Source organism: Diprion similis, chromosome 12 (assembly GCF_021155765.1).
Source record: "Diprion similis isolate iyDipSimi1 chromosome 12, iyDipSimi1.1, whole genome shotgun sequence".
NCBI classification, from domain to species: domain Eukaryota; kingdom Metazoa; phylum Arthropoda; class Insecta; order Hymenoptera; family Diprionidae; genus Diprion; species Diprion similis.
In genome coordinates, this window is record NC_060116.1 from 17,525,604 (window position 1) to 17,811,675 (window position 286,072).

General features: G+C 39.0%; 22 protein-coding genes and 3 long non-coding RNA genes across 62 annotated transcripts; 11 read left to right on the forward strand and 14 right to left on the reverse strand.

Moving 5' to 3' along the window:
- Positions 1–4,998: 4,998 nt before the first annotated feature.
- LOC124412815 lies at positions 4,999–5,927 on the reverse strand. Its single transcript, XM_046892960.1, has 2 exons — positions 5,684–5,927; positions 4,999–5,604 (listed from the first exon to the last, which is right to left on the reverse strand). Exons 1-2 carry the CDS (start codon positions 5,893–5,895, stop codon positions 5,340–5,342), a joined length of 477 nt encoding a protein of 158 aa, XP_046748916.1. The 5' UTR covers positions 5,896–5,927; the 3' UTR covers positions 4,999–5,339.
- Positions 5,928–6,112: 185 nt separating this feature from the next.
- LOC124412817 lies at positions 6,113–7,045 on the reverse strand. The gene is made up of 3 exons (XR_006929819.1): positions 6,999–7,045; positions 6,371–6,699; positions 6,113–6,286 (listed from the first exon to the last, which is right to left on the reverse strand). It is a non-coding gene; the product is annotated as an uncharacterized LOC124412817 (long non-coding RNA).
- Positions 7,046–7,507: 462 nt separating this feature from the next.
- Positions 7,508–31,268, forward strand: LOC124412811 (dendritic arbor reduction protein 1-like). The gene is made up of 4 exons (XM_046892954.1): positions 7,508–8,694; positions 12,563–13,246; positions 14,909–16,438; positions 31,258–31,268. The coding sequence occupies exons 1-3, from the start codon at positions 8,250–8,252 to the stop codon at positions 16,378–16,380; spliced, it is 2,601 nt and encodes an 866-aa protein (XP_046748910.1). The 5' UTR covers positions 7,508–8,249; the 3' UTR covers positions 16,381–16,438; positions 31,258–31,268.
- LOC124412816 lies at positions 16,644–31,569 on the reverse strand. Its single transcript, XR_006929818.1, has 3 exons — positions 31,556–31,569; positions 20,478–20,493; positions 16,644–16,894 (listed from the first exon to the last, which is right to left on the reverse strand). It is a non-coding gene; the product is annotated as an uncharacterized LOC124412816 (long non-coding RNA).
- On the reverse strand, positions 26,250–30,003 carry LOC124412812 (xaa-Pro aminopeptidase ApepP). Of its 5 annotated transcripts, none has more exons than XR_006929816.1 (7): positions 29,693–29,984; positions 28,408–29,541; positions 27,625–27,951; positions 27,376–27,506; positions 27,137–27,312; positions 26,694–26,868; positions 26,250–26,303 (listed from the first exon to the last, which is right to left on the reverse strand). XR_006929816.1 is itself a non-coding variant. In XM_046892956.1 (6 exons), exons 2-6 carry the CDS (start codon positions 29,529–29,531, stop codon positions 26,746–26,748), a joined length of 1,881 nt encoding a protein of 626 aa, XP_046748912.1. In that variant the 5' UTR covers positions 29,532–29,541; positions 29,855–30,003; the 3' UTR covers positions 26,637–26,745. The 5 variants fall into 5 exon arrangements, 3 of the variants coding, with proteins under 3 accessions (XP_046748912.1, XP_046748911.1, XP_046748913.1); XR_006929817.1 differs by lacking the exon at positions 26,250–26,303 and adding an exon at positions 26,386–26,558; XM_046892956.1 differs by lacking the exon at positions 26,250–26,303 and having other exon boundaries at positions 26,637–26,868; positions 29,855–30,003.
- A 2-nt stretch (positions 31,570–31,571) lies between the features above and the next one.
- LOC124412814 (cytochrome P450 307a1-like) lies at positions 31,572–36,673 on the reverse strand. Its single transcript, XM_046892958.1, has 2 exons — positions 35,630–36,673; positions 31,572–32,912 (listed from the first exon to the last, which is right to left on the reverse strand). The coding sequence occupies exons 1-2, from the start codon at positions 36,225–36,227 to the stop codon at positions 31,681–31,683; spliced, it is 1,830 nt and encodes a 609-aa protein (XP_046748914.1). The 5' UTR covers positions 36,228–36,673; the 3' UTR covers positions 31,572–31,680.
- Positions 36,674–44,488: 7,815 nt separating this feature from the next.
- On the forward strand, positions 44,489–46,734 carry LOC124413684 (cholesterol 7-desaturase nvd). Its single transcript, XM_046894413.1, has 5 exons — positions 44,489–44,661; positions 44,802–45,013; positions 45,121–45,287; positions 45,501–45,679; positions 45,910–46,734. The coding sequence occupies exons 1-5, from the start codon at positions 44,545–44,547 to the stop codon at positions 46,651–46,653; spliced, it is 1,419 nt and encodes a 472-aa protein (XP_046750369.1). The 5' UTR covers positions 44,489–44,544; the 3' UTR covers positions 46,654–46,734.
- A 116-nt stretch (positions 46,735–46,850) lies between these two features.
- LOC124413683 lies at positions 46,851–50,813 on the reverse strand. 2 transcript variants are annotated; one of them, XM_046894412.1, is made up of 3 exons: positions 49,388–50,813; positions 49,112–49,253; positions 46,851–48,649 (listed from the first exon to the last, which is right to left on the reverse strand). In XM_046894412.1, the coding sequence occupies exons 1-3, from the start codon at positions 50,488–50,490 to the stop codon at positions 48,365–48,367; spliced, it is 1,530 nt and encodes a 509-aa protein (XP_046750368.1). In that variant the 5' UTR covers positions 50,491–50,813; the 3' UTR covers positions 46,851–48,364. The 2 variants fall into 2 exon arrangements, with proteins under 2 accessions (XP_046750368.1, XP_046750367.1); XM_046894411.1 differs by having other exon boundaries at positions 46,851–48,751.
- Positions 50,814–54,063: 3,250 nt separating this feature from the next.
- Positions 54,064–84,093, forward strand: LOC124413682 (apoptosis-stimulating of p53 protein 1). Of its 7 annotated transcripts, none has more exons than XM_046894404.1 (11): positions 54,064–54,944; positions 57,210–57,265; positions 66,992–67,132; positions 68,904–69,030; positions 70,746–70,930; positions 71,653–73,781; positions 78,140–78,934; positions 79,214–79,380; positions 81,174–81,373; positions 82,196–82,242; positions 83,184–83,328. In XM_046894404.1, the coding sequence occupies exons 2-10, from the start codon at positions 57,233–57,235 to the stop codon at positions 82,229–82,231; spliced, it is 3,813 nt and encodes a 1,270-aa protein (XP_046750360.1). In that variant the 5' UTR covers positions 54,064–54,944; positions 57,210–57,232; the 3' UTR covers positions 82,232–82,242; positions 83,184–83,328. The 7 variants fall into 7 exon arrangements, with proteins under 7 accessions (XP_046750360.1, XP_046750365.1, XP_046750359.1 ...); XM_046894409.1 differs by lacking the exon at positions 83,184–83,328 and having other exon boundaries at positions 71,653–72,495; positions 72,601–73,781; positions 82,196–82,810; XM_046894403.1 differs by lacking the exon at positions 83,184–83,328 and having other exon boundaries at positions 82,196–82,810.
- A 1,120-nt stretch (positions 84,094–85,213) lies between these two features.
- LOC124413685 lies at positions 85,214–89,703 on the reverse strand. 3 transcript variants are annotated; one of them, XM_046894416.1, is made up of 7 exons: positions 89,527–89,703; positions 89,297–89,333; positions 88,596–88,725; positions 87,699–87,879; positions 86,771–87,242; positions 86,216–86,442; positions 85,214–85,920 (listed from the first exon to the last, which is right to left on the reverse strand). In XM_046894416.1, exons 3-7 carry the CDS (start codon positions 88,705–88,707, stop codon positions 85,833–85,835), a joined length of 1,080 nt encoding a protein of 359 aa, XP_046750372.1. In that variant the 5' UTR covers positions 88,708–88,725; positions 89,297–89,333; positions 89,527–89,703; the 3' UTR covers positions 85,214–85,832. The 3 variants fall into 3 exon arrangements, with proteins under 3 accessions (XP_046750372.1, XP_046750370.1, XP_046750371.1); XM_046894414.1 differs by having other exon boundaries at positions 89,203–89,333; XM_046894415.1 differs by lacking the exon at positions 89,297–89,333.
- A 330-nt stretch (positions 89,704–90,033) lies between these two features.
- Positions 90,034–96,365, forward strand: LOC124413066 (thyroid adenoma-associated protein homolog). Of its 3 annotated transcripts, none has more exons than XM_046893395.1 (15): positions 90,034–90,069; positions 90,438–90,623; positions 90,730–90,870; positions 90,985–91,641; positions 91,714–91,820; positions 91,893–92,217; positions 92,318–92,566; positions 92,645–93,031; positions 93,233–93,508; positions 93,644–93,841; positions 93,971–94,164; positions 94,356–94,941; positions 95,091–95,232; positions 95,341–95,603; positions 95,669–96,365. In XM_046893395.1, the coding sequence occupies exons 2-15, from the start codon at positions 90,456–90,458 to the stop codon at positions 96,002–96,004; spliced, it is 4,029 nt and encodes a 1,342-aa protein (XP_046749351.1). In that variant the 5' UTR covers positions 90,034–90,069; positions 90,438–90,455; the 3' UTR covers positions 96,005–96,365. The 3 variants fall into 3 exon arrangements, with proteins under 3 accessions (XP_046749351.1, XP_046749354.1, XP_046749353.1); XM_046893398.1 differs by having other exon boundaries at positions 90,438–90,600; XM_046893397.1 differs by lacking the exon at positions 90,034–90,069 and adding an exon at positions 90,092–90,359 and having other exon boundaries at positions 91,896–92,217.
- Positions 96,366–97,145: 780 nt separating this feature from the next.
- On the forward strand, positions 97,146–139,720 carry LOC124413709 (uncharacterized protein CG43867). Of its 10 annotated transcripts, none has more exons than XM_046894471.1 (21): positions 97,550–97,662; positions 103,479–104,588; positions 115,277–115,339; positions 125,327–125,494; positions 125,914–126,099; positions 127,030–127,232; positions 127,923–128,154; positions 128,654–128,828; positions 129,256–129,492; positions 129,621–129,912; positions 130,295–130,568; positions 130,680–131,069; positions 131,214–131,432; positions 133,586–133,878; positions 134,034–134,367; positions 134,500–134,739; positions 134,872–135,011; positions 135,638–135,767; positions 135,851–136,060; positions 136,323–136,458; positions 138,148–139,720. In XM_046894471.1, the coding sequence occupies exons 2-21, from the start codon at positions 103,752–103,754 to the stop codon at positions 138,210–138,212; spliced, it is 4,824 nt and encodes a 1,607-aa protein (XP_046750427.1). In that variant the 5' UTR covers positions 97,550–97,662; positions 103,479–103,751; the 3' UTR covers positions 138,213–139,720. The 10 variants fall into 10 exon arrangements, with proteins under 10 accessions (XP_046750433.1, XP_046750427.1, XP_046750430.1 ...); XM_046894474.1 differs by having other exon boundaries at positions 133,715–133,878; XM_046894472.1 differs by having other exon boundaries at positions 131,214–131,387.
- A 38,393-nt stretch (positions 139,721–178,113) lies between these two features.
- On the reverse strand, positions 178,114–193,033 carry LOC124412896 (interference hedgehog-like). Of its 2 annotated transcripts, none has more exons than XM_046893097.1 (7): positions 192,690–193,032; positions 184,713–184,793; positions 184,100–184,345; positions 182,908–183,903; positions 181,848–182,669; positions 181,547–181,659; positions 178,114–179,110 (listed from the first exon to the last, which is right to left on the reverse strand). In XM_046893097.1, exons 2-7 carry the CDS (start codon positions 184,783–184,785, stop codon positions 178,964–178,966), a joined length of 2,397 nt encoding a protein of 798 aa, XP_046749053.1. In that variant the 5' UTR covers positions 184,786–184,793; positions 192,690–193,032; the 3' UTR covers positions 178,114–178,963. The 2 variants fall into 2 exon arrangements, with proteins under 2 accessions (XP_046749053.1, XP_046749054.1); XM_046893098.1 differs by having other exon boundaries at positions 178,975–179,149; positions 192,690–193,033.
- On the forward strand, positions 188,937–197,396 carry LOC124412897. Its single transcript, XR_006929831.1, has 3 exons — positions 188,937–188,948; positions 193,048–193,049; positions 197,334–197,396. It is a non-coding gene; the product is annotated as an uncharacterized LOC124412897 (long non-coding RNA).
- Positions 197,397–199,906: 2,510 nt separating this feature from the next.
- Positions 199,907–205,511, reverse strand: LOC124413166 (forkhead box protein N2-like). Of its 4 annotated transcripts, none has more exons than XM_046893556.1 (6): positions 205,018–205,511; positions 202,671–203,077; positions 201,908–202,350; positions 201,281–201,584; positions 201,094–201,199; positions 199,907–200,709 (listed from the first exon to the last, which is right to left on the reverse strand). In XM_046893556.1, the coding sequence occupies exons 2-6, from the start codon at positions 203,053–203,055 to the stop codon at positions 200,424–200,426; spliced, it is 1,524 nt and encodes a 507-aa protein (XP_046749512.1). In that variant the 5' UTR covers positions 203,056–203,077; positions 205,018–205,511; the 3' UTR covers positions 199,907–200,423. The 4 variants fall into 4 exon arrangements, with proteins under 4 accessions (XP_046749512.1, XP_046749516.1, XP_046749514.1 ...); XM_046893560.1 differs by having other exon boundaries at positions 201,908–202,059; positions 205,018–205,510; XM_046893558.1 differs by lacking the exon at positions 205,018–205,511 and adding an exon at positions 204,068–204,951 and having other exon boundaries at positions 202,671–203,080.
- A 652-nt stretch (positions 205,512–206,163) lies between these two features.
- Positions 206,164–211,256, reverse strand: LOC124413027 (zinc finger FYVE domain-containing protein 1-like). 5 transcript variants are annotated; one of them, XM_046893325.1, is made up of 7 exons: positions 211,126–211,256; positions 209,596–210,078; positions 209,095–209,361; positions 208,652–209,024; positions 208,182–208,443; positions 207,654–208,101; positions 206,164–206,961 (listed from the first exon to the last, which is right to left on the reverse strand). In XM_046893325.1, the coding sequence occupies exons 2-7, from the start codon at positions 210,074–210,076 to the stop codon at positions 206,738–206,740; spliced, it is 2,055 nt and encodes a 684-aa protein (XP_046749281.1). In that variant the 5' UTR covers positions 210,077–210,078; positions 211,126–211,256; the 3' UTR covers positions 206,164–206,737. The 5 variants fall into 5 exon arrangements, with proteins under 5 accessions (XP_046749281.1, XP_046749280.1, XP_046749282.1 ...); XM_046893324.1 differs by lacking the exon at positions 211,126–211,256 and adding an exon at positions 210,799–211,008; XM_046893326.1 differs by lacking the exon at positions 211,126–211,256 and adding an exon at positions 210,389–210,708.
- A 1,230-nt stretch (positions 211,257–212,486) lies between these two features.
- Positions 212,487–214,975, forward strand: LOC124413299 (GTP-binding protein Rheb homolog). 2 transcript variants are annotated; one of them, XM_046893804.1, is made up of 5 exons: positions 212,487–213,019; positions 213,188–213,259; positions 213,428–213,635; positions 213,866–213,995; positions 214,554–214,975. In XM_046893804.1, the coding sequence occupies exons 1-5, from the start codon at positions 212,971–212,973 to the stop codon at positions 214,641–214,643; spliced, it is 549 nt and encodes a 182-aa protein (XP_046749760.1). In that variant the 5' UTR covers positions 212,487–212,970; the 3' UTR covers positions 214,644–214,975. The 2 variants fall into 2 exon arrangements, with proteins under 2 accessions (XP_046749760.1, XP_046749762.1); XM_046893806.1 differs by lacking the exon at positions 213,188–213,259.
- A 6,444-nt stretch (positions 214,976–221,419) lies between these two features.
- On the reverse strand, positions 221,420–234,747 carry LOC124413294. Its single transcript, XM_046893795.1, has 5 exons — positions 234,513–234,747; positions 231,977–232,090; positions 229,823–231,748; positions 227,738–227,903; positions 221,420–224,109 (listed from the first exon to the last, which is right to left on the reverse strand). The coding sequence occupies exons 2-5, from the start codon at positions 232,070–232,072 to the stop codon at positions 223,901–223,903; spliced, it is 2,397 nt and encodes a 798-aa protein (XP_046749751.1). The 5' UTR covers positions 232,073–232,090; positions 234,513–234,747; the 3' UTR covers positions 221,420–223,900.
- Positions 234,748–237,591: 2,844 nt separating this feature from the next.
- Positions 237,592–248,841, reverse strand: LOC124413300 (ubiquitin carboxyl-terminal hydrolase 8). The gene is given in 12 exon segments (XM_046893807.1): positions 237,592–237,922; positions 238,877–238,992; positions 239,470–239,825; positions 240,154–240,366; positions 240,467–240,571; positions 240,740–240,973; positions 243,553–243,735; positions 244,718–244,871; positions 244,981–245,156; positions 245,318–246,230; positions 247,438–247,814; positions 248,009–248,841. Coding segments are annotated over 12 exon segments (3,243 nt in total). The 5' UTR covers positions 248,288–248,841; the 3' UTR covers positions 237,592–237,785.
- Positions 248,842–249,900: 1,059 nt separating this feature from the next.
- LOC124413296 (ralA-binding protein 1) lies at positions 249,901–260,298 on the forward strand. 5 transcript variants are annotated; one of them, XM_046893798.1, is made up of 11 exons: positions 249,905–250,171; positions 250,547–250,682; positions 251,990–252,237; positions 252,328–252,444; positions 253,114–253,258; positions 253,361–253,541; positions 253,606–253,920; positions 254,141–254,396; positions 254,627–254,877; positions 256,063–256,201; positions 260,124–260,298. In XM_046893798.1, exons 1-10 carry the CDS (start codon positions 250,087–250,089, stop codon positions 256,186–256,188), a joined length of 1,860 nt encoding a protein of 619 aa, XP_046749754.1. In that variant the 5' UTR covers positions 249,905–250,086; the 3' UTR covers positions 256,189–256,201; positions 260,124–260,298. The 5 variants fall into 5 exon arrangements, with proteins under 5 accessions (XP_046749756.1, XP_046749757.1, XP_046749754.1 ...); XM_046893797.1 differs by having other exon boundaries at positions 249,918–250,171; positions 254,141–254,522; XM_046893800.1 differs by lacking the exon at positions 254,141–254,396 and having other exon boundaries at positions 249,901–250,171; positions 254,641–254,877.
- Positions 256,733–261,584, reverse strand: LOC124413293 (nucleolar complex protein 3 homolog). Its single transcript, XM_046893794.1, has 10 exons — positions 261,450–261,584; positions 260,441–260,718; positions 259,841–260,129; positions 259,379–259,670; positions 258,917–259,251; positions 258,411–258,781; positions 257,765–257,929; positions 257,311–257,668; positions 257,134–257,231; positions 256,733–256,976 (listed from the first exon to the last, which is right to left on the reverse strand). Exons 1-10 carry the CDS (start codon positions 261,453–261,455, stop codon positions 256,751–256,753), a joined length of 2,418 nt encoding a protein of 805 aa, XP_046749750.1. The 5' UTR covers positions 261,456–261,584; the 3' UTR covers positions 256,733–256,750.
- A 1,266-nt stretch (positions 261,585–262,850) lies between these two features.
- LOC124413297 (cell growth-regulating nucleolar protein) lies at positions 262,851–264,399 on the forward strand. The gene is made up of 2 exons (XM_046893802.1): positions 262,851–263,086; positions 263,210–264,399. The coding sequence occupies exons 1-2, from the start codon at positions 262,962–262,964 to the stop codon at positions 264,207–264,209; spliced, it is 1,125 nt and encodes a 374-aa protein (XP_046749758.1). The 5' UTR covers positions 262,851–262,961; the 3' UTR covers positions 264,210–264,399.
- Positions 264,400–264,563: 164 nt separating this feature from the next.
- LOC124413298 (EP300-interacting inhibitor of differentiation 3) lies at positions 264,564–266,382 on the reverse strand. The gene is made up of 7 exons (XM_046893803.1): positions 266,107–266,382; positions 265,899–265,991; positions 265,607–265,737; positions 265,412–265,526; positions 265,013–265,306; positions 264,789–264,907; positions 264,564–264,713 (listed from the first exon to the last, which is right to left on the reverse strand). The coding sequence occupies exons 1-7, from the start codon at positions 266,204–266,206 to the stop codon at positions 264,648–264,650; spliced, it is 918 nt and encodes a 305-aa protein (XP_046749759.1). The 5' UTR covers positions 266,207–266,382; the 3' UTR covers positions 264,564–264,647.
- A 720-nt stretch (positions 266,383–267,102) lies between these two features.
- On the forward strand, positions 267,103–270,972 carry LOC124413162 (U4/U6 small nuclear ribonucleoprotein Prp3). Its single transcript, XM_046893552.1, has 5 exons — positions 267,103–267,508; positions 267,734–267,945; positions 268,913–269,699; positions 270,053–270,410; positions 270,489–270,972. Exons 1-5 carry the CDS (start codon positions 267,361–267,363, stop codon positions 270,886–270,888), a joined length of 1,905 nt encoding a protein of 634 aa, XP_046749508.1. The 5' UTR covers positions 267,103–267,360; the 3' UTR covers positions 270,889–270,972.
- Positions 270,973–273,037: 2,065 nt separating this feature from the next.
- LOC124413173 (peroxidase-like) lies at positions 273,038–283,027 on the forward strand. Its single transcript, XM_046893566.1, has 8 exons — positions 273,038–273,311; positions 274,377–275,184; positions 276,696–277,123; positions 278,165–278,418; positions 279,389–279,638; positions 280,812–280,930; positions 281,048–281,207; positions 282,807–283,027. The coding sequence occupies exons 1-8, from the start codon at positions 273,271–273,273 to the stop codon at positions 282,883–282,885; spliced, it is 2,139 nt and encodes a 712-aa protein (XP_046749522.1). The 5' UTR covers positions 273,038–273,270; the 3' UTR covers positions 282,886–283,027.
- The last annotated feature ends 3,045 nt before the right edge of the window (positions 283,028–286,072 follow it).

Below are 286,072 nucleotides of genomic sequence, written 5' to 3' on the forward strand. Positions count from 1 at the left end.
CATGCAGGTATATAATATACCTGCGTTTCACGTATGATTGTGTATGCACTCGCCGCCCCACTCGTACAGCTAGATCGCAGGCAGGTACGGGTTTGGGTTCGGGTTCAGTTCGGGTTTGTCCAGTTTTCCCATGGGATATAGGTACGCATATATGCATACGTCTGTCAACCTAGGTATGTGTGCACGTATTATGCGCGCTACTGTTATACCTACGCATACGCTGTATCACCGTTATTATTTTTCATATTTACGAATATTTTCTTAAACTTTTTCATCAACAATCGCAAACACGGCGTGAAGAGGTTGGTTCGTAAATTGCGAAACAGAATCGTGTAAAATTGTATATCGCAGTTATTTATACCTATAATGAGAACGACGATCACGATTGTTCACAACAATAATAACAATACTAATGATACGGACGTGAAAACGATGATAACTATTAGCGGCTGGTACGTGGGAGTCAATCGAATCTTTAGCTTGAACCACAGCACCGTGTTATTTTGCTGCTGTTGAACGTTTATCGAATTACACACTGGGAACATTTGACGAAAGAGTCCACCAACACCAAGGAGAGGATCATCCTGCCGCTGTATTGCAGGACAGAACGGTCACCTCGACTGAGCTTCAGTAGCTATTTTCATGAAATATTCCCTCTATCTATACTCCAGTTTACACAACCACCTACTTGCAGAGGCGCGCATTCGCTGCTTCTCTCTTGTTGTCTAATGCACACGAAATATTCAGGGACCATTTATCGCAGGTAACAAGTTTCCGCTGCGTTGATCTGTGTTCAAAAAATCGTAGAGCGCCGAGATGTAAAAGGTATATTCGCAACACTCGCAAGATCTCATTACATAATTTGTTGTCTTTGTATGATTGCTCAATTTCGATTTTCCGAAGCGCGCCACGTATTCGTGGATAGAACAGGTCCATTCATCATATTCCGTATATTTGTGTGTGACGTAGTATAAGAAAGTATTCAGTCGCCAGAGTTCGACGAGGTATTATCGAGTGCACGTGCCATTGTTTACAAGTTGTTAATTCTAACATATATATACAATGTGATGCTGTTATAAGGCAGCTAGGAGCGTGAAATTTGGTTGATTGCGAGTCCCCGCCACCCTCGCGATTCTTTGCTGCAGAAGATCAGGGTCTTGGGTGACGCGGACGGGCGCGGGAGGTGATTTAAACCGATCGTGAATCGGCGGCGTCACACATACGGTTACCGCGTCGACTCCGCATCTCCGTGGGCCGGGAGATTCGAATTCCAATTGGGTGCGACGACACCGCTGCATATATGCTGTCGAGGAGTGACGAAGGCACTGTCAAGTGACGATTACGACTATGCCACAGTGACGCGGCACGCGCCTGATGTGTACCGCGGTGCAACGAGATGTATTTACGTTTCATTATGAATTTTGCTATCCGATTTGCGTGACGCCGGTGCACGGTATAATAAAATAACATTTAGGTATAAGGTAGGAGTATGCTACTTTCAATCAAGCAGTCCGCGCAGGATTTTTGTAACCATAGTATTGAGTACGTGTTCACGGAAAAAGATCGCTTACACGTATCGCTGATGACGATAACTACATTGGTTGTCGTTTATCCTGACTTATAATCAGTATATAGTTTAAGTTTCGTTCATCGGAGGTTATACTTAAACGCAACAGTCTGCCATGTCTGCTGATAAAAAAATCAGGGAGAATTTTGAAACAAAGTACGTCTTCTTAATCAGTACATGTCAAGAAATGTTATACGAGTGGTAAAGAGGACTTTTCGTACGAAAAAATAGAACATAATAAAAAAAACATATACATGTTATTCTTCTTTTCTACCCCAAACCGGTGAATTCCTGACTCATGGACATATGTAAGATCGGTAAATTATTGGGATTGTTATTATTTGATTACCCCGGGAACCAGAGAGATTCTTTGGTTCCCTGAGCATTTAAACTCTGTGTCTTTGGCCAAGCCGATAGCGAAGCCGAGCTGAGCTGGGCTCTCGAAGAGCCCGTGTATCCGCCACGGACTGAATACCCAGATGGAAAGAAAAGAGGTGTGGTCGCCCTCGCATTGTCCGCCCGTATAACGTAGCACTCCGGCAGACTGGTCCATGCAGCATCCCAATCTATCTACATACAACATACCATACATATATTATGCGTACGTACGCACGTCGTGTGAGCCTACCAACACGCAGAGAGGTCTGACCGGTATTCAGAGTTAGTGCCGGTGTGGAGCGGCGCGATGAGGAAGGAGAGGAGTGGAGTGGAGTGGAGTGGAGTGGAGTGGAGTGGAGTGGAGTGGAGCGGCGAGGAGAAGAGAGAAAAAGAGAGGAGAGAGGAGAAGAGAAGTAAGAAGAGAGGAGAGGAGAAAAGAGGAGAGGGAAGGAGAGGGACCAAGAGGGTTCGGCACGAGCCTAGCTGCAACCTCAACCCACGCGCGACGACTATCTCCTTTCCGTCCGTTCGTCTGTCGGCCGTCCTGTCCCGTCCTTATATACTCACTAACACCCGGTTACCACACCGTACATCCCTAACCATTATATACATGTGCCCCTTCTTCTTTTTCTTCTTCGTCTTCTTCTTCGTCTTCTGCTTTTTCCTCTTCTTTTTCGTCTTCTTCTTCCTCGCCTTCTTACTTTTGCTGTTCTTTTTCCTCTTCTTTTTCTTCATTTGGTCACTGTTCTCTTTTCCCTCATACTCCCCACTCTGGGATACTCGCAGAGGTATCAGCCGCGCGCTCACGTTTAACGCTCCTTATTTCTTCAATATCCGCGGAAAGAAGTTGTCGAAACAAGGAAACAGATACTATAAAAAGACGAGCAGAACTTGAACAAAGGAGCGCGCTTACGGTTTAACTGATTGAGCTCGTATTCGTATATAAACTACCACACGTCACGTCCGGCTGAAATTTATCTTCCCATCCTCCTCCCCCCTGCGCCCCATAACCCTGCAGATGAATGACAGGCGCATGCTTGGTGTAACTAAACGGAAGACCATTTCACGAACGAACGCCTTCCATGCACCAGCATCTGCAGCAGTCGCAGCTCGAACGATAAGTTTTCGTCTCGCAGGAAGATGCGTATGTTAGCACGCGTGCTCTTATTAACGCAGATATACCAAGTGGATACATAGGTATATACACCAAAGGCACGATCGCATGAATTTTAATTAAGCATAATTAGTATTCCACACTCCGGAAAGTTTCGGAAAAAATCTCAATGAGCAAAGCAGACTAAGCTTATAGCTTCTCTACGTATTTAAAAGAGAAGGGCAGACAAAATGATTTTTGTTAGTCCAAAGAAATTATGTGAACGAAAATAACGTCATTCCTGCACGGTTTAGTTTATTTTAAATTTTTATCCGATCAAGTGTATTGAATATGCTGAAAGATAATGCCTACCAAGGACCAACTGACAACTATATGCGACATTTACTCGGAAAATTGTAAATCGGTTTACATAGTGCAACTTTCTTGACGACAGATCTGAATCATCTGTATAGTATTTCCGTACTGGACTTGTCAACATACGTATACAAATGTTTCAATAGTTTAGACTCGGTGATGCTTCTATATCTGATGACTCCCGTAAAGTTTAACGTTTCAGCGTACAATGCATGACGGGATCTGTTAAATCAACAAGCGGCTCGGTTCAATCGGAATGTCCAGCCCTCAAGAGAAAAGCTATCAATAATAGAACAAAATCTATATAATCTGATGAAATGCTTGACACATTTGTATTTCGAGGTATCTCTAAATACAGAAAATTAAATTTCTCGTAAAAATTTATATTTTTAAAACTTTCAGAAATGGACCTCCATTTTTTCTTTTCTCGTGGATTGTCAGGGCTGAAAAAAAAATCAGGAATCGCATCCGACGCAAAGGGGTTATCACAATATTAGATGCCCATGGTGATGTTGGAAGACAATGCAAGAAAATATTAGGAAGTTATCCGAAATTTTATAATACAGTGAAAACATTTGAAAAACTTTCGCTAGTGATGCAGAAAGATATTACAAAGCGACGTTCCGAAAGGGTTTTTGGCAATTTTTGAAAGAAGAAAATGCAGTAGAACTAACAATTTGGTTAGTGATTCAGCCCTCGATCAGAAGTAGAGTGAAAGATTGTTCCCGTGCAATACAACAGCCGTTTACTAATATATATCAGCCCTTTTATTTTCTACATGAAAACCATGCTCGTTGGCTTATAATGGACATACGTATATAGGTAAGTACCACTGGCGCATTCTACGCAAACGAATTTATTGCGTATACATGTACGGTCTGAAACCAATGGAATATGAGACAAAGAAAGGGGGGAAAAGAGACTAGGAGGTAATGCTATGTGAAGGATTTGAATCGAGCAAGTGGGACCGGTTGAAAATCAAAGTAGGAGGAGCCAATCGGTAGTCAAATTTAATGGCGGAGTATTTCGATTCGCCAATCGCGTACGCGTAGGTACGGCAAACATCGTGGTGCTCCGAGGACCGTGTCGAGTGGTGTCAAATTGAGGACTGGCTTTAATAATATCGTTATACGCTTATCGCGACGATTGACGACGGCCAGCTGAAGAAACCCGTGGGACAGCGTGGCGCGTGCCCACCGCCCTGCTCCCCGCTCGCTCGCGTGCCGTATACCACACTAAACATCCGCTACCTGGTACCACAGCCGTAGTGCAGACCAACCCGATGTAGTACCTATACATGTAGTATTTGCGCAGTGTAGAAATAAGTGCACGACTTGTGCAGAAATAAAAGCGGCTGTGACGGCCGGAGACGGAAAAGATCACGTTTGCGTACCGGTAATTGTTTATGTGTCGAAGGGGGCCTTTCAGAATCCTTAGTCCTGGACTTGGCGTTTCTCGAACGCCTTGTGTTGCGGTATTACTTTACTGCGCGTTGTGCTTTTGATGCGTATGAAGCGGGTGGCGAGCGAGGGACGGGAAGAAGAGGGGGCCTACCAGGGGGGTGGGGGGAGGAGGAGTAGGAGCGGAGAGGAGAGGAGAGGCGAGATGGATGATTATGGTCAGGGCCCGGTCGCCGCCGTTGCAGAGAACGGGCAAGGGATAGCCGGCGGAGGGTACTCGGCACACGCCACACGCCACACGCCGTCGTAATGAAATAACGAGGCAAGAGGACGGCGGCAATCGCGTAGGCACCTCACCCGCGAGTCCGCGACTTTATATGTACGCCGCGTAAAGTAGGTACGTGCCGGACGGCTGTGCGCGTGCATTATAGGTGTGATGACGGTGGTTACGCGCGAGACTCGAGCCGGGGGGACGTCGTGTAAGATAGAACGAATTGAGCAAATCAGAGCGACATCCGCGATGAGGTCATTCTTCGCGTGCCGCGAGCCGGTCCAGCGCAAGTCTCGTTCCGAGGATGGAGACTGGATGCGGCCCGTTGCTCTTGTTGTAGTCACTGTTGCTTCTGCTTCTGCTCTTGCCGTTTGCCGTTTCCCCGGTACTTACAGCTAGGGTATCTCGTCTGGCACGGTTCTCCGCGAAGCGTTGTGCCGAGAAGATGTTCGTTGAGAGCACGTGACCCCGGGAGCCGAGAGTCAACTGACTCAAGTAGCCGGGCTCTGCCCTCTGGCCCCTAGCAATTTCAAATTATCTCAGCTATATCGAGGCAGAGAATTTTAAAATGAGATCCTAATGTATACCTACATATACACATGTGTTTTATGATATTAACGTAATGGCACTTAAAAGGTGTGCTACACGGCGGAACCGCTGCCGCGTCGTTGCGAGGCAGAGGCAGAGGCAGAGGCAGAGGCAGAGGTAGAGGTAGATCTGACGAAGGTACACGCAAAGTACGGCGCGCGGAAGGTGAGGCAAGGTGAGTTGCGTTTAGCCCACGTAAGTCAAGTCTTGCCAGATATGGCATGTGCCGCTGCTCGGTTTGAGTCAATCGCCCTCTATCCCTACTCCGTTCTTGCTTTCCGCGATACACCCCGCGCCTTAACCCCACTCCCCCGTGGCCCCTGCCCACCCTCCGAGTCCTGTATGTCTGGCGTGTCGCGTCACGTGTTGTCTTTCGCCTCTTTTCCAAACAGATAATATATATAGGTATACACATGGTGCACGGATGCAGGAGGGGGGAGAGGGTCTTTGGCTGGCGCTGCTACCTTCTATCCATTTATCTGACCACCTCTCTGTATTCGGGCATGGTATTAGCGTCAATGGTCTCACCCTCCCTCTGAAGCGGCTATAGATTCCCTTCCCCTTCCCCCTCGCCTAGCTGTATCATCTAGTACGGACGCCTACCTGCCTGCTGCCTACGTGCAAGTAAACAGATCATAGGTAAATATGTAGAGAAACGCTGCAGAGACTAGGTATACGGAGCGGTATAGACATATCACCGCGGCTGAATGACATTGTCCGCCACTGCTTACCGCCTTAACCCCTTGTGCGACCGGGCGGGTCGGCTTCGACCAGCCACCTGAGGGGCGGTCAAAACTAGCCTGTGTATAGTAACGGACTCTAGAATGGAGAAGCAGTCGCGGGTGCAGAGCCGGCGAAGAATAAGGACGGCGTGTTGTGAGGGGGTGCGCCCACGTCGAGTGACGTCACCCGGTGAACGCCACCGCTATACCCGCACACTTTCCTCCCTCTCTTTCTCCCGCCCGTCGTCTTTGGATCTTGTATCTTTTAGATCCACGCGGTCCTTCGCGCGCGCATAAAACCTCATCTGCAATGGCACACTGTAACGTAAACTTAACAGTAACGTAACCGATCGCTTAACTTTTTGACGAGTCCACGCATGACGTGCACTTGGATCATGGTACTTACATTTTAATAAACGTTGCCCTCTCTTCGAGTCATAGTATGTGAAAGTTGAGAAATAAAACGATATAATCAGCATATATAGTTTAATTACCTATAAAAATGGCAAACTTCGCGTCGATGACAAAATGCAACTGCCACGGCAACATTTAACGCCTCATCTCGATAATGGTGCTGTTCAGCGCGCACTTTGATCATACCTACGCCTACATTTTTGCCACTTGTTGTACCGAGCCAGGCTGGGGGTGGGGTAAAGTGGCAAGGGGGAGGGGGGTGAGGGGCTAAACGCAATCGCGTTACAAAATACGGTGCATGGCTCGTCAAGGGTGGGAGCTGTTACACATCATACGTCCGCGCGAGACGCCTGAATGGAGGACCTACTGCGGACGGATGCGTAGGCAGAGAAAGGACTTCGGGGCCGTCGAAGAATCGCTAGGAAGACGCGTGTCGACGCGACGCCGTCACCGGCCACCTAGAGCAGGGGTGGTTGTTGACGTCCCTTTGATGGCGTGCATATACCTCCCCCTAAGGATACCGAGTGATCCATGGCAATGGGTGTCTTCGCGTGTCTTCGCCGTCCGGGGGTCCGGGTGAGTCCGCGAGACCGTCTCCCTCCCTCCCTCCAGCCCCGCCTCCCTCCCGCGCCGGCTTGTCCGCTTGTCCGCTTACCCGTCCGTCCTCCCGCTCGCTCGCTAGCTTGCTCGCTCGCTCGCTCGCCGAGTTTGCCCGTTCACTCGCTTCCACTTTATTAGTCTCGCGTCTCGCGCGGACCACCGCGAACCCCTGCGACCACGACGCTCTCCTCAACCACTCAACAACGCCGACCGACGACCGACAACCGACAACGACGCAGCCACAATTTGCGTACCTCAACCCGGACAACTGCTTCCTAGGCCGGGACGTGTGCGGGATGAGAAGTTACCTTCGTCTTTGCTGTGCCGCCTTGACTGTCTGACTTGTGGAAGAACTGGAAGCGACGATCGAGACCGAGACCGAGACCGCGACCACGACCACTGTATTACAAAAGAAATATTGTACACCGAATACACTGAATTATCCGCGGTCCCGGTCCGTATTAGCTGGATTACTGGATTATTATACCGTTTAATCATTCCGCGTGTAATTGTGCACGTAAATGTGATTCCCATCCGTTCGATTCTACTCACGTGCGTGTGCTGAGTTGTGATCGGGGGTCGCGAAAAGTGGATGCTGATAAATGGTCCTCAGTGTCATGTGCAGTGTTCCAGTGCATCAAATAACTATTCGGTTAGCACTTCGTGCCCCGCCAGATCCTCCGCAAAGTACAAGAAAGGTTGTCCTGGTAAAGAACCAGGCGTCCAGTGTCGCCCCGTGTTCCAGACCAGCGCGTTACGGCGTGCCGGATAATACTGCGTGTATAACGAAATTCTTTGCGTCGGAAATCTCTAGGGGGAGGGCGACGAGTTGAGTAAAAAAATGCTGGCACTCGCGATGCGTCGCGAACACACCGCAGGCCGTAGTAATTACAACGATCCGAACTCCACGGCACCAAACTTTGATCAGCTCCAGCACTCGTTCGCGGTTCAGTCCGAGGGTCTTGAAGCGGTGGTCCTCAACTCGCGGCTGCGCGACAACCACCAGGGTACCGGAGGCGAGTCCGAAAGCGCCGAGGCCGAAGGTGAAGGTGAACTGCAAGAGTTTGTTGACATTGCACAGGTCCAGCAGCTCCTGCAGCAGCAACACCATCATCACCACCATCAGCAGCAACAGCAGCAGCACCAGCAACAGCAACAGCAACAGGTCCCACCAGGCTCTACTTCCTGTGTCTGGGGTGCCGTTTACCCACCGCCACCACCGGCGATAACTTTTCCTCATTCCACGCACCACCATCCCCATCATCACCATCATCATCCCACGCCAGGTGAGCAAAGAAGGATTCGTTTTGTGCCCGGCAGACTTCCTTGGGAACACTTTTCTCTTGCACCCCATACTCTCTCGCTCTTCGAAAGGACCAGTCAGTTTTCCCACTTAACCGCACCTGATTTGCGCTATCGCGAGGTTATCCGTTAACTTGCTCATTCATCATTGCTCCGAGGAAGGTTCACTGCTTCCGGTACCTGTTGCATCCCGACGCGCGTGCGCGGAAGTACTTGATAAAAGTGTCAGGTTTATGTAGTAGCAATAGTAGTTCCGTGGAACAGGGTTCTAAAAAGTGACGAGTAACGCCAGACGAGGAGTACCTGAGGCACGTGTTAGCGTTGGTATTTTCGGGGAAAAATTATCAGATCAGTAGCAGAAGAAGTAAGATTTTTCAGCTCCGAAGCTTAACTATATAAACGTCACTTTTTGCATCTATAATGCGATCAAATTATAACTCGGCAGACTAATGCATCGTCACCACGGTTATTGGCCGATTGAAAACTGAACAACCGTTAATTTTGGCCATCGTTTAACATAGATTGATTTTCCCGCGGTTTTACCCCGTACCTATACTGTTCTTCATCGAAAGGACAGAGATCTCGCAGAATATTTCTCTGAGGTGGCGCAAGGCTGCATTTAAACCAGGGTGGTCACGTATTCTCCCGCCACCTAACTATACTCTAACCTACAGTGAATTCGACGTAGTCACATCATCGAACGACACTTATTGAACTGCCGCGGCAAAACAGCAATATTCTGTGCTGCAGTATAACCTGTCGGTTTTTCTACATGCAGATATTGGATACAATGGTCAAATCAATGCAATGTTGGCCAAATCAATTTCAGCTCAATGTATAACTAAAACGAGGCTTGCTAGCTATTACAGGTAGACAAATCATTTCCGAATAATCACACTGACCCCCGTATTTGTGCAGAATTTGTTGTGTGTGGAAATCGTGAATAAATACCCCGTGGCAACCTGCGATCTGCTGCAGCTTATTCAACAGATTAAACTGACTTATACCTATAACGTGGCTGATTGCAGGAGGTTACGAGCCAGATGCAGCTATAATTTGTTTTATAGCAGATCGGTGTAGTGCGGCTGTTGACCAAAAGTAGATTTTGCGTCAATTTACGTACGGTGCAACCCGATAAGAAAAAGTGACGGTGGTATACGAACGGTGTAACTCGGTGGTTCTCTGACGTAGTTACAGACAGCGTCACATGCGCGGTTATACGCGTGGCGCAGATAACATCTACCGACTACCGATTGAACTATAAAAAATTGCGCACCGGAATAATTGCTTAAACGACACAAGGCGGCGGTGTACCTATGTTCTACCGATCATCTTTATGAATTAGAGGCAAAATTTTCGATGCCGGCGGTTGTTGTAGGTAGGTACGTATGTTTTCTTTCCTTCCTCGTTACTCTTTCTCTCCGTCCAAGCTCATACAATCGCATATACCTGTAGTTGGCAATGATCGTGTTTTAAACAGAATCGCAAGACGTCGAACGCGCTTTCGCGGTTAACGCGGCGCGGTGACTCATCCTTGATATTGGCGTGTCACGCTGGTATTTAGGGATGTTGGTCTCAGGTGGTTGCGTGGCGGCTGAAAATAGTAGCTCGCCCGCGCAAACCTAACGCGACTTGGTACACGAATAGATCGCGCCCACCAGGGTATACCTATACTCATCGTGCAGGGTAAATTTAGATTTTGTTATGCTACGCAAGCTGGACTGGACTCTCGGGCGGCGTACGTGTTATACCTACGCGGTCTGCAACGGGCGGGCCGAGTCGAGTCGAGTCGAGTTTAGACGAAACGGTGTAGACCGAACGGAACGGGACGGGACGGGCTGGACCAAGTTGCGGGCGCGTGGCGGCTGTGCGTGACGCCGAGCGTCGACTAGAGACCCTAAATAGGGCATCAGGTGGTTGCCGATGTGTCTCCTTCAACACCGCCGTGCGCGGTACCGACGCTACGCGACGCAGACGCGTATCCTTCGCGTCACCTCGCCACCGACAACCACCACCGCGGCTCTGTATCCGTATGACGCCCGCCACTCATACATCAATATCATACCTAACCTGCGCCGATGCATATCCAAATAAATATGTAGGCACCGCACACCGAGCGCGGAGAGACGTGTGTAAATTATCCATCGTGTATATCGTGTATACGCGTTATGCAGCGTTCGTACCTATATGCACGCTCAGACGGGTATGAAGACACACGGCTAGGTAGGCGCGTAGAACGCCATCAAACGAGTTGAAGGGACGCGTGGACTCGCGCGCGCGCGCGCTTGCGTATGCGTGAGTTATAAGATAAGCCCCGCAAGCCCACGCAATATAGGAGCGAGCGCGCGCCGTGGCGCTACGTCACGCGGCGCGACGTCACTGGCGAACGGTCTGCGAGCGGCGGCTGGGGGGGTTGGGGCGGGGCGGGGCGGCGCGGGGAGGTAAGGGGAAGGGGAAGCGGGGCAAGGGGTGAAACGACGCGCGGACGGCGGCGACGGCGACGGCGACGGTTCAGGCGAGAGCGCCGGGCGGTGGGTGGCAAAGGAGGGTGCGGAGGAGGCATACCGCATATACGTACATACCGATAGACGCACGCACACACAGGCAGAGATGGAGAACGGGGATTGGCTGGCGGTCGCTCGACGCTTCCAAATATGGGACAGTCTCCGCGGTCCATTCATAAAACTACGGGGCGCGCCGCGCTCTCGGCTCAGTCCGTGCGCGACCCCCACGCATCGCGCGTCCCGTATAGCAAACCCAAGACGCCCGCGTACCTTGTGTATACGCGGTGTGCTCTTCCGTATACATTACATACGAACTTATATATATACGCGCGCAGTTATACACTCATACGTGTCGTTATATATATACATGTACATATATATACATAAGAACATACATACGTACGTATATTTTAATATATCGGCAGTATACACATATGGGTTGACGCGATAAACTTCCTGGATATCCTTTACAGACTGCACTTGTTTCAAGATAAAAAAACAAAACAAAAATACGTTTTTTTTTTTTATGTTTTTAAATTTATTTCTTGTTATCACCTTCGCCTGTTGGTATATTAAACTTGTTGCGGGTACACCTACGCGATATCTTCGGTGAAACGTTTCTTCTCGCGCAAGGACGAACTTGTTGTTCCGCACGCGGGATATCCAATCAACCTACCTGCTGGTATCGGGCCGCCCAAGGGGTTGGCCCACGTTCTTTGACGTGTTGTGGGACGGCCGAGTGTCAACGACAAGAAAATAAACGTTATGCGCCTCGTGGTTGAACCAGGGAGACTGTTTTGATACAGTTTCGAATTTTCCGAATCGCAAGGAACACCAGCTCCAACGGCGCCTCTGTAAACTGTTCTCACAATCTCACCCGTGCTGTCGTCTTTGCCTGTATCAATCGCACCCCCGCTACCCGCAACTGTGACGTTCGACGGTAAATGTCTTCTGCCTCGACGAGCCGATTGTTTATACTGGCGCTTACGTTTGACAAATGAGCACCGTCAAGAGACAAAAAAAAAAAATGATTAAATAAAAAAATAAATAAATAGAAAAGGAAACGAGAAAGAGAAGGAGAAAAGAGAGAGTGCACGCCAAGTATATGCCTACATAACCATTGTCAAACAGATACGCCGCGCGTAAAAGCAAAAACCAACGGGAAACTATTATTCGGCTGAATATGCTAAATGATAACCGTGTAACGACGCGCGCGCATCAACGGTTGGTGAAGCAACTCTGTACGAATATAAACTAGAATATATACATAGAATATACATATTTTGAAGAAAACGAAGGAACGGAATTACGATAATAATAATTTCGTTAAACGTTGATACGAACACAGGAGAGGATACCTGTCCGTCTGGCGAGGATACCGCGGAGCCGTTGCAGAGGATGACGATGGACGGGATGGAAGTGGTGGGCTCGCAACCCCACGCAGCGACCAGCCCGTTCCTGCTGGCCTCGCCGCCTCTCGGTCATCACCATCACCATCACCATCACCATCACGCAACCTTCAATCTGCAGGCGGTGCAGCTAAGCTTCGACGCCTGCCTCGCATACAATACCGTGTCCTCGGGTAGCACGACGTCGACCGCGGCCACGACGTCGACGGTCTCGTCGTGTAAGCCGGTGCCTTCGCTCTCCCTCGCCTCTTGCGTCTCGCTCCAGCCCCAGCAGCCGCATCATACCACCGGTGACAACCCTGCCGACTTGCACCACCATCACCACAGGAACAACCACCACCAGCACCATCAGACTCATCAGCACCACCATACCGAGGAGCGTCTTCGGCTCACCGACACCCCGTCATCACCGTGTGAAACTGCCTCCGGTAACGAGCTCACGGAGAGACGACAACACCTCCACGACGACGAGGAGTGCGTTGGCGTTTCCAGCTGCAGGGACGACCTCGGGGACACCGCGGAAAAGGACAAGCCCGGCGACCTCAACACACCCGTTACCACGAGCAGCGACCTTCCTTCGTTCTTCGGACCCTCGGCCCTCGTTGAACCTCCTCCCATTTCAGGTACACTTATCATATATGACAAAATTAACTGACACTGTCGATAGTTTGCTGTATAGGTTTGCTGTATATTACTTCGCAACTTCGTAACTGCAACCCCGCGATATTGTGCCCACGTTGCAGGTATACCTAGGTAGCTGTTGACACGTATAATCTGCATCATCCGGCACTGTCGTCCTTCACTTTCACCGCTCGCGTATGGTAGATACACATGTTCGGTTCACAGGCTTAAGATCAGTAAGCACCTGTGTCTAATTGTAGCTGGTGAACCACCTTGACAGATCAGCTCGCGCGCGGCAGCATCGACGACACCCGGAGAACAGTGCGGTTTGGTACGATTCGAATGCCACCGATCACCGACCTGCGGTCAGAGGTTGACCGTCAACCTGTGCTTCTCACGAAACAGTTAACTCGGTACCTGGTGGTCTTTCTCTGCCGGCGACAATTGAACGTCTGTGAACCGTGCTAGATCATGCGTCCGAAACACAGACGAATAAGGCCACTCTCAATATAATATTATATACTGGCTATGCTAGGAGTCATTGTGGACTGAACGCCGCGGGTTGCGGGCTCGATTGAATCGGTGGTCATCAACCGGCCGGTGTGGGGCATCGTGTGGGGGAGTTTTCATGCATCGACGAAACAACAAGGGGGATTTCGGACATGCATTAGAAGCAAGCCGGTCGGGCGATTGTCAGTCAATCGTCCGTATTGTACCTGGGCGCGTACGGCGCGTGGATACATGGTTAGGTGAACGACGACGCAGACGCCGCGCCGGTCTTGTGACGTATTGCATAGATAGCAGAAAAGGCTCAACATATCGAGGCCTGCTCTCAACGCTCGTTCGCGGATCAATACCGACGACCCCGACATTCAACACCGACTCGTTTCCCCGCCAGCCCTCGCTCGCGCCCTACCAACCACTTCCCCGAATCACCCTCCTCCTCCCTCGCCCCCTTCGCCGACCTTCCGTTGGTTCATTCATGCTTTCGCGCACCACGAGCACCCCTGCGTCATCCTCTCACCCTCGTCCTCGTTCCTTCTGCTGCGCGCCTTTTCAACTTTCCGATTAATAAAACTTAGTGTGTACGTACGTTTACGTCACTAGCCCTCCCTCTACAGCATACTCGGTTTCCTTGCGTTTACACCCAGCTATCTCCCGTCGCAGTACACGGAACACGTGCACCGTTTGCAAATAGTAGATTCTCATTTTATACATGTATACACGATGATGCCGCAGCTCGGAATTCCGATACTAGCCTCTAATATGATTCTCGAAATTCGCAGCTACAGGGAGCTCGCGTTAGAATCAGTTTTTTATACACGCGGAGAGGCCTAGCCTGATGTAGCAGCGCGCTCGCTGCCGACGGCTGGACGATCAACGAGTAGCACGACCGGTATTTTGAAATTTCCTTGAACATAAACGTGATTTAACAGACCGATCGTGCACGCACTCATTACGGTTGGGATAGGAAGGAAGCAGTGAAGGCAGGATGCAGTTGAGTGATAGTGAGAGGGACTCGTACAGGGGCGTCTGTATAAGCTATATTCTCGTGATAAATATATGTACCAGAGCTTATATCACGATGTTTCCTGCCGGAGCAACGATAGCGCGCTGTATACAGAGAATTCGCTATAACCACGAATACATATTATATTTTCCAGGAAGCTTGGCTGGCGAAGACCTCTCTTTGGAGGAGGCAGCTGTCGAGGACGACGAGACGACAGCCGGTAATCGAGACCACCACCAGCACCACCATCAGCACCAACATCAGCAGCACCACCACCACCACCACCACCAACAACATCAACAACAACAACAACAACAACAACAGCAGCAGCAGCAGCAACATCATCACCAGCAACCGGAAAATTCGACGGGTCTGAGATGCGACTCGGACGCGACGACGGGAGGAACGACGCCGCCTCGAGGAAGTGCGACAGGTCACCACGTGGCCCAGGAGGAGGCCGAGCGTTGCAACGCGGTACTTCAGAGCGGTGTCATCCTCTACTCATCCCCGCATTCCTCGACGCCGACGGGAGCACCTGCAACGAGTCACACCCCGGCGAACATATGCAACGTACCGACTCTGACGTACCGTGGGATTTTCACAGCTACCTGTACTCAAGCCTCACCCCTGAACCCAATTCAGTCACAACAGCAAACCGTGGCCCCCGAACTCTGGGGAAGCTTACCATCGCCGACCTTGAACCTGACCGGTCAACCCTTCCTCCACCCCTCCCTCCACGCATCTCCCTACGGGGCGGAGACTGTCGAGCTACTCCAGGTCGAATCGAAACCCCCGCCACCACCCGGCTATCACGACACCTCGACGCCGACACCCGCTGGCTGGCTGACGGCCCACGAGGAAACTTACGACTCGAGCCTACTTTCCCATCACCAACATCACCATCCGCAACACCATCATCAGCAACAGCATCACCAGGAACCGACGCTGAAGCAGGAACCGTCCACAACTCCAGGCGGCTACAGTACCGGAACGGTGCAGCAGCAGCAGCAACAGCAGCAGCAGCAGCAGCAGCAGCAACAACAACAACAACAACAACAACAGCAGCAAACTGGCGGAGGAAACGGAGCGACCGGAAGCGTACAACTCGCGGAGTACAACCCAAGCACGTCGAAGGGTCATGAGATACTGTCCCAGGTCTATCAGCAGAGCGCATTACCGCTCCGCCTGGTCCCCGTAAAACCGCGAAAGTATCCAAACCGGCCGAGCAAGACGCCGGTCCACGAACGTCCCTATGCCTGTCCGGTCGACGGTTGCGACCGAAGGTTCTCCCGGAGCGACGAGCTAACCCGACACATTCGCATCCACACGGGTCAAAAGCCGTTTCAGTGCCGCATATGCATGAGATCCTTTTCACGGAGCGACCACCTAACTACCCACGTACGCACCCACACCGGTGAGAAGCCGTTCTGCTGCGACCAGTGCGGACGAAAGTTCGCGCGGAGCGACGAGAAGAAACGCCACGCGAAGGTACACCTAAAGCAAAGGCTAAAGCGCGAAGCCTCGAGCTCCGCCGGCAGTGGTTCTAACGCCGGGAGCTCGAACGCCGGTAGTAACGCGTCGCGCAATCACCCCCAAGCTCACACATCATCCCCCTGCAATCAGTAGAAAGCGCGATACATGCGTTCATCCTCAATACCCATCCCAAAAACACTTTCATTTTTAAGTCTTGTCTTCCCTGTCGTTCTCTTCTCTTCCTTTTCTTCTTATTCCCTTAAATATCGCTGTACTCTCGCTCCACCTACATACTCACGCGACTGATTTGATTTTTATTCTTCATAGTTATCATTATTATTGTTATTATTATCATTCGCATTGTCATTGTCATTATTTTTATTTTTACTATTAATATTATTATTATTATTATCATTATTAGTATTTTATTATTAGTGTTATTATTGTTATTATTACTATTATTGTTATTATTATTACTGCTATCGTCATCATTGTCATCATCATCGTTACTCTTTCATCTTTTTTATAAAAATTACATTGTCATTGCCAATCACCGTGCCCTCCCCCTACGATTACGAGGTCTTGATACAGCAAAACCGTGTTGCCGGACACGCTAAACCCGGCCTCAGTGTTCTATCGAAATCGCTCGTCTCGTCTCCTCTCATCTCTATATGATTTTTCCCCGTTTTCCCGGTGGCTGTATACCGTCCGTCCGTTCCGAGCGTGACCCTATATGTATGTATCCATGTACAGGCGACCCGCCGCACCCATTCATCTCTTATGCCTCTCGAAACCTCACCACGTGCTGTAATTACTCTCAATCGATACATACATATCTATGTATCGATACGCACACACTGTAGGTATGAAATTATATGTGTATGATATATTTACGTAGATACATCTAATATATGGTGCGTCTGTATATTATGTGTATACATACGAATATACGTTGCATAATGAGCTCTGTAAAATGTTACCCGGCATATACGTTCTCAAAATTATATATTGTTGATTATAAGAATCAAATTAATATTATGTATATGTTGATCTATTTATTAACACACGACGTACTGCTAAGGTGAAACATTAATAATAATAATTTTTACTATAGTATATATATGTAACGCAACTCGCAAAATTGCATTAAAAATTGAGGGAAAATTGTTAAAAACAAACAAAAAAAAAAAAGAGATACCGTACTGTACCTATTACTATTATAATATTACCAAGATAATTTTTTACAAATGATATTATTCTATCGTTATATATTATATATTATGTAGCTATATAGTATATAAATGAATGTAATGGTGCTCTGGAGTGCAACGGACGCGAAAAAAAACCATCTATTTGTAATATTTTGTCGCCCAATCGCTATCGTCAAAATACGGACGCCTCCACGATAATTATTAACAAGAAAAAAATACAAGTTAACAATCATTCCTCAACGTCTTTCATTGCATCCACACTTGTAAATACAGCAGAATCTCGATTGTCTGGATAGGCGGAACCAGCGCGGGTGGTACAGTCAGTCCGAAAGCACATAAATTTTTTACTGATTAAGAAAATCTGTCAACATGTTCTCACGTTTAGACTAAACGGATATTTTCAAACTCGAATGGATACTTACAGCATATTTCGAAAATCACTCATACTCGATTGTTTGGTTTGGGAAAATTTCGTAATTTCCCAAACCAAACAACATTTCTAAGATCTTACACAAACCGATAAACCAGTTTTTACTCTTCTGGCACACTCTTTACTCACGTTTCATAATGAAGCACTGGAATTGTTTCAACCAATCGTATACGTATCATTCAGCACAATATCCTCAAATACCGATAAAAAAACATGCACGTATAATCCGACGCCCAGTTAATCAATGTCTTGCAGTTAATCGGGCTTCTACTCAATTCTACTCTATTTCGATATTCGTATCTTTCGAACGGTGCGTAAAAACATCATTCATATACCTATTTTCACGGCCTAATTACAGGTATATGCAGCGCCGGCCATTCCTTACTGTCAATGGGGAAAACACGAGTGCGAATGGGAACACCTGACTTTTACCTGAATTTCACATCAATCCCTCTATCTCAAACTGGACACAGCTTGCTGCCTGCTTGTTTATTTTATCTGACCCTTGATCGATAGAGACCCGTTTACGAGCACTCCAGGTAAAATGAGATGTTCTTACTGGTAGGTAGGATTCATGTGACCCCATGTGCAGTAACGAATGGTTGGCCCTGTAATTAAATATTATAACAACAATTTCGCATTTTGCCGAATTCTCAATTCCCAATAGCCACATTGGCTACCACCTCGGAACGAATAATACCTGCACATGATCGCACGCGCCTGAGAGGTAAGTAAATATAGGTATACATAAATGGTACATGCATGCAATGGATATAAATATATGCGTTACAGGTTAAAAGCGCTGTCGGATAAAGGTATACCCTTCTACGAGTAATAGAACGCGGACGAAACTGAGGTCGCAGCAGTTGAATCTGGAATGACTACGGTAGGGTCCGAAGCGCTGCAAGATGATGCGGGATGGGAATTGTGTGATAATACATGGACCACGTATAGCATGCATACACATAACCAACCACATGTAGGTAGGTGGGTGTAGGACTCTGTGCGTCCCACCTATAAGACAAGATGCAAGAAGTGGACGAGAAGGCTGTGAGAACACGTCTATAAATAGGCCCAGGACTGGGATGAGACCTCCTCCAGAGTTCGCGGTCCCTTCTCCTTCCATCCCTCCCACGCCCACTCGACGTCCCCCCCGTCCCTCGCCTCACCGACCGGCAGCTTCCTCCGCCACGACGCGAGGCGTGCGCCTCTCACTTGCGCTCGCCTGCTCTCGCCCAAAGGCTAAGACGACGTGTGCTGTACGGGCCATCGGACTCACGCCTATCTAACAATAAGTCCCTACAATATCTGTATACGCTGCGCATCCGTATAATGCACACCGCTTATGCATGCAGCGCAACACATGGCTCGTGCCGTTTCTGGCTATTAAACTCAGATATGATCAACCTTTGGCGAATTGCTGCAATTTAGTAATATATGAGTGTGATTTGCTCGGAGACCAGTTGTGTAGGGATCATCAGAGAGACGAAGACAGTGCCACGGGGAGCCGAAGGGCGACTTTGACCATACAATTAGAGAGAAGATTGTACTTTATAGATATAGGTATGTAGGCGAGTATGCGTATATGCGCCGGTAGTATCTCGGATCACGAGAGTCGAAACCCACAGCCACACCCCGGCAGCGCGGTTAAACCTGTTGCTTCGTCACAATCGTTGTGTTCTTACCCAGCTGGTCGGTAGTTAGTCGGGGGTTGTGGAAAGTGGCCGGCCGTCCGCAATCGCGTTCCTTTGCCGTTGCATTCGGCATTTTAAAGAATTACCGAATTAAAGAATGCAACCCGGGTTTGAACCGACTAGTTTGCACACATTGTGTTACTTATTGAAACTCTGTTCGTATTTGTCTTCCGTTCCGGGACGCGTTACGCTGTCAAGTCAATCGATACAGAATATAAAAAACCCATTCATAAACGATTCCAACGACGCATGGTTGATGATCTGAAGTAGAAAAAAAGGTCCTATTTCAGGGTTGGAAATCTAAGTCCTTGAAAATGGTACACTCGCTTGTAAACTCGTAAATTGAATTAGTATAATATATTGATGAAATTAAATTTAACTAGCGAGTATGTATTGTACATTATGTATACATGTATGTGAGTGATGGGATATGAAGTACAACGAATTTGCGACTCAACGCCGTACCCGTCCGACCTAGGGTCATGAGGGAGCGGGCAGGGGGTTGCGGGGTAGGAGATTCATTCAGAACTGGCACGTGTCCGTGGTGGTATATATATTCTGCTATGCACAAGTATACGCGGGTGTCTTTCCGTATACATGCCTAGCTTGTACATGTGGATGCGCCCCAACACCTGCACGGCACGCAAGTACCCGCGATAGCAAATCCACGACGGCGTTCCTGGGGGTATAGCGAGGGTGACGGTAAGGGGTTGCTTGCTGGAGGGGGTTGTTGCCAGGCGACGATGCCCAGGGCCGCGGGTTGCCCCTGGTGACTGTTGCGTCACTGCGGCGTCGCGTGACGTCACGCGGCGCCAATGCCCTTGACCGACGGAGGGAGCAACGACGCAGCCTGCTGCTAACAACCCCAAGCTGCCACGCTCCTACTCTACCCTACCCTACCCTACCCTGCCCTACCGTACCCTATCCTACCCTACCTCACCCCGTGACATTCTGGCCTACCCTTTGGGACTCTAAATTCTAGAATGATCCACCGGCTGTTCGCAGCAGTATAGTGCATTGAGTGAACCGAGGTCACGCAATGCGTGACGAATTTGCTCTTAAGTCTAAGGGATGCATATCAATTGTGGACGTTACGAGAATCGATGGAACGCAAATAGTAAATTGCTAAAAGCTGCGGGAGAAAAATGTAAGGAATAGATAGATATACACTGCATAGCTTCCATCTCTATACTACACGAGCAGTGTGTGGATTACCAACGATAAGTGGGGATAAACGGGCTCTCGGAGAGATACTACGTTATGTATAGCTCGGAAGCCCATATTTATCAGCTCTCATTTAAATTTAAATTTCACTTAAATTTCGAGTGACGGTGACCAATACCTTCCTACTGTCTGATTATTATATGGAGTTTAATGAGCTTCATCACCTTTGCCCGCACGGTGTATGAAAGACTGCTCTCAGGGGCTCTTGCGGTCTTCCTTGGTATAGTCGCGCTGCACACCGCAGTACATATACCTGCTACGGATTATGGCACCTGGGACTGGTTAGAGGACCAACACCCCCAGCTCTAAATATCCCAATAAAAATTTTTTCCGTGCGTTAAATACACTCCGGTAGGTATACAGAATGAATGTTCCGTCTATAAATTTATTTTTATTTTTCGGATATTTATTGATGCGAGAAACCTATACCCAAAATATATTTGTTCCTGAAATGGTACGGTTTTTTGTTGGACACAATTACATTGTTTATTTTACTATAGTAGCGAATACATAGGTGCTACGGAAAACAATTTAAAACAAAAATTGTTCGACTTGAAATTTTCCACGGAACTGGTTTTATGCCTTTTTTAACGTCAATAGTTACTGAAATATTTGCGATCGAAATTTATAATTCTAGTATCCTTTAGTGCTTCACTTTGTCTGTCACACTGCCATCGAATGCTTTACAATCATTGATATTGGTAACTATATTAAAGATTTGAGACAATTATTGTCAAAAATCCAAGGACAAGAATTGTTAGTTTGTCATTCTTTTCGTTGGGCCACCATAACGGTTTAAACGATTAAAGTATTTATAACAGAAAAGGAGACCATTTGCGGAGAATATAATTCTTAGATTCAGATTACGCGTGTCGAAGTACAAGAAAAACAACTATCGAAATGACACTATTTTGTATAGGTATGTATATGAACAATCACTGATATAAATTTAAAATTTATCTCGCACGTATTTACTCTTACTTCATTCAGCACGGTTGCAGAGATACTTTTTCTGAGGCCTGCTTGGGAAGTTCCGTTTTCAAAACCTGAGGAGCGTGCGTAAATTGTGCCCCGATTCCGAACAGTGCGGTAAAACGACGTCGGCTTATGGCCACAACTGAATTGCTCGATTTTACACACTAGGGCGTTCTTTCGCGTATGAGCACCTTTGAATAACCTAATTTTGCGCGCTTTGCAAATGAGCGCAAGTTCCCGAGCACAATTTTATGAGTTGACAGTCAACTTCACTTGACAGGTGTTGGAAAGAATAGCAATACAGGTTCTCTTATTGATTTCGTATTAGAATAGACGCTAGAAAGACTCAACTGATAATAATGCCATCATGCGGTCAACCCTATTAGTGTGGAACCCCATTCGGGCTTAGCACACAAGTGTGAGTACAGGCCGCTCGCGTATGTGTTAGCTAATTCGAATTCATATCTATATTCTGCACAAACGGAAGATAGATTTTTAGCTGCCCGAGGCGTCGGGACTCACCGCACAAATTTTTTATTCTTGCTTCCCGCGGAACAGCCCCCCCCCCCCCCCCCCCCCCCCCACGCCCCAGAAGGGTACTTTGGGCAGGCGCCACGCTCGCCTACCCCTAGGTACGGCGCTGCATTCGTAATCGTATTAGACTACTAAATAGCCTGAACACAATTTCGCCTGCACAAAGACGAAATACCAAAAACGAAGAAAGTTAATATGCACGAGCGTTGTGCGGGCAAACCGTTTGTGCGCGCAAAAATGGTCGAGTCAGTACGCGGACTAAGATCTTTGACAAAAGTGGTGAACCTCCCTAATAAGGCGGGGAACACCTTGGGTCATGCAATGCAGTTTCCGCGTGGGCAGATCCGGCGGTTCGTAGATGCGAGCGTTTTCTCGCTCCATCGGTCCTTCCTTAGCTGGTTCTGTCGATCGGCCCGTTGATCGTCCGTTTGGTTCATTCATGAAACGCAGTTCAGTGCGCGCATGCGCCGCGTCATTGAAGCTCCCACTCCGTTGTTTGAAAATGTACGTACATACATTAAAATACTTACTGTGCGTATAAGTGTGAGTTGTACATGCATACTGAACACAGGTACGACAGATGGTGTGAGTAAGCAACTGTGCGATTTTGGTATGTGTTGTATACGCAGAGTCTAGAAGTATTGCTTTTGATTATGATAGGTTTCCTCGAGTTTTTCACAGGGCAAATGGGCGGGACCAAGAGCTCAGGGTACTCGAGCGATACATACGACATCATACACCTCCAAATAAGTAGACGATTTTCGTTCAATCGATTCGTTCACCCGGCCGGAATCGATGTATAAGCATGTTAGAATTTTATGCTAAAATACACGCATAACAATAATCAATCGATTGCCTACGCATGCTTGTGAAGTCGTTGTCATTCACACTTGAATCGTTCTATACATCCTGCTTGAGAAATAATATATCTATAATATGATAAATGTTGACATTTAAATGAAAATTTGAACGGTATCGATTATTCTCGTTATTGTCTGACAATGTGATTGATAAAGAAGCTGGAGTGGATATGCAACCAACATAATATTCCCGTAATGAGTATAGGATATTAAGCTTGCTTTCGGGACATACATGAAATATTTACGTATCGAAATTATTCAATTGAGGCGGTGAGCCTGCCATAATTGCGGCAACGCATTGAAAAATGCCAATGGGCGCGGAATATATTCACTATTATTTCATCTATTGATTATTAATCCCCCCAAACAACTCTGATGGCAAAGATTAGTAGGTTCCTACTGTTAAAGCACAGTCATGGTCCACTTATCAGACGGTTATGGGGTTAATCTAAATAATTATAAGTATGTTGAACGGCGGAAAATTGTATTATGATTTGTCTTTAACGGGTGTCATCAATTGTGGTTGACGGTGTATAGGTAGCGTACTTTTTACTCAGATCTCCAAATTAATTGAATTTTTTTATTTGTGGGTATTTGAGTCATCTCGATGCAGTTTGTAATCCCTCTTTCGGCATATTAATTTTCCATTTAATCTAATTCGAAATTTATATGTTCAAAAATACAAACCTGATCGATTCACTCTGCCGTACGCTTCACAATACGCAACCTGTTGACACATGATTAGTTCACGGTTTACAAGCACTGTTTAGGATGGCGCCATCAACTGGTATCGAGTAGAGAACCTAGGTAACGGGCTAGCGGAGTCCGGTCACCCTCCAAATTGGGGGAGTAAGAGACATATTCATATCGTATCGGTGATACGGACCTTAGACCACACATATACACATAAGGGAAGCATCACAATGAAGAAACTGGAAGAAACGTCTCGAGTAGACAAGTGAGAGGGATATAGTAAAACTACATGCCTCTCTTTCTACGGCAGAAGCGTACCTATTGTGATCAAATGCCCCAGGCACTAATCGTAAGTTGACATAATCCGAATAATGTATGGGGATTATGGAGGTATTGAATCTGCTTTTTCCCTGAACTTTCGAGGCTTTATGGTTCATTAATGAGTAAACGACCGCATCAAACAAAATCATTGATACAGAGGCAGTATCAGTTATTACGTGTATCGATTATTCAGGGACTGGCAATATGATGATTTCAATTAAAAAAAAAAAATTAAAATTCACACAACGATCAATGCCTAGCAAAATCTTCTATAAGATAAGGCGTATATACATACATACAAGCGATTAGTGAAGAATACAAGACACAGCGAAGCCCAGGCACCAACGCCCTATGCTACGAGCGTGATTGCGCGGAGTGCTGGCGAGACTTGACCAATCACAGCCTGCTAGACAAAGGAGGGACGTGATCTACTACTTCCTTCTCTAAAGTATGCCATGCTTCCTTCATGACTGTATTCCTCCGAGGGTACAAATCGGGTTGAGAGTCGGGTTTACTCGACTGTTTTCCCGGACCGTAGTGTAGAGCTAAGTTCAATCCCGTTCGTAGCGCCGAAGTAAGCCAACTCCACTCTTATCGTTTACACCGATTGCTTTTTTGACTCCGAGTAGAAATTTTTTAAAGTAGAGTCGGGTGAAAAGTTGGTATTTCCACCGCGACAGCGCTCACCGCCAACCCTACTCTGATCCGAGTGCTACACTCGCTGGAACGTAGTTTATGTGTATCCATCACTGATATATACTCATAGATACTGCACTGGATAGAGGATTGCCTATACTTTGCGCGCTAGCGACCATAGACATATAAGTCACGGACTATGGACGGAGCCCAAACTAGCATTTGTTGGTGCGAAGAGTTCAGTGATGCGAGGTAGTAGCCTCGCGGGGAGTAGATGAGATATTAGATCGGCCATATTGGTAGGAAGTGTTTGCGCGCCATATATAAATTACAAACTATGCGTGTTCAGTCTTGAACGACAATTCAGTTCACACGTAGACGTCATGTTTTCCCAGATATTATTAAAGAAGTATTACAACGTGTATTAAAATATTTATTCAACTACTGGTAAGTATAGAAGTGTATTTCTTATATAAGTATCCTCTCATATTTCTGACTATTATTTGAGTAGCAGGTTATGTATGTACTTCAAATTAAGAGTGACTTACCAATTACAAACGTTGCAATATTTTATTGATAAGTTTTACGATGGGTTATATTGGTTTGTTGTATGTGGCGCATAAACACTTTCTGCCAAGATGGCTGTCGTGGTTAATTTCCCTTCCGTCTTTCACCGCGCGCTGCGCAAGCCCATGTCCATCTAGCTGCGGCCGAAATTTTGGTAAATAATAATTCTAATTCTTGTCAACAGCAGCGCTGGCGCAGATAATGTTCGGATTTATAATTCGAAGTGGGGTAGGCACCGTGTTCTTTCATACCTATATGTCGATGTTTCATACACATATATATCGAGAAAAACCACGGACTTAAGAAAAACGTCGTGGACGCCACGTAGTGGCGAAAAGAAGGGTTACTATTTATTTGAGTTTCAGCATCACGTGTAGCGCAGAGTTGAGCCTCCTTCTCTCTACCCTACATAGTAAAATCAGCCAATCGCTTGCACGGTTCAAGAGAAATGTTCTAGATTCGTTTCCATGATTAGTAAGTCGCTTTTATGGTTCGCAGCAAATCAATGAGTTGTAAATATCGCTTACATGAACTTGGCTTGTACCATGTTTTTACCGACGGACTCAGGGACAGAGCGTAACGTGAGTTTATTGGAGGGAGGGGGGTATAAATTTTTTGGGGATGGATCTGTGAGTGTAAGGTTTTTTCAGATTTTAAAGGAAATTTTTATCTTGTTCCGCCGATCCGGTAGTCAAGCTTGTGGCCTCTATTCATCCACACAAACGCAAATAATTCAGTGGGTCGATTTCATAATACGTCGGTCATTATTTACCGAATATCCTATTACAGTTTTGAATAATCATAATCAGCAGTCTGGTACTCGATTAATTTGCGTTTGAATCGAGGATTTTTAAAACTCTCAGTCACAGTCACACAAATCTGGCACAGATTATCGTACTTATAGGCACTTGTCTGAGCATAAGAATATAGCCTAACGGAAAAAGAACAAGAAGCTGATTATCATACCATTAATCCTGAGGATGAAAGGGAAACTCTTTAGCGGGCAGATTAATACATGGAGATGTCGTCCTGGATGATTCGGATTTAGAACCAATATCCGTTAATCTTTCCACTGAAATTATGTTGGGGAAAAAAAGCGTCATTATCCAACGAATATGAATCTCCAATGATAATACCTGTTTTGACTTTGGCTCGTATTGATGGTCCTTGGTAGGCTTGATAATACCTAGTACATATACTTAGTGCTCCATTATTCAAAATTGACTGGGTATTGTTCAGCATTGTAAAGTTAGAATGGAAATACGTTTTGAACAGCTGATAATGAAATATAATATAGTATTTAAAAATAATTGGTATTTACATGTCATCCTTATGCCGACATTGTAAGAAGTGTAGTTTGCATGAAACAATTGTTATCTGGTTATCGGTACTGTTGCACGTTGCAGCCAAGACAGGGCTTGCTGGTTTGCTTCTCCTTGCAATAGAGGGCCCACTTTTTTCAGACACTTAGCGTGATAACAATTTAAATAGGCAATCTATAAGAATAATAATTGCAGAAGTAATTTCTGGCCCCCCCTGTCCCTCCCCTTCTTTAAAGGGCAGCGGAGGTTTGTGAACATTAAAAAAACCAATAAGAACACTGGAAGATAATGACACTGAAGCTAGGTGACGATACATATTTGCATCACAAAACTACTTAAATCAGTAGACAAATGTCAGAATTGTTAAACGTGGTTCAAGAACCTTTTGTGATGATCAGCGACTAACTTCAGTATCATTGGAAAATATGGGCTAAATACATACCTCTTGATCAGTGAGAAGAGATTTATCTAGTAAATTGCTCTGTATAGGGACCATGGTGACACACTCAAAGGTGAGAAAGCCCCGAGATTTAAAATTGTGTGGGGTAGCTGTTTCCACAATGACCTCTACATCCTCCAGGCGAATGCCAAACTTTTCATCCTCATAGTATCCTGGTTCTAAATGATGTAAGTGGCTTACATTACTTGAATTTCTTGATAAATTGATTCTAAATTTCTTACCGTTGGAGAGAAACATGCCGATCTGTAAACCAGGGTCATCGGGATGCAGACGCCATGAAATACCCATTGGTCCCTCGTGAACGTTCAAATATGCTCCAACTCCGTGTGCAGTACCATGCAAATAGTCTAGCCTGTTTTCATAACCATATATTAAATCTTGTCAATCTAATAGAATCAAAAATTCAATACGGATCATTTCTTTGCAATTTTTTTAAATTTTTTGCTTAACTGGGAGGTAAGCTACCTTACCCAACTTCCCACAGAGATTTGCGTGCCAAAATATCCAGATAGTTGCCCTTGATCATTGTAGGAAAAATAGCATTTGCCAGGGCACACTGTCCCTTGAAAACGCGTGTAAAACATTCTCGCTCAAAAGCAGTAGGTGATCCAAAATGCACAGTTCGTGTAATATCGGTAGTCCCATCAAGGTATTGGCCACCGGAATCACAGAGATAAAACTCTCGGTCATTGATAGGAGTGTCTGTTTCAGGACTAGGTGCGTAATGGATAATAGCACCGTGTGCTCCAACCGCCGAAATTGTGCAAAAGCTTGGTCCAATGAAATCTTCTTGTTCCCTATTTTGGTGAAATTTTTAGTGAATACAATTAGTATGGTTTAAAATATGTGGACAATAATAGTTTATCGTGTGACAAAAACAGAAAATAGGCAATATCCAAACTAGCATAGCTCGCAGCATGAGCCAAAGGCAAGTGTTTTAATCACACAAGGCAGATAATCGCAATCCGCACGTGTGACAATACGATATTTTCTGCAATATTTGCACGGAAAATTTTATTGAAAATGCACCGAGGGGTGCACAGCGTGTAAAATTGAGTTATTTGAAAGTGCGCATGTATCAATATTGTTTTCCGGTACTTTACATACTATCTACAGGCTTCAAAAATCAAACTTTCCAAGCACGTGTTGCATAATATATGTTGTAATTTTGGCAATGGCAACAATCCGGATATGAATGATACTTCACAAGATCATGCAGCAATAAATTTTATTAAGGGTGTACCAATACTTACGCTCTGAATTTTTCTAGTTGAGCAGCACCAGAAAGTTCAGTAACCAGTGATTCCTCGCTCTTTGACTTGACCTTTTCTTCCAGCCAGGCCAAGTATTTTACAACAGCAACACCGTCTTTCAGATGAGCTTTCTTCATTCCTTTAATTTCTACAGTGTTCTTAATGGCTTTCATTACACAAATAGGCGTGATATTGGTATGCAGTTTATTATTAATCTCTCCTGAACCACAACTAACGTGCAGCGCATAGCTGGAGCTGTTACTGATCCAAGTCTTTCCGTCACTAGCAGTACTCCTTTCTTTCAAATACATGCCAATAGTGTCATATGGATGATATTGTGGGTCCACACCCTCATCTTTAAGCTGTTGCTTTGCTTCCTGTGTAACCTTCGATTGATCAATGAAAATATGGACTTTGTCCAGCGTAATAACTACATAAGCAAAAAATACAGGATTGTAGTGAATGTCGCTTCCCCTCCAATTAAGAAGATAAGCGACTTCATCAAGAGCCGTTACAACCAGTGTAGTAACACTTTCGTCTCTCATAGCTTGGCGGCATAGCTCTACTTTTTCACCTGCTGTTTTTCCCGTATATTTCAAGGGCTGACCCACTACTTTGTTGGCTGGCATGCCTGGTTTGTCTGATCCCCAAACCAAATCTACAAAATTCTTTTCCAGTGGTAGGAAACTATGTCCAGCTGCAACGAGGCTGGCATTTATGGCTGACCACGCCATATTGCTTATCAAATTGGGATCAACAGCGACATTGGATTGTGAGGATAAATTTGAAGCAAGCCAAGAGGCCTGTGTAGGAGTGCCAACGACTCCCTCCTTCATCAGCGTCCATGCTTCAGGTGGATCCAGTTCTTTTGTAGCCTGTGCAAAATATCGCCCATCTGTCCACAGCAGAGCTTGATCTTGAGTTATAATTGCCGTTCCAGCTGAACCACTGAAACCAGAGATGAATGATCTGCGCTGATCTTTTGGTGCCAGGTACTCGGACTGATGAGAATCTTCCGATCCAACTATATAGGCGTCAATCCCTTTCTTGTTCGTACCTACAGTTGCTGTCCTCAGCAAGTCTCTCAACTTGGCCAGCTTGATTGCTCCTTTTCCGGCTACCATTTTTCCGTCTCTGTAAATTGTATTTACCTCGTTAATAATGATTGTTAGTCTTGCAGTGTTTAGTGTAACGTAAATCACAAAAAATTAGAAGACAGGTGAATGGTGAGAAAAAGTAAATTGAAATCGAGCTTGAATACTTTTCGTGATGTTCGTTTTCGTACCCGGTCATTTTTGAGGTTAGATAATCCACTATTCAGAACGCTAACGTTTATCAGTTTCAGGTTGCAGCACCTGCGGGCCGAGTCCACACGCCGATCAGGTTTTAACACGATACCTTATCAATCGTAATGTAACGTTAATCCTATTTATCATCCAAACATTACCGTTGACCGTTGTTGCAATCGCGCTGTCTGTTGTCACGCAGAGGATATTAACGTTGATGCCTGACTGACAATGGCTGACAAGCTATTTTGCCGTCAAGGTTGGCTGCGGTGTTGACTTGTAAGCTTACATGGGCTTACAAAGTCTATTGTGACTTCACACGTACAATGCTGTATGGGACATGGCCTATGAGGCTTATACATAATAGTTTGAAAGAAAATAAAATAAACAATGCTGTCTTTACGTGTAACGTCACCGACGGCTGCGCAACTCACATTGATTCCATAAAAATCCAATCACGAGTGCTGTGCTTAAATTCCAATTAAGGAATCATCTGCAATTGTTTTACTATCATGCAGTAGTACAGTATGAATGTTTACTGCAAACGCTCTGCAAAATTCGACTATAAAATTTTTTATTTCTTTTTATTCGAATTCTAAGGAATACAAATTAAAGATGAAATTTATAATCTAGAAATTCTAATTGGCTTTATATTAATAAAAGTATGCATAATAACGAAATGGTTATTTACAAAAAATTTATTCGACTGTAGCTGTGTCATGTCACTTAAGACGATCTTAGCAGATTGACGCATCATCGATAAACACGTTTTGTATAGGAGAAACAATCGCAGAGTAAATGAGCCCTGCGGATTAGTTTAATCGGCGTTTCGAAGAAAGATTTATTAGGTATAATTTGCAGATTACGAAAAATTGCAGATGGATAGATTATCAGATATTACACAATTCAAGCAAGTTGGAAATGTTATAATTTGTCGCCGTCAGACTGTTTGAAGTTTCTATGTATGTACAATACAACATCGTCCGACTAAACTGCTTTCGGTTTTCTTACAAACTTCTCGTGATAAAATCTTTGGTCTGCGATAAGCTAAATGGTGAAAATTATACAAAAAAAAGTTTACTTGAAAAAGAAAAGAAAATTTTAAAACCTACTCGACGAGGTAAATTGGCGCTCATCATCTTGTAGTAAAACTCGATAAAAGTGTAGAAATTAATCTTAGCACAAATATTAATTCATATTCCCTCGAAGTTAACTCACAATAAGTTCCTGTACAATATACGTATCTATACGTAAAAAATCTATATATAAGCACGAAACGCGGCGGCCAAAGTACGACGTACTAGCCGTTATCGTATTATTATAGCAAGATTTGATCTTACCAGACAAATCCAATACGTATGCTATGCTCACGATTACAGTTTTACAAAACATAAATCGAAATTCAGTCGAGCCGCATGGTTTGACAAAACATACCTAGACGCGCTCGACGCAAAGAAAATAGTTCTAGCTTCTAATTAACGCGATGTTCACTCTTAATCCTTTGATCGAAACATCATGGTATGATTGTGATACAATTCACAACTCATTGCTAAAATATACCCAGACATATCATCATACTATTACGATTGCTAAATGGCTGAAGGTACATTTCTATTTATTATTTTTTTTCATGTTCTTCAAATTTCATATCACACGTGTTATATTATGCCCATGATTTTTAGAATATTCGGAGTGGCACATAACATTATACCTATTGGCACCTGGCAAAAAGCGAGAAGTAATCCCCGGAGAACGTCTCCGCATGGTCCTATGACTATAGTTTTATTACGCCGAAAAGAGTTCCTATGCCTCAAAGACGTCACAAAAATGTGTCGTATTTTTGGGGAATCATAAAACCGGACATTTTTCTCGTTTTTGCTGTATGGATAGTCTAAGCCAACCGCAGCGCAGTGTTAACTATCGCGTAATATCTAAAATATTAGAATCGTTGATATGTGCCTGGCATTATTAATGGAAATCCAATTGACTAGATATAACATGTTTCGTCGGAAACCTGTAGGGTTTCCTTAAGCTTATCGCGGTACGTTAGAACAACGTGAAATGTATCTGGCGGTAGAGCGACGCAACCTGGTGTAAGATGAGCTTTTAAATTTTCGGGAGTGATCCCGTCTGCGGCTGCGACGTTGTACTTCGAAAAAATTGCAGCTACAGTGGCGAACGTAAACGCCTGAACAAGCCGCTGCCCGATGCAAGTCCTCTGGCCGGTAGAAAATGGGAGAAAGTGAGCGGGTTTGATTAACCTCCGTGAACCTCCCCCCGGATCCTTCGACTGGGCCAAGAAACGTTCAGGACAAAAATTTTCCGCCCCGAAGCCCCAGTATCCCTCTCCGAAGTTGAGCTCGTAATTGTTGACGAAAACAACGGTGTCCTTGTTTATTGCATACCCGTCGACCTCCGTATCTTGCGTAGCGACGTGAGGAACTATCGGGGAACTCGAGACCCTCAGAGTCTCGCATATAACGGCTTCCGTGTAGGGCATTTCGGGCCTGTCGCCGAGATCCGCAAGCCGGTGATTACGGCGTTGTCGAGCGGCGTCGCATTCCGCTTGAATCCTCCCCTGGACCTCAGGATGTCCGACGGCGTGAGCGAGAACCAGCATGACCAGATTGCCTATGGCCGAATGCCCGCCCAAGAAGTCCTCTAGCTCGTAGATTACGTGCTCCCAGGAGAGGCTCGTGTCCGGAGACTCGAGGTGGAGGAGTAGCGCGTCGGTGAAATCCCGGGGGACCTCGTTCTCCGGATCCAGACTCGACCGACGCACGTTTACAATCCTTTCGAGGATGAAAGAGCGGATATCCGTGCCCCAAGTCCTCAGTCGCTTCATGTGACTTTTGTAAAAAGGGCTCAACCACGGGAGAAAGTCGATCGCGTAACCCTGGTTGATTTCCCAGAATATTTTATCGAATATTCGTACCGTTCTCCGGAACTCCGGATCCGCGTAGCTGAACCAGGAGGAGCACATGTACCTCGTAAACATGTTGGCGACGGCGGCCAACAGCAACGGCTTTACAGGCTTCTCGCCCCGTCGCACCGGTAGCGCCTCGTCGGCACCGAGGACGTCGATCAAACGATTCGTCTCTATCGATGCTACTCGGTCTATATCACCCTGTTGCACACTTCCGCTACGAGGTGAACAGTAGCTGCGGGCCAATGCGCGACGGGTTTTTTGCAACTCCGACCAGTCGCACAATGCAAGCGCTGAAATGCAAAGAAGTCATCACGGTTATGTGTGATATTGGAGACAAAGAGATGTGGGGAAGTGTGGAGCAAGAAATCAAAAAGAGAAAGAAAATGTCAACAACAAAAACCTGTAGAGTGAGGTGAAACCGGCCGCTCCCAAAAAAAATTATAAGTAGATACAAATTCGTAATAGGCTGAAGAAAGTATTGAAAAATTTTAACACACTTGATGTTTTTTAAACGAAGCGGATATTAGAATATTTAAAATAAACGGAAAAATTATATGGACTGTATAAAAAAACTGCCTTCCGAGAATTCTCCGGCTTCAAAGCTAGTGGTACCACAAATCAATCCCGATATTTCTGACTCAGTTGACCGACAAATGAGTGTACTTGGGGATTAATTTTGATTTTAATCCTTAATTTATTTCTCAAGCCGGCGAATCTGTTGGTTTAATTTTTGTTTTCAAGTGAGACCTCGTGCATAAGTGAATACGAATTGCGATAAATATATCTCGATAGAAGTTTAAGGTATGGAAATTTATGTGCATAACTTGTCATAGATATTAATAATCGCTTCAGTTTTTTTCGATGAATTGCATTTGCTTGTATCAATGCTTAGTCGAAAGAAATTTTACAAGTTGCTTGATGTTCTATAAAAGGCTATATACCGTATAACTTTTCACATTTCAAATTTCCCACCATCCAAGCATTCTGATTGGTTGACTAAACTTTGCAAACCAGTCAGAATGCTTTGATGGTGGGAAACGTGAAAATGTGAAACATGAAAAGTTACATGATAGATAGCCTGTAAAAACATTCACAAATACATGTCTACGTCAATCACGTGCACTGGATAACATTGCTAACGATTTGAAATATGCAGTCATGGCTATGCCGAGTCAGTGACTAACGAACGACGGCATGTCGTTTAATTGCAACTCAAGCATTTTCTATTTTACTCTAGAAGCTCAGAAGCATATTCGTTATTTGGAAAAGGGAGAAGAACTTCGACTTGCGTACGTAAAACGCTGAAATATTTTATAGCGGGTTCAACTTGGAGTGTAAATACAGATAGCAAAATTTTAGCATTAGCGACCGGATCGCTGTTAATGAAGTTGTAAAAATCAATTCTATTTTTTAGTCAGCGAAATTATTAACGAATAGTACGAGAAAATAAGTAGCAGAAAAATATAATACCCACGAAAATTCGCAATGCACGAGTGCAAAAGTTATAATGAGACGTGCTTGCGAGAGCTTCTTGTTTTGTTTTATTATATATCTTTTCGACTTTCTTTTCTCTTTTAGGTTGAGACTAGTATAATCAAGTTGTGCCGAGTATCCTGTATCTTTCTTTTTGTTTACTTGCAATCACATTTTGTAAATCCATATGGATTCACGATTACGCATGGGTCCAAAATTGTCATGGATACAAATAAAATTTACCCGAGAATTTAATACAAATAAAAACATGTGATAGATGCTACGACGGACGTAACGTCTAGATCGTGAAAGGAAATTCTTCATTTAGATTGTGTTCTGACGTAGTAATTACATCTACATCTCCGCTTACGGAGTCGCTCGAGAAATTCGCGGAACTCTTTACGTGCAATGTCTGCCAAACTCTCCCACGTCATGTGAAATGTAAAAGCATAAGGTCAGTACATCGACAGACTAGTTGAGCATTTCTTTGAAATCAAGCCAGTATACATATATTATAATTGTTATAAGCATTTATATACGTTTGATAATCAATATTTCTCAAGCCAATGAAATTAGATGGAAGTACCAAAAATTAAGTGATTGACATTTATGGAGTTGATGTGTAATTCCCCGCCAAACTCGCCGCACACTCTCGTTACGCTCCGATTTTCAAATTCCACAAAAATTCGTGGATATGTTGCTTTTGTAGAAATACAATTTTAACGATTTTCTCAGAAACTTGGTAACGATATACTTGAACTTATGTGGAGCAGAAGAATTTGAAAGAAACCACAAACCCTTGGAGCACCTTGATCTTCAAACGATTATATGGTCGGACGTATTCACCATACAGGGTCCTGAGAGGGATCATTTCAAAGCTATATAGTGAAATTCTAAATAAACTTGGTTTTATTGTTTCGTCGAATTCTCTAATTCTCTGTACTTCCGAAAATATTGACACTAAAATTCTAAAAAGAAGGAAAATTTTATTTCGACATAAACACATTCAAGAAGTTTTCGTGACATTTGAAAATGTCGATACAAATTTTGGCCTCAAAGTGTGCGGCTTGGCATAAAACTTATACTCATTGTCAGATATGGAGTAGCTCGTGGACAGAAATCACAATTTTTAACGTGTGCGTGGGAATTTAGAGACGGCGGAATTGAATTCATGTGACAATTGCGTTTAACATGTGCTCCTATATCTCAAAGCCTAGCGTTAAAAGTGTAAACAATCTCTTTGAAAGTAAAATTTGAAAAGCCCTCCTCGTGCCCATAAGCTGCATAAGAGCGTGCGTCCCGAGATGCTAATTTATAAAACGGTATGTATAATAATTCAGAGGTCAGGTCGTATTTGAGTTCAAATTTCGCGTATCGATGAAGAGATCGGTTTTCTAACACAAAGGTGGAAAAAATAAACTGAACCGTCTTTCTTCTTCGCTATTTCTACATTACTCCTGTGTATAGGAATTCGGTTTACTACAGCATCGATTAACTGCGATATAAAAAGTGTTACATGTAGATTAAAGCTCACAGTTATTGCGGTCACCGCCAAATAACTCGTGGAAGCGAAGAAAGTCAGGTCGACCACCGAAATCTTTGCCCCTGGTGACCAAGACTTCCTTGATGAGGCGATAGCTGCTGACGACGACGCACCTGGAGGATCCCAGCTTGAGGGCGTAAATTTCGCCGTACTTCCGGCTCATCACAGCGAAAGCTTGAAAAGGTCCACCTGGTCCTCCCAGCAAGTGTAGACAACCCAGAAATGGCAGACCTGAAGGGCCGTTAAGTGTTTTTTGCTTTCGTAAGCCCATCTTCGCCCTGCTGGTTTTGAGTTTCCCAATTACCGATTCATGTGCAGTATCGACTATATTTTGAACTTTACGGGCATACTTTGACGCGGGATTTTCACCGTGACTAAAACCACTGCCCCTACTGTTGTTCCCCATGCACCTATTGAGGCAAAATTTATGATCGGCAACGATCGATTTCGAGGCCCGACGACCAGTCAGTTGTTCCGGATTTGAATAACACCCAATTCTAATTAGAATCCTCGCAATTGCCGTTCGAATCAATGTAGAAATAAAGGATAATAAGTGCCACGTCCACCTGCACAAGATTTCCCGGGCCATAGTTTAGGGTTTTGCCCTCTGTCTGACAATTAATCGGAGAATCAGTGATCGTTTGGAGTCACCTGTAGTAATTACTATATGTATATATGATAATCTACGTAGCTATCGAAAACTATGAAAGCCGCGCAACACGTTCCGAACCATCGACGCTTGCAATTTCACTGCTCCGATTATAAAAACACCGACGTCAGCCGAAGAGGTGCCGTTTACAAGCGTGTAGTGACGAATCAGCATGTACGCGGAACTCGGATCCCAATGGGGAGGCTATTCGAGGCGTGAATGCCGACGACTTCTTGTAAATCACTCTCCCGCCACCAGGGAAGAAAAGATTCTCCTTGATTTTGCTCGACTGGGAAGTAGTATCACGGTTTTTACAACTTCTTGTCTTGCTAATATTCAGACATTCGAAAAATATTTTTGACGACCAACACCTCGGCACTCCATCATACCGCTCCAAACACTCGAGTGACACTACGTTACAAACTCAGTATGCAGCATTCGTGGTGTGGAACAGAGTTGGGATTCACGGTGTTCATTGCACCAATTTTGGCCTTCCCCTCCTTCACCGTGAGATGATTATAGATACGGTTACACCGCGTGAGAAGATAAACAAACAATCTCAGTCCGTTATACCTATTGTTAGAGCAGTTTAGCACTGTCCAAGAAGACGTATGAAGCAATCTTTGTCTGGCATTACTCACAGTATTATTGCCAATGTCGACGTTTCCGTACACAGATCTAACAGGACGAAAACGATACGGTTGTATTGGAAGTACAATCCACAAATGTCAGCTGGCTACTATACCTATACATGTAGGTATGAAAACTCTGAACTTGGGACGGTGGTTTTACGTTTTCCGTGCCTGGAAGTATCCCAAACTGAATAGTAATATTATGATTTTATTTTGCATGCTTTTTTTCGGAATAGAAGACAACTACCTAAACCAATAACACGCGTGTACACTAGGGCTGTTCGGTATGGAAGATTTGATATCGATTTTTTTCAAGACTTTTTTGACCGGTGCATTCGGTATACCGAAATATCGTTTTTTCAGTAGAAAACCATAATTTTAACAATAACCAGAAATCTCCGCAAACATTTAAATTCTGATACCTAATGAACATCGATATATTAATACACGTGTCTAAACTACTAATCTTATGTCTTGACATATAGGTATTGTATATCTCACGAAGCAAAGCCACGTAAACAAAGCTCCGTTAAATTTAATGATCAGGAATTTTTGGTATGATGCAAATGCTCGTAGGGTACGGCCCATTACAAAAGCCCGCTTGAAAATAATGTCTGGGCTTTCAAGCAGACTTCTGCTGAAGAGAAATGCTCTGAAAATGTCCCTGGTAATATTCGACATTAAAAATGCGTTACAGAATCAAGAGAAATAGTGTGAAATAGTGTGAAATTCTGGTAAACTGAAGTTTCTCTCTGCAATCCGTTGCGCTCCCCCGTTCTCGCGGCACATGCACATGGCACAGACACACAGTAGCAGGGATGCGGCACGCATGGAAGAACGTCGTCGTCCTTCTCATCCCTTTCACCCCACCCTTCGATCAATCGGCCAGACCCGTGACGGATCTTAAATCGGGCAGACCTTTACAGTCTCCGGTCTTCGAGCGAGCGTAGATGTGCAACGGGGCTACCTGACACGCGGACAACACCTTGCTTATTGTTAGTAGATACGGAATGGTGTATCACCTTGCGCCGCGTTGTACACCACGACTAGCGATACATACTCGATGCATAAGTACAGGTATGATACGTTTTTATATGCATGCAAACTATACCTACCCATCTGCCCACGTCTGTTTATCATGCGTTCACTTATACCTATGCTCCGCGTCAACTTAACACTTCGCGGAATATTTATGTCAGCAAAAGATCATAGACTCGGCTCAACTACCCACCCCGCGCGCCTTTTTTGCGTCATTATCTTCCGAACTCCACCTCTGCTTGCCAATGGTAAGTAATAATTGCCTCCTACAATTATATAACCACTGATTGAAATTCTGTTAAATCTTTGCCTTGTAACGTTATTCTGGGTCTTTTTCTCCCTTATACTTCGTACATCACCGCATACGGTGACGCTTCATGCCATACGGAGAGTAAATCGTTAAAATATTTTTTCGGCTCCGCAACCCTATTTACAATGATTATCGGTATACCTACTACTTGTTCCAATTCTTTCGAAATTACTTTTGAATTTGCATTCAAATGCAATTGCAATAAAGCTCACGACTGGGAGTTCAGAGCTTGTGCACTGTATATAATTACTTATAATATGAAGAGGCTGCAAAATAACGACGATAATTGTGTGCTTGCTTTGCAAATTAGGGAAAAATGTTCTGAGGAAATCGTGATATCCGTGTTGTCGGGATTTCATCGTTAAAGCGAATGTGTGGAGCGTAACGTAGATCTCTATCATAGTACGTATTTGTGGACGCAGAAATCGTAGAAAATGGGATACGAATGATCAATATGGGTTGATAATCATTTAATGAAGCTAAAATCCAGGGGTTCGTTTACGGAATGAACCAAACCTGCTGGACGAAGGTTTTTTACACCTTTCTATATAGAGGAAATGCATACTATGCACAGTCGTATTGTACTACTCATCACTCGTTGGCGGCATTAACTTGTGTCATATTATATCATATAATGTGTGTATATAAATAAGTGCACGCCTTTACAAAAATTACTTACCCATGAAGATAGATTATATGTATAAGCGTACGACTCAAGCAATGCGTAATACCTTACCTACGCATAACGAACAATTTCGAAATTAATAAGTCTGTTTCCACGATTGCCGAACAATACTTAATTATAATAATTTTAATTTTGTTTTTATCGTCAGTTTCATAACAAAACTTCCAATAGATTTTCCAATCTACAGGTAATTACCGGATGCGTTATAGGCCAAATGGTTTTCGGTCAAAACATGCATTTGTTTTCAATCTTTTGGATGTTGATATTGTTGTCTAGAGCGATGAGCTGGATGAGCAAGAATTTCTATAAAAGATCACACTGCAGCAGCGTCAAATTTCACTACGATGTAGAGAATTTTTACCCAAAATTTCATGATCCTGATGTAATTAATTATGTTCAGTGCGTGTAATTTTCATGACAAGTTATACCATTTATATTCAATAACTAATAGTATGAACAAAGATTTTCATGAAGATTATAGTAGTATCCCATTCCAAGGGCACGTGTGTTGAAAAGGTACTATCACTGTACTCCAAGTCGTGGGAAGTCAGTATAGAAATATTTTTAGCTGAACCGTGTCTTTACTAAACTTACAGATAACTTGAACATTACACGAATGAGGTATTTTCCAAGTTTTGACAGGAAAAATATGATTCTACGTTTAAATATATGTCAAAGAGGTAAAGAATGTTATCCTTGAACTCGTTTCGTCGATGAACGTCTCTTGATACAAAACGGTTGAAGAAGCGTCGGGAATTGTGGCAACCGGTACGCCATTTGCGGGTTGGTAGGTAGAGGCATACGCCTATTAAAGGCAGAATCAGGCAAGTTCAGGGACTTCCAGTTTCTTACTCGGTCCTTCGCATTTCTCCCCACTTCCTCCGGCCCTTCTTTGTAAGCCCGTCTCTCCGTCTGCCCCCGACTCTCCACCCGCTGCCAAAAGGCGCCTGGTAATTGACTTGACGTTGATCAGCTGACATTTACCTCGCGAAACATATACTTATTCAACTAACTCATGGGAGGGTGTACGTTATCGAGCAAAACAGATAAAGGAGAAAACAAATCAACAGAACTTTTAGCAGAAACTGTTTATCACGATATTATAATATACACCATCGCGACGTATAACAGTTTGAGGTGGGCGATTTAGTGTTAAAGAGGAATCGCGTCCTGTCAAAAGGGTCGAAGGATTCGCATCAAAGTTAGCCCATAAGTTTGCGAGTCATTTTGAAGACACGCGTGTGATCTACCCGATCGTATATGAGCTAAAATATAGCGAAGGAAAGAATGTAGGGAGACACCGTATCAAGTTTCTCAAGGCATATGCTAAAAGTAAAAGCGCCCGAGGAATCCTTGGACTTGAGCAAGAGTAGTAAAGCGTTGTGGGGTTGGTGTTTTTTGTTCATTTCAGGTACAGTCGGCGAAAAGCAAGCAGTGGAAAAGAATTTCGGTTCTGACGAACATCGTCAACGACAGTAGCGAACAGCACCCGTCAAATTCGTGACAGACGCTAACGGGTGCAGTTCAAAAGATTTTCGTTTATTTTTTCATTTTCTGTTACTCTTGATTAGTTGGGGCAGAAGGTAGCGGGTGCCATATTTATTTTTGTTTTAGTTTGTTTTGATTAAGGATTTTAGCGCAATTACGCTATGAGTACCCTAAGCTAATGGTCACCGCTCACAAAGAGATCGGTCCGCAGGAGGTGATAAAATAAACGAGTTTACCATAACATTATAGCCTACTCTTTTTGTTATTTTTATTTTGTGAGGAACGGTTCATGTGGAGAAAGACGAAACGGACAGGACTAACGAATACCGACGGTAGTAGCGACGGATCACGAGGGATGATGGCAAGGGAGCGTCGAGGTTGCGGGGAGGGAACAAATCACCTCGTCAAGGAAAACCAAGCGCAGCAACTGATCGCGAAATTCGGGTAACGACGGACCAGCGACGAGGACGGACCAACAAACCCTTCTACAACGGACCTCCTAGAAGTTGCACAAACGACGATATTACGACCTAGTCGATGAACATCATCTAGAATCGATTGTCGCGAAATTTTGCAAGTAGGTACGTGATGTCACGGAAACAGGTGGCGCAAAGGGTCCGCGTTGAGGTAGTCCGTAGAAAGATTTGACATTCTTCCTTATTATATCCGTTATTGATAGTAGACAGGTCGTTAGGAAAGAGAAATTTTGCATTGTTCTCATTTTGATAGTGAGTTTGCGAGGTAGAGTACGTCACACGAGTAAATTGCGAAGAATTTGGCATAGTGTAAACGATTCCGTTGTTTTGGCTAAGAGGCGGAAAGTCAGATCGATACTTCTCGTGATGCAATTTTGCACCTATTTAATAAATCAGTTTGCGGTACCTTGAATATTCGCGCCAAACGTGGCACTACGTTACGCATACTATCAAGGCAAGTGTATAATGTAGAAAGGCGGTGCTCGTACCTAGGACAGAGGACCCAACTATTGGCACATACTCTTAGGGGGCATAGTCAAAAGAGGAGGAAGAAGAAGAGGACCCCATCCAAAAGCAGATAGAGTTGAGCGTGCTAGCGTAATACAGCATCCAAGGAACCTCTGTAGTTCAAAGTAAGTTAACACCCGTACGTTTATTATTACGAATAAAATATGTACCAGTGTTTAATTAATATACTGTGCATCAAGTTAATAATTTCCTATCTCGCCGTATAATACACGAATGACTCATAAAAATGTCAATAGAAAAACTACGGTAATATTCAGCAAGTTTTGACCGGTGGTTTTGCACCGTTATATTAAGTTTGTTTGGAGCTCCAGAATTTTGATATCGTTCTCCGACGTACGTATAGCCGTAGCCGGATTTTTATTCATGAGTTTAAATTCCGAGGATTATCATTAGTCTTTTTTTTTGTTATTATCAAGACTTAATTGTGTCTCGTATAGTTTAGGTAACCGCGCAAGCTGTGTCGTTGCGGAATTTTAAATGATATTTTTAATTTCGTTTGATTTATCTTTTGTTAGTTAACAAGTGAAATGGTGGAAGTGAGTTTACGCGATTATCAACTTGCATTACGCCTTGAGTTAGATTTTGCAAGACATCAGTTGCGCCCATTCTCTAAGTTAGCTTATTTCTCTTTTGATTTCAGTTGCTTTTCCATTACGGTAGATTTCAAGTTCTTCTGTGGTTAGTTCGACGAGTCAGTTGGTTGTGCTCGTGCTTGCGGTCAGAATACCGTAGTTTTCGTTATTTATTTTGTGAATTTTGATTGTAAATTGTTGAATTTGGAAATTTCAATTATAGCGCAAGTACGTTAAATTTATTTCCCCATTTTTTTTTTCTCAATCTCTGTTTCCCTCAACTCTTACGATTAGCCGGGGTTGTCGCGAAAGGGCAGATTAACCGGTTGCTTATTAAAAAATCATTCGCAATCAAACATTTAATCCGGGGTCATCCCGTGTGCCCAATTATAGTACGCCATAGCTAACAGCCGTCCTAGAACATTGACCCGAGATGAAATGTTGCACCCGACCAATGCTCAAGAGAGAATTAATAGTGCTTGACAACTAATTAGCATTCAGATATTCTATTAGAGCGATAAACTTACAGTCAGTGACACAGCATCATCATCTTTCTTTGCATAATTGATTGCTTTCTTGGTGAAAATATTTCTCTGAGAAACTCCGCCCGTGTCCCATGAGTATGAAAATTGCGGAGAAATATCGCAGACTTTTTCAGAGAAATACTTTCGGCAGGGTTGCAAAAGCTCATGAAACATATTCTGCGGTTAAGATACTGCAGTTACGTATAGAAACGGAAATCCTGCAACAGGACTTTACATCTACGGTGGAGCCAAACTTGCATAACTGTGTACGCAAAGTCTGGAGTTCCCTCGATTACCTAATGGTATGGCTCGCTTCGGAAGATCTTTTAATTAGTGCTATGCGTCCTTGGTACGTTATGCATTGTAAATACAAAGATATGTATAAATTGTGAGTTGTTATCCAGTGCGCGGGAAATTTTAGTCAGCGAAGGTGGGGCATGACATGACTACTCTTTAGTCGACGAATACGTGCCACGAGAGTGGGGTCCGCCGGGACGACTGGGGGTGGGGGTTCGGGACGTAGGACAGACGAGATCAAGTCTCCAGAAGTGGCCGAAGAAACGAATAAATTAGGGCTTGAGGCAGAAGATCGCAACAAAAACGAAACAGCGACATGGCAGCAACCCTACCAAAAACCAGCAGCGCGCAACATGTTGCGCGTGATATTTTTTTATTATTCATATTATATATTTCATTGTTCTCATCCGCTGTCGTACCGAAATGTCATTGCCATCGCCATTACCATCGTCATATGTCAACAAACAACTCGCACGACATCATTTTATGCTTGCGAGCTGAATATAAATTACAGGCGAGACTAGGCGGTTCGCCAAACCCCACCTGAAATTTCATTTCGACTTTAACAAGATCCCCATAGATTACCATTAACGAACTTGGGAATGGATTTTACACCAGATTCGTTACCATCCCTTATATTCCTACCATGAAAAATGCATGTTCTCACATTCACAATGCGCCTCCAAAGTCGGTCGACCGATCAAAGGACTTGTCTCTTGTCTCCGCGAGGGGATACTCAGAGTTGAAAATAATACACAGGTATATATGTATAATATAACACGCAGCGGGTAGAAAATGGTAAACTGCTACTGACGGGCAATGGATGAATCTCATTCAGTTGACGAAAGATCGATCGAGATGATAAAGAATGCCTCATGAGCTGAAGATATTCGGTTTAGGATTTTAGATCACGGATCTTGGATCTTGAATCTTGGATCTTGAATAATGGGTTCCGGATACCCGAGGACATCAGCGGTCAACAGAAGACTATGCATAGTTAATAGTGAATAGTAATGGAATAACGGTGGAACAAACAGTTGCCGGAAAGAAACACTGCACGCGGGTCCGATCGATCGTATATGTATCGATTCGTATGGTAAAAATATGCATGATCGTGGATTGTGGGGAATTACAAATGTCGTTTCAGTGAATAAAATACATTCCAATATTAGCTTGGCGTGAGAACACCCCACCATTCTGCAATCCCCACCACTTTCTCACATCCCTTTGCGGATAGGTCGAGGATAGGCCGATGGGTCTCTTAACATGCGAACAAATTTATTTTATTACCCCAAGCGCTATGCACCCTCGTATCAAATGCGGCGATCCTATTATATGCGTAAGAACTACAGGCGGGGATTATCACATTACATACAAAAAATCTGTACATAAGGTTTCGTACACTAACTCTTATACTATACTCGACATACTCTTAAAGACGCTCTATATAAAGGATGTAGCAGTGACTTAGTTTTCCAGTTATAAAGAACTGAGCACACGCCTCGGGACTGATTTCGAAGCTCCGTAAACTCCACCATTCCTAAGTTCCGTGTCACTGATTCCTCTTTTTTGTGATTTTCGCGGATCGATCGATTGATTTTACTTCCGCAGTGAACGAAATTTATATACTCTTCACTAGGCCGATGTGCGTTTGTGTTCGATTTTACTCGAGTAGCTATAATAATTGATGCTCTTTGTTGTAGAATAATGAGTGATACTACCGTCAAAGGTAATATGGCAGTCGTCTGGTGGATAGTGAGTGCCGTAACATCCGTGCTCATTCTAATTTATCTGGCGTTCTTCTGGAAGATCAATTGGATCAAGGTAAGAACTATAGAAACGACGAGTTGCTCCAAGTGCTTTGGAAAATGTTTGATCTATTATATTCGAAACAAAGTGAAGATAATTTGTTTGCGCACACGAGAGATTAACGCAAATATCTTTATTCACGACACTTCAATAAGGATTTGAGGGAAAATGACGCGAAGAGATCTTGGCTCAACAGGCGATCAGGTGACGGTAAGAGTGGAGGTGGCTCGCGGAACAAGAACAGAAAAGTAGGTCACCTACCCCCGGTGTATCCAAACGGATGGTTCGCGCTGTTGGAAAGCTCGCATTTGAAACGTGGCCAAGTCAAGCACATCGCAGCTCTTGGACAGAACTTTGCAGTTTTTAGGTAAGGAAACATTCATCCTTCATTTTGATGAAAGACCAATATGTAAGGAAATACGAGGGAAACGAACGTTACACGGGTTATCAATTAAAATATTTAATCAATCCTAGAACGCAAAAGGGAACTGTTAGTGTACTGGATGCTTATTGCCCACACCTAGGCGCCAACATGGGAGAGGGTGGCAGAGTTCGAGGAGAGTGTCTCGAATGTCCCTTTCACGGCTGGCTTTTCAGAGGAGCCGATGGTCGATGCCAGGATATACCGTACTCGGACAAAGGTATTAAATTCGCTTGCATAAACACAGCAATTGATTTTTGTAAGTCGGAGAAAAAATATAAGATCAAAAAATCATAATACCAATAGGCACTACTGCAGTAATCCCATCTCAATTTTGATGCATGTTTTGCTTCCTCACGATCTTAAAATCGATGAAAATCGTGGGTTCTTTGAAATCTCCACCCCATGACGTGTTCTTGTCAATTTTTTATAGTGCCCGAATTCGCGAAAACCAAGGCGTGGGATTGCTGCGAAGTCAACCAATTGATCTTCGTTTGGCATCACGCAGAGAACGCAAAGCCAAGCTGGCGGCTGCAACCTCTCGGAAAAATATCTGATGGGAGCTGGCGTTACCACGGAAGAAACGAGTTTATTGTCAACAGTCACATACAGGTGCGTCGCAAATTGCTCATTGAATATTACATTACAGTGACACAAACAATGCTAACTTATTGTTCTTCACGTTCATGTAACATACACTACGAAACAAAGTAAACTTCATTGCGAAATGATTTGAGCTAGGACTTGCCTTGATTTCTTGTTACCTCTGTTATCAGGCATCGAGTATTTTACATGTAACCCATAAGAATAGCAATTAATTTCCGTATTTCAACGATTGCCAGGAAATACCAGAAAACGGAGCGGACTGGGCTCACCTCAGCGCAGTTCACGGTCCTTCGATTCTACTAAGCGAACGTGTACCGTGGCTTGCACGTCACAGTTGGACGGCGGCGGAATGGACGTCGTATGTACCGCCGTCGCAGGAGCAAACGATACCAAAAGCCGAAGAAGCAGGGACGACCGAGGTTGAAAAGGAATGCGGGGCTGGTATCGATAATGTACCGGAACGCGAGCCCAGAATATCGGAAGAAAATGTAGCAGGAACGGGGGAGTTCGAAAACGGTGGTGGCAAGATTAGCAAAGATAAAACGCCGATGAGCAACAAGTCGCACAAGGCGATAATGCGGTTACGTCACAGCTTGATCCTCCTCGAACGCATCGCAATCCTGCAGCTCGACGTTCGAGCCGAGCAGATAGGACCCGGTTACGTGGAACTGCTCGTGCAAAGCAGCATGGGGCCGATGTGTATTCTGCAAACGGTCACGCCACTCGAGCCCCTGCTGCAACGCGTCATACATTTAATGTTCGCACCCCCCCTGCTTGCGCCGCTCGCTACTCTGGTACTATTTGGTGAAAGCGTCATGTTTGAGCGGGATGTTGCCGTCTGGAATCACAAGCGTTTCGAGCAGAGGCCCCTTTTGGTTCGTGAGGATCGATCGATCCTTGCCTACCGCCGGTGGTACGCGCAGTTCTATTCACCCCACAGTCCTACCTATCAGTCCACGACGCGGTCGCTGCAATGGTAAGACGTCGATAGTGATTTTTCATTTTTCGAATCACACACATATTACACACGTTGTCGACAATCATTTTTTGTCTATCAACATTCAGTCGGTTTCTCTGGACTGATATCATTGCAGCGGAGCTGATATAATTAGCCGAAGAGCCCGTAATTTTGTCCGAGTAGTAAATTCGTTGTTTTTACGAATAATGCCACAGGATACTTGTAAATGAAAACGTCTACTGTATTTGTGAATTTATGCTCTTATAAGACCAAGCTAATTCATTTGATTAACTCTGCTTGGAAATTGTCAAAGGAATCAGTGTCTTGCTTTCCATAAATATAATATTGGTTCAGCAAAATTGTCATTAATGACACTGTACATAAATAATGGTAATTCTATCGCCAAAAACTATATAAAACAGTAGAAATTCTTTAAAATAATAAATAATAATGCAGATTATTACAAAGAAATTGTGCTACATAGATTTATTTGCTGCTAACAAATATTCAACTTCCCTTTCACCGTGTGTATTATTAGTTATCACAGAACTCTTATCTTATTATTAATTCTACTGCTTAAGCCTGTTAGGGTTATTTGAAAACAGTTGTTTGCCTTTAATTACTATATTCCATCCTTCAAATCTGTTGGTTCTAGTTTATTCTTAAATGCTTTGAAGTCTGGGTACTAGAAAAATATCTAAAATAAAACGGTTCGACATACGCATGGCCGGCATGGCAGTGAGTTCTACAACTAGTAGAAAACACTGTAGAGATTATTTCCAATCACGTATGGGTGTACCAGACTAAAGAAGAACCTATTGCAACGGAGCCTGCTCAGCATAAAATGAAAGTATGATCAAGATACAATCGAAATGTTCCGAATGCGATATCGAATACAAGATGATACAAGATAATTCAATCCAAAATGGATTTGAATCTTCACTCATCCCCACAGATCTCGCTAAGGGAATTTACGACGATTTTTGTATCTCATATATCATCTTCAAATAAATGAAATGAACTGAAATTATTGAATCGAATTGTTGCCGTTGATTCAAATTAAGAATTCGCTCACTTGAATTAACTTGGAGTCAAAAGGAATGGGTAAAGGAAAGAAATGGCAAAGAATGATAAATTAATTCATAGAGCTGATCAAAATGCTTGTTTGGCAGCAGGCTTTAGGCATTAACTCTGAATGAAGAAAAAGCGTGAACCAAAATAAATCTTAAGCGATAATGTTTTGTTATCCAAGGACAGAGTAAACTACTATTGTGTGGAATTATGGCCGATGGGAGAGAGCCCTCTTTTCTGGAATAGTTCCATTCTGACATTAAACACCAAATGGACACTGAGAGGACTGAAGATTGAGTAAACTCACGCAATAAAAGAAAGCGTAGATTCCGTTCTGCTTACACAGATTTAATACTATAAATTGTCCTATTTGGTTGCCGAATATTCAGGAATGCATTTCGAGCATGTGCATTCATATAAAAATAAATATCAATTTGACATCAGTTTGATATCTGAGATTCACTAGCAATCGAACGTGATTAACGATAGCTATTGCGTTTTAGTTTGACATCGACATTAGGCATATTTACATATATTAAGGACGTAGCTGAAGTCAAATTCGCTTGTGCTGTTTACCCAAAAACAGTTACATGAATATCAGCTTGAAGGAATGTTTTCGTGTTATATTGACTTCACTACAGCCTTATAATCAATCCATTTTGTTAGTTTAGTACATAATTCTTATATCCACGATGACTACGCAAGCATTTTTTCAAGGAAGATACCAGATCAGTTGGTTGCATAACAATGGAAACGTCAAGCCCGACACCTCCAAGACGTTCTCGAGCGTCTTCTCCTTGGCCTAGTATGTTTAATGGCCGACCATTTACTTCCGTCAATGTCCAATTGACGAAAGTTCCCGCTGGCATGGTTGGATCAGCCGCAAGAGCTGCAGGTGGTAATCCAGAAGTCAATGCCATACCTCCAACCCCTATCACTTCGTTGCCCTGTAGCTCGAGCCCAAATCCTTGACTGTCAGTTTCGCGATCGCTTCCCCTAATCAAAGTCATTGTTCGACCCTGTGGGAGCCTCCTGACGATCATCTCTACCTATAAGATGGATTACATGTCAATCGAAGTGTTTGACGCAAAAATTTACAGATCAAGTTGATCGTAGTATAAAAACAAGGCTGAAGCTAGTAACGATAACGTAACAAAAGATGATGAAATAAATCGTTGTTCTAAAATATTTTAGAAGGACTTTCAAGGATTTGACTTTTCAAAATACCAACAAGTCTTTTTTGTTATATGATTCACTAGCTGAACTTCGGAGCGTCGTAAGGCTGTGAAGTAACGATTTTCCTAAACATGCATTGTTAAAGTAACCATTCTGACTTCAACCTCATGAATAAAAAAAGACAGTCAAGATTTCATTATTTACAGTGGATATTAAAAAAGTTATCAGCTTACATATGGAGTTGTGCAATTCTTGAGAATATCACGTGCAGACGTCGCACTGTGCACAGGACTTCCAGCTAAACTGAGCACCTGATCCCCAATATGTAGCACATTGTAAAGCATCGGCTGTTCACGTTGTTTCCATCCGGCGATCCTGCAAGTAAAACATATGAAACCGAAGAAACGAACATGGTAACATAAGCACATCCTTATATGTATTGCAGTCTTGAATCAAACCCGTTAACTTCTACTCTCGTATGAAAACTATATATGAGACTAAATTCTTACCAGACAGTCCCAAATGTGTCAACAAAGGCAATGTTGTCCTTACAATCTCTTCTTCTCAACTGTAATCTGACTCCAGCATGGTGGCCCATTTCTCGTTTGAGTTGAAGTACCTGTTGCTCCCTCAATGTCAGCTGTCTACCATTCTCTTCTCTCATCACAGCCCTGTGAGTTCCACTTTGTTGCAGTCGGGGAGGAGGAGCGAGACTTCTATATTCTCTCAGAGCTGCATAATGTCTGCTCTCTGGCGATTCTGGACTGTTATTGCTTTCGATCAATCTACCAGGTGTGATCGGAGAATGAGAGGATGCCAAAAACAGACTCTCGTAACTGGAGTTATTATTTTCAATATTGGAGACATTCTCACTATGTCTATCTCGGTGTCCTCCAGGTATGAATCTAGGCTGAGTGAATGGCTCCCTACCATCATGCACTGGTATATTATCAAAGGTAAAGAAATTCGGCATACTTTCAGACATCGAACCTTGATTCATGACAGCTGAGCTCTCCCCCTGATTCATCGGATTTGTCTGGTTTGCCGGCAAGCGAATAGAACCCACACGAGTGATTTCAGTCTGATTTTCTGTTACGGTTGAGACAGAATTTGTTAAAGGAACGTGAACCTGTACACCAAGTGACGGGGGTGGACGAGGTGGCAGGGGTAAGGGACTGGTCGGATCCCTAGTAGGGCGCCTCTCAGCTCCGGGTCCTTTGGAATAATAATTTTCCTTGGGACTTAGAATTTTCATCTCAGTTAATTTTCTACTAACAGTTTGTACCCAGTCGTACATATCCTGATAGGTTGGAGCTGCCAGCCGCAGGACCCTCTGGTCAGAAAAGTTGACGCAGAATTCAAAATCTTGCTGTTCGGTAGCACAAAGTGTGGGGGATAAATGTAGAATGTTTTGTAAGGATGAATTCCAAAGAAATGAATGATTGGCTGCCTGTTTTTGGTTGTTGTAACCTTCAAAATAAGGCTCAACATCGTCATGGATACAAAAAACTACCCAAAATCTCGCGGCTTCTCTTTCCGCCGTATCCGTGCGTCGCAGCCACCCATTTTTGTGGATTTCTCTAAACACAATGCTTCCATTGGCATCTTCCATTTGCAGAGCATTAATAGTGCCAAATATGCTTGCCCATAAAAAAACTATTTACATTCAATTCTAATAAATAGAAACAAGTTACTTCATAATGTACGAGTCTTATAAATATTGACTTTTTATACAATAATAACAATAGGTCTTTGCCATCCGTTTAATCATACGAGTCAGTTTTCAATTTTAAACGTTCTTATGATAAAAGTCTCGAAATAAAATTCGAAAGTAAAATTAAAATGTGAAATGACTTAACTTCTTAAACCGAGTGTATGGTCTAAGATTAACTTGCTGCATTACATACAACTTGACATTACTTGACATGCGATCATTAACGGGCTCAACTCTGCCATGAACTGTACAGTATGAAAACTCTGGTGGCGAATTTGACTTGCAGTAACGTGCGCATCGAGTGCAAATTTCTTAGTCCTCGGCCAATGGAAACGCCAGAGAACTGGGGGGTCGGCAATCAGTTGTGACGTCCTAACGGACACTTCCGGATAGATCGAAAGTCGGAATTATATCGTGAGAATGAACTAGAACGCACAGTTCATCGTTGGTTGTTGGTCGCCAAGTATCGACTAATCATTGAAATGCAGTGGGCGGTGGATGTTACACCGGCTTTCAGAAATATAGTAAGGTTAGTTTCTTTCTTTGGCTAACGCACCCGTAGAAAGATAGTAGAAAGAGAGGACATCTAGTCTCACTGCGACTCTCTCTCAGCCCCAAGTATGGAGGGTAGAGAGAAGGTCCCACTCAGCGCTTCTTACGTGAAGCTAGCTGCGGCCGAAATTTCGACAAATAATCATTTTAATTCTTGTCGACAGCAGCGCTGGCACAGATTATTCTTGGATTTGTAATTCGAAGTCGGGGTAACACTGTGTTTTTTTATACAGATATACATATCGAGAAAAAGCGTTGTAGGCGCCATGTACCGGCGAAAAGAAGAGTTACTATTTTCTTGAGGTTTGGCATGGCGCATAGCGCCGAGTTGAGCCTCCTTCTCTCTACCCTCCATATCCCCAAGCCTAACCAGGTGCACTTACCCACCGAGCAATAGTCAGAAAAATTTGCCCAGAGATAACTGTGTTTAAATTGGTTTAAATTCCTCCGTCCACGACAATTCTTTTATCAACAGATGTAGATAATTAGCTGAGCTTAACTGACATAGGTATTTTTCAACTGAAATAGCATAGTGGAATGCGATCAATACAATACGTATATGATATCTCGTATCTAATGGCATAAGGTGATAATCACCAAAAATGCGATTTTAGTGGCAAAAGGGGGCATAATTCTTTCTTTCTTAACTATTTGCTCTGATAATGATCAAAACGTACAATGCAATTGAAATCAAGTGTTTGAAAATAGAAAAGGCAAAATGTCGTATGTTAGGCAGATACAACCTGTTTCCGTTAATAACTATACATGATAAAGGAGATAAAGAAAAGAAGAACAGGTCGTAATGGCCATTTGTTTTTGTTGTAAACACTTTGAAGACTACTAAAATCATGAAAAATTGAAACTATCAAAATTATACAGTGAGGATGTCGATTTTCTGAACGTTGATTATACAAATCGTTAATTATCGCAACTATGGGAATAACGGTAATAATTTCTGGTGGTTACGCCATTATGCAATTACAATAGCATGTTCTTTTTTCAATTTTCATCAGGACCAAAAGGTTGTATCTACGAGCACATACGACGTTTTGCTTTTAGATAATTAATTGATAACTTGAGCCCAAGAAAAGCGGAAAAATTATTTTTGAATCATACAACCTGAGAGAATTAGCCGATATGGGTTTTTATCGTTGTATCAGTAGTAGAAGATTGTATCTACCAATACACACGACCTTTGGTTCTTGATTAAACTGTTTAATTAATTTCATGTTTTAAGCCAAGATACGTTCAAAATAAAATGTACGCTCTTTTGCTTGTTCAATAGTAAAAGGTCGTAAGATGGCGCTTACGATCTTAAGCCATTGCACACGCGATATATGTAGGTGATTGTATTTTCTATGATATGGGAAGAGAGAAACGTTAATTTACGGAACTTTTTTTCAAACCGTATAAAAGAAATATTTTTCATTTAACGAAGATGAGAGGTAGTGTATTTACGTGATTTTGTTATTAAATTATTTGAACATATAAGGGAAGGAATAAATTAGAAATAAAACAAAAGAAAATATGAAAATGACACCACCACTTTCTTTGTAGGTGTATAGATGTGTAAGAGCGTTTTGCCTCCTTGCAGATGCAATTTTTTTTTAAAGAAAAAACCGCGAGAAACTCTCCTACCATTTGTTTTCGCTTTTCAACATGCAAATCGGCCCGATAAAAATGTAAACGGTACCGTTGACTGAGGAATATTCTACTGTCAACGGCGGCACTTTTTTTGTTATAACAATCTGTTGAATCTCCACCGCTTTTTAACTCTTGTTGATTCCAATCTTTCCATATAAACCTAAGAAACATCTTGACCTCAAAGATTTTACGTAGGATCCTTGAAAATGTAGATCTTGTTAAAAAAAAAAAGTACCTTTCATATAAAACCTACCGTATTTTTCATTATTCCATACCAATATTATGTTATATATGGGCTCATTTGATTTTTTCAATTGCAAATATGTCAAACTTGAGCAATATCCCTTAAGTGTTCCACCTTGAGGGACCCCTTCACTCCTTGAAAACATATTTTCGCCGCAAGGGAAACAGCTTCTCTCAAGATTTTCATAGAGTATAATAGATTGAAAATTTATGAACAAAATTCTAAGGGAACACCAGAATACAATGTCATGGGACTATGCATTTCATTTGTCAAATCTACTGCGTTGCGTCTATTCGCACGCCTATGATACACAGTGCGCACGTACACCGCCCGAGGTGGATTCTGACCGATTTAAAGTCACCCATGTCGTCTGCTACGCAGGGTGGACAGATGATAGCAGACGAAATCAGTGACCATGAGTCGGTCAGAATCCATCTCTGCACAGGTGTACACCAATCGAATGATTGGAAAGATTGAAAAGACCGGCGACGAGCCGTTGTGCGTAACTGTTTTCCGTCTCCTCCTTTCGAGCTTCCTTCAAAGCTTCCCACTTCGTCCTCTCCTCCCCCTCTAGCCAGTCAGAATCCACGCGCGTACACATACACACGCACGCACTCACACACACACACAGCTCACTTGGTGCTCTCTCTCTGCCCCTCACTGCCGCTTTACTCTTCATCGCTCCGTGCCCTTGCTCTTCCTTCCTTGTCGCTTCCCTGCACCCGCGCCTCCCATCGCCGCCGCCGTCGTCGCCGCATACTCCTTTCGCTACCCCCTTACCCCACCCCCCGCCGTCGCCGCGATCAACGTCGGCTTCCCCCTCCCCCTGCCTACCTGCGCAGGTAACGTGCCAACGTCAGGGAATGGCTGCTTTACCTGTGCACCTGGCTAACCGTTCTCCAGCGGACCGAACGACCGATTGGTCAAGATTCTTTAATCTATCTACCGATTGGCTCACGGCCAGGTTCTAACAGCAGTAGGTTTTAATCTGATTTACTATAGTCCGGCAGCACTCAGTTTGTTACCTTAGCTACATAGGCAGGCAGACATTTTGTAAGCCTGTAAAGCCGAATAACGCGTTTCTGCCACATGAGCCGTGGTACTCTGTCGGAAATTGTCGAAATCGCATTGACCGAACTGCTGCTCGGCTAACGAATCGTTATGCTTGCGGTACAACGTCAAGTTTCATCTAGTTGATGATGTAGTATTGAGGAAAGGCTTCAGCGCCGTTACGCCAGCCTGTCCGTCGGTATATTACAAGTCAGCCGCTGCACTCTACAGCGCAATCGTCGGCACAAGCATTGTTATTTCCCTTGCGCTAGTCCTTCGTTCTTTCGGGCATTAATTTCAATGAAAATGGTGAGAAAATTCCCATCGTGCCGACCGCGAGTGATATGTGTACCACTGTGTCCCAGTATAATATAATTGTACACTTGGACGTGTCGAGTTTCCAAATTTATACGTGCATGTCTATAGTACCGCCCTCCTGCCGCATTTCCAAACTACCTCAAAGTATTTTCCCGCCAAGAAGTCTATTAACCGTTTAATCTATCGGAAGATTCTACCAGCTGTGGAATACAACCGGTGTATATAATCAGATAATTTTACATATAGTCAGGATGAAGTGCGGGATGTGCTACAATATTATACAGACGTAGTTGTTGCTACTGTTATTGAAATTTAGTGTGTGGCTATAATTCGAAGGTAGTACGTTGCTGTTCAGCCAGCCCGTGCATACACACGTAGCACCTATATACCTATGTATGGTGTGTATCTAATATGGTAATTACTATGAACGTGAGATTTAACAGTGAGTGAAAACTTGTGTCTCCAGCCCATACGTGAGATTACCGAAGTCTGGATTACGCCGACGAATTACGAAAAGTCAAAATTTTACCCGTTCGACAAAAAGGTACGTCAATGCACTTCTCAGGAGAACTTGGACCTTTTTTCATTGAGTCCCAAAGGCTTTATAACGCCTGGCAGTCATTATGTCTATCTAGTGTGTAACTATAACGCGACAGTCACTCTGTGAGCCGCTTTTGCGTCTGACTGCACGCACCTCAGTATAGTACGAAAAAGAAAACTTCAATTTTCGATAATTGTCTGATTGAAATCGATGAAGATAGTAAAAAAAATATCTGTTTCTCAAACATGAAGTTATAGATCTGTATTATATACGTGAAAAGAATGGCATAATACAACACGAACTGCGCCGCGCCGGGGTAAATGGCAACGCTGCTCCACAATTATCATGTAACGTTGAATACTTGTACAAGTTTATCGAATAATAATTTATAATATAGATACCAGATTCCCAAACAACAAACTGCTTTTCGTTGCTCTAATGGGTAAAAAGCCTGTGTTACTGGGTGCGCGCACACAAGGTAGAGGCATATACATATGATATATGTATGTACATGAATCTACTTAGGCACCACCACCGCACACGCACGGACGCTTATAATCTGATAGACACCACCGTGCCGAAAGTTTCTCAAGGCTTGAATACTTTCTACTAATAGCTACAAACCGACATTGAACCGTTGCCTTGCACGCCGCCATGGACCAACGGCGCAAAGGTTTCCGAAATTTCATTGCTTTTCGCTGACTATGTGCTGGTTATACGTATTCCATTCACCATTCGGGTATGTCACTATAATATATGTATAGTGTATGCAAGAGTGTCCGCTTGCAGCGTATGTGAAGGGTGTCCCATAGAATATGACGTGACCAAAATTTATATAACTTGAACACTATTAGGATCAAGCAAATTAAAATAAAATGTCTCCTAATTGTGGGTGTCAGCTATCGCTTATACTGCGAAATCCTATCCTATAAGGTTCAAAATTATATAACACAAATGCGGTCTAGCGTGCCTTCGCCGATACTTCGAAGGACATTCGTAATTGTGTCTTTTGACACAGTATTAAATACAAATTATACCAAGCATACTAAGGCCATCGAGGAGTTGAAAGACGTACATACTTAGTTAGGGACGTCGTTCGAAGTATTGGCGAAGGCACCATAGACCGCGTTTATGCTACAATTCGACGTTCTTTGTGAAGGCGAAAACGTGTAAACCACTCCGCTTACGAACGATCTTGCCTAACAACGAATATTTAACTCTCAACATTATATAGTGTTGATGCTTAGTTATGTAAATCTTACTTTTGTTTTATCCCATGGAGCACCACGTACATCACAACCTTATACATATAGTTCGGATCACTACGCGTATCACATCAGCGTAACTTGGGTGTAGCCGTTAAGCAAAATTTCGGTGGCTATTTCACGTATAATGTGTGTATGTACCACGTAGAGTACACGCGACACAAGTTAATCGTTAGCTTGTGTGACTGACTTCTACGCGCAATCGGCGTTTAAAACTTGGCCTACATCGGACTGGGGAATTCCAACTATATGGCTGGCATTTCATTTAAAAAAACTTATAAAAAAATTAACATCCCACCGACATACTTATCTTGTGTTAATAGATAATGTGGGTGCGTACAAAGCCCTAGGGTATAAAAACTCTTATAGGCAATGTTGCACACTACGTGTAAATGATTAACACTATCGATTTCAACCATACCTGTAGTATATATAACAATTACAATAGAAAATATTACATTTGAAGGGGCGCATGTATTGAAATGCATTTCAAAGGAATAGATGAGACGAGAAAGTTTGCGCTTGTGAGCTTGTAAAGCAACTTTGTAGCGTTTTACGTATCCAATGTTTTACGGTGAGCTAGGCTGCTCCACGCCATGGCAAACTCCGCGCAGGCATACCTACACCACGTGCGTGAGACTCGTTCTGGCAGTTACAAAACCGAACCTCAAGCACGTGGTTTACGCTTGGGTGAGGTTTGCACCAGTTGCGGCTGGATTCGCAGAAGACTGGGTAAACAATAGAATCTCGATTATCCGTATCTCCGTCATCCAAATCCTGTTACCCGAACCCACGGCTTATAAACTTTACCAAACGAAGGCCTAATATTTAAAAATATAGGTATATACATAATCTGTTTGGAAGAAGATTGTCGGAAAGGATCCGTTTACAATCTTATGCCGTGAAATTGACATATTCATAATAGCTTGACGCAATGGAACATGCATAACTATATGTACACGGTATATTATACGGATATACGTAAAGTCATATCTAATTACAGGTGGCCGGATAGACAGAGATGGCATGAAGGAGGGCTCTGGCAACGTAACCGAGGTGGTGAGTTTGTATTCCTCAATTCCAGTTCATCTTCAACTTTTTACAAAACTGTTTCGAACTGCACGGGGGGTGTTCTTCCCTGCCCGCCTGTCTCCGATCGTCGCGCACGTTTCGACGTGGTCAAGGAGTTGTTATTTCCCAAGTATTGTACACCTACGTGTGATACCTGCATACGTTGCAATTATGACACAGAACTTGTGCCACCCGGATGATCATAAGAAAATATTCGTGAAAATCCGATCGAAATCGGTTCGGTAGTTTTTCGCGTTTATCCTGTATGCGTACGAACAGTTTACAATTATTCTTTTTATTATGTAAGGTTGAAGTAAAACCCCCGGAGTATCCGCTGGTCGGTTCTATTCGAGTTCATCTCGATGTTATGTAAGCCTGTGTTATCCAAGCCATGGCGGTTTCTACTTACAGGAGAAGGCCCCCCAATCTGTCTATTGCGAATTTGACCGGTATATTTTTGTATATTAAAAATTAACACCGACGATTCTCCAAGCCGTTTGTCCCCAAAATAAGATTTATTTAAAATTACAGACTTCCTAAGTCAGTAATATTGTAAATTTCATTCGCACGGATTTAAATAACGAGCAAAAAATTTCTCATGCTGAAAGTCATTCAAGCTAAAATAGAAACGATAGTTAACTTTTTTTTAAATTGAAATGATGTTTTTTTTTAAATATTTTTGCTCACAATGTATATTTTTACCTGTTGGATCCTTTCGAAGCTATCGGCAATCGTTAGTTACAGCATGATTTGGTATACCAGAAGAGTTGATTCAATACAAAACGCAGTTTCAGCAGCGTAAATGGAGCTTATTTTCGGCAAGTGAACGTCGAATCTAACGCTAATCAACGTCATTAGTTTTAAATTCCTACTTAATCCCAAATGTGAAAAAAGTCTCCAACTGTTAACAAGTTTACCAAATTCTTGCACTTAACGTATTGTATAAATTTTTACAGTAAATAAAAATTGATTCTTTTTACCATGCTGACTTTAGAGATCGTTCTAGTATGAAATTTTTTACAGAGATATAGCGAGTAAAGGATATGCAATTGCCGACTTCAAAATCCTGTAACTTTTGATACCTAATTTCAATTTGCCGGCCAACGGCTTGAGGAATCGTCTAGTCTAAACTTAATATATATTTAAAAAGATATTTCACCAAAATCCGTGCTGGGAAAGCCTTCCCTTATGTTACGCCGAATCGTTCAAACTTTTCACCTGAAAATATCATTAATAACCGTATGACTGCAGTACCTAACTTAACTTAAGACTTTCCTCGAATCCCTGGGATATACGGCAGCGAGCGAAGAGGCGCTTCAAGAAAGCAGGCGGGCAAAGGGAATTCGTCGAGAGTCTTAGGGAGGCCTAGAAACTCACTGTCAGTAATATTTCAAGCACTCGGTGCTGAGACACTGCATGGCTCGAGGTGCAAGCTTCCACTTATTGTAAGGATTCAAACGACCTGTTTTCTATCACTGCGCCACGTACCTTATTCCTATATTAATTACATATACATATATGCATACATACAGTGGGTATGCATAGATATATAATTTGGGTATATGCGTGTACTAGTGAGCTCGTCTTACAAGTTGACAAACTCCTGTGATACATTTACACAAAGAGATTGCAATATTTGACTGAAATCGAGATCGTAGTTAAGGTCAACAGGTGGATTGAGCTTCCTACTGATTTCATAAAAAATTTAAAATTCTGCAAGCATGTGTATTAAATAATTGATCTTATTACTATAATTTCAGGATGATTCATTATTCACTCTCTATGCTTTTTATACCAGGATTATCCTATAAAACAGATATTACGAAAATCATTCACCAAGGCTATACGTTCCACGTATATGCAAAGGTCGAGAGTTATCAATAAGAAATGGCAATTCTGGTGAAAAAATACGAAGGGGGAAAACGTGACTAATGCCGATCCTGTAGATACGATAAAATTGCAAGGGTGGAGGCATGGTTAATTGGTGTGTCGAGAATGACACAATAATGTCATGAACACGAACAAAGCATGGGCTTACAAACTTTTTTTCCGAATTCAGGGATTAGAAGAAAAGCAGCCTCAGGCTTTCATGTATATAGCATTCCCACCTTTACCGACCGAGCAAACTCACCCTTTTCCTTTCAACATTAAATAAACAAATGAACGTTTTGTTCAACGATTTTTCATATCCGAGTAATCGACAGCAACTTTAACCTAGATGTTTTGGCTTTTTTTTATCGCACGGGTAGGAATTGTTGAAACTGTAGGCTTTGTCGATTAGTGCCGGCGGTCGATTCGGCTGGAGTCTGGATGGGCACTGACGAGAAAGCCAGTCAGCCAGTTCCATGCAAGATATATTATGTGTAACGTAAAACGCTGCTCCATTCGAAAACTAGATATACCTATATCTGGGGATCTTTTGTGAAACAGGTCAGGATAAGAACAGCGCACTAGCACCACTTGGAGCACCTATTCTTCTTACTCCGTGGCCGGATACCGAGTCCCTCCTGTGCACCCTCCGACCACGGAGATCTTTCTTCGTCAGACCGCCGCGTCGCCATGCGGCTATTAGGGTGCAGGCACCCCGTTCAGCTTATCTTTGATGATAAGAAATTTCCTGACATTAATATTAACCTCTAGTCGCTGATTCATAAATCCTTGATCAAATCTCCGCTCGGCGATTGTTACATAAGCTTTTGTACCTTGCAGATATCTATTGTGCTCTTTATGTAGTACGGTATACGTATACGTACGTCATACCTCTTTTATTTCACCCTTCATCTCGTGCAATTTTTCACCGATAACGGTATTTTTCAATTACGATACTGAATATTCTTATAATACTGTATCGCAGTTGTATATCTCCGTAGGTTTTTTCTCTGGGTATATTGTAAAATAATTTTCCGCTTTGTAGCTATTGCTGTCTTTTTGCTGTAAAATTTGCCCGCATATTGTTATCTCGGTAGCCGGTAGGTGTGAAAATAGCAGGTACATTGTGCATCAGGGGCGGAAAGAAAACGATTACGAGTGTTATCGCACGAGCGAAATCGTCTTCCGTCCGTTATGCAAACGTTTATTTTTTGAACTTCCCATTTCTCTGTTTTCAGAGAAAAAAGGAAGTTATTTTTATCGCCCCGAAAATGAAAATTTGAGTTTTCACTGTATAGGTCTCTAAGTTTTGAAGTTTAGAGAATCACCTCGAATCATTTTCAGATGGATATCTGTGTGTGTACGTGCGTGCGTGCGTGCGTGTGTGTATGTGATCAATTTTTTTGTCCAACGGTATCTCGAGAACGAGTTACCGGACTTCAATGTCTGTGAACAATGTCGAACTATTTTTCCAAAATAAGAACTGATTAAATTTTCGCTTTGATCGCTACCGTACTTTTTTAATTATTTAAATAACAAAGTTCCAAAAAATCAACTAAGAATGATGAAATTTTGAGTTTGGGTGTTTGGGGGGGTAATCACGAATCTAAAGTCAGAATTGCAAAATTTGAATTTGGCATACTTATTCAGTAAACTGAAAAAAAAAAACTAAAAACATTTGGATTTTGATGATGATCGGTGATCGTCGGTTTGTTGGGTGGTTGATCACGAATCTGAAGTCTGATTGCGAAATCTAAAATGGCGATCCAATACGGTAGATAAAAATCTCAAAATATTCCGATTTTCGTAGAAATTTGGTTTGTCGGCCAGTTTTCCAAAAGGTTCATGCAAAGAAATATATTGTTAGAAATAAATTTTACTTGTAGACGTCACCAAATGTTTCGCTGTTGGAAAAAAAAAAAAAAAAAAAAAAAAAACAACAATTATCCACAGCTGCAACATATTTTTTGGCGCCACCCGTAATGAAACATTTTGTTGAATCTGCGATTCTATTTTCTCAGTGTATGAAGAAAGATGAATATCTTCTCGCGGGACGATCCTGTCAACCAAATAGATTTCAATTATCGTGCGCATGCGGAGTCGTTGGTCCGGCCTGCTAACTTTCACCATTTCCTATCGGTATACTTGACTGTCTGGTGTAGATTGGTCCACTACTGTTGTTTTGCGGCCCCGAAGCCGCATGCACAGGGCATCGGAATTTAGGCATGTGACCAGTGTGATTCTGACACGGCGCAGCATACTACCTAGCACATGGCCCTCTCAAACATAGTGCGCGTATGCGTATAGGCATACCTACACTGCAGTGGTACCTAACTGTATATTTGTAAAATGGCTATAACCACTTTTACAGATAAGAAGTAAACTTGACTTATCACACCCATAAATGCCTGCACATACATAGGTACTTCCGCCTCCTCGGATTTTTACACGCCTGGAAATCAACGCCCAGCCAGGTTCGATTCAGATTCAAATCCGAGACGTAAAGTTCTACGATATGATCTCCTTAGGAGGTACCCTTTGGCGAGTCATTTAAAGTGTTTCAATTGTTGCTGGTAGACTAGAAATCTATTCACAATCAGTTAGTGATGTCATGAGAAGAATATCTTCTGCAGTAAATATCAATCCAGATTTCGACTACTCGATTTTTTGAAAATCAAATTTCGAAGCACTCAAGGCCGACTATTAAATACTTAGAATTGAGTGCAGCTGTACTCAAGATTTTTTTTTCATGTTAGATATTGAGTTGGATGAAAAAAAGTACAGCAACATCCCATCGAGTCTCACTCCACGTCAATAGAGTGAACTTGTATGAGATATTTTGGATCCTTAGACAAAACATTTGTACGTAACTTTCGAAAATCGTAAAATTATTGGAATAATTATATTAATAGTCAAGTGATGTATTACTTATTTTCGACTGAAACTGAAACTCCATTGGTTCAAACAATTCAAAATGCAATTCAAACAAACTGATGTTTGAACTAAAATGAACTGTTACTTTAAATGAAACAACTCATAACTTGGGTAGATCGTAAAGCAAGTGCACGGCGCTTATACTATAATATAGTACAGATCGTATTGTTCTGACTATGCACATTGTTTCTTTCCAGTCTACATATGCCTTATGCATATAGGTATATTATTGGATCGGTTGACTGTTAAATCCTTATCGCCACTGTGACTGATATACGGGGGCGTAGCATTAAATGTCTACTAATCCTCAGCGACATAATACATTTTTACTCGATTCGATGTGATTAATAATAAGACATCATATAGTTGTCGCATACGTTATAGTATATTGCGTTGCAAGATGATTGAAAAAATCGTTTTCGTTTCCGAGAGTATAATTAAATCGGCCCAGTCAAGATTCGCATCACTTCCCTCTGTACCATCGATGCCGATATTTTTACAATTTAACTGTGCCGTGTAAAATTGTCATTATATTCGGTAGCTGTAATCAATTGGAAACTTTTTGTGCTGAAATTGGAAAATTACCAGCGTCAAAGGGTATTTTGAATGTTTTCCGGTATAATTATTAATCTATCAGTAATGAAAATTCGATGGTATCGTAAGACGTGACATTGAAATTTAGGCACCTTGATCATATTATGAGATTAATGTAAAAGAGCATGCAAACAACTGCACGTGCTGTATCACGTAGTAAATTATTTGTTAAAATCTTCTTTGATTACTTCTCTGGGGCTTCGGTATATTTTATTATACTTTAAGATTGAGTTCAAAAGGTGTTGATGGCTGTCTTTTAAAAGCCGTTCTTTTGGTTTCTCATCTATTCTCAAGATTGACAAAACGCTTGCAGATATTTCGAGGTTCGGTACATTTTTAACCCACTTGATCAAGATTCTTTTGCAATTGAGGATTATGAGTATTGGAAAGAATCGACTTAATGAAAATAAGCACGAGCAGTATTAAGGTATAATGTCGAATATCTGCAAAGTACCGTAAAATGGGAGCGCAATAAATAATCAACTTTTTCCAAATTCAATCGATCTTTTCTTATTGTTAGCTCCATTGCGCGGCATACCTGCAGATATTCCATAGACACACGTACAGTATAATGCTTAAAATTTTTGCTTTTCGTATAAAATTATGCACAGAAATTGGGTGTTTCGGTAATCTCACATTATTCCTCGCAATTCGATACCTCCTAAGCTTGTCAACAAAGGATTGTTTATGGGTTTGTGTCAATAGCCCGCAGCAGCAACTTATTTAGGATATTTCGGGAAGTTGATAACGAGTGCAAATGTATGAACGAAGCGACATAAATTTCTCGCAATCTCTAAATATTGTTCCTAGTCTAGTGAGTCGAAAGTTTAAAATTTTGTTTTCGTTCCGGCCTATAAATTCTACAGTAGCTGGTTGACAGTGCAGATTTCACAGATTTCATACGCGCGCGGTAGGGAATGCAATATACATGTGGAAATGTATATGAGTCATGAATGTAGGTAGGAGTAATATAATGATGTGTATATACCGTGCTTAAACATAGAAGTAGACCAGCTCGGCGCCTGCAAGGATAGCTAACGGGAGTGACAATTTACCATCTCACAAACGAAATTGTACTCCGGTTCCTTATCTCATTTGCACCGCGCTGCTTCATTTTCACGGTTAAGCCGTGTATGTATAGCATCCTATACACACAATTATCGTACCGTATACATACTTGTGAGTGCGTCGTATGCCCTGTAAGTATGTACAGTCGAACCGTCGTTGGTTGAATGGAGAGTGTAATAGGCAGACACGAATTGAAAATTAAATTTCAAAACGCGGGGCCTGAGAAGTTTTGGTTGGTAGGTACATATATGGAGCCATACGCACCATCTATTACGTAAGCATGCATGCATAGGTGCATAGGTTACATGCGTATACATAGATATTGCGATTCGCGATTGCTCTGCGATAAACCCCCGGCACTCGGTGAAGTCCGGAGCTGCCCGGGTACCTCCGATCGTGCCCGATGTTTCGGGGTAGTATACGGTTTTATACCTACGCTCGAGGAGCCTCGGCGCTCTACTCGGCCTTCGAGAAATAGTTAAAAGCGTCGAGTCGAACGACCGACGACGATGCTTCTCAAGCCTAACGCGTAACGCCACGTACGTCGCGCCAGCTGCCGCGTAACTCCTGACGTTCTCGATCACCACGTGTTTCCTTACACAGATCATATACACACACCTAGTATATTACAAACGATACTTACCTTGATTAAATTGGTATAGCGGAAACCGTACAGTTCGGAAAACGGATGTCCGTCATACGCGGATGTTGTATCGCTGAAATGCCAATTGGTATAATAATATTATAATATGGAAGGCGTACCGGTTAAAATTCATATTCATACCACAGACGTTATTATCTGTATAACACATGAGGACTGGTATAGGTTGATGTTGTAAAAATTACCCTTGGCGCAATCTCTCCTCAAATGTTGAAAGCTACCCAAGTATTGCTCGCCTCTTGGAAATCCACACAACAAGTTACTTCAATCGGAGAGGATAGTTCCTGATCGCTATAACTTATAGATACTGCGGGATTCTTCAGTTAATAATATTGATCTGGAATTTTTCGAGGCTCTCTTCCACTTGTTGAACAATCCCTTGTCTGGACATTACCGTAAAAATGGAACTGATCACGATCTGATGAGGAAAAATGCAAGTATATTTCGTCTACAATCCAGAGTGCTGATATAGGTATAATACGCGTGCACTCTAGATATTGTAATAAGCAAATTTTATACTCGTATATCATGTATAACGCAATGTTATACATCGAATGCGAACGTTCTATGCAAACAAAATTTGTGAAGTACGCTCGCATGTATTACGTCTGCAGGTCTGATAGTATCGGTTCTGGATCTGTGATTATCGGCATTGCACAAAACTGACGAACGATCTTTCGACCAATTAGGATAACTAGTTTAACAAATAAAGCCGGTGGGTTTGAGCATGAAACAAAAGCATAAGAGTCCAAATGCATTTTTATTCCTCGTCATTCAATTGAAATAATATTTACCAACAATTTAATTCACAGTTTCATAAGGAACAACAAATACTCACGGTCTACCATGACAAATAAACGCCAGTGTGCTTTCTTTAGATTGAATTATCGTGATAGGCAGATATCAGGGGATCATAAATTTTAACAGCAGAGCCAAACTATTTTCAACGCACAGGGTTGGAAAAAAAAATCTTTCGGATGAAGATTGACAATAGCATAGCTTCAGAAACAATTTGTTGTTTACAGTGTGTATGTTAATCGTATAGGGAAATGAAAGACTAGTTTCACCAAACACTTAGGTCAGCAAAATTCTTCATAAAGCCAGAAAATTTGAGACCTTTCAAATTTAATCATTATACAATCAGTAAATCATGTAATTATCAATAAGACTTTATTCCGGGTTGAACATGTTAAGGAGATTTCGTACCATGCTGACAAAGTGAACAGATCACAGTTTCCCTTTTTCCCCCAGAATAATGAAATCACTTCAAAGTTCAGGGAATGATAGTGTTTGCAATTGCATTTATGAGGTGATTGCAGAAAGTTCAGAAAATTGATGAAAACACTGAATATATGTATAACTTACAAAAGATTCTCAGTTTCCTTAAACTTACGCTATGCTATACTGATATCCGATTGTGAATTCCATGTTTTCTGTATTTTTCCATCAATTTTTCAACTTTACATCCATTAATCTGCAAGCAGAATAGCAAACACTATCGTTGCCCAACATTTGAAACTATTTCATGACTCTGAAAAGAAATTGAATTGGAGCGTCAAGGTCCCGGAAAAATTTCACTTCTCAGCACTCGTAGCGAATATATTAGCGCGTGCGATATTACCTAAACCCCCCAACTGACGTGACTCTCTCTCATTGCCAGACTAACAATAAGTAAGCACATAATATATTTCGCTACTCGTTTACTCTTAGACTTTTTACCAAGCGATAGCCGTTAGCCAGACATCTGGGCTTCAGGTAATATCAGAGGTCGTTACTTCCATTGAAGGATCTCTACGAGCGGTAAAGCATGATTTACCCTGCAGTATAAGGTATACAGGGCATGTTTCTCGAAACGGGCCAGCCCATGCGGAGTTTGCCTCTTCTTGATCCAACTTTAGCGATTGAGAGGTGGTCAAACGTTGGTTCAGCAGTATCAACTAGTGCTGAGTAAATACTCGCTTGTCGTTTCCTCGGATCTTGTATCAACCCTTGACTTGCCGTTGGAGCCAAGGCTGGAACGACGTGAATCCCAAAGTCAGCCTACGCGTGGTTTTAAACTTCGTTTCACTCATGTCAAACAGTGCTGTGTAGATACTCGAATTGTCATTTTCCAGATCCTCATATTGAGTCTTTGAGTAAACATCGAACTTGAGACTGGTCCGTCGGAAATCCTAAGGTCCGTCCAAATGTAGCTCTGAACGTCGATTTACTGACGCCAACGTGCGCTGGGCTGATACATCTTGTAACGTAGCCCTATACTTTACAACGCACACTTCGGCGCTATCCCTTAGTCTCTATTCACAGAGAGAGAGGGAGAGAGTCCACCCTAAAGCGGTATTGAAGCTTACAGAGGCCACCTCGGCTGTCTCGAGTGGCCCGCTTCGTATATGGAATACACTGACAATGAGCATAATGTTATTGCATCTACATACGTTGTACGCATACTCATTGTCATTCGTTTTGTATAATGTATGTATATCCCCAGGCGCCCGATTGACCATATGACGATTCTCTTCACTGCAATAGAGTGCAATCGCGAACGAGTATATCAAGAGTCAGAAATTTGATGTTGGAATTTTGTTTTTCAGTTACCAGTGGGAGGTAGCGGGGCTGTGCTGGTGCTTAGCGAACTGGAGAGCATGGCGGCCAGGCAACAGAGGGAGATCGCCCAGCAGAAGCGACTCTTGGAGCAGAGGGAAACTCGCCTAGCCGTGCTCCGGGGCGCACAGGTTATAATCACGTTTTTATATTATGCACAGTAATGGAGTGGAGCGAATCAGGACTTATGATGATAGATCATTGCTAAAAAATTTCAGAATTTAATAATTTCAAGCACATTTCGAGATGATCAGTGTAATGAAAAGTACGGTCGAAATCTACACACCTTTTTACTTAAAATCTCAGCTCTGATTGTGCGTAAATTTGATCGGCGCAACCCACTCAAACTATATCATACATATACATAAAAAAGAGTCAGAATTAATTGATCTCTTCTGTCAAAGAGCTATTCACGTGCACGGTGAAAATCATAACATTCTAATGCCTATTTTAACAGGTTGCGTGCGGCGCTTGTGTTCAAGGCGTACGCTGGTCACACGGTTAAAAAAATAATGTCGAATCTGTTGTACGCCAATAAATGACTCTGATTTAGATGATTTTATCAAAGAATCACGTTTGTTCACATACACCTGCTGCTGTAAAAAATAAATAAAAAAAGAGCTGGATTGATGGAACAGCTTCAGTTTTCTCACAATGTCTACTCTATTTTCAAAAGTACAATTCTCCGTTCAAGCTATTGTTTCATTCATGCTTTCAACCACGATACGAATACAGTGAACGTAGTGGGTATCTGGAGTAATTTCGCAATTTGTTAGTATATTCCTGATACAGCTGACGTGAATAGTTTACTCTTACTTATTACGCAAAATATCTCAATTCTCGCGGCTGGAATGTCATATTCAATTTCGAACCTTCACCCTGTACTGTATGGTTGAATAAGATTATCCGCGTGGTGAAGTATGGATATAGGTACATCTTATGTGCGATTGGGTATACATTCACATGTGAATAACTCGAACACCGATGAATCACTAAGGTTGATGTAGATGGGTGAATCCAGTTCAACTCGTTTACCCTCCAGTTTGCAACAGCTTCGATTTTTTCCTCCTTCTGAGATTTCATCATACTATGTGAGAGTACCTCCCGAGATTTTTTTTTTTTAATTCCGGGTTACAGTTCCGGAGTTTTCAACACCTGAAATTAGACAATTCCTAAACTGGAATTTTGTATTTCGTATTTAAAATGGATTTGAAAATGCATTTTCTATTCTGCATCTTAAATGAAAAAATGTAAGCATTCAACTATTTGTCAAATTCCAACTCTATTAAAATGGATTTGAAACTTTTCAAAAAATTCCATGGCTAACATTCTGGAACGAAATTTTCTCACATTGCAATGGATAATGTTAGAATCGCCTGGTCTTCATACTCAATTTTTGACTTAACGAGAGTTAAATTACCAATGCATCAATTCATTCGCTCGATTGAAGCGGTGATTTTATAAATCTCTTGAATGTATCGAATTACGTAATTCAAATACGCCCACTTGTAGTCTCTCATTATATAAAAATGACCAGATGAGAGCACCTCCATAATTTTAAGTGATATTCAACAAATAAACCGCATGTCATAGCAATGTGTCCCACATGTTTGTTATTTTTTGTAAAAATATAGAAAAAAAATTCGGCCCACGTTTTCCTTAACGCGGGGTGTTTTGTGTCATTCGCTAGATTTTTGAGAATTTTTTCAGATTTAAAAAAATGGGCATTAGCAATCTACTTCAAATATTTATAAAAACTAAACGGTTTGACAAAAAAAATTTGAGAAAAATTCAGGTTGCGTTTTTACCGAGTAGAATGTTAGAAAAAGTATGAAATGATTTTGAAATGGTCAAATATATATATATATATATATATAAACGTAATCGATGATATGTTTGCAGGAGCCAGCACAGCAGGACAGACTGGCAAGGTTGAGGCATCGTCTAGATCAACAACAAAGCAAGCTCAATCGCCTCAGGCTCCTGAGGTCGCAGACGGATCAGTCAAGAGCGAACAATGCCACGCTCAGTAAGTTACACAAATTTAATGACCATCTTAACTATCTCATGATGCTTTCAATTTACTGATGACAGTTTACGCTGCAACATCCGTAGAATATATTTCATGTCACTCGGAAGTTGATTTCAGCTGTTAGTTATCGATCTTGAAGATTTTTAGAATATTGAAGGACAAAATGGTATCAGCGATTTATTTATTTTACTATGATTTTCCGATTCACCATCAGGGTGTTATTGAGTAACTCAAGCACTGACCATCGTAGTTATACAGGTTTACTGATCGTGATCTATTCGGTCAAGTTCCTGCAGAGTTTTTCTGACTATGGTGCAACGTACACCAAGGGTGATTTTTTCGTGAATCAAATCAGAAGTAGATTCAGAAAATGTCAGAAGATAAGAATTGAAAGGGTTAAAATCGGTAGCATGATGATAAATGTGGGCGAATTTGTACGTCGCGACCGTGTTTCAAGTAATTCGATTACATGCGTGTATCTGTTTGGTACATTACGCACATAGATGGTTTATTGTAGCCGATAAATATGCTGGAAATGGCCGACAGCCTTAAATGTCTCTAGTTCATCGAAATTTGTATTTCTGTATTTGACTGGTGAATGATAACGTTCAATTGTAGTAGATTGAGTGATCGAACTTGAATGACGAGGATTTAAAGAACCTACAAACGGAAAAAAGATTTTGGTTCCGACAACAATTTCAAACTTACTATTTTTATTCATTTTAACATAGAAAGTTTGAGGATCTTTCCAAGTTCGCTAATTGAGGAATCGATTCGTAACTTTTGGCACAGCCCTTGCGCCTAGCCACAGTGCGATGAAAGTATCTCCTTTAAGAGCGTCTCATCCAAGAAGCCATTGAAAGACTTCCTCAGATATTTCCGCCTTTCTACCGCTTTACCTCGCGATAATATTTCCTATGGAAATGAATATTCGCAAGTCCAAGAAAGCATTGCCCATACCGAGTATATTCGTTATACGATTATGCGTAAAAAAAAGTTTTCTCTTAGTTTTCGATAAATATCTGCTCATTACAGAGACCTATGTTAAAACCGTTCTGGATAGGTGAAATCCGAATAAAAAACCATTTGAAATATAGAAAAAGCTGTCTAGTATTAAAACTATAATTCGCAAAGAAATGAAGCGCTGGGATCTTTCGGGAAGTATCCGTTGCGAAGTTGGACCTCACTGTTGCGCAAAGAGTGTTTGAAGCAATTCTTGAAATATGAAAGTTTTGCTTGCTTAGTTTTTTTTTACTATGACTTTAAGTAATTTTACAGTCGACTTGTGCACTATATTGTCTATCAATCGAGAACCTATAGCAGATATTTGTGGACGTATGGTCGACATGTAGTCAACTATTGGTTTCCAATACGCCCTCTTCATCACTGTCCAATTGGTTGACTTCATTTTCCGCCGACAATAAGTCAAATGTGAGTCAACCATGTGCTACTTGGGTTGTAGCGCAGTTTCACCGACTGCTGTGTCTTGCTCTAGATGTTCTATACCGCGAATGCAGGATGAAAGCCGTCGAGCAATGCAATTTCTATTCCTTTATAATTATAAATCGTGTATTACGTACAATGTCACGAGAGATAATTTTCACATGTAAAACGAGTCAACTGACTTTGAACAAACAGCTATACGTTATGCAAATTATACATTTTTACTCATATTGGAAATTCATACTTGTTATATTGTTGTTAACGTTTAGCGTCTGACCTCGACTGCATCAGAGCGCTTTTCAATGAGAAGGAAAAAGAACTGTCGCTAGCGGTAGCCAAAGTGGAAGAGTTGACCCGGCAACTGGAGGAATTGAGGGGTCGACACAACAATGGGACAGAACATCTACCAACTCCCGCGAGCGCTGAACTCGAAAAACTGCGTAGAGAACTCATGGTGAATAAAAAATAAATTATTATACCCAGATATATTTATCTATGTATATATAACGTTTGTCCGTATGAAGATTAAGATGGTGAATGTAAGAGTGAGTAGGCAATTCGACACAGTTTCATTGTTAACCAGTTATTCTTATGATTTTGCATAACTCCAGGATCAAATGTCAAATCTGCAGCTTGGGCTCATTCTCTACCAGCCATCGACCAAATCGCCGTCCCTTAATCAAAATTTAGACTATTAATCGTGCCTATTGAATATTATATTGCATTGACAAAAACTTAAGGGGTACTTAAAATTCAAACTAGACATTTCCATAGTAACATTTTTAAGAGAAAAACAAAGCACATACTCGTATAGTTACTCGGGTAGTATACTACTCTCATTTGCTGTAACGATAACCAGGGTAACACATATAAACGAGGAAAATTTTTTCTCGATTATCCAATTCCTGTACAACAGTGAACGCCCTAGACCGGCCAATCAAGAAATATATTCTTTTTTATTGGGGGGCGCGGGCGGAGGACTTGGATAGTGTGACATTTCCATGAGTTGGGGTGGCGAGATGGACGTGACGTTCGGTTGTTACTTAGTATTTTGGAGGCTAACGATAGAAATTGTAGGAACGCTTGCTTGTGTCGAATGTGTCTTTGAACAATTGGCAGTTGTTTTCAGTGCACATGATTGAGTTACTATAAATTGGCATAAATTTCTGATTCCAGTACCGTAACAAAATGAACGAACAGCAAAACCAAGTTGTATCCCAACAAAGGTTGGCTTTGGTTCAACGCCAGGCGGAAATGGCATCCATAGATGCAAGGATAGCACAACTCCAGGGCCGCCTCCAACGTAAAAGAGCACTGAATCAACGATTGAGTCAACAATTGGGATCAAATCAACGCGTCAGTGTGAATCACTCGAACTTTGCCGATTCAAAACTTGAGTTTATTAGCAACAAAACAAGGCCCGCAGGTAATATCGCTGCGATAGAGCCATACTCGCACATACCCAATGATGATTTTTCATTGAACAAGAATGATCCGAAGTACCAAACATTGCCGTATAATACAAAGTTTGCCGTCAACTTCAAAATTGACGATGACGTTAACAAAAACAAAATACAACACAGCGCGAGTGCATCGCAGATAGGTCAAAGGTCGTTTCAGCAATACGGACATCAGATTGCTCACAGTCAATCGCAATCTCACATTCAAGGCCAATCCCAGCCGCTGATGTCACCGGCGATCCTCAACTTTGTGCATCCAACGAACAATAACATAACCAAAAACAACTTGAGCGTCGCCAGCGCGAGCATTACTAACACTGCATCAACCACTATCATTACTCCGACCTCTCTTACTGCTGCAACTGTCGCGGTCGCTTTTGGCGCCAACACCACTGGAAGTACCAAAGGTACTACCTCCACCACAATAAGTACGCCCACTCCTGTCACCACCATCACTACCACTACCAACAGCAACAATAACGACACAAGTAGCAACAGCAACGTTACCACCACAAATAATAATAACAGCAGTAACAGCAACAACAACACCAACAACAACAGCACCACCACCACCACCAACAACAATAACAAAAACGAGAATAACAGTAGCAGCGGCAGCAGCAGTAACAATAATAGCAACAGCAGTATCAGCAACAACAACAATAACAACGCCGTGTACAGTTTTGGCGATCAACAAAACTTGAGGATTCATAATCAAAAACAGCACGGTGACGGCAACTCCTCCTCCGGTACGAACATTGTCAGCAACGTCACTCAATCTCTTTCGCACAATCAGAACTACAGATCTATGACGTTTCATCAGAAGCCTGTATCAAGCGTGGCACCCAGTTTCCCGGTAAAATCGCCTATTTATCAGACATCTTCGACGAAGATTCATCCCGTAATGCCACAGACATTGAGCCTGATCGGCCACGGACAATTACCTGCCACGCAAGCTTACAACTCAAACGGTCAAGAGCACAACTATTTCGGTAACCAGAGACAGAACTTCGCAGCCATTAATCAAGCGCATGTATCTCAAGGTAGCGGAGTCAGCGATAGCATGTATAATAATCAATTACAAAGCTCGTCGAATCTATTGACGAACGGAACAAGTCTTACGCAATGCTCCGCGAATTTTCAAGCTAACTACTCCGGCCATCCTTTCGCTCAGAGTCAGAATCAAACTCAAATTCACTGTCAGCAGAACCAACAACTATCGCCAAGCACGATTTCTAGTAATGATGTGCAAAACGACAACATGATCAAGACAGATTCCGTAACGAAGATTGACCAGAATATAGTAAAGTACGATAATTTACAATCCCAGTTTGACGAGCGACGAGAATCTATAAAACCTTACGAACAACCGACAAGACATGATCAAACCCACGGTAAATACGACCATGCGCAAATAAAATATGAGCAGCAACAATTAAAATTTGATCACCCCGCAAAGTATAATGACAACAACCAACTCTTGGCCAAGTATGAACATGTACAATCATTGCAACAATTCAAACAAGAACAAAGTCAATCGATATTTGATAACGCAGCTGGACATATGTTACTTCAGAACTCAAAGTTCGACCACCACACGGCAAAGTATGACCACCCTACCAAATTCGAACTTTCGGGAAATAAATTGCCGGAAAAATCACACGAGCATGAACGATTAAAGTACGACTCTGACCGGAGGCTCGCAAGGGGGGATGATAAGATCAAACCAGCTCTACCACCGAAGCCGAATAAACCGAACCCACCGCCCAGATTGATTCACCACGAGAAAGTCGAAGTCAGTTCCGATATCGCCGATGGAAAGGCCTTGGTTATCGTCGGGGCGAGGTAGCTATATACACATAAATCACTTCATTTTGTACATGGGTATGAATGTGCTTTGTATTATAGTTATGTATGTATCTCTAAACGTACAATTAGGTATGTACATACGTATGTGCGTACGTGTCCACTTATAGCGTACACCTAGACACCCGAGTGAGGTCGATTCTGACCCCCCGTCGAGGTGCTGCGGAAACAAAATTTATGCACAGTACTGAAAATTTGGAATTCTGGCCATTAGAAAGCTTGAGTAAAAGTCAGGATCCAAAATGGGAAGCTCAATATACTAATATATGCACGCGAGGGAGACAATTAGTATAAAATTGAGGTAAAGTTCGAAAAAAGAGGAACGGGATCTGGAAGTTGCGCAGCTATACCTATATATGGTGCGTCAGTACAAACTGCGGGAATAGGATGAGCTTCTTTAATCAATAGTTGCCCTCCTGTAATCGTTTAGACACGTGAATAAGCAGCATCTTCACGTATTCGTCAACTCCGTCAATTGTCACCTTAGATGTACGTGTTTACGGTAAAATACATAATTACCTTAACCTTTCGGCAAATTTGTTTCCGATCCGAAACAGAATGTCAATTCAATTCTATACGAATTATGTGACAATGACTGACCATGCAACTGACGTGATAAAATGGGATACATTGTCACATAATTCGTATAGAATTGAAGTGGCATTTTGTTTTGGATCGAAACAATGTTAGCCGTAAGATCAAGTCATCTATGCATTTTACTGTACCTATGTGACACACGGCTACTCTGATACTAACGATAAAAACAATTGCACTAATGAATGATATCGAACTTGTTGTCAAATATTACTTCTATCATATGCCGACTGGTTTCTCAATACACTCCTAACGTAATTTTGTTATCAATGGAGACACCTCTCAGTTTGAACAGCTTTCTTAGAAATCAGGAACCCCAGTGACTAAACACTTCTTATTATATGTAGTTGGGGGTATTTTGCTTGTCATACGCCGCCAATATGAAATCATCGAAATTTCCCTTCTGTATCGATATTGACGTTGTTTTAATTAATGGTAATGTAGCCATCCGGTGATCACTGGTCTCATTGGCTACGGGCGGCAATTATTGATAAGCTAAGCTCCTCTTATTCTCGGATTTGTACAGGCTCATCCCGTACGTATATGTGTTATTTTTCTTTCATTTTAATCACATTTTGTACGTTGACCAACACCAATATTTTTCCAAAATCACATATATAGTGTAGTAGACTCAAAAACTTTTGTAAACTAAATCGCAACTTAACGTACGATGTTATTTAACCAAATCCTGAGAAACGATGTTATTCAATCAAATTCGGAAATACGACATTCTCGAAACAATTTCTAAGATACGACGTTGTTCTCCTCAGCCGTCGACCAGGTATAAAGCATACTTTCCTTTCATTGTTTCTCCGAAAGATTGCGAGACTCCTCTGTCATGACAACGTACTCAACATCCAAAACTAAAATGCTGACGGACCAGCAAATCCAAATCCGAATCGTCGATACGTCCCTAAATCGATACATAATCAAGGTGTGCGGAAAGCAACATCTGAGTTTACGCATTTGCTACAGAAAATTTATCTTCGAGTCTCAAAATGCCATGTCGCAAGCAATTGAAGAAAGAAGAAAAAAAAGGACACAGGCTTGAAAATACATATATGTACTGCAGGTAATACGAATGCGATGACTTGTAGACTTCGGTTTTTTCTTAACAAATTCCTTGTAATCTGACGGCAGATGAACGTTCATTAGAACAAGTATACGACTGAAAAACAATCGCTCCGGGGTAAATAATAAAAAGACACTATGCGTACGCTTCTGGAACGGTGCTAGTTATTGAAATAATCTGTCCGGAGGGGTCGAGGAAGTAGAAGAGATAGCATAGATCGATCACTTGCGGTTGCATATCTAGGTATATTTAATATTGGTTTGCGTATTTTCTTCAGTGAGAAATTACAACACGATCACCGGGTTAATTATAAATGTTAATTAGTCCGCGATCGATTTGGCGAGACGATCGTGGACTGTCGGGAATAATGCATCTCAGAATAGAATGGTTGGAATGGAGGATGGGGGGGCATTCGTGACACGCACAACAGTCGAGTCCCGGGTTCTATGCTCTCTCTTGTCTCGAATTCGATTACTCTGATTGATAGACAAGTGTGATCGAGTCTTCAGTCTCGTCGTATACGTAAGTCGGCCGTTCAAAGGGTCTCGGGTCCATCGGCGTAAAATTTCCGGTTCACCTCAGCTTCCGCATTTCATAGTGCGTCGAACGTATACCCCCCACCCTTACTCTCTCGCCTCGACAGGTGTGGAGTTTTTCTTCCAGTTTTCCATCAGTTTACTGTAAAAAAAAATTGTTTCATGATTCTCATCATCGCATCGCAGAAGAAATCGTGTGAGTTTCATTTTATGTTTTTATTCATCGAAAGTCTCGAACCACCAGTCCCGCCCGCCAGAGTAGATGAACCTTACACGTAACATTAGAAGACTTGATGTTATGATTTTTACCTACCATACGCTTTACCTAGCACATGCTTAATGAGTATAAAATTTATCAAAATGTTTGCGTTACCCTTCGCTCGATTTTGGAAATACAAAAATTGAATATTAGAGTCGCGTCAAATCATATTTAGAATATTGCGTGAACTATACATTTTGAATCTCTATGTAGAAACGGGTACTCTAGATTTTTTTTTACGTGTTTCAAAATATCCTTCTTGAAGCTGCCGATGATGAGGGATTGAATATGCTAAAAAACAACAAAACCCACTGAAGTTCCGTAAAGTGAAGGAACAGAATCTAAAACCGAAATGTCTCATCTCTCAATATTATCGACGCACGCCAATAATCCGCTGGAGTACACTGAATGTGAATTATTTTGCAATATGATCCCTGCGAAAATTTAAAACAAGCATGCGCTCTACATTGACGTTAATGACGGAAAGATAGCTTCATAACCTGTGTTTCAAGAGCTCAATGGTAGGTTCTGCCTGGTCCTCTTCGCCCTCACACACAGTCACTGGGCTTCAATATTTTGTTTTCAATGCTGCACAATTGGGGTATCTGAAGAGACCTGAGTCCTAGGGTGAAATAAATTCATTCATCTATATCTATCTTGAGTTTCCTGATATATTTTCAGTATTGAAGTTGGGAAAAATTGGCTGAGGAGATTTATCGAGGGAGAGAAATGCTTGTTTTCAAGTTTGCCACAGAAGGGATTAAGTAACATTTGCTTAATGTGCATCTATTGGGATTTCCATAGCAACTCGACCAACGGTCAACCCTGATGATTTTCGATCTCTTCCATCGTTTTTTGTTATTATGATTTTTAAGATGCAGTGGATATCGGGTACTTGTTCAGATTTTTTGCTCACATAGTTTTTAATATAAAATTTCTAATTACGACGATTTATGCTGCGGAAAATATTTTTGTAACGTCTGCGTGGGAAATTCGATTTCTTGTACTGCATGGAGTGCGCGAAGTAACCGATCGCTGAACTTCCCATCACAAGTTTGATAAAAAAATATGGTTTGTAACTAGTGTGGGAAATGAAACATTACACACTTTATGAAAAATCCTTTTTTAAATTTTAAGGTACAATATCGTCATTATAAATATGTTGTATAAGTTTTGAGTATTTTTTTTTTTTTTTGCAAAAAGTGCATTGCACTACGAAGAATTTGAACTTACAACTTTGCTCATCCAATTTAGGGTTCAGGAGTCGTAGCCAATTCAACATATTCTTCGCAGCAGTAATCAATCTCCGAATTTTCCTAAATTCCAGTAACATAGGATTTTCTATGCATTTATGTTCATTTTTGTTTCCTATCGATGTGTCATGTGGAAAATCTGAAATTCACTAAATTTCTTGTCGTCAATGGTATGTATTTGATGAAAATTTTACAGATTTCAAGACAGAAAAATTATTCTGAAAATAATCACTTTTCGTTTTGATTTCATCAAAACGTGGAACCTATCATTATAAAACCAACGCCATACTCATATTTCAAAGCAATCTTATTGTAGAAACTGTGAAATTTTCATTTTGATCGCAGTCATCGACTGTGAATTGAAATTTAATTTTATATCACAGTATTGAAAGGTGCATGACAAAAGAGTGCAATAATTTAGAAATTTTCTATTATCACCATATATCAGTGGATAATTTTTCCGCGACATAAATTTTCAGGTGAAACAAACTCTATGTTATGTACAACGTTAGAACGGTACTATAGCTTATACATGATGTATCATTACGGCCCAGCTTAGATTTGAGTAGGTAAAAGTATATAAATGAATTACATGATCGAAAGTGTGTTGTGTATCATCTCAGGGTGGAAACGGACGAAGACATTCCTCCAATCCCAACCTCGGAACCCCCGGAATCACCTACGGACGGCCAGAGTCATCAAATAATCAAGGCGCGACCGTTGGCGCTGAAGAAGGCTTCCCTCGCCGACCAACCCAAGCTCAGATACTCTAAGTCAAATGTCCACGTATCTATAAACAGACGTATTGAGATGCCCCCCGCATTCCTATTTCCTGAAACGGAAATACCTGCGGACCTCATGCAAAGTGATCAGATTGAAGTGCCGGAAAACAGTGGTATTAAACGAAGACCAGAGTCCGCGGAAAAGGTGGATCAATTAGAACAGCCAAACAATGAGCGACCGACGGAGGAATGCGACATCGTCGATGCGTTAAACGTCCTGAATGCCGACGAAAGACAACCGTTGCAAGCCGGAGGTGATAAACTTGCGTCCAAGGGTACCGCGGGTAACAACAACAACGACATGGTCGATCGGGGCAGGACGGACGGTGACCAACATCAAGACTGCTCCAAAGCTGACGTGATAAGGAGGAAAAAGGGTAATCTCAAATCTACGACGGGAAAAGCTAACGTCTCACGGAGGGTATCGTTTGATCCTCTTGCGTTGCTATTGGACGCCAGTCTCGAGGGTGAATTGGAATTAGTGAAGAAGACAGCGAAGGAGGTCGCAAACCCGAGCTCCGCAAATGACGAGGGTATAACCGCTCTCCACAATGCAATATGCGCGGGACATTTGGAGATTGTCAAGTTTCTCGTAGAGTTCGGCTGCGACGTAAACGCGCAAGATAGCGATGGTTGGTGAGTTTCTTTTCTCCACTCTACGTACATTCCCTGCAAGTATATATATATTTAATTCCTTCTCTTTCCCCTCTCTACTTGATTGCCATGCGTGAATTTAGTGTTGTAAAGATATAATATGTAATATTTCCTCGAACTCAGCTCGTTCATCTTTAAGTCCTCGCCACGTATCAACTTCTGCTCAGAAATGTGCGGCAGCGACTGACACTTTAATTTTCAATAGTCATGCGGTTTTATATTGAATTCATATAATGGAATCATGCATATTCTGCCATGTAGGACACCCCTGCATTGTGCAGCCAGCTGCAATAATCTGTCGATGGTAAGATTTCTGGTGGAGCACGGAGCATGCATATTCGCTACGACGCTCTCAGACCACGAGACCGCTGCCGAAAAGTGTGAGGAAGATGAAGAGGGTTTTGACGGCTGCTCTGAATACTTATACAGTGAGTGAAATTTTACCAGTTACATTTTGATTATCATGTACTCAGCATTGCGTACAGTATAATACAGTATACAGGTAGATATCAAACCATGGATATTGATAAAATAATAATTCGTCTACCTTATAGCTTCCATTGTGTAACACAATAATTACCAACCCAAATAATATGGTAGACGAACAGAAATTTTAGGAATAACATGACCAGATGTGATACTCGCTGGTTGCCAATCAGTGAACCAGGTGTAGGTACATATAATGCATGTGAAAGCTGATTTAAATATGTTATACATGATTGTATAATATCCAGACCTTATTAGATACTGTCTTCTAAGCAGTACTCTCATTACCAAGTTAGATTTTATCATCATTCCGTAAACGACAGATCAGGTAGTAAAATAGATATGCTACATGATCTACATGTTTACGCAGGAATTCACCATTAATAAATATCTGATAACGTTGTCGTCAATATCGTACCAGAGTGGTCATACTCTGTAAATCTAATATCTTTTCCTAAAGTAACGTCAGCGCGAAAAAACTATCGATTTTAATTGCCACACTCTAGTTTTTGAAGTAGGATATTTTCACCACCGCTCATTAAATTACCTATTATAGTTTGATATCATAAAACTAATTTTTACGTTAGGTGGAAAACAAGAATGATACCGCAGAAGGCTCTGCAGCTTTTAGTCTATCACGAATGTCAGTGTAGTTTTCCTTCAAGTTGTTCATATGAAAATTATTAGTAATTCACATTTTTCTACGGTCTCTCTGTGTTATATTCATAGTCATCCCACTTTCAAACGAATCTTAGATATCTGTGGTCTTAAGACGACGGTAAATCTTGAGCAAACTGACCAATTTGATGAGAACAGAAATACGACAGATTATACATCTCAGCTATCCGGTCACTGATTGCATTAAAATAGATTAATTAAACTTTTTCAAATCCACATTCTGAAAAAATTCTCGAATTCTTCAGTTAATCGCGTAAGGCGGGAAATATGCGACAACGTTTTCGTCGTATAGACTGTAAGATTCTCTTCGCGATAAAGAGACTGGGCCGGCTCGCTCGCGATTTCTTTTTTATCGCGATGGCGCGAGAATTTACTGTGGATCTTGATGCATTATAATACGCGTCGCGCAGCACTTAATCGTATTGTATTCTACGCACTCTTCACTTTAGGAGTAATTGAGTGCTGCGTAATATGTAAATAATTTATAATTCATTGCGTTCAAAGCAAGTGTAGCTTGCTATTGTTATCACTTACCCTCATTTCGTGGAGAACTTAATTTTCCACCAAAGTGTCTATTGAGCGAAATCCGTAGTCAAACGGTCAAAAGTTATACATACGTCTTGGCAGTGAATCTTATTTAAAAGAATTTATCTTTAAATGTTACTTACATACTTACATGCACTTACATAGTAGCTAAACGAATGACTTTATAGCAAAAACTCGATTGACAAATTGCGGCTCAATGGTTACGGTTACTCTAGAAAATTACATCTTCCCTATGTTATTAGAAAAACTTCAAACTCCGGGAGTAGATAACGTTTTAAAATTGGATTTAAGACATATTTAACTGCAAGAATTTTTTTTGTCTAAAATGGACAAGTTTTTCAGGTGGAAGCGGAAAAAAATGGTGCTTCTTTAGAAGCACCGTAATCTACAGTAAAACGGTATTTTTCTACTAGAAACGCTGGAAAAGTCAGGGAAATTCGTTTCGACCGCGGTCTGTTTCGACATTTTAGTATACACCCGAAAAATTAATAAGCTAAACCTAACGTTCTAGGCGTGCAGGAGAAACTGGGCATAATGAACAACGGACAGGTGTATGCGGTATTCGATTATGATGCGCAGCACAGCGACGAGCTCTCTTTAAAAAATGGTGACTCGCTGATTGTGGTCAGGAAAGGTGACGACAACGAGCGAGAATGGTGGTGGAGCAAGCTCGCACACCGAGAGGGATACGTGCCACGAAATTTACTCGGGGTAAGTCGGAAATTGGAAACATTATGCGATTTGCGTACCTATAATACTTACCGCACGCTCACAATAAAAAGTTGAATGTTCGTGTGTCTTTAGACGGTCAAATTCAGCGTGTTGTATTTCATCGCATGTTTATATAATGTAGGGTGTAATCAAGTATAAGAATTGCTCCGAAACAGTTGATCCCAGCATTAGACAGGCCGTTATCACAGATAGTCGAAAATATACGACATTGGGCGGTCTGACAAGTGCTTTCCGAAGGTATCTTGTGGAATCCAATACCTCACCTAATTCTTTCTGATGCGTCCCTTCATGTGATAATATCGACTCTGTCGCATATTAAAAAATAACACATTATTTAATGAAACTGAGTTGTGCAGATTGTACAAAAAAATCCCACTATACCAGTAATGATTCACGCATTATAATGTTCCAGTTAAAAATTACTCGTGCTAATAAATACTGAATCTCCATTACATTCACACGCAAACCCCAGTTTAAAAATTCATGCACTTGATATTCGTCCAGTAACCTGCCACTTAGTTTGCTTTATAAATGGATACTTGACGCGAAGTAGGCGCCTAAGCTGGGCTACATGATAATTAAAAATTCAGTTCATAATATACATTTTCAGGCATAGCAGGGCATCCAATTTTATAATTATGACGTGTACCCTACTTTTGGAATAAATATTTTTTGAGGACAGTAAATGCTTCACTCGCGCAAACAATACATGTACCCTGCAAACGAAGTATAAAAAAAGATTGTGACGACGTAAAATAATAATACAATTAATGTTTCAAACTTTTTTTTCTTTAATTCCAGCTGTACGCGCGAGTCCAACCGGCGAAGATGGACTAGAAGACATTCACATAAGACATTTTTATTATTGTACTTGTGTACTTGGTGTCTTCGCCCAGACCCACCGTAATATTAAATTGTAATCTATAATTTCAATCACCTCAGGTTTCAAACTCTATCTGTGGTTGGTCGGTAAATTCCGTGCCGCCAGACGCAAACGAGCGATTCATCTATCCCCGTAGAGCTCTCTCAACTACTCACCATCCTACTTGACTCACTGACAATGAGCGTTCAGATCATGAGCTGCCACCCGTCGTGTCCGACACCGTTTATCTTTCAGCAGCAGGCCCCTGAAGACCGTTTCATACGGGGTGAGAGTCCTACCTACCCTTACAGTTTTTTTTCCAACCAAGTATTATTTTTTATAGATGTCCCACACGAAACATTTACGCTCGACGGACGTACCATGGACATCCTGCATGTAATGGATATGCAGTATCTTTATTAGACATCGATTTCAACCGAAATGAAGCACATTAGAACTCTATTAGAGATTCAAATGTCCGCTTAATATACATCTAATGGAACTCTACTAGATATCCACACAGATGTCTATTAGAGATCTCATGGATTTTGTGGGGAAGAAATTAACGTTATTTTTATATCATCCACTCCTGTTTACCTATCATCGAAAGTATTAAAAAATTATCGTATGCACATTTTGTTATACCCTAGACAACAAGTCCAAGGCCTAGGTAATATGAAGTAGACACTCGAGGACAGCTAACATAAGTATGTTAATACTGGACGAATTTCGAAGTAAACAAAAAGGTAAAATTGCTGGGGATTTACACCATTTGGAGCTCTCTTTTACGGTGACAGAGAAGGACGAAGATTCGTCGTCTGGTGGTTGTCTATGGTACCTCCACTTATGCGCATGGATGTTCATAGAAATCCAATGCATATCCATCATCGGCTTCAATCTGACCGTACATATTGTGAATTTCTATAGATGTCTATTAGAGATACATCATGAATATGTACATACTATTTATGCAGCTATGGATCCTGTATGGACCTCTAATAGATGGCGTGTTCCGTGAGGGGTATAATGAGGTAGTATAACATTGGACCAGTGCATAGCTTTCAGAGTTGGCTAATTAACAACCTCTATTCTCAAATTTATAAGTTTTCAACGGAAACGGGCATGGCATTAGTAGTGCGACTATTTTTCAATAATTTTTTCGGTCTGGACCGGGGGAGCTCTTATTGTTATTTAAAAATTCCCATGAAAAAATTATATCAACTGATATCACGATAATGCGTACGAATTGGTTCAAATACAACCGAGGGAGACGCAATTCTGTAATTTGTCGTAAATGATCCCGTACACGTAACACGATTAGCCATTACTGAGTTCCAACAGTAAGTTCCTGCAATTTCCGTCAACCATCAGACGCCAATATCGAAACATGAATTCACGGTTAGATGGCCGACGATAGCAGCAAACGACTAATCTCTCATTGTTTGGTTTTAATAGTGATTTTTTCTTGAAAACAATTGATCCCGCCAGCTTCGTCGTTAGATGTGCATCAAAATACCCCCCTCCCAACCGCTTTACCACCACCCCCACTCAAGTACATGATTGGCAGTTGAAATACTTACATCTTGTCGACTTGTTCAGAGAATAAACTGTTATTTGGCTCGTCATGTAAAAAATTTTACTTCCGAGTATAACACCTTAGAGATTTGCTTCAACTAAATATTTTAGTTTAGTCGAAGTCAAATATTGTTTTCCTAAAAATTTTTTAGGGTTCTTCTCTCTGCAATTTTCAATATCCAGCAACGTCCTTCGAATTGGATGCATATCCCGTTGAATGAAGATGTGTAAAGACTGCTAGCCTTACGGACTTTAGCGTGTGGGTAAGGGGTTTTGAGGGGTGGGGGAGAAATTTGCAGTATTCTGCTATATGAACCTGATTTTACATTTGAATCCCATAAGACGAGCTAGCTGGTACGTGTAAACTCACCTAGATGCGTTCAACTGTTACGAAAATAATCCAGGGCGAGCAGTTTCTATGTACCTTCAGTCAACGCTGTTCCTGGCAACTGTATGCTTCAGGCTTGACAATCTATTATTACATAGTTTGTACATAAATGATGTTAAATAGGCCACAAGAATCTCTGGAGGTAAGGTTCCCTATCCATAAAGTTGGGACCAAATAACATGAGCACTACCTACTGATAACATGGATTTTGAATAGGTAATAGAAAAAGGTCATAACAATATGAAGGCGCCTTTTGCTTTCAGCTTTACGAATAGGGCACTCCACTCCGATGTTATTATAATTATAATTATTGTTATTATACAAAAAAACTCTGCTTAAGCCTTCTAGCATAAGCAAATAGAAAATCCTATTATATTGTTACAATATTATAATCACACGATTAGGAGAAGCTGGAAAAAAGAATACCTACGGTTTGTTAGCAAATAAAAAATGTGCCTTCAAAAGTAACAATTAATACGTTATTTCAAAGAATAGTGAAATGTATTATCAGAAATAAACTGTTTTTAATAATATATACAACGTGGGATTAATTTTCTACATGAGTTTGAGCGCCTGATTTTACAACTCATACATAGATTTCAGGACCTGGCGATCTTTACTCACGCACCTTCTTTTGGAACGTTCAAAATACAGCGAAGGCAGAGAGCCCATGCTTGGTTTAACCAGTAGCAGCAATTTATGTAACTCGGTGTTATGTATCTCAGACAAAATAAATTTTTTTTAAGTTTATTCAAGTTTTGTATACATCATGTGAATGTCGAATGGATGTTTATATATTCATAATAAACCGACGCTCGTTTGTACGGACTGGCAGACTAAACAAATCAGGAAACTTACTTAGTTACTTACTTAATAACATTTCATGCCAACAACTTTACGAAATCTATTAGATATCGACAAAATTCTACAACTGTCTATGCCATATACCTAAAAATAAGATTGAAGGGGAAAGTGTATCCAGTACACATGTACATTATTATAGTCAATATTTATTGAATGATTCACAACTTAAAAGAAATTAAGTAATGGTTCTATCCGGAATAATCTGTAATTATAGGCCTGTCGGACATGCTTATTGATCTACTACGTGGTCTACTGAAAATAAATAGCAGTATACTCCGCATATTACGAACTAAACTGGTACTCGTTTCTACATGAGTATGTCAATTTTCGGATAATTTAAAATAATCTTATGAATCATATAATAATAAAGTTGACCCGCTAGTGGCACTGGGAAAACAATGATGATGCCTCAAATAAAACATGATACTTCACACGCAAATAGTATAAAAATGTTTAGCTGTGTAAACCGTTAAAAGCCACGGAAAATTTGTCAACAACAATCATATAAGGCACAACATGGATTTGGGGAAACCATCCAAAGTGCAAAACTTTTGTACGATATAAAAGTTTTGCAGTATGTAATGGATTCATAAAAAAAGCCATTAAGTCAAAGGTTATAAGAGTACAGTGACAATTGGTAGGTCACCAGGAAAATTCTCTCATGTGTTTTAATCTAAGCGAGAATCACGCAGTGTGCATAACTGAATTGTCACAATACTGTTCTGTTTTAGCAAGAGCAAGTCATTAAATCATTTTTCCGCATTGGAAAGAACCTTGTCTTTAGCCACTTGAAGGCAGAGTCGTAGATCTTCACAATCTGCCGACATTCTTTCGAGTCTGGAAATGATACAACAGTTCAATTATAATCTAACGAACATGTATGTATCATACCAACAGTAATTGTTATCAACATAAAATTTTACAACAAAATATTTACTATTGAATTCCGGTAGAGCTAGTAGTTGGAATTTATCGTTTTTTAAAGTGGAACGGGCCGAATTATTTGTGTTCTATTGGTTAACCACCATCATTGGATGTGTGCAAAAGTGATAATAACAGAATCATAACAACTTGGTACCATGCGTCGAAAATTCGTTAAGTATCGCATTTGAAGAATAAATGGCCAACTTACTGGTTCATGTAAATTTCCAGTCTCTGAGGCTGAAACTTTCCTCGCTGTAAGGCTGCAGCACAAAAGCACGCCAAAGCTTTGAAGCAGCTTCGACTGACGTTTTTCAATCCATTATGTTCCCAATTTGGAATTTCTTTAGATATAGCCCAAGCAGAAAATATATATTCCATAACAGAGATCCAGTGCTGAGACTCGACAAGGAGCTTACCTTGATTTACCAGGGTAGCCTAGATCCGTTCAGAAACCAACATTTATTCACCGCATTAAGATAACCAAAATAGAAACAAATTATGGTAACTATCCTTGTAATAGAGCGAACGGCGATATTCTATTCCACAAGAGAACAACCTACGACACATACGTAGTACATTGTGCTGTCCCATCTGGACTATTTTTCTCACAAGTCAAAGTTCTCTCATGTAATGCAGTACATGAATTGTCATACAAAAGATGACACCGGGGATTCATATCCGTCCAAGAAATTTCAAATTAATATTGCAGTACTCAAACTGAATGAAAAACTTTAAATGATCAAGTATTGGTGTGCTTTCATACCTGATACGCATCGAGATGAACCGTAACATCACTGTAGTTCATCGCATCTGTGTCTGATGATAAACTTGCATGAATGTTTGTTCTTAGGCTTTTCAATCTCTCTTCTAAAGGTTTAATATCTACCATTGGGATTTGTTTTAAAATCACTTCTCGCAGAGGTCCGTCAGATGATAATGATCCACCCTCTTGCATTGATATAAGATTCATTATGATTTTCACTAATTGTTCATTACTGAGTCCCTTCAACAGATCATTCACCAAGGTAGTAACATGCCGCCTGCTGCGAATCTCACATTCCAATATTGTCGATGCAACATTACAAGATTCGGCGGGAACCTTTATTTGTTTTTCCGGGGTGCTGAGTTGCTGCTCATTGCTATCACCCAGCATGAGTCTTTTTCTTGGTGTACTCCTCAACATGATATTAGACTTAGTTGGACTTTTTACTGGGGTGCGATCTCTGGAGCTCAAGCTGTTCAAGGAATATGAGACAAGCAAAGAATGTTGGTCAAAGAATTTTAAGATAAGTTTGGTTAGTCTGTTACATGAAATAATCGGCAAAATTGAAAATGGATGAAAAACATGAAGATTGTGAAATGAGAATTTACCCGCTGTAAACAATGTATGTGCGCGTGCATGGGAGGCTGGCCCTAATGAGAGAGTTTATGACATTTTTGTGACGTAGCGCTCGCTTGACGGTAACTGGTTTACTATTCATAAGAAAGTTAACTACCTAGTCATGAAAAGATAAAGTTTCAGGCACCTCACATTTGGCGCTGTTTTCTATGATTTTCTAGTCATCAGATACCTTGGAAAAAAGTAGTGGCAATACGAAATATAGCAGTAAACCAAAAAATAAAAATTTACTGTGCACAAAACACTGGATTCAAAGTACCTATATCTGTACATTAATCAGCAATAGACTTACCTAAAAAGACTGTCTCGCTTTCGCGCTTCCACATCTGGGGACCAAACGATAGTTTTCCGACGCCGACCACGTTTTTGAATAACAAGTTCATCTGGGCTAGGTGCCGGACTCCAAGAGTCAAATCCAGGTCTACTGTTAGCAAGATTATCTATTGCATTTGCATCCAAGGTGATCACTTCACCTAAAATGAGCACAAATATTAAGTATACAATAATGATATTAAATAGTGGAGAGTAAATTGTATTTTCATTAGTCAGGTGGTCACAATGTATCACCAGATCATAAAATAAATTTGGTTTGAAATAATGAATGTTTACAATAGTTGAGGCGATGCTATAGTCAAGGAATCCAGGTAACAAAATGCATGCATATTGTGTATACAATTCATTCACGATGTGAAATGTTAAATAGTTTTAGGAATTCAAATAGCTGAGACTCAAGTCTATAACGGTGTTTGCTATTGGTCGTGGAGATGCCAATAATTCCTGCACGCCTCGTGGTTGACCGAGGAACTCATTTTAAACTCATAATTTGAAAAAGTATGTATAATAATACCCCTTTTTTCACATGCTGCGTTTAGCCGATAATTACAAAGTACCTTACTATGCACTCGCACAAGTGACATCACAGTATGTGTCCTTATGTTAGGCAGTACATTTTCGGTCAGGTTGTGGCAGAAATAAGAATACTCTTTCGTCATAGTGACTTTACGCCCATAAAATATCAAAATTTTCCCATACATGAGGCCTACTGTGACTTAAACTGCAATTCATGCATAATCCGAAAACTTGCAATCGGGCCATTGAGGAGGTTCAACACAAGTATAACATCCCTTAAGAGTCAATAGAGATTTTTTAATATACGCAATTCGGTAACCAGGATAACAATTTTGATTACCTGGTGAGACAGCGAGCCCTGCCATGTCTGGTATTACCGCCAGTGCTTGACGGGCTGATCGCCTACGAACACCGTCCGGTCTTCGGAGAAAATCTCTATTTGGTGTATTCATTTTGCATCAGCAAATCAACTAAAGTCAATAAGATTAAAAATACAATTTCACTTAGCACCGATATGAATCTTGAACTTTCAGTTACTCAAGTCGAATATCAAACTGTGCAAAATTTCATTGCTCGTTGCCTCCAAGCAACATTGAATGAGAAATGAAGCCAGGCATATAGAGTCGATCATTCCTTACTGCCACAGTGATCCACATGTGCCAATAGAAATGCTTAATTGTGTCTGAAAATTTTATAAGTGGCTATCTTTTAGAATAGGCATGTAGTTTATCACTCTACTCGCATGCTACCAGAGCAACTATAAGCAAGAAATCCGCTTATCCGGGCCGTTAAGAATATAAACTTTACTCACACGGATATACTCACTATGGGCAGTAAGGTATTATTGACTTTATACGTTATTAGAACATTGTCTATTGTGACAAACTACATTCTCTGTATACTAAATCTGAGAATGCTAACAACATTCGCTTGTGATATTCACGCACACTAGCTCTTGCCACTGTTTTCGTAGACTTGAAATATTGAAATGACGATCTTGGTATAGATATCGTAGCACAAATTGTATCAGAAATAGATTACCAAGGAAGCCAGCATTGCCTGCGGTGGGAATAAATATCTGAAAGCATGAATAGAAAGTTGAAAAATGTTGATATATAAGAAAGAGACATCAGCCTTAGCTAAATTTGTGGGATGCAGACACAAGAGTAGATTAATCTTCATCTATTTCCTTTATGCCCGACGTCATATTGGCTATCGGGATCCGAGTAGATCAATGACGGTTATTTATGTAAAATAAATAGCCTAAATACCCCACAGTCACGCCGAGCTCTCAGTGAAATGACGGTACAATCGAACGTTGAAAACACAACAGGCACACTGTCACAACGCAATGGCTGAAATTGCAGGGCTAAGGTTATGGCGCGAAGTTTACGCATTTCGCGCGCATTCCGTGTGTTTATAGCATAAGAGGTAGTGCTGGGTTCACATAGGCGTGGCGACGCGGAGCGCGGCCGAGCGGCAACCAATCAAAATACTTGAAATACATCGTTCACTAGATTTTACGTATTTTGATTGGTTTACGCTCAGCAATGCGATGGCGCCTATGTGAACCCACCAAGTCTAATTTTAAGAGTGGAACGCGCCGTGAACCGTCCCTTCCACTCTATTGTATACGGTTTCACCCCCCCCCCCCCCCCCCCCCCCCACCCGGGCAGGCGACGCAAAATTGCAGCAATTTGCAGCTCGTGGCCCTTCCAGCACTCTCAATTCATTGTTCATAAACGTTGTTAGGTTGGTTTTACCACTTTCACCCCCAATTATTGTTTGCCATTCAATACCTGCTGACATCGAATGTCAGTATGATGAATTTTCTGAACTAATTTCGCTGAGATGAGCCATGTCGAGTGATTGTAATGATTTTTATCCATTTGTTCCGTATCGTGAATAATTCTTCCTGAATACCTGTACCATGTCATCGGGTATTCCAAACCTTTTGGAAAATACTCTTCTCCGAAGACGCTGTGTGATCTATAAGCGCCTCATTGCGTGAAAGTTTTAGAAATCCATTTCAATTAACATTGTATAAGTATTTTACAACTTTCAAGAGAAGTGTATATTCCACTTTGTCAGTAACCGGCATAAGACAAGACTGATACTACTTTTGTATATCCATCTGCTTTTCATAATACAATTCATGACTTACCTAGTCATGTAATTTCAGGCTTTAAGAAATTAAAAAATGGATATCTCTGAAAGGGAGTTGCATGTGATGCTGAGAAATCTGACACTTGAGAAAAAAAGTGGTGAATTAGATACTCCAGAGAAGTTCAATAACCAAAATGAAATGTGGAGAAATGTTATTGATTATGAAATATTATCGAGATGTATAAAACATCGTTCCCACGAGGTTTGAGAATTTTTTATAAAGATAGTCTTTGTAGCGGATATCAACACCAATATCTTTGAGATATTTGAACAATGAATCTAAGTGATTTCAACATTTTATTTTATAGATCAGGCGAGATACAATGGAGCTTTTGGTGGTGTCGAAAAAAAGCACTCAGCGCTTTACAGCGGCTGAATATCAAATGATTGAAACATTCTTGACATACAATCTGGGTGAAAAAATCGAATTAGCACCATTAATCAAAAAGGTGGAAAGCTATTAATCAATGCTTCTTTATGTGATTATTTACATGCCGTGGCCGTTATCAACAGCAACTAGAAAAATTTCAACATGTTAATAATCTCAATTGTGACTTTTCCAGGCAATAAAACGTACTAGAGACAGTCTAGTTGTGCTTCGGCGAGAATTCTTAAGAACAGCAAAAGGTCAGAATTCTGAAGATAGTAGTAAATGTCGGCTGAATCAACATGAAGATATTGAAAATATAGCAAGCAACAGCGCCATAAGAATGGATGTCAAATGTTTCATACAAGAATGCGAGTCATTTTTATGTTCATTGCGGAAAATTTGTGTAGATAATTTATATCCAACAGCAAATTACGAACGCAGACGGACATGCCTACAAATATTATGCCATATGCAAGATATCCTGGATGAAGAAATTGTTTGTTTAGAATGGGATACAGGTCAAGCAAAATCTTTGTTCAACTGTTTATTGTTAGATACATATGAATCCAATAAAGAAATGGTCTACAAAATATTGAAGCTGGTGCCACCCAGACTTTTGGGATTGGATAATAAAGATACTGTGCATGAAATCATACAAACTGCAGTTGGACTGGGAAATAGCATTAGACCAATTGATTCAGCTACTGCGGCATACATGTTCAAAATATGCACCGCATCCCCGATAATTTTCGAGATTATAAACCGGCATACTGAATATCTCAGCCCTGATTGCACAAACAACATTGATGCGCACCTTTTACTGGTGATGTTTCTTATTTCGCAACTTCAGGTAATAACGTCACATCTATTTTATCCTAATTGCTAAGGTATACAGAACATCATCCGCCTTTCTCTATATTAGAAACCATTGGAAATGGCACGCGATAATATCGTAAGTGCTGCCAATAAACATTCACTGTATGGATACCTTTATTGTCTGCGAAGCTTGATAACTGATAGCGAATTACAGTGAGTAACAACATAATATTGATATTGCATTTTAGTTTAGATACTGTTATTCCACTTCCTCTCTGTCACTAGTAGGAAATTTCCAACTGACGAACGCTGGCGACAGCCCATAGCTCAAATCATCAATATTTGCTTGGATTTAAACCAGGCTGTAGGACAAATTGTGAATAATTCATCACCAGAAGGTCACTTACCAATGGATCTGAATCCATTCAACGTCCAACCTTCGTTGTTTGATCAAGAACTATCAGAGCATGAAAAAGTGACCACCCCTCAAATGGTACTACTTTGTGCTTGGCGTACTGTCAAGGAAGTCAGCTTGATTTTTGGCTATGTGACGTTTAAATTACCAATAGACGGAATGAACGAAGTGGCCGGTCTTCTAACAGAAAACCAGGTGATAATTTTCACTCATTGAAAGACCAAAATTGAATGATAGAAAATATGTTGACTAAATTTTATGAAACGTCATCAACAATTTCTTTAACAATTGTCAGGTTATTCAAATCGGAGAGCACTTTGTCACATTGTTGAGTGAAACAAAACATAGAGGGGCATTTGAACAAGCTCACGTCGGATTTGGACTATTATGCAGACGTTTGTGGCATCTGCCAAAAGAATGCGCATTGAAGCAACTTCCTAAAATATGGCTGCTAGAATTGTTGCTAGCAGTTACAGGTTTATCACCCAGGGATAGTAAACTTTGCGCAACCAGGCGAAGCGCCGGCGTACCTTTTATGGTACAGGTAAGCAAGAATGCCATCATTCTACCGTTGATTGGTGAAAGATTCAACGTATCAGAGACCAAATCCGATTATTTTCAGGCACTTCTGACCTCTGAGGAGGAGTCGCTCACAGCTGTTATAAGACATGGGGGTAGTTTTACGTTTCATTCGACCATGCGGATATTACTCGGCCTAACCAACCTGAAAAATGACTACAACATAGAAACTGAGATGTTATCTTTGATCTACAAGGATACTGTATTTACACAATTCAAAGATCAATCGTCCCCCCTCAGTCATGCTAAAAAACCTACAGGTGACACTAGCAGGGGTAAAAAAGGTTACAAACTTGCTGAGATCAAGTCTCATGTAATAAATATACTGAGAGCTCTCTTTAGGCACTGTCAGCTAGGAGACTGTGTGAAGCCTTACATCGCCGATGGTGTAATTACAGCCATTAAAAGCTACAATGGCAAAACATGGGCTGCAAGTTTTAATATAAACATATTTCTGATAATTGTGCGAAAAAATTACATGAATTATAGCTAAGATAAATAATGTATACAGATACACGATTAGGTTAATAGTGACAAAAGTGAAATATTGAAATACATGTGATTTTTTTGCGTCTGTCTGTTAGGTATTTGATAGGCTGAATATAAGTGAATGTTTCCATTTATTCTACAGGAAAGAAATGCTGCAACACTTTTGTTCAGTGCTATGGTCGTTCGGATCTTTGGAGTCCAAAGAACAAAGGACCATTTAAATTTGTCAGTTCACAACCGAATGACTGGTAAAGTGTTCTTCGAAAAATATCCTACATTACTGGAATTCATGTACAGTGAATTAGAGAAATTCGTGGAACCGGGTGATACTCTCATAAGACCAGGAGTGCAATCTGTGCTACTCCTACTATCACGACTGTACCCTGGTTGTCACGACACTGTCGATTCGAATTGGAAGGTATGGTCGCAGGGGTATAATGTATTTTTTTTATACCCACAACTATACCTACCCTCTTACGTATAATGAAAGTATTGTGTTCAATTTTCGTGATTTAATTTTTGTTACACATCTCTATACTCCACTTATTTCCAGATTGCCACGTTCATTGATATGGTATCAAAGTGTGCAAAGAGTCAGGTATATGAGACACGTGAACTGGCGGCCCGAGCCTTGGTTCCTTTATTGACACAAACAACTGCTTTAGTCATGTTTTCTAAGCTGCTTGAAAAAATTTCGACGGAATCTCAAAATTATTCCAATATTAACATGATTCACGGATATATCTTGCAGGTAAAGATTAGGGTGTGAACACGTAAACTAGATACTTAATTGGTATATGGTAGAAGTAGCATCAGCATCGTTTTTTACTGCAAATTAATAGATTTTAAACATCTTTGGAAAATTTAAATTCCATTCCAGGTATTACAAATCTCAAAGAGTTCAGATTTCAGCAGCTTCAGAGCATCGAGTGCGCAGTTAAAAATTTTCACAAAAAAATCAGCTTGGATTTTGAAAAAATTGGAGTGCCGAGAACGGGGAGCAGGGGTCAGCTTTCCACTAGCTACTGCTTACTTGGAAACTCTATTACAAATTTATCAAGCCAACAACCAATGGTACTATCATCAAAATATAGCATAATAAGCAGGGTAGTTTTTGTCTGCAAATTATATACGCTTTCATCACTGCAGCGAAAAATCGTTAAATATTTTACACACCTACTTTGTTTGTATAGATTCTATGAATACTGCTTGCTGTACTGTTTAATCATTAGTGCATCACTCTAAATTCTTTTTATGTATTACAGGTTTAGTGAATGTGTTCAAGATGAAGATGGTGATCTGTTCTTCAGAATCAAACTTCATTTGCTTCATAGTAACATTTTAAGCAATGGACCAGGTAGAGAGGTTTACGAAATTACGGCTACAAAATTTTATACATTATGGTGTCCGGTACACCACGACTGTCCTGATTCATATAGATTATCATACAGTGAGATAATAAAAAATAATTGGACACCATTGTTAAATCACAATAATATCGACGTACAGATTATCTCATGGATAAAATCTACAGAATTAGTTGAGAGTGCTGTCGACACTTCTTTCAGTGAATCACAGCTTCAAGACGTCATATGTAAAGCAAATAGAGCAGTTGAACAACTCATCATTGATCCAAACTTGGAAAAGGCAGTATTCGAATTTTTATATGTTATTCTTAGCAACACCAGTAACGATACCCTCTTTAAAGGCAAACTGTCTGCATTGTCGAACTTGCTGAAAAAGGTTTCAGTGTACTTGTTAAAAAGACTTGGCAACCGAGATTACTATGTAACTGATAGTTTTTTGAAGTTGCTGGGGGCAATTTATGGTGAAATTTCAAAACAGCCCAAGGTATGTAATTTCACAATAATGTGATTGTTCCATAAAACAGTCGTACAAATCCTTCTAATCCGAATCCTGTTCGTACATACCTCTTGCGTGTTGTATGCCACCTTGTCACTGTTTCTGACATAAATAATCAAATATTGACTTTCTCTCAGGATATTCTAACAGTTAATGATAAGAAAGCAATACACAAACTCTTTTTGAAAAATTCGTGGATGGATTCGTGTGACAATGATTGTAGACTCGCCGTCTCACAGACAATGTACAATCTATATGAGCCAGTGGTCAAAGACAATGGTAAAGCATTTTTCACACATATAATTTGTATTTATTTTCAATAATTACAGAATCTTGATATCTTCAATGTAAACAGTCCAGAAGGTACCGTATTTAATTTAATTTCAGATCATTTTGTAATGTGTTGGTGGACAATGCTTTTGAATCTTTTGGTGGACGATGACAAAGCCGTGAGACAGCATGCTGCAGCCGTACTTTGCAAAGTAAACAGTCAAACAGATGTCATATGTGACACGGGTATGAGACATAAATTTTTTGAAAGCTTCTCAAACATCGTTGGCAAGTTACGCCCAGACATAGCAATAGTGTTATTATTCTCTTGGGGCGTTGCAACATGGCGAGAGGACGGCTACGAAATGGATGATACAGATGTGAGTAGGTTTAATAAATCTCTGTAAAAAAAAGCTTTCCATCGAATGATAGTCTTGTTCTGCAGGTGTTTAATAAGTGTCGAAATTACGATACATTCGAACAACTGGAAATTTCAAACCTTTGTCTAATGTCGTTGAAAGAAGTTGGCAAACATCACTCGGTAAACACGACTCTCCCATTGACGACCATAAAATGGTTAAAGAAATTATATGATTCGAAATTTATGTTTGCAACTTTATCGGAATTTGTGAAAATGCAATGCGAATACATTCCTACACTTGGGAACAAACTCGGAGACTATTTGGATCCAACTTACGGCGACAAGCTGCCGCAAGTCTTGGCATTTAAGCAATTCACTGATTTTGTAACACAAGAAACCGACGATGGAATTTTGTTATGATAAAAGACCAATATACTTGCAAGCTGCTGTTCACACTTGGGTGAGAGGGATATATGTACAGGTAACATTAACAATTGTAACTATCGGAAATTAGTTAACAAAACCGCTTATGGGTATGGGAGGTACGAAAGAACATTCAGGTAGTCATACCTAGACTCTTGTCAGACCACCTCAATATACTTATGCTCCCATCAATTTATGGGTATTTTTCTTATTCTTAAACTATTACTCCGGATCGTGGAAAAAAAACTCTTGGATTAAAAGTACTCTTACTAATTTGTAAATTTACGCTATTCTATGTTTTACAGGAAGTTGAACCTTTTTATAAAATCAATTTAATAAATCATTGCACTGAAACCAACCTAGTACACTTTGGGGATAGTCATTATTGATGATTATCAAAAATGATGTTACCAGCAATATTGTGGTTATTCTATGCATATGCCGGTACAGTTTGTCTCTGGTTTAGTCGCAACCCTAGCAAAGGTTCTCGAGTAAATTGAAACTGTCAATAACATGCTGAAAACGTTGGGTTTGACTCTTGATAGTTTCTAGTAATAAATAAAATATCTGATGATTTTTTATTGAAGTTTATTTTTGATATAATGTAATTTTCTGTGATATAGAGTGCGAATAAGTCGAATCGATAATGTATATGGCTAACGAATGTGTAAGAATGATTTAGCTAAACATACCCATCCCATCGGTGACGGAATGGCCAATGTGAGTGGGAAATCATATGATCCTTTAAAATATGAAGTATAATAATTAAAGAAATTTATTGATGCGTGCGTGTACAGGGGTAGGAAGGATCTAATCCATGATTCAAGGCAATCGTTGGCAGTGCGACCCTGCGATTATCGCTGCCGAGAAGCTGAATAAGTAAAAAGATGCCCTCGGGACGTTTATTGCTCTGTTTCGTTGAATAATTGATTTAGAAAAATCTCGTCTACAGCCGAGGCTCGCAACGCCCCCAAGGCGACGACACCTAGCGAGTAGCGCGGTATATCAGCATACCAGTACCGATGTGGTTGGACTGTAGTGTGCTATGCATGTGTGATGTATGCATGCATGTGTACGTACGTCCGTACCTGCGTGCACACACCACTAACCAATGATTCGCCCAAAAGTAGATATTCTGGAGTCTTGACGCGACATCCCACCGCGAGCTGTCGCCACGGAGCCGAGTTTCCGCTCAAGTTTCCCATCATTTTTGTTCTCTTTCCGCGGCGAAGGAGCAACGAACGACACGAAACAAGTGAAGTACATACATATACACACGATTCCCGACCTCAATGCCCAAGGACCCGTAGCAGTTTTTCAGTTACATCTGCCCCGATGTCCGCCGAACGTGATTTACCCAATGCCATCGTTGTCCCGTAGATTGCGGTGTAATAATAAGCTGAACATGGCGTGTTCCCGGTATGGTTAAATTGCTGTTTGAATACGTGTCGGCATAGCAAAGAGACATTTTGTTCCCTGTGACACAGTGGTGTGCGTGTGCGTGCGTGTGTGTGTGCGTGCGTGCGTGCGTGTGCGCGCGCGCATGGATGTGTTTCGTGCACTGTTTTGTTAGGAATGGAGAATTATCTACTGTGCAACGAGTACGCCCGTTCGTCAACGTCAAGGGCCTCTGTTTCACTTCTCTTCTTTCCAAGGTAGGCAAACTAACGCTGAACTCAGTTACAGCTGCCCGTCTACGTTACGTACATTACTTAATCCCGTATCATCGTCAGCAATGAGCTACGTTCCCCGCCACATCCCAACGTCGTTCCCTACTTATGTGGGTACGTTGGTATATATACGTACGCACGTATGTACGTACATACATCCGCATTCGTACATACGTGCCATACGTTAGACAACGAATTGACGACGACGCCAACGACAGCGGGGATAATTCCACCCTAGAGTCTGACCTACTTAGTTTGCTCGGTATTCTCTTTCAGTGATCGTTGGAAAATCCGCATACCTTTACGGCAATATGTATTTCAAAGTAAATAATAATATTTTTCCGGAGGTGTTTCGATGTTGGACCAAACGCCGCCTATTTTCCTACAAAGGACTAGCCCTACTTCGTTTCGGAAGGCAATTATTTTTTTTTATTTTTTTTTTCCCCTCTTTTCTCTCATTTGATTTCTTTAACACACCTATGACGATGCATTGTTCTGAACACAACTTGTCGATCATACTTCCACATACGATTTGCATACCACGTTCGTCTAGCTACGGTTCATGTTCATGACTACTTATGTATGTATATATTAACACACGTACGTATGTATGTACGTACATATGACGTGATACGCTCACGATATACCTGACTAATATACCTGCAATCAGTAATGCACCTAGGTCACGCGTAATCACGTGCGGATATCAAATGATCTCACGTGTGAATTCGTTGTACAAAATGATGGCCTAACAACAAGAAGAGCGATACGGCCAATGCCTCCAGTTCGACATCGAAAACTATCACACTTTAACCCTCGTAATGCTAAACACCTTTAACTGTAAATCGAATGGAGGATATAACTATATCTCTATATGCCACAGCATACTGTACTTCATCAACGTTCCCGTGCTGTTCTACCATTATATTTATCCTATGCAAGTGTTTTCTAACCGTTTGCTGCTTTACTTTCTACGTCAGATAACACGTGTTTCGTGAAAAATAGAATTTTGTGTGAAATTATTGCTGTCTAGTAAGAAGGTACGTGTAACAAACCCTGCGGCCGTTCATGACCTGCAAAGCCCTCTAAACTTCGGTCCTGAGATTCCGCGTCCAGGGTGATTATACTCGTAAAAAGATATTTCCGGGGTCATTTTAAGTCAGTCAAGACGATGAGATTCAATTACTTATGCTAGGACTCCACTTTCGCATGCCCGGGTGCATATAGCCACGACCAGAATCACGAATTAATTGCTCGTCTAATTAGGGTTTGACGAATCGTGTATGTTTATAGTATATTTATACGAATATAGCCGCAACAGCTCGACCAATAACGAAGTAAATATATTCGTCTGACCTTTCACATCATCATAAGGTGGTGAAGTGCAAAAATCAAAATTTGGTGAAATACCTTGAACCCCAATATTTTTCTGGAATTATTATGAGGACAAAACTGATAGATCTGCATTTTTCGGTTTCCAAAATATTAACACGCTTGGTTGCTGACTCTGGCTGCTAGCTTCGGCTTGATGTTTTTCGGGAAATGAAACGTCCGCCACCTGTTCCAGCAGCATTCAGTATAGTTCCAAAGTTCCTGATACTTTAAAGAAAAAGTTCGGCCGTCATTACTAAAAAAACGAATATCAAAAAATAAGGTGTCAGGTTCCCGTGGCATCGCATTTCGAAAAATAATTCTCATGTCCTATGCTGACAGTTCTCGCAGAGTTCTATAGTGCCTGAAGCTAAAAGCAAGAGTTCTGGCATCTGCGATTTTCAAAAAAATTTCAAATATTCTGCTCAACACCTAATGAAAAAATTAAAAATATCCTGTTTGTCCGGATGAACAGTTCTGGAGGAATTATAGAGTTCCTTGGGTGATCGAGCTGCGGTTCTGTATGCTCGCAAATACTAGTTTCTGCATATAAATATAAGCTAGATACATGTATTACACATTACACTTATATATATGTACTTGATGACATTCTTACAATTGTGTTGGAAGCGAGCAACTTATACGTGTACCGTCGCACACTTATATGTATAAAAGATGACGACGCATAATCATTATTTGGATGGATACCACTCTCGTTCTGTACCGAGTCAATTTATTGAGGTGTTGTTTATTGAGTATTGGCTCGTACTAATAAATTGCTCGCCTGAAAACTCCGTGCCAAATTCAGAAGAAAATTCTCGTTGAAACGCAGGGCATGAAAAAATATTTAGAGGCCGCTACCAATTATTGAAATATTTTTTCTTCATCTTATTATGTGTATAGTATAAACAGTTTTTGTTACCAAAAGCGGAGCATTAGGTACATGACCTCAATGTCCCCACTTTGTTTCAATACCGATTTTTATAAACAATGATTAATTGAACCACGGTACGAAAAAAATAAAATTATGCATTTTATATCATTTTTTTTTTGTATAATGGTTCAATTAATCATTGTTTCCAAAAATCAGTACTGAGAACGAAATGGGGACATTAAAGTAATATGATACTCCTCTTTCGGTAGCAAAAACTGGTTATTTAAATACGAGGTATATCCAAGTCCGTAAGGTGTTGACATAAAAAAAATGCAAAATGTTTCAACAATTGGTAGCGATCTTTCAATATTTTTTGTAAGTACCCACCTTTCAGAAAAATCTTTTTTAAAGTATTTTGTAGTAATTACTTTAATGGGAAACAGAGGTAAAATTCCAGTTCTATATAAAAAATAAGAAATTGCGAAAATTAATTTATCTCTATTGATATTTAATCATCGGTAGCGACCTTCAAATAAGTTGCTTATAGCCATAGGTCTTTCTGCAGAATTTCATCCCAACTATTAGGCATAGTTGTGTCGGGTGGAAAACAAAAAAATACAATAATTTATTCGAAACGGACTACCTTTAAAACGATAATTGACTCATTTACAGCTATCATTAACATTCTTCTCTCTCTTGACCTTCGGTAGCGACCTCTACATACTTTTTTTTAATGCTCTGCGCTTCAATGAGATTTTTTTTTAAATTTGGCACCGAGTTTTCAGACAAGAGGCGAAAAAAATACAAGTTCAAAATGAGCCACCCTGATGCACCTCTTCCGCCATGCTTGAATTCAATTTTTCGTTTGAACTGCCTAAATAATGAGGACAAACGTATTTCACGGGTGAAGATGTTCGAAAGTTGAGATTAGGTGAAATTAAATGAAGTTTGAGAAAGGTTGACTGGTTCAATTTACAATGTACGAGTATAGTTGTTTACGTGGCAAGTCTCTACGTGCCCGTACCAGATACGTAATTTTTTGTACCATCTGCGTCTAAAACAAGCCGTAAGGGTGGCAGGCAGGCACTACGTGTCAGTCGTGTTTTAAGCACTAGTGCTTGAAGAACCACACTTTCAGAAGGAGGTGGTGCGAAATAGTTATTTTCGGGGTAAGTGCGCACAAAGTAGGGATTTCTCGATGAGCGACAAGTGCCATTGGCTCGTGCGAACTTATACTTGTAAGTCAAGAAGTCCGTGTACGTGCGCACATGCCGCAAATTCTATTTTCTGTGCTACCTCCTGTGAAAAACTACAAAGTAATCAAGTTGTTTATGGAGGTAGCGTAGAAAGATATTATACTGATTCAATGAACTTCCATGAGAAAAGTGAGTGTGTTCGGTAAGAGCTGTGGAAATGTATCCTGGAAAAAATCAATATTTTTGTATCGGAAAAGCTGGGAAATGTCAGAGGTAATTTGATACTATGTATAATACTACTGCCGCTAGGCACTCTGATGAACCTGTGAACCACCAACAATAAGCTGGACGTTTGCCCATTCAGAGTTCATTCTCAATTGAATTTTTTTTTTTTGTAGAAAACAAAATTCTTCACGTGGCGAAATTTAAACTATTTGATTCGGAATGTGAAAATTTGCGATTAAGAATAGAGGAAAGCTCGTCGTGCTATTTTATAAAATTTTATTAAAAATCATTGTTATCGAACTTTTCAAGCAGGTGTTGCAAGTTTACGTTTTCTCATTCAATTTCTAACCTGATTTCTTGTGATAACGAATAGAAGAAAGGAAGGAATATACGATGAGGAGGCAACAAGAAATAAAGAAGATCGCCGCGAGGAGAGTCGCGACTGCGAAGACAGTCATCGGCATCAAAGGGCCGACTGGATCTCAGTTGTCGGATGTCGGTGTTTAAAATTGGAGTCGGTGTTATTCCTAGCGAGCATTCATTTCCGGCCCGCTCCAATTTGTATAATTACTGTTTTCTCTCGTAACAACGTATAGCTATAGATACGAGGTATACATATCCAGAGGAGCTTTTGCAACCTTACTATATTCATGGCCTATTATAATACAATATGTCGACAATCACCCCTCAAATTGCACGAGAATGAACCTTGTATTTTTTAAATCGATCGAAACTGTTTACCGCAAAGTATAAGTAGTAAGCAAAGGTGTATATTTTTTGTTTTTCCCAAATGGTATTGGTTGCAAAAATTGAGATATATGCACTGATTCTGAAAAGTGAGCGCTTCGTCGAATTTGACAGATACTATCTGCACTTCTATTCGTCATACAGCGATGAACGAACGCTCGTTTTAAAACGGAGGAAAGTGAATTAGTTTTACAAAAACATAAATTGCTAAAATATCGTTGAAAGTTCGATTTTCGAAGCCTGTGGAGTGTGCATCAAGCGCTTCATATCCCAAAAATTAAGGGAAATTAACGTTGGAGCATGCGCACAATTGAAATGGTATATTTTACACATTGGGGCTCTCTCTGGCGCATATGCACTTTCGGACAAGTCAATGTTACGCATTGCTGTGCCATTGAGCGTGAATTACCCAATCACAATTTTGCCTGTCGTCAATACCGCGTTCGTTGACTCCTGTGGTGTTTTTGTCAATGAATTAGCTACGTTTAGAAACATGAAAAGTTGTTTATTATTCAAAGGTTTAAGCTTGAAATGTCCGTTTCCGCAATACCGGTTCATTATTTATCATCCCAAAGGTCAAGTTCGAGGTCTAACACTATATCTATCTAAAATCTACCTGATATTCAATTCAATCCAGCCATTGGCAAACGAACAAAACACAAAATAATTTGCTCACATTTTATCGTATTATAAACGTATTAGAGTTTAGTTCTTTATCATAGGCTCCGAGACAGTATATTCAAACAAGTATCGATGTGGTGGTAATTTCTGTATAATACATATATTATATGATATATCTAATATCTATACTTTAATTGCAAAAGAAAACTATGTTTACCTGGTCGAGCATCAGTTTCCTTACCTACCCCTTTTTATTGTCCGCCTCAAAATAAATTTTCGAGATGGTTGAGTGTGTTTTGCTCCTCGGTAGAAAGACTCGGCCGAAACACCCTGCAGTGAGTGAGAGCCCCCGAGAGTTACAGCTTCAATTCAGTCATGCAAACAGACAGTCACTTGGTCGGTTCGAGTACAGTTAATATCTTATAATTAGAGCAGGCCACGACGAAGAGGTACTTCCGTTGACTTTGGGCGAACTTGTGTTAACTATACATATACGCTAACAATGCAGAGACTTGCTTCATAAAACATACTTCTAGATAAATTATGCATGGAAGGGCGTGCGACATCAACACCGATGATAATGCCCTGCGTATTACACACATGCCGACAATTCTAAGTTGTATATGCATACTCGTCATATACGCGAATAACGCAAAACATAACTCAATAACAACTCCAAATTGATAAAAATTTTCACCAGATCGAGAGATTATTCGAATAAAAGCCGAGACGTCATGTCATATAAGAGTATAATATTTTTGTTCCAGATCGCAGTGAAACGGAGATAAAAATGCTGGCCGCCGGAGCGAAGCAGCTGGAATATAAATGTTCGGGAATAATGGGGTTTTGTGGATTACCAACGATAGTCTGTCGTGTAAAGGTTCTGCGAGGTGGAAATGTCGGGGTGTTCGATTTGGCAATTTGATTATCCGTATCCAGAAAGGAACGGTCAGCATGCTGCAGGAGAAAATTCCTTAATGAAGAAAATTGGTGCTAGGGTACGACGTTGAGAGTGTTCATCTCGGACCGATTAATTAAGTATGGAGGAAATCCGTGGTTCACAACCGGTAAGACGGCTGTCACAAATATTGGACCCGATCGCAAGACTGGCATCAGACTTTGGCTCGAATTCGGCGCCATGTAGCCCGCGTCTTGGGGCCCGACACGACTGCAGCTCGCAATCGTCGGTCGATAATAATCGAGGTGCCGCCAGCGGAGCCGAAAGTCCCCGATTACTGCCGCGACGCACCCGGCAAGGCCCAACGCCCCCGCCGAGGCCGCAAAACAGCCCTGTTCACTTGAGAGATTCGCCCTACGTCAACGTTCCAAGCTTGCTGTTCAAAAAGGACAAGAAATTTGCGGACACCGCCAAGACCGCGGGGTATGTCGAGCTGAAGGACAAGTCGAAGAGTAATCCGCTGTATAACTTGACTTCGGAGTCGAGCGGCTACGTCGAGTATACCGATAAACGTACCTTCGGGGCTCAAACCGATTTCGGGCCGACAAGTTTTGAAAACAAGGCCCACGAGATACAAAACTTGAACAGAGGTCGCTCGCCCTTTGACTCCGGGCCCTCGAGACACTTCGAAAGGACCTACTCTTTTTCCGGACGATCCGAAACCGGGGCGGCCCACCTGCAAGCGACGGCTGCGCCGCGGCTCCACTTCGCCGCGGAGAATCGTCTGTTTGCTGAACGCGCGGAGCCGAAGAAAGATAAACCAGAAGCGAGGCCTGGTTACGGGGCCTCGAAGAGCTTCGATGGGTACACCAGCGCAGCGGAGGAGCTTAACTGGCAGGAGAGATGCCTCGAGCTGCAGCTCGAACTTCACCGGAGCAGGAGCCAGGCAACCAGAGTGCGGGACATGCTCAGGGACAAGGTAAGTCAAGGGAGGCCTCTTGTGTTTTGAAATCCAATGTCTCAGCAGGAGAACGTCGTAGCGCAAATGTTAAAATTGGGACTTCGACGGGATACTATTTTAATCAAGATGGCACGAGGGGTTACACGGATCACCATTATTACGCAACTTGTGTTCAGTCAAACTTCAAATTTCAATGAACGGATTGACAATGTGGTCTTTGGGGTGGGATCCCACTTGAAAGAATGGTCGCGTGGTACCGTGCACTCTCTCAATAGCCCCCCCCCCCCCCCCGCTTTCGTACTCAGTTGCTGTACCCCTTACTCTCAGGGTCAAGTTTATCTGTAAGGTATTCTCCGTCGAAACGTACAGGAATGATAATTTAAGATTTTGAATCCATCAAAATTTTTATGGGTTATTCCACCTAGGAGAGGAGTTTTACGTCTTTTCTTTTCATTTTTTTTCGTTCGCGCGTTCTTGAGATATGAATTTTTGGATTTTTTTGCGAAGATTCGCAACTTTTTGAAAAATTAGACACAACTTTGACAAAAAAAATCTCTTGATATTTTTCATTTTCGTCTATATTTTCACGCCAAATGGACAGTGAGTTAACGTAAACATTTTTTTCGTGTTATTCTAATGCAAAAACGAAAACGCGAAAGCGGGTAGGCTCTAAATCTTATCCGATCGAGCTCAAATTTGCAGGAGATTTTTTTGTCATCACAATCAACAGTTCTACGAGGAATCCGAACTGAAAAAAAAATACTTTTTTTGGCGAACCACTTCAATATAGACATATACACAAACACACGTAGACACATAGACTCGTATTGTTAGCACGCAGACTATGGCTTCTTCCTAAACTTGAGTTACAAGAATCGGCTATCCAAGCAAGATCAACATATAATTTTAATGAGGAGCAGGGTTTCTTTGGCAAAGAAAATTGCACGTGACAGAAAAGAGAGTAGAAGGACCAATACCCCCTTATTTTATAAAAGGCTGGCAGATCGTTGTCCTCGGGGTCATACAACATAAGTTGCTCAAATTGTACATACAAATCTTATCGTTGCGGAATTCGAGGCATGTCTAAATGAAAATGCTCAGTGTTTGCCGCATGGTCTGTGACCAGTTGCTGTGTGTCCGATACGACAAATAAGTGTTCGTTATCGTTTACACGGCATGGTCACTATTTCCATAAGCAACTCTCGTTTATAAGATTTTAAAATTATTTTTTTCTTTTCAGCGTAACTAAATAGTTTCAAACTTTAAGGCCAGTCAAATAATACGGAGGAGAAAGTTTCGGGTCTTAGATCCCCTCACCCCGTAAAGGCTCGTAAGAATCATCAACTCCTCCCCGAAAAAATACTTACACCACGCCCCCTCGCGCCATTTTGCTGAAAAAGTCTCAAATCAAGACAAGTAATGAAGATTAATAAATTCTAACAATGATTTGAAAGATATTATGACGCCGCCGCTCATTCTCCCCCTCTAACGTAACGAATTATTTGAACGGCCCATGGGAAACGGTATCGCGGGACTGGTTGTGCTTGTTATTACCGCCGTTGTTGATGTTGTTGTTGTTGTTATTATATTTGTGAGTTGGCTCGAAAAAGTACGAAAAATTGACGAAATACTCAGTAACACACTTAGTACATCAGATTCTCATCCACTTAGAAGTTACAGGTACGCTACTGATATTTGAATCCCGTGTTTTTAGCGTTTTTACATCAATGTGTTCCAACTTTTTCGGGACTGTCCACAAGCACAATCACAATTACAAATACTATCATTTTCCAAACCTTGAAACGATACAATTACTCTGGAGAGAAAATAATTGTCAAATACGGTTGGCTCGATTCGTCGGCACTTCGGCCTCCCCTTAAACATCTCAAAAACATACGAGGTTAATACGCTTCTCGAGACGCTGACGGTGGCGTCAGGGACAACGCTTTCTGACGATACTCTGAGAAGCCTTGAAATAGCCTGGCTAAGTTTACTGCCTCTCTTACACCGCCTGTCACCGTCTTCCGCTCTTCCTATTCCTTGGGACAAAGAGCTGCCAAAAAGATACCGGGTCCACGGCGGCATCGCGCTTCCATGCCACGGGAATTCAAATTATTTGCATACAATCCCACAGGATATAGGAAACCTAGGTAGGATAATATGAGTCGAACGCAAAGTCAAGTCACCCGACTCGTCAGTGCATAAACTTTTGTTGAAAACTATAATAATTTATAACATTCGTTTTGACGAAGGCAGTTGGATAAGGCTACACCCTCTGCTGCAGATTTTCAAAAGAATCTAGTTCGTTTATCATGGCGTACAATAGCATTTTACAGTGATAGCAGTGGCAATTACTTCATTGGTAAATTATGATTACTTCCGCGCAAGAAAAGGCGCAAGTCGATAAGTTTGTTACTTCGTTTTCAGTTTAAAATTACAGTTTGACAATAAGTCCTGGATCGTCGATCGTGCAGGCAACAGTTTCATTTCGTCGAGCGTATCTCGGCCTTTGTGTAGTAGCTTACATACCGAGAAGAAACGGTGAAAATTAGCAGACTGATTGTGAGTGACGAAACGCGCATGCGGAAGATAATTGAACTCTATTGATCTGCGAGATTGAACCGTGGCAATATTTTCGTCCGCAAGGTAGAGAAGTCAAGCTATTCGAAACGAAGCATGAGACGTCCAGAACGCCCGCGCCAAGTATAAATTGAAATTAAGTTCTTACAACGATTCGGAGCAGTCATCAGACGGTTAACATGAAAATTTTACCTACGGGACAACTGACCCCACCTAAAAAAAAAGAAGTTTTCAAATAGGATTCAAATTTGGTCAATTTACAACCCGGTCGCATTGAAATTTGTAGTCATGAGTGTATCGTACGGTGCGGGCCACTCGGAAATCAGACACCGATGTACTGCCAAACGGTTCCGTACAGTTTAACATGAATTAGTGACGTTCTAAACTTGTTTCCCGTTGAACCTATGCATGATTTGAAAATGACTTTGACAATCTGTACTTCGCTAGTTGCATTGATTCAGCATTTCCATTACAAACCGGGAAAACATAGTACCTATACCGTAATAACAAGTCTTACAAGGAAATTTCTCAAGTGGAATTTTTATATATTGTATGGATCTTGTGAAAACCCTGCATTTGAGTATCTGTCTTCTGTTTTTCGTGCACCTGATACATTCCGCAAATGCAAAGATAGTATACTTTTATCTACAAAAAATGAATTCAGTCACTTTTTTTAAATAATCATCAGTACTACACTGTTTGCATCTACTGAATTTTTTTGGAGTTCAGTACGATATTCAATTATTTGTTGGGCCTCTCCCGCAAAGACGCCTACTCTATCCCGTTGGAATTGGAATGATTCGTGATAAACTATTCGACTCGTCAGGTAACATATACAGGAAACGAAGACCTATTCCATCTGATGATCTAATTATTAGGACAAGTAATTATTTTTCACCGAGAAAGTGTCTTTACTTATCTGCGTCGTCGAAGATGGTTGAAGAGAAAGGAATATCGATGCTAAATACCGATATTTGAGGGTCCAAAAATATCGATAGGAACAGGAGGATTTGAGTTTAATATAAATCCTCAACGGGACGATGAGCGACACTCGCAAAAATTGTGAGACGCGTTATGTCGTTCAGGCGCCGAATCTGCAAACTGAGGTTTGAACTCGGTCTGGTAACACATGTGCAAAGTTTTCTTGTCCTACGTGCGAATGCGAGTGTTTCTATCGAACATTAATGGCTGTAGATGCATAATAATAGTCATTAAGCTATCCCTGGCTTTGCTCCGCACAAGTCTAAATATCGGTTATGGCGGGTATTGACGGTGATTATTATTATTGTCATTATCATTATTCTATATTCGTCCCAAATCACTACATCAACTATTCAAAGTTTGCTTAACATGAATGAATCCGCATCACTTACATAACTTTCATAAGGTAAGTTTACCAGTTAAAAGTCAACGTAACCAGTCTTCCTGAAGAACCGACACGGCTTGTATGTACGTGCGCAGTCGGACGTTGAATCTGCTACATGGTGGCCATTGGTTGGGTAAAAGTCAGGGAAATAGAAAATAATCAGGGAAGTCAAGGAAAAGTCGAGGAACTCTTTAATTAGTCAGGGAATTTGGTGGTGGTGTAATGGAATGGACATGAATGAAGGTTTTCCCTTGAAAAATTTCTAAAAACATTTTTTGTCCACCTGCTCGGTTCCATGGCGATTAAATACTTCATAAATGTGTTTTCGAATTCCGATTGATTCGAAGCTTTATTTATTAGAACATTTTTGCTATTAGGTGAAATTTCAGTTTAGGAATAATTATAATTGGCTCCAAGAAACATGGGGAAATTTTTTCCGGCTATTTTTAGTGGGCAACATGTGCCGAGTTTCCCTGTCTTCTCTCTGTATGGTGACTATTCCCAATATTACGTGGACATGGCTATATATCCCCGCGCGTAGGTTTGTATTTGTGTGGAACAAGTATTGAAACCATTTTCACTGATTCGATGTTTTCAAGGCTGCAACCTGTTGAGTTAAATGGCGATTCGTTAAGTTCGGTGGACTTCAACCGTGATTTCGAACATGCAGGACTGTAGTCCACGTACCGTTATGTCGTATACGTAGAATACAATCAGATGAACACCTGCAACGTAAAATTCATAAATCAATATAAAAAATACTTTCTTAGCTTATATACAGTTCCCCTGCCTCTGTGAGTATTAGCTTGTCCTGAAAATTATGTATGTGGCCATTGCTTAAGCCAAGCCCCCCCCCCCCAAAAAAAAAAAAAAAAAAAACTTGCGCGGTACGTGTATATCCATATCCTAAAGCCATCTTAGTTTTTAATTTTCTGGAACAATTACTCGACTGACTTCTTCAAAGTATTCCTGTATCCGCTGCAATTGCTCGTCCTCGCGTTTATTTACCGTATAATTAGACTCGAGGTAATTTTTGCCGTTAAAAAATTAAATCTCATACATAGCAGAATTGGAATTGCCGCATTTGAGCACAGCGCAGGGCGTGTAGGCCGAGTCGTGGCATGTGCTTCGGTGTATGAGCTTGCGCGGTTTGTTAGCTTGTCGGTACGAAGTTCTACCATCATCCACCATCATAGTGTCCACAAAGAGAGATCTGAATCAGTTCGTTTGCTACCGCGGTGACAGGGGTGCAGCAGCAGTGCGACGACTGTTGTTTGTCCGTGCTCGCATCTTCATCGTCGTTCTCGATGATTAAACGGTCGGTTGTATATTCGGTTCTCACAGCGTGTCTTTCTTCCCTTTCATATTCAAGTAAATAAATACTATATGTCAATGTATGGATCAACACCTGCAGTTATAACCTATAAAAGGGTATGGTGAAGAGTCATAATAAAGTGACCTTCCTCAATTATGAATCCAATTGCGATGAATACCAGTGGAACTGAAACCCAATGGTTTTTCGTTAAAGGAGACGTTTTTATCGTGTATTATATCGTGAATATGCAACTGGTGTTAAAAGACGACGCGACTTATATATCCTATCTATAACGTCTGGTTGCATGTAAATATTATAAATTGCGACAGTAACGGCGTATTTTCCTCGAAAATTTCCGTCGTCTGCAAAGTGTCCCTTTCAGAATGTGGATGCGTGGTAATTATTAACTATGTGTTAAAACTAAGTTTCGTATCATAGGATCACTCTAACGGATAATCAAACATATTACATTAATAACTGAATAAACAAATAAAATCTGCGAAGTGCTGTATAGACCGGTGCAATAGTTAAAAATTTTCCGAGTAATATTTGAAACACTCTTGTGATACCGTCACGACGAGTAGAAATTTGTCCTTGACAGCATCGAAGTTATTCTTTCAAACGGATAGTTTCAATATTCACTATTATATACATATTAACCACTGCGCCCCTGGAGTCAGGTACCGGTAACGATACAGCGTTTCAGCGAGAAATTTCCATTTCAGCTCAGGGTAGGTTTATAGCAGTCCATAACTTTCGGATGAATAGATGGCTTCCTTCGAATTTATACTTCTCAGTTCCCTGCAGCAGGTGGGCCGATATCATTTGCACTCCTGGAGTATTTGTGCTCGCTATTATAAAATAATTTAGCTATATGATGATTTCTAAACATCATCGTCAATCCTTTCTGTTTATTGTTTCTCAATTAACAATACACCTTGCACTTGGATTGTAACTGCAGGCTAGGCATAAAGATTAAAGATATTTTCCATCAGCGTCCCAACTGCTTATAACAGAAATTCTGTTTTACCCGAGTCAAGTGCTAGTGCTGAGATTGGTACAGATACCACGTTACAAGTTGAGTATTTTTCTTTAGCCGACTGTCTCACAAAAAGTTAAGATATATTATACGTATATCTGCACGCGTATATATTTAAATTCCTGTTAATGAAATATTGTCCAGGTGAAAAATACATTCGGCGATTTTTTGAATATTAAATCTCGCTTAGCGGTTCTCTGCGGAAGAAAGTCTCTTTGCTTTTCCGTTAACATCGTATTGTTTCTCTTTGATACTTTTTAACGGAGAAGTGGAGGAGTCTACCTTAAACTGAACTTAAAAATACTTTGACCAAAAATAGTGTGCGTAGAACCGTGGAACGAGCCGAAAGTGTCGCGCTCTCCAAGTTTAACCGTGTGGCAGACTGCAAAGGCGAAGCTGAAAATTCTCGGCGGAAAGAGGGATAGAATGAAAGAAGGCTGGGAAAATATTCAAAGGCAAAGAAAATGCGCGATAGTATAATAATTTATGCTGCTGCGGATAAAATAGATTTGTACTGTCGTCTGATCGTGAACTACGCGGTGATAACACATATCTTACCATTGTTTCAAACTGCCTTTTCGAATTTACGGGCAGTTGACATGAAACTAATTCTTATCGAGCATGTATCCTCAAGCCGCTATTTCCTGACAAAGTTGAAACTTTTCGCGAGATATATTCAGAAAATGCCTTGCAGAGATACAAAGGTCACGGGTAAAGATAACGGGCAGAAAAACAGAATTACAAAATCAGTGTAACAGAAAATAAGCTGAACTTGTAATGTCATTGACAAGTTGTTTCTAAACGAAAACCAGTGGCTGTAAGTATAAACATGCGTATTTTACAAGGGTTTCAAAGAATTGGTATTCAACCGTAGATCGTCCTTACTTTTCCTCCTTTAAACTTTTAAAGAGATTTATCGATGGTTCAACCCGTTCGAAGTGAGAAAAATTACTCCGCCCTGGAAATGGAATCCTTAGAGGAGATGTTGCGAAAGGTAATTTGAATTCAGGCACTATTTGAAAATAACTGCACGGCGCAGCGTTGATAAAACATCATAAACGGAACAAGTATTTTAAAGTACGCGTTGCGAGCGCGATTGCGTAAACGAAGGGAGGGAGTTTGTGGGAGTGAGATTGAAAGAAAAATCGTTGAATGCAATGAACAAAGCTCTCTAACTGCAACTTCCGGTAACGTAGTAGTATAATACGTTGTACATCAGACTGCCGACTGATTGGGCCGCTTTAACGCATCCCACACACCAGAGATACCCCCAAGCTTGACGTTAAGGTTCGCCAATTACACTTAATTGTATTATACAAGCCGTGAAATATGACGCTGCACTAGTGTCATACGTATCGAGGGTGTAGGCACTGAACTATGGTTATATCCGCGTACTGGAACGCACACCGCTCATAAGTTACTTTAGTGGCGAAGTGCACCGAGAGAAATGCAGGTAACCTTGGTGACCATCTGTCCCTTTCTTTTGTTTCTGTCCATGCGATTTGAAGATATTAATTCTCGAACCAGTCGACTATACATACCTATACTCCTGACCGCATCGTACTTTCCAATAGGGCTGACAAAGACAGGCTGCCCCCAGGCAACGTTCTGAACTACCACGAACCTCTACCCACTTCCGCATCGGCACATCCTTTTTGCGTTCAGAAACCAATAAATGACCCTGTAGACTCGTAACGCATTCCGACAGCGTAATCTTGAAAACGCGATATATATTACTGTGATGGAAGTAATCTTTTTTTTCTGTCAGGCCTTGATATTTATTTATTGTTTCTGAAAGTGCCAATTTAACTAGAAATTTTCTCCTTTTGAAGGTAAAAGGACACTTGTCCTCACATTATAATGTAATGGGATTTATAATACTAGGTGCATCATGCATTAAGAGTGGAAAGAAGGATGTATTTACAAGTGCAGGCTTGGCTTGTGTGGTAATCACACAAGTGAAATTTCCTACCGCAAGTCGTGCACACAATTTTTTTTATCGTCCCAGTCCCTCTGATCCGCCATTGTCGTGTGTAAAGCAGGCGTTAGAAATCACAATTTTGTCCGACCACCTTTGAAACAACAGCTTTTTGTGTATGCGCAGCGGGCGCAGAGTTACCTTCTTCGTTCTTGTTTACAAAAAAATCTCCCTCGTACGTTTGAAATAAATTCAACAAAATGCAAACTGCTATGCACAGAAAGGAATAGTTTTATTACTGAAGGCCTGTAGAGCTAATGGGCTAATATTTTACCAATTGCCACATCCTATGAAGAGGAATAAGATATGTGAATAACAGGCAAATAGAATTTTCAATGCCAGCTTACTGCGTGAGAATTGACGGAATGGCGCAAGTACTGCTGTATATTTTACACATTTCGGGTTTAGACCATAAGCGACGGAGGTTCCCAATCGCAATTACGGTGTTTAAAGAGCTCTCAATTCTGGGCTATCGCATGGTTATATTTTCCATTGAGGCGGTGCTGGCTTTAGATACGTCGTATTTTTTCAATTATTCTGGATATAAAGGGACAGCATCGTGTAGCTCTTATACATCACCGGCGTATCAAGTGTGAACTCATTTTAGCTTTTGGGCTACCACCGTCGAGATGTCTGTTTCGCCCCACTCAATGTCTTCTGTATGGATATGGAGTTTTTTCCATGTAAAATCAACAAACCAAAAACCCTTGCCATCTCTATTTCAGTTGGCTTTCCTACCTTACAGGCCAAAATGTTGCCGCGATACGATCTGACTGACCAATAGAATTCCATTATCTTGCGCATGCGCAGTCGGTCGCTCAGCCTGTTGCCTTTCACCAATTCCTCTCATCGTCAGCAATTTGTGTGAGACCCCGCAGTAACTTGATCTATGAATAAGTCGCGAATACTTTATTTCAATATGCTTATATGGTTTCGTAGGAGATGTTGCAGATCAAATTCTTGTCGTATAGTTGGACTGGGTCGGTTCATACGGAATAATTATATTTAGCTGTTGACCGCAAGGATGGAATAAATTGCCCTTAAACCCGAGCCTCGACCCGTAAATTAACCTCTGTTTTAATTAACTACCCTGTAAATAATGCCCAAGTACGATTGCAACGTGTAATATAACGAATGACGGTAACGGAGGAACACGTATATATATATATGCCACTTCACACGCGTAATAGGTATCATTTACGCCTCCATATTGTATATACTTATCCTTCAGCGATAGAGTTTCGTGATCACTTGGTTATAACATGCTGTACCTACCTACCACTGCACACTCATGTGGAGGTATGGCAAGGTTACATGGATACTCATTCTGGGCAAATTGAAAGAGCTTTTCAAAATGAATTGCTACTTACTTATACATGGAAATTATTGAAAATTGAAGAATCACGTGTGCTATTTGTTCCATAACCTAGAGATAAGAATAAGACGAAGTATTTTTTCAAAAATTAGTTCATCTTATTGCGATGGTTCCAAAATCATGTCAAGTAAGTCACTTCACTCCGCATGTGGTCATACTAACTTATGTTACCTCGGTATCTCCTGTACGTTTGACGCGTTAATACGAACCTCTTTTCTTTGTGCAACAAGGCTGAAGTTAGTAACATTAACATTAACGTAACAAAATGTTGAGAAGCAAATCACTACTTTGCAACTTCCGGTTGACTTAAAAGGAGTTGAGTTTTCTAAATATATTATTCGTGTGGTATAAGTATGAGTATGACTTGATTCATTACACTTCACTGAATTTCAGACGATCTCAAAGTTGCCAGGTATAACGATGTTTCCCAAGCTGCACTATTGCAATAACATTACTAACTTCAACCTCATATTGTGCAGGGGTACACAAACGCAAACAACATACTATAGCTAGTTGTATTGCCTCACCCTCTTACTTGCATTACTTTATACTTAGTATACTATAGGGAAGGTAATGTTGCAAGTTCAGTCGATGAATGTTCTAATTTTAACCAAAAAACAAAAACCTGACCAAAGACGGGCGTCTACCGCGAAGTTTGAAAATTGCAGGCAAAGTGAGAAATTCTTTGAATTTTTTCAAAAACAACAAACATTAGAAATTTATTTGTTTACTTGCATCGGAAGAATTTTAACATCAAATTAACTATATTTTACCAGGACTAGGTTAAAGTCCTAGAAACAGTTTGATGTTCAAAGTCTCCTGATGCAAGTAAATGAATAAATTTTGTAACGCTTGTTAATTTTGAAAAAAAATCGACAAATATTTAGGGGAGTTCACCCTGCCCAGTGGGGCCCAGTTTACCTGTCTTTCCCTTACGTAGTTGTATCTTACATAGTACGAGAGTGAATTCGTACAAAGTTCGTGTGCGTGTGTATTTATGAAACTCTTAAGACGACCTTTTCTTTAATAAACATGTTTTTATGACTGTTGCAGCTTTCGGAACTTGAACAGAGGGTGCTCGAGGCAGAGGGTAGAGCGGACGAAGCGGAAGACAAGGTGAGGCAAATAATTAGTAACGACCTGACAGAGAGACAGCATACCTATCGGCCCTAAACGTGAAAACAAGCCACTTCGCCGCCTACAGATAGGCAACCGGGCGTTACCATGTCGTTCGTGAATTGGCACTGTTGAAAGCCGCGTAGCGTTTCAATGCCATTTATCGAAGAATTAGAAATTTAAAAAAAATAACTGCAAACAGGATAGAAAAAGTACTGAAGGGGTCCAAAGGTGTAACATATAAGACAGGCGAATTTGAGGAGCGAGCAAATAAAATTTGAGGAAAATCACAATTTTTTTATTACGCAAACATTCCAATATTTTATACAAAAAGTATAAATACGACTCTGTTACTGATCACTAATAAAAATAGGTCGTCAGGGTACGTTTCAAGTGGAAAACAATTTTTGTTTTCTTTAAATGCTTAAAAAACAGTTTAGATTTTTTGAGTCGTCCAATTTTTACTGACAGTATGTACAATTATGTTCTTCAAACTTCTACGGGTGGATTTTACAAGGCGTTATATATGTCAAAAGTTAGATGTACCCCTCCCTTTAAGTAAATAAATAGGGTTTAACTGCAGCTGGAGAAGCTAGAATTTTTACGACTCTTTGGAAATTTCTCCATATAATTGACAAAGCATCTGTAATAACAATACAAGTACTGCAACGTTTAAACCAAATCATCTACCTTACCGACACAGGCTCGATATTGATTTTATCAAAGATGCAAACCCTATACCACCGTAGAAAGCTCCGCAACCGGGTGAATCGCGCATGTAACACTGCACCCGGAGCATTGATTTTTGTGTAGAACTAATATGGCCGACGCGGACCTTTGCACCGTTATTTTGTTATGAAACACAGTGCATTTCCTTTGAAAATCACATTAATTTTCTCTGTAACGTGTTTTTATTATATATAGCTCGTTTAGTTTTGTCCAAAGTCCAAATTTTTCATAAAGTTTCCAACCACGACGTAACATTAATATTGCGGAAACACAGCAGTCCAAGAATGGCCCACGACAGGTGACACGAATGAAAGGTAGTAACTCATGTATCTTTATACTCATTTGCGTGTAGAATTCTTTTACGTTTTTCATACATTTTTACGTCGTGCACCAAGTAATTCTTATCGTCACATTGACTGAAAGGAAAAAGTCGTTGAATTAAAAAAAACTATTGCTTCGATCAACTAAATGCAGCGTTCACGCCGGCAAAACAAATATTTGGTTATTACAACAATTTATGAGTTGCACGAACTAAATGAAAAATATTTCTGTTAACTATATTATTATTTAACACAAATACGAGGATGTACACCGTGTACAGTCACCGAAATATAAAGTTGAACAATCTGTATTACATAGTTAATATTTGAAAATAATTTTGTTAACCTGAATATCCTACTTTTTGATCCAACAAATGTTTGATCAATGCAATATCACGTTCTGTTAGTTTAAAAAAGTCTCAGTTAACGGAACTGAACATTTAATTGGAAAAATCAAAGTCAAGCAACTGAACATTCAGTTCAGTGTAGTGTTTCAATACTTTCAATCATTAATTCAAAAACAACTTATTTTTTTACTGTAGTCTCATATCATTCAGATAAACAGATGCTCAGTTTATAGAGTAAGGTTGTTTTATTAGAATTACCGTAAATTTCGATTGACGAGACTGAATCGTGGAATGAAAAGAAGTTCTGGAATGGTTGTGATTAAAAATAAAATTGAAATTTTAAGTCTAATTACGGCGGCAGTTGGTAGATTTTTCAGTAACGCAAATAATTTATAATTATTCTCGTTTGTAGATAGATTTATTGAACTATTTAGATGGAAACAATTTTGTTGTTGTTCCGACTGATACGTTTATTCGAATCAACAAGAGTATTTGCAGTTTCTCGAATTATATTCGCTAACTTGGATCAACGTAACAAGTGGTACCTACAAGATGTAAATTTGTTTAGGCTGACAAACTTGACTTGTTTCTTTCAATCATCAAAAGTTCACGACAAATGGCACATTTAGTTCATTCAACCATACGTATTCAACAATGTATAAGTTTGAAAGGATGGGTTGAAAATCACCCAGTTCGACGAAATCAATTTGTTTACTCAATCACATGTAGAGATTGATTCAAGAGAATCAAATTTGATTTCGCAGAAGACAGAATTCTTTGTCGACGAAAAAAATATTTGGTTAAAGCAACTGCACGCATTCAACCGCAGGTATCCCCTTCTTCAACCGGATCCATGAGTTGACAAAACTAAATATTTTTCGAACCTATCAAATTTTCAATCAAATCAACCGCATAGTTCAACTAACTCGTTAGGTTGATTTCACCTGACAGAATTTATTATATTGACTACGGTATATTCATTTTCACAAAATTAATGATTGAAGCAACAATTTTTCATCAAATTAAATCGATTCAGTTGATTTAACGATTTTATCTGTCCGGGAAGGTCTTCATTACACTCAGATCAATGTTTAGTTTTAACAGCAAAAATTTTTTCACCGTGAATAAATTTTAGGGTTAATGTAGAACCCACCAAATGTAGTGTTGGCGCAACCCAAAAATATAATTGAACTATTTTGAACACGAAACAAAAATACTTTAGTCCTGTATAAGAAAAGGGTCGCTACTACAATGCTATAGGTTCTGTTGCACAGTGAAATCATTTTGTAAGGATTCAAAAATGATTGGTTTATTGTTTCAACTCAGAAAATTATTGTTTGATTGTAACTTATGCTACGTGAATCAAGTGCCACATTAAACAACGACAAAGAAACATGCTTTCGGGAATTGACAGGCTGATTCAATAGTATTAGACCACCAATAATTAAGATCAGCTAATTTTACTAGATAGATGCCAGGAGCCTGCAGTGCCACTATCGGCCGGCTGCTACGTGCTGAATATGCATTACCAATGTAACTGACTTGCGAAAATGATAGCCGTATCAGAATCCTTTTTCCCACGTGTACGTTCCACCATCAGCGTCCAACTGCTAAATTGGGATGCTGCAGTACGTACTCAGTATGCACTACAAGAATATCCAATTTTCAGTCAAATCAAAATTTTTACGTCAATCAAAACAGATTGTGGTGTCACGTGACCCTTTTAAGATCTTGTCCGACAATCCATCTGGGAACCATATTTTTTACAAACGTTATCTGAATGGGACAGAGTCACATGGTACGTAAAAAACGTAAACTTTCGAAACATTCAATAATTATGTCGTGTATACTAAATCACAGAGAAATGGCTCGACTGATTTGGGCGGAATTGTAACGATACATTGAGTATTCGTTACAGATAAGTCAGGAGACTTTTGGATTTCTAGTTTCGTTTACGTACACCCGAACAAAGTCGATTATGACTCTTCTAGTTTCAGCGAGTCAGAAATGTTGGTAGCACTGACGACGTACACACGCGGCGTCCGCGTGCCTCGACCAGAAGCGGCCATCGATGCTAACCTTCTTTCAGACGCAAGGGGGTCTACTATTCTGATATAGCTGTATGTATAATCGTGTTGAAGCTGGGGGGGGGGGGGGGGGGGGTCCAAATCGATTTTACTCGGGTATATAAATTCTGAACTGGGAACAAATTCTGAACAAACGGGTGAATCGATTCGAAAGAAATTTGGGGAGAAAATCAATTAATCTATGAACATACGATGCAATTTTTTTTCAACACCTCTCGGTTTTCAGTTACCAAATAGTGGTAGCTGAAATTTCCAAAAAAATTAATAGTTATCAGAATTTTCCTAGAATTTAGTACTTGACGTTGACCGACGACGTACATGACTTTCAGATTCCAATTTATCATAATTCAGTGTTACTTATTTTTTCTGCCTTATCATTCATCACTTGGACATTTTTTTCGTATGATTCTTGGGTTATATAAGACTATTAGGAATACGATCATTCGGTCGTGTCAATTCGCGCCCGGTCACCAAAGCTGAGCTTTTCGTTCATCCGAATAGTTTTGCTACAAAAGGTGGGTACCCCGGGAGTCTCTGGTGAAAGTGCGGACTCCGAACCACGCGGTCACCGCTGGTGCCAACACCCGCACGATGTCTACGTGAACCGAACGTACCTAGTGATCGAAAACTTGTGCATGTGCCTATTGGCACTGGCAGTTACCGCGTGCTCGGAGTCTGCACGTTTGCCAAAGACTCCCGGTAGGTAGCCTACGACGACGAAAATAAAATTTCTCACTAATTTCACTGATTCACTAAATATTGCACTGTTTCAGCAAATGTGGTTTTTGCGTATATCTATAGGGTCAATTATTCATTGGCTTTCAATGGCAATACCATTTATAAAATTGTTTCATTCCGATCTGTAAAACCACCGACGTGTGAACAGTAATGGGTTAGAACAGCGTTTCAGATTTTTCTGAGAGGTATCTTCATGATAAATGTAATTTCACCGCAAAAGCTCGAAATTTTTTCCAATATCTGATATTTCAGGCACCTGGCCAATTGACGGAAAAAATATTATAATAAACGTGAAAATGTGTGAGACAAAAAAGAAGCGTCTTAGCGAAATCTACAACTTTGGTGGAGGGATACTTCGGCGAGAATCATATATTTGTAGATATATTCGACAAAATGCATTTTTACAGCTGTTAAGACTCTTCACAAGTCGTCAAAACAGAGTTTCAAATTTGAGCTTAACATGATATGTTTTGAAGAATTATGGGTATGAACTTTGCGATATCCTCAGTATTTCTAAATTTAACGGTTCAAAAACGTCCGGATATTACGTTGATACTTCTGCGGTTTTCTGCATTGCATCAGGTGTAAAATGTTGCCCAAAAAACATAAATCATCAACCCTGTACGACATTTCTATCGCCAACGTGAAAAAACGAGCGTACCCTCTCCTTGATTAGGCTGCTCACGCTCACTCAAGAGTCAGATGTTCTATGACTTACATACAATAGGTATACGTACGGTATAGATATAATACTCCTTTTTGGTCACTGCTCTATTGTGGCAACTCTTTGTAGGTTAATCTTCATAGAAATAATAAGTGATTCGAAGACGTCCACATTCGCAGTGCAGAGCGCTTTCATACGTTATATTACTTACAGCATGTGTATATTCATGGGTATAATACGTATGTATGTACATACGTACGGAGGTATAAATAATATACTTATGAAACTTAGTTTGCATGACCCATCGGAGCGGCCCACTGCACATGCACGCACGCGCAACCCTCGGGCTCGAAACGGGTGGAAAACAACGTGACTCACTCTAGGAAACCCCAAAGCGTTACTTAGTACGTGTTAGTACGCCACTGACCCCCGAGCCGGATGCTCAAATCAATCGAGCCGCACGAGATTCTTACTCAAAAGTCATCAATCAATAAACGTTGTCATTTATCGCGTAATTGACAATTCTTTGAAGTCGACGTATCTTTGCTGCTTGAAAGGCCTAAGGAGCAAGGCCTGCAGTAACCTCCCCCGCACCACCACCACCACTACCACCACCACCACCACCACCACCACCACCACCACCACTACAGACACACGCATGCACATAAGATAAAACAGTAATCATTTCCACCATTCTGGATAATAAAAATCTCTTTTCATTCGTAATCCTGCACCCAACGGTTCTACACGATGGCTGTGGTGTTTGCCGGTAAGATGTTATACATATTATTATCGATATAAATTCATAGTAGCTATCAGAAGCCGGTACATGGTCTGTTACCTATTCATTATCATTACTTATTCATATTACCTGGGCTCGCTGTGGATACCGGTATACCTGAAGTCGCGAATGAAGCGGTTACGCACCATTGTTCAGTATACTACACTGTAGGCACATGCAATTAGATGGACTACAATCGTATCAGCGTAGTAAAATCATGAGCCATATTCTGTATACATACATTGATGAATTTGCGTTTATACTTATCGAATCGCCAATCTACGTATTATAGTGAGGATGAAGTTAGTAACGTTACTGTAAGGATGGATGTTCGAGAAAAATCGCTACTTCGCATCTTTGGAAATGTCTGAGATTTAGTAAACCATTATATACAAGATATACTTTACTTTCGAAAAGCCAACTTCTTGAAAATCATTTTTGAATTGCCCAATAATGTTGATTTTGTATGAACCTGAGGATTCGTTTAGTTAACGTTACTAACTTCAGTCTAAAATATTATAAGTATGCCTGTGTATTTTATCAAGGCATTTTTCTTGCATCGACGAAAATTGAGAACGCCCAGCGGCCGCCACTTGGGTCTCTAAAACTAGTAAAGCTAGACCCCCTACAGAATCGTTTCGATATGGGCCCAAGAACGTCATTTGGGCAACTTTTACGTCTTTCAAGACGTATATTTAATTGCAATTTAACCCTACGCGTGAACACTTGTTTTTTACACCTTTTGTCTTTATGCATTTTCAAAGTATTCTAGGCTTTCAAGAAATCGGTAAAAATTCAAGGTTCCTTCTTAAAGTGCTAACTACATTATCCAAAAGTTGGCTTAGCGCGCGAGTATCTTTTTGTATCAAGTATCGTAGTGAGTTCAAAATCGTGAATGACTCTTTCAAGTATGTAATAGCGCCTTGAAGGGCCATTAAAAATTATAAATATTATGCTTTGGCCTCTTCACGACACCATTGCATGCATACAGAGGGTCTCACTTATTCACAGTTTCCCCACCATTGAACAAATAAAAAACTACTATCGGATAATTAGAAGATAATGACGTTAGTTCAAATGATATTTGTGGTCAAACATCCACACTGTGAACATGTATAAAAATGTACAGGTTATTTATTGAACACTGGCTAGCAGACCCTTGAGCGGAAAAAACTCGCTATTCGGGCTTAGGATGAAATCGGCTGCCTTAATCGTACTCGTGGCCAGTATTCATTGATTGACCTGTAAGATAGATATGTATGTATGAACTTCGCTTTTATGTTGTGCATAGTATACGTCACAAATAATTTCATCCATATACCTACCTACGTGCATGTATGTGGCAAGTTTACACGCCATTATACAGTTTGGTATTAAAGTACGATAAAAGCAAATGATCAGAAGTGTAAACGATGTTTTGCAGAAACAACATTAATTGGGACCTCTGACAGTATATGTGCTAAAGCAGTGGTTATATTGTGAAATACTTGTAAATTCTCGCAGCCTTCGTGTTCATCACACAATTTTACTTATCACCACTTGCACGTATGACATTGTTACTCCGTGAAAGATTCGCGGGGGTAGTTGGAGGAATATACATCGCCATCGCGTATTGCATTCTAATAACGGAGTAGATATGCCTCTATCATATCGATTTTTATTTTAAATGAAAATGCGTGCACACTGTAGTGTTTACTCATGGTGGTCTTACAGCCGTTTAGCTACCCTTGGCGATATCGATTTTGGACAGCTGCAGCTATGCCATAACTGTTCCCCTACATTCGTATGTATGTACATATACATACACACATGCATATACGCATACGTACATATTACATACCTGTATATGGCGTAGTCCATCCCATTTCAATCTGCGTCCGACCCCCGGATATGGTCCACGATTTTTACATGATTATTCTCATATTAAAAGACACTAATTTTTTTTCTAGCTTTTTCCGACACGGTTTAAATTTTCTACAATTATTTAAAAATGATTTTACAGATCGACACAATTTAAAAATCTGAAAAAATTCTGATAAATCGGGCGTCAGATATCAAAATTTTCAAGCCTAGAGCCGAAGTAGGGAGATTTTTCCTTCGTAGTGTTTTTAAGCTTCATCCGAAAAAAACGTTAAATAAATTAGAAGCGGGAGTCATTTTACTATAGATGTTTACTGAAACATTTCATATGTCACACTGGATTTTTCAGCATTTTTTTATTATCACAAATTAGGTTCTTTTTGTTAATTGGTCGAGATTGAAAAAACCTTCATTAGTAAAATAAATATAAAAGAAAAAAAAACTTGCAAAAAATTTGAAGAAATTTCAAAAATCCGGTGTGGCATATGAAAATGTTTCAGCAACCGTCAATAGTGAACTGACTCTCGCTTCTAATTTTTTTAACGTTTTTTTCGGATGAAGCTTGAAAATAGCAAGAAGGAAAAATCTCCCCAGTTCGGATCTAGGCTTAAAAATTTTGATACCTGACGCCCGATTTTTCAGAATTTTTTCGGAGTTTTAAATTGTGTCGATAAATAAAATCATTTTTAAAAATTGTAGACAATTCAAGCCGAGTCGGTAAAATTAAAAAAAAAAATTAGTGCCTTTAATGTGAGAACAATCATATAAAAAATCGCGGGCAAAATGATGCGAGAGGTCATGGGTCGGACGCAGGTCGAAATGGGATAGACTGCCCTATTCATACATGTATGTACATCCCTAGGTGCGTACACCCATGTACATTGTACATACATTTATTTTCTTCACCACGAAGATCTCTTGAGGTAGTCTGGAATTATTTTTTTATACACAATTATCTCCAAAGTGGACTCTGGTACTACCCCATGAAACCCTCCATATACATACATACATTTCACCCAGCTTCGAACGGTTACCTTTTTCAATTGTTTGACTTCAGCAGTGGTATGTTACTCTCATTCTCAAACACAACCTGCGCCTGATTTTTCCCGATATTTCCCAACGTTCCGGAAGTTAGAAGTCGTCAGACCTTGAATTTTTTGCCACTCTTGAAAGTCTTGACAAATTACGAAAATTGTAAGCTCTTGCAGAAAGTGGTGTCTTTATTGGCTTAAAAGTCCTGACTTATTTACCACAGCCAAGACTCTATGTATTGTTCTAGATTCTTCAAGGTGTTTCGAAAAATCGGATCAAAATTCTAAAAAAATTTGTAAAGATTTCGAGATCCTCTCAAAAGTGGTTCCTTCATTTCTCGAAATCTTTGTAATTGTTCCGAGAATATTCTGTAATTTTTTCAGGTTTTTAAAAGTGGTCCGTAAATTGTACGGCTTCTAACTTCGGATCAGTAAGGGATGTCAAGAAAAAAAAAGTGAGTGTTGGTATTTGATAGTACTATACGATATACTCATGTCACAACAAAATTAGCAAAGTTTACCGTCCAATGCCAGGCAAAGTCACCTGGAATTTCCTCTGACTAATAATTCAACCCGAGTACATAGGCGTATATGTAGAGTAGGATGTTTAAGAAAAAAATGACGGGATTTTCCACCGTGACCCCCCCCCCCCCCCCCAAAGTTTGTTTAGGTTAAAAGAAATATTGTGTCAAAAGATGAGCATCCAACGTTATGCGGAAGACCGCGCTCATTTGATTTATTAATTTTTTTTTTTTGTACTTTTGTTTAAACTTATGAAGAAAAGGTTTATAGCATTTCTATTATTATTTTCTTATTCATTTTCTACTCAAAGATGACGATCCGTAACATAGCAATTTACGGGAATCTTAGTTTCTCGAATTAAAAGTTCATATTATATTATAACTATTTTACGAGATCAGATTAATTATACAAAAGTTGTCGATACACTTCTCAAACATCACCTGGAGACTTAATATTACAAGTGTGGGTATTTTAGGTCGTAAATTGATATGTATGTTGATTGAGGTAAGCAAAAGTAAAAAAAAAAAATTCAATATTATTCTTCACAAATTCCGAAAAAAAGTTTTAAAAAAACTGAAAAATCAAATGATCACGATCTTCCACATAACGTAGAACGCTCATCTTTTGATAGAATCTTCTTTTTAAGCTAAAAAAATTTAGGAGTTACCATAGTGGAAAATGGCAAATCATATTTTTTCGAACCACCCTAATGTAGAGGTAATTTTCGATCAAGTCGAAAAGGGTTGAGAATTTTCAGTGTAAGATTTCCCTCGATAATTTTTATCAACTTATCCTTTCCAACGTGCTGCACTATGATCTCGTCTAATCAAGTGAATCTATAATCCCTGGGATTTTCCGTCAATTGATATGCTAAGTGTCTAAAACATGCCTGCAATTGTATGTTACAGGTACGGATGATGGAGGAACGGCTGGTGAAGGGTGAATACTGCTTAAGTACTTCCAGTGTCAGTTCGCCAACACATTCGGTTCCATCAACGTCGGGTATTCAGAGTGAAAAGATAGACGATACGCACTGTGCCTGTATAACGAAGCTAGAGACACAAGTTGAAGAGCAGGTAAGACTGAAACTGTCCCTGACTTTGTTTCTCAATTGAAACATATAATGCAAAGTATCTGCTACCTGACTTCTGCAGCATTTAGGATTTATCAAAAGTACAGTCCAGTCAAAGAGCTGTAAGGACAGAAATAGATTATCCTTTACCTCGCATATCGAAACTATGACAGACATCTCGAAATAAAACCAGGCAGAGTTTCATTTGCACTTGGGCCAGTTCTACCTAACAGTTCTCAAGCATAAGTGTAATAAAACAATGTGTACTATACCTTGCAGTTATAATCGATTACTATTATTTAATAATCTCCTCGTTGTTTAAATCGTATTGATTGACACCATTCATTCAAGAATGGATGATAACTGTTGTGTTGACAAATTGAGTTGAACATTCGAGCTAAATGATTCTTTGATCATCCACAGAGACAATTACGACTACAAGACGCCCGACAGGTCGAGGCTAAGGCTGCTAGAATAAAGGAATGGGTAACGAATAAGTTGCGTGAATTGGAGCAGCAAAACCAACATTTAAGAGAGCAAAATAACAAGTGTAATCAGCAACTCGAGCTACTACGGAATCACATAACAAACATCGGATTACGGCCACCCGTAGGTTCAATCAAGAGCTGTTGTTTTTAGCTGTAATCCTGTCACAAACTTGATGATCATCGTTCGGACAATTAATGGCGCGCCGATTATTTCATGATCATCGACTTGTATGTATGTACATCAGAATGGTCCGTGATATAGTCACTCTCGAATTTTACTGTTCCCATGGGCTAAGATATTTCGAAATAAATTCTCTTCTAATGTTCATTTCTTCTTTTCGAATTTATCCAAAACCCAAGGCTCCTATCTTAACTCTAACAATAAGTTTTGCCGCTAAGCCATCAGATTTTCAAATTTGAATAACACGGGAGTCTTTAAAACTCAACATTTTTCATCAAATATACATACACAGCTATCTGTGAGGAATTTTCTAGGTCTCAGATTTTTTTATGCAAAAATCAATAGGAATAAAAATTATCTGCACTGTGCGAAAAATCCTATATTTTTCCAATAAGAAAATGCGAAGGCCTAGCGGCAGAATTTGGAATTGAAACAGGAGGCTGGAGTGTGGCAATTTAAAAAAAAATTCATTTGTAAGTATTTCAGCCCATGAAAGCAACAAGATTTGAGAATCACTGTAGTAAAGGCCATCCTAATGCACACAGAAACATGAAATCTCCTATGCAAACTAACCACGACCATGTATAAAAATTAGAGCATTGCTAAATTATTCAATATTGGAAGATTGGCAACTATGGACCTATCCGAGTTAGAATACAATATTCAGAGTCGACAAATAGATATTGGGAGTATCTTGCAGTCTCTAACAAGTGCTAATGAAACAATTTATTTCTCACTAACAGCATGAATTTGGAAAATTAGTTCGTAAATTTTGTGTATTTGTACATGCTTGTATCTATGGAGAATATAATAATGATGCAGCTTAATGTTAGACCGAGCCTTACTATTTGGTTGTCCTGCTCGATACAGGCACCAACAAGAGCATCGTTATCATTGGAAGTAGACCCTACGCTGCGCCGGCGTTCTGAAAGCTTAGACACTACTCCGCACGCTATTCAAGAAACTATACAGAACTCTATTGCTGAGCCTCAAACCAGCACAAGACATAGACGACATTTATCAGCTTGTGGTACAATTCAGCAGGGAAGCACAGCTGTCGATATGGATTCCAGGTAGGTCACGTGTTGTCTTTGCGTGGTTACAGATCAATGAGATTCGACAGTGTAACTTGACTCGAATTCCTTCATCTGCTCTCGTCAATTTATACTATATACTTGCTTTGACTGTAATATGCATATATCTACAACTTCTCTATTTCTCAGAGTTTGTCTTTCGATGATAAAGTTTGATTCTCCTTGGGAGGCCTCGTGACGTAATAGCGGCGCCCGATTTTTTTCAGTGAGGTACCCTGTAACGTCCTGGGACTTCCTACGGGGATCTGCCAACTATATAATTAATCGATTTTCAAATAACTTGATCATTCTAGTCTGTATTCATTCGTGTTGAAGGTAAAATATATTTAGTCCTAAATACCAACGTAATACTCGTTATTATCATCCTATTCTGCACATCAGTAATGTGGTTAGCAAATAAAAGAGAGAACAAAAACATGATACTCATACATTCCTTCATCGGATTTCATCTTCTTTCATGATCATTCTGAGTGCAACCACACAACACCGCTTGTACCCTATTGAGATTTTAACGAAAGCCTGTGGTGACTAAAATCAGTTGCTCCATATTAACTGTATTATACAGGAATCGCATACTTAGTAAATAAAACCATAGTGAACATAAATGATTAGGGAATTGTAGTTCAGCTTTACATTATCACGCATTTGATTATTTTTTTTTTTTTTTAGCATACTATCTGAAGAGTTGGCTGCTGCTGTGGAGAATCTAGTTATGCTACCGAATATTCCTGGTGTCTTGGAAACTAATAGAGATAGTACTGGCTCCGAGGCAGTACATGACTATGCTGAAATCTATACCCCTAGTAGGGAAGGCGTCAATTGGAGTCAGGCTGGCCAAGGTCCCCGACCGCCCACACCGCCATTGCATAGATTTCCTAGTTGGGAGGCGAAAATTTACCAGGTACGCATAGGCAAGCTTTATTTACAAAACAGTATTCATATAAAAGACGAATTCCTTTCTCGCGTCATCAAATCGCAACTGACAATAATGCTACAACAATGGTAGGAACTTGTTGAGTATGTTTTAAAAGATGTAGTCACCGGACAGAGCTAGAGCAACAGCGGGTCTACAGTTTGCAAGTAGCTGCACCCAGGGTGAAGCTAGAAAAACCTATGCTTGTCACAGCAATGAGAGTATGGGGTACGAACAAAGATGCTATCCCCCCATGCGACATTTCTAATTGCCATCTGTAGTGCTACCTATACTGTCTTGTGTATCAAAAACACCGCCATTCTGCTCATGCGTTACTCGTGCTTGCCTGAACAGTAGATTTCATATCCTTTTAGTGCTGCCAACAGCAACATAGATAGACCATATTGCTAACTGGAGAGCAAGCTCCTTAGCGTAGGCTTTATGGGCGTAGAGAAAATAGTCATATCGCTCTTGAAATTGCCCTTAGGTTGCCGACGGTGGCTTAGGCATCGGACCTCCTGCTAATGAGGAATCAGCTCCTTCAACAACTACAAACACCACTAGTTCATCTAAGCATTCTCATGCAACTGGACACAATCTGACTGCTCACAACTCACAGGGCTATTGTGATATCTCTGTACCTGTCTATGCTACTGTCAAAGGTAAGCTTGCATATTTCAAGCATATTGCATTCTGACCACTCAGACTGAAACTTTTTCGTTGAAAGGTTGTTAATATACTCAGGTTGACGAGGAATTAGGCCAGTGTTCCATAATTCAGAATATACGAAACCCGGAATGACTTTCCGTCCAGCAGTTGTCTTTAAATATTCGGGGTCAAAACTCCGAGTTTTTTGCAATTTTTTGATTCTGAACATCAAAGATTGCTCCACTTTTTTCATTGATGATGTCCAATCATGATTCATCTACATGTATATACATATACAGGCCGATTTATTCGTTGCTGAACATGATAACATCTGCATAAGTGGCTCTCTGTCATCCAAATCTTGCGTTTAGGAACGAATAAATAATCCTGTATGTATATTTTATCTCTATTACTAAGTACGTATAATCACCAATTAAACAGGTAGAGCCAGTCAGATACGATCTATGCCATTTGGGGATAGTTCAGATGACAGTTCAGAGGGAGAGGAACATCCCAATCAAACGGAAACCAATACTAGAATAACCAATAGTTCTTCGGATAACACAGATTCATCTCTAGGAAGTGGCAGTAGCCCTTCTAAGAGCGTGAAAACTACAAGTAGCTTGAGCCCAGCTAAACGAAGTTCCAGTGGCTCTCCTAGCAAAAGCGTTAAGCGCGGTAAGTTTAACTTGTATTTACAATGAACGTATCCTACACTCCGGTGTTGAAAAGAATAAATGATGTAGAGGCTCAACTTGGCAGGATTTCGAACTTGCCGAATATTTTAGACACGTCGAAATTTCCAGATACCTCCCTGGAATCAGGGCTTTCTGAAGATTATGCCATACCTCCTGATGCTCTGAGTTCAACATCTCTAGAATCTAGTATGCCGAGTTTACTAATCAGGGCATCTGGAGAAAGTCCAAAACGACTCGAATCATTGGAAAAAACTGGGCACCTTGCAAAACTAGGAGGGAAACTGAAGACATGGAGAAAACGATGGTTTGTTCTTAAGAATGGGGTGCTCACTTATTGGAAGAGCCAAAATGACGCGAATCGAAAACCACAAGGGCAAATAATTCTTGACGAGGTCTGCAGGTGCGTATGTACACATAATGTTCCAACGCTACATATGCTATGTATACTAGAATGACATGTTACGGCTCAGTAATCTATGATCTGAAACGAAAACTTGTTACCACCACCCGACTTTTCTGTTTCGAGTCAAAGAATTGCACACATACGTTTACAGTGACCCACCAAAGTTCTTCTAAGATCTATTCTGGTCTCTAAGCCTTTCGCATCTAAGCATATCCTAGTTCAAAGCAAAGAATCCCTGTATCAGAAAACGACCACGAAACTGCAAACTATAGTTAGACTTAGTCAAAGAAGGTCTCTGCATATAATATGAGTTTACAAAAACTATTTTGGGCTTCTGTACGTATACCAATGTGAAATCATGTGAAATCATACATTGTAGGATAAACCGAGCAGAAGGAGCAGCTACATTCGAAATTGCTACAGACAAAAAAACGTATTACCTGACCGCTGATTGCATAGCAACAATGGAAGATTGGATAAGGGTTTTACAAAATGTTCAAAGACGTAATGCGACAAAGTTATTGCTGAGTAAAGAGGATAACAAACCAACAATCCAAGGCTGGTTGACAAAAGTAAAAAATGGTCACGCGAAAAAGTGTTGGTGCGTTCTTATTGGAAAAATGTTCCTGTATTTCAAATGTCCCAGTGATACGGTAAGAGTTACATTACGGTGACTAAGCTATAAGTAAAAACCACGTTGTGGATATTCAACTACCTTTTCAAATTATTACTACACATTAAACTGCTTATTCACTTATTTTAAGAATCCTATTGGACAAATAAATATGAGGGATGCTCGTGTGGAAGAAGTGGAACATGTGTCCGACAGCGACAGTGAGGAAAGAGATACAGAATGCCCGCATGAGAGAACAATTGGCATTTTTCCTACTCATCAGGGTCCGACTTATCTTTTAATATCTCATAAACACGAGAAGGACAATTGGCTCTATCATTTAACTGTTGTATCGGGAGGCGGACCTAGTGCTGGCACACAGTACGAGCAATTGGTTCAAAGATTAATGGAAACTGACGGCGATCCCACCTGTGTACTATGGCGCCATCCACTCTTACTTCATACGAAGGAAAATATCGCAAGCCCCTTGACAAGTCTTACATCAGAATCTTTGCAGATGGAAGCTATCAAATTGTTTAAGGTCTGCATTTTACCAAGCAATTTGTTAGTTCTCTGCTGTGTATACTCCTGTCACAACTGATACTGTGCTTCTCGCAAGAGGCTTTCAACTATTTTAATTTTTTGGTCGGGTCGTGTTTATTATATTGTACTTGTATTATTTCAGGCTTGCCAACTTTTTATGTCAGTGGCTGTGGAACAAGCTGGAATCGATTATCACGTTGTTTTAGCACAAAATGCGTTACAGCAGTGTTTGGATCAACCAGAGCTACAGTCAGAATTCGTTAGTGCTTTGGTAAAGCAGACCAGCCGTCACACTCAACAGCGCTTGGGCGTTCAGGTAAAGAAGGCTGGCAGCCGTGTGTCACTGGGTACTGCGCGCGTTGTAAGTTCTGCTTTTTGTTTAACAACACCTGAGTCCCGTGTACCATTTTATACGATGGAATTGACGATAGTGAATCGCTGTCATTCTTCTCATAGAGATTATATGTATATCGTGGGAACAGTATTTATTATAGAGGGCAGTGCATGTTGGATATGTACTGAAAACCTGTGTTTGGTCATTCCAATCCAAGTAGTTGAAATGATCGAGATTCTTACCGCACGTACTTTGCTATAAAAAATACAGATGCATGCAGCAAATCAAGCTATCTGAGAATATTTACCGAACTCACCTTAAACAGACGAAATGAATTCTATATTACTACAGTCGATTTTTAATATTACTTGTTCGTCAATTTAGAATAATACATTTTCACACTGTTCGCGAGAACTATTCCCTCAATGCAGTGTTGATCATTTTACATTTAACTCCTATTGAAATTGCAAACGAGGAGTACACATGCATCAAAACACAACATTTAGTTATAGCTGCTGCAGTAAAATATTATATACCTATAATCCTCGGTTTTAAAATGGTACATTGGAACTATTTGGTCAAGTATATTTTATGTTTGAAATCACTAGTTTAAACCGTGACAAGGTAGTAGTTAAAAAAAATCCACTCCATACCAAAAACAAAAGTTAATCTTCGCAGACTCGCTGTAACTTACCACTTAATGTCTTGCATCATAGAACGTTGTTTCAACACTTATTATATTTGACCAAATGAGAATGAAATTCTTTTTTTTCTAACATTCATTCATTCTTCACTTTTATTTGCCGCTTTACATGTGCTAATTTTAGGTTTCAAACAATAATGGCATGCCTGTGGTTTCTAGTTACGTCTGTTAATTTATTTTGTTTCACCACCTTCATTTACTGAATCGAATTATACATCAAACGACATTGCCCAATCTCGTTACCCTCTGTGTGAGCTGAACATATTTCGACAGCGGATCATTTTCATTGAAATTGGCGTATTATTTAAAGTATCTTATCCACTATTATTATTCTAGATAATATTTAAAGGAATTTCAAGATTTTGTCTGAATACGTTTTGCATCGCACACACTTGCAGAATGGTATGTTGGTGTACATAAAATTCACATACACAGAAAGACATCTTTGAATTTAGTTTTTATGGTTAATTGATTTTTTACAGCTATAATCTCCTTTATTTGAATGCCACTTAGAGAATAGTATTTAGGTAAAGGGTAGTACAAATATTACTTACGAATTAAAGAAAAGTTAATCTCTGTAGAATGAATTGAATATCCTCAGCTAAATTTCAAAGTTATGGTGCTGCCATTGAAGACTGGGAGTTTGCAGCAGTGTTGAAATGTAGTTTATACGTTATTATGGAGCTTAGAATTCAATAAACAACACTACTTTGAACATTTCGATATCAATAATTATTCAAAGTCGATCAATAAATACGCTTCTTCTGTACGCTCATCATTTAATTCACAATGTCAATACTTAAACCATTTTATGTAATTAACATTGAAGTCTACAGTAATCACAATGCATAAATACACATCTCATGTGTGTTTGCTTATAGGCCATTTGCCCATTGCTTATACTAACATATCTGATGAATAGATGAAATCATTCTAGAAAATACTTGCATTCAGTTTTCATGATCCCAAAAAATGTTTAACAGTAGACTTGCATTAGTTTCAACCACACATTACTGTCTTTTTAATTTGAGAATGGTATATAATAAAAATTAAGAATTCGAGACGACTTTTACTGAATTAATATATTCAGAGGTGTATTTGTGACAGCATCATTAGACGCATTGGCACGCTACATCCTAGAATTTACTCTTATGAACAGATGAAATTAGCATCGCCATGTTACTTTGTAATTTCCCTTTATTGTAAATACAAATGTTCAGTGACCTAGAACTATGAAGGGATTGGTAAAAGCTTGTTTGGAAAAAAAAACAAATCTTTAAAAACAAACATTCCTGCGACAGCAAAGATATTTAATGACTGGTAATAATAACCATAGATTATCGGTGTATGAAATTAGACATCTGTATATCAAATAGAGTATATGTCTTTCAGAGATGTTGTTGAAAGAATTAGTAATTTGATAAGTTAGGTGAGGTCCAGTGAAAGACCATAGTAGTATGCCAGCATACCATTGCAGCAACTCCTCCTCTGCGCCACACAATCGCTGTTCACCTGCGATACGCAAAGTCCCACAGCCAGTGGTGGCAGTGAAAACGCAGACGCCCAATCGACGGCCTCAACTTCTCACAGTCCTCCGCTCACACAGGCCCATTCGACACCAACAATATTGGATTGTAAGACAAATCCTGCCCAGTACGTGCTTGTCCAAGGATGGCAACTCTTAGCACTTGCTGTATCACTTTTCCTACCACGCAACAACCGGCTCCTCTGGTATTTGAAGCTACACCTCAACAGAAATGCAGATTCCAAGTGAGTCTATGAGTATAATCCCGTAAAAACTTAATTCATCAGCAGATCAGATTTGGTGTACCATGGCTGTCTAGCTTGTGTCTATACGCATATCCATGTATGTGTGATATTGTAGGAAATGAATTATTCTGATAAACAATACACTTTTCTCCTAGAACTGAATGTGGCAAATATGCAGCATACTGTGAAAGAGCATTGGAAAGAACGTTGCAAAATGGGGGTAGGGAGGTTAAACCGTCTAGGATGGAAGTGTTGTCAATTTTATTAAAAAACCCATATCATCACTCCTTGCCGCATGCAATTCCGGTTCATTTTTTGAATGGGACTTATCAAGTTGTTAGTTTTGACGGCAGTACAACCATCGAAGAGTTTTTAAATACATTAAATCAAGAAATTGGCTGCCGAGACGTTCATCAATCTGGATTCACTCTTTTCAGTGATGATCCAATTGAAAAAGATTTAGAGCACTTCATCGATCTGCAAGCTAAGGTAGGCATCTACCCATTCAAACCGACTTTGAATTGTATGGTAGAATATGTGCAGTTCAGACAATGGCCTTTTATCAAATATTTAAACTGACATCTCTATCAGAATTACCAATTATAGATATGCTTTTTTCAGCTCTGCGATATTATATCCAAATGGGAAACAGCATTGAGGGAAAAAGGTTCTGGAAAATTTGAAAATACAAGAGTGATACAATTAACTTATAAATCCAGATGCTACTGGAAACATGCTGTAAAAATGGAAACTGATAGAGAAAGACTGTTACTTTGCTATCAAATCAATCAACAAGTTGTACAGGGCAAGTTTCCTGTCAATCGAGAACTCGCCTTTGAACTTGCCTCTCTCATGGCGCAGGTGAGCACTCCACGTTCGTAGTGTAATTACATTGAGCCTGTGATTGAGCCTGATGAAAAATGCTACCAATGTGAATATAAAACGTACCTCTGGATTTTGCTATAAATATGAATGTTTAAAACTGCATTTCAGATCGATTTCGGGGAGTACAGTAACGAGAAGACACGCGGTAGCAGCGGACCTGGAAACAATGCTCACTATCACGTTTTGCAGGCTCTCGACAAATTTTACCCAATCCGGTATCGGGCTAATATCACTTCTGATCAGCTAAGGTTTGTATATTACGTAAGCTGCGCGATTTTTGCTCCCCTCACAGTTGCAGTTACGTAGTACTGCTGGCTATTGAACTTACCAGAGCTCCATATGAAAATACCTAACAAAAATGAACAATGCATAGCTTATGAGGATGATTCTTATTCAACAATATTTGGAGATTTTCCTTAGATCTTTATGTAAGGAATGTTGAAAGAATAAATACTATAGAACGAATATATATAAAGGCTATAGAACGTTAATGAAGAAACAATGGGATAGTGTGACATATTGTTATTTCCTTCAAGTTATATTCAAATTATTTACATTACAGTCACATGCTAATAACTTTCTGTAAAAGGTATGTGACAGTCACAATGGTTCTCTTATAGGAAATCAGAATTTATGATAAATATGAGGTAATGATTATTGAAAATAAAAATGAGGTTGAATTACTTGTTAAAACTCTCTGAATTCAAAGAAAAGCATTTCACAAATTTAACACAACCTGAAAAATGATCCTGTAAAATTTCGTACACAAGGATCGTTACTTCTGTAATTTCTTCTATTTCTATACCTACATAAATCTACCCAAGTTCGAAAATGTATGCAATACTTGAAAGTGCATTGGCATTCATTATCACAGGGAACTACAAGAAAAGCTGCAAGAAAAGTGGATTTCCCTGAGAGGTCGCAGCATCCTGGATTGTGTCAGAATATATTTAACTTGTACCAGAAAATGGCCCTTCTTTGGCGCCACTCTATATCAAGCTAAGGTAAATAGCCCCAGCAAGTCTTGTTGCTAAATATGATACTCTCATAGAAGTGAAGTTCCTAAAAAGATCATTTTTGCAATTAGTTGAAACAAGTTGAGCCAGCAACCGTTTGGATCGCAGTTTCCGAGGACAGTGTTACGTTACTAGAGCTACAAACTATGGCAGTATTGTGCCGATACAACTATGCAAATATTATTACATTTGGTGGCTGCTTGGACGACTTCATGCTAGTTGCATGCCCAGATGAAGGAGCTGCCGAACAGAAGCTTCTATTTGCCCTTAATAAACCCAAGGTAAAAGCAGAATTCTCAATACTAATCGTTTCCAAAACTGTTTTTGCGCCAAACATGAATTGCAGCTGGCAAGACACACGCCCATAGTGCCAAATGTCACTGGGCTCGCTCAGACATTTTAATGATGAATTCACAATTGTGAACACAGATTTAGAACATTCATAATAAAATTTACTGCATCTATTAGACAATTAACCACTTCTGAAATCATTCTGTTGTACTATCAAGACGGATTGGATCTTGCAATTTAATAACTTTTTAGATCCTCGAAATAACGTTGTTAATTGCCGACTACATGAATGCCCTTGGTCACGCGTTACCTGGAACACCTCAGATGAATACCCTGACACGTAATGGTTCACATCGGTCTATAAAGTCTACCTTAAGACCTGCAACTGGTATGTAAAATTCAACAGGATTGTTTTTACGGAATTAAGCAAATTGTGAAACCTGTGGTGACCATCGTCAATTTTAATTGACTGTATCATCTTAGGTTTGGCACATTAACAGAAACTCAATGTCAAAGTATTAATCCCTTCATGAACTTTTTTTGTAAGGCGGGATTTTTATTTTTCTTTAAACAAGTTTTAAAAATAACAATCCTTTGCTATGCATATTTCATGTAACAAAGTTTAGCAGGCAAGAAAGAATAAACATTATTGGACGGCATCAGCAGAGCCTAGTTTACTATTATTGGTCGGTTGAATACCAGGTTTTATAAAGAACGTAACCACAATACCACAATGTTGGTAACACGTTCTCTTCGTAGTGTTGACAATTCGCCAACATTGTGGTTTATCCTTATAGCGTGCATTTTTCGCAGCCTAGAATCATCCTCACAGCCAATCTTATGCATACGTATTAAGTTTCTACAAAGTACTTGCCGAAATAAATGTTGATATACCTTTTTTACCTATCTTCTTGAAACCCTTTTTACCAAAGAATACAATTCGACTGTCAAGGACCCACTTGCCACTTGAAGCAAGGATTAAATTTCATTTTGGTTGTAAAACTGTTAAATAATCAAATTTTACGTTCTTTCATGAGAAATTGTCAAATGTGTATGAAATGTTGAGGGATCAAAAGAAATATTTGTTTATTGGCTTGAGACAGATTTTCAGTGGAAATAAAAATCGCACTTTCTTATTTGTATATCATTCCAAGGACAGCAGACGAGTTTCATATGTTTCCATCATATCCAAATTTATACCAAAGCTGCATTTGTATTTATGCATTGAAGTAATGAAAAGAATGGTGGTGAATCATTTAGCAGCAGAAGGAAGGAGACAACGTCCATGTGGCATCATTACTAGAAGTGTTTGCACAAAAGTCAAATAAGTCAATCACAGATACGGATCACAAAAAAATTTCCGAAAAACCGAGAAATAAAACGTAATGAAAAAATGTTTAGCTTTTTCAAAACGCATTTAGTGAAAAATGTGAATGCTCATGATTGCCCTGTGATATAGAACAACTGAAATTAGATGACTGTGAAATAGTTAAGAACAGCTTTTATGAAATTCCTTGACAGAATTCCCTGCATTTAATGTACTCTACAAAACAAATTCTCCTGAACGAATGCAAAATCCGCCAAGTTTTGAAATTCAGACACAAGAGAAACAACATAAATGTTATTAAGATTTTATTTGTAAAATCTTCATATCCCCACAACAAAATCTTTGCAATTCTTAATGTCATGGCTTTGAGTTTCTATAATTAGCCCAAATGTGAGAGAAAAAAATTTTTAATATACGTAATGGCCAGGTTCCGCGGGTAGCTTGATTTCACTAACAATGAAATAACGCAAACGTAAAGCTTAATTATGTGTAGAAGTATAAGGTGTGTAAAAATTCCTTACATCTAATGTAAAGAGAAATTGAATGCGAAATAATGTAAACCTGCTGATCGGCTTTTCACTGCACATTGAACTTTATTCGATTTATTCAAATAAACGCAACTGCGGTGACACTAAAAAGTGATTTCAAAGGTATCAAATATGTTAGAGTTATAATAAATATGCTGACGTATTGATGACGTCTAAGACAATGCATGTGAAGGATATAAAAATATTATAATTGATGTAACAGGTTCAAGCTGTCTTCCAACACAACCGGACATACTGAAGTCAACTCCAGACCACCAAAGACCCTAAAAAGACTGTATGCTATACTCTATTTTCAAGTAAAAAAGTTACCGTAACATGTCGCTGAGTATAATAGAAAAGTGTCGAGTTCTATTATGGCGCTATACCTCAATTAGAAGTAATTGGTCTCATATATGTTTACCAATCAATTGTTGCATGAGAAGCATGCAAGACTCGGTAAACAAAATTTTTCCCCATCCAATACAGCAGCTGTATCTACAATGTGTATTATATGTATACGTGCGACTACCATTTTGATTTATCAACAATTAAAAATTTGTGTTGGATATAGAAATAGCTTTTTTAATACAAATTCAACATCATGTGCCATTTTTCACAGTACTTTTCTGTCAGTGATCGACACATGTGAATGAAATTGGCATTGAGGTCATATCGCATTTCTTTACAATAACAATGAATATAATTTACATTTTACCACAGTGCGCAATATAAATATAACGATGAATTTGTCGAACACTGCCTAATATTTAAATTTGATGAAATAGTTCTGTATGAATGTCAGTAATTTGCTGGAATTTGGAAATTTTGCTACACATTTATATACCAAATTTTAATGTAAGGGAAACTATGATGTATGTATATTGTGTAATTTTAAAGATCATAGTGATCATGTCATTTGTACATAGAGGCGATAGTATAATAGATATTGAATAAGTGTGAAAGTCCATGTGAAACCAACAGATACTTTTCCTAACTTTCTTTGATCATATTGTAAGTTGATGCTCATCGAATCATAGTAGTAAAAATTCACTTACAATCTTTCCTGATATTTCCTCGTTGCTGTTTAGTTATATTGTACGGTGCAGAAAATTTGGTTAAAATCTTGTTTATCCATCCATATGTCTTCTGTTATCCGTAGAAAATTCAACATATTGTACTATGGCTGGTAGCTATTCACAATTTCAATTTCGAGTCTGTTTTTATAGCAGAAGTAATTTTTTTGCTGCATTATTTATGAAATAGTCACTTGGGAAACCCATCTTTTTACAACGGTGTTGTATACTGTCTAAATGACATAACATGTTTGTTAATAGTGAGTTGCAATTTTCCAATGAGATTATAGAAACATTGTCGAGTTGGACCAAGAAACCGGTTTTTTTTTCCATTTAATGTGGATTTGAGTGGTTATTTAGTGAAATTAGGTTTCAAGTTGAAAAGCATCTGCAGGAAATAAGGCAAGAACAATGTTCTAATTTCGTATCGACCTCTCGATGTAAGTACTGTAACAATTGGATGAAAGAAAAAAGTGAAGCAATCCAACTTTCATCTGCATATAGGCAATACAGGGCGCCGACATCATGTGTAGAACCCATACTACATACCATCAACATTAGCAACTGAAGAAAAGTTGGCATCAACAATTGAAACTCTTGAGCTACACAGAATGAAGTAAATGAAATTACCTTGAATGAAATAATAAAGTGTGAATAATTATCAAATCTAATGCAGTAATGTTTAATAATTACAATTGATTTAGAATAAAGCTGAGAATATTTAGAAGTTTGAACTAGGGTTCGTTCAAAGTGACCATTGCAGAGTTGTTGGATGAAAGCAAGTTCTTTATTGATTTTATGAAGGCGAATTTATTGGGTCAGACAACCATCTCTATTGAGAACTTCACATCTCTGCCAGAATCTCCATGGACGTGTTTAAAATCGTGATCACTTCACTGAAACTATTTTATGGAAATTTAAATCTGAATAAAACAACGGAAAATTGTGGGCTTGTAAAGGTTGAAGATCAGTTAAAGCAATGTCGAGAAACTTGAGTTTTCAAACCTTAAGTTTTACATATAAGATTCAATTCCACCATGTTTCATAAATTTTGGTACAGTGAGCGTCCGATAGATTGTTGATATTCAAAGTATATAAATATCTGCAGGATATTCACAGGTGGTTGTATTCGGAGAATCAGGATAACATATCTATTAGGTATTCAGGACTTACGATATGTCTGTGGACGCTACATACTCGATGTTGTGTTTCATACAAGGTGTTGCCTACATGTAAATGATGGTTGAATTGTGTGTTTGCAGGCGACCTTTGCCTTTTAGAGAATCGTCACAGCATATTATTAGAGTAAGGCTTTAGAAGCGTATGCGTGCATAGGAAATATCGACACAACTTAAGTTATACAACAAAAGTCAGACTCAGTGGTAACAATATTACTTTCATATATTCAAATTGTAATCAAGAAAATGAGCAATTGTCATCTCTGTTAACAACATATTGTCGGACTATTATCAAGCGCGAAGATGTATAAGAGCTGATGTCGGCTGTTGATTGCATATTTTAGTAAGCTCAGCAGGCAAGTCGAGCTACAAACACAAAACAAAATACTGTTTGCCACTTCGATAACATTTTCAATCCCAAAATATCAACTGACACATTTATTGTTATCTTGATTCTACGCAACCACGATTTGCATTTATTGTGGTCATGACTATTATGCTCGACTTTGAGTTGCAAATGCCGATTAAATTTTATTCCAAAGCAAACGTGGAACAACCACACTTGCTACGATAACAGCACACAGTCATATGACCAATTTCCTCACATCTTGTCAAAAAATTAAATATTTATTCAAATTTCAAATATTATTGCTTTAATATTATTGTTCAATAAATAATACTCACAGATGACAACGACCCTACTGCTCTGACAAAATAGTCTACAACTTTGGTATGTTTGGATTCATAAGGCTGCGATACATTGAGAAATATGGTATTACTATCTTGCCAACAAATAAAAACTAATAGTTAACATGAGGCAACTACTAAAATTAATGCAAAATTGTATATAACAATAACCTTTATCATTTTGTACATTAATTTTAATGTGCACACTTATACAAATGCCAACTATTGATCTCCACTACAGGTAGATAAGTTTATTTTCTCTGTCTCATTTCAGCTCTATCCTTAACTATAGTGAATTTACTTATATGGAATGTGCCCAGTTTGTATCTTCAACTCGAGCAGCGAAAGACTGTCGAAATTACACAAAATCGAAGGTTTTATTTTCGATTCCAAATACTGTATTGAAATAATTACCTCGACGCTTTCGTTATTAGACTGTCATATAGAATACTCGAATTTTCATCTCTGAATTTATTTTCGTTATACCGTGACTTTCTGTATTGTAAATCTCCATCTAAACTGAACAGACAGGTTTAACCTTAAAATAAATACTATAATTATGAACTCTCCCACCGAGGTAAACTAAATCTGCATTTGTTGTCTTCACAGCAATAATATCAAACCATAAGGACTCCTTGGAATAGGGCATCCACACGCCCTGTGGTCGCCAATTGACTATGATGTATATAAATCACAGGGACACCTTGAATGTTTTGAGTTAGCTCGAAATATCAAACTCTTATAGTATACACTTTGAAAAAATGACTCGTAGATGCAAATTGTCTGGCATATTATAGTCGAACAGTTCACAGGTGGTATTGTTATTTGCCAGGTGTACCGGTAACCATTAGTAGAGTAGTAAAGTAGATTTGACTCAAATATGGAACTCAATAACTCAATACTAATAATTTCAAGTCTATAATTATTGGAGTGTGTTTAAAATTTGTTAGCCAATGATCTGGGAAATTTTTAAATACTCAGTATTGATGTAGACCTCTCCAAAACGTTACACAGCGATAATGCAACAGCAACGAACTGTAGAATCCGACTTTGTGCATGACCCTGGTATAATTCTTTTAATTAATGTCCAAACGAAATGAAATATTCATCAGAGGTCGCTTCCCATCTATTTTTCACTTTTTATAAACAGGATTTCAATAGTGAATACTAGACTATTATAGAACTTAGTTAGTACAAAATGTACAATTGCATTTAAAATCCAATACTCCAATAGTGTGGTAATTTCATTTCTAAATGTGGATCATTTTCTATACGTGTGAATAATTTTAGATGAGCAATTGATTGATTTGTTGAAAAACTCTAGCAGCTATAGTTAGGTGACACAACTTTATACTTTAGGAGGGCATGATAATGATTGCTTTTGGAATACACTACAGTCTGACAAGGAAATGAAAAAGTTGTTGCTATTAAAGTTCTTGGGTTAGTAAATTATCATCCTTTATATTTAATTTTACTTTTAAATTATTGTTAAAAAAGGTATTGAATATTTTTCGTGAGATCTGTTGGGTATGCATATAAACGAAAGCGTAGGTGTACTACAATAACTCTAGGATTTTTGAATGTATACTCTACAAATGATAAAACAAATAAGATGAAATTTGGTCGACACATATTTTTGTATGCCGAATCCAAACTATATAGGTATATATTATCATTAATTACATCGACTTGAGACCTCCTTTCCTTGAGAGCAGAAAATATTCTATAATAATCTTCTACATTGATTATTTTCTATATATACATATTATTATACATAGAATGCATACGTGTATTTGTATTAGGATTATTTGAAAACTAGTATAGTATACATCGACATTACGCAATACAAGGACACAGTCCGTCATATATGTATGATATTATTTTGACATTGACTAGCCTTGATATATTGTAGTATACATATTTATTTCTGGAATACAAGTTTCCTTTTTCGAATTATTCATACTATATGCAGTCATATGTAAGTACATGACCAAATAGTTGTAAAAAGAAGTGTTCCCATCAAAATATTACTGTTGGGAATTGAATATTCATCGTAAATCAAGTATTGAGCCAGCTGAGAAGTCTTGGATCTGTTTAACAAATTTCTGTTATTATAAAATGTAACTAGTGGATTATGTCTTCCGTTATTGAATAAAAAATAAATAACTGTAGAGCTTGGAGCAATTTCAAGAGTTGTACGTTTTTATCGTAATGAAATGGAGATACACAAGGCATCAAAAAACCCCAATGTAGTCTATTTAAACTATAAACCATCAGCTAGGGGAGACTCCAAGTTAATACGATATTTTGTTTACAATTTTTATCTGTTGTCATGTTTTGTCAAAAATATTTAAAAAGTGTGTTATCGCATTTTCTAGTACTTGCACTTTCAATGACGCTGCGTGTACTCTAATACGCTGCGAGCAACTCGTGAAAAGTTATACCTGAAAACGGGAGACTTGGTTTCGTAATTCCTCTGCTGCTGGTCTTTCTTTCGGACTTTTTCTGCCGTTCGTTCTGCCCTCTTTTTGCTGCACTTTCTGTGTTTCTGGGGTCATAAAAGTGTGAAAAGGCTCGTACAAATTGATACCGAAACCAAAAGTTTTTCGCTCAAATGAAAAAGGTGAGGCTAACCACTTTGGATGTTTAGTGCAAATTTCGACAATTTTGTAAAATGTTGAAACCAAATCTTTCATGCACTATTCCGACGCAATTTTGCAAGAGAAATCGATTGAGCGCAGTCCCAATACGCTGCGAGCAGCGCCTGCAGAGTGACAGCCGAAAAACTGGAAATTTTCGTCGTTATTTTTCTGCTGTTGGTCCTACGCTCTTTTGCATGTGTTTTTTGAGTTCCTGGTGGTCGAATTACTCTAGAAAGGGTCACACTAATCAATTCCAAGACGACAACTTTTCGGCTCCGAAAATCAAGGAGGAAACTAAGGCTAACCCCTTTGGATTTTGAGCGAAAATTTCGATGATTCTGGAAAGTGCTGAAATTAATTCTTTCAGGCACTATTTCGACGTAATTTTGCGAGAGAAATCGATTAAGCGCAGTCCCAATACGCTGCGAGCAGCGCCTGCCAAGTTACAGCCAAAAAACTAGAAATTTTCGTCGTCATTTCTCTGCTGTTGGTCCTACGCTCTTTTGCATGTTTTTTTTTGAGTTCCTGGTGGTCGAATTACTATAGAAAGGGTCATACTGATCGATTCCGAGATGAAAAATTTTCGGCGCGGAAAATCAAGAAAAAAACTAAGGCTCACCCCTTTGGATTTTTGGTGAAAATTTCGACGACTTTGAAAAGTGCTGCAATTAATTCTTTAGAACACTATTCCGACGTAATCTTGCGAGAGAAACCGATTGATCGCAGTCCCAATGCGCTGCGAGCAACACCTGCAAAGTTACAGCCAGAAAACTGCAGATTTTCATCGCCATTTCTCTGCTGCTGGTCGTACGCTGTTTTTCATGTGTTTTCTGAGTTCCTGGGCGTCGAATTAGTCTAGAAAGCGTCATAATGATCGATTCCCAAACAAAAGATTTTTCGGCCAAAAAGAATCCAAGGCTAACCCCTTTGCATTTTTGGTGAAAATTTCGACGACTTTGAAAAATGCTGCAATTAATTCTTCAGAACACTATTCCGACGTAATTTTGCGAGAGAAATCGATTGATCGCAGTCCCGATGCGCTGCGAGCAACACCTGTAAAGTTACAGCCGAAAAACTGCAGATTTTCATCGCCATTTCTCTGCTGCTGGTCCTACGCTGTTTTTCATGTGTTTTCTGAGTTCCTGGGCGTCGAATTAGTCTAGGAAGAGTCATAATAATCGATTCCCAGACAAAAGATTTTTGGGCCAAAAAAAATCCAAGGCTAACCCCTTTGCATTTTTGGTGAAAATTTCAACGACTTTGAAAGGTGCTGCAATTGATTCTTTAGAACACTATTCCGACGTAATTTTGCGAGAGAAACCGATTGATCGCAGTCCCAATCCGCTGCGAGCAACACCTGTTAAGTTACAGCCGAAAAACTGCAGATTTTTATCGCCATTTCTCTGCTGCTGGTCCTACGCTGTTTTTCATGTGTTTTCTAAGTTCCTGGGCGTCGAATTAGTCTAGTAAGCGTCATAATAATCGATTCCCAGGCAAAAGATTTTTCGGCCAAAAAAAATCCAAGGCTAACCCCTTTGCATTTTTGGTGAAAATTTCAACGACTTTGAAAGGTGCTGCAATTGATTCTTTAGAACACTATTCCGACGTAATTTTGCGAGAGAAACCGATTGATCGCAGTCCCAATGCGCTGCGAGCAACACCTGTAAAGTTACAGCCAGAAAACTGCAGATTTTCATCGCTATTTCTCTGCTGCTGGTCGTACGCTGTTTTTCATGTGTTTTCTGAGTTCCTGGGCGTCGAATTAGTCTAGAAAGCGTCATAATAATCGATTCCCAGGCAAAAGATTTTTCGGCCAAAAAAAATCCAAGGCTAACCCCTTTGCATTTTTGGTGAAAATTTCAACGACTTTGAAAGGTGCTGCAATTGATTTTTTAGAACACTATTCCGACGTAATCTTGCGAGAGAAACCGATTGATCGCAGTCCCAATGCGCTGCGAGCAACACCTGTAAAGTTACCGCCAGAAAACTGCAGATTTTCATCGCCATTTCTCTGCTGCTGGTCGTACGCTGTTTTTCATGTGTTTTCTGAGTTCCTGGGCGTCGAATTAGTCTAGAAAGCGTCATAATAATCGATTCCCAGACAAAAGATTTTTCGGCCAAAAAAAATCCAAGGCTAACCCCTTTGCATTTTTGGTGAAAATTTCGACGACTTTGAAAAATGCTGCAATTGATTCTTCAGAACACTATTCCGACGTAATTTTGCGAGAGAAATCGATTGATCGCAGTCCCAATGCGCTGCGAGCAACACCTGTAAAGTTACAGCCGAAAAACTGCAGATTTTCATCGCCATTTCTCTGCTGCTGGTCCTACGCTGTTTTTCATGTGTTTTCTGAGTTCCTGGGCGTCGAATTAGTCTAGGAAGAGTCATGATAATCGATTCCCAGACGAAAGATTTTTGGGCCAAAAAAAATCCAAGGCTAACCCCTTTGCATTTTTGGTGAAAATTTCAACGACTTTGAAAGGTGCTGCAATTGATTCTTTAGAACACTATTCCGACGTAATTTTGCGAGAAAAACGGATTGATCGCAGTCCCAATCCGCTGCGAGCAACACCTGTAAAGTTACAGCCGAAAAACTGCAGATTTTCATCGCCATTTCTCTGCTGCTGGTCCTACGCTGTTTTTCATGTGTTTTCTGAGTTCCTGGGCGTCGAATTAGTCTAGAAAGCGTCATAATAATCGATTCCCAGGCAAAAGATTTTTCGGCCAAAAAAAATCCAAGGCTAACCCCTTTGCATTTTTGGTGAAAATTTCAACGACTTTGAAAGGTGCTGCAATTGATTCTTTAGAACACTATTCCGACGTAATTTTGCGAGAGAAACCAATTGATCGCAGTCCCAATGCGCTGCGAGCAACACCTGTAAAGTTACAGCCAAAAAACTGCAGATTTTCATCGCCATTTCTCTGCTGCTGGTCGTACGCTGTTTTTCATGTGTTTTCTGAGTTCCTGGGCGTCGAATTAGTCTAGAAAGCGTCATAATAATCGATTCCCAGACAAAAGATTTTTCGGCCAAAAAAAATCCAAGGCTAACCCCTTTGCATTTTTGGAGAAAATTGCAACGACTTCGAAAGGTGCTGCAATTGATTCTTTAGAACACTATTCCGACGTAATTTTGCGAGAGAAATCGATTGATCGCAGTCCCAATGCGCTGCAAGCAACACCTGTGAAGTTACAGCCGAAAAACTGCAGATTTTCATCGCCATTTCTCTGCTGCTGGTCCTACGCTGTTTTTCATGTGTTTTCTGAGTTTCTGGGCGTCGAATTAGTCTAGGAAGAGTCATAATAATCGATTCCCAGACTAAAGATTTTTGGGCCAAAAAAAATCCAAGGCTAACCCCTTTGCATTTTTGGTGAAAATTTCGACGACTTCGGAAAATGCTGCAATTAATTCTTCAGAACACTATTTCGACGTAATTTTGCGAGAGAAATCGATTGAACGCAGTCCCAATGCGCTGCGAGCAACACCTGTAAAGTTACAGCCAAAAAACTGCAGATTTTCATCGCCATTTCTCTGCTGCTGGTCCTACGCTGTTTTTCATGTGTTTTCTGAGTTCCTGGGCGTCGAAGTAGTCTAGAAAGCGTCATAATAATCGATTCCCAGGCAAAAGATTTTTCGGCCAAAAAAAATCCAAGGATAGCCCTTTGCATTTTTGGTGAAAATTTCAACGACTTTGAAAGGTGCTGCAATTGATTCTTTAGAACACTATTCCGACGAAATTTTCCGAGAAAAACCGATTGATGGCAGTCCCAATGCGCTGCGAGCAACACCTGTAAAGTTACAGCCAGAAAACTGCAGATTTTCATCGCCATTTCTCTGCTGCTGGTCGTACGCTGTTTTTCATGTGTTTTCTGAGTTCCTGGGCGTCGAATTAGTCTAGGAAGCGTCATAATAATCGATTCCCAGACAGAAGATTTTTCGGCCAAAATAAATCCAAGGCTAACCCCTTTGCATTTTTGGTGAAAATTTCGACGACTTTGAAAAATGCTGCAATTAATTCTTCAGAACACTATTCCGACGTAATTTTGCGAGAGAAATCGATTGATCGCAGTCCCAATGCGCTGCGAGCAACACCTGTAAAGTTACAGCCGAAAAACTGCAGATTTTCATCGCCATTTCTCTGCTGCTGGTCCTACGCTGTTTTTCATGTGTTTTCTGAGTTCCTGGGCGTCTAATTAGTCTAGGAAGAGTCATAATAATCGATTCCCAGACAAAAGATTTTTGGGCCAAAAAAAATCCAAGGCTAACCCCTTTGCATTTTTGGTGAAAATTTCAACGACTTTGAAAGGTGCTGCAATTGATTCTTTAGAACACTATTCCTACGTAATTTTGCGAGAGAAACCGATTGATCGCAGTCCCAATGCGCTGCGAGCAACACCTGTAAAGTGACAGCCAGAAAACTGCAGATTTTCATCGCCATTTCTCTGCTGCTGGTCGTACGCTGTTTTTCATGTGTTTTCTGAGTTCCTGGGCGTCGAATTAGTCTAGAAAGCGTCATAATAATCGATTCCCAGACAAAAGATTTTTCGGCCAAAAAAAATCCAAGGCTAACCCCTTTGCATTTTTGGTGAAAATTTCGACGACTTTGAAAAATGCTGCAATTAATTCTTCAGAACACTATTCCGACGTAATTTTGCGAGAGAAATCGATTGATCGCAGTCCCAATGCGCTGCGAGCAACACCTGTAAAGTTACAGCCGAAAAACTGCAGATTTTCATCGCTATTTCTCTGCTGCTGGTCCTACGCTGTTTTTCATGTGTTTTCTGAGTTCCTGGGCGTCGAATTAGTCTAGGAAGAGTCATAATAATCGATTCCCAGACAAAAGATTTTTGGGCCAAAAAAAATCCAAGGCTAACCCCTTTGCATTTTTGGTGAAAATTTCAACGACTTTGAAAGGTGCTGCAATTGATTCTTTAGAACACTATTCCGACGTAATTTTGCGAGAGAAACCGATTGATCGCAGTCCCAATCCGCTGCGAGCAACACCTGTAAAGTTACAGCCGAAAAACTGCAGATTTTCATCGCCATTTCTCTGCTGCTGGTCGTACGCTGTTTTTCATGTGTTTTCTGAGTTCCTGGGCGTCGAATTAGTCTAGAAAGCGTCATAATAATCGATTCCCAGACAAAAGATTTTTCGGCCAAAAAGAATCCAAGGCTAACCCCTTTGCATTTTTGGTGAAAATTTCAACGACTTTGAAAGGTGCTGCAATTGATTCTTTAGAACACTATTCCGACGTAATTTTGCGAGAGAAACCGATTGATCGCAGTCCCAATGCGCTGCGAGCAACACCTGTAAAGTTACCGCCAGAAAACTGCAGATTTTCATCGCCATTTCTCTGCTGCTGGTCCTACGCTGTTTTTCATGTGTTTTCTGAGTTCCTGGGCGTCGAATTAGTCTAGGAAGAGTCATAATAATCGATTCCCAGACAAAAGATTTTTGGGCCAAAAAAAATCCAAGGCTATCCCCTTTGCATTTTTGGTGAAAATTTCAACGACTTTGAAAGGTGCTGCAATTGATTCTTTAGAACACTATTCCGACCTAATTTTGCGAGAGAAATCGATTGATCGCAGTCCCAATGCGCTGCGAGCAACACCTGTAAAGTTACAGCCAGAAAACTGCAGATTTTCATCGCCATTTCTCTGCTGCTGGTCGTACGCTGTTTTACATGTGCTTTCTGAGTTCCTGGGCGTCGAATTAGTCTAGAAAGCGTCATAATAATCGATTCCCAGACAAAAGATTTTTCGGCCGAAAAAATCCAAGGCTAACCCCTTTGCATTTTTGGTGAAAATTTCGACGACTTTGAAAAATGCTGCAATTAATTCTTCAGAACACTATTCCGACGTAATTTTGCGAGAGAAATCGATTGATCGCAGTCCCAATGCGCTGCGAGCAACACCTGTAAAGTTACAGCCGAAAAACTGCAGATTTTCATCGCCATTTCTCTGCTGCTGGTCCGACGCTGTTTTTCATGTGTTTTCTGAGTTCCTGGGCGTCGAATTAGTCGAGAAAGCGTCATAATAATCGATTCCCAGACAAAAGATTTTTCGGCCAAAAAAAATCCAAGGCTAACCCCTTTGCATTTTTGGTGAAAATTTCGACGACTTTGAAAAATGCTGCAATTAATTCTTCAGAACACTATTCCGACGTAATTTTGCGAGAGAAATCGATTGATCGCAGTCCCAATGCGCTGCGAGCAACACCTGTAAAGTTACAGCCAGAAAACTGCAGATTTTCATCGCCATTTCTCTGCTGCTGGTCGTACGCTGTTTTTCATGTGTTTTCTGAGTTCCTGGGCGTCGAATTAGTCTAGAAAGCGTCATAATAATCGATTCCCAGACAAAAGATTTTTGGGCCAAAAAAAATCCAAGGCTAACCCCTTTGCATTTTTGGTGAAAATTTCAACGACTTTGAAAGGTGCTGCAATTGATTTTTTAGAACACTATTTCGACGTAATTTTGCGAGAGAAACCGATTGATCGCAGTCCCAATGCGCTGCGAGCAACACCTGTAAAGTTACAGCCAGAAAACTGCAGATTTTCATCGCCATTTCTCTGCTGCTGGTCGTACGCTGTTTCTCATGTGTTTTCTGAGTTCCTGGGCGTCGAATTAGTCTAGGAAGCGTCATAATAATCGATTCCCAGACAAAAGATTTTTCGGCCAAAAAGAATCCAAGGCTAACCCCTTTGCATTTTTGGTGGAAATTTCGACGACTTTGAAAAATGCTGCAATTAATTCTTCAGAACACTATTCCGACGTAATTTTGCGAGAGAAATCGATTGATCGCAGTCCCAATGCGCTGCGAGCAACACCTGTAAAGTTACAGCCAGAAAACTGCAGATTTTCATCGCCATTTCTCTGCTGCTGGTCGTACGCTGTTTTTCATGTGTTTTCTGAGTTTCTGGGCGTCGAATTAGTCTAGGAAGAGTCATAATAATCGATTCCCAGACAGAAGATTTTTGGGCCAAAAAAAATCCAAGGCTAACCCCTTTGCATTTTTGGTGAAAATTTCAACGACTTTGAAAGGTGCTGCAATTGATTCTTTAGAACACTATTCCGACGTAATTTTGCGAGAGAAACCGATTGATCGCCGTTCCAATGCGCTGCGAGCAACACCTGTAAAGTTACAGCCAGAAAACTGCAGATTTTCATCGCCATTTCTCTGCTGCTGGTCCTACGCTGTTATTCATGTGTTTTCTGAGTTCCTGGGCGTCGAATTAGTCTAGGAAGAGTCATAATAATCGATTCCCAGACAAAAGATTTTTGGGCCAAAAAAAATCCAAGGCTAACCCCTTTGCATTTTTGGTGAAAATTTCAACGCCTTTGAAAGGTGCTGCAATTGATTCTTTAGAACACTATTCCGACGTAATTTTGCGAGAGAAACCGATTGATCGCAGTCCCAATGCGCTGCGAGCAACACCTGTAAAGTTACAGCCAGAAAACTGCAGATTTTCATCGCCATTTCTCTGCTGCTGGTCGTACGCTGTTTCTCATGTGTTTTCTGAGTTCCTGGGCGTCGAAATAGTCTAGAAAGCGTCATAATAATCGATTTCCAGACAAAAGATTTTCGGGCCAAAAAAAATCCAAGGCTAACCCCTTTGCATTTTTGGTGAAAATTTCAACGACTTTGAAAGGTGCTGCAATTGATTCTTTAGAACACTATTCCGACGTAATTTTGCGAGAGAAACCGATTGATCGCAGTCCCAATGCGCTGCGAGCAACACCTGTAAAGTTACCGCCAGAAAACTGCAGATTTTCATCGCCATTTCTCTGCTGCTGGTCCTACGCTGTTTTTCATGTGTTTTCTGAGTTCCTGGGCGTCGAATTAGTCGAGAAAGCGTCATAATAATCGATTCCCAGACAAAAGATTTTTCGGCCAAAAAAAATCCAAGGCTAACCCCTTTGCATTTTTGGTGAAAATTTCGACGACTTTGAAAAATGCTGCAATTAATTCTTCAGAACACTATTCCGACGTAATTTTGCGAGAGAAACCGATTGATCGCCGTTCCAATGCGCTGCGAGCAACACCTGTAAAGTTACAGCCAGAAAACTGCAGATTTTCATCGCCATTTCTCTGCTGCTGGTCCTACGCTGTTATTCATGTGTTTTCTGAGTTCCTGGGCGTCGAATTAGTCTAGGAAGAGTCATAATAATCGATTCCCAGACAAAAGATTTTTGGGCCAAAAAAAATCCAAGGCTAACCCCTTTGCATTTTTGGTGAAAATTTCAACGCCTTTGAAAGGTGCTGCAATTGATTCTTTAGAACACTATTCCGACGTAATTTTGCGAGAGAAACCGATTGATCGCAGTCCCAATGCGCTGCGAGCAACACCTGTAAAGTTACAGCCAGAAAACTGCAGATTTTCATCGCCATTTCTCTGCTGCTGGTCGTACGCTGTTTCTCATGTGTTTTCTGAGTTCCTGGGCGTCGAAATAGTCTAGAAAGCGTCATAATAATCGATTTCCAGACAAAAGATTTTCGGGCCAAAAAAAATCCAAGGCTAACCCCTTTGCATTTTTGGTGAAAATTTCAACGACTTTGAATGGAGCTGCAATTGATTCTTTAGAACACTATTCCGACGTAATTTTGCGAGAGAAACCGATTGATCGCAGTCCCAATGCGCTGCGAGCAACACCTGTAAAGTTACAGCCGAAAAACTGCAGATTTTCATCGCCATTTCTCTGCTGCTGGTCCTACGCTGTTTTTTATGTGTTTTCTGAGTTTCTGGGCGTCGAATTAGTCTAGAAAGCGTCATAATAATCGATTCCCAGGCAAAAGATTTTTCGGCCAAAAAAAATCCAAGGCTAACCCCTTTGCATTTTTGGTGAAAATTTCAATGACTTTGAAAGGTGCTGCAATTGATTCTTTAGAACACTATTCCGACGTAATTTTGCGAGAGAAACCGATTGATCGCCGTCCCAATGCGCTGCGAGCAACACCTGTAAAGTTACAGCCAGAAAACTGCAGATTTTCATCGCCATTTCCCTGCTGCTGGTCCTACGCTGTTATTCATGTGTTTTCTGAGTTCCTGGGCGTCGAATTAGTCTAGGAAGAGTCATAATAATCGATTCCCAGACAAAAGATTTTTGGGCCAAAAAAAATCCAAGGCTAACCCCTTTGCATTTTTGGTGAAAATTTCAACGACTTTGAAAGGTGCTGCAATTGATTCTTTAGAACACTATTCCGACGTAATTTTGCGAGAGAAACCGATTGATCGCAGTCCCAATGCGCTGCGAGCAACACCTGTAAAGTTACAGCCGAAAAACTGCAGATTTTCATCGCCATTTCTCTGCTGCTGGTCCTACGCTGTTTTTCATGTGTTTTCTGAGTTTCTGGGCGTCGAATTAGTCTAGAAAGCGTCATAATAATCGATTCCCAGGCAAAAGATTTTTCGGCCAAAAAAAATCCAAGGCTAACCCCTTTGCATTTTTGGTGAAAATTTCAACGACTTTGAAAGGTGCTGCAATTGATTCTTTAGAACACTATTCCGACGTAATTTTGCGAGAGAAACCGATTGATCGCAGTCCCAATGCGCTGCGAGCAACACCTGTAAAGTTACAGCCGAAAAACTGCAGATTTTCATCGCCATTTCTCTGCTGCTGGTCCTACGCTGTTTTTCATGTGTTTTCTGAGTTTCTGGGCGTCGAATTAGTCTAGAAAGCGTCATAATAATCGATTCCCAGGCAAAAGATTTTTCGGCCAAAAAAAATCCAAGGCTAACCCCTTTGCATTTTTGGTGAAAATTTCAACGACTTTGAAAGGTGCTGCAATTGATTCTTTAGAACACTATTCCGACGTAACTTTGCGAGAGAAACCGATTGATCGCAGTCCCAATGCGCTGCGAGCAACACCTGTAAGGTTACAGCCAGTAAACTGCAGATTTTCATCGCCATTTCTCTGCTGCTGGTCGTACGCTGTTTTTCATGTGTTTCCTGAGTTCCTGGGCGTCAAATTAGTCTAGAAAGTGTCATAATAATCGATTCCCAGACAAAAGATTTTTCGCCCAAAAAAAATCCAAGGCTAACCCCTTTGCATTTTTGGTGAAAATTTCAACGACTTTGAAAGGTGCTGCAATTGATTTTTTAGAACACTGTTCCGACGTAATTTTGCGAGAGAAACCGATTGATCGCAGTCCCAATGCGCTGCGAGCAACACCTGTAAAGTTACAGCCAGAAAACTGCAGATTTTCATCGCCATTTCTCTGCTGCTGGTCGTACGCTGTTTTTCATGTGTTTTCTGAGTTCCTGGGCGTCGAATTAGTCTAGAAAGCGTCATAATAATCGATTCCCAGACAAAAGATTTTTCGGCCAAAAAAAATCCAAGGCTAACCCCTTTGCATTTTTGGTGAAAATTTCAACGACTTTGAAAGGTGCTGCAATTGATTCTTTAGAACACTATTCCGACGTAATTTTGCGAGAGAAACCGATTGATCGCAGTCCCAATGCGCTGCGAGCAACACCTGTAAAGTTACAGCCAGAAAACTGCAGATTTTTATCGCCATTCCTCTGCTGCTGGTCGTACGCTGTTTTTCATGTGTTTTCTGAGTTCCTGGGCGTCGAATTAGTCTAGAAAGCGTCATAATAATCGATTCCCAGACAAAAGATTTTTCGGCCAAAAAGAATCCAAGGCTAACCCCTTTGCATTTTTGGTGAAAATTTCGACGACTTTGAAAAATGCTGCATTTAATTCTTCAGAACACTATTCCAACGTAATTTTGCGAGAGAAATCGATTGATCGCAGTCCCAATGCGCTGCGAGCAACACCTGTAAAGTTACAGCCGAAAAACTGCAGATTTTCATCGCCATTTCTCTGCTGCTGGTCCTACGCTGTTTTTCATGTGTTTTCTGAGTTTCTGGGCGTCGAATTAGTCTAGGAAGAGTCATAATAATCGATTCCCAGACAAAAGATTTTTGGGCCAAAAAAAATCCAAGGCTAACCCCTTTGCATTTTTGGTGAAAATTTCAACGACTTTGAAAGGTGCTGCAATTGATTCTTTAGAACACTATTCCGACTTAATTTTGCGAGAAAAACCGATTGATCGCAGTCCCAATGCGCTGCGAGCAACACCTGTAAAGTGACAGCCGAAAAACTGCAGATTTTCATCGCCATTTCTCTGCTGCTGGTCCTACGCTGTTTTTCATGTGTTTTCTGAGTTCCTGGGCGTCGAATTAGTCTAGAAAGCGTCATAATAATCGATTCCCAGGCAAAAGATTTTTCGGCCAAAAAAAATCCAAGGCTAACCCCTTTGCATTTTTGGTGAAAATTTCAACGACTTTGAAAGGTGCTGCAATTGATTCTTTAGAACACTATTCCGACGTAATTTTGCGAGAGAAACCGATTGATCGCAGTCCCAATGCGCTGCGAGCAACACCTGTAAAGTTACAGCCAGAAAACTGCAGATTTTCATCGCCATTTCTCTGCTGCTGGTCCTACGCTGTTTTTCATGTGTTTTCTGAGTTCCTGGGCGTCGAATTAGTCTAGGAAGAGTCATAATAATCGATTCCCAGACAAAAGATTTTTGGGCCAAAAAAAATCCAAGGCTAACCCCTTTGCATTTTTGGTAAAAATTTCAACGACTTTGAAAGGTGCTGCAATTGATTCTTTAGAACACTATTCCGACGTAATTTTGCGAGAGAAATCGATTGATCGCAGTCCCAATGCGCTGCGAGCAACACCTGTAAAGTTACAGCCAGAAAACTGCAGATTTTCATCGCCATTTCTCTGCTGCTGGTCGTACGCTGTTTTTCATGTGTTTTCTGAGTTCCTGGGCGTCGAATTAGTCTAGAAAGCGTCATAATAATCGATTCCCAGACAAAAGATTTTTCGGCCAAAAAGAATCCAAGGCTAACCCCTTTGCATTTTTGGTGAAAATTTCGACGACTTTGAAAAATGCTGCATTTAATTCTTCAGAACACTATTCCGACGTAATTTTGCGAGAGAAATCGATTGATCGCAGTCCCAATGCGCTGCGAGCAACACCTGTAAAGTTACAGCCGAAAAACTGCAGATTTTCATCGCCATTTCTCTGCTGCTGGTCCTACGCTGTTTTTCATGTGTTTTCTGAGTTCCTGGGCGTCGAATTAGTCTAGGAAGAGTCATAATAATCGATTCCCAGACAAAAGATTTTTCGGCCAAAGAAAATCCAAGGCTAACCCCTTTGCATTTTTGGTGAAAATTTCAACGACTTTGAAAGGTGCTGCAATTGATTCTTTAGAACACTATTCCGACGTAATTTTGCGAGAGAAACCGATTGATTGCAGTCCCAATGCGCTGCGAGCAACACCTGTAAAGTTACAGCCAGAAAACTGCAGATTTTCATCGCCATTTCTCTGCTGCTGGTCCTACGCTGTTTTTCATGTGTTTTCTGAGTTCCTGGGCGTCGAATTAGTCTAGGAAGAGTCATAATAATCGATTCCCAGACAAAAGATTTTTGGGCCAAAAAAAATCCAAGGCTAACCCCTTTGCATTTTTGGTGAAAATTTCAACGACTTTGAAAGGTGCTGCAATTGATTCTTTAGAACACTATTCCGACGTAATTTTGCGAGAGAAACCGATTGATCGCAGTCCCAATGCGCTGCGAGCAACACCTGTAAAGTGACAGCCGAAAAACTGCAGATTTTCATCGCCATTTCTCTGCTGCTGGTCCTACGCTGTTTTTCATGTGTTTTCTGAGTTCCTGGGCGTCGAATTAGTCTAGAAAGCGTCATAATAATCGATTCCCAGGCAAAAGATTTTTCGGCCAAAAAAAATCCAAGGCTAACCCCTTTGCATTTTTGGTGAAAATTTCAACGACTTTGAAAGGTGCTGCAATTGATTCTTTAGAACACTATTCCGACGTAATTTTGCGAGAGAAACCGATTGATCGCAGTCCCAATGCGCTGCGAGCAACACCTGTAAAGTTACAGCCAGAAAACTGCAGATTTTCATCGCCATTTCTCTGCTGCTGGTCCTACGCTGTTTTTCATGTGTTTTCTGAGTTCCTGGGCGTCGAATTAGTCTAGGAAGAGTCATAATAATCGATTCCCAGACAAAAGATTTTTGGGCCAAAAAAAATCCAAGGCTAACCCCTTTGCATTTTTGGTGAAAATTTCAACGACTTTGAAAGGTGCTGCAATTGATTCTTTAGAACACTATTCCGACGTAATTTTGCGAGAGAAACCGATTGATTGCAGTCCCAATGCGCTGCGAGCAACACCTGTAAAGTTAGAGCCAGAAAACTGCAGATTTTCATCGCCATTTCTCTGCTGCTGGACCTACGCTGTTTTTCATGTGTTTTCTGAGTTCCTGGGCGTCGAATTAGTCTAGGAAGAGTCATAATAATCGATTCCCAGACAAAAGATTTTTGGGCCAAAAAAAATCCAAGGCTAACCCCTTTGCATTTTTGGTAAAAATTTCAACGACTTTGAAAGGTGCTGCAATTGATTCTTTAGAACACTATTCCGACGTAATTTTGCGAGAGAAATCGATTGATCGCAGTCCCAATGCGCTGCGAGCAACACCTGTAAAGTTACAGCCAGAAAACTGCAGATTTTCATCGCCATTTCTCTGCTGCTGGTCGTACGCTGTTTTTCATGTGTTTTCTGAGTTCCTGGGCGTCGAATTAGTCTAGAAAGCGTCATAATAATCGATTCCCAGACAAAAGATTTTTCGGCCAAAAAGAATCCAAGGCTAACCCCTTTGCATTTTTGGTGAAAATTTCGACGACTTTGAAAAATGCTGCATTTAATTCTTCAGAACACTATTCCGACGTAATTTTGCGAGAGAAATCGATTGATCGCAGTCCCAATGCGCTGCGAGCAACACCTGTAAAGTTACAGCCGAAAAACTGCAGATTTTCATCGCCATTTCTCTGCTGCTGGTCCTACGCTGTTTTTCATGTGTTTTCTGAGTTCCTGGGCGTCGAATTAGTCTAGGAAGAGTCATAATAATCGATTCCCAGACAAAAGATTTTTCGGCCAAAGAAAATCCAAGGCTAACCCCTTTGCATTTTTGGTGAAAATTTCAACGACTTTGAAAGGTGCTGCAATTGATTCTTTAGAACACTATTCCGACGTAATTTTGCGAGAGAAACCGATTGATTGCAGTCCCAATGCGCTGCGAGCAACACCTGTAAAGTTACAGCCAGAAAACTGCAGATTTTCATCGCCATTTCTCTGCTGCTGGTCCTACGCTGTTTTTCATGTGTTTTCTGAGTTCCTGGGCGTCGAATTAGTCTAGGAAGAGTCATAATAATCGATTCCCAGACAAAAGATTTTTGGGCCAAAAAAAATCCAAGGCTAACCCCTTTGCATTTTTGGTGAAAATTTCAACGACTTTGAAAGGTGCTGCAATTGATTCTTTAGAACACTATTCCGACGTAATTTTGCGAGAGAAACCGATTGATCGCAGTCCCAATGCGCTGCGAGCAACACCTGTAAAGTTACAGCCAGAAAACTGCAGATTTTCATCGCCATTTCTCTGCTGCTGGTCGTACGCTGTTTTTCATGTGTTTTCTGAGTTCCTGGGCGTCGAATTAGTCTAGAAAGCGTCATAATAATCGATTCCCAGGCAAAAGATTTTTCGGCCAAAAAAAATCCAAGGCTAACCCCTTTGCATTTTTGGTGAAAATTTCGACGACTTTGAAAAATGCTGCAATTCATTCTTCAGAACACTATTCCGACGTAATTTTGCGAGAGAAATCGATTGATCGCAGTCCCAATGCGCTGCGAGCAACACCTGTAAAGTTACAGCCGAAAAACTGCAGATTTTCATCGCCATTTCTCTGCTGCTGGTCCTACGCTGTTTTCCATGTGTTTCCTGAGTTCCTGGGCGTCGAATTAGTCTAGGAAGAGTCATAATAATCGATTCCCAGACAAAAGATTTTTGGGCCAAAAAAAATCCAAGGCTAACCCCTTTGCATTTTTGGTGAAAATTTCAACGACTTTGAAAGGTGCTGCAATTGATTCTTTAGAACACTATTCCGACGTAATTTTGCGAGAGAAACCGATTGATCGCAGTCCCAATCCGCTGCGAGCAACACCTGTAAAGTTACAGCCGAAAAACTGCAGATTTTCATCGCCATTTCTCTGCTGCTGGTCCTACGCTGTTTTTCATGTGTTTTCTAAGTTCCTGGGCGTCGAATTAGTCTAGAAAGCGTCATAATAATCGATTCCCAGGCAAAAGATTTTTCGGCCAAAAAAAATCCAAGGCTAACCCCTTTAAATTTTTGGTGAAAATTTCGACGACTTTGAAAAATGCTGCAATTAATTCTTCAGAACACTATTCCGACGTAATTTTGCGAGAGAAATCGATTGATCGCAGTCCCAATGCGCTGCGAGCAACACCTGTAAAGTTACAGCCAGAAAACTGCAGATTTTCATCGCCATTTCTCTGCTGCTGGTCCTACGCTGTTTTTCATGTGTTTTCTGAGTTTCTGGGCGTCGAATTAGTCTAGGAAGAGTCATAATAATCGATTCCCAGACAAAAGATTTTTTGGCCAAAAAAAATCCAAGGCTAACCCCTTTGCATTTTTGGTGAAAATTTCAACGACTTTGAAAGGTGCTGCAATTGATTCTTTAGAACACTATTCCGACGTAATTTTGCGAGAGAAACCGATTGATCGCAGTCCCAATGCGCTGCGAGCAACACCTGTAAAGTAACAGCCAGTAAACTGCAGATTTTCATCGCCATTTCTCTGCTGCTAGTCGTACGCTGTTTTTCATGTGTTTTCTGAGTTCCTGGGCGTCGAATTAGTCTAGAAAGCGTCATAATAATCGATTCCCAGACAAAAGATTTTTCGGCCAAAAAAAATCCAAGGCTAACCCCTTTGCATTTTTGGTGAAAATTTCAACGACTTTGAAAGGTGCTGCAATTGATTCTTTAGAACACTGTTCCGACGTAATTTTGCGAGAGAAACCGATTGATCGCAGTCCCAATGCGCTGCGAGCAACACCTGTAAAGTTACAGCCAGAAAACTGCAGATTTTCATCGCCATTTCTCTGCTGCTGGTCCTACGCTGTTTTTCATGTGTTTTCTGAGTTCCTGGGCGTCGAATTAGTCTAGGAAGAGTCATAATAATCGATTCCCAGACAAAAGATTTTTGGGCCAAAAAAAATCCAAGGCTAACCCCTTTGCATTTTTGGTGAAAATTTCAACGACTTTGAAAGGTGCTGCAATTGATTCTTTAGAACACTATTCCGACGTAATTTTGCGAGAGAAACCGATTGATTGCAGTCCCAATGCGCTGCGAGCAACACCTGTAAAGTTAGAGCCAGAAAACTGCAGATTTTCATCGCCATTTCTCTGCTGCTGGACCTACGCTGTTTTTCATGTGTTTTCTGAGTTCCTGGGCGTCGAATTAGTCTAGGAAGAGTCATAATAATCGATTCCCAGACAAAAGATTTTTGGGCCAAAAAAAATCCAAGGCTAACCCCTTTGCATTTTTGGTGAAAATTTCAACGACTTTGAAAGGTGCTGCAATTGATTCTTTAGAACACTATTCCGACGTAATTTTGCGAGAGAAATCGATTGATCGCAGTCCCAATGCGCTGCGAGCAACACCTGTAAAGTTACAGCCAGAAAACTGCAGATTTTCATCGCCATTTCTCTGCTGCTGGTCGTACGCTGTTTTTCATGTGTTTTCTGAGTTCCTGGGCGTCGAATTAGTCTGGAAAGCGTCATAATAATCGATTCCCAGACAAAAGATTTTTCGGCCAAAAAGAATCCAAGGCTAACCCCTTTGCATTTTTGGTGAAAATTTCGACGACTTTGAAAAATGCTGCATTTAATTCTTCAGAACACTATTCCGACGTAATTTTGCGAGAGAAATCGATTGATCGCAGTCCCAATGCGCTGCGAGCAACACCTGTAAAGTTACAGCCGAAAAACTGCAGATTTTCATCGCCATTTCTCTGCTGCTGGTCCTACGCTGTTTTTCATGTGTTTTCTGAGTTCCTGGGCGTCGAATTAGTCTAGAAAGCGTCATAATAATCGATTCCCAGGCAAAAGATTTTTCGGCCAAAAAAAATCCAAGGCTAACCCCTTTGCATTTTTGGTGAAAATTTCAACGACTTTGAAAGGTGCTGCAATTGATTCTTTAGAACACTATTCCGACGTAATTTTGCGAGAGAAACCAATTGATCGCCGTCCCAATGCGCTGCGAGCAACACCTGTAAAGTTACAGCCAGAAAACTGCAGATTTTCATCGCCATTTCTCTGCTGCTGGTCCTACGCTATTTTTCATGTGTTTTCTGAGTTCCTGGGCGTCGAATTAGTCTAGGAAGAGTCATAATAATCGATTCCCAGACAAAAGATTTTTCGGCCAAAGAAAATCCAAGGCTAACCCCTTTGCATTTTTGGTGAAAATTTCAACGACTTTGAAAGGTGCTGCAATTGATTCTTTAGAACACTATTCCGACGTAATTTTGCGAGAGAAACCGATTGATCGCAGTCCCAATGCGCTGCGAGCAACACCTGTAAAGTTACAGCCAGAAAACTGCAGATTTTCATCGCCATTTCTCTGCTGCTGGTCGTACGCTGTTTTTCATGTGTTTTCTGAGTTCCTGGGCGTCGAATTAGTCTAGAAAGCGTCATAATAATCGATTCCCAGGCAAAAGATTTTTCGGCCAAAAAAAATCCAAGGCTAACCCCTTTGCATTTTTGGTGAAAATTTCGACGACTTTGAAAAATGCTGCAATTCATTCTTCAGAACACTATTCCGACGTAATTTTGCGAGAGAAATCGATTGATCGCAGTCCCAATGCGCTGCGAGCAACACCTGTAAAGTTACAGCCGAAAAACTGCAGATTTTCATCGCCATTTCTCTGCTGCTGGTCCTACGCTGTTTTCCATGTGTTTTCTGAGTTCCTGGGCGTCGAATTAGTCTAGGAAGAGTCATAATAATCGATTCCCAGACAAAAGATTTTTGGGCCAAAAAAAATCCAAGGCTAACCCCTTTGCATTTTTGGTGAAAATTTCAACGACTTTGAAAGGTGCTGCAATTGATTCTTTAGAACACTATTCCGACGTAATTTTGCGAGAGAAACCGATTGATCGCAGTCCCAATCCGCTGCGAGCAACACCTGTAAAGTTACAGCCGAAAAACTGCAGATTTTCATCGCCATTTCTCTGCTGCTGGTCCTACGCTGTTTTTCATGTGTTTTCTAAGTTCCTGGGCGTCGAATTAGTCTAGAAAGCGTCATAATAATCGATTCCCAGGCAAAAGATTTTTCGGCCAAAAAAAATCCAAGGCTAACCCCTTTGCATTTTTGGTGAAAATTTCAACGACTTTGAAAGGTGCTGCAATTGATTCTTTAGAACACTATTCCGACGTAATTTTGCGAGAGAAATCGATTGATCGCAGTCCCAATGCGCTGCGAGCAACACCTGTAAAGTTACAGCCAGAAAACTGCAGATTCTTATCGCCATTTCTCTGCTGCTGGTCGTACGCTGTTTTTCATGTGTTTTCTGAGTTCCTGGGCGTCGAATTAGTCTAGAAAGCGTCATAATAATCGATTCCCAGACAAAAGATTTTTCGGCCAAAAAAAATCCAAGCCTAACCCCTTTGCATTTTTGGTGAAAATTTCGACGACTTTGAAAAATGCTGCAATTGATTCTTCATAACACTATTCCGACGTAATTTTGCGAGAGAAATCGATTGATCGCAGTCCCAATGCGCTGCGAGCAACACCTGTAAAGTTACAGCCGAAAAACTGCAGATTTTGATCGCCATTTCTCTGCTGCTGGTCCTACGCTGTTTTTCATGTGTTTTCTGAGTTCCTGGGCGTCGAATTAGTCTAGGAAGAGTCATGATAATCGATTCCCAGACAAAAGATTTTTGGGCCAAAAAAAATCCAAGGCTAACCCCTTTGCATTTTTGGTGAAAATTTCAACGACTTTGAAAGGTGCTGCAATTGATTCTTCAGAACACTATTCCGACGTAATTTTGCGAGAGAAACCGATTGATCGCAGTCCCAATGCGCTGCGAGCAACACCTGTAAAGTTACGGCCAGAAAACTGCAGATTTTCATCGCCATTCCTCTGCTGCTGGTCGTACGCTGTTTTTCATGTGTTTTCTGAGTTCCTGGGCGTCGAATTAGTCTAGAAAGCGTCATAATAATCGATTCCCAGACAAAAGATTTTTCGGCCAAAAAGAATCCAAGGCTAACCCCTTTGCATTTTTGGTGAAAATTTCGACGACTTTGAAAAATGCTGCATTTAATTCTTCAGAACACTATTCCGACGTAATTTTGCGAGAGAAATCGATTGATCGCAGTCCCAATGCGCTGCGAGCAACACCTGTAAAGTTACAGCCGAAAAACTGCAGATTTTCATCGCCATTTCTCTGCTGCTGGTCCTACGCTGTTTTTCATGTGTTTTCTGAGTTTCTGGGCGTCGAATTAGTCTAGGAAGAGTCATAATAATCGATTCCCAGACAAAAGATTTTTGGGCCAAAAAAAATCCAAGGCTAACCCCTTTGCATTTTTGGTGAAAATTTCAACGACTTTGAAAGGTGCTGCAATTGATTCTCTAGAACACTATTCCGACGTAATTTTGCGAGAAAAACCGATTGATCGCAGTCCCAATGCGCTGCGAGCAACACCTGTAAAGTTACAGCCGAAAAACTGCAGATTTTCATCGCCATTTCTCTGCTGCTGGTCCTACGCTGTTTTTCATGTGTTTTCTGAGTTCCTGGGCGTCGAATTAGTCTAGAAAGCGTCATAATAATCGATTCCCAGGCAAAAGATTTTTCGGCCAAAAAAAATCCAAGGCTAACCCCTTTGCATTTTTGGTGAAAATTTCAACGACTTTGAAAGGTGCTGCAATTGATTCTTCAGAACACTATTCCGACGTAATTTTGCGAGAGAAACCGATTGATCGCAGTCCCAATCCGCTGCGAGCAACACCTGTAAAGTTACAGCCGAAAAACTGCAGATTTTCATCGCCATTTCTCTGCTGCTGGTCCTACGCTGTTTTTCATGTGTTTTCTGAGTTCCTGGGCGTCGAATTAGTCTAGAAAGCGTCATAATAATCGAGTCCCAGGCTAAAGATTTTTCGGCCAAAAAAAATCCAAGGCTAACCCCTTTGCATTTTTGGTGAAAATTTCAACGACTTTGAAAGGTGCTGCAATTGATTCTTTAGAACACTATTCCGACGTAATTTTGCGAGAGAAACCGATTGATCGCAGTCCCAATGCGCTGCGAGCAACACCTGTAAAGTTACAGCCAGACAACTGCAGATTTTCATCGACATTCCTCTGCTGCTGGTCGTACGCTGTTTTTCATGTGTTTTCTGAGTTCCTGGGCGTCAAATTAGTCTAGAAAGCGTCATAATAATCGATTCCCAGACAAAAGATTTTTCGGCCAAAAAAAATCCAAGGCTAACCCCTTTGCATTTTTGGTGAAAATTTCAACGACTTTGAAAGGTGCTGCAATTGATTCTTTAGAACACTATTCCGACGTAATTTTGCGAGAGAAACCGATTGATCGCAGTCCCAATGCGCTGCGAGCAACACCTGTAAAGTTACAGCCAGAAAACTGCAGATTCTCATCGCCATTTCTCTGCTGCTGGTCGTACGCTGTTTTTCATGTGTTTTCTGAGTTCCTGGGCGTCGAATTAGTCTAGAAAGCGTCATAATAATCGATTCCCAGACAAAAGATTTTTCGGCCAAAAAAAATCCAAGGCTAACCCCTTTGCATTTTTGGTGAAAATTTCGACGACTTTGAAAAATGCTGCAAATAATTCTTCAGAACACTATTCCGACGTAATTTTGCGAGAGAAACCGATTGATCGCAGTCCCAATCCGCTGCGAGCAACACCTGTAAAGTTACAGCCGAAAAACTGCAGATTTTCATCGCCATTTCTCTGCTGCTGGTCGTACGCTGTTTTTCATGTGTTTTCTGAGTTCCTGGGCGTCGAATTAGTCTAGAAAGCGTCATAATAATCGATTCCCAGACAAAAGATTTTTCGGCCAAAAAGAATCCAAGGCTAACCCCTTTAAATTTTTGGTGAAAATTTCGACGACTTTGAAAAATGCTGCAATTAATTCTTCAGAACACTATTCCGACGTAATTTTGCGAGAGAAATCGATTGATCGCAGTCCCAATGCGCTGCGAGCAACACCTGTAAAGTTACAGCCAGAAAACTGCAGATTTGCATCGCCATTTCTCTGCTGCTGGTCCTACGCTGTTTTTCATGTGTTTTCTGAGTTTCTGGGCGTCGAATTAGTCTAGGAAGAGTCATAATAATCGATTCCCAGACAAAAGATTTTTTGGCCAAAAAAAATCCAAGGCTAACCCCTTTGCATTTTTGGTGAAAATTTCAACGACTTTGAAAGGTGCTGCAATTGATTCTTTAGAACACTATTCCGACGTAATTTTGCGAGAGAAACCGATTGATCGCAGTCCCAATGCGCTGCGAGCAACACCTGTAAAGTTACAGCCGAAAAACTGCAGATTTTCATCGCCATTTCTCTGCTGCTGGTCCTACGCTGTTTTTCATGTGTTTTCTGAGTTCCTGGGCGTCGAATTAGTCTAGAAAGCGTCATAATAATCGATTCCCAGGCTAAAGATTTTTCGGCCAAAAAAAATCCAAGGCTAACCCCTTTGCATTTTTGGTGAAAATTTCAACGACTTTGAAAGGTGCTGCAATTGTTTCTTTAGAACACTATTCCGACGTAATTTTGCGAGAGAAACCGATTGATCGCCGTCCCAATGCGCTGCGAGCAACACCTGTAAAGTTACAGCCGAAAAACTGCAGATTTTCATCGCCATTTCTCTGCTGCTGGTCGTACGCTGTTTTTCATGTGTTTTCTGAGTTCCTGGGCGTCGAATTAGTCTAGGAAGAGTCATAATAATCGATTCCCAGACAAAAGATTTTCGGGCCAAAAATAATCCAATGCTAACCCCTTTGCATTTTTGGTGAAAATTTCAATGACTTTGAAAGGTGCTGCAATTGATTCTTTAGAACACTATTCCGACGTAATTTTGCGAGAGAAACCGATTGATCGCAGTCCCAATCCGCTGCGAGCAACACCTGTAAAGTTACAGCCAAAAAACTGCAGATTTTCATCGCCATTTCTCTGCTGCTGGTCCTACGCTGTTTTTCATGTGTTTTCTGAGTTCCTGGGCGTCGAATTAGTCTAGAAAGCGTCATAATAATCGATTCCCAGGCAAAAGATTTTTCGGCCAAAAAAAATCCAAGGCTAACCCCTTCGCATTTTTGGTGAAAATTTCAACGACTTTGAAAGGTGCTGCAATTGATTCTTTAGAACACTATTCCGACGTAATTTTGCGAGAGAAACCGATTGATCGCAGTCCCAATGCGCTGCGAGCAACACCTGTAAAGTTACAGCCAGAAAACTGCAGATTTTCATCGCCATTTCTCTGCTGCTGGTCGTACGCTGTTTTTCATGTGTTTTCTGAGTTCCTGGGCGTCGAATTAGTCTAGAAAGCGTCATAATAATCGATTCCCAGACAAAAGATTTTTCAGCCAAAAAAAATCCAAGGCTAACCCCTTTGCATTTTTGGTGAAAATTTCGACGACTTTGAAAAATGCTGCAATTAATTCTTCAGAACACTATTCCGACGTAATTTTGCGAGAGAAATCGATTGATCGCAGTCCCAATGCGCTGCGAGCAACACCTGTAAAGTTACAGCCGAAAAACTGCAGATTTTCATCGCCATTTCTCTGCTGCTGGTCCTACGCTGTTTTTCATGTGTTTTCTGAGTTCCTGGGCGTCGAATGAGTCTAGGAAGAGTCATAATAATCGATTCCCAGACAAAAGATTTTTGGGCCAAAAAAAATCCAAGGCTAACCCCTTTGCATTTTTGGTGAAAATTTCAACGACTTTGAAAGGTGCTGCAATTGATTCTTTAGAACACTATTCCGACGTAATTTTGCGAGAGAAACCGATTGATCGCAGTCCCAATCCGCTGCGAGCAACACCTGTAAAGTTACAGCCGAAAAACTGCAGATTTTCATCGCCATTTCTCTGCTGCTGGTCCTACGCTGTTTTTCATGTGTTTTCTGAGTTCCTGGGCGTCGAATTAGTCTAGAAAGCGTCATAATAATCGATTCCCAGACAAAAGATTTTTCGGCCAAAAAAAATCCAAGGCTAACCCCTTTGCATTTTTGGTGAAAATTTCGACGACTTACAAAAATGCTGCAATTGATTCTTTAGAACACCATTCCGACGTAATTTTGCGAGAGAAATCGATTGATCGCAGTCCCAATGCGCTGCGAGCAACACCTGTAAAGTTACAGCCGAAAAACTGCAGATTTTCATCGCCATTTCTCTGCTGCTGGTCCTACGCTGTTTTTCATGTGTTTTCTGAGTTCCTGGGCGTCGAATGAGTCTAGAAAGAGTCATAATAATCGATTCCCAGACAAAAGATTTTTGGGCCAAAAAAAATCCAAGGCTAACCCCTTTGCATTTTTGGTGAAAATTTCAACGACCTTGAAAGGTGCTGCAATTGATTCTTTAGAACACTATTCCGACGTAATTTTGCGAGAGAAACCGATTGATCGCAGTCCCAATCCGCTGCGAGCAACACCTGTAAAGTTACAGCCGAAAAACTGCAGATTTTCATCGCCATTTCTCTGCTGCTGGTCCTACGCTGTTTTTCATGTGTTTTCTGAGTTCCTGGGCGTCGAATTAGTCTAGAAAGCGTCATAATATTCGATTCCCAGGCAAAAGATTTTTCGGCCAAAAAAAATCCAAGGCTAACCCCTTTGCATTTTTGGTGAAAATTTCAACGACTTTGAAAGGTGCTGCAATTGATTCTTTAGAACACTATTCCGACGTAATTTTGCGAGAGAAACCGATTGATCGCAGTCCCAATGCGCTGCGAGCAACACCTGTAAAGTTACAGCCAGAAAACTGCAGATTTTCATCGCCATTTCTCTGCTGCTGGTCGTACGCTGTTTTTCATGTGTTTTCTGAGTTCCTGGGCGTCGAATTAGTCTAGAAAGCGTCATAATAATCGATTCCCAGACAAAAGATTTTTCGGCCAAAAAAAATCCAAGGCTAACCCCTTTGCATTTTTGGTGAAAATTTCGACGACTTTGAAAAATGCTGCAATTAATTCTTCAGAACACTATTCCGACGTAATTTTGCGAGAGAAATCGATTGATCGCAGTCCCAATGCGCTGCGAGCAACACCTGTAAAGTTACAGCCGAAAAACTGCAGATTTTCATCGCCATTTCTCTGCTGCTGGTCCTACGCCATTTTTCATGTGTTTTCTGAGTTCCTGGGCGTCGAATTAGTCCAGGAAGAGTCATCATAATCGATTCCCAGACAAAAGATTTTTGGGCCAAAAAAAATCCAAGGCTAACCCCTTTGCATTTTTGGTGAAAATTTCAACGACTTTGAAAGGTGCTGCAATTGATTCTTTAGAACACTATTTCGACGTAATTTTGCGAGAGAAACCGATTGATCGCAGTCCCAATCCGCTGCGAGCAACACCTGTAAAGTTACAGCCGAAAAACTGCAGATTTTCATCGCCATTTCTCTGCTGCTGGTCCTACGCTGTTTTTCATGTGTTTTCTGAGTTCCTGGGCGTCGAATTAGTCTAGAAAGCGTCATAATAATCGATTCCCAGACAAAAGATTTTTCGGCCAAAAAAAATCCAAGGCTAACCCCTTTGCATTTTTGGTGAAAATTTCGACGACTTTGAAAAATGCTGCAATTAATTCTTCAGAACACTATTCCGACGTAATTTTGCGAGAGAAATCGATTGATCGCAGTCCCAATGCGCTGCGAGCAACACCTGTAAAGTTACAGCCGAAAAACTGCAGATTTTCATCGCCATTTCTCTGCTGCTGGTCCTACGCTGTTTTTCATGTGTTTTCTGAGTTCCTGGGCGTCGAATTAGTCCAGGAAGAGTCATCATAATCGATTCCCAGACAAAAGATTTTTGGGCCAAAAAAAATCCAAGGCTAACCCCTTTGCATTTTTGGTGAAAATTTCAACGACTTTGAAAGGTGCTGCAATTGATTCTTTAGAACACTATTTCGACGTAATTTTGCGAGAGAAACCGATTGATCGCAGTCCCAATCCGCTGCGAGCAACACCTGTAAAGTTACAGCCGAAAAACTGCAGATTTTCATCGCCATTTCTCTGCTGCTGGTCCTACGCTGTTTTTCATGTGTTTTCTGAGTTCCTGGGCGTCGAATTAGTCTAGAAAGCGTCATAATAATCGATTCCCAGACAAAAGATTTTTCGGCCAAAAAAAATCCAAGGCTAACCCCTTTGCATTTTTGGTGAAAATTTCGACGACTTTGGAAAATGCTGCAATTAATTCTTCAGAACACTATTCCGACGTAATTTTGCGAGAGAAATCGATTGATCGCAGTCCCAATGCGCTGCGAGCAACACCTGTAAAGTTACAGCCGAAAAACTGCAGATTTTCATCGCCATTTCTCTGCTGCTGGTCCTACGCTGTTTTTCATGTGTTTTCTGAGTTCCTGGGCGTCGAATTAGTCCAGGAAGAGTCATCATAATCGATTCCCAGACAAAAGATTTTTGGGCCAAAAAAAATCCAAGGCTAACCCCTTTGCATTTTTGGTGAAAATTTCAACGACTTTGAAAGGTGCTGCAATTGATTCTTTAGAACACTATTTCGACGTAATTTTGCGAGAGAAACCGATTGATCGCAGTCCCAATCCGCTGCGAGCAACACCTGTAAAGTTACAGCCGAAAAACTGCAGATTTTCATCGCCATTTCTCTGCTGCTGGTCCTACGCTGTTTTTCATGTGTTTTCTGAGTTCCTGGGCGTCGAATTAGTCTAGAAAGCGTTATAATAATCGATTCCCAGACAAAAGATTTTTCGGCCAAAAAAAATCCAAGGCTAACCCCTTTGCATTTTTGGTGAAAATTTCGACGACTTCGAAAAATGCTGCAATTGATTCTTTAGAACACTATTCCGACGTAATTTTGCGAGAGAAACCGATTGATCGCCGTCCCAATGCGCTGCGAGCAACACCTGTAAAGTTACAGCCAGAAAACTGCAGATTTTCATCGCTATTTCTCTGCTGCTGGTCGTACGCTGTTTTTCATGTGTTTTCTGAGTTTCTGGGCGTCGAATTAGTCTAGAAAGCGTCATAATAATTGATTCCCAGACAAAAGATTCTTCGGCCAAAAAAAATCCAAGGCTAACCCCTTTGCATTTTTGGTGAAAATTTCAACGACTTTGAAAGATGCTGCAATTGATTCTTTAGAACACTATTCCGACGTAATTTTGCGAGAGAAACCGATTGATCGCAGTCCCAATGCGCTGCGAGCAACACCTGTAAAGTTACAGCCAGAAAACTGCAGATTTTCATCGCCATTTCTCTGCTGCTGGTCGTACGCTGTTTTTCATGTGTTTTCTGAGTTCCTGGGCGTCGAATTAGTCTAGAAAGCGTCATAATAATCGATTCCCAGACAAAAGATTTTTCGGCCGAAAAAAATCCAAGGCTAACCCCTTTGCATTTTTGGTGAAAATTTCGACGACTTTGAAAAATGCTGCAATTGATTCTTCAGAACACTATTCCGACGTAATTTTGCGAGAGAAATCGATTGATCGCAGTCCCAATGCGCTGCGAGCAACACCTGTAAAGTTACAGCCGAAAAACTGCAGATTTTCATCGCCATTTCTCTGCTGCTGGTCCTACGCTGTTTTTCATGTGTTCTCTGAGTTCCTCGGCGTCGAATTAGTCTAGGAAGAGTCATAATAATCGATTCCCAGACAAAAGATTTTTGGGCCAAAAAAAATCCAAGGCTAACCCCTTTGCATTTTTGGTGAAAATTTCAACGACTTTGAAAGGTGCTGCAATTGATTCTTTAGAACACTATTCCGACGTAATTTTGCGAGAGAAACCGATTGATCGCAGTCCCAATCCGCTGCGAGCAACACCTGTAAAGTTACAGCCGAAAAACTGCAGATTTTCATCGCCATTTCTCTGCTGCTGGTCCTACGCTGTTTTTCATGTGTTTTCTGAGTTCCTGGGCGTCGAATTAGTCCAGGAAGAGTCATCATAATCGATTCCCAGACAAAAGATTTTTGGGCCAAAAAAAATCCAAGGCTAACCCCTTTGCATTTTTGGTGAAAATTTCAACGACTTTGAAAGGTGCTGCAATTGATTCTTTAGAACACTATTTCGACGTAATTTTGCGAGAGAAACCGATTGATCGCAGTCCCAATCCGCTGCGAGCAACACCTGTAAAGTTACAGCCGAAAAACTGCAGATTTTCATCGCCATTTCTCTGCTGCTGGTCCTACGCTGTTTTTCATGTGTTTTCTGAGTTCCTGGGCGTCGAATTAGTCTAGAAAGCGTCATAATAATCGATTCCCAGACAAAAGATTTTTCGGCCAAAAAAAATCCAAGGCTAACCCCTTTGCATTTTTGGTGAAAATTTCGACGACTTTGGAAAATGCTGCAATTAATTCTTCAGAACACTATTCCGACGTAATTTTGCGAGAGAAATCGATTGATCGCAGTCCCAATGCGCTGCGAGCAACACCTGTAAAGTTACAGCCGAAAAACTGCAGATTTTCATCGCCATTTCTCTGCTGCTGGTCCTACGCTGTTTTTCATGTGTTTTCTGAGTTCCTGGGCGTCGAATTAGTCCAGGAAGAGTCATCATAATCGATTCCCAGACAAAAGATTTTTGGGCCAAAAAAAATCCAAGGCTAACCCCTTTGCATTTTTGGTGAAAATTTCAACGACTTTGAAAGGTGCTGCAATTGATTCTTTAGAACACTATTTCGACGTAATTTTGCGAGAGAAACCGATTGATCGCAGTCCCAATCCGCTGCGAGCAACACCTGTAAAGTTACAGCCGAAAAACTGCAGATTTTCATCGCCATTTCTCTGCTGCTGGTCCTACGCTGTTTTTCATGTGTTTTCTGAGTTCCTGGGCGTCGAATTAGTCTAGAAAGCGTTATAATAATCGATTCCCAGACAAAAGATTTTTCGGCCAAAAAAAATCCAAGGCTAACCCCTTTGCATTTTTGGTGAAAATTTCGACGACTTCGAAAAATGCTGCAATTGATTCTTTAGAACACTATTCCGACGTAATTTTGCGAGAGAAACCGATTGATCGCCGTCCCAATGCGCTGCGAGCAACACCTGTAAAGTTACAGCCAGAAAACTGCAGATTTTCATCGCTATTTCTCTGCTGCTGGTCGTACGCTGTTTTTCATGTGTTTTCTGAGTTTCTGGGCGTCGAATTAGTCTAGAAAGCGTCATAATAATTGATTCCCAGACAAAAGATTCTTCGGCCAAAAAAAATCCAAGGCTAACCCCTTTGCATTTTTGGTGAAAATTTCAACGACTTTGAAAGATGCTGCAATTGATTCTTTAGAACACTATTCCGACGTAATTTTGCGAGAGAAACCGATTGATCGCAGTCCCAATGCGCTGCGAGCAACACCTGTAAAGTTACAGCCAGAAAACTGCAGATTTTCATCGCCATTTCTCTGCTGCTGGTCGTACGCTGTTTTTCATGTGTTTTCTGAGTTCCTGGGCGTCGAATTAGTCTAGAAAGCGTCATAATAATCGATTCCCAGACAAAAGATTTTTCGGCCGAAAAAAATCCAAGGCTAACCCCTTTGCATTTTTGGTGAAAATTTCGACGACTTTGAAAAATGCTGCAATTGATTCTTCAGAACACTATTCCGACGTAATTTTGCGAGAGAAATCGATTGATCGCAGTCCCAATGCGCTGCGAGCAACACCTGTAAAGTTACAGCCGAAAAACTGCAGATTTTCATCGCCATTTCTCTGCTGCTGGTCCTACGCTGTTTTTCATGTGTTCTCTGAGTTCCTCGGCGTCGAATTAGTCTAGGAAGAGTCATAATAATCGATTCCCAGACAAAAGATTTTTGGGCCAAAAAAAATCCAAGGCTAACCCCTTTGCATTTTTGGTGAAAATTTCAACGACTTTGAAAGGTGCTGCAATTGATTCTTTAGAACACTATTCCGACGTAATTTTGCGAGAGAAACCGATTGATCGCAGTCCCAATCCGCTGCGAGCAACACCTGTAAAGTTACAGCCGAAAAACTGCAGATTTTCATCGCCATTTCTCTGCTGCTGGTCCTACGCTGTTTTTCATGTGTTTTCTGAGTTCCTGGGCGTCGAATTAGTCTAGAAAGCGTCATAATAATCGATTCCCAGGCAAAAGATTTTTCGGCCAAAAAAAATCCAAGGCTAACCCCTTTGCATTTTTGGTGAAAATTTCGACGACTTTGAAAAATGCTGCAATTAATTCTTCAGAACACTATTTCGACGTAATTTTGCGAGAGAAATCGATTGATCGCAGTCCCAATGCGCTGCGAGCAACACCTGTAAAGTTACAGCCGAAAAACTGCAGATTTTCATCGCCATTTCTCTGCTGCTGGTCCTACGCTGTTTTTCATGTGTTTTCTGAGTTCCTGGGCGTCGAATTAGTCTAGGAAGAGTCATAATAATCGATTCCCAGACAAAAGATTTTTGGGCCAAAAAAAATCCAAGGCTAACCCCTTTGCATTTTTGGTGAAAATTTCAACGACTTTGAAAGGTGCTGCAATTGATTCTTTATAACACTATTCTGACGTCATTTTGCGAGAGAAACCGATTGATCGCAGTCCCAATGCGCTGCGAGCAACACCTGTAAAGTTACAGCCAGAAAACTGGAGATTTTTATCGCCATTTCTTTGCTGCTGGTCGTACGCTGTTTTTCATGTGTTTTCTGAGTTCCTGGGCGTCGAATTCGTCCAGAAAGAGTCTTAATAATCGATTCCCAGACAAAAGATCTTTCGGCCAAAAAAAATCCAAGGCTAACCCCTTTGCATTTTTGGTGAAAATTTCGACGACTTGGAAAAGTACTGCAATTAATTTTTTAGAACACTATTCCGACGTAATTTTGCGAGAGAAATCGATTGATCGCAGTCCCAATGCGCTGCGAGCAACACCTGTAAAGTTACAGCCGAAAAACTGCAGATTTTTATCGCCATTTCTCTGCTGATGGTCCTACGCCCTTTTGCATGTGTTTTTTGAGTTCCTGGTGGTCGAATTACTCTAGAAAGGGTCATACTGAAAGATTCCGGGACGAAAAGTTTTCGGCGCGGAAAATCAAGAAAAAAACTAAGGCTAACCCCTTCGGATTTTTGGCGAAAACTTCAGCGATTCTGGAAAGTGTTGAAATCAATTCTTTCAGGCACTATTCCGAAGTAATTTTGCGAGAGAAATCGATTAAGCGCAGTCCCAATACGCTGCGAGCGGCGCCTGCAAAGTTACAGCCGAAAAACTAGAAATTTTTGTCGTCATTTCTCTGCTGCTGGTCCTACGCCCTTTTGCGTGTGTTTTTTGAGTTTCTTGTGGTCGAATTACTCTAGAAAGGGTCATACTGAAAGATTCTGGGACCAAAAGTGTTCGGCGCGGAAAATCAAGAAAAAAACTAAGGCTAACCCCTTTGGATTTTTGGCGAAAATTTCAGCGATTCTGGAAAGTGCTACAATTAATTCTTTCAGGCACTATTTCGACGTATATTTGCGAGAGAAATCGATCAAGCGAAGTCCCAATACGCTGCGAGCAGCGCCTGCAAAGTTACAGCCGGAAGATAGAAAATTTTCGTCTTTATTTCTCTGCCGTCGGTCCCACGCTCTTTTGTATGTGTTTTTTGAGTTCCTGGTGGTCGAATTACTCTAGCAAGGGTCACACTGATCGATTCCGAGACGACAACTTTGCGGCTCCGAAAATCAAGAAAGAAACTAAGGCTAACCCCTTTGGATTTTTGGCGAAAATTTCAGCGATTCTGGAAAGTGTTGAAATCAATTCGTTCAGGCACTCTTTCGAAGTAAGTTTGCGAGAGAAATCGATTAAGCGCCGTCCCAATACGCTGCGAGCGGCGCCTGCAAAGTTACAGCTGCAAAACGGGAAATTTTCGTCGCCATTTTTCTGCCGTTGGTCCTACGCTCTCTTGCATGTGTTTTTTGAGTTTCTGGTGGTCGAATTACTCTAGAAAGGGTAATACTAATCGATTCCGACACGAAAAATTTTTTGCCAAAAAAAAAAAAGTATATTCACCAAGTCAAAGTGAGTAAAAAGCGAAAATTTCCACAATATCCAATAAAGCTGGAATCAATACATTGATGCACCACATTCACGTCATTTTGCGAAAGAATCCGATTGCATGCCGTCCGCATATGCCGCGAGCGACGGATTAAGAGTTACAGCCAAAAATCCGGTGGTCCACGGGAATTATATACGACTTAATTTTCTTGATACGTACTGTACTAATCCAAGGATTAATAGAATGAAATGGGAGCCCAGCCGATATACACATCGCATGTGCGCGTGTCTGAGATGCTGGGCCCCACTGAGAGAGTTTGCGACGTTTTCGTGATGCGACGTTTGCTCCAAGGTAACTGGTGGGGAGCGTCCAATTGCTGGAAAATCGCTTTCCCTCTCGAACTTTAACGGCCCTACCGACAGCGGACACTGTACATCCCTTTTTGAAAATACCCGTAAGTGATTCTGTAAGAGAGAAGACATGTTCATAACGGGATTCTTTCATCTCTGCTCAATCTGACCCTTTTTGCGAAGGATTAACGTATGAAGGCACTCCGTTTACAAACGATCGTATGTACATACATACTTGAAAAACAATAAATCAATGCTAACGAGTCCCCGCGCTTGCCCTAGCCCAATTTAGAACACTGCATGCGTGTATACGCTATTAAATACGCTAGATCTACATACAAATACCTATTGTATATTTTCGTCGCAAATAGTCTGTTCTTCACTTATACCCAAGTTTAATTGGGAACGGTTTTTTGTTTTTCAATTTTTAAATGAAGCATCATCATTGACAGAAGTGATTACAAAAATGCGTGTTCTTTTATTGAAGTTATTAAGTACATAAAAATAGTAAGTTATATAAATATTTAATATTAAACATTATCGTGTCGGCAAGATATAAGGCTCATGAACACGGGATCAATTGTTCTTTAAGGGGCTGCCCTAGCCGATTCTAACGTAGTCGTACATATCTTCAGATATCAAAGTCCACATATTTTAAACGCAAAAAGGGCTCAACAGTCCCATCCTACACACAATTCTGAAGAAAAAGACTCCAATACATTTTCATTTGATGCAACAATAAAGAGATGGTACGAAAATTACGAAATCGCAATAGTAAACTCGTAGTTTTCGTGCCATTTCTTCATTGTTGCATCGAATAAAAATGTGTTGGAGTCTTTTTGTTCAGAATTGTATATAGAATGGGGCTGTGAAGCCCTTTTTTGCGTTTAAAATACGTGGACTTTGATGTCTAAAGATATGTAAGACAACGTTAAAATCGACCAAGGCAGCCCTTTAACTAGCACAAGAAGAGCACGGTCTATCACAATTCCTAGTCCAATAGAAGGCAGATTTTATGCAGGCTTTGCACAAAATCAGTCACTCTCGATTGCAATTACTGACTTCTTAAGCTCTGTAAAGAATTATTGATCACGCATGCAGATTAATAAGATGAAAAAAATATCCTAATATGTACATAGAATGTTGCCTTTTCCATTTCTCTAGCGTCCCTCAGGAAAAGCCCGGGTCACAGACGAAATAAAACTGTATTTAGAAAAAATACTTTCATTATATATAAAATATTCCATACTTTGCATATTTCAACATCATCGAGTTATAATAAAAATATTATTTTAGTAATCATTTAAAATCTATATTTACAATTTTCACTGGAGGCTTAACTATATTATTTAAAATGCTTTTAATACACTGGAACACATTTTTTCTTACGCACAACCATATGCTCACTTCTATACTATAAATTAAATATCATCAAATATCAATAGAGAAAACAGAACCAAGTTATATTTTTCTATCGTTAAGGCACTATTACGGCATAGTATGCATATCAATGCTAGGAAGAAAGAACTACGTAGTATATTATAATAATAATAGTAATAATAGTTATTATAGTAATAATAATAGTAATAATAGTAATAATAAGAATAATAGTGATTATGATAAAGATAAAGATGATGATGAGGATGATGATGATGATGATGATGATGACGATGATGATGATGATGATAATGATAATAATAATAATTCATGAACAATGAGGTAAGCACTATTGATTTCAACTTTTTTCTGTTGGCCTTATTAAAAATAGGCGTATCAAGAAAAATTAATTGAATCCAAGCCACTTCCGATAATTTCAATTGCGCTCTGGACACGGTGCGGAGTCGCGTTCAGTTCATCTCAAATTCAGTCTCGTGTCAAATAAAAACTTTTGTTTTTTCTTGTGTGTGTGTGTGTGGATGTATTGCATTGGATACTTGAAAATATAGACTAATACGTAATATAGATCAATACCTGTAGTCTCAGGAATAAAGTAGAGACCCAAGGATCACGTATTCAATTAGAGAAGAGAGAATATGCCTCTGTAGTTTTCATTACTCAGCACTTGAATTTTTCTTAGTTTAACACAAAACTTATACGAAATGATTTTGAGAAGTGTTAGTGATATAATCGTTAAAAGAGCGAGAAGGTAGCAGGGCGTTAACCCAGTACGAACAATAAGAACAGGAGATTCAGTTGACATCCTCTATTTCGCTATTGCCGCGGGACACATATATTATAGGTTTAACTTGCCCTTGGGCGAGAATAAGACCATTCTTGAGATATCTTTTTTTGCGTGAACTCAAGTCGCTTATCCCACTAAACCAGCGCTGGATTTACCTTTAGTGCCGCTCTGGGGCACCATAACAAATGCCGCCCCATCATCCATATCCTACACAAAATGGATAAGGGTTCAAAATACCTTTTAACCTCCCGCCAAGAAAATCAATAATTTTCAAAAATTGGGAAATTATTGAAAATACCTTGATTTTTGACGATCGAGTTTTCATTAGATCTTTAAGGTTTGCGATCCTAGTGCTTCAAATACTATCAAAATCAGTTGATTCGTTCAAGAGTGTCGTTGACGAAAATTTTTAAAAAAAGCATTTTTTGAAATGACATTCTAATTCCTAGTGAGATCGATATTTGGTATTTGGCCACCGTTTTGTGCTTGAAAAACCGCGTCGAATGCCGTGAATCGCACCTCAATGAGTCGATTTGGTTGAAAAATATTTCCGCCCAAATATTGATAAATAGTAATTTGAAATGACCATCAGATTCTGAAGCTCGAAAAGCTCAATTATTTACAAATATGTATATTTCCGAACGCTTTGAACTTCCTTCCTGACGGGGGTCCCCCAACAACACACGTTTTTTTATTAAAAATGCGTGTTGGATTTTAAACACTGAAGATATTTACACAATTTGGTAAATAAAACTGAGGTGTTTATGATTTTTTACGAGTCTGAATAATGAAAAAAATTATTGTATTTATTTTTATTCGTGAATGCACGCTTCTGGAAGCATTTTTGATAATACAAAAAAAAAAACTCAAGCCCCAAATTTTGCCACCGCCTGAAATTTGCCGCCCTGGCCACTAGCCCCTAGTGCCCATAGTGTAAATCCAGCGCTGCGCTAAACGGTACCAAATCGACAGTTGAAAAATGAGATGAAAACAAATCGACAAAAATTGAAGTCGGTTCTTTGTGATTTGAAATGAATTGAAAAAAGTTCAGACAATCATTTTTTTAATAGTTTGCGTCCGCGGTACCTGATTACAAGAGAACGGAACGTGATCGCATTTTTCTTTTCTCTTCGGGTGAACACTTTATTATCTTCTCTTTACCGTTAATATCGAATAATACTTTTAACGTGTAAATAAATTAATAATTATTATTACTAGTTTTGTGCGTAGTATAATGTGATAAACCAGCACATATTCTAAGTCTCGTAATTGCCATATGTTATGTTCAATTTTGTCAGGTTTCGAAAAAGAATGCCAAAGATGGGACAGTTTATGGGTGTATAAGGAAATGCAGGCGGGGATGGAAATGCAAGGGATACAAAGGGAAGATCAGCACGAGCCGTCTTTGCCATTAACTTGAAATGAAAATAAATTAAGACTATAATTTTGCGTTGTGAAGCATCTTGCAAGCAATTGTGATAAAGCCTGGAATAACAGCAGCTGCATCTAAAATTTTAACAATTTTTTTTATGACATGTTCTACGAGGTCATTTATTCGTTGTTGCAACTCCAAGTAGATCGGCTGCGTCAGCCGCACTCATGCTCACCAATAAATAAATAACACTAGAACTGTCGGAATTAAAACTACGCTATTCTTACCAAAATCATTAAAAATGACTGGTTGTTAAAAGATATGTATCAATGAAATATTTTTATATCAGATTGATATAAATATTTACGATTAATCCGATTCTTTTAAGATCAGTCACTTTGACTGGTGTGGTAGTTCTGGTGGTACTCCTGTATGTAAATGCACGTCCGTTATTTCATTTTTTTTAGTATTCCAGTAATTTTAAATGATGTTATTAGAAAAAATCTTTATGAGAATTGCAGAATTCATAGAGGCTGTTCGTTTGAAGCCGGAGGTCCTAGTGATGGTTCTCCCACGGTATTACCCTGCACTGTTGCGTCTCCATTGTTGTGGCTGTTGTTGTTTTGACCATTTAAAAATGAAGCCATTTCCATTGTTGATTGTTGTCCGTTCTGTTTATAAACATTTGTGTTCGTTCGCTTCTGTCAGATCTAGGTTGTGTAGATTACGTACCGAAGTGGTATTCGGAAAAAAAAACAAAAGAAGGGTGCAGACTCCAGAAAGAGTACGGAGACAGCTGATAGGAATAGCAACGATATTACCAAAGACGTTCGTTCGTGCCAATCGCATAGAAATCACCGCGATTAATAGAATATAGTGGACATACTCCGAAATGTGTGCTAGCACGAGCGACATTTCGGAAAGTTCCGTAGTGAATTGGGCTTAGGCGTGCGAAATGTAAAGTAATACCCCGACCTACGCTAACTCACAGTTACGACATCGGTCACCCCCCCCCCCCCCCCCCAGCTTCTCCTGTGTTCATTATTTACGTACTATTTAAATTTTTTGTATCACAAAAATGAACAGTAGGTATTTATTATAGCTTCCTCTTCAGTGGTTTCTCTCTGAGGTACTATGATCGTCTCTGCCGAGTATTTAGTACATATGTAAAGTATACAGTTGTATAAAACGTGCACCCCAACTTACGTTTTTTTCGACTTACGCCGTCAATGCCAGAACGACCCATGGCGTAACTTCGGGGTATTACTGTATGTAACATTTCGGAATGGGTGTGCCGAAATGAAAGAATATGATATATATCGAATTGCTTCACCGGTATTAGTGTCGAGATCGTAAGGAGGTAACGTTGGTGTGTTTTGGACTTCATATCATTTTCGGTACATCCGTTTCGAAATGAAAAATCGTGCATATTCGTTTTGGTACACATTTCGGAAGATGTTCAATGTCTCTATACGTGCAAGTGCTTAAAAAAAATTGATATATGTACTTGGATTCAATAACACTCCATTTTTTACCATTTAAATAATAAATATGAGTGCACACACCATACGGTACTATTATACATATATACCATACCTATAAACCAGCAGAATTCAATGAAGTAGGCCGCTCAAGCTGCTCGAGCCACACGAGAGAACTCTGTACTTGCTCTAACTGCTACAGATAGGTCCAAAATATTAGTGTGCAGAGCCCGCTTCACCAACTCGCTATGGTACGAGTATAATACGCGACGTGCATGTATTTACGTATGTATTCTTGCAAGAATTTGTTTCATACACATTGGTATTAAACAGCTTCTGAGGTATTATCGTTGCATAGGTGACCAGAGAAATAAAAAAAAGTTAGAATAAAATGAAGATGACAGTTCAATTGAGGCTGAAGTTAATAACGTTAAAGTAACAAAATATCAGAAAAAAATCATTATTCCCTAATTTTAGAGTGACTTTCAAGGAGTTAGCTTTGCAAAATATGAGTATATTTTATTTATCATGGTTTACTGAATTTTAGAAATCAATAAACTTGGAAAGCAACAATTTCTCTTAAATATGCATCATTACAATAACGTTACTAGCTTCAACCTGCTCAGTCAAGGCTGTTCTGAAGAACTGAACGATACGCGCAACTTTAGCGAATTATGGATAGTAGGGGAAGGTGAAACAGCACCGGCCTGTGGGGTAAAACCGGCAACCCAAAAAAAAATTGGCCACCTGGCATTTCTGCGTCCAGGCCAGTAATACACAGCGGTATGCACCATGGCTTCGTTGACAACGATAAAGAACCATAGGTGGGTGGGGCAAAACGGCCCCTTAAAAAAAAATTGATAGTGGCCGGTCTTGCTCCACAAGTCGGTGCTGCCCCACGTTTCCCTATAGTTGTCCCCTACATAATTGAAAGTACTTGAGAAGAAAGTCTTCAATCTGAACACATATCAGCTACATTCCAATGAACAAAAGATAATCTTTCTATTACTTCATGACTTCAATAATTATAGACGTGCCGATAACTCCAAATGTACATACCAATATTTATTAACTACATACAAGTACTTTTCCCTATTATTGTACGTTGAAAACTTCAATGCCTAAGACACTAAGGTAAGACTGAATCATTGACATTATCTAAGACGCAATGTAAGAGTAAGACTATTTCAGATAGCTACGTTATTTTCACTGTGGCACCTTTCTCAGTCTGTCTCAGAAATTTGTCTGTTAATTCCTTTACTCGTACCTAGGCTATGATTTTGTCTTGCACAGAAGAAGACCTTGTAAGCTGACCAAAGATACGTGAAAACGGCCAGCCGTATGAGGTTCCACGGGTTGCATATCATCAAAAATATATAAAACAGGGCCTGATGAGCAACCAAACTGTTTTAGAATTACAGAGTCTAGGTAATCACGCGCAATGTAAATTGCTCGATAATTGCAAAATACTTGAAGTCGTTTCACAGGCCCACTTTGTGTGTTTTTATCCTTACGCAAAATAAACTGTATAAGACTGGCTGTCTTTGTACATCTTAAGGCATGGTATGCTTGTTGTTACCCTGATAGAATACGATGTTAGAATATATTTCATCTGAATACACTAACCTTGGGAATTGTATCTTCAGGAGTATCAAGACTAGCTAGTGGATTTGGTGTAATGTTGATCTTAGAATCTGGTATACCTCCATTGGCAACTCTTCCATTAGCCACTGCTTTATCTGTAAAATACAGCATATTAACAGTGAAAATGATTACATGATATCCAAATTGACATTTTCGAATTCTTAATCTTTAGTACAGGCACTGGCATTATATAATTGACACGGCCGATAAATTCATTTCGTATACAAAGTGACTTATCGATATAGTTACATATGGGTCCATTGTATTGATAACAGGAATATACCTAGGCCTTGTGGGGATTCCAGATTTTGTTTACGTTTGCATCGCTTGTAAAGAATAGTTACAGCGGCTAGGGCAGCTAAAATAGCTACTCCTCCGAACCCGCCCCCAACAATCGCGAACAAACTCCCAGTTTTGTTGATTTCTGCAGATTTCAATGTATTCTCAGCAATCACTTGCTGTACAGGAGATTCGGTTGGAAGTGGCAGTGTCTTCTGTTTGAGAATTTGTGAATATTCTGACCCAGCAGCGATAGAAAAACTCTGAACCTTGAACTCGTATGCTGTATCGGGGTTCAAGTGTGAAATCGTTGTTGAGTTTGCTGTTCTTCCTTCAACTGTGGTCTTGATATACTTTCCAGCAAATGTAGTCGCTCTATGGTGAACGATAAAACCATCTATTTTTGCCGTCGTATCCTCAATATTCCAGACGAGTAGTATTTCGTGTGGTCCCACAGCCTCTGTGTTTATCAATATTGGGACGGGCAGTTTGGGTGCCTTGACATCTGAAGTGCGGTTCAGGAGGAACTTCACCGAGTTACTGCTAAGCTTATTGTCATGGTTCGAATATACGGCTGCTATTCGGAATTTGTAAGTATGATTTGGCTGTAAATCGGTTACTTCAAAAGAACGCACATGTTTCGGTATCACCATCGTATCGGTCATCCATTTTCCTTGCTTTCTATTCATTTTTTGTCCCAGTTCTCTGTACTGAACTTTGAAAAATTCAATCGGCAGACCATTATTCTCTGGTACCGACCACCTCACCATAACAGAGACGTCTGAAAGCCGTGTGACGTTTGGCTGATTTGGCGGCACCATCAATGCTAAAATTTGAAAAATTTGTACTGATTACCGACTCTTTGCCAAACATGAATTATTTCGCATTCAATGACATTACGAAGTCCTGGAAATGGAATTCAGATCTACCTAAGAAGAACAGACCTCTGGTGTAAAGCAATAATCGACTCCGCGGTTGATCTTTAATATGTGTTGTTGGCCAGTATTACCGAATGAATTAGGTACATGCAAAAATCAAGAAAACTGAGAATATCATCCGTTTACCATTTCCCTTACGTTTCCCTTCCTTGATGGGCCGCCTTCTGCCACCGATTCTTGTGTGTTCACGGTGATTGGGACTCGAGCTGTGTGTATTATCCGACCTTGATTCTGCTGCCCCGCTCAAATGCTGTTTTGGTGTGACCCTCAGTAAACCATAACCGGAGTCCGAACCATATTCATTACTGGCGACACATTGAACTATACCGGCATGTTTCTTCTCAACCGGAGATATGTACAATGACCTAGAATCTTGATTTTTATCTCGAGGTAGAAATTCACCATTAATTAACCATTCTATGACTGGCTCAGGGATACCAGACACACTGCAGAATATTTCCAAGTCACCACCCTCCGAGGCCGTTGATATTTTCAATGGTTTGGTTACTCTGGGACGCTCTACGACGTGTAAGGATATTTTACACTGTTTGTCACCGTATTCATTCTTCCAGATGCAGTGGTACTGCCCGTTATCTGCGATTTGCACGTTATGTATGTTTAGCCCTGCGGCAGTGACCCTTACTTTGGATGGCAGGTGATTACCAATTCTACTCCAAGTCACACGAGGTACAGGACTACCAGCTCCAAAACATTCCAAGGTTACATTTTTACCAGGCAATACTCTATACTCGAATTGTGGTTGTTTAATAAAATACGGCGGTTGAGCCCTATCACTGCCAAGTACTGATAAAATAGTCTTGCGCCGAGATGTATACATCTGGGATGAAATATCATTGTTAGCCACACAGTGATACTGGCCATTGTCGTCCATAGAAATATTTGTCAACACCATTGTGTTGCCGCCCGTAAAAACAACGTCTTTTATAATGTCGTTGTTTTTGTAAAATTCTACAATTGCTTGAGGGCACGAATAAGACACCGGACAAGTAATGGGTACTGTATTCCCTGCTGTAACCTGCAGCTCTTCATTCTCTTCTTCCACGAAATCTTCCAGCGTGGCGAGGCTTAATCTCGCTGGATCTGATGCCAGCCCACTGGTTCCTATAATATGTACCAAGTATGGATCAGTGACTAAGAAATCGAAACTACTTCATACGATGAGATTAGCTTATTATAACTACACTGTAATTTACTCGTGATTCTACTGACAAATGGAGCAAACAGATCCGATTAGAGCAATAATTCCTTTACTCTAATCTACAGATTCATTTGCGCCATTCACTTGACAATTTTTTACCGTAATAGGCTATACACTGATAATCCCCAGCTCTTGACTTCTCATCAAAGTAAACAACATGTCTGGACGCTTTGGCTCCGATATCTTCAGACTGAATCAAGGGTCCCCAGTGATCGGAATTCAGAGGTTTGTGTCGCCAAAAAAATTTTTCAGCTGGCAAATTGAGGCTGCATTCAAAGTAGACTTCATCGCCCAGAGGTGCAGCTATTGGCTCAGGGTGTCTGTTGAACGACATGCCCAAGTCTCCTTTTCCAGGGGGTTGGTCGGAAAAAAATTAATTCGATCAAAACAATTCTAAGAATTTAAGTATGAAGAAAGTCTAAAATCACTTCTAACATGTTCGATGTAAAGATTTTATACAAACAAACAAAAGCAAACGATAATATCGTTCTGCCTGCTAGCACTCTGATGTTAATGATGAAATTAACCAAGTTTAGAGTCGAGATGATATACTGGACATACTATACTGGACGTACACATACACTGGGCTCGTAAATGTTTGATTATATCCGCAATGTATGTGCACCTACCATCATGAGATATGTGTAATTGCCAAGATGCACAAGAGTACTTTATGTATAAAGCTTACCCAAGCTATTAACTGTATACTCACCAGCCAAAGAGTGTTTCATTAAAGACAGTAATACCCCGAAAACAACGTATACGAAGGACATCGGCCGCATCATCACATATTCTGAAAAGAGGACGTAATCGATGAAACACGTGGTCGCCAAATATTCTTCAACTTTATTGATTATAGGATGAGCTCGCTTAAGTGCTGTGAGGATCACTCAAATCACAATCAAGGAAACCGTTCGAGTTTACTCAGGTAAACGGATTAACATTGAATGAAAGTAAAAAATATGCACATTTCACTGTAGACATATCGTGAATAGCTTACCATTAGGTTGTTTTCAGTCGCAAATTGACAATAACCCTTGACGCAATTAGATACAATTACAAAGAGCTATTCTAGATCACTACCACATAATTATGTGTTTCTTAATTATAATACAACTTATAACTACACAAGTAAAGTGCGGGCAGCAACATCGCCGGCTCATTCACAGAGAGAATAACCGCACGCGCCGCTCCTAGCAAATATATTACTGATAGAGGTATTCGAACTAATTTTCCAAAAATTATTAAAACCGATACACAACACTCTACTCGAGCGGTATTAAAACATTTGTGACCAAACATTCACGTCCGACATGTACAGCGGTGTATTACAAAATGACTAAGTAGTTTTACATTCAATTCCATCCCTAAAAAATACTTGCAACAACGTGTACCTAAAATATTAAAATTTAGATCGGTTATGCTCGATCGACAACCCATGATTCGTCACTAATACCGAGTTCTTATAAACGCGAATGTAGGTTAGTACAACATTTAGCCTCAAGCAAACTCATCGAGATTCATTCGATCCTTCTCAAGAACTTATATTATCGGCCCGTAGTATACATATAAGTGGTAACTTAGGTTTCAGATCAAAGCTGAGTCGATTAAAAATTCAGGTAGGGGAGGAGCGGGCAAAGTAGGCCTATTAACGAAATAATGTTACTAGTTGAGATTTTAATCATTGAATCTTTCGATTTTAATCAAGAAACGAAAACCCAACTTATTTGTGTGCATGCATATATCAGGAGACTTTTAACATCAAATTAACTATATTTTAGAAAAATTTTCCGGGGGGGGGGGGGGGGGGGCACTTTGCCCGGTGCGGCCCACATCAACCGCCTTTCCCCTACGTGTAAAAATGTTGCTCGACAGTGTTTCAAAACAATTGATACGCTTTGATGAACTCACATAATGGTCTTGAAAGTGAAATCACTATCGAACTATACCTAATGAAGGGAGGAAGCTGGAGGGGAGATGCGAAAAATTATGATTTAAAGAACTAAGTAGGTTCAGCCGTGTGAAAAATACAACTTTAATCTCGATGCCACTGAAACATTTCTGTGGCTATAATTATAACTTTTACCAGATAACATCAGGACGACTGCATTGATTAACTATACATGGGGTGGGTAGTTTATCGGAAAGTCGCACGCAATCTTTGCCACGCATTGCATGAAGTTTAATTATTTCGTTTGCAGTCCCATGGTCCCTATCGAGCTGTAAGAAAAACGGATCGTGCTGTGTCGTTGGAATGCTCGAAGGTATTTTTCTACTACAATACACACCGTGCGTAGGTATACTGTCGCTAGTGATATTAGTATTTGGCTGTTTCAACGCCAGTGTTATATTTAATTTTGATAAAGGAGACGAACTGTACGAGGAAATGAAAATTCTATCACCATACATGTTCAAGTATAGGTGTAACACATATATTTATGACTACAAGGAAGAAAACTTATTGGTATAAGTAAATGCATATATATGCCTATTCAGTCACGAGTTATGTTTATTAATATTCCCTAACATTCGGCGAACTACATACTATATGTATACATTGTCAGTATACATGATAAAACTTCTACTTCTCATTATCCATGAACAACGACATCATTGTATCATTGTATCATTTATACGTACGTCTCATCGAATGGCCGAATAGCTTCAGTACGCGGTTACTGTTCAACGCTCGACATTGTTACATCGATATGGGTTTATATCAGTAGTTTCGGTGCGGTAATTCTTCCTCTTCTCCTTACCTTCAATAACAATCCAAACTGAGAAAGTGATGCTAAAATATTTTAAACAAAGCTGTAACACCTTGGAATATAAACAGTATAGCTTTAATTTGAAAAAACTGGTACGAATTAAGGCATATAAGTGTTTGATAAAATTATGTAAATTCTTGCAATACATTCAATTCAACATTTATTTCTGAAGTCGAGAAGGAGAGGACTTGAAACAATTCCGTATCATTGATCTACACAGATTGAGGCCTTATATGCATACAGTAATTATTCAGTAACCACCAGACGAGTAGCCTACCAAAATATACTGTATGCCGATAGCGCAGCAGGTAAGGGGGCCGAAAGATGCTGGCTCGAAGCGATCTCCCATACAAATAAAGAACTTAAATTCCGTAGCAGTGACTATCAACTCACACAAGACGACATCGTCGCTCGCGGTGCTCCAAAACATACCTATGCACGCTCCGACAAGCTCCTAACGAAGGTAATTTTTACGAGTATACATCGTCATATTATAGCTGTCTTACAGTACAATATACATTCTAACTGTCTTCATCATGGATCGGGTAAAAAATCCGCGCAATGCGCGTGAGCTATCGTTAGTATAGCGTTGCAACCTATAATAATATAATTTAAAACAATATATATTTTCAACACATCCGATACGTATGCCGGTGGCGGACGCATTGTATATAACATTAGCGTGGTGCCATTAGTATGTACCTAGGAAGTACTTGATGACATCTACGGTGAGCACACTCGTAAACGATGTTAGTGTATGTACGTCTATAACAACGTCGTATAGAAAAGTAGGTATTATACGTTTATTGACTGCAGTCTTGGTGATATAATATACGATAACCTGCAAATATGATGATGATATAGGCGTCAATAATGGTGACAAGCAGGATTAATATAGTAGCCGTATAGTTGTGGGAGAAAAAAATTTCCAAACGGAAAACAGTCAAAAAGCACTTGTTAAATTATCATTCAGTTGATAAAATCTTCTTTTCGCCTGTACGGTTTTGCGAGGAAAAAATAGCGAAATGCAAATAATACTGCCTCTTGATTCGATATAGGTACCGAAGGTGTTTAATAGAACAAATTCCGTATATATTATGTTCCTATAATATTACCCAGATAACATTGTGTTCCTGAACAAGAAATTATGTTGAAATTATATATATATATATATATATTTAAAGAATCTCGATTGAAATAGTTTGGACAACAAATAGATTATAGCAAAAATGAGGTAACATACGCAGAAACTGAAATACGCAACCAGGGGAAACGGTGATTTTGCCGTCTGGTTACCGTCAATCTCAATTGCTGAAAATACGTCATGTTACTGCCTAATTTCCTGAAATTACACTATTGATGTTGTTCATCAGAAATAAAAACCGGAATTCGGTTAGGCAGGAGCAGACTCCCCTTGCCGCAAAAAATCCGGAATTTTTCAATCTGGGTTATATGAATACAGTCAATTCTTTTGCAAGCAGATCGATAGTCGAACTAGTTCTTATAGTATAGCACGAATAAGGTATGAAGTATAATTACCACAAGGCAGTAATGAATTCACCATTTTACATAGTCATTCGTTCCTTAGTAGTAGTAACGCGTCATTTTCACTTGAAAAAAAATCCGGGTAAGACCTTCTCTCTCTCACTCTGAGACTATGTATACCTATACGCATAACCTGCGAGTCGCTTCCCATCTGATCCTTGAGTAAGAGAGCCGCTTGTAGGGGCTGGAAGGGAAGTCTGATTACACTGGAGCTCACCGTTTGCCAAACTATTTCCTACACTAAGAGAAAAAAGTTGTTGAATCAAAGAAAAATTGTTTCGATCAACCAAATGCGGCGTTCACGGGCGGTGAAACTAATATTTGGCTATTAGAACAATTTATAAGTTATACGGACTAAATGAAAAATACTCATGTTGAATTTATCATTATTTAACACAAATACGAGGAGGTACCGTCGACGAAATATCAAGTTAAACGACCTGTATTATATAGACAACATAAAAATCATTTTGTTCATCTGAATATCCTACTTTTTCATCCAGCAAATGTTCGATCAATACAAGATCATGTTCTGTTGGTTTGAAAAAATCTGAGTTAACGGAACTGAACAATTAGAACATTCATTGTCAGTTATGGAGTGTAGCGTTTCAATTATTAATTGAAACAACTCATTTGTTGACTGTAGTCTCATATCGTCCGAATAAATAAATGCTCCGGTTATAGAGGAAGGTTATGTTTTATTAGAATTAATACTATCAATTTCGATTGACGAGATTGAATCATGGAATGAAAGGAAGTCCTGCAATCATCTGGAATGGTTGTGATCAAAAATAATATTAAAATTTCAATCCTAATTACGGCGGCAGTTGGTATATTTTTCACTAACGCAAATAACTTATAATTGTTCGCAAGTCGGGTAAATTGCATCTTAATTTTCGATCGAATGTCACGTGATTTCGATCGAAATTCGAACCGGGGACTGCTCGCAAATACCTATCATCCTACCTAGTCGCACATCTGTATCCACTGCGCGAAACTACGGTAGTAGGGTTTTAATCAATACAAGTTTGGGGAACAATCAGTATGAAGCATACAGTATTTGTAGCCGCGGCTCCGAGAGATTAATTCCCCACCCTCTTTGTTCGGAATTCAAATATGTAATAAATTTTTTTTCACGTCGCACTAGCTCATTAGCAGTAGTATTACCGCCGACTAATAAGGTTTTATTAGCTTTTATGACTGTGTTTACGAACACATAATTTTTAACTTCTTGCTCTTCTAAAAGTGGAAGCTATTGTAAAATCACCCCGAGAACGAAAAGTTGAGGGTTTTTGCTAGATCTCCACATGTTTGAGGCCTAACAGAGAATCAATTGCTTTTTGTTGTTCGTCGATACTGCGAAAATGAATGGACAAATTTTTATCTTTTTGGTCTCAATCGATGTGGCTTTTGTTAACTTGGAACTAATAAAATTTTTGATTCGATCGGTCCTGTGGGTTTCGAACTGTATAAGTAAGAAGATTAAAAACAAAAAATACGAAAATCATATTGAATCGTGTTTTCCGAACTCGAAACGCATGCGAGCACGAAGTTCGTAAGCTGGCCTATCAAGGTCAACCAGATTCAGATGTTTCGTCTAATAATTACAACATTCAAAATGAGGTGGGTGAACTTATTATATGTATATACCTAGTGAACGTCAGTATTATTCCGAACAGTATTCCTAATTCTCCATTTTTTTCTCGCACTGTCAACCTATGACGTCCCGTTCAACGTCTTACTAAGTAAATGCAGACGGATGATACTATTATAGTGTCTTCTCTTTATTTCTACAAGCCACCCCTTTTATGCCTGGAACAATTTATATAGGTATGTATATTAGTAACTGATTATGCAATTATTTGAATACGTAGCCTTACACACCAATCCCGACTCCAGTTAATTACTTTTACGTTGCTTTCACTTAATTCATCCCTTAAATGCATATGTAGGGTATATCATACAATGTATTCAAATACAATTTGGAATTTAATACGCAATATTATGTTTTGCATGGTAATTCTGTCATGCAGCCGGGACTCCAGTTTATTCTCACGTCGAGTCGCCACAGCCGATGATTGTTTGTTTAATGCAGCAACTATTCCATTCAGTCTTGTCATATTATCTTGAATTTTTATTTTTTATTGTTTCTATCATTCTTATAAGTTGCGATCCACAAAGCCGTATGACTCACTACTTTTTTAATTGTCATTCATTCGATGTGGATTACCGCACTGTTTTCCCCATGAACATTATTAAAAAGAATAAGCCACAATAAATTACGAAGACAGTGTTCGCTCACTTTGTGTTCTTGTATGATTACAATTTTCTTCTTTCGTTTGTCGGTTTGTGTATTTTTATATTCAAATTATCTGTTATACAAAAAGTTTTCGATACAAGTATCATTTAATACTTCATCGCACAAACATCTTTTCTATTTCAGGAAATTCATAGTATGTGTAATGATGAGTTTTTTAATTTTCACTGTTTTCTTGTTTTCATACCTATTCCAATATATTATTTTTCGTAATCTTGCTCAGATTGTCATGAGGTTATCTGCATACCAGGGACAAGTTTTATCAAGGATATTTCTCACTCGTGTTATGAATTTGAAACATGATTGACGCTGAAATATAAATATATGTGTATATATCCCAAAAAAATAAATATTCGCTCTCTTTTCGTAAAGTGGTTTTTCTGAGAAATTTTTCGTTTTTGAACTGGTTCTCTTTGTGAAGAATCTTTAAAAAAAAATTGGTACAACCAGTAGCAATCAGCCAAATTCAACAGATTGCTGCGCAAATAAAATAGATAAACATTTTGTTTTGGTACCAATTATTCAGGCAGCTATCACAAGTTGTGGTTTCATGTTTGTCAAGATATTTACTTCAGCCTGACTTTCTGCTGGCAAGTAACTTTGTTTGGTTTATGAAGAATTCGTTAATAAACTACAAGGCAATGAAAGATGCAAACGCAGAGTAGAGGTACATATTTGCTAACCTATTGCGATGGATATTTGAAGCGGGGGGGGGGGGGGGGGGGGGGCATATGCTGATAACTTTTTTATTGGAAATTATTTACGTTTTTCGAATTTAATCGTAGATTCGGCATCAAATCGGACAAAAAAATCCTATGAAATAGCGCAAAGAACGACTCACTTATGCGTTTGCGAGTGCGTTGGCAAAAGGCTAGTATTTTATACAGGGTGCTGGGCAAGTTGCCTGATGTGTCGAGAATGGGAGGAGTTTAGTTGACGTGATTCGTGCACAAAATTCATAGTACCGTATACGTATCAGAGTGAGGTTAATCATGCGGAGTGGTATTGACCAAGGCAGGGATTTCATAGCTTCTCCGATTGACTAAAGGGACGAACTTCGCGTTAAGTAATTGTAAGCTCCTCCCATACTCCGACACATAAGGCGACTCGTCCTGTATGCTTACAGTTTGAAACTTATAGATGTGGATTTGAATTATATTTAAGTATGAATATTGCGAACAGCGACAGACTTGTTCATATAAATATATGGATAACAAAAACGAAGAAGCTTATAAGAACCTGAAGAGTGCATGTCTGCAAGCTCAGAAAGAGCCTGCACCTGATTGAGAATAAAAATTTGCGCATACGTAGATTATAACATAGATTATATTGACAATTATGTATGCATTTCAGTAATCAATAAATCCTTCCAGGATTTCATCGTCTAAATTCGACTACTTGCGGTTATCGCCTTGTAGATCCCGGTGGAACATATATTATCCAAACTTCGTAAACAAAACATTATCACCGATATATCAGAAAACATTTGAGGGGTGTCCTAAGCGATTTCGACGTCGACGTATATACCTCCAAATATCGAAGACCAGGTACCTGAAACGCGAAAAAGGGCTTAACAGCTCCATTCTATGCACAATCCTGAACAAAAACATTCCAATGCATTTCCATTTGACGCATAAATTAATAAACGGCACGGATTCTACGAAATCGCAATGGTTAATTCGTAGAACTCATTCCAATCCTTTATTTCCGCGTCAAATGAAAATGTATTACAATATTTTTGTTTAAAATTGTGCATAGAACGGGGCTGTTAAGCCCTTTTTCGCGTTCAGGTGCCTGCACTTCGATATTTGCAGATATATACGACAACGTCGAAATCGCCTAGGACACGGCCCCCTTAAGGGTTTACGATAAAAAATGTTTGAAGCCTACAAATAATCTATCGTCCATATAGATATGATTTCTTTCCATAGAACATGTAAAATTTATACACAGATTTACGAGGAAGATCCAAATGCAAACTACTCACACAGCTGAGCACACTTTGCGAGTGGATAAGCGTGAAAATATATGCGGAGCAAATTTAATTTCAATTACTTACCCTCGTAGTTTACTGGAGTGAGCCGATTTTTTTGTACATGTATGAAAAATCTTCAAATCCGCCGAGATTCACCGCTCAGACCTGAAGTTTCTTGACACTCAAGGTAATGGAGTTTACTACCGCATCACTCCATTTTTTAATCTATATACAACAAGTATACATCACTGGGAAAAGAATACACAAAATCTGAGTACGAACCGAACGTGTACCACAGATGCTTGGCGTCCACTAACAGTGGACTATGGAATGCAACCAAACGGGATTTAACTTTGGGCGTCATCTGATGGCAACAGCCTCAACCGTCTCGACCTTCGTTAGAGAAAAGCCTAAGACAGAGAAATCGGAGGGAAGTGGGAAGAAGTCTGCTGCGTTTTTGCCGAAGCAAGACCTTCAGCATGTAGCACTCTTAACTTTGCCGACCGAGTAAACTCACCCTTTTTTTCTTATATTAAATAAACAAACGAACGGAAAGGGTTAAAATTTCAACGGTTCATCAGTCTTTCGTAGCAGAATTTAGAAAAATTACTCATGTTCCGAAAGTCGTCCAAAAAAATGTGTGGTTTTTTTACACGTGTCACTATTCCCACATTTCCAGCATTTCAGAGGCCAAAAACTGCATAGTTGAGATACTTTTCGCAATTCCGGAAAGAATAAGGAGTAAAATGAGCTAACGCGAGACTGTTTTCATGCAACTTTGAGGTCGCTAGACGAAAGCTAGTAATTAGAATAATTTCGTAAATAGAAGATGCTCACATGTCGTACCGCGGCGACACGTATCTATCAACCAAGGAACGCTGGCACCCAGCTGATCGTGAGAGCACCTTTTATTTAGGAAATTACTCTAATTGATTGTTTTCGTCTAGCGACCTCAATATTGCATGAAAACAGTCTCGTGGTGGCTCATTTTACTCCTCATTCTTTCCGGAATTGCGAAAAGTATCCCAACTATGCACTTTTTGGCTCTTGGAATACGAGAAACGTGGGAATAGTGACGTGTCAAAAAACCACACATTTTTTGACGATTTTCGGATTGCGAGTAATTTCCCTGAATTCTGCTACAAAAGAGCAACAGAAATTTAAATCCTTTCCTGTACATTTGTTTATTTATTATAGGAAGAAAAAGGATAGATAGAGAGATAGATATTTTTAATTTATCCATGGCAATGTTGGATAAGGATACCCTTGTTTGCTTTGCAAAGAAAAAAAATAAAACAAAATCAAAAATAATATAAAAGAGAAAGAAAACATAAGCAAAATAAAATGAAATAAACAAAAAGATGATGAGTTTGCTCGGCCGGTAGTAGTAGGAGTGCTGCATACTTTTAAGCGAGACCAGCGAGACCGATGGCGGAAATCACCGATTCGGCCAATGAGCGCTCGAGCCGCTAGGCGAGAATGTAACCGCGGTTTTTAAGTATATTAACATAGTTTCTTGAACGTCTGCATTTAGTTGAACTTTAAATTAAAAATAAAATTGCGTATATGTAAGAGGCCGGTACGTCTTAAACGCCGAGGATAACTGGTTACAGAAAAATCACGACTCTAGCCAAATTTGGCAGAATTATACACGGACACATGACTAGAATAAATTTCGAGGTTTAAAACCGATTTTATGTAATAGTGTCAGCTGTTACATGCGACAATGTATAATTAATTACTTGTATGAATACCTGCAATATATCAAGTATGTGGAGAATGTCTATTATTTTAAAACGTATACAACTTATACCTACATGTGTTCACATATGTATATAAGTAATAAAGAACAGTCCAATGTACAATATGCATTATAATTTATATCATATATATATATATATATGTAATAGGGTTTCAAATACATAATAATAAATTTATCATTTCTTTTCGTTACATGTATATGTGTGTATATACTTTTACATATATACTGTATACGCGTGTATGTTTATACATACAGATATATGTACGTATGTAAATATATCAGTAGATGCATACATGCATACCTACATTTATTGTAAAATAAGTCTGTCATATATATATAAAGCTTAAAAATATTATACTTAATTGCAAGCAAGGCCAAGAAACTTAACAAACATTTTACAGTGATTCATTAATATTACTCATTCATAATAATAACTATTGAATAATAGTCAATAAAATATAATATAATATAATATAATATAATATAATATAATATATAATATAATATAATGTAATATATTACGCCAACAAAATTTTTATATCATACTATAAATTACATGTATATTTCATTCAGGAAATGAAGGGTCCAACTGTTTGGCACGTCACACAACGGAAAAAAAATCAAATGTTACGTTAACATGAATTATTTGATTGTCCTCGGTTGGTGTGTTTGAATTCTTGATAAATCATCATCAGCCAGTTTTATCGCACGTGCCGAAAATTACTATACTTTCCTTTAAAATCCGATAGATAATTTTTTCTTTCTCTTCCTCTAATACATCGTTTCCATCGTTCTTTCGTTCGCCAAACTTTCTTTCTGTTTTTTTTTCCTTACGTTAAACAACAAATTTTTCATAAACAAAAACTTAACAGACACAATTTTACGTTAATACCAGAGAACTTGGTAACCATATACTTACATACCTTATGCGATTTGTTACAGAGACTAGCATTAATTGTAAGTACCTAAATGACTAATAGAGTAATATACATCGTCAGCATACATGTAAATACATCTGAAGCAAACAGGATATCAAAGTTAGTCGATATTAAACCTTCATTATGGCAGGATCGATCCGGTAACAATGTGTGTATACAGTAAAATTCTTTGATATTAACGTTGAAAACAATTCGTAAATGGGAAAACCGTACATGTTATCTGACAATAATAATATTGGTGATGATGATGATGATGATGATGATGACGACCACGACGACGACGACGACGAAGATGATGATGATAATAATGATGATGATGATGATGATGATGATGATGATGATGATGACGATGATGATGATGATGATGATGATGATTATGAGGATTGTGGTGGCGGTGGTGATGATAATATTGAGGAAACCGGCTGATTATAGAGTATTTCTTCCGATATCAGGTGTTACTGGTATATTGCTTTACATGTTATGTTACGTTGCTAACCATTTATCTTAAGCTAACTTAATGACCAGCTACCTCTATTGTGATGATGAATGGATTTAAATGCCCCTCCCCCCTTTCCCCTCACTGCCTGACCAGTTACTTTAGAATAAGCTACATGGAAGAACAGACCTTCAGTCGTAGCAAACGGAAGCTAGTCTTAACAGTTTATTAAATTTATAAATTATTACTTTAGTTACATCACTATACAATATTCTAGGGTACATTGTTCTTTTATCCCGACTGAAGCATGTAAATGGGGAAGTAATGCCAATAGATATCAAAGGTAACATGTACATATATAATGTGAAAGCAAGATTGATCACCTCATATGATGTTGCACAGTTGTTTTATAATATCTATCATTAAAGGCTCGTAAAGCATATTTCACAATAGTTTTATTATTGCTGTTGTGTTGTTATTATTATCATTGCTATTAGTACGATTATATTGCTTTGAAGATGATAATGGAAGAGATATCTTTTCTTTCACTTTGATATCCATAGCTATTATCTTCTCAATGTACTTAGTCTTGATGCCCCTATACATATAGCAGACTAGCTACAATCACATAAAAAAGATTTGGCAGCACGGCCCGTCAAGGCTTTATCAATTTATAATTCCATTGCTGTATCAAATCATAAACAAATGATAAAATAAAAATCTAATCCAATCATCGGGTAGATAGTTACAGAATAACAAATAATGTAAACATTAGCTGAATTATGTATTTCCACTCTGAGTAGCTCGGAGTGCTCGAGATTCTTACTGCGCAAACTTTGCTATTTAAAACATCTGCACAGAGCAAATCGAACTAACGATCAACAATTATCAAACTCACCTATCGTAAGGAGTTAGAAAAGCTTCAACTCCAAGATTGGACAAATGCTGACCAATAACAACATTTATAACCAATGGTTTTTATATTGATTTATTACTGAATAAATAAAACTATGTCTTCTACTTGCATGAATTTTCTAACTAATTATTTATGGTCATTGAGGGAAGCTAAAAATCACCCAAATTTTCAGCTGACATCCTGTAACTATCCATATATGAATACACAATGTACATATGTGTACATTACCACCACGCAAATATAAACAGCATTGTTCGAGTTGTGTCACGGCACATGTCGAATGTTTAACATGGTGTTAAATTTGCTTGATAATAATCTTTTAGAACTTCAAACTAATGAACCGTGAAGTAGCGAATTATTAGGAAGAGCTTTTATCACTCGGGCAGAGCCCTGTAAAAATATACCTTCTCTCTATATAGATTTTACTACACATAACTTTAGTCAGAGACTTTTTTCCATGCCTGTATCCAATTCAAAGCTTTCACTTCTCAGCTCATTGTCGTTCGAAATTAATCATAAAAGTATCAAGTTTCTTTTATCATAGAAGTCGAATACTTTCATACTGATTAATCGCGGTTGTACCATAAAAAGCAGTGTTTAGCTTCAATTTCTTGACAGTTGGAAAAAAATAACTGTTCATTAACATAATTTCGTATGAATGCAACATTCCAAAAAGATTAATCTCAATTGTTTCATAAAACCAAATATGTTGAACTATTGTGTGATTAAGCTTCTGTATGTTTTGAAGAAAATATGATCGATGCACACTTAACTTTACTCATTGCATACTCTACTGACAATGAGCTTAGCGAATGAAAATACTTTGTGATTGGCGCAGGTCAGGAATTAGTCCTAAGATGCGTCGTATGGTTTACATATATACAGCACAGCTTAAAATCATCTCAGTATAGCCGCGGGAAGAGTAGAAATCGCGAAAAATTACGGATTTTTCTGGATTACTAATCTATAGTAGTATACATGTTGCAAATTCAAATTTTTTTCAAATTACAACTTGCAACATACATACCGCATGATATATTTCAACTATGTTATTAAACCAACCGACAGAGGAAATAAAAACCAATCTTGTAACACAAATCCCACCCAAAAACCAACTCTACCACTATTTCAAACATGATGTACAGATAAAAACATGCATGCTTCCAACTCTCAGTTTTTATTATTATTTTTTTTTTTTTTTACTTCAACACGTTGCAAACATGGGAATATCGTTTTTTTCTAGTTTTTTGCTTCTAGGATGAAAACTAATGGGGCTATTTCTATAACTCGGTAAGAAAAGTTGGAGAGAATTAAAATGAACTTTAGATTGACGCTATGGGGTCAGTTTCTACCGAGAAAAATCCCAAAAGCCAACTTTTTTCGAAAGTTTATGATTCTGCCAATTGGACGAAAGATGGGCACTGTCCAATAAGCAGTTTTAGCACAATTGCATATTGAATTATTTTGTACGTAATATTGCATAATGCATGCTTACTCGACAAGTGGTCCGATTACAATTTTTCAAATTTTACAAAGTAGATTATATACACTACAAATCGTCCATTCGTACTACATCATGATCTCGCGTTGAAATAGATGAAAAATGCATCCAAACATAGGGCTAAGTGTCGAATCGTGCAAAATAGCAAAGTTAAGGGACTGGTGTATTAGCAGCAGAGCGTGCGCTTTCATTACTATATATTACTTCCTACTAAAAACAAAGGAAAACGAACAAAGACTGAGTTGGAAACATGCACGTTTTTATATATAAACAATCCTTTTTTAAATTGTGTTACAGTTGGTTATCAGGTGGGACTTACGTTACAAAAAAATCTGTATCGGTTGGTCTACATATATTTTCAAATATATTACCAATTTGTCTATCGAATAATATAATCAATTGTATCTCTATACATATCTACAGAAAAAATGTATCATAGAATTTCCCTATTATAATTAATTAGACTTTCTAGAAGTTTAATGTGGAGCTTCGTTTTCGATGATGTTAAAAATTTTGTTGTTTCAAGTTTATATACGAAAATGTTTTGTATTTGCTAACGATTGAATTATTATTTAATAATATGTGTACTTAAAATTTAATTTTAATCATTATTCTATTATTGCTTGAAGTTTAGTGCTATTGGGTTGGTTTTGGCATTAGGCGAGCTGTGAAATTCGAGCATACAGGTTTACTTTGAAGAGCATTGCCATATTCATCAATCAATGAATCGAATCTGTATAACTCAAATGAATACGTACAGGGAATTCAGTATCATATACTAGAAAATTTTTCTCTCTATCATCGTAACACTGTTAGCAATTTAATACCCCCTCCAAATATTGATTTACTTTTGTACATCCAAATAAAGTCGATTTCGACCACCCGCAGTTTAGGGGGTCAGAAACAAGGCTGACAGTGCTGTCGTCTAACATAAACCCATTGAGTAACACACGTGGTATCGGTTCGTTGCGCCGTTGTCATTCGTTAGAGACTCCTGAAACCAACTTTACTTCTGACCTGCTAAACCAGAGGGGGGAGAGAGGGAGGTGGTGGTGGTGATTAGAATCAACTTTACTCGGGTGTTTAAACTTGTAGGCATTGTACATAAACTAGAATTATTCTGATACATGGATGAAATGATTGATTTTCAGTATTCCTGCAAACTACTAACATTATCGTTGTTCATCAGAGTGTCAATATAATTCCTTACGGGTAATAGTGTGACATTTTTTCAACATGCAGCAGAAAACGGTTTGTCTGCTTCTCCAAAAAATGTAAGACTACTCCGAAATTGTTAATCGACCGTTGTAACTTAATTCGCGAGAAAAGGGTTGACGGAGCCGTTCAAAACTTGTGTGTATATTGAATATGTATTTATGATTAGAATAACCGAAATAAATGTCAAATTTTCACCCACTTGTGCAGTAGAATTTTTTTTCCCTCTATTCATAATGTGTGAGTGTACAAAGTAATTTAGTATTTATGAATAAGGCATTTCATACTAAAGCGACCTACTACTAACCCTCACCCACTTTAACTTTTTTTAGGATTAGCAAAAAGTAAAAATTTTTCTAAGGTAAGTACCTATGTAATGACGTTAAGATCAGTTTAATGATAAAGACAAAAAAAAACTGGAAAAGATTCAAACATTTACTTTTTAATTACCTTTACAATAGACTAATTCAAAAAAAATAGTCAAAATGGTAAGTGTCTGCAGCAGGTCGATTTGGCATCGAATGCACTTTACGGCCAGTACAGCTGATCGAGAAAGACTCGCTTGTGATAACTTTGAATTAGGAACAGCAAGTGTAATTGTTTGGCATCACCCTGACTCGAACACTTAAAAACCTGTCCATTTATTTGACCCGTGAGTAATGACGGGCTTTCAAAATTTATGCATTGAACGCTCTGAGTGGATGGTCTTGTTTGCATGTAAAAAAACGTGGTGGATAGGAATAATATGTCAATTTGAAAAACATGCTAGACACCATAGCAACACGCTGAACAATCACTCATCCATTGCATCATTAACAATTCTATAATAAATACGAAATGAATAGTGCAGAAAACTTTTGAAAAGAATGGGAGACAAAAGCAGAGCTGAATTTCGTTTAAACCCTAAGAAACTGATAGTTATTGTGATCACCCACAGATACAGAATAAGTGACATATCATTCATTGTCACTAGGCAGTCAGCCTCGAAGCATTGACAATGCTTAGTCACCGATGCGCAATGTTTTGCAATACTCTTAGCAGTATTTAGTACTAACCCCTAACTTGCTTGAGGTATCGGGTACCGTCGCCCCATTCTCGCCAGCGCCTACGCTTCTTTTCAGAATTGTTGGAAAACTCACTTGGATTCGAGTGCCTTTTCACTTTCGAAGTTTCATGCATTTTCTGTGACCCAGTTGGATCACTGTGCATCTGCAACCTTCCTTGAATAAGGGGTGTACTAACTCCTGCCAAGTTTAGAAGCGCATCAGCACCCTCTGCTATTTTTCGTTGCTCGTCAAAATCCGTGCCAGCTACATCTGAACCCCCGCACCTTTTACTGTAAGTGAAATTTTATTACATTAAGTTTGAACATTGTACCGCAAGGGTGGTTATATGTGACACATTTGGCTCTGATATGCCCAAGTGGTTTATACTGTAACTAGAATGCTTTATTTGAACTATAATTGTTACTTGACTAAAGGGGATATCACAAAATGTGCTTTAAAATATATCAGAAATATGGTCGAGGTCTGCCGCGCTTCATTCTTACAAACCTTCGAAAACTGATTAAGAAGTAAAGGTCTATTGGGGGAAAAAATAGGTGGCTTTGAGCCAAAAACGGTTGACGTTCCTGCTACATAGTATTTAGAATAGATTCATTGTTTATTCATTGTAGAGTTTAACGCAACTTCTCCAGATTATGACACGTATATTAATTTACCTTTCCAATTTGATTGATGTGATACAACTATAAGTGTGGTCTTCGCTCGAGCTCCTAGTAATTATTGGTACAAGCTTATCTGTCTCTACCAATTTTCTTTTACGGTCTGAAAATTTACAAACCATCTATTACAAAATACTCTTAATAATTAATTATACTGTATCCAATATCCTGGAAAATTTCGTACCTTTGTTATGACTTAAGATGATCGGTCCATGTTTGAAGGATAACATGGCAGCTGCTGCAGCATCTACATCGCTGTCGATCTCAGCCTCCGGACTATCCCCTATATTACTAGAAGCAAGACGTTTTGACAAGTATGGGAATAATATTGGATCCGGTAGACGTGCACTAGCATTTTTTCTAGGAATTTTTTCAGGTGAGGAGAGGTTCTGAGCAGTTAATGGAGGAAAAGGTGCTCTGGATAATGCTTGTATCAGATTTGGACGATACTGTGCATCGACCATCCACAACGATCCTTTTCCCAAATTCTGGAATCAGAAAATATATAAAAAAAACGTTGGATACTTTGAATCGGTGATATTTACCTGATAAGCATGGAAAAAAATAGTGTACAATTTTATGTGAATATACAAGAAGACACAAACGAAAGAAAAAATTCTGTGTGAATTTAAAGCGCACATTCTTCTGACAAGTAAAGAAGAACATTTAGTGTTCACTGATTATCTCTGAATATATCGACCTATACTTGAAGTAGAATTAAAATATGGAAATCGGTATTGATATCGAAGTAGAAAAGAAGTATATCCTTGCAATGTTTGGTTGATTCAAGTTTCTTTTTATTGAAACTTACCGGCGCTTTCTCCACCTTGCGAAAACATTTGTTCAGGCTCAAATTGTGCCTAACAGAGTTCTTCCAGCCTGTAGGTGCGTTTCTGAAGTATGGAAAGTGATCCAAGATCCATGCATAAACTTCTTTAACAGGTAGTGCTTTTACAGGACTGTCTTCTATCGCCATGAATATTAAACAGGAAAAAGAATATGGCGGTTTACTGTTCCTGTGCAAATGAGGATCGTAAGGTATGTGAGTTGGATGTTTGTTACGATTCGACACTGGCAAATTGTTGTTACTCAAAGATATCTTTGCCTGATTATTTTGTACCGAATTGTAGTGGTTTTTTACCGACTCCTGATAAATCTGCACTGATTTCTGGTAACTTTTGCTTGTATTTTGGCAATTTTGCCCCTGAATCAGCGTTAAATTTGTATTTTGTATTTTCGTGTTACACTCGATAGCTGTAAAAATACAAAAAATTTTTAATGATCATCTCTTCCATTGTGACAAATGATTACAAGAGTGTTTTGCCCGAAAACCTGGAGAAGGAAGTGCTAGCCAGGTTAATATTTGCCTAATGTTGATATGACTGCTAAATTATAAGTGAACTTGCGGTTCGAACCATACTCTATATTTTTCTATCAAGTATGAGTCTATGCGTGAAAAAGTTTCCGCATCAGACATTGTACACTCTCATTGGTTTTCGGAGCAATTCTGGCACCTCTAATGTGCAGTCCATCTTATAGCTCTGTGATTCTGCGAACAACTAATAAGCGCTTACCTGGAGAGTAGCCATCATCTAAACTTGAAATGGAATTTGTATTTTCTGATAAGTCAGCAGTGTCATCGCAAACATTATTGTTCAAATTTATTGTCGTTTGCAAGTCTTTTGTAGGTCTAGAAATTTCTAAGCCTTTCAATAAATTCTGCTGATGCAGCCAGCTGAGAGAGGTCAAATCATCGTCCGAATGATTGGTTTTTTCTACAGATTTGTCAATTATGCCGACCTCATCATGGATCTCATCAACCAAATTTGAATTTGTAAATACGCTAGCATTGTCGCCCTCTTTCAAAACGTAAGCTGCATCTCCGCAACTGAATACACGAGTAATCGGCAGGCCAACTGTGCTTTCGACATCGCCAGCATCCGGTTTGTCTGGAGCCATTTTACCACCGTAATTTCGGTCACTGCAATAAAACAATTGTTATTGAACATGACTTGTATTTCTTTAAAGTAATTTCGAGTAGGGTTAACAATATCAATTCATCAATATCCATGAAAAATGCGTTAGATATTCTGTTCAAATAATAAAAGATTATGGAAGTCTTGAGAAATCACTGTACACATAATCTATTGCTTCATAATTTGGGAATTTGTTTTGAAAAATGTCTTGTGATATTGTAACCATGTCTCATTGTTTCATACGTTGTGGATGTTGATATTTTAACTTCAATACTCACATTACACACAACTAAATTCAACAGCATATTCGATAATTCACACTGCTTGTATATCCAAGCATGATTATTCAACATCCAAGGCACAACTGGATAGTTGCATGTCTATAGAGTGCACACATAACTTTGCTAACCGAAATACTGTTGCTGTAAGCAACTACCTCCTTATTCTCTGTTAGCCAGCAACCTTTGGCATCCCTAATCTTCAGACGTATCCATGAAAATTTCAAGCTATTCTTAAATATAATATTACGATTAATTTGATAATTGCATTTAGCAAACTGTGGCATTTCGGAAAGTGAAACACTATTCGTTGAAAAAAAAGGATAACTTCCAAATTTGAATAACGACTTTTGCCGTTGCCTTCATCTGAATGGCTGTAATCACCAATGGGGGGTATCACGTGCCTCTTGCTCCTGTGTCGATGGGAAGCAGGAATAAAACGCAAAGAGTGATTTTGCATCGTTGAAAAAATCTGGTCCCGCCTATGAAATATCGGGGCTTAAATTAGCGCGCCTAACCTCGGTCTCGAATCCAGAGTACCTGCATCGTCATTTGTTTATTCACTAATGAGCGACGAAATGGCGTCAGCTTTTACGAGAGCGGTTTAAAAAAGCTATGCACTCCTCAGTTAACTAGCAATTAATAAACTCGGTTGACTTTGGCTCAGATACAAATTGATCATTAACGAAGAATCCACTTCCGCACATCTTCCAACAGTTCCAATCTGTGTGATAACTGCGTCGGTGAAACTTAAATGCATTGAAAAATGGCGTCAGATAGTTCCAGCGCCTACGTTATACCTATGTTGTACGGAACAACTCTTCACTTTTTGCAACATATTAATAGGAAAAATAATGCGCCGAGACTCTTTATAATTTGAGCCGGGACGTCTACTAAAAACATAGCCTCAACAAAACCATATCTCCTTGTTTATATCAATAGAGTCATGAATCGACGCATGTATGCATACACGCGAGTGTATTTATATCGTGATCACTGCTTCACTAATATGTTGAAAATGTTTTGCGCCAGTTGCTTCGGTAATATGCACGTATTAACCAATCAAATAAGATGAAAAATCCTTGCAGTGTGTTTATATTTAAATCCTGTTCCGTGTTCTTAGTAAGCAAGGACTCGTGGAGGGGAAGGTTCAGGCTATTGAATGCAATTACTTGTTGAATTCGAATATGGAGTTGTAGATTGATTACGAAACTCAGGCATGCACGAAAATGGCCACGGCATCACTTGCAAATGGCATCAAAATGGTGTAAAATTCGAAAATAAATCAAATTTCTTCTCAACTGTTACATCTAATAAGAAAACTTTGCTCACTCAATCATAGAAGTTTATTTTTTGGAAATCCATATTCCTCACTGTTTCCAGTTAGCGTTTTCCACAACATACTAGACGGTGTGGCGAAATAGTAAGACGGACTAGGATGCATTTCAAACCATACGGCTTGATATGTATTTGCGAAACAACGATCGAAATAGCGTTCAATTTGTGTTTCAGAACAGTGTCTTCGCAGAATCTCAAATGGCACACATGAACAAACATTTTGCGTCTTCGGGATTTATTTGCTCAAACTTAATGCGTTTATTTATTTATAACAAGAAGAATCAGACGTAAATGTCTTCAAATAAAGAACAACTACTGGATCAACTTACATATTCGAGAAGATAAACGGTGTCCTTAACAACTTTTCTAAAGACGGGCATCGCAGCACACTACAAAACACCCAGCTGATCAGGGCACCATGTTGTGACGACAAAACATGGCTGCGGTGACGTCATAACCTAACTTTCCGATATGGGTCGAGTATGGCTTGTATGCACGAACGCGGCACACATGATAGAGAGTTGAGCTTCAATAAATAGGCAATATTCCCTTTCAATTTCAACGTATGATGATACCTAACTGTATTCTACATCTGTTATTTTAACATTGAATATTTATATTCAACGGGTTCGTATTTCGTCAGAACTACGTGCGCACGCGCTATCTGTTGCTATCTGTTCTGTTTTGGTTGTTTTGTGCGTCGATCACGTGGCAATGACTCCGTTTCCATCTGTCGCTAGATTCAGGGAATTATCTGCTGGAGCATGTGGTGTTATCGGAGCGCACGTAACGTACCATTGGTCATCGCATCGGGTCGTTCAGACATGTAGACAATTTAGCGGGCAGAAGAACGATCAATGATGACCTTTTTTTAGTCCCCTTTTGCATTTCATAGTTTAATGAAATGCAAAGTTTCAATTTAATAGTTCTCACAGCCGGACTGTTGATTATTTGAATAATTATAGTGTATTCCACATTGCACTGCATGTGTAATTAATTTTGTATCATTTTATCTTGTATTCGGGGCTATTTTAAAAGATCTCTATTGAATTCATTTTGAATCTATTAACAACCTAGTTCGAAGTAACTAAACAATGTGTTTGACTAAGGTAAATACCACAGCCATCAATTATGTCATTAATCTGCAACCGATTCTGCCTCAATTTATAACAGTATTCAGAGTACACATATATATGAAAAAAACTCAATACGTACGATGTCAATTAGACTGTTGTATTCCTCATACAAAATTTATTTCGTTTCCCGTAATCATGCTTAGGTTTTACAAATAATTACCACAGAACCTGCATTACCTGCGAAAAAGGAAAGAAATTTGTAATACACAAATACAACAACAGAAGAAGATTTGAAAAGGTACCGTCACAATCTTATTTTAAACTTGATGATATTTCAATAACCTTTAGACTAAAACGGAGTTGGAATAATGTGAGGATTGTTGAAGTTACACATCATTCTTAAAAATGTGTATAAGAGGAACATGAAGATATATTGACTACTGTGGTATTTTTCTAAACTTCTTTATCACGTAGTATCCTTTCATTCAACATTACTGTTCCATAGAGACCATAATAATCTTCAGGTAGCGTGGAGAGTTATGGAACGAAGTACTGTGGTTAAAATCACTAGTGAGTCACACAAAATATAGGTATATGAAGTGGCAGGTCGTTCAGATGCTGAATCTGCAAGGCGAGATTCGAACTTTGTCTGGTTACACCTGGACTGAATTTTGTGCAGTTATTCTTTTCCTCTAGTGCTGAAAAAAAATGATAATATAGGCAGGCAATACCGATTGCTAATAATTACCAAGGAATGTAACACAGGATGCTCTGGAGAGAAATTTGATTACTTTCATTGCAAATAAAAAAACATTTCAAATATCTCAATAACTGTCACTTATCAGTGGTTATTTTTAGAAACTCAGACCATCTGATTTCTTTGATGGCTTTTACTCGACATTGGGATAACAATTATTTACATTTATATAACTTTAACAGTTCGCCACCGAGTCATTAAAATAACAATCATTTTTCAATCGATCTTGATGCACAGATCACAAACACGAACGGGTCTATCCCAACCGCGTCGAGAAACGGGTTTTCGATGAGAAGAACAATCTTGACAAACCCCGCGGCCACAATCCCTGCAATGATGTAAAGGCACTGTGTCTGAAAAGTTCACCGCACAGACACAGCAGTTTGTTACTTCCGAGTCAGGTACCCAGTAGCTTGGCCTCACTGTATCCTTGATCAGTGCTGAATAAACAAGAATATTTTGTCGTCACATAATATTTTCATTGGTTGTTATTCTAAGCTTTGTGAATGCCTCATTGTATTCATAACATTTAGGATATTTAATTTGAAGTCGAGTAATCAAATTCTTTCTATATCATTAACATCAGATGAAATTTTACTGTATGATAGGGTGTCTAACATCAATGGTATGTTATATTCCCTGATATTTCCTAGATTTCTCGGCACTAATATTGATTTCTTCCAGGATACATTTCAACTACACTTACTGAACATACTCACTTTTCTCATATGCATATTCATTGAACTGTACGTGTAATGTCTTTAATGTAAAATGATATAATACACCATTCGCGAATTTCACCTAAGTTTACCTAATTACAATTACTTAACATTTCGATGAACATTCATCATTCTTACTGAAAGAAAATACATCATGGTACATGTATTTATGTGGAAGTGAATCATCTCTAGCCATTCATTCAATTCAGGAACAGTATAATTTAATCAAGAGAAAATCAAGAAAACTCCACGACTATGCCCAAATTTCCTGAAACTTTTTCCTGATTTGAAACTCCGTCAAATTTATTAACGCTAGATGCCCCGTATGATAGACACATCTATCCTAATCAAATGAATACCCAATTTATGTTACTGGAAAATCAGAATGAAAGAATGAAGAAAAAATTACTTACACTTCGAGTAACTCAAGACAGTTCCAACCACGTTCAATGTTGACACGACATGTTCAGTAACTTTCCTTGCACTAACATCCTCAGAACTTTCAGTCAAGTCTTCATTAGAATTATCGTCCTTGGCAAAACATACATCACAAACTCTAACTGGCGTGTACCAATTTCTTAGTGGCACTGGTTTTTTTTTTGATGAGCAGCTGGCACAGAACCCTTCACCACAAGCTCGGCAATGGTGCTTTGTATCTGTTGCGCCAAATGAAGCTTTGCACTTATGACAGTGTTTAATCTCGTTATTGGGTCGCCAGTATGTAGGCGCAACTTGATCGGCAACCCAGGATGTTAATAGTTTTGTCGGTTGAATTGATGCATTGGTTACAGCTTCAGTTATATATGAAACACTGTCAATAACTCTTTGAGCAGTATTCTGAGATGCCAGTGAAGCATTAGCCTGAAATTAAATGGGGGGAGGGTAGGGTATGTTTCTTAACGAATATTAGTGATTAATAGCAACTTTTCCAAATGACATACCGTAGTCCAAACATGCGTTATTTCTGTTCTAACAGCTGCATCCTCAGGATTTTTATTTCCATACCAAAACTGCCGACTTCTATATATTTCACCACAGTGTGGACATTCTATCACGTACCCAGACCACGCATACTTGGCGAATCCATACCAGCTTGCATCGCTCTGAGTTAGCGTGCGACTAGTAACAATGACTTCACTTCCATTGCCATGACACTTTTTACAGATGTACACCAAGTTTTCATACTGATGCTGGTAACGACATCTGCAATACATACATTGTTTATTATTTTATATATTTAGAGTTCATTTGCAATCAAGTCAAAATTAATCAGCATTCATTTTCGTTTTCAGTTTCATTTTGAAGAGTTCAGTATTTTCAAATATTAGCAACTAATTCTACAGGAACCTATCCGGACTGAGGTAATTTATTATTAATTTGATATGATCAAGAATAACGGAAGTATTTCAACCTGGAGTCACTAGCATGGGGTTTTCCTTCACGGAGGTGTCCCATACTGTTGATACACCTACAATCACAGCTCAAGCACTTGACAGTGCAGGTAAAGTACTGGTCAGGAAATAGAATGCTTGACAAGTTTTCAATTTCACCGGAAAATTTATCATTGAGTATTTTGAGAGTGCCATAGACCAAGTGAGGCCTCCTAGCAGAGCGAACAGTCGTATTATCCAGCTCATTTTTAATGGCCCTCCTCAGGGGCTGATAATCTGTTGGTGGATTTGGCGTTTCAACACCAACATACTTTATTGAACTGAAGGCTTCAATTTCCAGCCGCATCTGATCAAAACGTGCTCTCAGAATGTCCTCTGCACTTTCTGTTGCATCTGTAATATTTAAGAAGTTATGTTTGCAAATTGGTTGACTTCTTGCTTTGTGATTAAAAGTTTTACTTACTACTGGACAATGTTCTGGTGTGCCGAGTCTCATGAAACACAATGATACTTGGCCCAAGTGCACTCAAGGAGCCGTTCATACCTTCTCTTTGCCCAACGGCTTGTAATGCATTTTGAAAATGGTGACTGTAAGCTCGTGATGCAGCTCCAATAAATGTAAATAAGTCTCTGTGAAGTCTCTCGGAACGAGTTCTATAAACTACGATGTCAGACACTGCGAGAACTTTTAGCAACAGTCTCATTCGTTGATTTTCATGAGCTGTTATTCCTGAAAATATAGTGAGACCAAGTCATTCTATAATGTTGTACTCAAATCAAAACAAGAATTAGACCATCATCTTCTATAATGGAAATACATCAACATATTATATTATTGATAAGAGATTAAGTGAAGTAATATACATTAAGTGTTGCAAAACTTCCCCTGTGTTATATAATTGGATCAGAATAATTAGAAATTCTTCCTGAATCAATTATTAATGAGATTCACTGATAAGTCTACCTAGCAGTCCTTCGGTATCCAAGCAAATTACTTTTAGAGTGGGATCAAACGCTGCCCAGACCCCAAGTGTACAAGAGCTTTGCTCATTTGAAGTTCGAAATATTTCTTGACCATCAAAAAATGTCTTGTTCAACGTGTGGCTCTTTCCATCCCCTGTATTGCCAAATATGGATACAACTTTTAACTTTACATTTTTACCACCACATTTTAAATTCTCAATAAATTGTTCAGTGTTTGAAACTTTGAGATGTTCTCTTCCGTCGATTAGTAAAAAGCTGTGTGATTCATTTAATTGTTGCGCTGGAGATTTTTTAGGGATTGTCGAATCATGCCAGGGTGTACTTCCTCCGCTAAGCTTCTGGTTATCACGATCATTGGATGGTAGGCTATCCAAACTTTCCATTATTGCTGAACTGGTAGGCTTAATTTTGCAGGTTGGTCGCATCAGATCTTCCACATTATGACAACCCAAGGTGATCATATCTAAGGTAAGAAGGTAAATACAAAACAAATAAAATATGCTCAAGTATAACATCTATGTCCATTAGAAAAAATTCAAAATTTTCGATAGATACCATGTAGTTTGTACACGTATCAGTATATTCTACTTAATGAAGTGGAAAATCTTACACTATTGCAGTAGTGTCTAATTGTCCTAATCTAAAGTATATTATCCAATATGACATAGAGATGGTAATTGATGAGTAATACATATCGAAGGTATTGTTCGCACACTTCTATGCTTGAGCAATGACTCTTAGAGAAGGAATTGAAAACACACGCTCAACCACATCATCAATGCATACACGACTTCATTTAAACACAACATACAATGTCTTCGAGACTTAGGCTCCGTTCCATTTGGTACAAGCATACCCTAGTACCATACTTGTCTATGACGTTGTACAATATTTATAATATGTAATTATTTACATAGATGTGTTAGACAGTTATGCTTAATATGTCTTTAGCAAAAGCAAGTACGCATCAAGTATACTTCTCTTAGCAACTGGGACACAGCCACAGAATCGTCTTAATAACCGCAGCGTAAACAATTTGTCAGTTTTGTTTTTTTAAAGTGATTATATTCATGGATACAGAGAAAATGTGAAGCATAGAATTTCGGAATAATCATCAATTGATTAAATGATCACATTTTTAAATTTCGGGAACTTCCTGTTACATATTTCGTTTATGAGGTACCTGTCATAGTTCAGACCCAATTATTACACTACTATAAAGTAGAGTGCTAGGTAAGCGTGACAGAAACATGACAAGAGCGAAATTAATTTGCCGAAACGTAGCTAACGTTTGGAGCATGGTGTACTTGAGGATGACATGTCAGATGAGTGCTTAATTTATTGCAGTTAACTGTATGTGTAAATAGTGCTGAAGTTGTCATATGACTAGAATGGCATGCAAAAAATATCAGTTTAAATTACGAGCTTCACATTAAAATTGATAGATATGAATATCTTGATAATATGAATTGAAATAATCGTATTTAAGTTAGTAAACAATCGCAAGTACTTGAACATTTCTAGTAGAGAGGAGACGGATAAACTGTCGGCGGGATAAAGCAAAGTGCGTATGAATGTACAGCCACAGTAACGGCATCTGTCGCCCCCGCGATAGGCAACCGAACTCACACCATCAACGTAGCACTCTATTTCTCACATTTGTCTGGATTTTCATGGGTGGCGGAATGTTGCCGCAGTATTTCACTACCTAGTTATTGACCAATAGGAATACCAATGAAATAGGTAATTTGCATTCTGCATGCTCCACGTAGCACTTCCCTGCTTTGTTGGCATTCGTTCCTATCAGTCAAAAACCCGGCAGCAAAGTACTGCGGCAGGATCATGCCACCTGTGAAAATCCAGCCTAAATTGGCGTGTAACTTCAGTTGCCTGTCTCAGAAGCGAAAGATTCCGCGACCGAGCTCCATATACTTACCCACTCATTAACAACCGAAAGAGTTGATTCTTTTTTTAATCATATGTAAGTCGTTCGTAGGTGTTTCTAAGTCGTTTCCCGTCGTTTGTAAGTCAATAGTTCATTTGTTGTTTATTAAAACAAATTTGGCTAGGGAATTCGCGTGATGCTGCAATTTGCGATCGAATTCACTTCTACGTGACGTCACGTGCCTAGAATATGCTAATTATATGGAGCTTCGTAACCGTGGAGGTGCAGTAATATTCATTATTGCCTTCCTCTTACGGCTTCTTTGTTTCTGGTCTTAAACGAAATGCAAGTTCGATTCTGTACGAATTATATGACAATGACTCCCAATCTCCCATGTCTGGACTTATGGAGCACAGACCACGGTCTTACATACAGGTCTGGGGACTCGTCGAAATTTGCGTGGTGGGGGAAGTACGCTTATGCTGCAGTTTTTGTTTTTCAGCGCTACCGCTAGTTGGCACTAATGGTGAAGTAATGTTCGCAGACATAACCTCAAATGTCTCAAACAATAAGTGGTGTGCGATGACGAAGTTATAATGGCACACGTTATTCTTAAAAATATATAACCATGTATGATTTATGCGATTTTCACTATTTTTACGTACATTTGGACCACGTCATTTGCAAAGTTTGAGAAATTTGAGGTTATGTTTGCGAACATTACTTTACCATTAGTGCCAACTAGCGGTAGCGCTGAAAAACAAAAACTGCAGCGTAAGCGGACTTCCCCCACCACTAGAGTCCCCAGACCTGTATAAGACTTAAAGCATATACAGTTATGCTCCAAGGTATAAGACCGTGGCCAAACCTGTAACAAAACCGTGGCATCTACAGTCATTGTCACATAATGCGTATAGTATCGCTCGCATTCTGTTTCGAACCGGAAAACAAGTTAGCCGTACAACCCACGGCAAATATGAACATTACTGTATGATACGAGTATAATATGCACAAAGCCAATATCCGAACTCATTCGGGTTTGAGGATTCAGTGCATTTCCGAAAACACCCGTTCTTACTTATTGCGATAGGAAAAACCACGAATGCAATTCACGTGCAGTCTACGGACGGTACGACAGATTCTTGAAACAGTCCACGAATAGCTGCCATCATGAAATCCCAGTAGTCATTCTGAACATATCTTCACACGCGTCTCACACTCATATTCACTTGTGTTAAATGTGTGGTCCGTACTTTAAGTAGAATGCATTAATCTCTTCAGTTAATCTCAATTAATCTTCAAAGACGAAGTTTGTACGGTTCATCACGGTTGGTTCATATTGGGATTTTTACAAATATAATTTCGCTCCTTGTAACGGTTAATTATTGAAATCAAGTACTAGATTGTAGAAATTTATTCGTGAAATTTTAACCTGTTATGGCCCATTGTCAGTTTATAAATTCATGAAGAATGCCATCAAAACAGAGAAAAATAGCCATTATGGGCTACAGATCAGTAGGTGAGCTAAAAGTTTTTATAATTTTATTTCACTATCTCATATAATTAATATACATTCTTGTTAACTAAATAAATACTTAATTTATTTCCATTCCCATGCAAGAATGTTGCGCGCCTATTTACTCTCATTTAACTTCCTTGTATTCACTTTACTTCGTCAATTTTTAAGGAAAATCATCCCTCAGCATACAATTCGTCGAAGGGCAGTTCGTCGATTCGTATGATCCAACAATTGAAAACAGTAAGAATTCTCAAATCAGTCATTATTTAGTTTAATCTGTTCTACCGTAAGTTTTGCCAGCATGTTACTATTCTTATTATTAATGCTGAGTTCATTATTACTTTTTGAGAATAAAAATTTCGTTAAAATCACTTGGCAACTTTTATAACAAAAATGCAAATATTTCAGCATTTACCAAGAGCACCCGTGTGAATAGTCAAGAATATGAAGTAAAATTGGTAGATACAGCTGGTCAAGATGAATACAGCATATTTCCTACCCAGTACTCCATGGACATACATGGATATGTGTTGGTCTACAGTATAACAAGTGCAAAAAGTTTCGAAGTTGTACAGATAATCTACGACAAGCTATTGGACATCACAGGCAAAGTGCAGTATGTAACTTTATACTACACCTATATTCTTCTTTCCACACCTCAAAATCTGAAGCCCTACCTTTGTGAAATGCAATATTTTACATTCCTTAATCAATTTCATCAGTTGATAACAGACGAGTGAAAACCATGGATATCTACGAATTCATCTAACATACCCATTACTTGTCACTGCTCCCTTCATAATTAATGAAAATTTTTCTAAATACAATTGAATTATGGTGTTGCAGCGTGCCGATCGTTCTGGTTGGTAATAAAACTGATTTACACATGGACCGAATGATATCAACCGATCAGGGGAAGCGTTTAGCAGAGACATGGCACGCCGCTTTTTTAGAGACAAGTGCAAAACAAAATGAGGTAGCTCGAAATCCATTACTCTTTTAATTAATAAGTACAGGTAATGAGCGATGCTCATAGAGGTTTGCTAGCTTTGTCACTGTAGAAAACATTCGGGACTAGTTTCGGACCTAGTCGGCCTTTCTCTACAGCTGCGCCGTGTGGTTTCCCACAAAATCTATAAACTGACGCATTTGCTTATGTTTTCGTTGATTATTCATGAACGATGCAAACAAAGTGAAGCACTTTTTTTCATACAACTTTCTGAATATGTTCTCTATAGTTTCAACACTACTATGCTTAACCTTCTTTCTAAGCGAATCTTCTTAATATTTGTTCTTGCCACATTTTAAGAAAATAATGCCGACATGGTATTACTATTTATAAATTTCTACTCACTCTACTAATTTATTCCACACGTGAAGATTTGAACTTTGCAAATTGTTTTGATACTTTACCTTATATTCTCGAGATTCACATTGTATTAGATATTTTTCTAATATACATCTTGGCCGAATAATCATATGGAAGAGACTTATTGCTTTAATATAAAATATTATTTTGTTTGGAATGTTTCAGTCTGTTGCAGATATTTTTCACACATTGTTGGTTGAGATTGAGAAAGCTGACGGCAATGTACAAGAAAAGTCTAATTGTATTATCTCCTGAATTTTGTAGCTAAAATATTTGTCCGCCGTTACCTTATTCCGATCCCTTTTTTATTTGAGCACTTCTTCCTTTAACCATTTATAAATCAACAAGCTTTTTATCTTGTCAGAAACTCTGATAACTAGGAGTAATAATGAGCTATTTGATTAAGCACTGTAATTATTTTCTACACTGTAAGAAAGCGAAATAAAACGATCCTCTCTTGAGTGACATATACCAGTATTAGATACTGATTTGCTCTTTGTTAAGCTAACGTAACACAACCTACGGTATAACATAACTCGTGATTCACAATTCTGTAGCAAGGCTAAATGTATGCAATTCAAGTCGTTTAAAAATCTACTAGCGTAAATTTGAAGAAATGTTTTGACTGTCAAGGGCAGGGGGGATTTAAATTATTATACAATTTTGACTTTACTCACATTTTGTCGTGCCGAATATACTGTTTCAATTGATTGTGAGGTAAAGACTAGTGACAGGCACTGGTAATTTTGTATCAATTATGAACATTGGACTTTTATAATTTGCATTATTTTTTTTTTTCAAAGAAAATCTGTCATGTGTATGTTCGTTACGTCCTGAATTTGGAAATTGATTATTCCTTAAAAATGAAGTTCCAGTTTTAGAAAATTTTTTCAGACAAACACACACGTGTTCTAGACATTTGTTTCTCTTAGTGTAAAGCACTTGTGAGATAAAACACTAATATCCAGTTTTGAAACACGTTATTATGGCGGCTGATGGATGACAAAGAGGATATTGAAAAGTTATTGCTGCTGCTGCAATTTTCAGAGCAATTACCTCACGCCAGGCACTCCACACAAATCAAAACTAATTCTTACATTGTCGGGAGTGTTATCTCCTAAATGGTGTTGCCAAACATGACAAGGAAAATGTAAAAATTAATATATTTTGATCTAGTGTATTGTGAATTATGTAATGAAGTACAATAAAGTAATATTATTTGAAAAGAATTTATAACTATTGTACAATTAATTATTTTCATCTGATGAATAACATTTTGTATAAGTTGCAGATTGAGCAGAAAATAGGTAATAATTTTCCGATATACATATGCAATCAAGTTATGAAAGTGAATGGTACAGGCTCAATCACGCATGAATAATATATAATTTATAATCAACGGATGCTAGAGTGTAAACTTTGTGCGAAGAAGAAACACATTTTAGGAAATGATTATTAATTAACGAAGACACTCGAATCATAATGAACATGAAAGATACAATTTATTCATAATTTGTGGAATATATAAGTTTACATAGAAAGGACACTTTTCACGAAAATGCGACTGCCAATATTAGCAGGATAAACATATATCCATAAAACAGCTTATGTTATCTTATTGTTGACTTAAATTCCTTAGAAAGCACATTTTGTGGCCTTTCAATCATAACATGTGGTGTTATTTCTTGGTTGTACGCGGCGAGCACTGATTGCAAGTTCGGTTTTTCTAGTTGTTGACGAATACAAACATATAACGTGAATAAGCCAAAAAAACCGTGCTCAGATTATACATACTGCACTAAGCAAGATATGGCCATTCAAGCATTTCAAGGCTAAATGTATTAGTCGTAAAATATCGACACTTGCGAAAAAGCTATAAAATATATTCTGATAAGGTACAAAAAGATTTCAATTTTACAGGTAGTTAGTTTAAGCCCCAAATTTACTTATAGCTATTTAACTTATTAACACATTTTGTTTGTGCTGACATCGATTCTGGCGACTTGAAAACTGCCGAGAATAATGTTAGTAGTTGCAAACCGTGTGGCACAAACTTTATTGTACATCAACTTTGTGGAAGATCATATACAAGTGGTTAATTTATTCAACATTATGACAACTCAAAGTTCATAGGCAATATCATACTGCTATTTTACTTCTTTTTTTTTGGTCTGGAATTTACTACACGTTTTGATAAGCGATAGAAATGGGAGTAAAATTTTATCCAACGAAATGCATTAATTCGGACGTTTGATAAAATCTATGAACGATTACAATGAATTCATGTCTTACAAAAATAATCATACATTTAATCCAGACACGGTTCAGTGTATAAATATATCCACGTATAAATTCAGAGATTTTTAACGGATTACTGTTCAATCGATATGCACAAAGTAGACGTATGACTTCACGGTAATTCGAATCTAATAATATGTATATGTAATATGAAAACGAAACCTATGGTGCATTTTATGTCAACTCGATTAGGTCCTGACCCCACTTATTTTTTTTTTTTTGGCGAAATTTTTTACATCTTTCTGAAAAATCCCCTATGAGCAATTACCCCTAGTAGTAGCCCCACTAGCTACGGGGTTGAATATCGTGAAAAAACATCGTAATTGTGAAATCAGGAAAATACCTACCAAAAATGGAGTATTTTGTCTCGATAATTATGGCACAACTTTACTTTTCGGGAGATCATGAAAGAGTTTTCGATGACTGAAATAATTTGAGATTTAATTTTAATGATTAATATAGCATTTTTTCCCGTTTTCGTTCTTCGAAAAATGCTGTAGGTGACTAGACACGTAGGATGAAATTGTTTACCATTACGGGTTTTTGTGTCAAAAATTATTGGAACAAAATACAGCATTTTTAGTACGTTTTCAAATTTTACAAGTAATACGTTTTTCACGAGTCTTGACGATTATTGCTTAAAGAGAATTGTGCAGAGAAATGTGAAATTAAATTTTGGGGTTTCCGAGGTCTTACGATAGCCGTAAAAAATTTTAGGACGAACAAAATATATGAGTGTCAGGACCTGGTCGAGTTGACATGGAATGTTCCATATGTGTAACGCAGATTTTTATGTTACCATCTATAAGTTTTTTAGTAGAATCATTTAGCTTCACAGTAAAATAATCTCGAAAGTTTGAAACTTAATTTTCAAATCGGGCTATCAAATCACTATTGGTTACAAGCATAAACAAAAATGGACTAATTGACTTGTGCAAAAAAAAAAAAAATGATTCTAATATCTCTAACTCAAATATAAACTTCAGTAGATAAAATATATATACATTTTATTTCTTTGCCTCGTCACTATTACAATATCAAAAAATTATGAATGACTGTATATCTTTGAAAATAATCACAATCTAGCTGATATTTGCATTTGATATTTTAAATCCTGACTAGGAATATTTCAAAATTATGGAAAATGTGTCATTCTAAAACTACTTATTGAGTAACATATATTGGGCAGATATTGAACATCGACAGAACACACAAAGATAAAAATTACAAATGGAAATGCCAAGGCTAGGCAACTGGTATTACTCTAGTTCGTGTTAGATGTTATTTCTTGCTAATCATTACTAAAAATAAATTAAAATAATAGAAACAATTAATAAATCAGTTCTTATTTCTCCTTTTCTATAACCCTCACTTCAAACCGTTATCACCAACCCTTCATGGCTCTCACATGGTCCATTTTTGTAATCTCAAAAACGCAGTCCATTCCCCAATATGACATTGCCTAATGCTTAACACGTTATGCATACTATTAACAAAATTACCGTATCTCATATATATACATATAAAGCATACCTGATCTAAAAATCCAGATTATTTGCGATTCAAGTTGGTTCCACCATCAAAATAACTATCGTAAGATACATTTGTCAGTCAAAATGACCAAATACTGCAAACAATAGGTATTCACATTGGACGCTCATCAATTGTTGACACTGTGCAAACTACAAATACTTGAGACTTCACTATTAACCTTTTTCACTGTTAGTGGTACAATCTAGTACATTTATTCACGAGAAATAAATTGTTCGTAATATTTACACATTTATTGCACATGAAATCATTATTAAAACTTAACAGGTGCATGAAAATTATATTTTCTTGAAACCATTAAACGAGATATTAGTTGCATGTTCCTCAATCAAATTTTCATACACGTGACACTTTCAATAACTAATTCAGTTTCAATATATTTCCTGTAATTTTCCATAAAAATTCAATTTATTGATATATTATTGTAATATAATCGTTGTGTAGTATAGTGTATGTGTGTATGCATAGTGGTCCACGTATTGAGTATTATTATATTTTTCTTCAAAGAATACGGTTTCAACGAGTTGTTGATGCAATTGCATTGTTGCCAAATATTTTATACAATCATTATAACCATCGCACAGTTGTTAAGTTTTACAACAATACCTATCGTATTATAATTGAAAAGAACTTCCTATAATACACAAATAATCTTTCCCTAGAGTTATACAAATTGCTTGCTGTACTAAGTTTTTCTAACAAAAAATTTAAAATTTCCAACAGTAAGAATAATTTTCACGCCATTGTATGCAATACAGTGGAAATCAATTCATGTTTAATTCAAAGAAAAGGCTGATATTTAAATACTTTGATTGAGGATTTCCTAAGGCCCAATTATTCCATACGTTTAACATTCATCCGACAACTAGCTGTTTTCTATTCACGTATAGACACTGAATACTAACAAAAGACATTCCACACTTAAGAATTACCAAATTCCCAACAATTCTAATAATCTTGCGGATAATTTGTTGTTTTTCATACTTGGGTACACAGGTACTAGCACCTAACCATATTTAAATCTGACAGCTGTATGTAATGCTGTGATACTAATAATACATTCACAAAATTAAAATTGAATTTTGTACAACGAACCATTGATCAAATATTACTTGAAAAAAGTGAAAAAATGTTAGCATGATAGCTCTTAACAAAAAATGCACTCTCTAACTAGATTACGTAGGCTGTATTATTTGTATTCGATGTATATTGAAATCTTTCACGACTAAACAGAATGATGTGTTCATCTTATTTACAATTGTGACAATTAGCGTCGAAGAGTAGACGCAAACAACAAATAATTCAATTTACAATATTTATTCTAAAATGTCGAGCAATCTTTCGACTGTGAGAATAATTATCATTTTGTAGTTTTCCCTGACAATATAGAGCAGATGCGAACAAATATACAATTAGGTACGTATGCTTATTCAGCTGGCCATATTTCGTCCGCAATCGCTGATTATGCAAATGCTTGTCATATAAGTTACTAACCTATCGTAACGAACAGAAGTGATACATATGCAACATCAGCTAAATAAATTGGATCGAAGTTACAACGAAAAAAAAAAAGATTCCTTCGAATTACATTAATAAAGCTCTTCCCTTAGATAATTTAGCAATGACTCGTCCAAATCTATTCTATCAGTTCTTTATAACAATATTTCTATACTTAATACTGGTCCATGAAACTAGAAAATGACCGTCCAACATATATTTATGATATGCGCTTACAATTTGTAATTGTAATGTAGAAACAATTATTATATTATATTGATACATTATATAATATAATATCCCCATATACAGTATTATGTATTGTGTGTGTTTAATGTTTTTCTACTCCATGTGTGCAGGTGTGTGTGTGCTAGATATTTCTACAATTAGTATTCTTATAAACCAGACTTGTCATTTTACATTGAGCCATCTATTACAATTACCTTGGAAGGCAAAGCTACCAGTTGACCGTTTTCAAATTTATTCGTTGCAGAAAAATATTCAACAGGGTATGTGCAAGCCACATAATTCATTAATCACAAACAAGGATCGTTTCAATCTTCCACTAATATGAACTCAACTCTGAAAGATGTGTCAACAAATTCCACGGAAACAAATATGTAACGACTTAGAATGTTATGAAAATCTTGCATATCTCTACTAAAGAATACAACCGAAAGTAGATAAAGAATGGTCACCTTTCAGAAAAGTCCTATTGAGTGGTTTTTGGTTTTATCACCACAGCCAAAAAATATACTACGTATGATATGTTCAACATACATTCAATATGTAAGCAATGCGTAATATAAGCATATGATTTTACCCTTGGTGATAGGGATTGCAAAAATTTTTACACCTCGCAATGATCCTTGTATCTATCGCTTGGCTAATGAAATAGCGATTTTTGATATTTCTAATTGTTCTTCGCTTTCTTCCTTTCTTTTCCCTGTTACTTTCAACGGTCAACTGCTTGCATTAACACATTTCGCATCATAGAAATATTGAAGAGAATCTCAACAGATTCAAACAGAGTTACAAGAAACATACGAAGTTTCTGCAGACTCATGGCCTGGGCTAAACTATCAGAATATACAACACCAGACAATCATAGTAATACCGATTAATCAGAGTTACATCAAACGAATCAGACGTCACAGCGATAATCATTAAACATTATTTAAATTCCTACATGTAATTGGCAAGTTTCAACAAATAGAAAATACTGGAATAAAATATCAATGTGTTGAATATTATGTGTGCACCCACATAGATGTGCTGGCGTTGTAACGTCTGAACAAGTATACACTTACGCCTTGAAAATTGTTCTAGCTTAAATATAGATACAGGTCATTCTTGCCGATATTATAGCTTAACATTGGTCATTTTTGTTCAATATTAATTTACGTATTCATATTATAATATATATTAAATATTTTTGTTAATGTTCTTACATATTTAGTAATATCACATGCAATTAAAATAGGATTGTCGGACATGTACCTACTAGCGCTATGCTATATCAATTCGATATTACCATTAAATGTTACTTGTATAATGACCATTAGGTTATGTTATGTTATGTTATATTATATTATATTATATTATATTATATTATGCAGGCCTGGCTCTTTTATCTCTCCATTTCATAATAACATTTTTAAAATTCTATTTTTCTTCCTATTTTCATATCTCGTTGAACATTTGCATTTCATAATCTATGAACCATCTAGAAGTATAATACTAAAGCCAAAAAAATGCACGGAAGCTGGTTGGAACATTATTACATGTTATTTGCTTTGTGTTGCATGGTAAAGAAAAATGTCAATCCATTGTTACTCGGAGAGATGTTGTGGCCACCCTGTAACACGCGAGACTAAGTAACAAACAGCTAACAAACTAACACCCTGCTATGTATTTGACACCTATGGACATTACAATCAGTTGACGTTATCGACCGTTAGGCGTAAGCCTGGGCATGCACAGGTCATTGTGCGTGCAAGTGGGTTTGGATATCTCATTGTCGGTTTAAGTACTATAGCTGCTGCGTGCTAAATATATTTATAATAACTGCTTAATGGATTTATAGTATTTATGTTATGCAATGATACTTAATTTTAAAGTTGAAAACTTTTACAATCAGATTCCAATTGATAATAATATCCAGTAGGCAGTTTCTTTAAAGTAGTTAGAAGGTATTTAAGTTATATGGTAGGGAGTTGAGTATAATGTACAGTATTGGCATAAAAGTTATCACAGTTAATATTCTGCAAATGCCAAAAGGAAACTTTCTGAAGCAAGGCGCCCAAATTGCCGCTCACATTTGTGTTATGCTTCTATTTTGTTAATCAGCTATTTCTTAGCCCATTTAATTTTCGACGCCTTTTGTCATTTGACGATTAAATCTAGAGCTTGCTACTATTGTTTTTCTCTCAGCTTCTTTTCACAAATTGACCATTTCTCTACCGCTACGTTGAATCTCATATTCATCTATTCAATGAAAATATTTATATATACATAAGCAAAAGCCTTGTGTGATAATTTACTAGCGGACGCAAGATTGAATCATAAAAATTTAAAAAACTGAGCAGTCTGTAGTAACTGCAATATGTACGGTTCTTGTATGCGTATACTGAAAACGTGCGGTATGTTACCAAGATAACTGATGAAATGAATGTACCAAATTATGACGATCCTCGGGAATTTGTAAGTAACCTTTTGAAATTTGATCATCAAAGAGTTACCCTTTAGATTCTACATCACTACAACGAATTCGGATACATCCCGATCCCCGACTTTTGTGTAGCTACAAGTTGTATGCAAAATCTGTGGCAAAATTTCGTATCAAATATGCTGTATGTAGTACAATACACGAGCGACAAACTCAACAAAATTTAGGAATTTAGAGGCTAGACTTACTTTGTATATAGATGGAATTTCAGAGATTAAACTTCGTCTCAGATATTCACTATATTTAGCATTATATGCCATCACTCAATTGTCAATATAATAATATATGTATAGTGTAGTGGACAGCATTTGGATTGCTTTGCGACGTCAATATCAATTACCTTGCTACATTCATCAAACGAACTACATTCGTAATAAATTCATGTTAGTTGAAAATACTTCTTAAAAATCGCATGAAAATTAGTTAAATGTCACACTTTTCGGGTCGTAATTAGGAAAGGCCACATATATCTATTCTAAAAATTCTATCTAGCATTTTAACTATTTTTTTTCTTTGTAACATTCCATCTACTAGACAACTTTCTTCACATCTATAGACGAAAATTGACAATTGCCCTAATAATCTAAATACTTGTAACAACTCAGACGTCAAAGTATTACGGAAATCTAACGGCAAGTGAAGACGACGGTTATAACTTAATTTTTTAGCACAGTAAAGATATTTTAAGGGTTAATAGTCAAAAAGTGGCGTGCTTTATGATCAAATTCTCAATAATTCAAATTCCAAGTACTATACTAGAGATGGAAAATTGTTTAATTCTAGTAATCGTTTGCAGACCTGAAATGTCCAGCCTTGAAAATTGTACAAATTCCTAACTGTTCGTGAAATACTCAATGCTTCGTTGATATGCAAATCCGACCTAGAAGCTGACCCTGGTAAGTTCGTTCACATATTACTTGTTTTTGCTATTGTTTGCACCAAAATAACATATTTAGCGAATGGCACAGAGTTGCCACGTATTTAAAAAGTTTGTGTTACTACACAATCTCTACGTTTGGGGTAAAAATTTTTAATTGTGATCAACCTCCATATTCACGAACCACACGCAGCGTATGCAACTACTTATCATCTCCCATTGGTGCAATATGAACATGATTATGGATGTAGGATGAATCAAACCTTGCTTGAATTATTGCACACAGCTAGTTTTAAAATATTTGAGGTAAAGTAATGCTTTTCACTTGCAAGAATTATAAAAAATGTTTTCAATAATAGGCAGCTATCGCAAGGACTAAATTGTTATGCCATTGGAAGTCAATACCTCAAAAGTAGAAAATAAAATGAGCGAAACAGAAATCATCGTGGTTTTTTTGATGACCTGGAAAACAACTTTATAAATTACATGAATTAATGGTTCAATCAATATACCTTATCTATAATCTGAAAAGTAACTTCAATAATTTAGATCGCGTCTTGCCTAAGCACAGTCGACATGGCTGGAAAGATGTGTGTTGCTGGCTTCTCTAAGCTTCATATTGAAAAAAGTATCTTTGCACGTCTCAATTACTTTTCTTTCAAATTCGGCATCATACAGAAGTGTAGCTTGGAGGGCATTGTACATACCAGTTCTGGCTAAGCGGGATGCCTTAGTTAATTCATGAATGCTTCCTGCTAGGGCCATTATATCTGAAAAAACGCGATAAACCAAACAGGGCTTGTTGAGCAGTGGCAAAAATTTAATATCAGAGTGGCGTTGAACACATGCTGCAAGAAATTCACTTTTTTGTATGGTCAAGAGCACCATAAAAGGAACAAAGTTTGATTTTGATTGTTTTGAGAACATACTAATCATTCTTGCATTTCACCCTTCGTTGTAACATGGGTTCAGATAAATCCTATTGATTCTCAAATGGCTACTATGTCAAGCTTGAGTATTCATCAAATTCGTAAAAAAAAAAAAAAAAAAAAAAAATTTACTTCCCACATTACAGAATATGTTTTCAGATACATATGTGTATGTATCAAAAGACGTGGCCCAAAAAAGTTCTTGAAATTTGTGTAATTCCAAAAAAGTATTTATTTTGCAGAAAAAATCTATATTTATTTATTAAATCTGAAAGTGGTGATTTGCCACAAAAAACGTCTGTTGGGTGTTTCAAAATAGTTTACCTACGTCAATGCCTGAAGTTTGTCCACTAGGGTGGTCGTTATTTGGGGTAAAAATGAATTTTGCCCTATCCGCCCCTTACCCTAAATCGGTTTGAAATACGTAAAAAGTAACGCTGTAATTTTTTCAGATTCTTAATAAAACGTTTAACCCTTGACTGTGGGGGTTGAAGTTTTCCATTTAAAATACATGGGGTATTCCTGCGTTTGCAGTCACTATTTTACTGTGGGCCTAAATATGTTTGTAAAATTTTGAAATTATCAGAAATTAGTTTACAAGCATGTTGCTACATGGAAAAAATTTCCCAAACCCCTACCCTCAAAATGTTTTATAACATCACCATAATAATTATATATATGGGTCAAAATTCCGGACGACAGCATGCGTTTGGGCCTCATGGTCGACGATTGTTCTGTAACTTTAGGGACACATAGTACCATATGAGAGTACACTCTGGAATTTTTTTTGGATTTTTAAACCCACCAGTTTCGCTGTACCGATGACGTCATTTTTTTGAAATTTCTTAAATGTCGTGTTTTAATCAATTTTTCTGGACCCCTGTAACTTGAAAAAAAAAATTTTCGACATCGATTTTCATCGGAAAAGATCTCAGCTTTTCGAAAAAAAATATTTCCAAATACGTGCCAATTCATATAAGTATAGAAAAATAGTTTTTTTCTTTAAAAAGGCGTTTTTCTCAATGAGCCTACACTCCAATTTTTTTTTTCATATTTTTTTCGGATTCCTGAGGTTTGTTTACACGAAAAAACCTTTTTTCCAGAACGGGATCTCTGCGGCATCCGACTGTAGAATAATTAAATATAATCTGAAGTTCTGTAAATATTGAGAAAATAGTGCAGATACAATACTGCTTATTACGCTAGTATTGTATTGTATTGTTATTATCCTTTTTTTAAAAATCATTATAGGTTTTTAACTCGACTTTTTATTTATTGGTACTGTAACGTAAGCATTTGACTACGACAAAAAATAATAATACCTTGGAAGCAATATAAGATAACACGATTTCGTGGGATGGGTGTGTAAACGAACTTTAAAACATCCATTAATCTTTCATGATAATATTTATTGACGCATGTTTAATTTTGCTCAAAAAAATACTATTTAACAATTTTTACTTGTTTTACATTCGTTGATTTGGAGTATATTTTCGCATCTGCGTATCCTAATTTGTTTTTGATGGGAATGATAGCGTGAAAACCCTTATATTGCTTCCCGGGTATTATTATTTTTTGTCGTAGTCAAATGCTTACGTTACAGTACTAATAAATAAAAAGTCGAGTTAAAAACCTATAATGATTTTTAAAAAAAGGATAGTAACAATACAATACAATACTAGCGCAATAAGCAGTATTGTATCTGCACTATTTTCTCAATATTTACAGCACTTCAGATTATATTTAATTATTCTACAGTCGGATGCCGCAGAGATCCCATTCTGGAAAAAAGGTTTTTTCGTGTAAACAAACCTCAGGAATCCGAAAAAAATATGAAAAAAAAAATTGGAGTGTAGGCTCATTGAGAAAAACGCCTTTTTAAAGAAAAAACCTGTTTTTCTATACTTATATGAATTGGCACGTATTTGGAAATATTTTTTTTCGAAAAGCTGAGATCTTTTCCGATGAAAATCGATGTCGAAAATTTTTTTTTTCAAGTTACAGGGGTCCAGAAAAATTGATTAAAACACGACATTTAAGAAATTTCAAAAAAATGACGTCATCGGTACAGCGAAACTGGTGGGTTTAAAAATCCAAAAAAATTTCCAGAGTGTACTCTCATATGGTACTATGTGTCCCTAAAGTTACAGAACAATCGTCGACCATAAGGCCCAAACGCATGCTATCATCCGGAATTTTGACCCATGTATTTTTTTTTTTTTTTTATTCACTTCCTCGTTTTTTTATAAATGTATTTGAAATAGAATAATTTTCTAAACGAGTTACAAATTCTGAAGTATTGTCTCCTTTTTTGCGTCTGGATACTCACACGGAACGAACAACAAAAATAGTTCATTTCATAAATTGTAAGTGAGTATCGAAAAAATCATCCAGACGCAAAAAAGGAGACAATACTTGAGAATTCGTAACTCACTTAGAAAATTATACTATTTGGAATACATTTATAAAAAAACGAGGAAGCAAAATAGAAAAAAAAATTATAATTATTACGGTGATGTTATAGAACATTTTGTGGGTAGGGGTTTGGGAAATTTTTTCCAAGTAGCAACATGCTTGTTAACTAATTTCTGATAATTTCACGATTTTACAAACATATTTAGGCCCACAGTAAAATAGTGACTGCAAACGCAGGAAAAGCCCATGTATTTTAAATGGAAAACTTTCACCCCCACAGTCAAGGGTTGAACATTTTTTTTTAAATCTGAAAAAATTGCAGCGTTACTTTTTACGTATTTCGAATCGATTTAGTTGGCGAAAAGGGTAAAATTCATTTTTACCCCAAATAACGACCACCCTAGTGTCTATGAGTGTAAAGGAAAAGTATAATCCAAGTAGAAAATTTTTGAATTATCATGAGAAAGCCATGCCCAGCAGTTATTCTATAAAGTTGAATGTGGGATTAATTTAACCTCGTGTAACAACGAAGAGATGGAAAGCCTTTATTGCCTACTGTAACTTGAAAACAGATAACAGAGTCACTACATTTGTATCAGGTTAACAACGAAGTATCCCTGCCATATTGTTGCATAGAGTATAACAACAATTATTGAAATATGAAAGGATATGCGCGATTTTCAAAATTCCAATAGGGTATTTCTTGAAAGGATTGACTGCATATTTTCACAAAAAGTACCTGGAAATGTACCAGAGTATCGCATCTATCTTTCAAGTGTACTATAATCTACACTACTAAAACATAATCTAAAAACACTGTATTAGTAACTTAATTATTTTTATAATTACAGTTATTGTCATAAAATTATAATATTATAGTCATAAACTATAAAATTATAGTTATAATTATTGTCACAGACTGCAGAATATCAAAACAGCCCAGCCTTAAGGGTTCTATTGGCCAGAGATTGTAACAAACGAGGAGAAGTAAGGGAAAACAGAGCAATAGCAGAAAGAGTAAATAAATCATCAGCCTATTATAATTGATACATACCCTTGTCATCATGCATGGGAATGCAGTGAGGATTTTCTTTCTGCCGTTTAGTTGCATTTGCTATTTCTTGTTTTCGTCGTTCCTGCACGTACTTGATCACCTCAAGCCAATATTCCATAGCTTTATGAACCCGCTGATTCATTGTAGCACCCCGAAGACGTTCCATCTTGAAAATATGAGACAGTGAGAATTGATAATTAAAGTAGTCCGAGCTTGGAACGTAAGAATGTAGGTATTTCATATGCTAGGCTACAAAACGAGAAACCATGTATCACGCCAGCACTAATTACCTCCATCAAGCATAAGGAACTCGTTGATAGTGAAAAAGTTGAGAAACAGATCGACCTAGACATCACGAAAGAGTACACGAGGTACAGGAGCAATCTAACAACTCTGCTCAAGAAAGCAAAAACTAACTACCAGAGAGCAAAGATAGCAAAGTGCGCCAACAACCAAAGGAAGCTGTGGGAGACCATAAACAGAGCCATGCGTAAAATAGGGACGAATCCGCAGGATACTCACGAAATCTGGGATGAAAAAGACTACATACTCTGAAAAAACATAGAAGTAGCTAAGGAATTCAACGCATTCTTCAACAGCGTAGGCAATAACCTAGCCGACATAATCACACGTAGTCAGAACCTCGGGCATCGTGACGGAGATACCCGAATCCATCTTCTGCAGTCCTGTGTCTATGGATAAGATCTTAAAGATACTTGGGTGACTGAGGATAAACAATGCCTATAGCGAATAGGCATTATCTTCAGCCCCCTGATGTTCATCCTTTACTTCAACGATCTTAAGCTTTTTAACTCCTCTGGGAGAAACACCTCCTATGCAGATGATACAAACATGGTATACATCGGCTACTCGTGGGAGGATGTTAAGCAACGCATAGAAAAGAACCAATCACAAACCCTTGAATGCTTTTCATGTAACTCCCTGATGGTAAACACAGGGTAAAGGAGCTGCACTCCCCTTGCCTCCTATCACGAGAAACTTCCTAGCGTTCCGCAAGCTAACCATGGCAGGTGATGTCCAGGTCGAAAAAAGAGACTGTGTTAAATTCCTGGGTATATATCTAGACAGTAACCTAAGGTGGAAGAACCATGCATCCAGCACAGCTGCCAAACTGAGACGAGCCGTTTTCGTGTGAGGAAAGCTCGGTAGTTTCCTGAACACTAAACACCTGTTCCAGATATATCACTCCTTCTTCCATTCAATCCTCACTTATGGTATAATCGCCTTGGTGGCAGTATATGACACAGTAGTCAAGCTGCTGGAGCAGGACAATGCCATAAGAAAGGTGAGCAAATGAGCTCCCATAGATGACAATGACATCCACACCACCGGAGAAACCTTCATACTTAGCCCTGTGCTCCAGAGCCTCAAAAGACGCCCATTAAACAACGTGGTGTTACGTAGCAGAAAAAAAAAAAAACCACCAGGAGCGCCACCAATAACGACATGAATATCCCAAGAAAGAGGCCGACCATAAGCCAGAGAGCCTTTACCGATGTTGGGCCAAAGATGAACAACCTAATGCTTAGAGAAAAAAGGGAACCGGCACTTTCAAGTCTGTAAGAAGATCAATCTCGGCATGACTGGAAAAATAGAACATCTACCTCAGACGTGTTTGGCGCAGCTTGAGAGAGATTACCACGCACTTGAGACTGATGAAAAACGATACGACTCCCCCCCTATCCCACGCCACACTAACCGTGAACGACTTTATTGTATTCCTTCTCGCACTGGCTCTCTCCTCATTCGCTAATATTTCACGTCGTTTTATATCTCTTTAATGTATATATTCTATATTCTATTATATTATTTTATACTAGTCACACAACTTTGCAATAACGAATTACACTTGAAACGTGCACAAGGATCACGTGTCTTTTTGGGTTTTTACATGACACTCGAAGTATTACTACTAGAGAAGGGTAAGAGTGATGGCGTGTTGCATATTCTCTTTGTGTATCAATAAATAAATAAATGAATAAATAAATACATTCCTACTGATTTTGAACCGAATATTAGAATGCATGTTGGATGTTTCTCTCGATTAGTATGTGATGCTCTTACCTTGGCCACAAGGGTAATAACACGCGCATGTTCTCTCAGATGATCAATTATCAGCCGGTCAACACGTGACGGATTCCCTTGTAAACGCGGTGTAGGTATATTATTGGCACTGGTCACACGTTTTCCTGGAAAGTGAGCAGCTAAGCCGGCCTCGCATTTTTTCCGCTCTTTCTCCAGCTGCTTGAACTGTTCATAGGTCTGCTCCAATCTCAGTTGTAATATGCTAGAAGGGCCTGAGCGCCTAGAAGTGCTATTCCTGAGTCCTCCAAACAATACAGACATAGGGTGCAATGGTGGAACAGATACAGATACGGGCACTGATAAGACTGTGGAAAAAACATTTCCAGCATGCACCAGCCCAGTGTTGAACAAAACGTCGGGTGGTGGCATAGGATGGACCCCTTGAAGTTGGCGTTGTTTCATCATTTGGTTAAACATTTCACTGCCTTGTGCATTTCCTGCTAATGTCGGAGCGAATGACATCGATGAAGGATACGAAATTTCACTCGATAAATCAAACGAATCCATGTTGTATGCCATATTTTGTTTCTTCATGTTACTCTGGTAATTATTCCCAGTGGTACTGAGTGTCTGTGTACCTTTCAATGTATCAGTATTATTGGTTGTATAACGCTGGTATCCATTCGGTGTTTGGTAATTATGTTTATTAGACATAATCGTGCAACTCCTTGAGATCAAATTTCTTGGAAATCCAATGGGAGAATAAACTTGATGATTCTCTCTTTGTTTTACATGAGGACTAAGCGGCGATGTATGTAAGTTATTGTTCATCCTCTGATCCACGATTCCTACTGATGATATAGTTTCAGAATTACTGGGATGAACCTTTGGTATCGATGGGTAATCATTCAAATAAGGATAGCAGTTAACCATTCGTTTATAACTCTGATCCATTGGTGTATCTGTCCTCAAAGCTTGTGATTGTTGTTGTAGGAAGAGGGACTCATTTGTTGTATCGACCATACCTAAACCATTGGGATCTTGTATGTCTCGATAATCATCAAATCTGGTGCATTGAAAATTATTAGGTATACAATTCTGTAAACCAGTTTCTGCTGGAGAATAATGCTGTAGCGGTGAATTGGACAAAAAACCTGAATCACCACTCAAATCAGTCATAACAGAGTTTGGCCTGTACATTTGAGACGCTGCAGTTACATTGTAAGAATCATGCATGCTCAGCATTTGATTATTTTTAGGTTTTCCAATGCTAGGGTAATCGCAGTTGCTTTGTGATTCCCAATCATTTGATCTAGTGCAACTCGGAGAATCCATTGGCAAATTTGAAGATAAATTCAAATTGAAGTCAAGATTGCCATGTTTCTGAATTGACTGGTAGTTCCCGAACAGATCTTTTGTGCAATTTGGTGATATTAATGTTTCCGACCAGTTAGACGTTCGCGAACTGTAACTTAGCCCGTTTGTTGTGGTGAGCAGTCCATTTGAGAGTGATGCATAATTTCGGTTTTCATTCAAGTAACAATTGTTGTTGGACAATAAATTACTTTGTTGGGTAGTAGGTCTCTGTAGCTCGTTTATGGAACTGTTGGAATAGGTGTTACCTTCGCTCAATGTATTTCCTGTACACACATTTAAACTTAGAGCGTGTAATCGACTACAGTACTTTTGATAATTGTTTTCGTTGTGAGATCCGTCGGATATACCCGTCTCAGTGGTATAGCAGTACCTTGTTTCGCCATTGGGCTTCAAAATAGAAGGTAATAATTCGTTAGCGGTATGGACGTCGATACGCTTGGAATATTCGGACTGATATTGCGGTAATCTGGTTTGTCGATCTGCGAAATTGTCTTCAACAATATTAGAATCGTCATCGAGAATTTTGGCAACAAGATCATTGACCATGCTATTGTTTAGATCCTGACAATCCTCATCCTCATTACTTGCCTGGAAATAGAATAGTACAGGATTACTGGTTGGGTTGATTCAATAACAAATGTTTAACCTGAGATGCCTCCGAAAAGAGCGAAAGTATTCTGTTGAGATGAATTATGAAACAACTTCAATAAACTTAATTACTGCAAAAAGCTCAGATATGTTTGGAACTAATCAGTTAATTATAGGAAGCACAATCAAAATACAAGATGCTGATGCGTAAATTAATAATCAACTAACTTGATTACTCGCATTGACGTTGAGTAGGTCATAAGCCCATGGATCATAATCGGCGCATAGTTTGGTCACAGTCCTATTTGCATTTGCTTCGAACATCGTGATACTTTGTTCAGTCTGCAACAATCATTTATGTGTGGTCCGATGATTAGCAATATGGCGATTACATCGAATTAGCGTCAGAGTGTTTGTTAGGACTCCAATCAGAGAAAGTTGCAAAATCCTAGAAAAATCCTAGAACATGGATAAAGCTCAAGTAGTAGAGATAATGCTGCCAATTGCACTGAATTTGTCTGTAATATACAGTTGATGGTCATTCGACAATATAATGCACTTATTGAACCCTCTAATATTTCAGGGCAGCACATGTAAATTCAATTGGTATAGTTGACAAGGTTTCGACATAGGATACGTTTTTCAAAGATTATCAGGAGAGGTCAGATGTATAAATTTAACAGAAATGATAACGAACGATCTGGGAAAATGAGCACATGTTGTAAATACAACATTGTGTAGTCAAAAAAAAAAAGCCAAGCTCATTTCTCAAACGCCTTGATTGGTGCAAGTTTCGATTGGTCAGCTATAGATATGAAATCCAGAGTACAAGGAAGCTGACACACAATTCGTCGAAATGTTGAAATAACATTGTCATAAATAGGCAGTAGACGGAAAATTCATATAAATAATGTAAAAATGGCTAAAAATCATAGTTTTAGAGTTTGATCATATCATATTATACCTATACCTTGTTATATTTACCTTATAATATCCCAAGATCTACTTCACAGTCAAACCTGCCTTTCTTTAAAATCAATGCCTCCCTAATTGAGTCTGCACCCTTTCATAGATGTATGAAATTAGTAAACGTTAACAAATGGATTAACGACTTTTTCCACCTTGGGAAAAATTCGTTTACGAACATTATAACTATGAATCTTGATAAGATAAAATTAAAAGGTGTAATTCATTTAGTTTAGTATTTTTATTTATTTTCTCTTTTCTATTGGTTTTTGTTAATTTTCTGCCCGCCATACTATGTAACGTATAGACAGATTATTATTTATACTGTCTTTTCTTCTGTTAGGTTCTATATCTGTATTGCATACATCAATGAATAAATGTTACCATTCTCTTCAATGTGGATACTAATTATAACATGGGTTGAACTATAATTCACAATATTTTTACTACTTACAATGATAAAAAATGACTATATTGTTTCGAGTACAAGTGGAGGTTTTTTGCTGTCAACATGAGCCCCAAAAATTATCCTAGACTTATAAGCGAGGTTGATTTATATCAGGGATTTTTAGGTAAGTTACCTTACAGACTAAATTGTTTTCCATAAATAGTCTAATTATCAAATTAGACCAATGAAATTCACACTGCGGTATTTCAATCTACCTTATTTTAATTGTTAAAAGTACCTACTTAAGAAAATTCCAATTTATAACTTAATAAGTAAATATACTCTTGTGATATCAATTTAGTTGTAAAAGTCGGCTAATATTCAGTACCCAAAAAAGACTCCTGAAATGCAGAATGAACAGTAGGGATCAACTTCTATCCAGGGTCAACTTATATTTGGGACAATAGGATATACTGTGATTATATCGGTGATCCAAGGATAAAACATCGGGATTTGTAACTAAGACAAAGGTTACTAAATATTGTGCATAGGTATGAACTATTCTTCGACGTTCACTGGTCATGTTCGACCCTTTCCGGATGGTATTAAACACCCCTAATGATCAGCACTCTATCTACATTTCGATGTTGGCAATATCTACAAAACAAGTTTATGAATAAATTTACCTGAATATGAATTGATAGACTAAAATCATGATAAGGGAATGTCTCAATGATACCTTGCAGAAACTGAGGGTATTATTGTTGAAAATTGTTGATAAGCTTGTTAGGTCTAAAATCATTATGAGAACACATTTGCAAAAAAAAAAAATATGTATAGGTACGACTCATGCATACATACAGCACCGTTATATACGCTAAAATGATGTATCTTCGCACTTAATACGTGATACTCAGCCCACAGGTTAATCAAATTAACAATCAAATTTTTAGACATTCTTAGCTGATGGCTCGAAATCGTCGGCTAGATTTCTTCAATATCACGATTATCATTGAAGACGTGCATGCCGAAATGCACATGCAAATGTAGTACGTAGGATGCCGCAAATATGTACGTAACATACATACGTAACTATCATTCATGATTTAACAATAAGCATTAAAGTATATTTTTATGCACAAATAGGTGTACTGCGCCACTCGGAACGCTAAAGAGATGTATACTGAAAGTAGGTCCATACATCGAGGCCCGTAAAGTTTTTGGAAGAAAGCTTTTTAGAAGAATGCAATTTGACAAGAAGTCCGATGCCAAGCTTTGATGCGACCCCAATTATTAAAAGAAAAAAACCTGTAGCCATCTATTAAATCTAGTAGTAGAGACAAAGAACAAAACTAGGCCGAAATCGGCAGAATTGTTGATAGAAGTAACATCTTTCAGATTGGGACAAACCTTGGAAAATGCTACCGTGCGATCTGCTCGTCCATCCACCGCCAACGTATCACCACCGCCGACGGAGTGCACACAGCACGCACAACTCGCCCGTATACACCCGTACAGTGCCCGTACCTAAGCTTCTGTCAAATGGAGCGATAGCACTATCTTCAGCAAGAAAATGCCAATGGCCGGGACAGCGTTTAATTGTTGCCCGACCGACACGAGATGTCGCAACCGATCCCGTTCCTTTACGTTCCTTGAATTCGTCCCGCCAAAACTGTAATACAGGCCAAAGCCTTGTTTCCCCTATGTTTCGCGATAGCTGCATAAAAGTTATGGCTTTGAATATTATACAGTATATACGTACCCACCTGCCGTTCGATTATGGGGTATGTATATGAACAAGTTTCTAATTTGTTGTAATTATTCCCGAGGTTGACGGACGTATTAAGAAGTTTACTCAGGACTTGTGTGTGCAGCGTGGTTACGTGGTCCGAACCAATCAAGAAGTAGCTTTAAACGAACGCGTTACACAGCCTTCAATTGTCAACCCTGACTCCCGATTCAGAAAAGTTATGTGCTTTTGGCAGTTTTGGTGACGTCGATTTCGACGGAGTTAAACCTAAGATCCGTCTAATGACTGTAGTATGTGCGTACTTTCTATTAATATTTTGCAGTTAATGGTTTTTTTCGTTTTTCATTATTTCTGGACAAAGTTGAAAGTGTTGGAACACGGCGATCCGACGTCGGTCTGCATTGATGAAGAGGAAGACGCCACCTTTATACTCTCACTCATCCTTTTTATGTCTCCATTGTTTTGATGGAATTTCCAACTTTTAGAAATATTCTCAGAGTTATCTGCAAACTAAACATAACACGTACCATATACGTCAGTCATACTAATTTTAAGCTTCAACCTGAATTAAAGACCAAAAGAGTTATGCATAACTAATAATTCGTGTACCGTATAACTTAACAAAAACCGACCAACGACCCAGGTGCTACACTGACCTGTTGAATTTCTAAAAAAAACTTTTTCACCTCTGTGTGATTCATTTCGAGTAAAAATATATTAGTCTACTCATTTTTTGATTATCTTCATGACGTAAATGGAATTTAATATTTTTCGTCAAAGTATAATCAAGTCTTCAATGTTTGCTGCAGATTACATTGATTTTAAGACGGTCCGTTCGCCAAGTATGCTCGAAGTGAATAACTAAATTATGTGTCTCTGGAATCTGACGAGGTCTCCATTGATTTCGGTCGGTGAGAGGCTGGTGCACATCTCTTAAGGGGGTCCCCTTTAAGGGACATAGCTAAATAGACATACACCGTTGTCAGATCAGACATCTGCATAACAGCATTCATCAAATTTTGAAAAGTTTGTCTCTGTATGCGAAAATGCATGAAGAAATCATAATGTGAATAGTGCTACCCAATATTTAAAATACAGAAGACTACAGGATACAGGATACATATAAAAATACAGGATTCTCTTCCGCCATTGCAGACAATTGATATTTCTTTAATTTTCCCATGATTCCACAGTGTAATTGAATTCAGTACACACAATATCACTTCCATCATCAAGCGACGAGTGGAAGAAATTATTAAACATTGATAGAACTTTAGAATTCATTTCTATACCAGTCTCCTTGTTCTCAGTCGATATTTCGCGCCTTTAATCATAAACAGAATGAGCCAGAGCGTTTTGGTGTGAACGGTTTATTTATACCACTGTGGCTGCTAAAAAAGTGCCTCATATTTTAACTAACAGTATTCGCGTCGAATGATACAGTAAATGCTAATAGTTATATGCAAGTTGATGTATATGCCTTTATAATTGATAAGTAATAGTCTTAGGATCATAGATACGCACTAAATGGAATAGTTGTTACGTCAGTTATGCACAGTATACAATAAGTGAAAAATGAATGTATTGGCTGAGCCGTGAGAAATTCTCAGTTCACACAATTGCAAATAAAATAAATATTTGTGTTTAGTAACTATGAATTCATACCTATATGTATAATCTTTGTGAAAGTGTTCTAGCCACTTGAAGAAGTATTACAGTTGCAGCTATTTACCAAGCAATACATTAAATACAAAGCAATATTTGAAAATCTGCATATTGGTGTGCTGATGTATTTGCGGCATTCGTCGTGTCAGTCAATCCACTTTGTTTCAAATTCTCAGACATCTGTGCTTGTAATAATTGGTCACATTTAAGGGGGTGTCCTATTTATGTTCGCTAAAGAGTCTTCTGTCTTGTAATTCGAAAAAAATGAAACTGTGCGATCAATTATTTCCGAATTTTCAGTGTATGTTTATTACTATGTTAGATATTAAAAAAAAATTGTCAATCATTTTTATGAAAAATTTTGCCTGCTGACTCTCCTCGCCCGTGACCCCGTAGTAGCGCCGGTCTGCCGGATTTCTTCACTTCTGGTTATCTGAAAAAGAACAAAGCGGCATTTCAGTTCGTATTCATGTAGCTATCGTTCAGTAAACGAGCATGAAAATTGTTTTTGGCAAGTGCACATTTTATAAAAAATAATTTTATTGTCTTGCCGATTCATTGAACGATAGCTGTATGTGCACGAAATAAATTGCCATTTGGCTTTTCTTTAATAATAAAGACGCATTGAAAATTCGGAAATAATTGATTGTCGAGTTTCATTTTTTTCCAATTACAAAAAAATTCTTACTTTAACGGACAAAAATGGGACATCATCCTTAAGTATTACTTGAGACTAAAGTGTGTGGGCATTTTTTCGGACTTGTAAAAAAATATTTTCAGAGGATGGAATTTTTTTCGATTCTCGACATAACTTGGATCAGGAAGGTATGGCAAAAAAGTTGGTGGTTCAAAAATCTTTAGATTTTCACTCAACTTTGTATTGCCATGAACCTTCCATTTTTGTTGTTTGTGAAGACAGGTTTTATATTAGAAAAAAAATGAAATAATTTTTGTGTAGTCATTCAAACACTTTCGATGTTATTCCTACATAATTTATAGGGATATGCAAGGAAATGTATTGTAAAATTCGCATAGCAGGCCTCGGCTACTTAGTGGCGATGGACATTTTTTTTCTGCAAGTCTCGGCACAAAATCGTATTCGATCAACCATTTGCGCTACTCCCTATGTACCTAATTTTCCAGAATCGTTTCAGTAGTAACAATATAGTGAAATTAAAATTAAAACTAACCTGCGTGTAACTACTTCTCCGAATCTCTTTAGTAATAACAGTATACAGAAACTATAAGATTATAATTAACCTGGGATGCTATGGTAAGATAACCAGTTTGTGTTGAGACTGTGGACATTTTCTCGCAGCTCCATTAAATACCCAATGCCCAATATTCTGATTTTTTTTTTGTAGGGTTTGCTACATATTTCTCTGGATTATAAGTTTTGCCAGACCTATTTAATGCAAGTTATATGAATTTTTGTGTTAATAAAAATTTGAGCAAATTCACAGTGAATGCTTTTAACTAGTACTGATGTGTGGTCAATTATGAATAACATCCAGGTGGGTTGGAAAAAAAGTAGCTGTACCGACAAAGATTGTCCTTATCGATAAAGCACTTTGGAGTGCTGCAGTTATATATTTACACGTTGGCTTATATTTACAAAGCAAATGACTAATACGAAAATAAAAAGAAAGTAAAATAAAAAATATATAAGCCTTCACAAAAACATCAGATATCTGACTCATACCAGAATCATAGTGTGTATAATTAGATTGCTAGATCCAACTAGGTGAGGTGGTGTACATCCGACAAGTTAATTAATTTACATATAAGTAACGCAGACGCTACTGCACTAGTAGCACAGTAAGAATAAATGAATTGAAATATACATATCAAGGTAAAAGTATATAGTCCAATAGTTGATGTGACGATATGCTTTTAGCGTAAAGTCAGAGAATGAGATGAAAAATTAATGAATATTGACCATCGCGCTATTGAACGATATGCATTAATCTTGAATAAATACAGAAACACGTAAATGTAAGAGGTAAGGTAAAGTATGATTTACATGTATTGAGGCCCATGTATTTCACACTAAAGTTTATATTTGCAAGTGCTGCACATATATTAAACTCACCCACCACTTTATTTCTGGCATACTCGCAACATATTGTTCAGGTTAAAATATATGACACTAAAGAAATTAAGTCTGTCAATTAGAAATTGGGCACCAGCTTTGCATTTAGTGAACAATCTTATGACCTTACTAAATTTAACTTTGATCAATGAGTGCCAAGTTCATGTTTATTTTCGCATTTCCATATCTTTTCTGACAGATCCCACACATTAATTCTTGTTTTCAAATTAGGTGTTTATTATTAGGTATTAATACTTGGCTACATGCCTATGTAAGGTGAATTTGGAACAGATGTGTAGAAGAGTAAGTAAGCACTAGCAGTTTGTGATTTCACCTCGCTTGGTGGTACCTCTCGTACTGTATGATCATCGTATTTGTACCATCTGAAAATACAAGAATATCCATAGTTAAGTACAACTAAGTGACAGTGATACAGTCAAAAATTAAGACAAATCGGAACAAAACTACAAGTTGTTTTCAGTTCATCTAGCTGTCTACTCGATTTTATGGTTATACCAGGTACAGATATATGTTTTTGTAAAAAGATTTATAAATCGATAATCCACTATACAAAACTATATAATATCGAATCCAAGACGTAAATCTTGTTTTTGCACTCCATGAAAATGTGTATGTATCTGAAAATCATGACTTGAACAAAGTTCAAGGTGACGTAGCATTTTTTCTAGATAATTTCAGAATAATTATCTTGTAGAATAGTCGATAATTATTATTTCAACATACATAAATATTCTTTTCGTTTATTTTTTTTTTGTTTCTAAAATCTCCCAGGTTCACAACAATCGTTGTAAATTCCAAGGAAAGAGGAAGAAGCAAATATTCTTGTTGTAGGTACTGACTTATTTTGTGAAGCGCTGTTGCAGTAGGCAGTGTAATGGCCACCATCCATAGTTCCATAGTGATTCGAAACTGCATACAAATTATAAGTTTGTTGATAAGAGTTTGGCACAGTAATGGTACTTCCAGAATCGTATGCTACATAACTCCTTAGATCTAGTGAAACAAGGGGGAAATCGACCGCAGTATTTATTTTTTGTATCCATCCACCAGTCTCGCCAAACCTATTTAGGTGAATTACTATTATTGGTGCCAGTTTAACAAAGTCAAACTTTTTCGTCGCATCTCTTGCAGTTTTACAGCTTGGACATCTCCATCCCGAAACTCGTTGTCCACTTACATACTTCCTTATGCAGTCCTGAAAGAGAAATCATTGTAATCACTACATTCAACTCTCTCGGGAGAACTTCCTTCCAGAGGCAAGTATTATAAAAATCTTTGTATCAGAATGAGATCTGAAAACTACTGCCAGCAACCTCCAAAGGCAGAAGTACAAAAAATTCGGAAAGACTTCGGTTCCAGTAAATCTCAACTTCATGGTGAAGATAGAAATTGGGTAATGACTGAGTTGAAATTAGACTTTGTTGAAAAATGACTACTATCGTACAGCATCAACTATACAATAATATATTAATGCTCAATAATTTTGCCTGGCTGACAATGAAACTCATTAAGTAGTGACATACATCTAGAGTACATCGATTGGTATCTGGAAGAGATAATGTCAGACTGTTGAAACTTTCATAGGTTGTGCTACTGTCTCCACATGTAGCACAGCTGATGGTGGATCTAAGTTGACCGAAAAACAACTGAGATATTATAGAAGTTTGACCATCCAGAGCTTTGTCCCATTCCTTTTCTGCATTACTAATCGGGCGATCTGATTCCGGTTTCGCCTTCTGTAAGAGGAGAGTGGTAATGTGATTCATTTAATAAGGATTGCATCGCATAACGCGAATTTTCAAGCAATGTGGACAAGTTAATTTTTTTTATTCCTACCGTTTTAAGATCGTTATGCATCCAGTCTAACAGGAATGTTAGAAATTCGTGAGAATCTTGCTGCTCATAGCTCTCGAACTGCATTTTGTACTGCCCAATTGCTACCTGATAAAAATTTAAATTACCAATTGTTTTGGCATTTTGAACATTCCAGTGATATTTACAACTTAGCTGACAACATTATGCTATTTTCAGCATACAATAATAAAATATTCGAATATTAATCAAGCTTAATTAAATTAAATATTTCGGTGTAAATCTTTGTCACCATACCTTGAGATCTCTGGGTGATATACTTCGATAATGACCACACCAAAGCGCCTTGATCACCTGCGCGACTTCTTCAACAACTTGACCTTGGTTCTTTTTATTTTTTGTATTTAAATCGTCGGTATAAAGTCCGTGAATGAAATATCTTGCCAAGCTAGTGGTGTTACTCAGGCACTGAATTATACTGTTCATGTAGCAAGAGTTTCCAAGGTTTTTGAGTCCAGTTATACCAGGATGCTGAAGTCAATACAAATTACACAACGTGAATACCGGTATTTTAACGAAGTATTTCAAAGTCTATCATTATTAACGATTGGTAAGGAATAACTTCACTAATCGCCTTTATTTACCTTCTTGAAATAACTGATGATGTATTGGGATGATAGCTTTCTATGTACTCTTGTATAAACCATATTTATTTGGCAGTGATAATATTAATTTCATTTAAAATTTGATGCATGAAAGTGAAAAATTAAACCAAGGAGTAGCCAGTTTTTTTTTCTCAAAGGCAACATATTTTTTTATGAGAGATTAAAGATTAAAATAATGATGTGAAAATTGAATTGAACCGATGTATCGCAGTTTTTGAATTTCAAACGGCAAACATTACTGGATGTCACGTAAACACAGAAATGTGGCCGACATGAGAAGGAAGAAAAACTCATGCACCGTAAAAGTTATTCCTGCAGCTATATGTAGACACAATACAACAAATGTTGTGAACCCCAGAAACCACGTGAATTTTTACCCAGTAATTTTTTTCCAGAAAATGAAGATAAATTCAGTAACACCTGGCACCTAGGTAGGTCAGTCAGTAATTACAGTTTTCCTTCATTGTGGTCTCTTGGAAGGCATGTATATATTGAACATTAGTCATTAGATTGGATTGGGAAGCCCTGCGTGATCTCCCATGCTTCCATATACATATACGTGTCTGCTAATTGGCAAACGTGACCATACAGCACGTGGAATATTGTGCCTACACAATCTGCGGATATGTATACTAATATAATCCTTATTCGGAATCAAAGTTAGATTTTTAATGACTGTTATTACGGAACCAAATATGGGTTTGTTTTTGCTTTCACAGCTTTGGCCTGTCAGGTATCGACATTGGGCATGCTTTGTAGTAACTTTGGCTTAACTTAAAGAGCAGCATGATTCTGGTACTTCGATACTGCGTAAAAAAGCAGTTGGATAAAAAAAATAGAACTCAAGCTATTCCGTTGGAATAGTATTATGGTACTAATAGCACTATATCAATTGAAGTAAAATATGGATTATACAAATAATATTTCAACAATCAAATACGTTATTCCCGCTATCTACGTATGTGATAAGAGGCAAGGTCAGGTAACCAATGATAGCTAGTCGGTAGCCGAATCTAAAGATCTTTCACCGCATGTTTGCCAAGGTGGTAATTATTTTGACACAACGACAACTAAAATAATATTTTACCTCGTAATGGAGCAATGAAGAGAAATGAATTCAAATACTCACAGGATTGCTATTATCAACTACATTGAGGAATTTGATTTGGACCATCTTCTCTTGAGATGCTTTTCTCAAATGCTATTGTACTCTTGTATGATACTTGGAAATTGTGATAAATCATTAGCATACACACAGCTACTGTGTGCACATATCTGCGAGTACAGATGTTCAGAGGAAATACAATGAATGAAAGGGCCTATTTCACAAATGATCGATCACAAGTTGTTAAACATCATGTATTATGAGAACTCATATCAGTTGAGCACTCGCTGCTTAACCAAACTAAACTAAACTCGGATACTGGTGGGTAACTAGCACATAACTGTGTTATCTCAATTTGATCGCAATATCTCCTGCACACGTGATCAATGGATTCTGATAACATTTTAGATTTTAATAACTCTTCGAAACATTTTGAAAACTCAACTGTGACAAGCAAGATCTAATATTCAAACTTTACGTATTTACATATCATTTTGGTAGAATATTAAATTGTGTTGATAGAAGATCTTTACGGCCGCTACAGTTTGATAAGATAAAAAAAAATTATATTCATTTTGTGTACATAAATTATTGAAATCTAAGGCTGAAAGTGTCAATTTATTTATACATCACAGTGAAATATTGCAGTAGCAGATAACTTCAGTTCTGTGCTCGGTATCTGCGATATTGGTGAATAAATTTCATCAAATATTGAGAACACTAATTCTGGTACGATTTTTGCATTAATATTACACAAAATTCTGAACCATGACCTTGTCTTATTCGTATAATAGCGCTATCGGAATGGTCCATACCAAAATAAAAGTATGATCAACGATGTAAAATGTGAAGAAGTGCTATTTTTAGTTCCTGCCAAAAATGACTGATAATTCAACGGGTATTAGTTAAAAAAGCTTCACTAACAGACGAAACAGATGAAAAATCCCAACACTACCGTTTAAAAAGATAGGGCTCGATGTGTGGGTTTAAACGGACATATCACAGAGATTCATATATCAAAATACCATTTCCGTTTATCTGCGACATAGCCGTTAGTCTCAATCAGCCTTTATCGCGTATCTGGTTGAGATAGGTCTTTTTCATTAGGTCCCATCGAGTTTAACACAATTAACCATTATCAGTTTTTGAAATATATTTCGATAAATGAACTATTGAACTATTCAATTTATCATAATGCATATATTCCTAACAGTCATTTACCTAGAAAGTTTTGATTAACTGCACTATTCTTACTGACAGTATGATAACATATTCTATGATAAAACAGCAGGCCAATTTGAAGTAAAGTTATGTTTGAATTATAAAGATGATTCCATTACCATGTTTCCAAACACTGGATTCATCCTCTGTTCCCGATCCCTCCTCAAAGGTTGAGTGTTGATAAAGGTATTGTTCATAATATTATTTTTATGTTGATGTTGTACCAGAGGCTTTGATGTTCTGTCGACTTGTGGTGTTTTATAGTCAAGACCTCGGATGGCCGACTCATTGCGAGTTTCCAACTGGTGTATGGACCAAATGAATATGTTCACTTCAAGTTAGGAAAACATACGCCAATTGGGAAATTTCATGAAATTTTATATTCTGATACATGCCCATAGCAATGGTCGTTTGTCTTTTGCGGAGCGCAAAGTATGTAAGTATGTAAGCCATAGCTTATACTGTGTTTGGATTGGACAAACTGACTCCGAAACTGATAGATCCAAAAATTAAAAAAATTTGTTCAAATTCTGTATGCTATCAGAATAGAGAGCTTGAAATTTTTGTAATATTTCAGAATGCTGTAACATGCGCCAGATAATATTTTTTAATTTAATGAATGTGTTGACGATTTTATAATTGTCTGCAGAATTATTCAAAATATAAGTTGTGAAAATTTTTTGGCTACATGCCGATCGATCTGGAGTGTTATCAATGTAAAAAGTTGTCTTCACGATTTATGAAGGGGGAAAAGAAATGAGCCGTGATGGCTGTGAATCTAAAAATAGATATCAACCAAGGCATACGTTATTGAATGAGAGAACGACAGACTGTGCCCAAACTGGTAAAACTGAATAGCATGATATGCTATTCAGATGGACGTTTGAAACAGATAGTTCCAGCTAAATTGAATAAAAATATTCATCATGATGTGGATCTCTGGCTCAAGAGAGTGTAGCTGAATTAATATACTGAAAGCCAGTCCAAGTTAGAAATGTCAATACAATGCTACTTCAGTCATATGAGAGTGCTATTAACATACCATGCGGATGCCTTGGAGCAGACCGCTTCAATGCACTCAGGGTGACACTATTCTACATTGGCTGAAATGCATTGAAATTATATGACTTGGTTCACATTGTGAGTGCAAAAGGCATGTTTCAGGAGACCATCTTTGTATAAAGGCAAATATGGGCTACCATTGTTTGAATTTCAATCCATCTGTTATCAATGAGCAAGTTAAAAGCAGATATTTACTTTGTGTTGTGACTTTAACTTCTTTACCTTCACGAGGTTTGGACTAGAATATGATCGTTTAAGAGCACTGTTCCTTATCTGTCCATCCTGTTTTAAAGGTGTTTTTTGCATATCCTTTTCAATAGCAGTTGGTGGAGTAGACATATTTTTACGTTTAATTTCTTCATTTTCCTCATGCTTTCTAATAATCAAATACACGTCGACATAGACAGTCATTACAAAATGAAAAAAGATTAGTCATCATACCATTGAATTTCATAATGTCGACAAGATCCTACTTGGTCACTTACTTATCTCGTTCGCTTACGAGTACTCTTTGCTCAATCGCCAGATATTGGGCTTCCTGCTCAGCAACGCCAATATCAAGTTCAAGTCTAACTTCTTCGTCGTGATGTTTAGGATTCACTTTGATTCCCTCCCGTTTGCATCTGTCCAATGCTTCTTTAATACTTGAGATTTGTTTCGTCTATATGAGTAAAAGCAGTACTTTTATAAAATATCTGACTTCATAAGACTTTGGGCACATCACTATCCTCTGTCACGTATAAATAAACTTAATAAAGTGAAAGTTAGCAATGAATATAGAGGTCTGATTGTAGGATTTCTATTTTCGTGAAATTTACTTACCATTTCAATCATAGCCTCATTTATGGTTATCGTTTGTTTCGATGTTTCAGTCTCCAGCTGCGAGCTATCATCGTCGTTATCTCTACGAATTAACTGACTCTCCAACAACAACTTCTTTTTTGCCAATTTCAACTGAGTGTTTACCGCATGACTTTTCAACCTTAATAAGTTTAGCACCTTCTCGGAATCCACATCATAAGTTTTTTCAATATTAGGTTTACTACTGCGATCGACTGCTGGTTTTTTAATGTTGCTTTCTGCAGATTCAATTATTATACTTCGTGCTTCATCATTCTGGCTGAGCCATAAACTGCTAGGGTGCAAATTTGCTGTTGTCTTTTTTGGTAAAATTACAGCTTTTGGCTGATCATCAATAAAGTCTGCTTGGACTTTTAATGTGCCAGTTAATATAGAAGAGTATTTGTTGTTCTTTTTATTAATATTTCGACTATCCAAAGTATTGGTATATGTAATTTGTGAATTTTTCTTCTCATTTAACATAGGTTTCAAACTCCTCGCTGGAATCTGCTTAACCTTTATTTCTGACATTGGTTGGTCTTCGTCCGATTGATTCCACTCTGGGTATTCCACTTCTTCCAAGATTCTTGCCATGCTGTTATCCTCAATGTCAGGGGGCATTACACCAGGATTTGTAGTCAGCGTAGGGAAACAATTTAACCATTCTTTGTAACCTCCGTCCAGTACAACTATCCTCTCGTAAGCTACACCTGGATCCCACTCAAGCAGTATTTTCCTCAGCACATTCAATTGATTGGCTGATTGCAATGAGGCTTTCGTCGACTGCCAATCTAACAATACTATCAGGTCGCAGTATTCCCGAGCTCTGTGGCGAATAACTCGACATGTTCGCTCATCTCCATTCAATCGTTTAAAAAGGTCAGTAGCTAGTATTCTGGAACATTAGAAATATTAGAAATAATTAGCGACCTGTTTCATTCATTTAATAAAAAATAATTCAAGAATCAGTCTGAAGACAGGGTGTGTTTGGAGACTAGAAAAAAAATCCCAGAATTTTTCCAACTTTTCCGGCGAAAAATATTCTTTTTCCTACGCACATAGCATAGATTACCGATATTACTTTTTATATCGAGGAAATAACAAAACCTTTCATATATTTTTATAATACCGGGCCTTATAGTCGTCACGAAGGTTGTTTGTAGCTTGCAAAATATGAAATTCTATCAATGAAATCGGAGATTTCATATTAAGAGGCCATATTAAGAATTTCAGTGTACAATAATAACTTGAATATCAAAAATATCCTGGAACCTTTATTCGGCATCAGGTACATCATGTCTCTAATGGTATAAGGACGTATGCCCCATTATACGACCTTTTAACACATGTGAAGGTAAAAAGGTGTATTTTTACCCTTTGTATTTACACGATAAATATATGGATACAATGAAAAACGTTGAAATTGAAACGTGGATCAATTAATGGTAGAAGGTCTAAGTACTGGCGGTTATGCCCTTACATCACGAACTTTATGAAAAATGATCATATTCTCTAATGGTAGAGGTTTGCATGTTCCCACATACAACCTTATACCATTGCGTCCAACATTACTTATTGAGAAAATAAAACATTTCAAATATTCTCCTCAACATTAATGAAACTTTACTTTTCAAAAGTCTCTAAAGCGTTGGCGAGAAAAAGCAATTTGGCGGATACAATCTTATACCGTTATGTACGATATTATTTTTTGACAAAAGATGAGATTATAAATTTGTAAGGGCATATCCACCAAACATAAGGCCTTTCATCTTTATTCATTTTTTCGGTTGACTTTAGTGTAGATATATATTTTGAGTGATTTTATAGCAAATGCCGCAAATGGAAAAAATTATACACCCTTTTACCACCAAATTTGCCTTTTTAGTCCATTCATCCTTCTACCATTAGACACGAGATATTATTATACAATGTCAACCAGGCAGAATGGGAAAAATATTCCCCCAAAAAATATGAATTGTGCAAAATTTATCTTATTATGATGGACTACAAGACAATTCCCGTGTTTTTTCCAGTTTTTACCCCGATACGTATACACCCTGGAAGAGTATCTAATTGAAATCCAATGGAAAATGAGTGTTTACCCAGTCTTTATTATGTCAGTTGGAATGTTAACGCATTGGTTGCTGGTGACATGTGAATTTTGAAAATCTCCTTGCTGTCTAATATCGATTACTATTATTCGATCACCCAGTTTTTGCATTTCTTGAAACATCTCCATGCATGTTATTGATGTTTCAGTCTGTTTCGTATCCGGATCATCCGTCGGTGTGTCAGGTAAATTCAGCTCGATATCCCCAACTTCATTCAATAAATCATCATCGTTTATGTGATCACTTTCAATTATCACTTTGTCAACAGTATTCACTATATGTTTAGTATTTTCTTCTAATCGTTTCACTTTATACCTGTTTTTCAATCTATCGGCAATCTCTTCCAAAAGACTTAGTATCTCCTTCACCTATAATTTACACACACTCAGCTGTATAATTGAGGTATGGATTTTTGGAAAATCAGTAATGCTCAAAAGTCAAGAAACATTTTCTAAAAAGTATGGGGACTGGATGATTGAGAGTAAAAAAAACTGAAGGAAATGGGTGTAAACACTATATTTTCTGCCATCTACCAAAACCCATACCTTTTACATAAAATTACCTTAGACCCCGAAACATAAGGCTTGAGGAATTCTTTGTTTTCTGTGAAATCAGGCGTTTTTTGGAGCCACCGAATACACTGAATCCATCGCATATAAACTATATAAGCCATTTCATCGTCCCCAGTCAATCTGTGTTTCTTTCCTTCGTCGAGTAATTTTCCCAAAGATTTACAGACCAGCCTAGGGTTTTTCTTTTCGAATTTAACTTCTGCTTGACTAGTCAAATCTTCGAAACATGTGGCACAATGGAGCGGACAAGTGGGTACAGTACTTGGCATTGTCACCGTAAGATTCTGTTGTTAAATTAAAGGGTTAATCAGGTCGTCCGCTGAACCAACTATTTGGAAGTTGAGGTTTCTGCAACTAGTTAATCCTATGGTCAATTGAAAGTTGCACCGACATCGTGAAGTTTTATCAACATTAGTACACATTGAACAAGACTCATCATATTTTAATACTTTTTGTTAATGCAATAGGAATTACGAAATCTGTATTTGTCAGATTGAGATAAAGCCCAGATTCTCTAAGTTGACTGTATTTGGAGAATTCGGAAGATTTGATCGTAGGAAATACATAGCATGCCGCATAAAAGGTAAGTACGTAACACAACATTGGTGGTTATGCAAACTGTGACATTTGCCTTCTCGTCCCTTTCGTTGTTGATTTAAACATCCTAGTGTTTCGACAGTGGGAAGAGAAAGATACCGTTGCTCGCAACTCCCAACTGACAGGTGACAAATAATTAAAGTCAATGCAGATAATCCAAAGCACTAAAATGTATTCCACATGAAACGCGTACCGCGCACATACATAGAGGTATTTGACGGAATCTGACCATTCTGACCCGACAGATCACAGTCACCGTGTAAGATCATCCTTAGACCATACAGAAGATAGGTTCACATAGGCGCGGCGGTGCGGAGCGCGGTTGAGTGGTAACCAATCACAATGCTTAAAATCTAGTGAACACCATATTTTAGGCATTTTGATTAGTTAACGCTTGACCGCGCTCGCGTCACAGTGACGTCCTCCAGTACTCCGCGAAAATTCCCGAATTTTAGACACTAGAAATTATTGCCGAAGTACATACATACATACATACCTACAGCTAGACTCAAGCTATAGCAGCGTGAAGGTAAGATTTCACGGGCGGTAAAAAGCAACAGCAGTTTAGTAACTTACTTGATGTTACTAACGTCGGTCTAGTTATTTGCGCAGTTTCAGCGTTGCTCGTGAATTTGCTGTTCTGCTGTTCGGATGAATGAAATTCAAGCAGCAAAAACTTGCGCCGGAAGTGCTAGTAACTTTCAATGAACTGCTGCTGCTGCTGCTACTTTTTGCTGCCCATGAGATCTTAGGGTTCGTTCCCAAATTAGCTGTCAGTTCCTAAAACTCCCTAGGATAGAGTCAGACCTATGGTGCGTTCCGGAATTAGCTGGCAGCGTTAAAAACTCCCTAGGACAGAGATAGAGCAGCCCCGAACTTGTCCGCACAAAAGAGATGAAAGATTGTTGACAGCACTGAGAGCTAATATCGGAACGCACCCCTAGTCACAAACTCGGCAGCGTAAAAAAGGTAAAAGATTTCTGACAGCACTGGAAGCTAATATCGGAACGCATCCTTTAGCCTGACGCCAGTGGCGTCACGCCACGGTAGCGAAAAACCACGGAGCAGTAGGAGTCCTACTTACTGCTCCGTGCGGAAAACTGCCCATGAAAATATATCGGCAGGACGGTCAGTCTCGGGATATGATGTGCAATAGAGAACGACGTAACTTCTGTCACTCTTTCTTCTCCCGAATGCGGCGCATGTGCCGTTGGCCCTAACTCAGATTAATTGAAAATCGTCAGGACTTGGGTTCACACGGTTCACGGTGTAAGATAGGCACCGACTACGTTTGCATCCGACAATCAATGTCAAGGTACCTCGCAAGGTACTGTCAACCAAGTGGAGTAATCAGCATCCATTTCGACGGAATAGACGAATTAAGGAGCTGTAGAATATTGCGACATGGTTGCAGGTTGCAGATTTCTCAATCCTTCAACACATTTACAAGAAAAGTAATAATTCTATAAAGATGGACTTCGAAAGCCCTGATGTTGAAAAAGATTTTCCCGGCTTGTACGCTTCGGAATCCGGAAGAAAGAGCAACGAAAGCGACTGTAAGATATTAATGATTCTTCACTCTAAGAGCACGGGCTCATTTTTTGCCTGAAGAAATCCTACACGTATGCGCCCGCGTGCAATAGCCTAACATTCCCCGTGTGGGAACTGTGTTACCATTTTGGCATAAATTTCCCAATTTTTTCGAGAATTGAATAAATCTTCATCGAGTTATATAACTTGTAACGGACATAAAGACATAGGCCGAACTGCTGTGTAGAGCCATACAAGGTGCACTGGTCTATGGTGTCTAATTCTAAGAAATTGAAGGGTCGCATTTTATATTATACCTGTAGTGTCTGACATTTGACTTGAAAATCATAGTATTGAAAATTAATCAAACCTCTACTTCAAACCATATTTATGTTGGAAAGTTAGTGACGATGGACACGATAGGCCATCCAAGAAAGAACTTCTCATTGGCAAACGTAAAGACAAAAAAGACAAAAAGGATCGTGGATATGCTACACTAGAGGGTGAAAGCTCCCCGGAAGAAGAAATCGAAACCAAGTATTACAATACTTATGCCTTTATAATAATAATGCCTTTCATTTGATGATGCTTTCTCAATCAGATATCTCAGTTTACTGAATTGTTGCTTGCTTTTCAACACACATTTGTCTATGGAATTAATTTCAATAACTATCATTCAAATCGTCGAATAATGTACATTTGCAAAGAGGGATTGGAGGCAGTAAATTTTTTTTATATAACGTCAGTATTGCTTCGGCGTCTTTTTTTACTTGTGTTATTGACGTAAACCAATTGTTTTTACAACAGTACCAAAAAAGAGCATCGATATACGTTAAAGTGTACTTTGACATCCTAGTACTTGAAAATGTTTTTTTTTCGTACTTGGCAACAAAAAAAAAAAAAAAAAAAAAAATTTCTGTCACATAAATCATCGTGTGTACCATGAAGGCAAAGTCTTTTTTACCTTACTTATTTACAATATTAATTTTCGGCTTGCGTACGCGCTCACCTATAACTTACATTGCAAACTTGTGTTCGGCATGAAAGACCTACTTTGCTTCTTTGGTGCACAATCTACTATTACCATTACTGACTTTCGTTTCGCTTGAAACTTTTCATTATTCCTCATAGTCACTTTTAGTGACTTTTTCTTATCAAGCTGAACCTTGTCAGGATACTCCCTATTACATATTCGTAATCAACATTAGTATGGTAGATCTAATTACATTTGCAGCCCATTAGCTGTTACCTGTCAATTGGCTGAGATTCTGAAATTAATAGCTGCTGTCATCATTCAGAGATGGACGACGTTCACATTTTCATTAAAAAAATGTTATTCCTAGCTACTCCGTTTTTGGTTGAAATAAGTAATAGTGCTTAATAAATATGTCTAACAACAGTTCTGTTTCTACTTGTAGTGATTTAGTTTTGTTGATTATACTTGTTCTAATTTACTTTACAAACTTGTATTTTGTGATAAAAGTTTTTATTTACTATGTACAAGAGACAGGCAATTAATTCTCTAACTAATAACATTTCCAGATGGTTTTCGGGTATGCTCAATTACTCGAGATAGTTTTTGTAGGTTTAGATTTGACATTTGTATCTTATACGGTTTAGACTATGAATTAGTTAACGGCTTCTGAGTATCGCGTGTATTGATTTGAGATATGCTTTCAAGATATATCTAAAAGGCACTTATAAATCCACATCTTACCCAAGCCATTTTGCATCTATGCATGTGCGTGCGTGTGTGTTTGTGTGCGTGTGTAATGGAAGATAAATGTGTTTAGCCATCTTTTGATATGGTATGCATTGTATTAGTAAATCCATAAATCCTTTAGGAGTCCGTCAAAGTCAAAAAAATCTAAAACATTCAAGTTCCCATCTAAGAAGGAAAAGCGAGAGAAATCCAGAGAAAAGGATGGTAAGGAAAAGGAAACAGATAAAGAAAGAGAGAGGAAAAAAAAAGATAGAGACGACAGGGATATGGATAAAGAAAAACGTAAAGATAAAGATAAGGAGAAATCCAAGCAAAAGTTGAAGGATCGCAAAAAAGGAAAACACGGGGAAGAAATTGTTGACATTGGTGGTAAGGCAGTTACAGAGAATACTGAACACCTGTGATTGGGGTGATATACCAATAAAAATGAATCAATATTTATTGATCAACATGTTTCAGAGGAACAACCAATCTTTGGCGTTGCTCTGCAGGTGGCTGTGGAAAGAGGACGTTGTCATGACGGAGTCGAGCTTCCATTGGTTGTAAGAAATTGCATCGATTACATTGAAGAATATGGCAAGTCAATAGCATCAATAATTATATCTTTGAACATTTAGTGAAAAATGGCTAAACGGCCAGGCTTGTGTACTTCATCTTGATAGTGATTTTGTATGGAAGTGCCTTTGTGGCATAAAAATATCAAGGCAGAAGAGGCATTAAGGGGGGGGGGGGGGGGGGGGTCTATCAACTAAAGTAGCTGACGGCTGTTAATTTTTTTCTGAATACTGTTTTGTGTTCCAAAAAACATGCTTAAAGCTCACGGCGAGAAAAAAATGATTTAACCCTGGTTGATTTTGTATACACGTAAATACGAAATCGGCCAGGGTCAAATAATTTTTTTCTCGCTGTGAGTTTTGGAACACAAAACAGCATTCAGGAAGAAATTGACAGCCATCAGCAAATTATAGTTCTGATAGCGACTTTAGTCGTTGGACCCCCTCCCCCTCCGTAAAAGTTTCCCGTGTAATCATTGAATCTGAAGACATAAAAATGTTATTAAATTATTCAAGTTTATTATTGCCTACTACATAAAAACATGTGCCTCAGGTCCACTCAAGTACACAATCTCTACCAAAAGAATTGTCCGTAGCTGATTATCTCTGATATTCTCCAATCGAAATTGTGAAATGGCCTGACACTGCGACGCCTACACATATCTGCAAACTTTCTCGTTATCGCTTCCAGGTATGACTGTGGACGGACTATACAAAGTTTCAGCAGTAAAATCTAAGGTCCAACATTTACGAAAACTTTACAATCAACGAGAAGTGGTAGACATGTCAGAGTTTGATCCTATGGTGGCTACAAGTCTGTTGATACTATTTCTCAGGTTGTAATTGAATTCTGACTGAAACATTTTTCAATAAAAATGAAAATATACCAGGTGCATAATTACATTGAGTAATCAGGACTTCTGTCTTCTGCCTTGTAGAGAGTTGCCTGAACCAATACTTCAAAATGACGAAGTTGTATCTCGATTTGAACAGGCAGCTTCATTGAAGGAAGTTGCTTTGAGAGAAACGCAGCTAATTGATCTGATAAGTCAACTACCCAAGTGTAACAAGACTCTTTTGGCATGGGTGATCTTGCATTTAGATCACCTCACTGCGCATGTGAGTGGTCTAGAGTAACTATTGCTTGGATGCTCAATGAATTGTGGTTCTTATCAAATTTCAGGAAAAAACTACCAAAATGAACGCCCAGTCTATTGCAATGACACTGAGTCCAGTTTTACAAATGAGCCATCGACTACTCTTGGCATTGCTTTTACATTGCAAGGCATTATTTGCAAATGTTGAATTAACCAAATATATTCCACCATTGGCCTCTGGTAGTCCAAACTTGCCGGACACCGTGGATGCCATAGCTGCCGAGTTGGCCAAACAAGAATCGTTATTGTCTCAAATTCATATGCAAATGAACGCAGGATTTGTTACCAAATTGAGAGAAGAACAATTGTGGGAAGTGCAGCGTCTTATAACACAGCTCAAGGTGAGAGGTTTTACAATTACGCAAAAAAAGAAATACAGATTCCAGAATGGAGAAAAAAATATCTATCAAATATCAGTATGAGCAAACTAGCCGATCAATATAAGTACATTAATATTCCTTCCTTAGTTTGGAATCTTTGTTTAAGAAATGAAGTTCTAGAAATGACAATCATCCTGTATGTTTGAGAATAGCACAGATTGCAGACTTATTACACTTGTAGAGAAAATACAAAACCGTGCAAAAACTGGAGGGATCAGCACAGAAAAGTTTGGAAGAAGATTTGAAATTAGGTGACGAGGGTAATGTTGATATCAGTTTGCATAAAGCTAAGCTCGTGCCTGATGAAGATAATAGTTACATCAAAAGTGATTATCAGCCATTGCCTATGGCTGTTGTAATCCGTAACCAAAGTTGTTCTCAAAGTATCGATGAGTCAAACGACCAATGTGACACACCTGAAGTGAATGAGAAATTAGGAATGCTCCCTGCAAGTAAACATGTTTCGCAAACTAAATGCATCCAAGAAAAACTGGATTGCACCAGTACTGAACTAACACCAGACGAAATAATTAATGAAAATAGTGGGGAAACTTTGCAAATTTGTATGTATAATATGTTAAATGAAACTTGCATTTGTTTTTTTTTAAATAATTCCAAATCAAATTGTCACAACTAGAAAATATGATTTATACCTGCTTTTTTAAAGTGAAAGCTCGACAGATATCTCTCGATAATGACGAGGAACTGAGAGAACGGCTGATCTATGGCGAATTATTGGCAATGCAGGCATCACTAGGATCGCGTATTGCCGAAGAGCGAGGTGAAGTAAAACGATTGGCTGAGCTTTTGATGAATAAAGACAATGAAAGAAGTAAGCCGATAGACATTCCCCATACCCCTGAGGAAGCTGAAAGGGTTGCAACAATTGAACTTGTTCTGGAAAATCAGATGCTGGAGGTAAAAATTACATTTCATAGTTACTTTTATTCAATGTGACATACACGAACATTAATTTTTCGTCAACTCCAAGAAAATTCATACAAGGGTTTGCATTCAAAGTTGCGCAATTTGGAAATTTTTTAAGCAGTACTTCTGCAACGAAATGTAACATTGTGCATAATTTTAGGCCTGCACGTAGTTTTTCAAAAGCGATACAACGCTTTGTAATTTTCAAGGGTCCTTTCTGACAAATAAATAAATAAATAGATGAACAAACCGAATGAATCATTATTGGCAAAGTTTTCAGTTCTAATAACAGGGTTATCAAAATTTTAGTGTCGCGTGTAATCATGATGTAGATATAATACAGTTTACATTAAGGATTTTGAACCACTTCTCATATTTAAGAATTATCAAACATTCAAGGGATATTAGACTGTACACATTTTACCGTACAAAAATTTTCATTGGTTTTGGTTCCAGAGTTTTCGTTACGAATCATTTTGCCTGATGAATGACTACTTTTAGTAATGGCAGTATTAACGAAAGATCGAACTTTCCTTCATTTTATATACATCACAAGATTAGCATTTCATTATTATTGTTTTCTTGCATTAAACTCTAAATAAAAACGAATGAGTTTTTTTTGAAAAAGGTAGGTTGCAACACTTAACAGAATGTGTTATTTTTATATGATGAATTATTACTACAGAATTTCGTAATTTTTAGAATAAATTGAGTCATTTTATGTTTAATTTATTTTTTAAAGTAAGATAGTGTCAACAAATTTATGTGCATGAAGCGTTTCACGGTTACATGATCATGAATAAATATTTACTCCGTACTCATTTGTGTGCGACTCAGTTCGACCAACATTATTCATGACCTCGAGTGGAAAGATAAAACATAAAAAAGAATTCATATTCTTTCTGTTATTTATTTTGAAAACTATGAAGTTCTATAACAATATTTCATGACTTCAGTAATGTATTTTGGTGAAGCTCCATATTTTGCCTGCACTTTTTCCACTCTGAATAATTTTATAAAAAACTTGAAGATATAATAATAATAATAAAACAAAATACACTCTAAAGACGGCATCACCCACAAAAACCTACTCCCAAGCTTGAAATTTTGCAGTTTTATACATTGCCCATATCAAATAAGTATGACGTATGTATATGTTGCTAATTATTGTTTTAGAAAAAAAAGGCCACACTTGTAAGAACTATTATTGAAGAAAATATGGCTTGCGTTGAATTACGTGCACAGTTCGTGATACAACAACTTTTTCATCAAAACTGTACACTTGCTGCAAAACAAATTTAATCATTTCTAAGGTAATGACAGTAAATTAATTTACGAAGATGTTTCTTGAACTAGCATAGAATATACATGACGCAAGGAAATAAGGTGAAACAATGCGCATACGCTTTAGTTGAACCAATTAGAGAACGTATCCAAGGTGACGTCATATAGGCTTGATATTTTGTTCTTCAGTGTTTATATTATTATTTTTGCAAGTTTTAACAGCACAAACTGGGGTTTTCAGCAAACGGAATGTACAGAAATAAATAAGTAACCTCAAGTAACCTATTTACGTGATTTCTGTGACTTCATCTTGCGTATACGCTGCCTGAGCGAAAATCGGTCTTCAGTTCTGACACACCTTATCTCCTCACATCGTGACAATGTAAACCGATCTGACTCTCATGCGTCTTTGACATATCTTTGTGACGCTCAAAAGGTCTTCAAGAATCAATATATTATAGCTACAGTTTTCAAGTAGTGGCTGAGTTTTTACCTAGATGGTTGAACAATCGGCCCACACATCTATAAATTAATATAATATTTATTGAGAAGTCGCATTGTTGTACAAAGTCATTTATTATCATGTACATTTAACTTTTTTCAATTTAAAAGCCCCATAAAAGTTCGTAGCTATGTCATTTTGTTGCGAATGTTGGAAAATAGTTTCCAAATAATCCCCGTAACGTTTCGTTATAAGTTCATTGTAGCCGCACAATTTCACGGATATTACTTTTTTGGGTGCAGGAACAGCAGGCTTGAACATGACCCCTGTCGTTTCGTATTCGTGAAAGAGGTCCACTGGAGATCTTAAAAAGGAGGGAAAAGAATATATTGAAAAATGAATTATTACTATTATTACCAGCAAATGTTTTGTAAGCATACTTCGAAACCACCATCAATAGTGGTTCTTTTTTTTAAATATATTAAATTGTCCCTGCATATATAACCATTCCTCACACTCACAATTTCCCAAATTCTGGCTCTAAGCTGCCCTCTCCACTTGTAGGAACTCCTTTCGCAATATTCTTCGCCATTTTTTGCACCATTGGATGATAGTGTGTCTGAAAGTGAATGGTATTAAGTCAACAGACGTATCCTCACCATTTTGTGCTGAAAAAATGCTATTTATTTTAAGTTTACTTGTAAAGGAACGAGTTCCCACAAAGCTGAACGTTGAGCATTGCAATATTCTGGTTCATTCAGCACCGAATCATAGAAACCTTCTCCTATGGAGGAATCCGTGTCCAGTAAAATGTCAGCTGCTTTTCCAAGTTGCATCACCGTCTTGATGATAGCTAGTACCCCAAGCGTACCATTGTGTTCTAATTGTAGTGCCAAAATACTTATTCGTTTCAAAAAGGCAGCAAGTCGATTCTGTGAGATGTTCTTACGTTTTTTTATCAAAATGTTACCCAGTGTTCGTAAAATAATTATTAAATCCGCATGATTTTTACCCGCACGAATACCAAGTAAGTTTCTATAGAGGTGCGAATAAAACCTGAAAAACAAATATGAAAGAATTATCCCGCACTTGGTCGTCTGATATTTTTATTTATATATCGTAAGTGTACTATTTTCCGAAGCTCATACTTACCTTGATGGATCAATGTTCAATGCCTCCCCTTGCCCAGATAAAATAACAAAGACAGTTTCAATGCAATACAGTTGCTCTTTCAAACTTAAGGTGTTGCCTTCCAATAACCGATTCAGAACATTGACTAAATCTTGATAGAACTCTATATTAATGCTGTGTGCAAACCTACGAAAATTAAATAAATGCTCTTTCACATGATATCATTTGAACAAGTTAAGTTAGAAACTGTTGTAAAGTCTAATTGTTTCTTAATACCACTTTAAGGACAAAAATCACGTCTTTCTGATTGGGAAGGGGAACCAAGTAGTAGAGGAGTATGTAGATACACCTGCTGTACTTAGATCACATGATATCTGTTGAATATTCGAGTGTGAAATGCTATGTTATTATCAACCCAAACATTGATAGTAAATCTTTGGGGCTTCGCAAAAGCACCTATTCTGAGGAAAATTCAGCGTACGATAACCTGACAGTCAGCATTACCACTTGGTACAGCTGGTGTATTCATATGCATATGTCTCCCTCCTTGGTCTATCTTCACCCACCAAATTTGAATTGGCTTAAAGATGTCTCATGTTTATCCATAAGATACTTTAATTTGTGAGGAAAAAATGAGGTGATAATTTGTGCTTAAATGAAAACGTACTTAGCTAATCCTTGTAACGTAATGGACAACATTTTGCCCGTTGGGTTTTGCTTCAGAGTGCGGAAGTAAATAGTGAACACTATGCTGGTTATATCGGTCAGCACCTGTTGCTTGCTCTGTTTATTCTCTTCCGCTTTAGTCTCCATCATCTCTTTTTCAACCTGTTCTAGCTTCTTTTTTCTCTTCCGTTCTCGTTTACTCATAGAAATTAATTTCTGCTTATGCATCTGGAGTTTCTTCTGTTTCAATTCTTCTATTTTGCCCTTGTCCAAATCTATATCAGAAATTTTCAGAACCAACAGTACGGTCAATAATTCAGCATAAACTGAGTGACCCCTAGTTTTTATATACTGATTTATCCGACGCACAATCTGTAAAAAGGACAAAGAGATCAAGAACTGGCAAAGCATTAGTGTCAACAAATTTTGATCAAGACTAAGGAAAGTTTCCTTATCTACTATCTTTGTATTTCAATGGGAGATTAATTTTATCATACAAACTCTCACCACAAGAGATAATTCGCCACGTTTATCTTCCTTGAATATTTGAGTAACACATTTAGCCACTATCTCCCTTACACTTGACCATTTACTATCTAAGTATGGAACCAAAAGGTTAGCAATATTGACAGAGAAATTGAAATATGGATGTGCGACCAAAAGCTCTGACATACAACTGATAGCAATTTCTCCCAATCTTTTTTCCTGCTCTTGTAACTTGTTCATGTTACTGCTCTTTCTGTTCAATGTGCTAGCCAATTTTTCAAGCTTCTGTAAGTACAACTTGTAGCTTTTCAACATTACTGCTTCATAATTTTGTAAATTCAATGTCTCCTTTCTCACTAAAAAAAATTTCATTTCATGATTTTATTAGCATGATATATCATCATATAGAATAATATGAGGAACAATATGAGAGGCGTTTCAAAGGAATTGAATTGTGGACTAGATCAGTAATCATTATCATACATTTAACTTTATCTTGGGGGATTTGTTTAATGCTGTAAGAAGGTAGAATGTCCTTGAATACTTCCAACAAGGATACCATTGCCAATTTCCTAACAGTAATATAAACTTCTGGATGATCTTCTTCCATAAGTGACAAAAGTACTTTCAAGTTTCCAGCCTTCAGTTCAGGATTTTCTAATAATCCACTTGACAAAATTCCGATCTTGAAACGACGTGATTGGAGTACCTCTTCTCTGCATGCCAACAGTTCTACCACTGATACTGGTTTACTTACATCTATTTTTCCCTCTTCCTAAACAAAGTGTTAATTAATACCACGTGCATTTTAATATAAAAATATACCTTTAATATACCACGGCTCTTGAAAGAGTTTCCCTTTTACAATGGATTTACATCGCTCGTAAATATCAATATCTCAGTCTTTTGTTTAATCATTATTCTCAGATTTGGGTAATTTCTTACAACATATTCTAGGTTCAGTTCCTGGTCGCTCAATTCTTCATCATCTACAGACTGTAGATCATTACTTTTATGCTCCTGCTCAATTCTTAATTCTTTCTCTTCATCCAACTTCTCTATTTCACTTAGTGGAACATGCCGCTCAATTAATTTATTTTGAGATTTGATGGGCAGAAGCATACGTGTGCGACTAGTTGTAACTGTGGTGTCGACTGTCGCATTTTCATACTTCTCCTCTAAATCATCAAATTCTGTTGATTTTCTCCATTTTCGTTTGATTTTAGACTCTGGTCTAGATTAAGAAAATGCAGAAAGTGACTTGTTTTAGTATATTAGCAAGCTAGATGGCTCCTCCAATTGGGAGATACTTTGAGAAAAATGAAAATTAACTTTAACAAAATGTCAAGATGGTAGTGTATTGTAATTATAGACTGTTGAAGAGAAAATTAATATTTTGACATTTATATGGTTAAAATTTTCTGTTTGGATAGATGGTGCTGAAATCACCAGAGATTACCTTTTTTTTTAGGTACTCCATAATACTAACACAAGTTTTTATTCCATCATTGTATATAAAGGTATAAATTTGGATTAATTACGTACTGGCTTAATCGAATTCGGCTAAGCAGATTGTAACTCTGGTTAGATACAGCTTTTTTCAAAAATTCCAAGTCATCTTTTTCAACCATTCCAAGCATATCTTCACCATGATCGCTCTCATCTTCTGTTTCAACATTATCTGATACGAGTGTCGTGGGTGGCTTTTGCAACTGTTTTCGAGTTTTATGATTTCTACGGCTCTTCAATTTTCCCTGCTTAGAAAGTTTAGTCCTCGTCTGATTGTTCCTTTTTATCTTACTGATTTTCGACTTTGCTATTTTCTTGACGAAATAATAGAACAAGCAAATTAATAAGAGCACTAAAATATTACAGAACTGCATTTACTAACGTTAATGAAATATCAGGGAAAAAATCATCGATGTCCAATTTCGGATATAACTTTCAAGAAGCTTTTTAAAACATGAGTATGTTTGTCATTAGGATTTATTAAATTTTAGACCATCCTAAAGGTGTGAAATAATGATTTTTCCTCACGTGCATTCTTATAACAACGTTACTAACTTTAAACTTCTTAAATGCTGCATATTCTCTGATGACTGGCATCCAGATTGAAAAAGAGCTCTTGTTAAATATGAATGGTGCAAAAAATTTGCATCAAAAAGTAAGGGTAACATGATAGATAAAAAATTCAAAACACGTGTCTCAGTTTCTCCTAACACTACAGAGAATCGGTGTTGTTTACTAATTGAAGTCATCTAGAAAAAACATTTTAGGTCATCTCTAGCTGACTCATACACATGAATTAGTTTTCATTGTTGATTTTAAGAGCATTTGTGCACGAATATGCTATCATGTGAGAGATCATAATTCTTTACATGTGTCGAAAGTACGAATTCCCGAGAATCGATAATACTGTATATGATTATTGTTGCAATGAACAGATTGATAGAATAGCGCGTTGCACCTTTAGGTTATGTCACCTTGTGCAATCGGGTGAAGATTTGTTACAGTGCATCTAAATCATATATATATAAAAATTTATTTGACTTACCCCCATATCAGAAAACTGGTTTTTAAGCAGAAATGGTAAACGCTGCTTTCATACACACGCCACTTCCAGCGTCAATCAATTTCAAAATTGATGCCATGCACGTGGTCTACACGGGTGTCGGGTGATGGGATCGTTAATTCACGACATTCACGAGCTGAGGAGCTAGGGGGTGACATTCAATGCGTTCCGAAATACACTTGCAGTAAGTACTTTCTGCCCAACGCTGCCGACTACTCCCGACCAGCGTTGCCAACTCTTCTAGAGTAAATTATCGACGCAGGGCCGTGAAATTATGGTACTTTTATGGTACAGTCATCAAACGAAATTATTGATTCAGGACCGTAAATTATGGTACTTTAAAGCCCTGTATCCGCGATCAAAGCTTTTCAATTAGGTAAATAGAAAGAAAAAAATACTCAGAGTTGACTCATAGATGAGACTTGGATTGAAAGGTTGGATCAAACATTTTGGTGAATTTATTTTACATGTCCAGAAAAATTGAGAATATGATAATATTATCTGATATGTAGATCATAAATTAACTGAGGTTATATGACCGTGTATCAAGGTTTCGTGAAAAAGCTAGTGTAGCGCAGAGGACGAGGTTTTCAACTGCGACACAATGCGACACAGTGTCAACATTTCTGGTGTATTCCTTCGCCCGGATTGTCTGCTTACGCCAGAAAGTTGACACTGCGTTAGATTGTGTCGGTATGTGAAAACTCCCAAATAACTGATGAAAAGTGTTGTGCAGGTCCCCGCTAGGGGTCGAGCTAGCCAGGCTGAAAAAAATAACTAGGAGCAAGTACCAGATATGCAAAATTATGGTCCAAAATTATGGAATTTACTTCGGTATTCAGAATTATGGTATATTTTTTGAGTATGATACGCGTGGTATGGTACATGGTACAGATGGTTGAATTATGGTACGATTCCATAATTATGGTACGAGTTGGCAACGCTGCTCCCGACCTTAGCTCCCGACCAACTGAGAATAATAATCTGCGCCAGCACTGGCCAGCACCGCCGTCGGCGAGAATTGGAACTATTATTTGCCGAAATTCCGGCCGCAGCTAGCTTCACGTATGAAGCGCCGAGTGGGACCTCTTTGTCTTTTCGGCAGCTTGGATCGTAGAGCTTGAAGTCGCTTGAATCTCTTTGGCTTGAATCACCACGAGGTATTAAGATTTAAGTTAAGTGAATTTACCACTAGCGTCCGTTTCCCCCTACGCAAAGCAAACGGCGTTTAATTTTTTCTGTATAGTTTGAAGATAGGCTGAACTTGCTTTAAATTTCAACCAACGTTGGAGGATTCTGGTCTAGGTCTGTGATTTACCCCGACCCGAGTTTATTTTACCCAACACTTATGGCTCATTTCTAAAACGGCTGATAAACTTGTAGGTTAGTTTACTTTCATGCTGTCAACAGTTGCCAGTCTGATAAAATCCCGACAGAGCGAATTCAAGAAAAAAACTTGGTCTTCGGTAACGTGAATACAGTTTATCCATAAGAATGGTATTTTTCACGTGTACTCACTGTGGCGAGGCAATAAAGAAGCCCAAAGTTGAAAAACACTTTCAATTCAAGTGCAGAAATTCCATTTCAGTCAGCTGCATGGATTGTTTCCAAGATTTTCGGTATGGTCTAGTTGGGTTAATTTGATTTAAAAATAAAAAACTACAATACAATTGGCAATATGAAAAATTTGTATTATATTTTGTATAAACTGTGTGCTAGATGATGTATGATTTCATGTATAGGGGACAAGAGTATGCCAAACACACCAAATGCATAACGGAGGCGCAGCGTTATGGTGGAAAAGACTTTGTCCCCCGGCCGAGCAAAAACAAAGGAGAGCAAAAACAACAAGATTGGATTGCAGTAGTACATGCTGTCATTGAAAATTCAGAAAACCTATCAATTGCCGAAAGGAACATTCTTAATGTGTTATCCAATCATGACAATGTGCCAAGAAAGAAAGCAAAGTTTTTCAATTTTATGAAAAGCATGTTAGCTGGTCGAGTTGACTTGACAGTTCTTGAAAGTATATGGACTAAAATGGAAGAAGCTTTTAAGAAAACTTCAGCAAATAAAGCTACTACAAATACTAATGTTTGTTCTCTCGCTCAAGATAATGGAGTGATACCTTCGATTCAGACAGATATATTGGAAAATGAAAACAACGAGAATATAACCAACGAATATAAAAGAGCAGATCCTAATATCGAATACAGTGGGAAATCAGAGAGTTGTGAAATCAGCTTACAGACAACTGATGGTAGTATGAGCAATAAATCAAAAAAATTGCTGAAGCGGAAAATGTCTAAAGAAATGCAATGTCAGAAGGAGGAAAATTTTCACACTAACAACAGGAACTATGAAAATTTCGAGCAAAATTTATCTTCTTCAATAGGTATGGAAGAAAACTGTGTTGGAAGTAAGAAATCTAAAAAACTTATAGGTGATGAATTAGAAAGTACTAATTTAATAACTGTAATGAGTCAGAACTATTGTAAAAATATTTCCAATAATAATGAAATTGTAGTTAAGAAATTTAACTGGAGTGATGCTATATTGGAGGTACTCCACTCTAAAAAGGAAATTTCTTTGAGGAAATTGAGGAAAAATGTCTTACGACAATATCAAACGTATAGTAAAGTTGCAGTACTGAACGGAAATCCTGCTACTAAGTTTGATAGAAAAATTAATAGAATGACGCAGATTGTTATTGAAGATGGAAAAGTTAAGTTGGCAAAGTGATATCTAAACAGACAACATCATGTAAAGAAGAAAAACAACAATAAAAATAAGGGAATATTGATCTATCATCATTCATACAATATTACCTACTTGCGTTATTTGTTAAGTTGCATGCGGTGGTAAATTTACATTTTTATAAACGTTCCCCTTCTGCCAAATAATAAATAATGAAAAACTGGTCCACCCACTCCTATAAATATCTTAGGTGATACATGGATAGTCTCTAACAAATTCTCCCTAAAATTTTAATAAAACATGCTTAAGCTGGTATATCTCTCCAAAATTGACAGTACTGCAGATATAGGATAATTAGGTGCAAGTAAGAAATCATAAGAACGAAAAAAATTAAACATGTGAAAAATAAAATATATGTTTATTGTTCAAAAGGAGGATTGTTATATTAGTGTGATTTTTGAATCAGTCTTGTGCGGGGGAAATTTACAAATGAACAGAAGTTGTGAAATTAATCATGGCCCCATCCAGTCGATATATTTCTTTCAGAATCTAAAACAAAGTGTGAAACATTGTTGCACAAACTTTTAGTTATATAATCTTCATTTGATCATACTTTTTACTCACTTGCCACTGCTTTGCGTTTATTGACATCACGTTCTGAACATGTGAATCATTTCCTTTTCGTTTTGCGTTAGCACATGCTTCTTTGCTACTTGGCTGCACGACCAATTTTCCCCTCTTATCTGTTCAGTGATGTGTGAATGGGTATTTGTTTGAGTAAAATTATTTCTAAATGATTATAATACATGGTGTGGTATATTGGGAAAGAGTAAAGATAACTGTATAACCTTTCGTTAATTGTAATAATCCATCTCTGATTAAGAATGAAACATGTAACATGTTTTCCACAGTTCGACCAAAGTCAAAGGGATTGAGAATAAGTTTGAAGAAATCAAGTGGCTTCTCATTTATTTTGTAATGATGAGACACAAGAGCTTTTATTTTCCGTACTGTTTCTTCTACTCCGTGTTCAACTTTATCGACAGCTTGAACATTCTCAGGTCTTTTAGTAGCTACCTGGATATCTCTTGGTCCTTGCTTTCTCTTTGCGATTTGCTTCTTTTCTAATGGCTTCAAGGTTCCTACACATATAAGAACAGAATTAGAAAATAGCCCTGTGTTTGGGAGGGTAGGGATTGCATTGTATAGATTTTGACAAATTGGAGCACGTGGACGAATGAACAAACCTAAAAGATACGAATAATGTGGAATAACGTTCAAACACTTCAGCATTTCATCAGCCAAAATCGGCCAGTGCGGTTCCTCTAAGATGGTATCTGGGCGCAGCTGCACGTAAGATAACTAGAAGGTAAAACCTTGAAATTGGTAACCATTGCGAATTTAATTTTTTTTTTTTTATTTAAAATTCAATGTGTACGAACAATTTTCTCAGCAAATTCAGTGTGGTCATATGGGCTCATGTCTTTGTTCAAAGTTTCTGTACAACGTTTCATCACATCTGAGGATACATACATGACTTCTGAATCTAGCAGAATTTCGTCAGTGTAATTAGCTGAACAAACAATAAATATATTACTTTTAAAGAAGCAGTATAGAGGATCATTTACTTTTGAAATTCCACGTCAGTATAAGGGCGTGAGTTCTACAAAATTATAAAAGTTGGATAAAAAACATTTATGGAAAAATACCAAAGTTCTTTGCTTTAAAATATACCTTTTTCTAGAGTTTCCTCATCTTCGTTTATAATATCTGTATCAGCCATTATGGTACGTAACGTTTTAATCGTGTTTTTGGATACATTTTCCTCTGGAACGAAAATAGCCAAATATATATAAAAATATGGTTAGTCACAACATCAAAACCATACTAGGATGAATTACATCGTAGTAAACACCTGAATTTCAAACTGATAAGAACTTACGGAGAACTTTAGTTCTTCCCAAATATTTCCGGTAAAATGCTTTCCGCTTTTGTGGAGAGTGAGATGATTCCACGGATACGTTATTTTCGTTGTCTGACATTATAAACACAATTTTTTACCAACCACTTCGAAGCAGATTTAACCGCGCGATAACAGACCATGCACCTCGACAATGAGTGTCAAAAACCTATTTCATCTCGAACGGCGCTCCGAAATCCAGAATACGAAAAATGCATATGTTTCTCTTTGGACGTTGCGTAAAATCCGATCGGCCGGTTGCCAGATAAATAGTGTCGCGAGTCGCCAGAAGTGGGCGCACAGCAAGCCGATTATTGCCAATGTGACGTTCTAACGTCAATTCCGGACAAATTAGGAATTAGACTTACGATCAGTGGTTTGGGTCGCTCAAATATTGATTGAATAGCTTTTTCCCCTGGTTGCACTGAGTGTGACGTCGAGCGGCACTCCACGAAAATTCCCCAAGTTTGTGACTGGAATTCGTTTTAGTTGGAATATATTTCGATTAAAGACAAAACTAGGAATAATAATTCTAGTACAATGCTATAAGATTTGTTAAAGAATCGGGCAGAGATTTGTCGTTGGAATGCAAGTGCTAGACGATTTTATCGTGAGGATCTACCGAGAACAAGTACCTACTGCAGATAAAAACCAAGAGAGCGAATGAACGCTGGGTGCTCGTATTTATTCAGATTGGTAACAGTAGGGGTGTGAATCCTTCTCCTCAAGCATTACCTCACAACAACATTTCTTCTCCTTATTCTAAATTACAACTACGTCGGTATGCTATGCTACGGGACTTATTGGTGTCGGGTGCAAAGTTGATGTTCAGCGTCAGCCAGCGCAAGCTTTGTTGTACGGATTTTTGATGTCGGATTAAATGTACAGAGCTGGTACTCCTTTACTCTAGTCTCCATAGTATAACCCGTGGAACAAACGTGGTATAAATCAGTATAAACATGGCTGGTTCCAGCCTTCGGTTCTAACCTATGGGGTCTAAGGAGGTTCTGTCACGGTCAAGACTCGTATGAAGTATTCTGTGTGTATGAATTGTATTTGTCGGTTCACCCTACTTTACGGTTTCCATTGTGGTTTCCATTACTCGAGTGTCGGCTGAATGATATAATACAACGTCGTCCAAATCTTCTCTTTGGGGTTGAACGAGTATTTGTTTGCGATTTTCCAATTGATTTCTTGCTATAACTTCTCCACATTCCAGTTGCACGACTTATTAAAATGGCTTATCTAACCCGCAAAGAGATAGATGATATGAAGCCTCAAATAGAGAAGGCAGTACATAAGTTTCTGGGTTTTGGCGAGCCTTCAATCGTTACTACTGCTATGAACTGTATTACTTCTGGTTACGACAAGCGTAAAACTGCTGGTAAGTTTCTCTATATCACTGACATTGGGAATGATCTACAATTACAACTATTAAACTGTTTCATTTATTCATCCATCCTTTTTACTCAGTAATCTGAAACTTTCAATGAAACGCTACTACCTAGCATTTAGTTAATTTACTTGAGTTAAATACTCATCTTCTGAGAGCATTTAAAAACATTTTTTTAGAACCTGTATATGTAGTGTGTGATAAATTATTTTTTAGACAAACTTTCGGCACTCTTGGAAGAAAAGAAGGCTACCAAGTTGATGGAAAAAATATTTTCAATTTACGATGACACTAAAGCTAGCCAAAAGACTAAGAAACGTCCCCATATCGATGACAAGGATAAAGACAGAGATGCAAAGAAACCGAAAACAAAAGAAGAAGAATTCATGAATGAAAAACCTACAGAAGCACAGTTGTCCGCTGACAAGGTACATTTACGTTTATGCATTCACTGTTGAGTACTTGCACTGAGAGAAAGAAATTTATTGAATGAAAAAAAAATAAAACTGTTTTGGTCAACTAAATGTGTCACTTAGAGGCGGCAAAACGAATATTTGGTTACAACAATTTATAAGTTGCATGAACTAAATGAGAAATACTTCTTGTGACTTTATTATTATTTAACATAAATATGAGGGTGTACAGTCAATGGAGTATTAAGGTGAATGACCTGTATTATATAGTTGATATGAAAGTAATTTTGTTAATCTAAATACCCAACTTTTGGATCCAACAAATGTTTAAGCAATGCAGTACCATGGTCTGTTGGCTTCAAAAAATTTCAGTCAACGCTACTGAATATTCAGTTGAAAAAATCCCAGCTAGGTACGCATAGAGAAGTGGATTCTGACTGATTCAAGACCACCGGTGTCATCTGCTACCATCTATTCAACCTGCGTAGCAGATGACACCACTGGCCTTGAAGGTGTCAGAATCCACCTTGGGAGGTGTACATACAAGCAACTAAACATTAGATCAGTGTAGTGTTTCAATCATTAAATTTGATTAAATTTGATTCCGCAGAGTACTGAATTCTTTGACGACAAAAAAGATATTTAGTCGAAGCTATTGCACACATTCAAGTGTAGGTATCCCCTTCTTCAACCAGATCATTGAGTTGACGCTACTAAATATTTTTCGGACCTATCAACTTTTCATTCAAATGAACCACGTAGTTCAACTAACTTGTTTGTTCGATTTGACCTGACGGAATTTATAATGTTGACTAAGGTGTATAAATTTTCACAAAATAATGATTGAAGCAACAATTTTTATTCAACTAAATCGATTCGGTTGATTTGCTGACTCTTTTCTCTGCGTGCGATTAACATTCATTAATATTCGGTTAAGAATTTTATCTCCTTATCTTCTTCCTCTACCATTTTTTCTTCATAGATAAAACAAATGATGTTGAATGCTCAAAGAGAGATTGAGGAGCGTAAACGAGCGTTAAAGGCAATACGGCAAGATGATATGCCGCCAGTACGACCCTTGTTCCGAGCTCGCGAACCCATGCCGTCCGTAGGGAGTATGTACAATCAGGGACTGTTGAGTAAAAATGATTCTGACAAAGCTCGGAAGATTGCTGCACTTCAGGCTCAAATTAGGAACAAACTCAGTTCGGGATTATTGGGAAGCCTGCCAGTCCCTGATAAGCCAACACCCTTGATACTGGATGAATCTGGAAGAACAGTTGATATTACGGGAAAAGAGGTTCAACTCACCCAGGTCGTTCCTACGCTAAAAGCCAATATTCGAGCAAAGAAACGAGAAGAATTCAAAGCACAGCTGCAGGATTCTAAGGGACCAGAGGAGATGCAGGATACACATTTTTTCGACAATCGGATCGGTGCAAAGCCAGCCCAAAGAAATAAACGAGCCTTAAAGTTCCATGAGCCTGGGAAGTTTCAACAACTGGCGGACAGAATACGTATGAAAGCCCAGTTGGAAAAACTGCAAAATGAAATATCACAAATTGCCAGAAAAACCGGTATTAGTTCGGCGACAAAACTTGCACTGATTGCCCCCAAAACTGAAGCCTTGAACGAAGATGTACCCAATGTCGAGTGGTGGGATTCGGTTATTATTACCGGATGTTACGCAGGTGACAAAGAACAAATGCCAGTCAAGATTTCCGCTATTACAAACTTGGTTGAACATCCAACGCAAATGCGGCCTCCAAGTAAGTTATAAAACACTCGACGATTAGATTGTTTGAAATAGTACTTTCACCACTTGTCTGGTTGCGATACGAAAATTGAAATCCTCGAAAGAAAAGTGTTATAGCCCATAGTACCTTAAATAAGTATCATCAGAGAAATACGAATACATGGCAACAACCATATTTGTCATGTATGTTTGTAACTACAGAGCTTTCACTTGCTCAAGAATTACTTGCTTGTATATTAATATTACTTATTCATTTTTTTTGCTACCTGTACGAGGTCTTAGTACTTGCTAAGCACGACAACGCGTCTATACCAGGTTGAAGAAACACTTTTAACGCTCTTCGATCCATTTTCCTTCTGCTTATAGCTGATCCTCTCAAGCCGATCTACATGCCAGTATTTCTTACAAAGAAGGAGCGTAAAAAATTACGACGGCAGAACCGACGAGAAGCATGGAAAGAGGAACAGGAGAAGATCCGTCTGGGTTTGGAACCACCGCCTGAGCCAAAGCTAAGGATCTCTAATTTAATGCGTGTCTTGGGTACAGAAGCTGTACAGGATCCTACAAAAATTGAGGCTCATGTCCGTCAGCAGATGGCGAAGAGATTGAAGGCTCATGAGGATGCAAATGCGGCACGGAGGCTTACTGCGGAACAACGACGCGAGAAAAAAGCTCGTAAGCTAAAGGAGGATACCACCCTTGGTGTACACGTAGCAGTTTACAGGTAATCCATTGTTTGATATATACCCTCCCCATGGGGATGACCATGTTCATAGAATTATATTTAAATGAACTATTTTAGGATACGAGATCTAGTTAATAATGCGTCGAAGAAGTTCAAAGTGGAAACAAATGCCAAACAATTATACTTGACCGGATGTGTGATGTTGTTTCGCGACTGCAATGTAGTTGTAGTTGAGGGTGGAGCTAAACAACTGAGCAAGTATAAACGTTTGATGGTACGGCGAATAAAATGGGAAGAGGATATCGTCAAAGATAATGATGGAAACGAGGTGCCTAATAGATGTGTCTTGGTTTGGGAGGGTACAAGCAAACAGCGTCACTTTGGTGAGATAAAATTCAAGGTGTGCCCAATCGAAAAAATGGCAAGGGAACACTTCAAAAAACATCAGGTTGAACACTATTGGGATCTGGCATATAGTGGTGCGGTACTGGACAATACAGATGATGCACGTTCCTAAAACCTAATGTGGTAATGAAAAGATATTACAAATAATGAATCGTAGAATTCTTGGAGAGAAATAAATGATAAATAATCAAATTCAGATAGTTTTACGTATTTTGTGTAAAGTTGGAGGTTGTTAAACTAATTCAATATCTACTCACAATCAGTCAATGGATAGACTGAAGGACGATTGTTTCTGTTTGTAATAATGGAGCTATGGATCACTTGTTAAACATCTGCTTTCGTCGCTTGGATTGAATTTCAGTACATCTATAGTTTCGATCCCTCTGTAAGTATCTTAGTAGTCATGACATGCAAGAATAGCCATGAAATGACGTAGTTGCAAGATCTTGGACGCTTAGAGCCCATGTAATTAGTAACCCTCCAGGGAGTGATGAGACAACGCCTAAGGGGATCCCCAGCCTTCTATTTGAAAGATCTATTTGTGGGGGCAGTTTTTGGGTAAAATTCAACTATCAAAAAATCGGAAGTGAAATACTTCTTCTAAAGCCTTCCGAATTTTATATTTTACGGACAAAACGATACGTACAGACCGATTGAGATTTCTAAACCGTTTTGTAGCATGTGTGACATACATTTTACGAAAAAAACAATATATTAACTCTCTAATTTTAAAACATTGTTTTTTCACTCAAACTACATACTGTTCAATGATTTCCAATCTAAAAGGTGCGTGACATTCACTATTATGCATATACACATACATTGATCTTATCGCCAAAGAGGAACACTGTGATAGATCTTACACACGAGTAATATTCTGAATGTGTCGTAAGCATGTATGAATTATAAGAAAGATAGTTCCAATGAAATTGATGATATACAACTCATATTAATGACAACAATAATACAATGGTGAGTTATTTACAATAGTAACTGTAATTAGAGCTGTGCAGGTACCAGAATTCTTCGGGTCGGGTCGCGTCGGGAAAAATGTATTGGTTTCGAGTTGGGTTCTCGGAATTTCCGGAACCTTCGGGATTTATGAAAATGTCGGAATTCCTGAAAACATCAGGGTTCCTGAAATTAGGTTTTTTTTTAAATTATCCGGATTCCCGGTTCGCCCGATGAAAGGTGATATTATTTTTACTAAAAATATTCATGCCATTTAGATATTACTATTTACTATTAGTACGTAGTATTTAGTACCTGTCCAATCGTATTACAAATATGAGGTAAGTTAGGTTACCCACGTTTCGAATTTTTCAAAGATGTTTGGTTTTCCGGAGATTTTTTGTTTTACAAAGATTCCGATCTTGCCAAGCATTGCGGGATCGCCAAAAAGCCCATCTAATACAAACCAGTCCCTAATCCGCGAAAAACAACAGCAACAACAACCCGAACCTCGTTTCAATATATTGTCATTTCATTTATTTTTTTTAAATAAATTTCTAAGATATGTTCGACTACTGAAGCACTACTCGAATCTAAGCGCAAACGTTTCACCGTTGACAGCCCACGAAAGCGCTACGGCCAACGGAACATTGAAGTTCACGACTAATTCTGAGTGTCCACACGGTTTACGTGCCTTCTGGTAAACGAGCCTGGGTACTTCCAATTAATAATAACGTTCACGGTAACCGTAGCGACCAATTTTTATGCAAAATGGACAATAGTGTGGGATCTGAATTTCGTTCGTAAAAACCACCTCGTATGATAGTGACCGACAAGTGGTCAAGTTTAGCAGTCCGAAACCCTGTCGAACTCCATTGGGTATACATTTATCGCGGTGTGACTCATCCTGTCTCCTCATCCTTCCTGGTGTATGCAGGGAGAGCCAATCGAAGTGCGGGCCCCATCGGGCAAAGTGGACCCACTGTAGAAAGGAATGAGATTTAACAAAATATCGATATCGCTTGAAATGTATTTTTAGGCCGAAGAAAAACAAATTGCGATGTCAAAATTGGTCTAACGTTATTCGTTTCTTAAGGGACCCACTTTGCCTCGGACTTCTACGCACATATACCATACGTACGTATACAGGGGTATATCGCCTCTTCTCTTGTACTTGAATCCTACTCTCCCGCAGACTAAAGTCCCGGTCGTAACCACTTGTGCTGCAATATATGTATGATGTATACGTAGATACATATAACTTACAGGAGTATAGTAGCGGATTATGTTCAGTTCCATCGTCTATAGTGCAGGTGAATGTAATTTGTACAATCCTTAGCCTCATTCTCATCAAAGCCTGTGTCTCGGTTCGGTGGATTCGGTCAATTGCTCTCTAACACTCGCAGCCAGCGGAGTGCGGTAGTTCGTTGTTGTGGCGAGTCAAGAATCTGAATCAGAAAATCGTGTGCCAGGCATCTTGTTCCTCGTCCTTTGTGAAAACACCGTAGACGAATGAAAATTTCTCGTCGAAAGTGTCGATAGGATGATTGACTTGGATTTCAAGGTAATCGGATTGGCGTTGCGGTAAGTATCATGTATACGTTCTATATTATACTCATGTGTAATGTATAGTATGTAAATTCCCCTTTTTCACCTCTAGACACTGTCTAACGTAAGGATAGCCCGCTTGTGCTCGGAATTATTTATTAGCTTATTAATTAATTATAAATATAATGTATAATCATATCCATCTCAAACTGTGCAAAGTAGTCGCACGAAGAAATGAAATTGGTAGCGTTATTTCACGGAATTTGCTTAAAAATTGAGAAAAAATCCCGCTGCATCAGTCTTAATCTGAAACTTTCGATTCAAAGAGTCAAAATATGCAGAAAACGACTACTTATATTATACGTTTGACTGATTTTCTCTATTTTTTACAGTGTTTTCAACGCGCTAATGCATTCATGAGAAGCGTACTGTATTGTACATACGTGTTACTGCATACGCATAGATAAATCTCAAACTGTCAGCATTGGAAGACGCAAAACATTAAAAAGTTTCGATCCCTTCTAAATTTACATTTATCACGACCGATCCAAGTTTCATATCTTTCGAATTACCATCATTTTCATCCGTAGAGGGAATTTGCAGTTTTGATAATGTATGTAAGTACTTTCTGATGCCCTTTTAAATGGCAATAAAAAAATAACAATAAACTGTTCGCGATCCATTCGAAAAAAGCGAGTTAACCTTCACAGAACCTTGGTGGCTCCACTTACAAAAAATCTAACGCGTTCATAATGCGTTATTACCCCCCTTCGAACCTTAAATATTTTGAACGAAACATCTTTTCGTATCTTGCTTAGTTTTGGGGTAATCGACCCTAGGCGATTAAAATGAAACACCTTGTATGTAGAGAAGAGAAGAGAATAGAAGAAGAGACGAAGATGCTAATTAGCAGAAGAGAAACCGTGGGTTTGGAATATTTGATAAAGCTGACTATAATTCATTTAGCTGTATGTGAATGTGTAGGTACTCATAGATATGTACAAAATGCAACTATAGGTATCTAGTATATTGAACTAAAGAACCTAACTCTACCAAATGTCAGTACCTTGTTCAACGTCGCCAGTTCTCTATCACTCACAGTTGGGTCCTGACCATTTCTGCGCTTGTCCATGGGACTCTGCTGCCCTTACGTATGGTGCAAGAGCTGGGTAAGCGCGCCAACGTCTTGAGCGCACGGTACGACCAGATGGAGGCTGGCATACTTAACTCGAAGATTCACCTGACACAGGGTACACCCGCTTGGTATCTAGGAGCTTCACATACGATTCTTCCGGAAATTAGAAATCTTACGCACAGGGCAATCCGATCAGAAACCGTTGCGATGATGTTAGTGGCGGCTATGAATATGACACCGAACGAGGCTGTCACGATCCTACCTTCAATGGGGCTGGCGGCATTCGGACTATGCGACAGTAACTCTGGGGAATTTTCTGAAATAATCGAGAGCTGTGAGACTACGACGTTTCCGAGTAGAATCAAGTACAGAAGCCAATCGGGTAGGTGTAACAACCCCAAACACTCCAATTGGGGTGCTGCTTTCGAGTCATATGCCCGACTTCTGCCGGCTGAGTACGCGGACGGCGTATCGCTTCCCCGGTTATCGAATCTCCCAAGTGCCCGAGAAGTATCACTGGGTGTCCACTCGGGTCTACCGGATCAGCCGCATCCATATTTGATGGCACTGGTAGCGTTATTTGGTCAATTCATCGCATACGACTTGTCTCACACACCGAAGGTCGAACTGCCTGACGGAACGAAGCTCAAATGCTGCGATGTCAGCTACGAACACTTTCATTCCGAGTGCTTTCCTATAAAGACTGGCAACGACACGGCAGCCCACTGTATGGAGTATACACGGTCGGCTCCGGATCCCGGAAACATCTTCGAGGTATATTTCCATGTGTATTGTATTTATGTACATATAAGTACACACGACATCCATACGAGGGGGAAAGTGAGCTATATTGAATCACGTTACTCTAAAAGAAATGATGTATGTATGTACATACGTATAGCACAAGCATTGTATGCCCTATCCTCCGAAAAGCACCTCTGGTGCAAGAACCTCGCGCCAAGTACATTTGAGTGGAAACCTCAGACGAAATTCACTTTGTACTTTGGAAACAACCAAAATGTTAATGTTCATTCAATGTAAGTGTTGAAAACAATATCCTACCTTCACAAAGAATAGTGGGATCAAAATCCTCACTGCCAAGTATATTTCATCGCAGAAATAATAAATGGACGCTACAAATATAGAATTAGGGACGATACGACGAATTCGGTGGATTTCACTACCATGCCAAATGACGGGTTAGGCGGTGAAGTAAATTCGATATTGTTATCGAATTGTATTATTATATGATATACATATACATGACACACCTGATTATATTATTATATACTAATATCGTACCAGAGTGGTCACAATCTGTATTATACATATAACATGTTTTTCTAAACTGACGTCAATAAGGTTAAGCCCTTCATCAAAACTGTAGCGTAAGAAAGCTATCAATTTTTTTGCACTCACGTTCAAGAGTTGGAATATTTTTATCAAAGCTCCCTATATACAATTAGGCATTGACATTATGTCCCTGCTACTCCACCAAGCTCTACAGTTTTTATTCTATTGCGTGTGTCGTAAACTTCTCGGGTGGAGCTATTTTTAGCGTATATGTCGTATACGTATACACACAGTTCAGGCGTATATCATATATCTAGTCTGAAAGTCCACAACGGTTGACGACAATTCTTGTTTGATCTGAAGATTTCGACGATGTTGGGAATATTACAATTGGTATAAGCTGCAATGAGCTCTCCGTGCACTGATTGCATTGCAAGAGCCTAAATTAAAGCTCTTGGAGATAACGTTATAAATAAAATTGTCAGATGTCGTGAGTCACCGTGAGAGCGGAGACATATGTGATAATATTCTCGCCGTAAAGGCCAAAGGCCTGTTCTCTTCGCGGTAAAAGAGGGTGCGTTAGCTCGCGCGCTGAATTATTATTTATTTCCAATGAACTTGGCGCGAGAAAAGAGCGTCCCTTTTCACACGGTGGTACGATTTATCTAGTGCTACGAAGTAGTCTACCTTCACCTATAAGTGTGTAATGTGGAAAGAGAATAGGTATATCATCATCAGGAATCTGAGTGTGAACTTTTTTTGTAGCTCGCCCAAAATTCATGAAAACACATAATCATACATAGATTATACTTTTCTGCATACACTAGTATTAAAATATTTCTGTAACGATGTACGATTATAAGTTTCATACCGTGCAATTCACGTATTTCACGAATGCAAGTAATTTATAGAAAACGATTTTTCCAAAGTATTGTAGTCGTACATACGACAAACCCATCTGAAATTGATTAATTTAATTACCACACATATAGGGTTGTAGATTAGGGCCACGACAGCAAATAAATCAGGCAACATCGTACTTGGATTTGTCTTCGGTCTATGGAAGTTCCAATTCGAAGACGAGAGTACTACGTTCAGGTGCCGGAGGCCGGCTGAAAACGCAAAGGAAAAACTTACCGATGCCATCTGCAATACCGGGCAGCTGCCGGAGCGATATCGCGGCGTTCCCATGCTTTTTCAGTGGCGATGCCCGTATCAACGAACATCCGGGTCTCGCTCTCATACACCTTCTCTTTATACGAGAACACAACAAGGTGGCAGCTCGACTCGAGTCCCTTAATGCTCACTGGAATGATGACACGTTATTTGAGGAAGCTCGGCGAATCGTGATTGCCGAATTACAGCATATCACCTACAACGAATTCCTGCCAGTTGTACTAGGCGAGTCTACGCTTGACAGGTTCGCACGTCAATCATTCGTATATTCAAAATGTAGCCGTATGTAGAAAAAAAGTGTAGAAGTGTGCTTCATGTTGCTGCGATTTTTATACAAACCGTTACCAGCACTCGCAAGTAAAAAACGTTATTGACGAATAGTGCTGATAGGTTAATTGAAAAGGATGATGGCGAGAAATGAATTTTCCGAATTTTTTTAATCACAGCCAATTTTATGAAATTCAGGGAGATGAAGGCAGCGTGAGGCACTTCGGAAACGATATGATCATGCAGGTTACATGAACATTTTTCTCTTCTTATTTACATATCGCTGAAGAAAATATAAATCTCACTGCTTGTGTTGCCCAACAATAAATTGAAAAAAATAGTTACTCGGGACTTAGCGAGCAGTGTCTCTAATAAATGAAAGATTTTAAACAATCTTTCGCATGTCTCACGCTGCGCCAGGCGTCCCATTGTATTCTACTCTTGTGCCTTCTATATTATAGTACGTATGTTTAGCAATTTAAGATTGTAGCTAATAATACAAAAACGTCTTTAATTTGCATCTAATCACAGATTCCTTATCGGCGGTACGGAAAGAATGATTCTTTATCCATACCTAATCCAACTAGTCGTTGGTAAACTATATCTTATGACAATACTGTCAATATGTTCTGTGTAAATGAACTCAATTTAAAGCATTATATGGAGGCGGGGGGGGGGGGGGGGGGGGGGGGGGCAGAATGCGGCACTTGAAGCAGATGAAAAGCTTGGTGGGAATTGTTTTATTGATCTTTTACTATATTGGAGGTGCCCCACTTTGACGCAGGAGACACAAAATAGTGTATTTCAAGAACACATATTTTCCTTGTAACTTAAAAAAGGCTATTATTTACGTTAACTTTAATTAAACAGAAATAGAAAAAATATCATTTGAATAACCATGATCATTTTTTTTCCTTAAATGCCACATTTTATCGTCAACTTCCCTGTATACATCTACCTATTACATAGGTATATCAATGACTGCTGAAAAATTTTGCTTCCATGATTTCGCGTCTAGATGGAATATTCGACTTGAGGTGGAAGGTTTTTTCGAGGGATATCAACCACAGACAGATGCGACATTGTCAAATGCAGCTGCTTCCGTGGGTCTTCTTTTTGTTGCCGCCATCACCCCCAAGACCATCGATCTAGTCGATACGCGATCGAAAAAGTTCGTCAAGTTTGGCGAAAGATCTTTACTTTCTTCGTTTTACGCACCGCAGGAAATTTACGAAGCTGGTGCAATCGATCGACTGATTGCTGGGGCAACAGGTGAGACACACGAAAAATATATTTAAATGTTCATTGATCCTGGAGCCATATTACATAGTTGCAAATTTTAAATATCAAAGGCCATCAATATGCATGAACTTAGAATGACGACGCTGGTTGAAATTCCGATGTACAGGCTTTAACACGGATGGCAGAAAAATCATCGCATTAAAATATACCATGAGAATCATACATGATTTGAATACCTATAGGTCTCTTACAGTTAGTGGTATTCGTATGTTTTTTCGTATATTTAGGGGACCCTTTCACATGTTTCATCGTAATCGGAATTTTGACGAATGATGACTTGAAATTTTTCACATAGAGCAGCGTTATTGGGGTGAACGTACGTGGTGAACTCGGTTCAAGGTCAATCGAAAAACAATTATTTCTATGGAGATCAATCAGTTTTCCTCTTACCTAATTCATCGTGAGTCCGAAATCTGCACACATGGTAATTAACTACGTGATTTTAGGTTTATACAAAGTAGGATAGCGATTGTAACTTGCAACACGAAGAAATTGATCCATAGTAGTTCCAGAAGGTTTACGAGTGAAAGGTGCCACTTGTGGTCACTGATTAATGTTTGGTCAGACGTGCGAAGAGCTTTAATAGCTTTTGGTACTACAGATCCATATATTCAGTAATTGCAATAATCACAAGACATACATATTTTGCAGTAAATATTGAACGGAACTTTTAATTACCAAATTGTTTGAAAACCAAATTTTACAGTGATCAAATCTGATAAAACATTTGTGTACGATTTGAGTTAGCCAAAACAGATACTGATGAGGTACCATGCTAAAATTGGCGTATGAACAGTGCGTTGCGGAGCTTGTAACGGTCAGTGTCATACGAAGTTACATTGATGAGAAATGACAGGATTGAAAAATAAAATTGAATATGCATACGTCTGTATGATTAACTTATGGCCACCCAACTAAATGAAATTCTGTTACGATACAGTTGGGCACTCCAGGAAACCTGTGCCACCTGGACTCAATGAGATATTTCTTGGGCGATATTTCCACGATGGTAAGTCTCCGGAGAATCCGGTCGATCTCGCTGCACAGCTCATTCAACGTGGCAGGGACCACGGTCTACCGCCTTATACAAAGTGGAGGACGTTTTGCGGATTGCCCGATGCCAGTACCTTCGCGGATCTCCGTGGTACGATATCCGACGAAGCAATACGGAGGTTACACCTCGTATACGGGCAAGTAACAACTTTAGAATTTAATTCCCCGAGCGTTGATGACTTTCCCTTTATGACACAATACCTGCAATGCAACGTCGAAATGTAGGCGGAGTATCTTATTAGTCTGTTTATTTGACATTAAAATGAAAATCACGAACGAGGTAATAGCAACAGACGGTAAATGTGAAGGTGAGAATGTTACAGAACCTGAATATTCCAAATCGAATGAATACGCACCAACAGGTATGTATTTCATATAAACGTATCTACACTGTAACAGAATGCATTTAGCGTTTCGATCGTGATCAACTTCTCCTGTCCTTGGCATTAGCGGGCCTTACATCATCGTTTCATAGTTTACGTTTCTCTAAATCCGTTTACTGTTTCCATATGACTACAACCAGTGACCTTGACGGTAGTTGCACGTATAAATTACGGTTGACAATGAGACGTGCAAATCCTGTAAGCTGTGGAATTTCTCGATAAGACCATGCATTCGCAATATCACACGATCTGATTACACATAATATCAACCAAAAACGTCATACATCAGGAAAGAATACCACGAAATAGAAATTGGAACTATCCCACCGCTGACTCACATAGTGTGATACATGTGCCACATTTAAAATTGTCATGTACATACATTATACATATAACGAGTGTATTTCGCAGTGAACAACGTCGACGTACCCATTCATGTTACATTGGCGTGTCAGACAGAATAATATATTGCAAACGTTGGGGAAAAAATTGATATTCAATATGTTACAACGAAATGTGATCTCGTAAAATAAAGATATAGGGAAAGTTGTGTCAGTGTAATATTTGATATACATTTTAATATTGCAACAGCTTCAAGTTTGTGCGTAGCTGGGACTGATGGAACTGTTGCGTATAGTGTGTACATCTGAAGCAGCGGTTCCAATTTGAAGCACATTATTGAAAAGCAGTCGCTATAGATTGTGAATTGAATCTATATTTTTCCAATATCCAAATCAAAATATTGTTCACCGAGCCTGCAGAATTACTTGATCTAAAAGCTGCACTAATAACTATTGTTTTTATTCAAATAAAACATACTGTGAACTCTGATGTTAACTATATTATGAAATATTATCCTACTTCTACGAATGAAAGTACTTATCGATTACTCGGGATCGACTCTTATGTTTTGAATTTCTACTGTAGGAGTGTCAAGGATGTCGACCTCGTTACCGGGGCTTTCGCAGAGGCTCCCATTGGGGGATCCATAATAGGTCCGACGTTTTCGTGTCTACTCGGACGCACATTCAGAAATATCCGCCTCGGTAAGATCTCTGCTTGTATTTTAAAAGGGGCTGCTAACTTGAATACCTAATGGGAGTATTAAGTATTCACTTACTGTTAACATGTTTTAAACTTACCTTTACGCCCTATGGCCGCAGGTGACAGATATTGGTACGAGAACGGGAATACACCGGGAGCTTTTACGTTGGAACAGCTAAAAGAAATACGCAAGAGCTCCATGGCAATGTTACTGTGCAACAACGGGGACCATCTCGAACAAGTGCAGCCAAGATCCTTTATTTTGAGCGATTCTTTTTTGTAAGTTTTCGTATTCATCCATCAATGATCGCGCTCCTGCCATTTATGTTACTCCCTAGTCATGCAATGAACTCACCCACTATCTTAATCACATCTTATAATTCCGAGCAGTGAAATTAGTCCAGTCAAATTAGCTCTAATAATAGGCCGATCTTGTTGTTGGCTTACCACACTTGGGGACCAAGCGCTTTTTATGTAAAAAAAATGCGCTCATTTCGAAAATCCTAGTCCCCGTGGGCGCAAAGTGGCGGAACATATTGTTAAAAATCAAAAACTGAAAAATTACCAAATAAAGTCGCATTTTTTCGCATTCATCGTCGAATATCTCGGAAAGTATGGCTCTTAGGCAAAAAATGTACAGAGGTCAATTTGCTGAGAATTATATTTTCCACAAGACGCACTTGGTCTCGAATGTTAATTTTCAAAATTTGATTTTTTTTAATGCAAAATACGAAAAAAGAAATTTGCAAAATTGAGTACTCATTATCCCCCCTTAAAATTCATCCAACCTCTTTGATGATCGGTAATCAATTACCTCTTTTGGTTGCAAAACAGTGAGTTAAACCCGATCCCTGTGGGTAGAATAGTTATTGCATAATTAAGCAACAAAAAAAAAAAAGTAATGCCTTCTGTAGCATTTGCTATAACACCCACACTGGTCTCGATTTTTTTACCCATATTAGACACCCCCAATAACAATTTCCAATGGTTTTTTAATTTTTTTTTCCAATTTGACGGCCTACAGAATTTTTGAAAAAAAAAAATCACTTTTTTTCCCAATAATAAATGGAATAACTTTCAACCTATACTATCAAGTGTTACCTTATAGTACACGGTTAGAAAGCTGTTTTAAAGACGTACAATTTCCCAAAAAAAACGTCGAAATCCAATGGGTAGATCCCGAGATAATGGTCTTTAACTTTAGAGCTCGTTTTTGAGGCAACTATAAATGCTAGCACAATCTGCAGAACGCCGATCGGTTTGATGAACCAACTTCTATCCACGTGCAAGTTGTTGAAAATATTATAATACGAATTTGCATTTAGAATGCAAGAGAGAGTGAACGCCGTCGCGCGAAATTGCAGCGTGCGCGGCTCCCGTGCAGCGTGCGCGGCGGTGGTGGGGGAAGAGCGAAGCCGTCTTTGCAAAATAAATGTTCTCGGCGCGCTTTTTCATTGCGAATTTCTCGGCTTCTATTAGACCAAAATGCATGACTTTTTTTTTTAAATTTGAATGTTTTGAGTCAAGTAATGCAATGAACATAATCGTTATCCTAAATTCAACACAGTTTACAAGATATTACAGGAAATTGTAGTACAGTACAGTATATTGTAATTGTTTCTATTAGTAGAAACGATAATATTTGTAAGAGCTATACTAATTTTTCAGTTTTTGATTTTTAACAATATGTTCCGCCACTTTGCGCCCACGGGGACTAGGATTTTCAAAATCAGCGCATTTTTTTACATAAGAAGCGCTTGGTCCCCAAGTGTGGTAAGCCAACACCCAACCCAATCCCTATATAATTTGACTAGACTAAATCATATACGTATATTTGAAATCAAACACCTTTTAAATGAGTTCATCTTCACCCTACAGAAACCCAATTTCCAACTGCTCAACGCTGACTACCTTGGACTTAACACCTTGGAAGGAGAGATTAACAGGAACAACTTGACTTATTCCTATGCAAACACTGCAATGTATACTTCCGTGCATGCCACGGAATATCCGCATTGACGAGACAAAGTGATTCTGTACAGACATGAGTTGCATCAAAGCAATAGCTTTATGTTAAATAAATAATTTTTCAGTTTTTTTGTAGTACCCTCGTTGAGTAAGATGCGTTAATAAAATCTGATTTTATCCTTTACAACTATAAGTTATTTCAATCACTATAAATTGTTTAGCTTCAATTCGCATTAAGTAAAACTTGCAACAAAATATGACGAAGCTGGGTGTACTGTTTGGAATTTCTAATTGTAACGGTACGTTTACAACGCAAGTTATGGACCGTCGCCTCCACCTCAATTCATATTAATAATATCAGTAGTGACGAGAAGTCCTGCATACGATATGGGCGAAATTAGAATAACCTAGAATATTTCCTCATCCTTTTGTTAGTAAATATCTGTTCCTATGTCCTCCTGAGCGAGCGACTCGAGGCAAAGCAATCACCAGAACATGGCACAAGCTGCAAGGAGAACACCAACAATGCCTAACTTTCCGCATTCAACTGGGGACATGGGCACGCTGGAATATTTTCCTAGTGTCTTCCTCCGGGCAGGTTCCTCAACGCCTCAGCCGGAGTACCTGGGTCTCTGCCACCTCAGCTCCGAAGTACCTTCACGACTACCGTCAATCAACGAGACTGTATCAACCAGGCGGGCCTTATTCTGTAAAGTTTTTACTTTTGTCGCCGTAATACAGTGAGAAGCCAATACATGGCGAAATGCGTAGAACGAGTGTAGCCTTTCCTTTGAGGATTAGTAACAAATAATCTGGTGCGGCTTCACTTTCTTTTAATATTTATTATTGTTTGACATAGGTAAGTAACAATCAAAACGTGCTACACTTGCAGCGGTAAAAAGGGAGAGAAGAAGATTAAAAATGGTTGTATTGTTGCCAATCTGCAAATGGCTTATCCCCGCAGTGGCGTTGCGCTGGTTCCGCCACACGAGCAAAAACTACTACCTTCTTTAGAAAACCTAGTTTTTTGTTTTTTGAGTCCTAGAGTGGTTAATTTGGATGCGAAATAAACCCACGAAATGCAGAGAGAAATTTTTAACGCAACAACGGCGTAAGTATTACCGTCAAAGCTGTATCAAAAGAATTTAAGGTAAACGTATAAATTATCAGAAGTCTAACGTGGTGGTTGAAAAACGTTTATTTAAAAAGTTAAACTCCATAAAATTTTTTAATACAAAAGAAATGTGAATAAATTACAGAAATAATAATTATTCATGTTATGCATATTCTTATATCACTCACGTATTTTGTCTATGCGTAGGTTTTTAGAAAAAATTAGAATTCCTGGCCTACTTGGAGTTATTGATTGCCTACTAGTTAACTTCATAAGGCCAGTAAGGATAAAGAAGCTTTTTATGATTATAAGGGGTTTCACGTCGTGAATGTGCGGGTTGTACGTGACATGTTTTCAATAATATTTTATCTGGCTAAGAAATTGCAAACTGAAATTTCTATGTGATGTGAAATATGATGTGAAATATGAAATATGAATCAATACTTTTTAGGTGTGTGACCCGGAGTACATGCATGATACGGGATATCCGTATTTGTCCTGGAAGCAACAATGATTGTTATGTTTGGCAATACAGTGAGGTTAAACAATTTTCAGCGGACTTGAGGCAAAGCGAGGCGAAGAGGAAGACGCTATTATACTTACTTGGTACGTAATAGATATGTTGTTACCAATAAATTCACCAATGATCCTGTATGAGTGACATGATTTTTATTTTTTAGAGGACAGTGGTTATACCCCTTCTACAATCCTGTTAATCCCGGTACGCGATCCGCCGGAAGGGTCGCCAGCATCCCGTCACAATGACGAATTTGTACAAACCAGATGCAAAATCAAACGAACTTCTGGAATTCTGACAACTGTGTGGCGTTTCATAAAACAAGAGCGGAAGCTGTGTTACAGGGACCCTCAGAAAGTCGCGAAAACTACTATTGCATGCGCAGTTTTGCAGAATTTTCAAACAAGACGGGGTGTTCGCCCCTTTGACGATCTGTGAGGTTAAAGACGCGGTGCATAGTCACAATAACGGTCACAACAAGTCAATAATAATCATGATGCGGCGTTTAGTCATCGCTCTCCTGGTAGTTTTACTCTAGGGGTTTATCGTAGACGTGTATAACATCCGACCGGAACGTCCGTATGATTTATTGCTTATGACTATTCCCTAACATTAGTACCAACTAACCAAAACTCTAAATGTGAGAACTCTGTAAGATAGTCATTCAAGGAAACTGCCTAACCATCTGAATGCCCCTGGATGAGGTATAGCAACAATTATCATTGATCAAGAGCCCAGAAATCGTATTACAGGATCCTCACATTACAGGAGACTATGATATTATGATTTTATTACTACAATTTACTAATACTATTATATCCAAATACTATACAATTACCTAGTAGCAAACATGGAGTTTAGAGCCACATTATAGGCAACCTACGCTACACGCCATAGCTCGGAAATAGATAAGACTATAACGCAAAAGATATAATAATCAATATAATATAAAATTAACAACATTACAGAAATAAACTATAAAGGCCAGGAACTGCGATACCTCCAAAAACGTAAATACAAATTATCCAACATGAATTATAGAATCCCTTCCAAAACGCCGTATTGTAGGCAACGCGCCCAACTTCGGAGGTAACGTAGACCCCTATTGCAGAACCGTACAGAACGCCACCTGAAGGGTGTATCAGTAACATGATAACAAAACCACCGAAGGAAAACTAACTCACGGGATCATTCTGTAGGGCGAAGCAATCAAAAGGCAACCCAGGAAAATAATGATGAATAGACTATTATTAAATCATCAAAATCAAAACATTCACATTATTTTTGGAGATGAAATATAACAATGTTCCAGAATTAATTATCCTTGCGCTTCAATGAAATATATCAAATATTATATTAGAAAACGCTCTTGTATCGCAGCTAAACATTAAGCGAGCAAATTAATCAAATATCTTCTATACAGCCTGTTTCATTCCAAGTGTCGAGAATAGGAGGAGCTTAGTAGGAGCTAAACTACGCCCCGTCAGCCAATCAACAACTAGGAAAATATCGACAGTCGAAGTACAACGACAATAGACAATACAT

Excerpts from the sequence above, each read along its gene's own strand:
- LOC124413296 (XM_046893797.1), top strand. The coding sequence starts at position 250,087 with ATGGACTTCGAAAGCCCTGATGTTGAAAAAGATTTTCCCGGCTTGTAC. Across the intron at positions 252,238-252,327 it reads AGAAATTGTTGACATTGGTG|AGGAACAACCAATCTTTGGC; the intron begins GTAAGGCAGTTA and ends AACATGTTTCAG. Across the intron at positions 254,878-256,062 it reads TGGAAAATCAGATGCTGGAG|AAAAAAAAGGCCACACTTGT; the intron begins GTAAAAATTACA and ends TTATTGTTTTAG.
- LOC124413162 (XM_046893552.1), top strand. The coding sequence starts at position 267,361 with ATGGCTTATCTAACCCGCAAAGAGATAGATGATATGAAGCCTCAAATA. Across the intron at positions 269,700-270,052 it reads AACGCAAATGCGGCCTCCAA|CTGATCCTCTCAAGCCGATC; the intron begins GTAAGTTATAAA and ends TTCTGCTTATAG. Across the intron at positions 270,411-270,488 it reads GTACACGTAGCAGTTTACAG|GATACGAGATCTAGTTAATA; the intron begins GTAATCCATTGT and ends GAACTATTTTAG.
- LOC124413298 (XM_046893803.1), bottom strand. The coding sequence starts at position 266,206 with ATGTCAGACAACGAAAATAACGTATCCGTGGAATCATCTCACTCTCCA. Across the intron at positions 265,992-266,106 it reads GGGAAGAACTAAAGTTCTCC|AGGAAAATGTATCCAAAAAC; the intron begins GTAAGTTCTTAT and ends TTTTCGTTCCAG. Across the intron at positions 264,908-265,012 it reads ATTATTACAATTAACGAAAG|ATAAGAGGGGAAAATTGGTC; the intron begins GTTATACAGTTA and ends ATCACTGAACAG.
- LOC124413066 (XM_046893395.1), top strand. The coding sequence starts at position 90,456 with ATGGATATCTCTGAAAGGGAGTTGCATGTGATGCTGAGAAATCTGACA. Across the intron at positions 91,642-91,713 it reads TTCTTATTTCGCAACTTCAG|AAACCATTGGAAATGGCACG; the intron begins GTAATAACGTCA and ends TCTCTATATTAG. Across the intron at positions 93,842-93,970 it reads TTCACGGATATATCTTGCAG|GTATTACAAATCTCAAAGAG; the intron begins GTAAAGATTAGG and ends ATTCCATTCCAG.
- LOC124413684 (XM_046894413.1), top strand. The coding sequence starts at position 44,545 with ATGAGTGATACTACCGTCAAAGGTAATATGGCAGTCGTCTGGTGGATA. Across the intron at positions 45,014-45,120 it reads CAGAACTTTGCAGTTTTTAG|AACGCAAAAGGGAACTGTTA; the intron begins GTAAGGAAACAT and ends AATCAATCCTAG. Across the intron at positions 45,288-45,500 it reads TATACCGTACTCGGACAAAG|TGCCCGAATTCGCGAAAACC; the intron begins GTATTAAATTCG and ends AATTTTTTATAG.
- LOC124412814 (XM_046892958.1), bottom strand. The coding sequence starts at position 36,227 with ATGGCCCGGGAAATCTTGTGCAGGTGGACGTGGCACTTATTATCCTTT. Across the intron at positions 32,913-35,629 it reads TGGCGGTGACCGCAATAACT|CGCTTGCATTGTGCGACTGG; the intron begins GTGAGCTTTAAT and ends TTTGCATTTCAG.
- LOC124412815 (XM_046892960.1), bottom strand. The coding sequence starts at position 5,895 with ATGCCATATCTGGCAAGACTTGACTTACGTGGGCTAAACGCAACTCAC. Across the intron at positions 5,605-5,683 it reads GTTAATATCATAAAACACAT|GGGCCAGAGGGCAGAGCCCG; the intron begins GTGTATATGTAG and ends TGAAATTGCTAG.
- LOC124413297 (XM_046893802.1), top strand. The coding sequence starts at position 262,962 with ATGGTATTTTTCACGTGTACTCACTGTGGCGAGGCAATAAAGAAGCCC. Across the intron at positions 263,087-263,209 it reads GATTGTTTCCAAGATTTTCG|GGGACAAGAGTATGCCAAAC; the intron begins GTATGGTCTAGT and ends TTTCATGTATAG.
- LOC124412811 (XM_046892954.1), top strand. The coding sequence starts at position 8,250 with ATGCTGGCACTCGCGATGCGTCGCGAACACACCGCAGGCCGTAGTAAT. Across the intron at positions 8,695-12,562 it reads CCATCATCATCCCACGCCAG|GAGAGGATACCTGTCCGTCT; the intron begins GTGAGCAAAGAA and ends ATACGAACACAG. Across the intron at positions 13,247-14,908 it reads TGAACCTCCTCCCATTTCAG|GAAGCTTGGCTGGCGAAGAC; the intron begins GTACACTTATCA and ends TATATTTTCCAG.
- LOC124413294 (XM_046893795.1), bottom strand. The coding sequence starts at position 232,072 with ATGTTCGAAGCAAATGCAAATAGGACTGTGACCAAACTATGCGCCGAT. Across the intron at positions 227,904-229,822 it reads TTATTACCCTTGTGGCCAAG|ATGGAACGTCTTCGGGGTGC; the intron begins GTAAGAGCATCA and ends CATATTTTCAAG. Across the intron at positions 224,110-227,737 it reads TCCCATGCATGATGACAAGG|ATATAATGGCCCTAGCAGGA; the intron begins GTATGTATCAAT and ends GCGTTTTTTCAG.
- LOC124412812 (XM_046892955.1), bottom strand. Across the intron at positions 27,952-28,407 it reads CAACTAGAAAAATTCAGAGC|GGAACAAGAAGATTTCATTG; the intron begins GTAAGTATTGGT and ends TCACCAAAATAG. Across the intron at positions 27,507-27,624 it reads AAATCTCTGTGGGAAGTTGG|GCTAGACTATTTGCATGGTA; the intron begins GTAAGGTAGCTT and ends TTATGAAAACAG.
- LOC124413027 (XM_046893323.1), bottom strand. The coding sequence starts at position 210,130 with ATGTTATACTTGAGCATATTTTATTTGTTTTGTATTTACCTTCTTACC. Across the intron at positions 209,362-209,595 it reads GGATACCGAAGGACTGCTAG|GAATAACAGCTCATGAAAAT; the intron begins GTAGACTTATCA and ends CTATATTTTCAG. Across the intron at positions 208,444-208,651 it reads CCCCATGCTAGTGACTCCAG|ATGTCGTTACCAGCATCAGT; the intron begins GTTGAAATACTT and ends TATGTATTGCAG.
- LOC124413709 (XM_046894471.1), top strand. The coding sequence starts at position 103,752 with ATGGAGGAAATCCGTGGTTCACAACCGGTAAGACGGCTGTCACAAATA. Across the intron at positions 133,879-134,033 it reads AACAGAAATGCAGATTCCAA|AACTGAATGTGGCAAATATG; the intron begins GTGAGTCTATGA and ends CTTTTCTCCTAG. Across the intron at positions 134,740-134,871 it reads TTGCCTCTCTCATGGCGCAG|ATCGATTTCGGGGAGTACAG; the intron begins GTGAGCACTCCA and ends ACTGCATTTCAG.
- LOC124413299 (XM_046893804.1), top strand. The coding sequence starts at position 212,971 with ATGCCATCAAAACAGAGAAAAATAGCCATTATGGGCTACAGATCAGTA. Across the intron at positions 213,636-213,865 it reads GACATCACAGGCAAAGTGCA|CGTGCCGATCGTTCTGGTTG; the intron begins GTATGTAACTTT and ends ATGGTGTTGCAG. Across the intron at positions 213,996-214,553 it reads CAAGTGCAAAACAAAATGAG|TCTGTTGCAGATATTTTTCA; the intron begins GTAGCTCGAAAT and ends GGAATGTTTCAG.
- LOC124413293 (XM_046893794.1), bottom strand. Across the intron at positions 260,130-260,440 it reads AGCCGAATTCGATTAAGCCA|ACCAGAGTCTAAAATCAAAC; the intron begins GTACGTAATTAA and ends TTCTTAATCTAG. Across the intron at positions 259,671-259,840 it reads AACTGAACCTAGAATATGTT|GAAGAGGGAAAAATAGATGT; the intron begins GTAAGAAATTAC and ends CACTTTGTTTAG.
- LOC124413683 (XM_046894411.1), bottom strand. The coding sequence starts at position 50,490 with ATGGAAGATGCCAATGGAAGCATTGTGTTTAGAGAAATCCACAAAAAT. Across the intron at positions 49,254-49,387 it reads GACACATTTGGGACTGTCTG|GATCGCCGGATGGAAACAAC; the intron begins GTAAGAATTTAG and ends TTTTACTTGCAG. Across the intron at positions 48,752-49,111 it reads AGAATTGCACAACTCCATAT|GTAGAGATGATCGTCAGGAG; the intron begins GTAAGCTGATAA and ends TCCATCTTATAG.
- LOC124412896 (XM_046893097.1), bottom strand. The coding sequence starts at position 184,785 with ATGATGCGGCCGATGTCCTTCGTATACGTTGTTTTCGGGGTATTACTG. Across the intron at positions 184,346-184,712 it reads AATGAAACACTCTTTGGCTG|GAGACTTGGGCATGTCGTTC; the intron begins GTGAGTATACAG and ends CCCCTGGAAAAG. Across the intron at positions 181,660-181,847 it reads GGAATCCCCACAAGGCCTAG|ATAAAGCAGTGGCTAATGGA; the intron begins GTATATTCCTGT and ends TGTATTTTACAG.
- LOC124413166 (XM_046893556.1), bottom strand. The coding sequence starts at position 203,055 with ATGGCTCCAGACAAACCGGATGCTGGCGATGTCGAAAGCACAGTTGGC. Across the intron at positions 201,585-201,907 it reads GCAAGGTGGAGAAAGCGCCG|AATTTGGGAAAAGGATCGTT; the intron begins GTAAGTTTCAAT and ends TTCTGATTCCAG. Across the intron at positions 200,710-201,093 it reads ACATCAATCAAATTGGAAAG|TAAAAGGTGCGGGGGTTCAG; the intron begins GTAAATTAATAT and ends TTTCACTTACAG.
- LOC124413685 (XM_046894415.1), bottom strand. The coding sequence starts at position 88,707 with ATGAATACACCAAATAGAGATTTTCTCCGAAGACCGGACGGTGTTCGT. Across the intron at positions 86,443-86,770 it reads TTCATCTCGATGCGTATCAG|GCTACCCTGGTAAATCAAGG; the intron begins GTATGAAAGCAC and ends GAACGGATCTAG. Across the intron at positions 85,921-86,215 it reads CTGGAAATTTACATGAACCA|ACTCGAAAGAATGTCGGCAG; the intron begins GTAAGTTGGCCA and ends TATCATTTCCAG.
- LOC124413682 (XM_046894404.1), top strand. The coding sequence starts at position 57,233 with ATGAAGGAGGGCTCTGGCAACGTAACCGAGGTG. Across the intron at positions 57,266-66,991 it reads CTGGCAACGTAACCGAGGTG|TTACCAGTGGGAGGTAGCGG; the intron begins GTGAGTTTGTAT and ends TTTGTTTTTCAG. Across the intron at positions 79,381-81,173 it reads CTGCTCTGAATACTTATACA|GCGTGCAGGAGAAACTGGGC; the intron begins GTGAGTGAAATT and ends CTAACGTTCTAG.
- LOC124413173 (XM_046893566.1), top strand. The coding sequence starts at position 273,271 with ATGATTGACTTGGATTTCAAGGTAATCGGATTGGCGTTGCG. Across the intron at positions 280,931-281,047 it reads ATTCAGAAATATCCGCCTCG|GTGACAGATATTGGTACGAG; the intron begins GTAAGATCTCTG and ends CTATGGCCGCAG. Across the intron at positions 281,208-282,806 it reads ATTTTGAGCGATTCTTTTTT|AAACCCAATTTCCAACTGCT; the intron begins GTAAGTTTTCGT and ends TTCACCCTACAG.